The sequence below is a fragment of the Triturus cristatus genome, chromosome 9 (assembly GCF_964204655.1).
Source record: "Triturus cristatus chromosome 9, aTriCri1.1, whole genome shotgun sequence".
Classification (NCBI taxonomy): Eukaryota; Metazoa; Chordata; class Amphibia; order Caudata; family Salamandridae; genus Triturus; species Triturus cristatus.
In genome coordinates, this window is record NC_140592.1 from 165185210 (window position 1) to 165473567 (window position 288358).

General features: G+C 46.4%; 1 protein-coding gene across 4 annotated transcripts in view; it reads right to left on the reverse strand.

Annotated features, from left to right (window-relative positions):
- TASOR (transcription activation suppressor) overlaps window positions 1-4158 on the reverse strand; it is a 1129919-nt gene extending 1125761 nt beyond the window's left edge. For all 4 annotated transcript variants that reach the window (XM_085624658.1, XM_085624660.1, XM_085624657.1 and 1 more), the window contains exon 1: window positions 3693-4158. In XM_085624658.1, the coding sequence (XP_085480784.1) occupies window positions 3693-3987 (295 nt within the window). In that variant the 5' untranslated portion in view covers window positions 3988-4158. The remainder of the gene's footprint in view (window positions 1-3692) is intronic.
- Window positions 4159-288358: the final 284200 nt, after the last annotated feature.

Consider the following 288358-nt stretch of genomic DNA (forward strand, 5'->3'; position numbering starts at 1 on the left):
TTGATTCCCTTAGGGGTGATAAGTCGACCTTACATATCTGGAATTATTAATTATAAACTACACCATATCCACTGCCAAAGCCTCCAGAGAATGATGTGAAAACCCAATATCCTTTTTCTACAACAAAACCCTGGTTATCTGTCACCTCCCAAAGCCCCATGACAGCAGTGGAATGGATGCGACAGTAACAGTGCATATTCGGGAAAGTAAACTACATTTCAATTGTGCACATGTATAGCTTTTTAATTGATGCATTAACATTTTTGCCCGTACCATAACTAGGTGAATGCCTCCCTATTTACAAACATCCCCGTCAAACGTTGCACCGGTCATGAAAAGCTTACAGCATTCGGTAAACCGTTTTGGTCCCTTATCTGACCAATAGAGCAAGTGAAAACAAGGAAATCTATGATCACCATCAGACAGTATCTGGAGACGGTGAATTAGTTACCCACTTTCATGCTACTAGTCCCTTAGCAACTTTTGAGATCAACCATAAAATATCGCTCTTTCACCAGGCTGTAGCTGCTGATATTTCACATCGCGGTAGTCAGACAAGTTATTTCTTATCGAAATTGCCAACATGAACAGCTACCATCTCAAAAAATCAATTATAACTGCATTCACCATTCCAAGCTAGCAAACGACACCTAAGCCAACCTCTAAATGGAGTGTAGAATTCTACAAAAAAATGCAGGCTTTTGGTCCTCTCCGTCTGAAAATGTTTATTCGACTTCAGACTCCTATAAGGGCTTACTCTCTCATAGATCGATTTCATCACCGGCCTAATCCCACCGATCAGCATCATGAAATAAGCATACACTGGCTATCATCTTTGTGGGGGAACACCAACATTACCTTCAAATTGGACAAACAGTCAGCACCTACTTCCAGTTAAGACAATATGACTTCCTCCCGAAATAACACTATTAGTTGTATTATTCTTCAAGGTAAAAGCTACCTCAGATATTTATTTTCTCAGGCCCTGCTGACTTGATTACAGAACCCACATCAGCTAAAATATGCATTGTGCAAATGCAACACAGATCTATCACCAAACTGGAAAAACTAGGGGGCGGGCAGCATCAAAAGACAAACCACTTGAAAGAAGTGCAGTGTTTGATGAAGCTCACCAGATGCTCTGGCTCTACTACACAAAGACTGCGATACTCCGTAGCCTTCAATTTCATCTGGTCCAACTCTAAAAAGGATTACCCCACATACTATTCTGGTTACATAGAGATAGTATTTCCCTTGACTTACTTTTGCCCATTCTAGAACACTTCAAATTGTAAAAATTATTTCAGGAAACTACAGAATGCTTAACATATTTGCAATTAAAAAAAGGCATCTGAACTGCAACAATTTGCCTCATATTAAAAAGTGTGATGCTTGCAAGAAAGCAGAATACTGCGTTTTCCCAAGGGAAAAAAAATGATCCAACAGCCAACTTGCAAAACATACTGTGTATGCTATTGTCCCACTTCAAACAAATTAACAACTTGACTGAAAGTTCAATAACCGACCAACTGCTTGTTGAAATAAAATTTGTTTCTGCGGTTTCTCTAGTATCAAACAGATACATAATATAACTGCATGTCCCAAGAATTGCAGACTTCTTCTTGCTGAACCTGATCTATTACCTCAATTTTGCAAAGCCCAATTTCATCACAATAGTGCTTTAAAAAGAATTCAACAAATCTCTTGAAAAATAGAAAATGCTTGGAGTCACCAGATTGTAGTTTAAATCCGTCCATCGAAAGCCCGGTTCTATCAACCAATCTTTAATACACAAGTCACAACGCTAGTTTCCTTGAATACATTTGTCTGAGAAGAGAACAGGCAAATAAACGCAAGAGATCTAATTGGCATTTTCAGTCCAAACACAAGGAGTGCTGTGACATATAGCAAATAGACAGGGTGCCGCGCAAAATATGGTCCAAGTCTTCTGAAATTCCGACAGTTAGAGGAGCTGCCAAGATATCGGAAGAAGTCACGTAACTTGAGAGATAGGCGTGGACCAAAAAAATAAAAAAATGGCCACTGTATCCCCTCAAACTGAAGACAATATTCACAAACATTGGAAAATGAAGCTCAGCATTCAAAACAGCGGATGGTAATGCAAATAAGAATAGTTAACAAGCAAAATGTTTATTGGATAGGTTGGCTAAAATTTACATTGGGCCGGGATCGTTTGTAAGGTGAATCCAAGGTTGCATCAATTTCAAACACCAATGTGGATTTTTTCCAATTCTCCAACAAATAAAAATGTGATTGTTCTTGCTGAATTTCAAACAAAAATAACAGCCACTTTTTCAGTCATGTCCGACTGCATATCCGGTACACTATCAAAACTTTAAATTGGAGGAGCCCACTTCAGACCGCAGGGGACCATAAATATTTCTTTGGAAAGACATGGTTTCCATCCAGATCTTTCGCAAAGGGCTAAATCACCCTCAAAGCAAATACCTTAAAACTATTGCTTAAAATGGTTAAAAGAAAAAGTCTTGAAATGGAGTTTAAGTGCCGAACTATTGGAAAGGAACGGCAGCAAGAATTTGACAAAATCCTTCCAGAAACAGATACGCTTTGGCATTTTGTAGCATATGGACCATTTTCATTCCTTGTACAACATTTTGGTACGTTGACAACTCAACTTCAGTCAGATACATTCCACACTTCCGAAAGCGTCTGTCCGTAGCCTGTGCAGCAGTAATAATAGATGAGTGAACAGATCCAAACTTGGACTTAAGGACTGGTGAAGAACAAGTAGGAGGTCTATGACGGAAAAGAAGTCCTTCAAGTATATTTTGCTTTCTTTTTTATTTGGTTTTCCGAACTAAATGTTAAACAAGATGACAAATACACTGGATTCAGACACCGGCTTATTTTTGTACCCAATTTGTTTTATTTATTATTGTATACTGTAGTTCCATGGTTACTATGATTGTTTGTGGCATCAAAGCTCAAAAACAATTATAAATTTTATGAAGCAAACATCACAAAAAGGTACTGCAGTAACACAAAGAATACAAGTCATGTTTTTTTTTATTTGACTTGACCCCATTTTCAACATGTCAAGATGTAAAATAACTCAGTAGTACCTAGAACACCCAATGACATCTAACAGTGCCACCATGGGTTTTCCAATCCAAGATAAAGGCATGGGAAGACACACCCATCATTATTTCAGCTAGGTAGGTAGATGAATTTAGAATGGAAATCACAGTTTAGGCTTTTTTACAAGCCTCAGCTGCATATGTTTCTGAGAATGCTCAACATATACATCGCCCATCCTTTATAAAAATAAAATGGCTAAGTTTGCAGTTAATAAAAAAGTGAAATTAAAAATGAAACCAGATAAAGAATTGCTGGGCGTTTTACACGCTTCTAATTCTATGGTAATTTCTGGCACCATGATACAGATCGGAACAAAGTTTGCGCAGTAGAACTGAGCGGTTTGAAAATTGGGCAACTACCAGCCTCAACATCTTCTGAGCCGTGTTCAACAGCAGCTCTGGTCTGAAGTCTGCACCACGTTATCTCAGAGACACCCTGCCTGGCTTTCCCGTTGCTGCTTCCCTCACTGCCGCCTAGCTACCTCTGAAGAAAGCATGCAGCTGATGTAACGTGTGGTAACAGATTCAAGTGAAAACATGAAAAGGGGGAGGAGGGGTGAGAGTTTGAACAACCTTTCTTTTCTCTGTTTTTCCGGGGGATCTGAAAATTTCTCCGAGGCGCGGGCTCATCCGGTGTCTTCTGAGTTTCATGTTCCTCTCGGAATCGCTCCGCCGTGCTGATCTTCGCTTGCTGAGTGCTGCCATTAGCTGGCGCGGGTTCGTCTGTTTCAGTGCGTTCGCCATTTTGGCTGGCCGGGATCACTTCCTCGGTTAGCTGAATCTCACTTGCTGTGTGTTGCTCTATGACATGGCCGTCAAGCTGTTCCTCCGCTTCCTGAGAAGATTCTTTCTTTCCGTTGGAGGACATGGTTCAGAGAAGTGAGAGTGGGGAGTATAGTAGTGAGTGTCGTCCCTCTACGCTGAAGTTTTTTTCCCATAAAAATTTTCACAGTTAGAGCCGTACTCCGAACCCCAAGGCGCCATCTCACAGTGGCGTTCTTCCCCGCTCCGGACGAGCTTTCTAATAGCGAATGACTACAGTGACGCAGCGGTGGGAGTGTAGAATAAGCGGCCTTTCTTCCAATCACCGTCCGGCTCATTCCCGTCACTCACGGAAAGTATTGCGCACTTCGATGTTTTTCTAGTCTGCCAGGCAGGCTCTAAGCTCGTGAAGAAGGGCGACGTGCTGTTGTAATGTACAGTTTTTTTTTTAATTTTTCCTGAATGAAGGCGTGTTTTCGAAGGACTGATTAAGTAGCCACTTTTCTCCCGGTCCGGTTGTTAAAAAATCGTCGTCGCTAAGAATTCTTGCGCCGACACCGTTTAACGCTCGTTTGAAGAACCGTAGGAAGATTTCGTTGTAGGTTTTGCCCCCAACTATGCTGTTACAAATGTACCGTGTAAACTATTAGGCGTCGGGGGCATCTGCTTAATATATATACATTTTTTTCCCCGTTTCGTGGGCAGTTTAAGGCAAGCAGTAGGAGGTCGGCACGTTTGCAACTCCCGTTGCAGAGTGAAAACCAACATGGCTGTTACCACTGACTTTGGGGACGAGTGCTCAGCGGTCACGTTCGTTTTCGTCTCGGGAAACGGCGCCCATTGAGACGGAACAGCACATGGGGCTCGCATGTTATGAATTTTATCCAGTGCTTTCGTCTAATACGTGAAAGTGAGTTTAGTCAAATTTTTACTGTGCAAAGACCCTCACTTAACCTTTCTTCCAGATGTGGACATTCATGCTAATTAGCATCGGCGTGCAACATTTTGGGACATCTGCAGGCTTTGAAGTATGTGACTCACATAGCACAGGTGGGAAGCTGTGCGTTCTGTTCTGCAAGGCTCGTCTAGGCAAAACTCCAGCCAAATGAACGAAACTTTAAAATATGTGCTCTCAGTTGTACTATAAGGCTACACACTTCTTTGGCAGAGCCTTGCCCCCAGCAGGCGGGCTACCTATTCAGGAGGAAACTGGATGACAAAAGTTCAAGACAAAGCTAAAAACAAATCAACAATTAGGCATCCAGGAGCTTTTCAGTTAAGGCATGGAGACTTTTCATCTTTTAAGTTTGAAATAAATGTGCCCAATGTAGTAGATTAAGCTGGGTATTTTGGATGATAGGTAAGTAGTCAGTCGTGACCTTAGCCAATCCTATTAAAATGACAAGACTTGCTGCTCCTCGTGTGGTCCAATTAATTTCCTGGTTATACATTTTGTATTGGCAAAACCATCCCTATTCTACATGCACCAATATTTCAAAACTGTTATTGAAAGCCTCAACTGTGTTACGCTATCTCCTTCCAACTACTCTCTTGCCACTCCCCGTTCAATCCTCTGGGCTCCTAATGAAATCTCTAGGGAGCGACCATCTGGTACAGGGATTCTGCAGACCTTTGTGTGCTAAATAGCAGCTCCCTGGGTGGTTCCCTCCCATCCTTGGCATGTTATGGCCATACCTTTTAAAGTGGTATATGACCAGGTCATCTTCCAATGGTGTGAATTGGGGCCGATCATATAAAGAAATTGTATTTATTTTCGAATGCCCTTCATCAGAGCTCAAGAAAATACTATTTTATATTCCAAAAATATTATAAAGACAATAGAAATGTTACCATACTACTTATGTTTTCAGCTCAGATTATGTATAATTGCTAAATTGTTACACGTTTCTTTATAATTACATTTTATGTAGTAGGATTATGTCCTCTGCACGTGCTGCTATAGAACATTTATTCCAAAGTCAGATGATGTGTTTTAGGAGTAGGTGGGCTAAGTATAGGCTTCACATTGATTTCCTATATTAGTACTCTATGCAGCTGCATAGGGCTCGGCCACAGAGTTGTCATTATCAGAGCTACAGTTATGGCATATTGGAAGTAAAAATGCTTATCTTATTAAACCAAGAGCATGATACGAATCTGTGCAGTTGGTTACATCCACTGCTAATGACAGTCACCTGGTAGATCGCCTCCTGCCAGTCCTCGCATTCCAAGGGTTTAGCTAGTTTGGCCATGGGAATGGTTGTGTACTCTGGAGAGGATACATAGAGACTACTTTATTTTCCCTTGGTGGGGTAGACATTAAACCTATGGATACTCTTCCTGACAACCTGTCTAGGTACAGGCCGAGACCCAGAATTAATGGGACTGATTTAGAAGCTCTTGGGGATACAAAAGCCAGTGTTATCATGGTGACAGCCAGACTGGTTTCCCAAGAGCAGAACATTCCTGGTGCTAGTCACCAAATGACCAATGCTGACAATGAGACTAAGATTCATCCACTGACAGTGGTTAGCTTAGAATGGGGAGGGGTTATTGGCCCAGAGAATATGGTTGTGTCCCCTGCCTTACTAGTTACTAGTTCCATGTCTTTTGGGCAGTGATCAGGAGACTTCTGCATTGACAGAAGTAGAAATTAGGGTCCATGCACGTATCCCGGGCCACCCTGAATGGGGGTGTATGGCTACAAGAGCACAGGCTGCAAGTAAGGGTAGCCAAGAGGACTTGGAGCCTAAAAGTATGGCTCAAGAAGAAGGGAAAGGGCAGGAAGACAGATGGTGCAGATTCCAAGTGGACCAATGGTCGGGGAGATGTATTCTGAGGAAGATGCCTCTATGCCCTTAGAAGAGAACTGCAGCTGAGGAGCTTGGGCTTGACCTGGCAGAGCTTCTTGATGCAAGGGGACCCTCGAGAGAGGAGCTGTGCCCATAGCAAAAGATGGGCCCTATCCTAGAGAGCCTGAGGCAGCAGCTGCCAGCCAAGAAGAGGGAGATGTGAATGGAGCTCATAGGGTCATTGGGGAGGATGGGCTAGTTTATGTTAAGGCCAGGGACCCCAAACTAGGGGCAACCAGGAGAGTGGTGGTCCCCCAGGCATACAGGGAATTCATTCTTACATTGGCCCATGACATCCCCCTCGCTGGATATCTGGGACCAACTAAGACTTTAGAAAGGCTAGTCTCCCATTTCTTTTTACCCCAGATGTCTGAGAAGGTTAAGGAGTTCTGTCGCTCCTGTCCAACCTGCCAAGCCAGTGACAAGACATGATCAACTACAAAGGCCCCTCTAATTCCACTACCTGTAGTTAGGAATCCCTTTCAGAGGGTAGGGATTGACATGGTTGGGCCCCTTGACCCTCCTACTGCATCTGGAAATACATTTATACTTGTGGTAGTGGACATGCCACTAGAAATCAGGAGGCAATTCCCCTTGCAACTGCTCTTGCAGTAGCAAATGCCCTGTTTGGTATCTTCGCCAGCGAAGTTCCCTAAGGAAGTGGTGTTTGATAGAAGGACAAACTTCATGTCTGCATACCTGAAGGCTATGTAGGATGAATGTGGAGTGAGTTACAAATTCACGACCCCCTATCACCCCCAGCCTAATGACTTGGTTGAGAGATTCAACAAGACCATTAAGGGCATGATGCAGGGACTCTCAGACAAGCTCAAGAGGAGATGTCTTGCTGCCATGCCTCTTATTCGCATACACGGAGGTTCCTCAGAATTGGATTGGTTTTATCCGATTTGAACGTCTGTTTGGACACCCTGTAAGATGTCCTCTAAGTTTGGTGTTGGAAGGTTGGGAAACAACCTCAGCAGGACATAGTGGATTATGTGCTAGGCCTACGCAAATGCATGGCAGAGTACTTGAAGAAGGCAAAAACAGTTCTGCAGGCCATCTAGGAGCTCACAAAGCTCTTGTATGACCAGAAGGCAGCCATGGTTAAGCATTAACGAGGTCAGCTGGTGTGGGTGTTGGAGCCTGTGTCTCCCAGGGCCCTCCAGGTCAAGTGGACTGGACCATATCCCGTTGTGGAAAAGAAAGAGGGCACCTACTTGGTTGACTTAAGCACCCTGAGGTGTCCTTTGAGACTACTCCATCTCAGTTGCCTAAAATCACATCAAGATAGAGCTGACATGATCATACTGATAGTCAACTGATGGCAGGAGGAGGCGACTGAACCTCTTCTTGATTTGTTGTCAACAAATCCTCAAGATGGAACAGTTGGAGGGTTTAGTCTTACCCATCACTCACTGCACAGCAGTAGACTCACTGCAGGAATGTCCTCAGCCGGTTTGCAGAGCTCTTTTCCTTGACCCCTGGACAGAACGTGCTGTACCCATGATGTGGACACTGGTGACAGTCTCTCTGTCAAGAACAAGATATATGGACTGTCTGACCAAGTTAAGGCCAGCAACAAAGCTGAGTTTAGTAAGATGCTAGAGCTTGGGGTTATTGAGTCCTATGACAGTTCCTGAGCTATCCCAGTGGTACTGGTCCCCAAACCTAACCAAAAAGGTGCCAAGATAGAGATGAGGATTTGTGTGGATTACAGAGGGTGAAATGCAGTCACTAAGGCTGATGCCCATCGCAAGGGCAAAATAATTTATTGATAATCTGGGGGTAGCCAAATTTCTCAGCACCTTTGACTCGACATCAGGGTATTGGCAGATTGGCTCGAAATGAGATGAAGTGAAAAGAAAACTTTTAAAGTGCAACAAATGCCCGGAGGTGTCTTGCACTGCTAACAAACGGAAGGAAGGCCAGAAGGTTTAATTTATTTGGCAAAAAGCCAGGGTTTCAGCGATTTTCTGAAAGGGAAGAGTGGGTCTTAACTTCAACTTAAGGTGGAGAGAGTTTCATAGTTTGGCAATGCCAGCTGTGAAACATCTGCAGCCCTATAAGGCTTTCCTGACCTTAGTAACTGTGATGTATCTGGCTGAGGAGGAGCGAAACCTTTTGGAACATACTAGATAACGTGTTCCCTAAGAAACGCTGCACCAGAATCGTGTAAAGCCTTATAGGCAATGCAGAGAGCATTGAATTCTATCCTTCTTTTTACGGGCAGCCAATGTAACTTAATAAACACCCTCCCCTCGCAGTCCCCAGTGTTGTTTGAAATTCATTTTTGATTAAAAACACCTCATTGAAATTTTTTAAAATACATGAACTTGAAGGTTTTAGTAAAAGGGCGGCACGTCGCGGACCAGTGTGCTTGCTTCAGCAGGATTTGGCATATCAGTTACAGGAGCATGATTGCATTCATTCAAAACATTTAAGGCAACCCTGATCAGGTGCATGAATTTCCCCAATCTTGCTAACGTCATAGTCTTTGATTTGGAAAAGCATAGGGCTGAAGCTTCTCTGCAGGTCTTTGCTCCGTTGGCAATGCAGATCGGACGGAGGCGCTGACCTTCATTACTGAGTTTGGGGCAGCAGCACAGAAGGTGCAGCCAGGAATACTTTGGAAAGGAGCACAGCCTACATTCTGTATTTCCCCCCTTGTGGGCCCATGCTGGTTTAAAATCAGTGATACATAGCATAGTAAGTCTCATAAAAAGAATTTTACTTCGGGCTTGCGGTGTTAGGGCCTCGCTTCGGTAGGGTTGGGCTTTTCCCGGCATGTACAGTTTATTCAATAGCTCTAGGTTAAAACTTGAGCGAAGGGCCTTAATATCTTGAGCAAAGGATGTTTCACACACTTGTCTATTTATTGTTTTTTTCCAGGCATTGAGTTGAATTTCCAAAACCCGTAGGCTTGCTGCCTCTATCTTCAGTATGTTAATAGCACTTCCAAAGCCAGCATGCCAGACAGAGCCCGTCTCCTCAAAGGTGGATCTCAGTTGATATCTTAAGGAATCTACTAGAGCCTCCAAGATCCTTAGATAAAGCTTTATAAGGTCCACCTGGCACGTCAGATCCGGCCTCGCGAGGCCTAGCTCCAATCTCAGCCTTGATTTCCTAGTTGACCTCCGGATGAGGAGCACTGATTTGTATGCTTTAGCTTGGGCTGAATTTAAGAAGATATCCAACGACCCAGGAAAAATAGACATTCCTACTAGTGACTGTACTGATTACACCCTCACAAGGTATTGTCATTAAGGAACTCATAAAACAAGAAAAGCTGCAGCCAATAGAGAGAAAATATTTGCGGTCTTGTACAATCCTGCCAAATCCTTAATCTTCTTTAGCTCGTTGTTAGAATAGCAAAATGCCTGGTGAATAACTGATCGCTGTATTAAGAGATGCAGGGGTCCAGGTGCCTGTGGACATTCGGGCGTGGTTGGGCCAGATGGGCTTGCCTTTGGCACATCAGTGGCATGGTTGTGCCAGGCTCACATTTAAATAGGCAGCTGAATTCCAGTGGCCGGAACACTTCACTGCTGAGCACAATAAAATGGCAGCTGCAGCAGTCCAACCAGGAAGTGACTCACCTGTTGCCTCTTGCACTCTCTGCATAAATGGTATATCAAGTGGGGCGCACTGTAGAGCAGATTATTGTGGTCAGAAATAGCCTGCAAAGAGAGTGTTACGTCCCATCAAAAGAGATCCCTCCTCTCCAGTATGAAGAACCTCATTATGCAAGTGAACAAAATGAATAAAGGCTCAGAGGACAATCAAAAGCAGAAGCTTACAAATGAAGTTAAAAGCACAGTTAGAATACATTGGTACTCAAGGATAATGATGTCTTGCCTTAGTTTGCTGTGAGTCTGCGCCAGGCTCATGTTTAAGTGGGCAGCCAAATTCCAGTTGCCGGAACACAAGACTGCTAACTTCCCTAAAATGGAGACTGCCGCAGTACAACCAGGAAGTAACAAGGTTATTGGAAATAAACTTTGGATTATCAATCGATGTTATTGAAAGTGCATGCCATGTAGTAACAAGTCAATGTGCTGCACATTTGGCTCTTTCACTGGGCTTGTTAATGTTCCTTTGCAAGGCATAGCATATGGTCGCAATGACTGCATACTAGTAAATATGCAATAAGATACTGAATTTTATAACCTAACATGAAGTCCAAGTAAGTCAAAACCTTGCTAGTGGTGTAATCTGCATGTCTCAAGCTTGAATCCTGGGACAGCAAAATCCACCTTTCATTTTACAACTGGCAGTAAAGTCAGGAAAGTCTATGACAGGACTGGAGGTGCATATTATCCACTAAACATTCTTTCTGGAGGAATGCAGTCCTAAGACATGAGCACATAAACCACACTTGCTCTTTCTTTGCACCCATCAGGTATATGCCATCTCCTAGTACTTTTTGTCTTCAGACGTTATGAAGATTGCTTTGTTATTTTAAGATTATGATGTTAGCAGTTGCTGAATATAGTTACAATGCTCTGTAATAAATCCAGACAGCGGAGCTGATCACCAAGGGAGACTGGCCACTTTAGGAAGTTGAATGGCCCACACGTGGCATCTCAGTAACATATGGAAGTGGGGAAGAACATTAAAAGCAATGTGTTCTTGGTCAATTAGGCCTAATAACACTAGTCAGACTAGCGGGTTCAAACAGTACAGGAGTTCTGTAGGCATGCTACGCGGTGCACAGTTGCAGTCCTTCAGTGGCACTTCAGCATCAGGCATGGCAGAGCCTCAATGGCCCGCAAGGTTACGTGGTTGCATCCTGCAGCAACCATGTGGTGCTGCTGGAGGAACACATACCATCTCATCGTATTGCTCCAAGGCTTGAGATGGCCATGGGGAAGGGCTGAAAGTTCATACTCACCCTGTATATCTCTGACAGGTTCCTCATCCTAACATTCAGCCTTCAGGAGGTTTATAAATGTAATGAAGGATTAAGAATACAACTCAGTCGTGCACCGTCTTCATGAACTGAGAAGCCGAGCAGGGTTCAACATCTCTTGCTTGAGCAGGGAGTATTTATTGATGACAACTCTCATAAAACTCTAAGGCAAAATGTGCCTACGTCCGCTTTCAGTACTGAACTGAAAGTACACTGCACTCCACAGACAGACCATGAGCACTATGGTAGTAGGGTCAGGAGACCAGGATCTCCTTGAGTATGTATGTGACCATCAATGGTTCTTCCCCATTGGGGGTCCTTTCAGTGGCCATAGATTCCTTTATTCCTTGCTATTAGTACTGCAGAGAAAACCAGTGGTTGTCAATACAATCCTTGCCCAACAAGGCCAAGAAACTGCATGATGTTTTGATCTGGCATAGCCTTTGAATGGGGAAAGAGTCAGTCTCAAAAAGAGTGTGTGTCACTTAACACTCCTCCTCCTTCCTGGAAGGAAGAACCAGATGCCATCCCTGAAAATACGGATATTCCCTTCCCTAAGGTAGTTCCTGAAGATGAGACGGGATCAGGTGGTGATCACAATGACGGCTTGCGGGATGAACCGGCCCAAACAGTCCTAGGCACCGCAATTTGGGTACAAAATTACCTTTGAAACTCAGCCAACAAAAGGGAACCTGAAACATTGGACTCCTAGGATGCTCTACTTGATTAAAGTAGAACCCCAGATAAGGTGTTTGGTGACTTCAGCTGCAGATTCTGTTGCGGAGGGTGGGTGCTTTGGAGAGACATTTAGAAAGCACCTAAGAAAGTTAACCACATTATCATCACTGAATAAGGCCCAGATGTCACTGAAATAGATCTTTAGTAGAAGGTTTTTGGTGGGCTATTAGAAACAGCTGGCCCTTGGCCATTTGCCCAAACTTCTCAGCCTCTCATAGAGGTCAGCCTCCTGATCTAGGTAACCTGTGGCAGGATAAGAAAATACTTGGAGGCTTCTTCCACACAAGAGGTGGCTATCGCATCCAGGCTGCAAGAGGCAGATTCCAGGATGTAGTCAATGCACTACAATATTTTTTCAGTACAGATTACTCCTTTTTCCCAAACAAGAGTGGGAGGGAGACAAGCATTGTTTGTTTACATATTGCGAGTGACAATGAGAGACGCATGGGTCCTTCACACCATCAAGGGTTTCAACAAAGAGTTTTATTGGACACTCAGAAAGAGCAGAACCCCTAAGCCACTTCCCATTTCCCTAGAGCAGTGCTTCCTTATTGATCAGAAAGTTGAGGCCTTACTAAGGATAGGTGCAGTGGTACAAATGAACCTTCACGATGGAGGATTCTTGAGCAATGTATTTTCATGGTGAACAAGAGCAATGGCCACAGTCTACTCATCGATCTTTGGGAGTTTAGTGAATGGTTGGTGTACTCTGTTTCAAAATGGAAGAGATTCATCTTCTAAGGGGTATACTTATCCTGGGTGAAAGGATGGCCAGCATAAACCTGAAGGATGCATGCTTCAAGGTTCCAGTCTTCAAAACTCATCATCACTTACTTCAATTACTATGGAAGCAATAACCATTTGAGTTTGAGTCCCATCCCTTTGGTGTTTCCTAAAGCTCAATTGTGCTTAACCAAAGTGCTGATACTGTCTGAAAGTGCTGTGATCCAAAGGCTCATAGTGTAGCTGAAAGATATCGGCCTGATGGACCAGTGTCCCAAGAACCTCAAAAGTCATATCGAACTTGCAAGTAATGGGATTCGTCCTCAATAGAGACAAGTCAGAACTCCTCCTGGCAAAAATAATGACCTCATTGGGGTTCACCAGTGTTGGTGACAATAATATTTTCTCAGAAAAAGATAATAAACATCAGGAGGAACTGAAGGGGAACTGTCTGAAGGATATAATATCTCTCATGCAGCACGCCAGACTAGTTGAGCTCTTGGCCTTATCAAGTCAAGCTATCTTTCAGGGACATTTCCACTACAGGGCCATCCAAAGACCCAAGGCTTCCCCCTTGAGAAGATACATTACCTATTCAAAGAGGATTTGGCTGTCAGAAGAAACCAGAACTGGGATCCAAAAGTGTTAGCATCAAATGGAAGCATGGAATGCCAGGGCCATCTTCAGGGTCACCTCAACATCTTTGGCCATCTTTGGTGTCACCTTAACATCTTCGGTGCTGATCACAGATAGGTTCCGGCTCACTATGCAATGGGCACAATCTAGGAATGTTACAACCAGACTACAGACTCATTAAGGTCTATGTTTTCAGTAATAACCCCTGATTTTAACCTTACCAACTAGGGGCGGGAATAAAATAGTGGTCCACTAGTTAGATATTTTTAACTGCATATTTCCACTCCACTTTACTTCAGCTTGTTTACACCAGTAAGTGCTCCTGCGTAGTCGCCAAGTCGCAGCACACCTCAATCCTGTAGAGGATTGGGATGAACCCCAATGATGAAGCATGCCACCTAGGGGTAACCCTGGTGGGTGAGGGGTCTCTAGAAAAAAAGGATTTTTTCTAGTAAGCGATTACAGTGGATTCTCGCTGTATCCAATCACCATTCTTTTGGGCAGGTTTTCTTCGAAGTATTAGATTTTTGTGGGTTACGTATCAATAAGGAGGAAATCCTAGCCTTTACCTCTACCCCCCCCTTTTTTTTACGTATAACAAGGAAGAAGAGATGGCTAAGGGTGGAAGGTGGGCAAGAAGCAGAGCAGTTGAAGCTGAAGATGGAGATGGTATATTTAATTAGGGAGGAGCAACGGGAAAAAGAAAAGTGATCTATTTGGAAAAAGAGGAAGAGTTTGTGTTTTTCTACATTAGCCAAGTAAAGACATAGGCTTTAAATCGTGATAGAATATTATAGAGAAAGAAAAGCATTATGATTATGATCTTTAGGCAGAAAACTCAATCTGGAGTAATTTTATTACAGGAGACACATCTCATAAATAACATGCAGTCGTATAATGGAACCGCGAATACCTAAACAATGCAAACCTGAACCACGTAAGTGTAACAACGACCTTACCTCTACAACGCGTATTCCTGCCATGCATGTCCGAACCATACATTTACAGTAAATACACTAAACACGTTGAACCACACATGCCAATACTACGCATGCCTTAACCACACATTTTCTTAATTATGCATGACTTGTGCAATCACAGTCAGGTAGCCTGAACACATGAGTCTAAAAAAAAGTAAAGAAATGTCAGAAAACTACTGCACAAAATTAAAAACTCTTTGTTGATGGTGGCTTCAGACTACCTTAACAGTATTGCATACACATTACATTTCTAACACTCACAAACCCCTTAACCACATTACTTGCCAACTTTTTAAGATCCACTAGTCACCATGAGTCTCCAATTGTTGCAAAATCCAATGCCATCCACAAATCCACCACACTTACCATTTTCTGAAAACCCTTAAAAAACTAAAGCTGTTTCAAAAGCATCCGAAATCTCTTCTGCAAAAAAAGCAATTTTTTTAAAGTCAACTATATTAGCCTTAATCCACTGCAGCCATGTGGTCTTCTCTCAATGTCACAGAGTCGTCTTCTCTAAAAAAAAACAGCATTTTTTTCTAGGCAACTACGTTAGCCTTAATCCCCAGCAGCCACATGCTCTTCATCAAAATTTTCCTGTGTCTTCTTCTGAACAAATCCCTGTTTTTTAAAAGGCAACTACATTAGCCTTATTTGCCAGCAGTGTTTTCTGCAAAAAGTGTTTTTAAAGGCAACTATATTAGCCTTAGTCCACTGCAGCCATGTGGTCGTCTCCCAATGTTACTAAGTCGTCTTCTGTAACCAAAAAAACAAATTCTAGGCAACTATGTTAGCCTTAATCCCCAGCAGCCACGTTGTCTTCATTCAATGTTCCTGTGTGTTCTTCTCCACAAATCCCTATTTTTCAAAAGGCAAAAACATTAGCCTTATTCCCCAGCAGCAACGTCTTCTGCAAAAAATAAAATTTGTTAAAGGCAACTATAGTAGCCTTAATCCACAGCACCCACGTGGTCTTCTCGCAATGTTTTCCAGTCCTCTACTGTTTTAAAGGCCATTTTTTAAAGGCAACTATGTTAGACTTAAACCCCAGCAGTCACGTTGTCTTCTTCCAATGTTGCCATGTCGTCTTCTCCTCAAATCCTCTTTTTTAAAAAGGCAACTCCATTAGCCTTATTCCTCAACAGCTACGTGTTCTTCTTTGTATGGTTCAGATGAATTTGTAAAAAGGAAAGTCATCCATCATAAAAATACATCGCAAAAAATATAAAAATTTCACTATTCTTTGAAAATGTTTTAAAATGGCATTATTTAATTTAAATGTTCTGCTATTTTAAACCTGTTTTAAAAAAACAACAACATCCCAACGAGGGCACGTGAAAATTACCTGTATAGGAATTCATTTTTGGTTAAATTAACAACATTCGTTTACATCATTACATTCTCTTACCTAGCCACCTCCCCGCTCTCTTTATATTAGAGATAGCCACCTTATACTTAGAATTAAAACTTAAATGGAGCTTACTTGGACAAAGATCTTCCTTCCAATCTTAACTGCGACGCTCCACCAACTGTCAAAACAGACGCACCATGTGCGTAAGCTAAAACTGTTAAAAGGTAAAAGGGACTTTTTCCCTATTGAAATCAATGGGAAAGTTTGGGAAACAACTTACAAATTTTTTTTCTATGAGTAGTAATATGTTTAAAAATGTAAGATTATTTTAATGAATTGTGTACATGAAACTTGTATTTCTAATTTGTTTTACTTTATTGCAGTGTTACTAAAAAAGTGTATTCTGTTTTTAATTTATATTAGGCAAATATAAATTCTTCCATTCAAATTAAAAAAAAATCCTATTTACTAATTGTTATATTAATTTATATTGTGGATTTTTTGTATTATTATTTTGATCCCTTCTACATTTTTCTTTTAATCCTTTCTTTATTTTTGGGACTTCAAAGTTAACACAATTAATACTCAGGCACTAAAATTAATACCTGAGTATTAAAACACTTACTCACCCATAGCCCCTGTATCCCCTGCATACCGTCCCTAATGGTGAATGTTACTTTTTTTGACAAATATTTAATTTTCATATTATAATTAAAGTTAAATATATTCTCCACTCCAATAATTATTACTCTGGTATTAAAAGTAATACCCGAGTATCGATACACGTCCCCACCCATATCCCCTATATCCCCTGCATGCTGTCCCTAATGGTGAGTGTTACTTGTTCTCTAAATGTTATTTACATTTAATTTTATAATTAAATAAATTGAAATATTTTCCCTCTTTCTATTAATACCCAGGCAGTAAAATTAATACCAGAGTATTAATACCCTTCCACACCCATAGCCCCTATATCCCCTGCTTTCCATTCCTAATGGTAAGTGGTAATTTTTTAAATTTCATTTAAATATATTCTCGCCTCTAATAATGAATACTCTGGTATCAAATTTAATATTTGAGTATTAACACACTTCCCAACCCACAGGCCCTATATCCCCTGCACCCCGATCCTAATGGTGAGAATTACTTGCATTGTAAAAAATGATTTAAGTATAATTGTATAATTAAATTTAAATATATTTCCACCTCTTTTTATTAATACTCAGGCATTAAAATTAACACCTGAGTATTAATACACTACCCCACCCATAGCCCCTATATCCCGTACATTCCGTCCCTCATGATGTCACTTGTCTTTTAAAAATTAAGTTTAATTGTATTATTTAATTTAGCATTCAAAGTCTTCATGAATCTACATCAAGAGGCTGCACTGTAGGTTTAACAACACCTACTTTCTTCAACATATAGTTTGAAACTATGGTCTCTGTTGTACAATCTTTTGGGGTTTCATTATAAATTTGACAGATGTTTGGCTTTTTGCTAAATAAAATTGTACCTCCTGTTCAGTACATCTGTCTGCCCACCCTTGTCCCACTCGAACTCAAGCTGAGGTACTTTATAATAACCAGGAGATCCTTGTAGTTTTAAGACTTTTTTTGCTTGCATCAGTATCTATGATGGGAAAGACTGCCTTCTTTGCCTGAAAGAACTTGGAAAACTCTATCCATAACTGGACCATCTTAACACATGTGGGCAATTCTGGCTCTTTTGTTATAAAGGCCTGGTTACTTCATTGGATGTATCTGCCCTCATTTGCAAAGGCTATACAATGGCACATACTTGAATGGAGCAGAACGGTACACCTGAATTATTCCAGTGACGTCAGTCTTTGACTGACTATAGATGCCAAATAACTCTGGTTTAAGACCTATGTAAAGTGCATCAAGCTTCACATGACATTGATCCTGCTTGAACGATTTACGACACATAGGTCTCATTGCTACTGGCATCAGTACAAGTCAGGTGGGGGCTACTGTGGCACCTGAATTTGTGTACAGAATGAGAAAGCCTTCTCCTTACTTCTGCCCCAAGTGTTTAATTGGCGATGCTGACTTTAAGTTTACAGATTGGGGATGTATAGTTAGAATACGCTTTTGCAGCACAGATGTAGAGCACTTGGATGGACTACTAGAATGGCGAATCAAAAATAACTGCAGTTTCACATTTTAGGGCTATACCAATAACGAATAAAAGCACATCCATAGGAAGACTCTCAATATTGGCTCCTTGTTAGATTTTCAGAAGGTCTTTGGTCTTGTGGGTTCTGCTCTCTAAATAAGAAAGGAGTCAACTTACATTCCAGTTATTGTATTTTAGACTCACTTTGTTTCTTCCTGTAGAAAGGTTGGTAAGAAGGCAGATGAAAACAAAAGGTCTAGGCTTAAAGTTTTTAGTTCCCGTGGTATCTGTGGAATTGGAATGTGAGTCTGTATTATATAGTAGCATAATATTTCCCTCTCTTTCCTCGGCAGATTGGCACTGCTTCAGAACGGAACTCCCTCAAAAGAAATAAAGATATGCACAGGTAAGTGATTTGTTCAAATATAAGTTCCTTCTTTTTAGCCTCCTTCTAACGTTCATTCTTTCCTAAGAAGAGAAAAAAAACTCCTTCCTCCTAAACTTGTTCCTCTCCTGTGAGCCCTGGTTTCCCCAACTTTTTGGCTTATCAGGGAATTGGGAATTGTTACAATCAAACCCTACATTTCCCTCCTCCCTCCCCAAAAAAACTCTGCCTTCATATTTATAAGTCTGCTAGCCTTGAGCAGTTTGGCGGTCTGGAATTGATATAAGGGTGAAAGCCTTTCACAAAGAAAATATAATCTAAAATCAAAAAAGGTATCACTCACAATATCTCACAGGTCGAGTTAAAGAGGAAACTTTCTACATTGCGTTTGTCTTTAGCAGCTCTTTCCTGATACTCCCTGGGTCACGTGCCTCACTGTACCCACCCCACACCTCCAATTAAGGAAACGTTCACCCACCTGACTTAGCCAAATCCTCCAGTAACCCGGCTAGCCTAGAGCCAGGCACCTCTCTGGCCTTATAGTGGATGGGAGGCACTGTGGCTGACAGATGGCCTCCATTCTCCTGCTGCCTTGGCTCCTGATCCTGGGCATGGTATCATACCTCAGGAGACACAAAATAGATGTGCGATATTGCAAGAAACCCACCTGGCACCGGGGAGCAGTGTGTTGATGCAGAGTAGGATGCAAGACCTCTGGTATGCTGCCAGTTTTACTAAACATGGTCAAAAAGTCTTATTCTGGGTAAAAAGGGGATCAGAGGTTCACCTGCAGGAGACATGCATAGCCCTATGTGGCAGGTATGTAGTGGCCCGATGCTACAAAAAGTATCTAGACAGTGGTCTCCAACCTTTTCTGTAATAGGAGCTACTAATGTTGAATGAAAATCATCCCGAGCCACTAATATTAATAGAATTGTAATAGTGACAACAGACAAAATTACACTAGTGGCCACCATATGCAAGATCACCAGCATTGATCACGTCAGTGCATTAGGAAGGGTTGTCAGCAGAAAGGGTTTGTCAATTTAGAGTGTTTTTACTTGAGTAATAAACATGACATTCATAGCCGCAATGCCACTGGTACCAGAGTAATAATGTCATAATAAAATCTCCCAAATACCACATGATTTATCACTCCAAAATCAGTTTTAAATATATTTTAGAAATAGTCATTTTCTATACACATCAACGTATGAATCCTGAAAATGCTAACATTCTTGTATCAAATTCACACTCTGTGTTGGCATACATATTAATTCAACTAAACAACAGCTTCTAATATAGCCAGCTGAGCTGCACTCAGGAGAGCTACTTGTAGGTAGATGGAGAGCAACCAGTAGCTCAGAAATTATTTGTGTGAGAAACCTAATCTAGAGGTATTGGTAGTAGGGGTGTATAGGCCCAACAATGATGACGCATAGTTTTATCATTCACTTAGCACGCAGCTTATGCAGTGGGGTGCGCTTCCACAGATATGGGGTGGGGATTTCAATTGTATTCTGAATCCTGATTGCGATGGCTCCAAGGGCCCCAATAGGAGACCATCTGCAGCAGCGCAGGCTCTCATTAACATCGCAACAAGAGAGGCCTATTTGATGTTTGGCGCCACAAGTCCCCCAGAAGGAGGGGATACACACATTATTCTGCAACACATGACATTTATACCCGCATAGATTTCTGGCTCATGTCAAGAGGATAGGTGAATCGTGCCCAGTGTTGTGAGCCACTTCCCTAGACATAGTCTGATCACTAACCAGTGGTGCTGGAGTTACCGGACAAAGGGGTTACTGTGTTTACTTGGCGTTTCCCGAACATTCCTTATTAGAGTCTGCGGTCCGAGCTGAGCTAGCCCAGGCCATTGAAGAGTTTTCCCGTATTAACAGAAAAACTATTGCAGAATTCTCTCCCTCGCGATCTGATAGAGATCACCGATCTGCTAGCTTTCAGGAAAGCACTTAAAACATGGTCAGTTAATTTCAATCTTCTGTGTAGTTTACCTCTCTGAGACTAGCTCCTAGACACCCTTGGGCATTAGCCGCGCTTTACAAATCTCTTTTTTATTTCATTTCAACATAGGAACGGTTGATAAATTTGCAGCAGTGTGAGAAGCCTTCAAATATAACATTAGAGGTGTAACCTTACCCAAGCATGCAGGAGTCCTCAAATTGATGCGTTGGCGGTTGTTTCACCTTGAAAGGGAGATTGCAGACTTGGAGTGGAGGCATTAGCTTACGGCTGACAACCATTTCCTAGGCGATCTTAAGGCAAAAATTGCTGAGTTCCATGAGACAGTTTAAAATGAGGTTCACCACTTAGGGAAATATGCTATAGTGCGCACTTATGGGGAGGGTGAGCGTCCTAGTGCTACAATGGCTGCAGTACTGCGCCCCGGCATGACTGCAAGGCTACACTTAAAGAGCAAAAATGAACAGGGACAACTGTCGAGCAAACACATTGCAAAGCGGTTTTGTGAGTATTACGCTGACTTATACCAATCACGATTCCCACAAGACAATACCGCTACCACAGATTACATAGCTCATACAACCATGACCTGCCTCACCAATGAACACAGGAAACACTTAACGGCATCATTACAGCCAGCAGAGATACGAGTAGTACTCAAGGGCATGTAATGGGCAAGGTACCAGGCACTGATGGACTTATTGTAGCCTTTTACAAGGCATATCCAAAACTACTCATTCCACATTTGGCCACACTATATGAGGAGATGGGGGAAATGGGTTCTATGCTAACCTCTAAGCACGAGGCGTTACTAGTAACAATCCTGAAGTCTGGCAAACAGACATTTCTCTATTCATCTTATAGACTACTTTCTTTACTAAATATTGATACTAAACTTTATGCCAACCTTGAGAACTGAACAGGCTAGACTTGTACCTGTGCGAAGTCTCATATTCAACCGTTGAACACTGTTTGGTGCCATACAGTCTCATATTAAACCGTAGCACACTGTTTGGTGCCATACAGCACATTGACTCGGATGTGAAAGCAGGTGCTGTATTCCTGGATGTAGGAAACACATCTGATTCAGTTTAGTGGGGCTTCATGTTGACTGTTCTGCATCGCATCGGTGTTGGGGCTAGTGTTGGTACTCTGAACTTTGCCCATGGCCCGAGTGTGGGTCAATTGTGTTGCGTCTTCTCCCATCACTACCTCTATGGGAACCAGGCAAGGATGTCCCTTGTCCCCTCTGCTGTACACATTGGTGGCCGAGCCATTGGCGTGTGCACTTCATGAGTATCATAGCCACAGGAGCTTGTGCTTCCCAGGCTACAACCTAATAATCTCAGCGTACACGGATGATACTTGCTGCTGTATATACATAGAGCGTAATCTTGCCCCGATGCTACGTGAGGTAGCACTGTTCAGGGGAATTGGGATAGATCTATAATATTCCCACTCACCCCAGCCATGACACAAATACCATGAGAATACCCATTGCAGTGGTCGACAGACTCGGTCTGTTACTTGGTAATACGGATACACATGGACCCTGTGGTGGTGCTCCTTGACAATTATGGCAGAGCAATACAGCGGCTCCCGAAGGCGGTCGACCAATTGAATAGATTGCCACTCTCACTGATAGGACGTATTCCTATCATGAAAACTGTAGTATTACCTAGATTCCTATGCTTATACCAAAATATTCCAATGTTACTGTCTCATGCAGTGTTTGACGACCTACGATCTCTCATGATAAAATTAGCCTGGGCCGGTAAGCAGCCGAGAGTGCGATGGGAGTTGCCTACCCTCCAAAATGACATGGGATGCCTGAATGCTCCAGAATTGTAGATCTAGTTAGAGCAGCACAGGGTATGGTTTCTCTATATTTGCTTCAAGGCCTGTCAGACCTGCTACATTTGCAACTTGAGAGGGATGCAGCTGACCCATACTTGTAGCCTCAAACGCTCTTAGAACCCGACACAGTGTGTTTGATTCATTGAATGTCACAATCCATGCCTGGCACAAGCTTCTGGAGCAGCAAGCAGATTCTATACTATATACACCCTTGTCCCATTGACTTGGTGTTACTGGTTCCCTAGGAGTCAGGAGCAGGGCGCGACAAGAACCTTGCAGAGCCTTGGCATCGGGAACATGGGGGACAGTTTACAAGATTGCACAATGTGCACACGGGAGACCGTTCGGGATCGGGGCGATAAGCCAATGGCCCTGACTCTGTTCCACTACTATAGAGCTAGGACACATTAAAGGGATTGATGGGAGAAGATTGTCTGGCGCCCCGCCATGCATGCGCTGTCTCTACTGTTACAGGACAAATCCCCTGCTAGACTGGCATCAAAACGATACGCAGCTGCACAGGAGACATGCAGACCTGGGCTCACTAAAGTTCGTCTTGAATGACAGAGGGATCTGGGAAGTCATAAGTGACAAACAATGGTAATATTGTTGTTCAGTTATCCAAGCTATTTGTTATGTTATGTTAAAAATATTTAGTATAGCTTTCAACTCACCCGGGCGCATCTCGGCGCTCCGCTGAAGTAGGGATCAGAACAGAGAGGATAAAGTTAGAATAGGTGGGACTCGAGGAGTTTCCTGAATTTGCAGTACTTCAAACAAGTACGAACATATAGTGGCAGCTTGTTCCAGTAATGAGGAGCAAGATAAGAAAAAACCTTTCCTCTACTACGCGACAGACAAATGTGAGGGACGCATAATAAGGCTTTGTGACAGGATCTAAGACAGCGTCCAGGGGTGTAAGTATTAATTTTTTATTTTAGATATAGCGGTCCATTTAGGGCATTATGGGTGAGGCAACAGATTTTAAACAAGACCTTTTCTTCATTGGAAGCCAGTGCAGTTCTCTCAACAACAGTGCTGAGGGCGTGCCTGACGGGCAGTTAAGAACAAGCCTGGCAGCAGTATTTTGGACTACCTGGAGTTTGGCCACTAGGGTCTCATTGACATCTGCAAAAAGTGCGTTGCCATAGTCCAATCTACTTATTACCAAGGCTTGTACCAGAGTTTTACGGGCAGAGGTTGGAAGGTAGGGGAATATTCTGCGCAAAAGGCGCATGTTATAATAGCATACTCCCGAGGTAGTCAAAATGTGCTCTTTCATTGTGAGAGGTTGGTCAAATTTCATGCCCAGAATTTTACGGCTTGCTTAGGCGTAGGTGTAGCGCCCAGTTGGTGCTGCCACCAATTGTTTGTCCAAATGGAGGTTGCTTTCCCAAACAGCATAATCTCAGTCTTGTCAGAGTTCAGTTGGAGATAATTCATGCTCATCCACTCAGAAATGGCTAGCATGCCCAGGGTGAAACTGTTTTTGGCTGCTCTCACATCCTGGTCAAAAGTGAACATCAGCTGGGTGTCATCTGCATATGAGATTAGTTCAAAGCCGAAACGCTCGGCAGTCCTGGCAAGGGAGCCATATAGATATTGAATAGAGTGGGGCTCAAACAGGAACCCTGGGGAACACCCTTGTCCAGGATTGTCGTACGGGAAGAGTATGGGCCCAGGATGACAGTTTTATGTCTCTCTTCCAAGAAATGCTGGAGCCATTTTAATGCCAGGCCTTGAATGCCTATCTCTCAGCCTATACAACAGCCTTCCATGAGAGACTGTGTCAAAGACTGCTGAGAGATCTAGCAGCACAAGCATTACTGAGTTACCCGCGTCCAACCCACGGCGCAGGGAATCGGTTACGGCCAGGAGCGCCGTTTCCGTGCTATGGCCAGGTCGAAAGCCAGTTTGGGAGGTCTCTAGGATGTGATTCGTTTCAAGGTAGGTAACTAGTTTTTTGTTAATTAGGTTTTCGAGCAATGTGCCCAGAAGAGGTAACAAGGATATGGGTCGGTAGTTGGCCGGAGAATAATGGTCCAGGGAGGGTTTCTTTAGGATAGGACGAACACAAGCAGTCTTCCACTAAGATGGGATGGAGCCGGTTTCCACCGAACAATTAAAGATCTGTAGGACCTTTGGGGTAAGATAGTTGGCTAGTAGAGCCATTATTTTGGGTGGACAGATGTCCTGAGGGGAACCGGATTTAGCTGTCATCAGAGATCTACTGATTATCTCCAGGGTAAAAGGGGTGGAACTGTCCAAAGAATAGGGAGGCTCCTTAGACTGGTCGCACTTAGGACTAATGGTCTCAACTCCAGGCGAGGAGGGGAGTTCGAGTTTTGCATAAATGGAAGAGATTTTTTCCCGGAGAAAATTGCCCAGCGAGTCAAAGAATTCCTGAGATATAGGGCCAACCTGGGCACAAGCCAGAGGAGGGACAAAATCATGAACAATGTTAAAAAGACCTTTAGGGGAGTTACCAGCCTGTTCAATTTGATCAATGATGTAGTGACGCCTTGCAAGTTTGATATTATGATGATAGCAGGACAGGGATTGTTTATAGAGATGTTTATCATGCGGCAATATGCTTCAACACCAACACACTTCAAATATATTAACTGGGTATATTGCACACCAGAAGGATTACATAGATACGGACTACATGACGGTGCAGAATGTCAGCACGGTGGGGAAATTTCAGCTGGGTCTGGTCATCTTGTTTGGTTCTGCCCCTGCGGGTGCTTGAGTTTTAGAGGTCAGTGTTCTGGGAACTAGAGGTTATCACTGGGTTCACCTTGGAGTTTTTTACTCCAATGTTGGAGCTGTTGGGGTATGATAAGGACATCAATGGGGGGATTCAGCAGTTGGCTGGTATTGTGCGGTTGCTTGCCCAACAGCGAGTGGCTGTGCAATAGGCACGAGGTCAGCTCCCGGCATTGCAGTAATGGCATGCCTACATGGTCTATTGTAATACACACTCTGATACATATATCAAACTCCTCCCCCCAGAGCCGCCCTAAGCATATTGGGGACATTATTAAACTTACCTAATAGGCAAGGAGACAGGAGAGCTGGAGGGAGAGAATGGTCAAGAGGTGGGAAATAACTGAAGGAAGTGATGAGCACAGTGTCTGAAATTCTCTTATGTCTGCTCTCTGTCTAGGATGATTGAATGCATTATGATTATAACTATGATTGGTATGTTCTCTACGTACACTTGAGTGTTGGTTGGCCCCAGCAGGCCTCTTTCATTGTAATGTTTGCAATATCCTAGATGGACTTGAATCTCCTATTGATATGCTGACTTCCCTGGCACATAAAGTATGCCTTGTTGTTTCCATTGACACTTTGTACCCATGATGACGCCTGTGTATTTATTGCTGTGTCCAACATTTTGTTTAATGAAGGATTTGTTTTTAAATTGTATTATAAGGAATCTGTCAGTCTGTCTGTTTTGGAAAACATATAGATACATTTAACATCTGCCTGCCTTTACAAGCAATCCCTAGTGACCTATTGTATATGATCAGTAAGATGTTGTAAATTTCTAATAGTCTAAGTTAAATGTGCAGCATGGCCTTTTTGTTACTAGTAATTCATTATCTGAGCTTTCAATCATCATCTTTAATTACCTTATCTGAATAACCTTGTTATTCTTCTTAGTTTTCAATTATAGAGCAACTTGGTCATCCTTTTCTAGTGTCTCACCTAAAATGCACATAACCAAACTACACAGGTGTCTCCTTTGCAAAAATCTTTTCATCTCATTATATCCTTAATGAACGGTGTGTGTATATATATATATAGAGAGAGATTGGATGCTTTTGGCCCTGTATCTACTTAAGTATTGAAGCACATGGAATTCTAAAATTTACATTCTCCTTGCCAGCTGCAGGGACACTGAAACCTAAAATTCTACAATATAGTAATTTTGAGTTGGCCCTTATCAAACGCCGACTCCTCCCCATTTCTTTTGAGGTTTTGTTGGGTTTCGGCAGAAACATCCACTTCAAGGTGCAACAGTGATTCAAAGCAGCTTTTACCACTAGTATGTGCTTTCCAAATAATTTAAATATGTGTGTACCTTGTGTTTAGATTGTTTTCTTTGCACCTGGAATAAAGCAGGTTATATATTGATGGTGCCATACACTTGTATTGTTAAACCGCAATTTTGCCAGACTTTTTTACATTAAGAATAAAAAAGTTTAGAACACATTTCACCCACAAAACAAAAGAGCCAATTCAACAGACAGGTGCACATGTTGTGACTTAAAAGTGAGGGGGGGGGGGGGGTAAAAGGCATTAGATAGGCCACTAGGTCTTCGTCTGTGAAATTTGTCATGCTTTTTTCTAATGCTATTCTGCACTGCAAGACCTTGGTGGGGATACAGACTGTACCCTTAAAACCATGCAGAACTGAGCATGGAGCATTGGTGGATGCAACTAATAATATATATGGGCCAACTAACAAGAAGCATGCAGGAATGGGTATTCATCAAGAAGAAAAAAGAACAAGTAGTTCTTAGATGTGTAGCTGTGGAAGATACAATTCACCCAATCAAAAGGATGGCAAAGAAACTCTGAACCAGTGGAGGGACAAACACAAAAAAAGAAAGAAAAAACGTTGAATAAGAAGCAAGCAAATGAGACTGCCATCAAAGCCAACCAATGGGCTGACCTAAAGCCCACAGTAAGTATTGGTCCATAATAGGTCTTTCAAAACAGAAAGCCTAAGCATGTCTCTAAGCAAGACCTAAAAGGTGCACATTTTTCCACGAAACTGCTGATTTCCATTTGTTTTATTGTATCACTATATCCTGAAGAGCATAATAGTTGCAGCCTTGCTCAAATTTATCATCTTCCTATATCTAATGTCCTTCACTAACTTTCACAGCATATATGCGCCTATAGTGTTTCCTGGATGCATGTTCTTAATGAGTGAGCTGTGACCTGGAGCATTCTGAAGCAAGTCTTAGCTAATGTGTAGATTTCAAGTAAAGCTTGCTAAAGAACTAATCCACACAAGGTTATTTTGGCAAGTAACTCAATTTAAAGCTGTTATTGTTTTTTGCTACGCCAAATATCCATCATTTGTGCTCTAACATATTGGCATTAAAGGACAATAGTTCTCAGTAGAATCCAAGAAGTGCACTTGTGTCCTCCTGCCTGAACTTATAAACACTAGTCTGGGTTTTTGAAAGAGAGGTATAGTGATTCAAGGTATTATGCATCACTGCTGTAATTATGTCAGTGAGGGGAGGATCACTAATATATGTCACCTCCAAAACATATACAAAAAACTCAACAACTTAAGAGCGACACAGATTGCAGAACATTAACATTACACAAGAAGGATTGCAATATAAGGCAGTTTTCTTATGGGTAGTGGTAAAGTGCTATATTGTTGAATTTGAGCCAGCATCAAATTTGTAGGGCTCTTCTAGAAGGCAAGGTGTGAGCTGGTGAGAGGGAGGTAGTCCCTAGGAGCAGTCTTTGATCATTGCAGAGCACTGCTGTAACTCTCAGGAAGTAGAAGACAAAGATAACACCTGCCCTGTCTGCACCACTCTTTTATTAGTCCCAAAGAGCAGCTTAGGGACTAATACAAAGAGAAAAGATTTTGTTCATTTGGCAGGTATTTTGGTAAAACGTGCAGCTTTATACAAAAGTGCCAAATGCACAATTGTTGAGAAAATTACAAAATGCTGGAGGGACTTACTAGTAGATTCTCTAAGTAGATGGCACCCTTGAGAATTCATAGGAGCTTTGCCTCAAAGTATAATTAAACATTAAATAATATAAGAGCCACAGCCAAACTAGAACTCAGGCCCATCTCTAACCTTGTAACCTCCAATGGTTTACTAAGGCATATTCTCAGGAGTTTTCTCTTCAAGGGCCCTTCTAGAATATCAGTGTTATGTTATGCAATTTGTAAATCGCATGGCTGTCCCAGCGGGAAAGGAAAAAAGCGAGATGAAAAGCTACTGGAATAGCCATGTCTTTACTGCCTTTCTAAACATCAAATGATCAGAAATCCTCCTAATAGCAAGAGGCAATGAGTTCCATAAAGTAGGAGCCAATACCCTAAAAGAACGGCCTCCAGTTCTGGCTTTACGGAAGCGAGGCACATGCATCAAATTAAGGTCAGCAGAGCGCAGAGCACGAGATGGAACATAGTGGTGGCCCAAGTCACTGAGGATCGCAGGGCAGGAGCCCGTCAGAACTTTATGCGTAACACAAGGTGCTTTGAACCTAATTCTCTGCTCCATGGGAAGCCAGTGTAGTCTAAGGGCATACGGCCAACCACAAAGCCAGGACAGTCCCCAATCAGCCTCCCAGGTGCTTGGGGACATGGCTGGGAGGGGAGGGTATAGGGGGAAGGAGGGCGGTACTGTTAAGTACAAATATGATCCTTTTAACGGCGTTTTTGTTTTTACTGAAATGATTTTATTAATTGACCAGTTAATAAAATTTCAGATACTCAAGAGCAAGTTTTAGATATGCTGATCAAAGTTAAATGGGGCTCCCCATCTGATCCCTCGCCCACTCATATTGTGAACTACTCTGCCTCCTCCTCTTACGCCATCTATCACATCTCTGTTTAACATATCACTGAACACAGTGAAACTGCCACTGGAGTGGAAATCTGTGTGGGTTTCTCCTATTTAAAAAAAATGTATTGCGGACACTAGCGAGCCTGCCAATTATTACCCCATCTCGCTCAGTCCCTTAGTCGGCAAGGATTTGGTGGCTCTTGTGAATAAACAACTCTCCTCCTATTGGGGTGACCATCATCTACTGGACCACACGCAATCAGAGCTTTTCACAGCACAGAAACTGCAATGATGACTGTATCAGTTCCATCAGACGATAATTATATGCCAGCACTCCGGCTATGCTGGTTTTACTTTATCTGTCAGCCGCTTTTGATATTGTCTCTCATCCCATCTTGGTTCATAGACTTCATGAGAGAGGCATCCGTTTGGATGCCTAAGACTGGCTTAAAATTTTTTGGGAAAACAGGTCCCAGATAGTTTAATTTGATCTGTTTAAATCTCCGACCATGCTCTTGGACAAGGTGATTCCCCAAGGTTATTCCTTGTGCCACACTTATTTTAACATCTATGTTGCTCAGATAGTCAAATCCTGTGGCTTTGATGTAATATCTTATGCAATTCAATTCAATATACTCTTTATTTGGCTGAGGCCATAAAAGCAATGTAAATATAAAATATATTGAATAAGACCTCATATGATCAATACTCAGCATGCCAACATTACAGATATAAAAGCCCATAGCGTTTCCTAATAATAAAAGCCACTCTTATAAAAATTTTAATTGTATAACAGATCTCTATTCGACCGAGGTGCTGCAATAACACAATCCCCTTCTTATGCCGTCTCAGTTTTGTGTCTTGTAAAATGGGAACCAAAAAAGAAGACTGAGGGGCTGAGCACAAAGTGCAAAACAAGGTAAAGTGATAGCTGCTTTGCTTAGAGACATCGCAGCGACAGGTAGGTAGATCGTATTGCCAAGGAACTTGCAGGGGAAAAGCTGATTTGAAGTGCAACATGCCTAATCTAAAAAGAGTAAGCTAAAAACAATTGATAAGATTTATAATCCAATTTAGATAAGGTTCCAAGCTCCTAGTTGTTGACTCTGACGAGTATCGTACAGATGTCTCCTTATACCTGCGACTTTGATATAAAATCTTAATCAGACAACACTCAATTAATCATCTCTTTTGGGCAAGATCAAGAAAATGCTAAAGTCAGGTTTACTGACTGCATGAAGAAGATTGCATCTTGGATGACTCGAAACTGTTTATAGCTCAATGGGGACACGACCGAGATTGTGTTGCTTGGCGAAGTGCAGGCTTACTGGTCGACTAGAATCTTTCCATGAGAGAACCATTTTTGTCCGTCTTTGGTGCCTGCTTTGGCACTATGCGCCTGCTTAAAAAGATATTTCAGTGGCTCCTGTTAAGGTCAAAGAGAACTCTTATCCAGGCTCACATTATGAGTTGCCTTGATTACGGGAATGCCTTGATGGTACCAGCAAACTAATCGCTCCTTTCCAAATTGCAGGTAGTCCAAAATACGACTGCGTGCCTAGTCGGTAAGCTTCCTCCGGGCTCTCTGTTGGCCCCTATGTTTAGAGCACTTCACTGGCTTCCGGTGAGAAAATAATCTTTGTACAAGCATCTCTGTCTCATTCACAAATCCTTGGTTGGTAAGGGTCTGGTCTAGCTACTGGAGAAACTCACGGAGTACTGCCCCAGCAGGAATCTTGGATCAAAGGACAAATTGCTGCTGTGTCCCGCAGTGTTTGCACTTTGAAATACGCGGATGGTCTTTCGCCTACCTTGCCCCATACCATTGGAATAAGCTTCCTTTTCATATTCATTCCTGTTTAAAGTGTGGATCATTAAAAAAAATTGAAAACCTAGTTATACTGATTGGTTGTCTTGTTTGGATTCTGTGGTGCTCTGAGGTACCCTTTCGGGAGTGAGTCGTTTGTGCTATACCAAGTTTCCATAACATAATATAACAATGCACTCCTTTTGCTGCAATCGAATGCAGGTGCTCAGTGCAAATCTTTCTAGATATTATGGCCAAAGAAAAGAGTGAATGAAAGGAAAAATTATATTATTCATTGAGAATTGTGTCAACCAAAAACACTTCATACAAGCTCTCTGAATTTTCCAGAGTATTTGTGTTCATATTCGTATCGGAAAATACTTACGATTTTTCTGTTCATTTGTTAAATACGTTTAGGAAGGCTTTGTGATTTCAAACCCTTACATGTGTTTTTTCTGTCAATAGTTATACCAAAATGCTGATAGAAGTGTTAAACTTACCGATAGCAAAAAAAACGTATCTTTCATTGTTTAGGGGTGGGAGAAGCATTACCACGATTGCCAAAGGAAAAAGTCTTTGGGGCTTTGTATGGGCAGTGGGCTGTTATGAGCATTACTTACCTGTATCACCCTGTGAGAGGTTATTTTTGATGTTCCTTAATGATTAGCCATAGGAGGAGACTTCATAAGTAAGCCATTGGAAAGTTTTGTTTCTTATCATAAGTGTCCAAAGAAGCTTTGGAGACCTAGTACTTATTGTTGACAGCTTCAAAAGCCTTTCTAAATTATTTGAGGGCTGACTAGGGTGTGAGTAAACAACACAAATAGAGGGTGGAATATTGGATATATTGAGGCACAGAGCAGTAAAACTAAGCCAATATTTACAAAGTTTGTTTAGTATGAGAAAAATGTATCTCAAAGTAATATTGCAAATGATTTCATTATTAAAGCTTCCAATTAAAGATGTCTTTTCCGATGGCTTAAGTGGTCTATCCAACTGGAACTGAAAACTGCCATATCACCGAAATAGGCAACACCGAAATTCTCTAGCATTATGAGAACACCATTCACCAACCAATGAAAGATAGTTGACATTCTTCATCCCTCTTGGCATGGCCTGAAACTGACAAAGTCACACCTGGGTTCGAAACAACGTTTTCACCTTTGTTCTAGTTGTAAGTGCAAACTTACAGTGGCTGCTAGCTATGTCTCCAAGAACTATGCTGCAACTAGCCTTTTAACTAGCTCTTTCACTAGGGGTAACAGATGTGCATTGATCTTCGTTACCATGCTAATCAACATAAACCTTTAAAACGGTGGTACCTTGCCGAAGCACTAACACAACTGCTCTTGCGCATGGACTTGGAGACAGCTGAATCACTTTGAGATCGGCATCATAGACACTTCTGCTTTGATGCAGTCTTGGGTCAGGTATAATTAGCTATAGATGCATCTCTCCACAAGAAGGTTGTTTTCAGTATTGATGTTGTGCATACATGCCTTGGTCAAACCTGGGTTTAGAAGTGAAAAGACATTACAATACTCAGGACACCTCTGAATTAATCTACCTGTTTTAGTGTCAGAACCTGAGCCAAATTTACTTACCCCACTGAGCCACTTGAAGGATGTCTGCAGTGCAAATCTGGGAGTGTGTTTTCTGTCCTTATTCTGCTCTCTAGCCACCAGAATCACTTCCTTCTCTGTGCAAAAGCCTAGTAATAAACACAGCAATAACCCTTAAACCCAACAGGAACTTTGGTAATAACTAGAATGCATGCACAATTGTTCTTTGGGTTTATTTTGTGAAAATCTCATCAAGTGATCACATCTTTAGACTTCATCTGATTATCAATAGTACACATATACATGTATTAAAATCTCAGAAAGTACTGTAGAGGGGACACAGTTTTGTTGCACAAGATGTAACAAAATCATCTATTAGTTACAAAATAACTTGTGGTCAAACATGTGGAGAGGTGTTACAGTAAGTCCTGTCATGTTTTTAACACCATGCTGCCCACCTGTATAAGACACAAGAAGGGCAGGTCAAACAGTTCTTGTCCATATCTCTAGCTCAAGTGTGAGAGAATTCTTAAATCACTTACTGATTTTGATGGACATGTTTCACACAGTGATGAGACCCCTTGATACTTGCCCTGGGTAAAAACATCGGCATAACACTGGGACTGCCTTGGATTATGACATACAAATAGCACTCATTACATCTGTCCTTCATGGACTTGTCTAGTGCTTTTGACTGTCAATTGTGACAGATTATGGAGCATGATGGGGGTAATGGGTATGGAGGAACCTTTAATTATTCTCCTGCGATATTATTATTATTTTTATTAATTTTTTTACAGAGTTTTATATAGCGCGAACTTGACCCGAATCGGGTATTAGAGCGCTTTACATAGCACCAGTTATGTTGCATGAGGACACACATTCATTTTTGTTAAGCACAGGGAGATTAAGTGATTTGCCCAGAATCACAGGCTGTTCAGTGTCATTGCGAAGACTCAAACCCAGTTCTCTAGATTCGAGGTCTTCCGACGGTATTATAATACCACTGTTAAAATACTGTATTGCCCTGACGGCGGGAGGACGGATTCAATAGTCCCGACCGACGGTGTCCGCCAGGGCTGCATCCTGGCCTCATTTCTATTCCTTGTTTATACCTGTGGTTTAGAGGCATAGCTGATATAAAAGAGATTGGATTACCCAAAGATAGGATATCAATTTGTCCCAGCAATCCTTTACGTAGACAGTGCTGTCCTTCTAGCAAGGACAATCATGAGCCTGCAGAAATCTCTTGACACCTTTGTAGATTTTACGTCATCCTTAGATCTAAAAGTGAACTATAAAAAATCTATGTCATGGTTTGTTGCCCCAAGATGACAAAATCGAAATTGTTTGTTGTGCAAGGTAATCTGATCACCAGGTACAAAGTTTCTCTTATATGGGCTATCGTGGGACCCTTCATTTACTTTTAGGGTGCTGCAGACTAACAGAGCAGTGGAGGGACATTTTCAGTTCACAGCCAAATTAGGCCAGAGCTCATTAAGGAGATGATCACACTTTACAAAGCAAAATACGTCTCAATCGCCACCTATGGTGCTGGAGTTTGGTGCCACAGTAATTGGGTTTTTTAAAATTATGTTTTAATTATAACTTGCACTCACACTTTTAAGTATTTATTCGAGTCCCGCTTGAATTGTTAATTAGAGGGAGTGCCAATAAGAAATGAATGTTGGGTCAGACTTTACCCGTCTTTTACCTTTTCTTTGTAACTTATCACCACTTTTTTCATTGCATTGATAGACACATTTATTGATGAATCTATGTATTTTATTGTGCTTTTATGATTTTCTTGTAAAAGTGTTTAGGATGACATACAAATATCAGAATAAGAAGTGACTTTTGCATTTCTAAATTACTGGAGCCAAGGGTTCTCACTTGAATCTGTATCATCTAGATATGTATTTGGCAAATCTTACAGAATACTGCTCCGTCTGCACTGTTTCAATAAGTCCTAACGTATAATACAATATGTGATACAAATATAACCACATGAGGTTATGTTGTAAAACTAGGTCCACGTTGCATTCCTTTACATGATTTTGATATATTTAGATGAATGATATTAATATTATGTTTATCCCTTGAAGCACTTCATGAAGGACAATACATGTTGCACTAGACTGTGCGATATAAGAATTACATCCAGAAAAATGTATAAGAGACCCAAATAATTATGGTAGCCCATGCAAAGTTAATTCAATCAAAGTTAGGGACTACTGGGAGTATGTTGTTAGCTGTGGTATAGTCCAATCAGTGGAACTGTAGAGAGCAAAAAGGATGGGCAGTGTCGACCTTCATGATTCCTATGGAACATTGGGCATGTATTCTATCTCTGTGCAATGGCATATGTTAAGCAAACTTCCCCTACATGGCTTTCATAAATAACAAAAGCAGGGATCAGAAACCACTTCTTTAGTGAATCCAACCAACAAGAGCATGCCTTCCATAGACTTGGCAACCAAAGCGGCAGTTGTGTTCTTCAACAGAAGCACTTCTGGATATCCTGCTCCATGGTGTGCTATTACCAAAATATACCTATCCTCTAAAGTCATAGTGGCATCCACAGACCAACCATATCACTCCATTAACATTCAAAACATAATCATACCACTGGCAATGGCACTAGATGGACCTTTCTCTGTCTTCCAAATTTGTCTGACACGTAGGATATCAGAGGCAAAGCATTCAATTTCTGCACCTATCCAGGCAAATAGGAATTAGGAACAACTTCTCATTAGTATTTTTCATTTTGAAGTGCCCTGATAAAGACAGTTCAGGACCAGTTGCACAAGAAGTTTCAGAACTCAAAAGGGACTACAAGTCTTTTTCTTGGTATAGGTTGTGGATCCTAGACTGCATGTGGAGCAACCCATCTTCACATCTAACTGTGAAGCAACCAAGGGCTATCTTGTATAAATAAATGAATGAATAGCTGGATTTTTAAAGTGCACAGCTACTCCAAGGTGTGTGCCAGCACTGGACGGACTGTAAGAGAGCAGAAGGAAATAGAATTAGAGGGTAGAAAGCCAGGTCTTGAGTTGTTTCCTCAAAGGCCTCTCATTTTCTACAGGAAGTCTATTCCAGGCTAGAGGGCCTAGAAGGGAAAATAATCTGCTTCCTATTTTTGCCAATCTGACCCTATGAACTTTGGCCAGATCGCTATTGGAAGAATGTAGAGTCTTAAGGGGAGTAAAGAATCCTGGAGGACAGGTATTCAGGGCAGAGTGGTTCAAGGTTCTGTGCATAAAGACAAGGGTCTTGAACAAGATCCTTTTATTTACAGGGAGCCAGTGCAGGTTCCTCAGGTGTGCCGACACTGAAGCTTGTCTAGGTAGGTTGAGATCCCAGTGGGACACCGCATTCGGTAGAGTTTGTAGTTTCCTCAGCAAATGGTGTGGAAGGCCAGCATAAAGGGCCTTGGTGTAGTTCAACCTGGAAACAATCAGTTCCAGGATCACTGTTTTCCTCACGGGCAAGGACAGGATCAGTAAAAATTGTTAAGCAGTTCGCATGAGGCCAAAACACGTGCCTACTACTGTTTATTTGGTTTTGAAGTGTCAGATGCTTATCAAACTATCAAACTTGACTCCCACGTTTTTTTATTGCATCTCTTTTGCGTTGGGGGGAGGCATCTGGTCTATGAGTTTGCAGGTTGAGAGTAAAATTTAATCCATAGCTAAGAACCTCAGTCTTGTCAGTGTTGCATTTGAGTTAGTTAATACTCAACCAGTGGAACAGTGCTGATAGGGTTTAATGGCATCATGGTCAATTGGCCCGACTTTCTTGAATGAAAGCATAGCTAGTGTAATCAGCATACAAGATTATGAGTGACAGATGCCATTGAAGTTGGTATTGCTCTATGTTTCCTTTATTGCACTCCTATGGTGGCGGTGTAATCCCACTGCGTCCCCTTCACTCCTCCACTTAATTGTCTAGCAGTGGGCGATGCAGTTTGCTTTCTGCTTGCATCTCTCACCTCTATTTAAATTGAGCCTAATGCAGATGCGCAGCAGACTGTAAGAGACACTGAGTGTTAATTATTCTTATTTTATTTTAAATAAAGTCCTTTACCTTTTCAAAAATCTGCTTATTTGAATTGGGGTTTTGTGAATGTGGGGGGCTTTTACCTAATTCATATACTGCTCATCTGCATGGGGTTTTTGTCAGTGTGAGAGGAAAAAAAAAATCCATGACCGCGTAATCTATTGAATGTGAATCGGCAACAATTGAATGTGAATTTGTGACTGATGCTATTGAAATCGGTATTGCTCTGTGTTTCCTTTATTGCACTCCTATGGCAGCAGTGTAATCCCCTCGTTGCCTTCGCTTCCCTGCTCCAGTGTCTGGCAGTGGGCGGGGCATCTAGCTGTCTACATAGCTCTCTTACTGCCATTTAAGTTGAGCCTAATGCAGACGGCCGTGCAGCAGGGATGCCGCTAGTGTGCCAGGGACAGTGTCTGTCTGCACCTGTCAGCACCCCAGAAGCAGCCAGCGCCAGCCACAATGCCTTTTCACTGAGAGACTTCAAGATGTTCAAGACAAGGACACTCTGTCTGAGCTATCAAAAAGTCAGCTGTTCTGGAACCTCCACCATAAACCAATTCTTGAAACTCTGGCATGGTCCAGAGATGCATTATGGCCCACTGATGGCAGCTCTGAGTGAGCCTAAGAGTGGATAAGCCGTTCAGACTGCTACACAGCTGTATCTAAAATTCCTAATCTCACATAACTCCCTATCTCTGAGTAGAAGCATCCTCTAAGGCATAGGTCTTCAAACTGTGGGGCGCGCCCCCCTGGAGGGGGGGGCGCAGCATCCCTCCAGGGGGGGCGCGCACTTCACCTTCTATTGTTGCTGTCAGGCGCCAGTCCTGTAACTCAGCCCGGGCCGCTGCAGCTCTAGCTGCTGGGGGCTCGGCTGAGAGTGTCTGGAGTCACAGGTCTTTAAAGGCCAGAGGCGCAACGATTTTGGAGGTGGTGGGGAGTGGAAGGGGGCTAATTTTGCCAGCAATAGGAAGAGTGGCGATGCAGGGGCTCTAAGAAGGGGTGAAAAACACAAAGCCTCATTAACGAGTAAATGGTCTTTTAAAGACCTGTGAAGTACGGGTGCGGCTGGCAGCACCAAAACTGTCTGTGTGTGTTTCCCCGGGAAGCTGTCTCAGCCGGGGCTGACACACACTACGGGTGGGTTTGGGGGCCAGGGGGGGGTGAGGGCGCTGAAGCCTTTTGAGTCCTATGGGCGTTGCGCACCTGATGTGAAGGCAATTGTATCCCCAGGTCTTAGTCAGAAGCCCAGTGGTCGAAGTGGGCGGGAGCGGAAGGGCACAGCGTGCCCCTCCTGCTTCAATTCCTAGGATTCTGTTTGCCTACTTTTTTATTCTGAAAATGCGTCCCAGGACAAGAAATCACCATCACCTTTAACGAAAGGTCAGCCTTTCCTGGCGTTCGAGGACGGGCGGCAGAGAAGTAACAGGACTCTTGTCTTTTCCTTCTTGCTCAGAGAAGAAAAATAGTGTCCACTTCTGCTCTGCCGCTTCAGCTGCCCCCCCACATTCTTTCATTCTTCCCTCTCTTTCTGTCTAGCAGTTCTTCTCTTACTGAAAACGTAACTTCAAGATTGGGTTCTAACAACTCTCTTTCCTCTCCTTTCTTTTATTGGCTCCCCTGTGAAATGGATGTTTTTTGTGTGTATTTAAGACCTAATGAAAGTTCCACAAATTGGACATGCTGTTGTTTGCTCATGTTCTTGTGACACATATAAAAAAAAGCTGTTTCACTTGACAGTTGTTGGTGTTTCTTTAATTGAGCTTTGAGAACATTAAGCATTAACTATTCACAACCCAGCTGTCCTCTTAGTTGCTGTCTTTATGCTTTTCTTTGATCCTTTACCGTACTCCGCTGTCTTTTGGCTAGGTTTGCACTTTTGAAATACCATATAGATACATACATACAAACCCTGTTGGAAGGAAACACAGTTAAGAGGCTTTGCACACCTGAGGACTCAACAGCTAGGCTAATAATTGGAGGATGAGGAACGACACAGTTGGCATGTGTCAGACTCATAGTCCAGGGCCTGGGAAGTCAGGAGCAAGTATTGCTGTTGTCCTTGGAACCACAGAAGCCAGATACTACTGACATCTCACTGAATTGCAAAGTAACTCTTTGGACGTAACCTTCAGTGGAATAGTCAAGGGCAACTCTGGAAGGGTTGTGAGGGGTACAATGCACAGTTTATTTCTTACTTGTATCGCTCTCAATACATAGAATAAACAAGCACTGTTATTATTTTTTTAAACTAAAAGATACTTTATTTATATTAAGGGAATATGGTTAATAACTTTACTATGTGTTACAGCATAAATCAGTACTATCGGATAAGTGTTTGTTTAATTGCCCCTTGATGTACATGGTTGTCTCCCATTCCCCCAAGTCATGTGCAGCATTCCTTTGCTTATACAAATACATAGATACATACTTAACATTAGTTGTTTGGCAACCCCAGAAAAAATAATCTGAATATTTAGTGCATAATTCATGGCCAGTTTGCTGTAAATCATGTGATGATATTTTTATTTTACTTAATACTGTTTTAGGTACCATGTGCAGCAAGAAGCACCTTTCAAAGTTATCATTATTCTTTATTATATATGATTATGGCCTCGATCTTTCTCAACGCAGTCCTTACAGCAAGAGGTGGCGAAGTCTCTTGCCCCCATTTAAAATCATACAACTTTAATTATTTATTCATGCAGGTACTAATCATGCATCATTTTAGCATGTGTGATATTATATATATTGCAGTAATACTTTATTCACAAACTGCCCTGACTTACAAAATACAAGTACACAGTATTTCGTGCGTAGGTACCATGCAGCTGATTTCTGTATACCAAGCAATAGCAGGTAATTACATAACTAACCTATATTAATTTAATTTAGTCCTGAGTGTCTTTCGGGAACATACGAGGTTTAAAGAGTGTAATTTCTATAGCTGTAATTGACTGTAATTCTAGAAACGTAACACCAGACCTATTTATCCAATTAAGGACAACGTTGTTTTACATTGTCTAGAGGGCCTCTATTTGTGGTTTATGGGTGTGCCCTACTGGGTATTAGCTCAGAAATGTGATCAGTCGAATCGAATCATTTTTATGTCTGTCTCTCCCTTCTGTGGTACGTTATTGTGTTGCAGATGTTTTAAGCTTTAGAATAATGCACAAAAGCAATCATGTCCTGGTAGTGTGGTGAAACCTTTCCTTTAAGAATCATAATTACATATTTGAAATAGCTAAACACAAATTATACATTATATACAACTTCATCAAAAATGCACTAATATGACAAAGGTTCGCATGTAAATAGTAAAGCCAAAAAACGAATACATTATTACGGATTGGGTCGCAGTACCACCTATCTCATTAATGCTCATGAGGTAAGTCGCAATGTGAAACTCACACCGATTGGAGACTATCAGATGGATAGTGGTCTGTGGGGTCCGCAGACCACCATGCCAGTGCTTGTCTTTCAATAAAGTAAACGTTTTGTTTAAAATGCAGCCTGTTTTCCTTAAAGGTAATGTAACTGATTTAAAAAGAACAGTTTACTTTGATTAAAAATGTGTTTGAGAGTTGGCAGTAGGACCACTACCTACTCCCTATCAGACTTTTTATTTGACATTCACCATTTGTGAATGGTTTACTGTAGGAAAGTGCCTCCATTTGAAATGGTCACCCCCCACTTTTTGCCCCAGTACTTATACTTTCCAACTGAAAATGCACTGAGTCCCTGCTAACCAGGCCCCCAGTGCCAGTGCTCTTTACCTTAAAACAAGGTAAATGATTAATTGTACCACAATTGGCAAGGCCTTTTGCACCCCTGCAAGTCCCTAGTAAGTGGTACCCCTGGTACTAAGGGCCTGAGCACTAAAGAGAGTCCCTAAGTGCTGAAGTATGCATTATGCCACCCTAAGGGACCCACATGCCAACCATTTTGAAAACACATGTCACACGGCCTATGTGCCATTCGAATGCACACTACATTTACTATATGTAAATCACCCCTACAGTCAGCTTTAGAGCCCAGAGGCAGGGTGCATTCTATTATATGTGAGGACTTATCTGCATGAGCAGATATGCCCCTATGATGTCTGGTTCCATTGCCACGACATTGAGAGTGTTCAGGAAGCCATCTTAAGAATATTTACTGGGCACTGGTCATTATGAGTTACCCAGCTACATAGTCGCTTCACTGAAAATAATGTTTTATATCAAACACATTCTCTTAATAAATCTGTACTGTTGCTAGTAGTAGATTTATTATTAGAGTTGACCCCTGAAAACATACTAGTCCTCTAGTATGCTGGCTGACTAGTATCACCCAGCCTGCCACCACATATGAGTTTCTGACCCCCCTGTAGGTGAGAGCCTGCACTCTTGGAGATCAGGAACAATGCCTGCTCTGGCAGAAGGTGATCACACAGGATGGCTAGTGATTTAGCATATTAAGGCCAGAGGCTTTAAAGCCTCTAATGCTTTTGATATGTGACCCCGGCTTCCACCAGATCTGGGAGATGCCACCCCCTGCCCTGAAGCCTATTTTGAATCAGAACAGGCAGGACAATTTGAAAGTCACACCCCTAAGGTGGGTTATCTGATTTGGACAACAAAAAAAGGGTTTGATCATCTTGTTTTTGCTGGAACTAGGAGCTCTGGGACAGGTTTATACCCACTGTCCACAGGAAGTGGTCATATAGGGAGTATAGACACCCCAGGGGAAGGTAGCCCACTGGCTACTACCTTACACTCCCCTTAACGCACCTAAACTCAGTATTTAGGTGGCCTTCTGACACCAGGAACTCAGATTCGACTACTTAGAACTGAGGAAGGATGAAGAAGGACCGACAGAGCGAGAACAGAGGACCTGCACCAAAGGTTGGCACCAAATCCTGCTAACATAATAAGCTGAACACCTACTTGGAGACTTAATGAAGTGGCTCGTGTGGGGGTGTCTAATTATGACTGTTAAGAGCAGGCCGACACAGCGTAGAAAAGATGCACATACACAGTACAGTACCAGTGTGGGCCGAAAGTCCAGAGCGACTCCGGCCCGTTTATTTAAGCCTTCTGGCCACGCCTAGCCAGAAGGTGCTACAAAGCGTGTCTATACTTCCGGGTGGGGTCTCAGGGCTACTGGCGGTGATAAACTAGACCGCTACATCCCATCCCAAATTGGTTCAAAATAAAACAAAATGAAACAAAAGATTAACACACAAAATTAGCCAGTCTTTGGTGTGGCCTGGGATTAGGCCTCAGGTCGTATCGATGTTGACGGGTGGTCCGATTCGTCCTCGGGCTGACCGCTTCCACTTCGCTGGGCAAGTCTCTTGGTCCCGTGTCGGGAGGCAGCGTTGGCGATGCCGGATCCAGAGTCAGGTCACCAGCGGAACTAAGGCCTGCATCTTCACACTCCCTCTCCTTGCTGCACGACAGCCGGGACCTTGTTCCTTCGCCTTCCGAAGTGGGGATTCTCTTAAACCGGGATACATTTCGGGTGATTATCTCGCCGTTCTTTTCAGCAGTGATAGCCGTTCCTTTCATTGCCTTGACGAGCCATGTTCCTGGTCAATAGGGCGTGCGGAACTTCCCTCCGCTACGCCGGTTCCTTACCAACACGACGCACCCAGGCTCAATTGGCAGGGCACGCGCCTTTCACCGCCGACTGGCCTTGTTGGTTACCGACCTTCGGGCTTGAGTATTGGCTGGAGTGTAAGGCTCTGGCTCCCAGTTCTCAGCTACTGGGATAGTGCCGCGACTGTGTCCCGATAGCTTCAGCGACCACGGGGACCTCTGGGTCGTGCAGTGAGGGGTACTCCGGTACTCCCTTAAAAATTGTTGGAGGGTGATCTCTGGATCTGATTGCTCGGCCACAGATATATGTAAAACCTTGTTCAGGGTCCGCATGAATCGTTCAGCTTCACCGTTGGCCTGGGGCCACTGTGGAGTGATGCAGTGATGTCTTACCCCTAACCGGGTTAGGAATTCTTTGAAATCACTACCTTGGAACGGGGGCCCATTGTCTGTCTTAATTACATGTGGCAGTCCAAATAGTGCAAAGGTTTTCTCTAGCATCGGTAGAAGGTGGTCAAACGCCGTAGAGGGTAATACTTTAACGACTAGGTATTTTGTGTATCCATCGGTTAAAACCGCAGTGGCTCGTCCATCTGGGAAGCTCCCGAAGTCAAGACTCACCCAGGACCAGGGCGACGGAGCTGGCTTTTCGGTTATCACGGGAGCCGGCAACTCCGGGTTGCTGGTGAGTTGGCACGCACGACATCCGCGCACAAAGTTGTCTACTGCTTCTTCCAGACTCGGGAACCATACATTTTCTCTCATCCGGGATTTCATTCTTCTTGTGCCTTGATGACTTTCATGTGCCAGAGCGATGACTCGCTCTTGGAGGTTCAGGGGTACGACGATGCGTGACCCTCTCAACACTATGCTATTTGCTGCGGTGCTCAGCTCCTCATGGATTTTCCACATTTTCCCTTGGCGGGTTCGGTCGGACTCATTCCACCCATTGATGTCTTGGAGGAAACCTGCCCAGGAGCCTTTCTGTAACGCATCCAGTACTTTCCTGAGGTCCATGTCATTGTGCTTGTGGGTCTCAATTTCTGAGATGGTGAGGGCTATTGGGCAAGCCCACTGAGTGACCATGTTCACAAAGTCTTCGGTCTGCCTCTCTTGATCTGAACTTCCTTCGGCGGGACCGGCCAGGTGACGTGACAGAATGTCTGCTGGGTTCTTTGCACCCTACCGGTAGATCAGCTCTAGCTGGTAGGGTTGAAGCTGGATCGCCCATCTCTCGATTCTGGGTGGTGGATGCGGGGCGGTCCCTTTGAGCAGTGGGAGTAGTGGCTGATGGTCCGTTACCACTCGGAACGGATGTCCGCTGAAATATAGAAGAAAATGGTTGCACGCCCACTTGATTGTAAGAGCCTCACGTTGATCTGTGAGTACCGGGCTACAGTTGCAGTCAACGCTTTACTCTTAAACCCCAGTGGGACCCACGTTCCCGGTTCCGTTTCTTGTGTCAACAAAGCTCCCAGCCCCACTGGGCTGGCATCTACTACCAGTTCTGTTGGCCTCGTGATGTCGAAATAGGCTATGGTTGTTTTCTCAAGCAGGGCCGACTTCACCTTTCGGAATGCTTTCTCTTCGTCCTGGCCCCATTTCCGGCCAGCATCCTTCTTCATCAGTCTTCGCAGAGGCTCTGCGATAGTAGCGAGGTTGGGTATAAATCTTCCGCAATATGTCGCCATGCATAGGAAACTCCGAACCTTGGATGCTGTTGTGGGAGCGGGCGCAAGCTGGATGGCTTGAGACTTCTGGGGATCTACTTTCACCCCATCCTGGCTGAAGACGTACCCGAAGAACTCAATGGACTTTCTGAAGAATTGGCACTTTTCCTTGTCTAGGGTCACCCCATGATCTGTGAGGCGTTGGAGGGTGGCCCGGAGCTAAAGGTGGTGGTCTTCAAGTGCCGCCGAGTGGATGAGAATGTCATCGCTGACGTTTAGTACTCCTTGTAGCCCGGACAGCACTTCACTCACAGCATTTTGGAATATCTCGGCAGCTGACGATATTCCAAAATTCAGTCTTTTGTAACGCCTGAGCCCCAGGTGGGTTGAGAAGGTGGTAATATATCTGCTTTCTCAGGCTAACCTTAGCTGGTGATACCCAGCGTTGAGATCCAGTTTGGAAAACCACCGGGATCCATTAAGGTCTGCCAGGATGTCATCCACCGTCAGTGTTAGGTGTCTTTCTCTCCGTATTGCCTGGTTGGGCACCCGCATGTCTATGCAGAGTCTAATCTGCCCTGGTTGCTTAGGTTTTTCCGCTATCACCATGGGAGACACCCACAGAGTTGGCCCAGTAACCTTTTCTATCACCCCTTGTTGTTCAAGTTTTTGTAGCTCCTGTTCTACAAGTGGACGTAAATGGAACGGGATGCGCCAGTGTCGCAGAGCAACAGGCTTTATTGACGTGTCCATTTGTAGTTTTACTGGCGGTCTCTTCATGCTCCCTAGTCCAGTGAACAGTTGTGGGAACAACTCTAGAATGTCCTCTTTTTGTAGTGTCTTTACGGCATTTGCAAATGTCACCAGGCTTAGATTTTCTGCCGTGTGGCTCCCTACTAGTATGTCTGCTTCCCGGTCAACCACATGAAACGTTGTTGTGACTTCATTGCTTTCCGACTTCACTTGGACGGTCATCTTCCCCTTCAGAGGAAGTGGCGTTTGGCTTCCGTACGTAAGGATTTTCACTTTGGAGGGTGTGAGTGCTGACTTCGGGTTTAGTTTTTTGTAGTGTTGACTCCCCATGACGTTCACCGAGGCTCTGGTGTCGATGAGGGCTGTGACAGGGGATCCTGCGATCTCAATGGCGCATGTGGGATGAGGACGTCGCCTCTGCTTGAGTTCGCTCGCAAAAGAAATGAGAAAGCATTCCTCCTCTCTGTCAGTGGACGAATCCTCGATGTACAGCTTCCGTTGTGTCGCCGTCCTCGACACTCTGGGTGTCTCACTGATCTTGTCGGCGGTTTCCGTCCAGGAATCCCTCTGTGTCACTGTCCACCCCGGCATACATTTGAAAAGTGATTGGGAAGGGGAAGTTTGAGCATGTCTTGCCTTTCGCAGGGCATTCGTTTGGCGCGTGTTCTTCTCTGCCACAGTATCCACATTGTGGTTGTCGCGGCTTTCTAGTGGGCCATCGTCCCCGGCTTCCATGAGCCGATGTGCAGGCTGTGTCCACTCGCTCCGTCTTGTCCATCACCGCCTGTTCTGCCGGGGGAACGAGCGCTGCTTCCATGGCCCTGGCTCTGACTTCTGACAGGTCGTGGGAACGTGCCAGGACAAGCATGTCCTCCAAGGTGATGCGTGGTTGTCTGAGTATGAGGGTCCTTAGGGTTTTGCTGCGGCACCCCTGGATGAGTTGCTCTCATACTTCTTTGGCTGGATCATCTTCTGTACACATACTGGCTAGTTCTCTCAGACACGTGTGGAAGGCATCCATGGATCCGCCCTCTCTTTGACGGGCATGTCGCAACTTGAAGCGTTCATAGTCGGGGTTGAGTTGCGAGTCAAAATGAACGTTGAGCGCTCTGACCGCAGCTTCGTAGTGCGTGGAGGCTCCCGTGTTTGGCAGATGCGCGAAGAGCTTGTATATTTCATCCCCTGCGAAATGCAATAGCAGCGACCTTTTTACTGCGCCATCTGTCTCCCTCGTGGCGACAAAATAATTGTTTAGGCGTCCAACCCACATGGTCCAACGTGGGGAGGCGGTGGCTGGATCAATCAACTCACTGATGGGAGGAAGTGCACTAACTTGAGAGTGTGCATGCGCAGGTGGTGCTGCGGGGTCCGCCGGTAGTGGAGCTGCCACTGCTGCTGCCGCTTGATCAGTCATAGTTTTGGCTTATGGTTCTCCTTTATTTTTAACTGTTCTGGCTTTGGACTTTGCCAATGCTTGTCTGTTACCCCTGCTGTTGGTTTTGTCAATGCTTGTTTGCTGGGCCTGCTTGTGTGGCAGTTGCTGGTAACTTGCTGATTTGTCTTTGCCAGTGCTTGCTTGTGGTGTGCTCTCCTGGCAGAGAGCTGCCCATGCGCGTAGTCAAACTGCTGCACGTTCCCCTCATGGTGCAGCAGGCTTGGGAAGTCCTTATGCTGCAAGGCGGTGCTATTGCGCATGCGCGCTTTGGATTTCGGCGTGGGCTCTACCGGGCTTCACCGCGAGCACTCGCGCACTCTCACCTGCCACCCAAGCGTTCTGGGTCGTACCTCCAGTCACCGGCCAGTGACTACTTGACCTCGCCAGGCCGATCGTCTCATGGCTCCACGCTGCCACGTCTGCACACACAGGTGCGTGTCTTCTTTTTCCTCCGGCAGGCCGACGGGCCGGTTCAGACTTTTCACGCCAGCTGGGGGGGAGGGGGAACAATGACTGTCTTTGATCCCACCCGTTGTCACCAGTGTGTGGGTGTCTAATTATGACTGTTAAGAGCAGGCCGAAACAGCGTAGTAAAGATGAACACACACAGTACAGTGCCTTTGTGGGCCGGAAGTCCCGAGCGACTCCGGCCCATTTATTTAAGCCGTCTGGCCACGCCTGGCCAGAAGGTGCTACAAAGTGTGTCTATACTTCCGGGTGGGGTCTCAGGGCTACTGGCTGTGATAAACTAGACTGCTACAGCTTGCATGCTTCTACTTCTTTTGTTGAGTTTTCATTTTCTCCAATTATCTTGCTGTTTCCGTTTTCTCTTCATTTGTTCACCACACTGACTACCTGAAGTTTGCTTGTCTCGTTTCATAATATAATCGTAAACACATTTAGTTGCGCCAATCCTTCAATATTTAAGTAAATAGTACATGTTGTTCCCTTTGCCCAATCTGATGTCGTGGCTTATTTTACTAGTTTATTATTTCCCCTTTATAGTGTACCATATGTCCCAAATCGTCACAAAACACCTCAAGTTGCATTCCAGCTGATTCATGTGCCACCGCAAAAGGAGATACAACTTGGTAAATTACAAGCCAATAACAGGAGAAATATTATTCGCTATCATCAGTGAGGGGCTAGTGTGCCCAAGAGTGTCAAGGAAACGTAGTTTGGCAGCAGTAAGAAATAAAGTTAGTGGATCTAGGCTAATGTGAATAGAAGCTCTAACCAGTTTAAGTGCCTCCTAGCCCCCCACCTAGGACTTACCTTCACCTGGTCCACTGACCAGGCAAGGCCCTTTTGGACCCCACTCTAGTGCGTGTGAGGCAGCCTGCTTCTCTAGCCAGCTGCTCTCCGCTGTTTTGTGATCTCTCTATCTTGCTCTCACTCTTGCTCCACCCTCACTTATAGTATTTTTCATTGCAATTTTTGTACCTCTGTTGCCTTGTTTTCTGCCTCTGTGTTTGGGCTATTTTTGTTCTTGTCTGTTTGCCTTTTTATTGTCTCTGTTTTTGCCTCGTTATTGCCCTTGTTTTGTCTTGTTATTGCCCCAGTCTTTCCCCTGCTTTTCTACCGATAGCACTCGTTTTATTCCCTCTCTCACTGTGCCCTTTTTCACTCCTCACACACGATTCTCACTCTCATTTTCTCCCTTTAACTCTTGTCTTCTCTTGTGTTTCTTTAACTCTCTTATTTACCCCTTATTGCTTTTCTGTTTTTCCCATCTTTCTGGTGCCCTTTTTCAGCTCTTCCAATAACTATTTTGCTTTTCTATTCTCCTCTTACCTCACCAGTGCGCTCCTCAAATTTTGCACCTGCTGTGCTCTACAGTGCCCCCTCCCCACCCTGCCCACCACCTGCTGCTCTTCTCTTCTCTCCCAGACCTACTTAAAGCCTGCCGCATGCCACCTTAAAGTTCTCTTGCACCATCCCTCACCTACTGCTCACCACACCTGCACCAACAGCACCCAACACCTAGCTCACTCACATCTAACACCCATAGCACCACTCCCAACACTATCCTGCATACTTCTCAACACCCACTCTAACAATTTCTAAGGAACCCCTTGTGTACTTTCTACAGTGCATGGACATCACCCCAGAGGACCCTACGATCTGCCCAGCTCTCCTACGCTGTGGTCCCCCGCACCAGAAAGACCAGATCGGGAGGCCGCTCCTTCTCCTTCCTTGCAGCCCGAGCCTGGAACGCCCTGCCGCTCCACCTCAGACAGACAACATCGCTCCCCATCTTCGCAAGAAATCACAAAACCTGCGTCTTCGGCAGACCCTCCCCGATGGACTGGAGCCTGCTAACCACCCCGCGCCTTGAGACCCTTACGGGTGAGTAGTCACGCTTAACAAATGCCTGATTGATTGATTGAAGGCGCAGGTCCCGTAGGTCTTTATTCATTCATGCATGCAGGAGTGCAGTCACTGCTGCCACCCACGATTGTATGCCTCAGTTTAGAGATTGCTTGTGCATATGTGGTGAATTGTAGAGCCTCATGTACTTCTATGTGAATGATTAAGTGTCAGAGAGTTGTAAGATGTTGTTGTATCTCGTTACAGTGAAGCCGCCAGTCACACCTCCCGAGCAGAAAGCCAGCAACACGCCATATCCATAGAACAGCTTTTAAATTGATCATAGGTACTTTTAAAGGCACCTAGGCAAGCAGACACATGGTGTTGTGGGTGGGAGGTGGTCTAACATCACGTAGGGAGAGTAGTAATAATACCCACTCCCTCTTTTTAAGGTCGACAACAGAATCACAAACCGGACTGATGACATCCTGGAAGACCTTCCTACCAGTGCTTTATCAGTAATTCTGAGCGTTCCATCACATCCAGGATGATAGGTAGGGTACTAGGCAGTGGGTTCATATCGTCTCTGCAACATCGTGATGCACAGCGACACGTAAGAGTGCACCACTGTACTTTGGCACACAGGCTCTGCAGTGGCAGGCCTGAGACATATTTTAAATGGCTACTCATGTGGGTGGCACAATAAGTGCTGCAGGACCACTAGTAGCATTTCGTTTATAGGCCCTGACACTTATGGTGCACTGTACTAGGGACTTGTCAGTAAATCAAATATGTCAATCATGGAGAAGCCACATGCCATTACATTTTAGACTCAGAGCACTTGGTGAGCAGTAAAAAAGTACTAAAGCCAGAAAAGCGAAGTCAAAAACTGTGGAGGAAGAAGGCAAAAAGTATGGGGTAACCCCGCATAAAGGGCCATTTCCAGCACAACCATCGCCCAGCCTAAAGCCGGGCAAGACTAATCAATGCCTTGATGGTATTCTCTGCTCAGGGCGATAGAACGTGGACAGTGGACCACTACCGTCCTCAACCTAGGGAAAACTCTTCTGGCCGCAAGGATAACAACCCACAGGGGCTACTGACAGCTGTCAGTGTCCAGAGTCAAACCCCAGGCCCTCTAGGTGCCTCTGACCTCTGTGGTTTCCTAAAGAGGGAGGCAATAGCCCCAAGTGCCTTTTCCACTGCACCTCCCACCAGTTCAGCAGTGATATCCTGCAAGTTGTCACTCAACCCAGGGTCTGTTCTCTGAGGCCTAACGGGACAGGGATGGGCTCGCCCTCACCTTTTTCCTTCTTCTCAGAACCAGTACCCTCTGCTTGGGAGTGGTACCCACAAAATACTTAACTGTTAGGGTGCCTGTATTGGCCGCTCTTCCCAGCTTCCCTGACACCCTGAGCAACTCATTCCCCAGAGTGCAGTTTTTTGGGCATCTGGGGACTAAGTATGACCCTCCTCTGGGTCACCTCCCCACCCCTCTTCAGAGATACCAGAGCCATAGGGCAGAAAAAGTCCTGCCCATGGACTTGAGTCACCCTAAGCACCTGTCAGGTGTACTGCTGTGGAGAAACTAGCTGAACTACAGTCATGGTCCGGCTAGACCCGGTGTCCCTCAGAGCAGTGACTAGGACCTCATTCACTCCCACCTGGTGGAAGTGATGATTCCCACCCTCCTGGGATCGCCAACTTCTCCCTAAGCACTACACTAGCCATCCCCAGTGACTTCCTACTGGTGGGGGGCTGTGCCTGCTTAGTACACTTGGGATCCCCTTTGTAGTTCTGTTCCTGATTACATTCGAAACACTTCAGAGGTGCCTTCCCTGCAGGCTTACCTGTAATGAACCACTTCTTTTCAGTAGGGGGTTGGTAATCCTCACCCAGTGAACTAGTTTGGGGCCCCTTAGAGAACTCTCTACTTTTTTCTTTTGTTACCCACCCCTCCTTCTGCTGGGGAGCCTGCCCACCCTTGGCTGGATCTCCCCCAGTTTCCTTTTGTGGACCCTGGTGCTGACCCGGTGGTCCGCCTCCCTAGCAAGTTCCCGGGTGTCAGAGAGCTTACTGTAAATCAAGTGCTGACACAGCTCTGGCAAACAAAGACTAAGGTGCCGATTCGGATCCGTCAAAAAAAATTACCGTCCGACTCGCATCCGTATATTTTTTACGTATGAATCATACAAGTCCCGTACAAACGGCGAAGTACGATTCGTACGTAAAAAATCCATACTAATGACTTCGGGAAAAGTCTACGAGACGTCCCCGGACATTTTTACATACAAATTGTAAAAGTGAAGTCCGAGCGCGCAAGTACGATCCGTACCGGCCGTCCGAATACACAAGCGCATGGGAAAGGCTCCGTACGGATCGAACGCCGTACCACTCGTATCCGGGTAAACTTGTGCCCGGGATACGAGTCATACAGCCCCCCCCCCCACATGTCTGCCACGTACCCCCCATGTCCGCACTGTACCCCAGCCCCGTACGTGTACGCACCATACCCCAACACCGTCCCCAGCCCCATACTTGTACGCACCGTACCCCACCACCGTACCCCAGCCCCGTACATGTACACACCGTACCCCACCACCCTACCCCAGCTCCTTACTTGTACACACCGTACCCCAACACCGTCCCCCAGTCCCATACTTGTACGCACCGTACCCCACCACCGTACCCCACCCGCGTACTTGGATGCATCGTACCCCACCACCGTACACCACCACCGTACATGTACGCACCGTACCCCACCACCCTACCCCAGCCCCTTACTTGTACGCACCATACCCCAACACCGTCCCCCAGCCCCATACTTGTACGCACCATACCCTGCCACCGTACCCCAGCCGCATACTTGGATGCACCGTACCCCACCACCGTACCCCAGCCCCGTACATGTACACACCGTACCCCACCACCCTACCCCAGCCCCTTACTTGTACGCACCGTACCCCAGCCGCGTACTTGGATGCACCGTACCCCACCACCATACCCCACCACCCTACCCCAGCCGCATACTTGGACGCACCTTACCCCACCACCGTACCCCAGCATCCCGTATGTACAAACCGTACAACAACATTGCATATGTGAGCACTGTACAACAACATCGCGTATGTACGCACGTTACATACGCTAAAAGACTCGTACAGAACCAGGACACTGCAAAACAGCACAAGGAGGGTCAATTCAAATCGCACAACACCACAAAACACATCTACAGTACTAAAAAAATCTAAAAGACTGACCTGGCACAACTAAACAGGCAAACAGAGGCCCAAACTCACAACCACCTCTTATAACACACCCACCAAAATTTCAAACACAGCCACACCCACAAATGGACCAATAAAAAGGGCTCACACTCACAAACCATGAGCCTTTGCAACAGACTCACTGCTGACAGACACCACACACAAACAACTGCACCCATACACCTTAACTTACACACCATCACACAACCTCCTTCACACATACCCCCTCTCCACATTCCTAGACACACCTACACATTCACACCCACAACCATCCACACCCACACCCCACACCATGCCCACAGACAAGAATCCAAAGTTCACAAGGGAGGAGCTGGACATCCTTGTCAACGAAGTCATCAGAGTCGAGCCACAGCTCTTTGGAACATTGGTCAGACAGACCAGCATAGCTGAAAAATCACGCCTGTGGCAGAGGATCGTCGATCGGGTGAATGCTGTTGCGCCCATCAGAAGGACCAGGAATGAATGCCAAGCCAGGTGGTACGATCTGCGCAGGGCAGTCAAGCGCAAAATGAACGAGGACTACGCCCAGAGTAACATCACAGGAGGTGGGCTGCCCCGCAGACCAGTACATTACCATCCCTGGGAGGAGAAGGTGATGGCCCTGCTTCCGCCGGTGGGAGTACACGGAGTCGAAGGAGTTGCAGAGCCTGGTGAGTGCACAAACAACTTACGTAACATGGGGGTAATGGCATGCACATCCCAACTACAACAAATGCACACACCTACCTCCAAGCCCTCACCGGACACAACCACACTCAAAAACAACGCTCATGCCACTAACATGTGCATGCCCCATTCACAAAGCAAGGCCATACCATGTCCTAGCCTACACAAACCACAAACCCAAGACTGGATGTCCGGGATGCTGGGAGGGTGGGGATCACTAAACATATTGTACAACTCAGAAACAGACACCATTGCCCTCAGCCCATATGGCCCAGGTACATACCCATGCACCATGCGCAATGCACAGGGACAGTCAAAGTACTGACAAGGTAGCTGACACTTGGCCCTGCTGTAGCCAGCACAAGGCCCCCCTGTGACAACTGCAAAATCTAACACAAACACAACCAGCTCAGATATCTAGGACAGGAACTCACACTCACTGACATGGCAGCATGCTCCATGGGGGGACATATACATCACCTGGGAGACCAACTGCCAAATCACACTACAACCACCAGCAGGCACCGTCAATCAATCAACAATCAATCAGGGTACTTGTAAGGCGCGCTACTTACCTGTGAGGGTCTCAAGGTGCTGGGGGGAGGGGGGGGGGGGGGGGGGGATATCCACTACTGCTCGAAGAGCCATGTCTTGAGGAGTCATCTGAAGGCAAGTAGGTCTTGGGTCAGTCGTAGATGGGTTGGGAGGGTGTTCCAGGTCTTGGCGGCGAGGTAGGAGAAGGATCTCTTGCAGGCGGTCATACGTTGGATGCGGGGGATAGCTGAGAGGGCGAGGCTGCCGGAGCGGAGCGGAGCTGGCGGGTGGGGTTGTAGAAGCTGAGTCTGATGTTCAGGTAGGCTTGTCCGGCGTTGTGGAGTGCCTTGTGTGAGTGGGTGAGGAGCTTGAAGGTGATCCTCTTGTTGATGTGGAGCCAGTGCAGGTCACTCAGGAGGGGGGTGATGTGGCTGTCGCGGGGGTCGTTGTCGATCAGTCGTGCGGAGGCTTTTTGGAAGCGTTGTATCCGCCGTTGGTGTTTGGATGGGAGTCCTGCGTAGAGTGCATTGCCGTAGTCCAGTCAGCTGCTGACGAGGGCCTGTGTCACTGTTCTACTTGTTTCAGTCGGGATCCACCAGTCGATCCGGCGGAGCGTGCGTAGGGTGTCGTAGCAGGAGGAGGAGACGGCGTTGACATGCTTGGACATGGAGAGGGAGGATCAATCCTAGGTTGCGTGCGTGGTGGGTGGGTGTTGGTGCTGTCCCCAGAGCGATCGGCCACCAGGAGTCGTCCCAGGCTGAGGGTGTGTGTCCCAGGATGAGGACCTCCGTCTTGTCCGAGTTCGGTTTCAGATGGCCGCTCCGCATCCAGTCGGCGATGGACCTCAGCCCTTGTGGATGTATTTTTTGGCGGTGTGAGGGTCCTTGGTGAGGGAGAGGATGAGCTGGGTGTCGTTGGCGTAGGAGATGGTTTTGAGGTGGTGGGGGTGGGTCACTTGTGTGAGGGGGGCCATGTGGATGTTGAACAGCGTCGGGCTGAGGGATGACCACTCACCCCTTACACAAGCACACACCCCCGGGGCAGCCAATGGAGTTACCCACTCTCACAATGGACATGTGACACAACAAGATCAAGCCATAGCCAAAGAAGCATCCAAGCCCAAATTCGACATGTCAAACACCCTGGAGAACATTTCAATCAGTCCCCTGCAACATACCCATCCACAAGTGAAAATTGATGTGAATGCTAGGCACATACAACTACCTGGAGGAACTGTGGAAAATAGAATATGTGTGAAACATGGATGTCGCATTAAACAGCATTAACATTGTCTCTCTCTCACACACAGGGCAACGTCATGGATCTCCCCCCAACAATGGGGGAGAAGAACCACAGTCCCAGGCTCGGGAGGAACCTGATCCCACCGGCAGCGACACCTCACAACACTTCGCGGATGACCCCAACCCACCTGGCCCCTCTGGTGTCCAACCCCCGCAGCACCTGCGTCAGGTACATCTGTGCCAACCACCACCACCATTCCTGCCACATCCCAGGAGACACCCAGGAGCTGTGCCCACACTGAACAACTGAGCCAGTCTGACCTGGAGGGACAAGGTTCGCCGGGCACCCAGGAGGAGGCAGACAACACCGACACTGCCATCCCTCAGGGGTCCCGTAGACCTGATGTGCCCACAACGGCAGGCCAGGCCCGTGTGGGCAGGGGTGGTGGGAGTGGAGGCAGGCGGAGGCGAGAATCTGACCAGCCAGCTGAAGGGACCAGTATGTCACACGTCCGCAACATCATGGAGTCATACCGGCGTGACACCAGGGCCATCAGTCAGGTACAGTCAACAACACCAAGGACGGATGGAGGCAAGACTGGCTGAGCTCCTGGCGGTGCAAAGGGACATAATGTTATGTTATGTTACTGTGTTTTGTAACGCGCTCAGCTACTCCTAGGAGTGTCCCGGCGCGAGCCAAGAGAACAGTAAGACAAATTCACTCCGTCGGATCGCCGACAACATGGGCAACCCTCCCTGTGCCACCAGGCGCAGACCAGCAGCAGCCACAGGGAGGGAGGAGGAGGAGGAGGATTCGTCCGACGGAGCATCCCAAACATCGTCAAGACCTGCAACTGAGGGTCCCCGGAGGAAGGTGGGTCGTCCACGGAAAAGACCGTGAGAGGCAGCGGACCATCCACATCTCTCAGGTCACCTGGCCTGGCACCTGGCCTTCATGCGCAACAGCAGCACATCATTCACTGACATTCTCTGCCACATGGACTTGCTGGTCACAGTCTGACCAATGATGACCAACACTGTGGTCTTGACTCTGATGCCTTCAAATGCCAAGGATAGCATCTCCCCCTGTTAACTTTGGATTCTATGCACCCGTTAGAGCACCTTATGTCATCTACCAAAATACGCACCCCACCAAGAATAAAACTAAGTTTTGGTCATGAGATGTTGCCGTCATTTTGCATTAGTCGACAACATACGTGTGTGTTAATGTCAAACTATGCCTCAGTGTGGAACCAACTCCAGCCATCCATACCCTGGGATCTGAGTCTGGTACAGGACACACATGGGTCACAATGTATCATCCAATACAGCCTGGGAGCCCAATACTCACCCGTGATGGCCTCAAGCTGCTGAGGGGGGCTTGAAGTACTGTGAGCACACACCAATCAGGAAGACGATGATGAAGGCCTACAGGTCATGGCTCATGTGGAGGTTCCCGGGGAGTGAGTCCCAGGTATGTTTGGCCAGGTGGGAGAACCATCTCCTTCATGCTGGAGTGTTGTGGATGTGAAGAATGGTGGCCAGGCCAAGTTTGGATGCATTGAGTTGGGCCAACGGGGTCTTGGATGATAGAGGTACAAGGTTGGTATTGGGCTCTGGGGTTGTTGACTGCCTCCTGAGTGTGTATGAGGAGTGTGAAGGTCATCCTGCAGCACACAGTGATCCCTTGCAGCTATCTCAGGTGGACGGTGATGTTGATGGGGCGCGGGATGTTGAAGCTGAGTTGTGCAGATGCACCCTGGATGTGGACAATTTTCCCATGAGTTCGGATGTACTTGCTCCGTAGAGGGCGGGGCAGTAGTTGACACAGCTGGTGTCGTGGACCTGGGGGATGGTCTGTCTTTCCTTGGAGTGGATCTATTTGAGAATCATGTGCATCATGCAGAGGGTGCTGCAGCATGAGGTACAGATGATGGTGATTTGCATGGCAAATGTGAGTGACAAATCCATGATGCACAACATCTTGTGTGCGTGGCCAATGGGTGCTTGTGTAGGGCCCCTGCGGGTGGGACACAAGGAGTTGAGCCAGCTGTAAGGGCACAATCTTACGATGCTTACTTCAGTCCTGTACAAGTTCAGCCTCAGGTGGCTGATGTTCAGCCATTCATCCACGGACCTCATGCCTTCTTGAATGTTGGAACTAGAAATGGCTGCGTCTTTGGTGAGGGTGAGGAGCACCTGGGTGTCAATGGCATACGACATGATGATGAGGTTGTGTGCGCATGTGATGGTGGAGAGGGGGGTCCTGGACACATTGAAGATTGACACGCTGAGAGTTGAGCCCTAGGCCATGTGCCAGATGATGCCACTATACCACATGCTGAAGGCCTGAGTCCCACTCCCATGGCCTTGCTGGTGTACGGAGCCGGAGTGGAGCAGGAGGGACATGATCTGGTTGGTGTGACAGGGCCTGGAAGGAGAGGCAGCGCCGTGTAGGCAGTTGGAGTTGCACACTCAGCATGCAAAGGTGTCATGTGTGCGCTTATGGTATGGCTGAGAGCAGGCGGTTGAGTTTCGGATAGACATTGCTTGGAGGGTGGCTACAACCTCAGACTGTAGTGTGATGTGGGTCATGCAAGGACATGAGGGTTGTGCAATGTGCACGTTGCATGTGCTGACGGTCCTGCCTTTGGCACCGCGTGTACCCAACAGTGGCACAGACAAGGTGATGACAGCCAAATGAATGTCTGGAGGTAAGCAGGGAGGAGCATCTTTGAGGCATGTGTGTTGCGGAATCCCGCCACTTTGTGGGCCCTTGCTGCAGGGGCCACAGCAGCAGGTGGTATGTCCTTGAAACTATGCCAAAAGTAGCTCACAAAGACAAGGATGTCAGAAAGGACAAATGCAACAGGCATAAGTAAAGGAAGGAGTGTCCGGTTACCCATGGAACACCCAGAGAAAATGGATGCACAATCACCATGACTGACACAGGATCAGGAAACAGAGGGCCGAGCCGCGCACAGGAGACACACCCTCAGCAGGCGTTGACGGCCCGTCGTGGGGACCAACATGCCCAAATACATACACAACCATGGACTTCATGCACAATAGAGATTCTGACCCATGAAGACCTGCATGCATGTAGCCAAACTACACATAGACTCCTATGCACAATCGTTGACAACTATGCCAGAGATGCCGCATGCAAAGTGGCAAGAGACCTGCATTGACAGAGATGAGGAGCACCTTGGAGGGTGAGGAACCCCTTTATTACTCAGGCTCACACTAAGGGAAAAGCATGAATATGAACATACACACAGGTCATTTGGCTGAACATGTGGGACCTACACTGGACACCCCCTTAACAACACAGATGTAGTAAATCCTAATGGCCTGGCACACAAGTTAAGGGGATGAGCCAAACACCCCCTTCTGCACACAGAGAGGCTGCAATTCCCCATTGAGGCTGATATGGGGATGTCCCACACCATGTCCACCCGTAGCATCCCGTATGTTTCTGAGGGAAGTTATACACACATTGATGCCTTCATCAGAATCCACTAACCATTAGAGATGACTGTCACAAAGGTAGACTATCAATTCATGGGAGTCATGCTACATGTCATTTGCCCCATGGTGAGTCGACATGTATGCATGGTAACCCAACATGCACAGGAGCAGTCCCCACACATCCCAAACACCTAACAACCCCAAAATGCCTTGCTGCAATCCTCACCCAAAATGACTTTTCCACATGTCCATGCATGGAACGCTGATTCAGCACACGTTGCAATACTCATGAGGAATAGCAGGAGTCCAATGATGACACGACCAGACAACATGCGCAAGAACCTGTGGATGACAGACACACAAGCATTTAGCTAAAAGATTGTTATCCGCATAAATGGTCATTTACTCTACAGGAATAATGTTGTCACCATGCGATGAAAAAAATTAGGGTCACAGCTAAAATTATTGGAATTACATCATCACTCGAGTGACACATCAGAACACACATCTAAGTCACTTAGCATACAGTCAGCTGGACACACACATTGCAACACATGCCACACAAGGCTCCAAGTGTGCACACTCAGACCCAGTGACTCACCATTATGAGAAGAAGTTGCGTATGAGCTGACTCTGGATATCATCCTCCTCCTCCTCCTCCTCACTTGCCTCGTGACCAAGACCGTCATCCTCCACGGGTGGATGTTCCTGCTCATGCTGCTCCAGGATGAGTGGCACTGCCTTCTCCACTGCCATGTTGTGCAGCATGCAGCACACAAGGAAGATTTTGCAGACCTTCACCGGTGCATATGGGAGGAACCCGCCTGTCTTGTGAAGGCACCGGAATCGGCTCTTCAGGAGGCCAAACGTCCTCTCAATCACTCGCCTGGTCTGCCCGTGTGCATCGTTGTAACAGTGATCTGCAGCTGATCTGGGGTTGCGGAGAGGCGTCATCAGCCATGGCATGTTGGGATAGCCACAGTCACCTACATGGAAACATCATGTAAAAAAGTGGGTCAGGACATACTGTAAGATACAAAGATACCGCAAAACACAGGACAAACAGAGTATACCCACCAACAAGACATGCTCGTTCATTGTGCAGCCGCAGCATCATTTCTGGCACCCTGCTACGCCTCATGATGTGTGCAAAGGTATACATATATCTGGGTACTCAGTATTACAACCTTACTAGGGAACAGCCCTACCAGAGTGACCACCAACATTGGTCTAATAAGAAAATTCTCACCTTTTCTGAGTCCTCCTACTCAGATGGTGAAATAGGAGCGGGGCCATCCAGAAACGCCAACTATAGGAGACCTACCTATGAAAATTTTACAAGAGGAAATCGTTTTTTAGGGAACAGACAGGGCACCCCGCGAACGAGATTCAGGAATCAGACCAGAGGGCAATATCAGCACCAGGAACATCAGTACCTATACCCGGAAAACCCACAACACTTTCTACAGACACGGAGAAATCAATACTGGCGGGAATGATTTCTCCCTCCACTAGTGATTTAATACACATCTTATCTTAGGTGCAATTTGTAAAGCGCACTGTCGCCGAAGCTTCCTGGCGCTGAAAGACAGAGTAAATGAGGGGGAAACAAGAGAAGCGGGATTCTAGCTAAGAAGAGGGAAACGATAAGTCTTAAGTAGTTTTCTGAAGTTCATGAGAGAGGAGGAGGATTTGATGAAGAGAGGGAGGGGATTCCAAAGTCCAGGGGCTAGGTAGGAAAACCGGCGACCGCCGAGTTTCTTGGTTCTAATTCTGGGGGTGGCTAGCAGGTGGCGATGGGCAGATCGAAGGTCACGCTGTGGACAGTAGGGGCGGATAAGAGATTTTACAAACGCGGGGCCGGAGCAGTGGAGGGTTTTAAAAGTGAGACATGCCACCTTGAAAGCTGCCCTTTGGTCGATTGGGAGCCAATGAAGACTGTGGAGTAGGGGTTTGGCTGACTGCCATCTAGGGGTATTAAAAATTAAGCGGGCCGCTTGATTCTGGACAACTTGGAGACGATGTGTCAGGGATGATGGGAGGCCGTGGTAGATGGAGTTAGAAAAGTCCAGACGGGAGAGCACAAGTGAAATGACAACTTGGGTAAGTGCAGCGGGGGGAAGTAGGTGGCGGACTTTGCGGATCTTCCGAAGCTGGTACATGCAGGAAGATATTACCGACCCCACCTGTGCTCTGAGAGAAAGTTCAGTGTCAATGATCACTCCCAGACTCTTTACTGCTTTCACCGGGATTGGGGGGGAGCCTAGCTCCGGGGGCCAGAACTGCGGGCCCCAGTGAGCGTAGCTGAGTCCCGGAAGGAGGAGCTCAGTTTTCCCGGGGTTAAGTTTCAGTTGATTCTGGTTCATCCAACATTGGATGTGGGTCATAACTGCATGAAACGTTTTGGTGGCGTGAGGTGAGTTGTTATTGTTATTGTTATTTTGGATTTATATCGCGCCCAATCACCTGCAGGTCTCTAGGCGCTCGAAATCTCTAGTTACAACAATAAGCTTGGCAGACATTGCAAGAAAACACTCCCTGGTCTAGCTGACACTCAGAATCCTTCTAAACATCAGTGTTTTTAGCATGAGCAGAAGAATGATCTGTAGGTCATCAGCGTAATTATAAACGACGATGTCCCATTTCTGAAGAGATTGGATCAGAGGCCGGAGGTATAGATTAAATAAAAGCGGCGATAAAGAGGAGCCCTGAGGGACTCCACAAAACGTGGGGGTTTTAGTGGCAGTGTAGGGCCCCAGGCGAACCGCCTGTGTTCTTCCAGTAAGGAAGGACTTGACCCAACTGAGAGCGGTACCCTGGATGCCAGCCTGCCCGACACGGTGGAGAAGGATGTTATGGTCCACCGTGTCGAACGCGGCTGATAGATCCAGGCGGACGAGGACGAGGGCTTGGGGAGACCCAACGTCCGCGTTGTTCCTGAGTGTGTCCAGAGCTGCCAGGATGACATGCTCAGTAGAGTGGGCAGGTCTGAAGCCGGCTTGATTAGGCTCGAGACAATTGGACGATTCAATAAAATTTGACAGGCACCGGGTGACGTGGGCCTCCATCAATTTTGAAAAGTACGGAAGGAGGGAAATGGGGCGGTAATTTGAAGGCTCCGCGGGGTCGGCGCCGGGTTTTTTGAGGAGGGGCACTAAAATGGCCTCCTTGAAAGAAGTCGGAACAATGCCGCTGTTGAGTGCCCCGTTAAGTAAAGGTAGGATGCAGTCAGGCAGGTTCAGGCAAATACTCCGTAGGACAGATGGCGGGCAGCAATCATTCGGGGAACCAGATTTTACCCGGATTGCCAGTTCCGCTAAAGAAGTGGGATCTAGGGCCGGGAAAAGAGAAAAGGTCGAGGGATTGTTAGTGCAGGAAACCGGTGAAGGTGACTAGGGAGAGGGAGGGATAGATTTTTTTGATTTTCGTGATTTTGTCTAGAAAAAAGGAGTTGAGGGTGTCACAGGCCTCTTGAATGGGGGTCTGGGCTGGGAGGGTTCTGTCATCTGTAGTGAGTTCATCCATGACTCTGAACACCTCCTTAGATTTGTCGGCTGCCGATGAGATCCTGTAGGAGAAGTGTTCCATTTTGGCTAGGCTAATGGCAGCTTTGTATTCTTTACGCGCAGCCAGGTAGGACTGTCGAGCTGGGTCGGAATAGTCGCGTCTCCAGGTGCGTTCTAACTGACGTGTTTTTAGTTTCAGAAGCTTAAGATCACCAGAGAACCACCTGTGGGAGCTGCGGTGCCTGGTACTAGGAAATTTGACCAGGGGAGCAAAGAGGTTGCTGGCCGATTCTAGCCAGGAACCGAGATCATGTTCTATGCCGTCGATGTCATTTGAGGGGGGGAAGGCAGGGCGGGTGTCGGCCAGGGCCGTGAGAAAGCCCTGAGAGTCGTATGTACTCCATTTCCGTGAGAAGCCGCCAGCCATCAGAGGAGGAGGAATCTGACCGGCGACAGTGATGGTAGTGTCGACTAGGTTGTGATCGGACCAGACACAGGGGGAAACGTCTGGTGGAGATGAGGCCAGATTACAGGTCCAGATCTGGTCCAAGATATGGCCCTTATTGTGGGTGGGATGAGTGATCTGTTGAGTGAGATTCAGACTATTGAGGGCCTCGAAGAGCTCTGTGGCATGGGGGCCAGCATTGGTGTCGTTGAACCAATAGTTTAGGTCGCCGAAAAGGGCGAAACTGGAGTGCAGCGTTAGAAGGTTAGACAGCTGTTCACCCAAGGTGGTGGGAAAGGATGGCATAGGATAGGGAGGCCGGTATAGAAGCAGGAGGGTAAGAGTTCCGGTATCAGTTTGCACACTGATAAGTAAATTATCCACCTTAGGGAGGGGGAGGGAATAAGAGGAGACGGAGTTCAGGCGTTTGGATATGATGGCTGCCACCCCACCCCCGGGCCGATCACCATGACGGTCGGCGTGAAGGATGTAGTAATCAGGGGGGAGGGCAGCCAAGATATCTGGGAGGGACTCTGATGTTAGCCAGGTTTCCGTGATCAGGAGCATGTCTGGATTGGTGTTAGATAGCAAGATAAAGATGTCCTCAGAGTGCTTAACCAAAGAGCGAGTGTTTAAATATAACACCCTGATAGTCATAACATTCCTGGTCGGCGTAGCTGATGGAGTGTTACCGCTTAGGTGGTGTCGGTCAGGGTGCATAAGGCCGGCAGTGCGTATACGGCGAATAGCTGTTGGAGGTGGGGAGGTGGCGAGATGTTGCAAGTCTCTAAGGGATTGAGAGGAGTATGAGAAATGATGGTCGGCGTGGCGTGCCCTAAGGCCTGATCTGGCGCGGACGGGCGCAGACGGGCTTGCATTTGGCGCGCCCGCTGCGCTCGTCCGCTGCGCGACCGAGAAATGCACATTGTTTATAGGGCGTAGGAGGGTGGCGTCGGGGGGCGTGGCCTCACAAAGGGGCGTGGCCTCCGTCCTCGCCGAGATGGCGGCGGGAAAAGTTTGTGGATGGTGAGGGCTGCAGCAGCGCTAACTCAGCTGCGCAGGATCAGCAACGGTGCCAGAGAGGTAAGTGAACACAGAATAAAGTGACAGTATTTTTAAAAGAAGATTTCTTAAAACGAGTAAAACGCTCTCGGCTTCCGCCTCATCTTAATTTATCTAGCATACCCATGGACCAACAGGCCCTAGATGTACTATCACGTGGACTATCTTTCGTCCCAAGTACAGGACTCAATAAAGTTGAATTCCAACGGGATCTCCAATCATTTTTCAGGAAAATCCGATTGAACAAATTCTTTGAAAATCACCATGGACCACAGATCACCAATAGGTCAGGACTTCGTCCTGATTCGCTCTTCACTCCTACCTTTGAGGAAGTGGGTCCGGAGGTGGGTATCTTTGAAAGGGTAGTTACATCTAAAATCAATGACATCATGAAGTTTGTTCCCAAACCCATATATAACCTCAATTAGGAGGAATATATGGCTCTTAAAAATCTTTCTACGAATAAGACCATTACCATTAAACCTTGTGACAAAGGAGGAGGCATTGTGGCCCTCAATAGTTCCGACTACCAACAACAGATTGAAAACATGCTCAGTATCCCTGAACATTACTTAAAGGTTACTTCTTACCCCAGTAAAAGAATTAAAGAAGACATCCTATGTATTACTCAAGGAGCACTAGAAAGAGGCTCCATCTGCCAACAAGAGTTTGATTATCTCATTCGTCCATACGCTACCATCCCTATTCTGTATGGGGTACCTAAAACCCACAAAAGTGCCACTCAACCTCCCTTCAGGCCTATAGTCTCTACTATAGGATCTATCACAGAACCTTTGTCCAAATATGTGGACAAGTTTCTGAGACCACTGGCGAGCAGCATTCGGGGATACATCAAAGACACCGGCCATCTTATCAGTACCATCGAAGGACTTCCATTCAATCACCATTTAGACACTCTGGTATCTATGGATATAGAGGCACTATATACTAACATTCCTCAAAGGGGTGCCTTAGAAGCAGTCAAACATTCTCTAGATGCCAATAATAACATCGATGACAAACTCTTCATACTCGAGTGCCTTAGTATAGTTCTTCATGATAACTATTTTGAATTCAACAAATCCATCTTTAAACAAATTCAAGGCGTAAGCATGGGGGAAGCTTGTGCCCCAAATGTAGCTAATATCTACATGGAGCAGTTCGAATCCCGGTTCATCTTCAATGAAATTGCACCCTTTGCCGAAAATATTACACATTGGCATCGCTTCATTGATGACATCTTTTTTATATGGAGCGGACCTGAGGAACAACTAGCTGAATTTTGTCTTTGGCTGAATTTGTGTGATCTAATCTCAAATTCAGCCCCAATACTAGTAAACTGAAGATTGAATTCCTTGATATCTGGATTCAGGTGACTGATGGAGTCATAGAGGTTTCCCTCTATACTAAACCTACAGCTAGAAACACTCTACTCCAATATCAAAGTTTTCACCCCTGCAGCCAGAAAGACAGTATCCCCTTCAGTCAATTCTTAAGACTGCGTAGAAATTGTACCAATCTCAGGTACTTTGAGACCCACGCGGAAGAACTTCGGAACAAGTTGATCAAACGAGGATACCCTCACAGGCTTGTGAAGGATTCCTACAAAAGGGCTAAATATTTCAATAGGGATGCTCTCTTTCAGGAAAAACCCATCAAGGAAAATTCGAAACTCATTTGTGTCACTAGACACGCCACGCTTAATAACAAACTTCGTCAAATTATATGCTCACAATGGCATATTCTCAATTCGGGACCCCATTCCAACCCATTGCCCCGACCACTGTTTGCCTTTCGAAGGAATAGAAATCTGCGAAACATCCTGGTTAGATCTAAACTAGATGAAGTCAAATCTTTCAATCAGAGATCTATCATGGGCACCACTCCAGTGAAAGGTAACCACAAATGTGGTAATTGTCATGCATGTAGCTCTGCCTTGGTATCAACGGAATTGCGCTGGGGGAAACAAACTTTCCAACTGAAAGAAATGACCAACTGTAGATCTGCCAATGTCATCTACCTTATCCTGTGCCCCTGCCTTTAGGGCTATGTGGGTGAGACAGGTAGAGAGTTTCGAACCCGCTTCAGTGAGCATAAATCAACAATCAGAAACAAACGTAGAGGGGCTCCTCTCGTACAACATTGGCTTGACCATCAACACTCGGAAACTGAACTTAAATGGACCATCTTAGAAAAAGTCCATAACCCGATAGACAACATCAATGGACTCAGGGGCAAAAGAGAAGTGTTTTGGATTTACACCCTCCGGACCTCTCTTATCGGCCTGAATGAGCACTGTCCTTGGCAAAATGCGTTACTGTAACTGTTTGACCCCCTGCGAGTATCTTCTTCATTTCTTAGAGGCTCCATAATTTCTTTGTCCTCCCTTAAGCTTTAGCCTGCAAACATTAGCTTCCATGAGCTAGTTCGCTCTATACTACAGGCCATACTTATTATTTTGAATACCCATTTGTATGGACCTCTCTCTTCTATATACATATTTTTCTCTGTGTATAAATATTTTTTTATCACACCCTACGGACATGTTCACGTAATTGTGAATCTGTTCCAATATTTGCAGGCAGTCTGTTTTCTATGTCCATGACATTTCCAGACTTTGTCAATTTGAGGACACTATTGTGTCAACTTTCCAGCGGGCTCTTTTTTCCGCTTTTTATTAGCCTGTATGAATCTTCATTGTATGTTGAATTATTTTAGCTCTTTATCCCTATTGAGCCATGGGACTAGAGACCTGTATTCACTCTCAAGATGGCACCTGCAATAGTGCGCACGCTAGTAGTCCGCGTTCTCGCCCCATTACATCATCGGCTGCTTCAATCACTTCCGGTATTTATACACCCGGTCCTGAGAGGCATCTACCGGACCGCCGTAGAACTAAGGGAATCGTATGCGGGATTCTGTACCTTATTGCCAGGTGAGTGTACATGGCGCGTTATCTTAGAATAGTCCCAGTAGTATCTGTATGTGTACCGACTCAATCCTTATTGTATTCTTATATTACTCTTGATCATATTCTAGCCCCTTACATCTGGCGCTTTACTTTTGTGAACATGTTTGGAAATTTGGAACTGTCGACCTGATGCGGCTCTTGACTATCACAAATCGCTATCAAGTAAGCCACTTGTTGTATTCCCCTATAGGCTTCCTGGTCTTTGCCATTTCATTTTACTTTCAGCTAACGCAATGACTATGTGGAATGCTTTAACGCATCTGCACTCTCTGTGTCTGTTTCACCTTAGGACATGTTCATATCCTCTGTTGACCCATATTCATACGCCATTGTGCCCGTGATTTCTACTACATGCTTTTGAATACCGGATTCACAGTAAGAGAGTCCCCTTACGATTGCATTACCTTGATCAGTACAGACATTGAACAGTGTAGTTATATATTCTTTTATCCCCTCAAAGCAACGTCCCACATTGGATTGAATTCAGACGTACTCTATTTGTACCACTTTGATGCAATTGGCAATCACCGGCTGGGCTCCCCCACAGTAGGTACTCTGTCTCCATTGTCCTCTTCCCCATATCTCGTGTGATTGACTTGAACGCAGGAAGCTGTCTCCACCCCTCTCATTCTAAGTACGCAGCGTGTGAACGTTGCGGCATATTCATTGACTGTGCATAAATGATTTATTTTTTTATTTTTTATTTTTTACACTTCTCACGGTCATGTGATGTACTTTTTTAATTTTATTTGTCACGTCTTGGGTACCATTTGAATGTATTTGCACAGAGGAGGTATACTGTCTCCAGTATGAGTGTGTTTTATATTCTGTGTGACTGATTTGAATGTAGCTAGTCGCCTTCATTCCTTACATCTTTTGTATTTTCTTAGAGGCATTTTTTTTCACTATATATATTTCGCCTTCACACCCCTCTTATGAACCCTAATCACTTTTTCCAACTCCATTTGCACGATCTTGGTGGATTCCTGGTGGTGTTTAGCTCCAATAGATATATTAGTTACTAGTTCATAATATTTATATTTATATTTATATATATATTTTTTGACCCTCATTATTGTCCACAGATCTTATTGTGTGATCAAGAAGTCCTGATACCTCACAGTTTGCATTGATATGCTTCTTAAAGAAACTTGTGGATTGGATCTATGACCTAATTAATGACTGTGATTTTCTGAGCCCTGACGAAGGACTTGTTGGACCTCGGTCCTTCTCCGAAACGCGCGTCGGCGCTTAGTGTGTCAACCTACAGAATTGAAGCATTTTCCTTTGTTATTTGTAATCCTGTTTGATTTTTAAATGTCTTTGCATTTTCTTTTCTAACCTTGTGATATATTTGGTCTGCTTTTCCCCTTTTCTTCATTTTTTCCTATTATATTTTGTTTAGTATCTTTTTTGTTCTATTTTGTACTGTGAGGAGCAAGTATATGTATAGCCTATTAGGGCTCTTTGAAGCATTGGCCTACTTAGTATTTTGAGTGCTTTCAAGTATTAAGTACATTGAACATACTCGTGCATTTTTTCTATATTTTTGATATCGAATAAACTAAAAATCCAAATATTTTCTGTGGTCAAATGAGGTTTGTTTATAACCTGTTGGATAAATTACCAATGAAAAATTAATAGGGGGTGTTTTTGTTGTTCTATAATTAGTATTTCCCCTGCCTTTCTCCCCCTTGCATCTTATCTTCAGGGGCCCTCTTAAGTTTAGGTTTGGCATCGTGTGCTGACCCTGGAAAACGTGCACAGACATGGGAAATCAGCATGTTGGCATGACACACCACAAGGGCATTTATAGAGTGGTAATGTTTACGGTTGCGATAGGCGACCTCCTGTGCCTGTGGTGGTACAAAAGCCACATGTGTCCCATCAATGGGCCCAATGACATGGGGCATCCCTCCCAGGGCATAGAAATCACCCTTGACACCTGTCAACTCCTCAGGAGTCGGAAAATGGATGAATTCATCCAGGTGCTCCAACATGGCTGCCAAAACATCATGCAGGACACGGCTGAACATCATCTGGGACGTGCCACCAACATCAGCTATGGTGAATTGAAACGTACCTGTGGCAAAAAAATGTAGGGCTGCCATCACCTTCATCTTGGGGGTCAGCGCAGTAGGATAACTGTGTTGCGGTTGCAGGTGTGGTGCCAGCCTGTTTGTCAGGTCCTTAATCAACTGTTGGGTGAATCTGTAACGGCGTATGCAGTCACGTTCCCTCATGGCACCAAATCTGGCATTGGTCTGGGGACAGGCGGTGCCCTGCAGAAATTGTGAAAAAATAACGAAGAGTGAGAACATAACAACATCAATGCCAATGAACTGAGCACATGCTCAACTGCTAATACACATCTGCTAAATACAGAGTCTGGTCTGTGCAATACATCCAGGACACGTATGCCAGCCAGGTGATACTCCTACGAAAAGCCAGCTACACCTGTTGATTGGCAAGTGTACATGACATGCCCTGAAACGAGCTGTGGGCCAGTGTCAGTGAATAGCCAGAGAAATCACAAGAGTGACATACATCCACATTTCAGCAGTTTAAGGATGTCATCTCATACAGACAGCTGACTGCTAGCTAGACGCACAGATCACATGGAAGGTCAAATGTACAGATCACATACATTGCGATGAAGGGGTACACGTGAAAACAGAAAACACAGACATTGAGATGACGCAGATATGTCCTCATGTCAAAATATCAAGTTCGATGCATACAGACACACGTTATGTGGAAATCCACATGTGGCATGGTGTGCGTAGATGTGTGCCATGCCCATCTAGACACAGACACATGTTGGATGCAGGAACAGCAGATGCAGTGGACGGGACACCAACAGCAAGCTCATGGGAACACATGACACACACATGACATAGTCACATCGATGCACGCTGGTCGTTAAATGTAAGTTGTCAGTGTCCCTGTCCCTGGCATCAGGGGACAGTTGCGGGTGGTGGTGACTGTGCCATACCAGTGATGCTGTGCGTGACACGTTTGTACTACATGCACACATGTGCAAAGTGTGAAGGGGAAGTGTGCCACATAGTGCCCCATCACACATGACATGTGTACACAGGTCATCACACATAAATTGTGCAAATACATGAGGAGACATGTGCAATATCACTGCCTGACACACCTAGGCCCTGCACATGTAGCACAGCAATGACAATGACTTGATGTACATCCTTCTGCGGGTCTGAGACCTCCATTCCTTTCGTGTGGGCATCCGATCAACAGTGTAAGCGTGTGAAACGCACCGTACACACGCTCTGAGGGCGTGTGTACGGTCCGTATCACTAGAGCTGTGTGCCCGTAGGAGCACTCGTGGAACGGACCGTACACACGTACGTGTACTACCATTGCGGACACGTACGTGTACTACCAGTGCCTACCCGTATGTGTAGGCACTGTGAGTACACGTATGGGTAGGCACTGGTAGTACACGTACGGGTACGTGTACTACCATTGCGGACACGTACGTGTACTACCAGTGCCTACCCGTATGTGTAGGCACTGTGAGTACACGTACGGGTAGGCACTGGTAGTACACGTACGTGTCTGCAATGGTAGTTACTACCAGTGCCTACCCGTACGTGTACTCACAGTGCCTACACGTACGTGTCCGCAATGGTAGTACACGTACCCGTACGTGTACTCACAGTGCCTACACACACGTACGTGTCCGCAATGGTAGTACCCGTACGTGTATTACCAGTGCCTACACGTACGTGTACTACCAGTGCCTACCCATACGTGTAGGCACTGGGAGTACACGTATGGGTAGGCACTGGTAGTACACGTACGGGTACGTGTACTCCCAGTGCCTACACGTACGTGTACTACCAGTGCCTACACGTACGTGTCAAAGGCACTGTGCAACTGGTGCCGTAGGGGTACGTGTGAAACGCACCGTACCTGTGTGTGGATTTGAAAATTACATAGGGGACACATAAGGGAAAAATATTAGGCACTAAATGCATGCTGGTTGTCATGGATACAGAGTTTTCTGTTCGAATTTTCCATCAGGTGGCCTGGAAAAGTCAGTTGGCCACAAAATACAATGTTTCAAAGTGGTTGTTGACTTGACATGAATCTGAAATTTTGAACGATGCAAATGCTGTCACTGGTGTATGTGGAAAGGGATTGGAGTAAACGTAAGATGCGAATGAATCTGACCAATCACTATGTACTCCTCCAAATGAATGCCCCTCAGCAAGACAGATATAAGTCAGCCAGAACCCATGAGAGGGCACTTGCCTGCACAAGTTTCCTGTCGACAACACTGCTGCTGTCCGTGCTTCCTCTGGCACCATGTAAAGGTCTGTGGAGAGGGCCAGCCATTCACCCACGAGGAGAATGAGGCATTGCTCGATGTCATCCTCCCAAAGTACCCCTGCCTGTATGGGAGACCAGGGGAGCAGGTGAGTGCTGACTTCACTAGCTTTGACTGTGCACCTTTTTTGTGACTGTCACTTCTGGCATTGTGTCTAGGTGTGACAGACATGCAATGTTGTTTAGAGTGGGTCCCGGGGGGGGGGAATGGCTTATGTCTACCATGCAGAGCATGATGTAGTTCATGTGTGCACTCCTCACTTGCATTGTGCTTACTGTGACATTCACTGCATAGTGCATGACACATTCAGCCTGGCTAATCCTTTGTGGCATTTTGTGTCTATTGTCCTGAGGTGAATCAGTGGTCCCCCTGGTGTGACAGGTAACTGTTCCCACAGATGTGTGTGAGTTGAGTGGAGCTGTGGTGAGAGTGTCCAAGTGATGTGTACGGCCCCTGGACATTGATGTGTGTGAATGTTCCTTGTCATGTTGGTGAGTGTCTATGTGAAGTGTTGCACCACAGCTGCATGGAGGAGGCAAGAGCTCTACCCATCTGATGTGAGAAGTAAGCCGTGCTGTGTGTCTGACTTACTGAGCTAGCCCCACACCTGTGACACCCCACAGGCAAGTGGCACATGTGCAGAGTGAGGTTTGTATCCGCTGTTGCCAATGGCATGTGAATGATCTGTGCCTGTGTGTGTCTGTGTACTCTGCTGAGGTTGCGTCAGTGGCCTGGGGCATGTAACTGCCTGGTGTCTCTTGTGATGCACAGTGTGTGCCATGTTAATGGAGTGTGTCGCACCCCTCATGCCACCTGTGTACTTTACATGCCATGTAGTGCATTGGGGCTTCCACAGAGGCCAATGTCCATATGACTAAGATGCAATTCCTTGGCAGCATCCTATGCCCTGTTCAACATTTCAAAGATGTTCAAATGTGTGTCTCTCTGACATGGAGCAGGTGTAGTGATGTTGTCTCACTTTATCATCCTCACAGGTAACTGCCTACGCCAAGGGGGAGATCTGGAAGCAGGCCGTCAGGGCCGTGAGATCGGTGGAGGGTCGCAGTCGGCGCTTAGCACAATTGAGAAAACGGTGGCAGGACATCCGGTACTGGACCCGGAGGATCGCCCGGGTCCTGCTGGAGGACTCACCTCCACTCCGCCACGGCGGGCGCCGACGCATGACCCACCAGATGAAGCGTGTCCTGGCGGTGGTCTTCCCTGAGATGGATGGGCGGTTACAGGAGAAACAGCAGCAGCAGCAAGGGGGTAGGTACATGTGTGTTTGTTGTGTGTCACCAGCTTTTGGAAGTGCTCAGTCGCCTGGATACACTGCCAGGGTTTATATGTGCAGTGCATATCCTTTTCCCCCTAGTCAACCAGTGCTGTTCTTCCTCTCTTCCCCTCCTTGACATGTGTTCCCTGGTCTGTGTGTAAACACTATTGCACATGGTCATCTAGACTGCCAGTTAATCCACGTGCACATTGCTTCCTGCATCATGTGCGGGGGTGGTCTGTGACATGTGTTGGTACCTTGCCTGTGCCCTGTCCTGTCCAGTCATTTGGGGGTCCATATTTGTTGGCACTGATGCTGAGTCTCAACATAGGAGTGTGAGGATTCTAATTAACAGACTTGCAGCATGCAGGACCGATGTTGTGGCCTCAGACATGATGTGCATAAGTGGGGGATATGCATAGTGCCGGGACATTTGCTCATGTTACAGTCAGATCATTCCAGGACCATGGAGCAGTGTGCCCACTACAGTCCCCTGAGACACCCTTGCCTCTGATTCATGTGTGTCATCCAACACTGTGCCCATTCTCTGTGTGTTCAGCATAGGTTGGCCTCTGTGGCATTGTTCCCTGGCCTCATTTGTATTAATGTAAAGTGTGCTACATGTGTCCACTGGACAGGGTGACCTCATTTGGCTTGTGCATCCTCACACTGGGCAGTGCCTGTGTATCTATGTACAACTATCTGTTGATGGTTGTTTGTCACAAATATGTGTTGGCAGCCTCACGAGGTGATGTGGAGTACATTTGGGATTTCTTGATGCACATTTGATTAAGAGGTGTAACTTCTTGATCTGTCTCAATCACATTGTGTCAGGTATGGGTGGTTTGTGCGGGCAAGGCCTACATGTCCAAACCTTATGGCTCCTTGCCAGGTCTGACCTGTGTGTGATAATTGTCTGGACAGACACTCAACATGCAGTGACCCAGTCATGTTGTGCAGGGTTTAATTGTAGTGCTTTGCTGCATGTGTCAAAAGTTAAAATACATGATTCCTGCTCATCCATTTTTGGCACCAGTGTGTGGTCCAGACGCTACGTAGTTTGTTCTTTGTGTGGTTACTTCTGTGTGGACATTCTTGCTTGCCATGAGTGTGTCTCCTCAGTGCAGGTGCTCCTTATTCCAACACATTTGCAGGCCCATTATCTTATGCATTATGTTTGGACATGTGTGCCACTCCACATGACAGACAGTGGGTCAGATGTGTTGGCAACTGTGTCATCATGGTACGGATGGCCATGTGACAGGTGGCATGATTCAAGTTGTTAGTCAAGAAGTCTTGTACCCTGGCACTCACTACACTTGTCAACATGTCTTCATGTTTTCAATGCTTGACTTTGATGTTTTGTTGTGTAGGACAATAATGTGCCTGCATGACAGATGTCTCCCACAGAAGTGCACAAGAAACCACCTTTACACTTTCAGGGGACACGCTGGCACATATTAAAGAAAGGCACAGTTCGAATAACACTTTTTTTTAAGGTAATACATATCCATGTTCCCACAGTGTGGTGGCATTTGGGTAAGTCCTTGGTTGTTGCTGATACCAACTTACGAGTGTCAAGTCATCTAGACCGCCGTGGGGCCATGTAAATGTACTTACTGAAACCCCATTTCTTTCTAACAGTGGCTTGTTTGAATAAGGCTGGCAGCTCATACAATGACTGTGTAAATGTAGTTTTGTGTGCACCTCCTTGTGTGACTTCTTTTATACAGGCACATGTGTGTTCTGTTCACAAAGTGGCACATTCACACATTCTAAACATGTAGAATGTGTGAAGCGTTGTGATACCCAAGGGATCAGAATGTATTTCGTTTGTGTTTCCAAAGTACTCATAGGTCTCTGATTGTGGGGACACCTTCAGCATTACGGTCTGTTATTTAGCCTTGGGTGCACCAATACTGTTTCGTTCACAGTAAACAAGAGGTGGCATGCCTCCATAGTATTGCTGTGCTCAACTGTTCCCAGACACTAGCTTCTCAGTATAATTCGATATCAAGTCATTTGCTGTTGTGTCCTAATTTTCATTGTTTCCAAGTGGCATGGTGGGTCAACCAACTTGGGAGTGCAGGGCTTACATATGTGCGGAGTAATGTAGATGTTACTCATGATGCTTTTCCTGATATGCACTGTGACCTATTTTGTTTGGACTCATGTGTCATGTGGCAGCAGCTGGCCGCCTTCCTCGAGACGAACGGATCCCTCGACCTCTCGCAGTCTGGCTTCCGGGCCAACCACAGCACAGAGACCGCCCTGATCGCAGCTACCGATGACATCCGAGCCCTGCTTGACAACGGAGAAACAGCGGCCCTCATCCTCCTAGACCTCTCCGCGGCCTTCAACACTGTCTGCCACCGTACCCTACTACAGCGCCTCAGCAACGTCGGAATCCAGGAGAAGGCATTGGAATGGATCACCTTGTTCCTCGCCGGAAGGACACAGAGAGTCTGCCTCCCCCCATTCAGATCGGAAGCCACCGAAGTCATCTGCGGTGTTCCTCAAGGCTCCTCGCTCAGCCCAACCCTCTTCAACGTCTACATGAGCCCCCTCGGAGACATCGCACGCCAACACAACCTCAACATCATCTCCTACGCCGACGACACCCAGCTGATCCTCTCCCTCACCAACGACCCCGCCACCGCCAGAACCAACCTACACGAAGGGATGACAGACGTAGCCAAGTGGATGATGAGCAGCCGCCTGAAACTGAACTCGGACAAGACGGAAGTCCTCATCCTGGGATCTTCACCCTCCGCCTGGGACGACTCCTGGTGGCCCCCCGCCCTGGGCAGCGCACCCAAACCAACAGACCACGCACGCAACCTAGGATTCATCCTAGACTCCGCCCTCTCCATGACCAGACAAGTCAACGCCGTCTCCTCGTCGTGCTTCAACATCCTGCGCATGCTACGTAAGATCTTCCGGTGGATCCCCACCGAGACCAAGAAGACGGTCACCCAGGCCCTCGTCACCAGCCGTCTGGACTACGGCAACTCCCTCTACGCCGGAACCACCGCCAAACTCCAGAAGAGACTCCAGCAGATCCAGAACGCCTCAGCACGACTCATCCTGGACATCCCCCGTCGCAGCCACATCTCCGGACACCTGAGAGATCTGCACTGGCTCCCGGTCAACAAGAGAATCAAATTCCGTCTCCTCACCCACGCACACAAAGCCCTGCACAACCAAGGACCAGCATACCTCAACAGCCGCCTCAACTTCTACGCTCCCACACGCCATCTTCGATCGACCAGCCACGCCCTCGCCGCCGTCCCCCGGATCCGAAGAGCCACCACAGGAGGAAGGTCCTTCTCCTACCTGGCCGCCAAGACTTGGAACTCCCTCCCGACCCACCTCCGCCTGACCCAGGACCACCTCGCCTTCAGGAAGCAGCTCAAGACCTGGCTGTTCGAGCAGTAGCAGACCCCCCCCTCCCCTAGCGCCTTGAGACCCTCCGGGTGAGTAGTGCGCTATATAAATGTTGTGATTGATTGATTGATTGATGTATACAGGTGACTGATTATTTTCTGAATCTTCACCTTGCCCACAGCATCATCGGAGGACACCGAGGGAAACACCTGCACGGACCCTTGAGGAGGGATCCAGCACCGGTGCCACCACTGCTGGCGAGTCTGCGGGAGCAAGTGGCACGGAGGGCGAGGGGAGTCAGGCGGAGGACCTGGCTGGTGGCGACACCGACTACGATGCTGACGGGTCTGAGGCTGAACTCCTCGAGGGGGTGGAGGCTGCTACAACACCTGGCAGCAGCACAACATCTGTCACCGCCTCCTCCATTCCCATCACCGCCCTCCCAGTTGCTCCGGTCCCTTCTGTCCGTGCAGGGCACCACCGGGTCTCCTTCGTGCCAGGCATCGCACCCCCTGCCCCTGTCCCCCCTGCTGCCCTCACTGCAGAGTCTGTGGACATTCAGCGGCAGTTGCAGGTTGGCCAGACATCGATGCTGAATGTCCTTCATGGCCACACCAGACTGCTGACACAGATGGTGTTGTTCATGGAGGGCATGTCAGCAGCGATGTCTGACCAACGGATGTTGCTGAGGTCCATGGTCTCTTCACTGACGACAGCAGTGAGTCTCCTGCAGCGCTTCGTCCCCCCCACCCCTGCACCATCCACACTTCCCACTCCCATGCCTGTCCCATGCACACCCATACATTCCAAAGTACGCACCCCACCAGCCACAGGCAGCACACAAACACGTAAGGGCAAGCACACACCTCCTGGCGCGCACACTCAGGGGGATAAAGGCACACCCACTGGGTCTGGGGCAAACAGGCATACACGCAGCCACAGTCTGAGTCCGCATGCCTCACTACCCAGTCCCTACAAAGACACTCCCCTTGGCTCTCCTGCCACACAGTCAGACAAGGAGAGCTACTTGGCTGTGCTGGGCCTCAGCCCCACTGGCTCACCAGCCCGCAAACGGGAAAGGCGCTCCCCGGTTAGGGGAGTTGATCCCCCTGTCCACCCCCTCCCCCAGTAGCGCTGCACCCCATCCCTCTGACCCCACCCCCTCCTTTGTGCCTGTGGTTTCTTCCGGTGCAGTGGATTCTCTGGACGACCTGGCAGAGGTGTGCAGCGCCGAGCTCACCTCCACCTTTGTCGCTGCCGCACCCCCTGTGGTAGAGGCGTCCAGCCCTGCACCCACCACACCTACCCTTCCACCTCCTGTCCCTGCGGTGCCTGGTCCTTCCCCACATGATGCCCTCCCCCCCAGTCGACGAACCTGAGGGTTCTAATGTTCAGGCAAGCTAGGGGAGACACGTGCCCATGTGTCCCCCCAAGGACTTATATTCAGGACTGGCCATTGGCCTTTGTATATAGTGTTGTTGATACAATTTTTATCTTATGCTGAATAAAGCATTTTCTTTTGACTTTGCACACTATTGCATTTCAGGTATTGATGTTGGTGCTGATGCTCCAGGAGTTGGGGTTGTGGTAATGTGTTATGTTTCTGGCAAAGGTTCGAGTCTGATGGTCAGGAGGTGGGCCATGGGACCTGCGTGCCATCACAAGGTCTCTGCAAAGGATCTTTTGTTGTGTGTGTTATTTGTTTTTTGAGACATTGTACCAAGGTGTGTCCCTTCCTCCATGGCACCTGACATCTTCCCTGCAGAGAGTTGCACAATTCTTGTGCTGACCTGTGTATACATTCCCTTTGTTGGTGACGGATCCCTTCAACTATGGCCATGCCTGCTCAGCAATGTCTCCGGCTGCATTGTCTGTGCCATCCTTGCTAGTCGCTGTGCTTGTGTATTGAGTATGTTGCCATGCCTTCAGGGAGTAATTCTCCCTTTTCCGCACTATTCATGTGTGTAATCCCAGCCTAGCACACATATGGTACTTGTTCGGCAGGGTATTTGGGCACCTGACTGACAATTGTGGGCATTGTAACTGTGGGAACTCCACCCTATTCCTTCCATGAGAGACAACATCTTGGTGGCTGTCCCAGCACCTGTACATTCCTATCAGTCCTGGGATGTGCGTGACAGTGTGTGTTCCCTTTGGCTCTCTTAGTTTAGTAGGCATTGACATGACTATACAGTCTTGTGGCATTATCTCAGTGTGTGTATTGTGCTGCATCCGCCAGGGGTGGGTATGCATGTGTCATTTGTCCTCACACCCACATGTGGTGTGTCATGCAGTGGGGGAAAGACATCCATCCTCATGGGAGTGGGACACTGCTGTCAGTGATGTGTTGTTATGGCACTTTCGACATAGTCGCAAATTAAGGATGCGTACATTCACACATGGAGTTGTGGTCATCTGATAATGATGTACACACCCCATGTCTCTGTCCACTGCTGGGAGTGATAGGCACCCACCCCTCACATGTCTCTGTCCACTGCTGGTATTCCTCTGCACCCACCCCCATGTCTCTGTCCACTGCTGGGAGTCCTCTGCACCCACCCCTCACATGTCTCTGTCCCCTGATGGGAGTGATAGGCACCCACCCCTCACATGTCTCTGTCCACTGCTGGGAGTGATAGGCACCCACCCCTCACATGTCTCTGTCCACTGCTGGGAGTGATAGGCACCCACCCCTCACATGTCTCTGTCTACTGCTGGGAGTCCTCTGCATCCACCACCATGTCTCTCTCCACTGCTGGGAGTCCTCTGCACCCACCCCCATGTCTCTGTCCACTGCTGGTATTCCTCTGCACCCACCCCTCACATGTCTCTGTCCACTGCTGGGAGTGATAGGCACCCACCCCTCACATGTCTCTGTCCACTGATGGGAGTACTCTGCACCCACCCCCATGTCTCTGTCCACTGCTGGGAGTCCTCTGCACCCACCCCTCACATGTCTCTGTCCACTGCTGGGAGTGATAGGCACCCACCCCTCACATGTCTCTGTCCACTGCTGGGAGTCCTCTGCACCCACCCCCATGTCTCTGTCCACTGCTGGTATTCCTCTGCACCCACCCCTCACATGTCTCTGTCCACTGCTGGGAGTGATAGGCACCCACCCCTCATTTGTCTCTGTCCACTGATGGGAGTACTCTGCACCCACCCCCATGTCTCTGTCCACTGCTGGGAGTCCTCTGCACCCACCCCTCACATGTCTCTGTCCACTGCTGGGAGTGATAGGCACCCACCCCTCACATGTATCTGTCCACTGATGGGAGTCCTCTGCATCCACCCCGATGTCTCTGTCCACTGCTGGGAATCCTAGGCAGCCACCCACCCACCCACCCACACCCTTGGTGCAGTACACTGCTGTCCTGGCCATAAACACCCCCCAATGTTCTGGTTATATGCTGCACCAGGCCCTAAACCAACATTTGTGGCGTGTGTACGCCTTGTCTCACAAATGTACTGGTGCCCTAGGGGTACGGGTGATGCGGTCTGTACCCCTGCATTCATCGATTGGGTACGGTCCGTACCACGCGTACCCCTCCATCACCACTGCAGTGGTGGTACGGACCGTACCCATGCTCTGAGGGCGTGGGTACGGTCTGTACCACGCATACCCCTACATCACCACTGCAATGGTGGTACGGACCGTATCCACGCTCTGAGGGTGGTTACGGTCCGTACCACCATTGTAGTGATGATGTAGGGGTACGCGTGGTACAGACCGTACCCACGCTATGAGGGCGTTGGTACGGTCCGTACCACGCGTACCCCTACATCACCACTGCAATGGTGGTACGGACCGTACCCACGCTCTGAGGGCGTGGATACGGTCCGTACCATGCGTACCCCTACATCACCATTGCAATGGTGGTACGGACCGTACCCACGCTCTGAGGGCGTGGGTACGGTCTGTACCACGCGTACCCCTACATCACCACTGCAATGGTGGTACGGACCGTACCCATGCTCTGAGGGCGTGGGTACGGTCCGTACCACGCGTACCCCTACATCACCACTTCAATGGTGGTACGGACCGTACCCACGCCCTCAGAGCGTAGGTACGGTCCGTACCACCATTGTAGTGGTGATGGATACGCGTAGACATCCACTTCCGTTGTGGCGGTAGGATTGGTGGACATGCCCCCCGGAGTGACCAGAGCCTGGAGGTAATGTATGTACAGAATATAGTTTTATTAAATTGGGTAGGGGTTATGTTTCCTGCCCGTCGCCCCCCCCCTTTGCCCCTGGGTGTTGTTCTGACCTTCTGCGGCGTGCGCGGCGGTTTCTGTGCACCAGGTCGTAGGCTAGGAGGGCCGGGATGACACGTAGGATGGGGTCCATGGCTGTCCGTCGTGTACCGGTGCTCCTTCTTCGCGTCGTCCTCAATTTCCCGGGAGTTTTTGGCTGCCGTAAAATATTAGCCGTGCGGAGTGACGTAGGCACGAATCGTATTTGCTGGTCCGTAAAACGCTGCCTGACTCCGTCCAGACGTCACGTGCGCGATGTCCCAGATCGAAATTGTGGGTATTTTTTCGCCGCATGTAGTTTTGTACGATTCGTACGGAAATGGTATTTCTGTATGAATCGTACTTGCTGGTTTGTAAGGTGGTTTTCCCAGGTACGAGTCGGACGGAGAATACGCTCCGTACGACCATTCGTACCCGGGTTTTACAGGATTGGAATCGGCACCTAAATGTGTGGTCTTGTGCAATCAAATTGTACGGCCCCTGATAGTCTTACACATAACTGCCCTTCACCCAACCATCCACTGCCTTGCAAAAAGAATCAACACAATTCACCCAGGTCTGTGGGGAAACCTTTACACTGTCCCTAAACGTCTGCCGGTATTTCTCTGGTGTCAGCCCATATGTCCTGGGAAGGGCCTCCTTCAGGACGGTATACCTCATCCTGTCCCCGAACCTTTAGGGCCAATAAGGTATCCCTCCCCTCAGTTGGCACATGCTTCCACAAACTTGCCCCCCAGTCCTCCAGAGGGATCCTGTGCATTTTTAAAGCTATCTCGTAGGGCTCAAACTACCGATCTATGTTGCCTCCCACTCCATAATCAGGCACAGCACCCTTGGGTATGTGTACTCTCCTCTCAGAGGAGACTAAAGATATGCTGCCTCCATATGTGCTGGACTCAGCCCTCTTGGCTTTCAAATCCAGCTCCCTCCAGCTCAGCTCCTGAGCTAAAATAAACTTCTTCTCCTTCATGGCCTATTTCTGTTCCTCCATAGCTAAGCTGAGTTTTGCCAGCTCCCAGTGGAGCTTTATTTCTTCCTGCCTGTCCTTCAGCTTCCCTGAGGACAGGCCTTTAGAGGAAACACAGCTGTCTGCTCTGGACTGAGCCTTTCAACCTTTCAGGCTGCCCCTGCCCCACAGACAGTGCTGGCTCCTGCAGCCAGCCGAGAGCAGACTTTGCTCCTCATTCTCCACAACATCCCCCTCCACTGGGTGCACAGCATCCCTGGCTGCTAACTACGCCCTCAGCGTCTTTTGCAGCTCCTCCTTTTTAGTTAGGCCTTTAAAAGAACACTTGAAATCCCTGCAGAAACCTTTGAGCTGGGACACCATGTAGGTTTCCAACTTCTCCTGCTCAAGCTCCAGTACTGCAGGTATAGCTGTTGGCTCTCTGGATTGAGGCATGATTGTTGCAAAAACTCAAAATGTTGCCAAAGAGAATAAAAAGGAACAAAAAGTATATTGGAGGGTAATGGTCTGAGATATGGAGGTAGTGTACACCAATAACTGTATGTAATGCACAAATGCAATTTCTATCCTTACAGGTGATCACCATTGTTAGAAAGTGGGTTTCTGGTTAGCAGAGGTATGCACCCTGTCCAAACAGGAACCACAAGCCTAGTCAGGGTAAGTGTAGTACACGCTAAAGGTTTACCTGTGCCCCCCCTCTGGTAGCTTGGCACAGAGCAGGCAGGCTAAACTAATGAGGCAGTGTGTAAAGTATTTGTGCCCACATACACAGTAACACAGTAGTACACCACAAAATTACTCCACACCAGTTTAGAAAAAAATGCCAATACAAGTAAAACAAGTCCAAAATGAAAAAACTCCAACATACACGTCACGTTAAGAATTTAGCAAGATTAAATCAAATACAGTGCTTATAAATCAATAGTTCCAACTAGGGCTTCTGGTCACGCGTGACCAGGGCAAATCCAAAAATTCAGTCTGACAGCGATGGAGTGCATTGGTTTGAAGCTGCGCAGGGCTGGGAATGCCTCAGTCGGGGACGGTGCGTCACAGACGTTGGTGATGCAGTGTCCGAGACCCACACAGCAGATGTGATTCGGAGGCACTGCGTCGGCAAAGTTGGGGCTGCATTTTAGTTAAGGTTGTTGTGCCGCCTAGTCAGCAGGCAGTGTCCACAGCTTCGGGTAAGGCAGTGGCGATGCGTCGATATCACAGGGAAATGTGCGGTTCAGAACAGCACTTTGGTGACGATGCGTTGGCTTCTTAGGTTGCAGCACCAAACACTCATTTGCTCAGGACTGGATTTGGCACAACTTTGCAGAGCAGGACCCGCAACAGAAGTTCCCAGGTGAAGTCCCTGAGACTTCAGAAACAGGAGGAAAGCCCAACAAGCCCTTGAAGAACCTTTAGAGATGTAGGATGTAGAGAGTTAAGTCCAGTCCTCTCACTCGCAGGCACGAAGCAGTAGGCAGCAGGCCAACACAGCAAAGCATCTACTCAATATTAAAAACACATTTTCAGATATTTTGCAGAAACCATTATTTGCATAACGCAAAAATAAAAATGTGAAAGATCTCGTTGTTAGATCCCGCATGCCCAATAAAAAAGAGCCAACAAAGAGAAGTGTTGAAAGCATGCTACCAATTGAAGGCAACTTCAAATGTGGCATATGCAAAAGTTGCCCGTTAGCTTTAGAATCAAACAGAATCAATTTCAATGGACAAATAATTACATCAAAAGGTATGACCAACTGTAAAACTAAAAATATAATATACCTATGCGTATGGGATATGCCGTGGATGGACTGTGTAAGCGTGGGTGTGGTTTGTTAGGGACCTTTATCCATATTTAGTGGGAATGTCCGGAGGTGGCGCGATTCTGGCGTGGTGTACATGCGGTGTTGCAAGCGGTCACGCATGTGGCACTGTTTCCCGAGGCTAGGAGATGTCTGCTAAATGTGTGGGAGCCGACTGATTATACGGTGCCGCAAACGTGGTGGGTGACTCTGGGATATATGGTGGCCAAGCGTGACATAGCACAATTGTGGGGCTCCCAGAGGTCACCAACGGTTTCGGTGTGGAAGGACAACATGGATTGGTGTATGTTTCGGGAGAAGGTAGTGTATGTGGCGAGAGGTAAGCCTGGGAAATGGGTGAAGGTGTGGGGCCCCTGGAACTCCTATCGTGGCGGGATTTGTACCCCGCCGCTGACGCCTGACTTGGCAGTGGCCCAGTCTCCCTAGTCTGCTTGTCACCTTGGTTCTGGGCATTGTGTCTACTTTGTTTCTGTCCCGGCCTGCCATCCCCCCCCTATTCCTGTGGATCGGTAGGGTCCTCCCCAGGGGAGCTCATAATCAGAAGTCAGAATAGGTGGACGTTCCTTTAAATATCTCGCCCCCAAACTATGGAACTCCCTTCCTGTTGATCTCCGCCGCATTCACAACCTGTTTGCCTTTAGAAAGGCCTTGAAAACCTGGCTTTTTAATCAGTAATTCTGTTATGTTTCTGTTGTCTTTTCCCTTTTCTCAGTAATGGGTCAGAAAGCGCCGGGACACTCCTTGGAGTAGCCGTGCGCTATATAAGTTACCCATTAACATAACATAACATAACATAATGCTGCTTTGACTTTTGCTGCCTTGTGGATTTGTTTGTGGTTTCTTATAAAAAATGGAACCGTCATTTGGGGGGTCCGGCCGGTGTGGCCGCCAGCGCTTCCCTCGATTTCTGGGACCTTTATCACTTGCCGCTTGTGTTTAATGACTGTATTTTATGCTCTCACTGTTTGCTAGCGGCCGGCCTGAAGGTTGTAGGCCCATCTTTTGCATTCTGTAATAAAGGTTTAAAAAAAATATATATATATAATATACCTGTTGATCTGTCCTTGCAATAAAGGATACGTGGGCGAAACATCACGCTCACTCAGTGTCAGACTTACCGAACATAGGTCGGCAGTTCGAACCAAAAAAGTAGTTTCAGCTATGGTATTGCATTTTATAGAAAACAACCATACTGCCGATGATCTACGGTGGTTTATAATAGAAATCTCAACGAAAGAAGGACAAAGTCAGGATTACATTAGAAAGAAACGTGAAGTCTATTGGATCTTTCTATTAGATACTGTAAACAAGGGATTGAACCAAGATATTCCCAGGGAAAATGTGATTATCTAAATATATGCTTTACAAATAGTCCATCCAGCAACGGTACCTGCAAATAGAACTTAGTTGCAATGTAGATGGCCGTCATGTAAACTGTCAACATCAATGAATCTATAATTTAGGGTCCCTCTTGTTGTAGTTAGAATCCATTCCGGTTCTAGGTATGTCCTTAGGCGATATTCTACACATTGAGACTCGAGTCCTAAACTGTTAGGGCAAAATCCGTGATGTCAGCATAGTCCACTGAAATTTCGATATATGAATCCCAATTTCATCCATTTTAAGATGACAGCCGAATCTCTGTCATATTGTTTGTCATCTATGCACACGAAATGATAAGTTGAATGTAGTTCATATACATATTATCGGCGTTGCCAACTAAAAGATGGCGACCACCGGGAGCCTTACTAGTCCGTCTTCGATGTCTGTAATTTATTTCAATGCAACAACGTACATTGACGCGGGACCTTTAACTAGAGCGTGTTAGCCCGGCAACTTTGTGATGGCATTTTTGATGCGAGCAGTGCACCGCGGATATCTCTGACTGAATCGAACATATAGAAACTAAGCTACATGCGTTACGTATAGGATCTTGTCATTGATAGCTATTGACCAATTGGTTTATATGACACATTGAATAGTGACGCTATATATTTTCGGTTTTACTCCCACTAGTAAGAAATATCACTGCCATGAAACTGCCGAGTTCTTTAGTAGAGTGCACATTCGGCACAAGTGGCCATCTTTAGGAAATCTTCGCCATTAATTAGAAGTAAGCATTCTATATAAATACATTTGTGCTTCATAAATATTCAAGTCGATTTAAATTGGTGGTTCATAGCTCGTAAATATTACACTTTAACTTACAGAACTTTCAACGGTGAAGTACGATATATAATTCGATTTTTTTTTGCTGAATATTGAAATATTGGAGTGAAAGTTAAAATAAAAGTAACGATGTTACAATATAGACACCTTTATTGGCAAATACTTATCACTCGTAAACGACGCATTGATTAACGACGCTATATAATTTTCCTTCTTTTTAGGTCAATTTGTAGCATCCGCTGCTTGCGACATAGATTGCTTCCCCAATGTAGTGCACATTCGGCACTCACGGTTATGTTTGCGAATACCTACATGATTGAATACAAGTAAGAAATATAGATATTTGCTCGTCACTTATGCCCTACACCCCGAATTATAGCTATGGTTCATGATTTGTAATTCTTACATTTTAAATTACAGATATTCTCGCCGCATTACGCTGCACGTTTTTTCAATAAATACCTATTCCTGGAGGGACTGTGAGAACTATTCATATCTGAAGTAAGCATTTAATACTGATTTCTGACGATATACAGCTTATCCTTATCATTTAGGGCAACATATTAATATGTTGCATTGATTTAGCCATACACAGTACAAGAGAGTCAAAAAACGTGTTACATAATAGATACCTAACGGATCATCTAGGATAGATAACAGCACCATCTATAGGACTTACTTTTGTGTCCGTTATCAATTCAATATCTGAACTTCCAGTTTATGTAAAAACATCAATCCACTAGTTGAACACATAATAGTCTCATCATTGTACCTGGTTGGTTTTTGTTCTGTCTTTTCAGCCTTTTTTTTTAAAAACCTTCCTAGCCACAAGTAAAATAAGTGACTCATCTAATGGAGTTCCACTCCTCCAAGTAAGTGCAGTACCTACATTTATTTGTATAGTCTCTAAAATAGACTAAATTAAATGACTCCTGCTGTTAGATATAAGGTTTTAACCTATACAGGGACATTTTATAACTGTCTACTCAGCCATGGGCTATCTGTGGATATGCTCTCATTTCATCAAAGTAGTCCTTGAATAAGGTAAACCATCTGTATGTAACAGTAAAACTATATACAAGAAGCAACAATTAGCTCTATGGAACTAGACAAGGGCTTATGAGACAAATCTTTCTTCAATATTTTCTTATTTCTATTCTTTTATCTTTTCGTTATTGTGTATTCACGGTTTTGAAATGTCTTTTTTAAAATAATATGTAGGAATATGTATATAGGTAGGGGATGTATATATTTTAAATGGGATATGCACATATTCTTGAATTTTTGAAATATATTGTGAATTTTGTGTTTGTCTTGAAGCTGCCAATATATTGATATCACAACACAGATATTACACAAATTGAACTATATTTTGTCAATATATTGATATCACAATATAGAAAGTATACTATTACACAATATTGAAAATTGAACTATATCCTGTCAATATTGTTAGATGAATTTATTTGCCGTGACAATTATCAAGGATATACTAAGTAATCATGTATATTAGATAATCTAGGTGTACCACTATGCTGTTTATGGTTTATGTTTCATTCAGTCTTTTTGCAATAGACGGTTCCCTGATGAAGGCAGTAGTGCCGAAACGCGCGTAGTTCCTATTCTACCGCTTGCCATCATCAAGTTGTCATCTCCTACATGTCCGAGTAAATTAAGGACTACTAGATATTATTATCCTGTGTTCTAATTAGATAGTATCAAGATGAAATGTCTTTTGTATGTAATTATGTTGGCCTGTATATAGCAATAGTCAAAAAGTCTTGAATAATGTTTGAACAAAACGAATTTAGATGAATTAGCTAATTAAGCTTTACAAAAATCAAAGAAAATACATTGAAAATAGATTTTTCTAAATAAAAAATATATTGTAAATTTTCACATCTTTATGCATATTATTTATTGTGGTTCCTGCCATGTTGCACCTTGATTATGTCTTATTTAAATAGAAGCTTGCTATAGGTCTCTTTACATAAAAACACAGCAAAGCAAACAGAAAAGTGTCAGTCCCTCCTGGCTACACAACAGCTCTTCTTCCTGGCAGAATCTTCTCAGTTCCAGAAGTGTTCTGAGTATATGGTGTCAGATGTCCAGTACTTATACCCATTCTCAGGTTTTGAAGTAGTGAAACTTCAAAGAAAGGTTTTTTAGTGTACAAGACACTGCCATTCCTTGCCCTAGCTCCAGAAACACTACAGGGGGTTATGCAACTCTTTGTGTGGGTACAGGCACAGCCCATTCAGGTGCAAGTGTCAGCTCCCCCCTCTCACTTTAGCTCAGGAAGACCCATCATCACATCGCAAATCAATTCAAACAATGTATTTATCAATTTATCTAATGAAATAAATTCAGTTATCCAGGTGTATTTCTTCTTTTTGTTTTTATATCAAAACACAAAAGATGTATTAGGGGTTCAAAACAAAGTCCCCACACAACATTGATAACAGATGTTACAATTATTATAAATGAAAGTTCACCAGTCATCAATATATCAATACCCTCTTCGCATAACATCACAATTAGAGTCTGTCCTATGCATAGGAACTAGATCTCTTAAATTAATTTTAACAGCAACTAAAAGGAAGATGGGTTAGACATCGACATTTTGGTCTCCATCTTCAGGACACAAAATTTGTTTGAAGATCCAAGACCCCTCTAGAGAGCATTCTGAAACTGAATTTATTTAATTAGACAAATTGATACATACATTGTTTGAACTGACTTGTGATCTGACATAAGTGAAAACTGTAAACAAACTTTCTTGTGAAAAATATATCCCTTGTAGTCACCATTGGATTCAAGCTATCCTGGCTGATGTGGGGTGAATCCCAGAAACCGGTCCTAGGATGCTTGTTTCCGATCCAGGGAGGACTTTGCTTCGCAGTTTTGGTTGGAGTGTTCCCATGAGGCACAGAGTCAAGGCTGATTTGCATATGGCCAGGTCTAAACTAGGGTGGCATGGTGATCAAAAGAATAATGGATTTAACTCAGATCTCTTGAGTGGGGGTAAATGTTTTGATTTGTTCTGCATTCTGACCATCAATTGTGTGTCTTTAACATTCTAAAAGTGGCATATTTAGAATTGTAATTTAAAATCTGACTTTTCACCATAATTTAGGATTGAAAATTAGGAATCCAGCTGTGGAAACGCTGAATATTTTACATTAGCATAAGCAACAGCCATTTTGGCTAATGCTTCCATTTCGTTTCCTTCGTAATTCTTTTGTCCTCTGCTGTTCACCTTTTCACCCTGCTTGTGTCATCAACTTTAGTTGACCTCTTTCGACATGGCTCAATAATGTACGTGCTGGGGGGTTTGTAGCTGTCGGGGCACCTGGTCTTAGAGGCTATCTATTGATCGTTTACTGCTGCCATAAGCATTCCTGCTCCCCCTCCCTATTTGCTGACCAAGTGGTCATCCATCTGCCCTTGTTTGCCGATTGCTATTTCTGTGTTTAAACATGTCTTTCTATTTCTGTCCATATGCTTACATTGCAATAAAACTGTATATAAGGACGATGGTTTGTGAGTTCAGTTTACCTCCTCCTACAATACTTGAGAGTATTGTGTGGACGTGGTCCCGCTCCAGAGTGATTAATAAACTTGTTGTTTTACTTCAGCTCCAGTGCTGATCTCTCTTTTGTTAGTCTTTGGACCCGTGGACGAGAGGGTGACCCTGCACCAGTGTGCTCTCTTTTGGCTACATTTCCACAGTTGGCGCCCAGCACGTGGGGCCCCATCGGAGACGCGGCCGTCCGAAGGAGTTGTCTCGACTGAGGATCGAAATATTACCGAGGATGCGCACTGCATCAGGAGACCCTTGTTTTTGGTGGCTGACATGACTTTTCCAGTTTTCCCGATTTGGCCCTCCGGGTGGTGGCCGGTCTCGACTGGGGCTTTCTTCAGCGTATTCTGCAGTGACCATTAGGTTGACCAGAGATCGGCAGGTAGGAGTTGGAGACTTCTGTTTGGTAAGGTCGCTGAAGCGGCACTCTTGATTTGCCTGGTTTGGTTTTTTGGTTTGGTTTTGGTATTCATTCTTTGCAAAGACTGAAGGCAGGTAATGTGGAGATTTTTCTCCTTTTGGAATATTTGTTTGGAGTAGTAATATTTTACATATACTTGTGAAAACATGCCTGTTCTCAGCACACTCCATAAGTGGTGTTGCTGCTCTTGTGGTACCAAGAATGCTTTAGAACAAAGTCAGCCGGCTCCTCCAGAAGGGACGCCAAATAGAGAGATGTATATTAAATGTGGTATTTGTCCCATAATGTACGGTTCATTGTGGAACAAATACACAAAGAAAGAGTCCGATTTACAATGGCCAGTGAATAGGTCATTCGATTTTAAGAAAGTTCAGTATGTAGAACAGTGTTTATTTAAAAGAAAGAGTAGACAGGGTATGTTTGATTGTATGCGTATGTAGGATAAGAAAGTGCGAGAGAGAGCGAAGAGAGCGGAAGCTGTAGCAGAGAAAGAGCAGCGGAAGACGATATATCAGAAAGGGGTGGAATTAAAAGACAAAGAAATGAAGGAAAGAATAGAAAAGGAAGATAGAGAACGTTGATTAGCGGTAAATGGCCAGTATCCTATTAGGCGCCCTATCTATCCACTACTTAATACGCCTCAGAATGATTGCATTCTATTAGAACGACCCCCACCCCTGTATAAATTTCCCCTCCAAGTGCCCTTGAGGATGAGGCTTCTGATGAGGAGCTCTCTTCCTCAGAGGATAAAGATAAAGACAAGCAAGTTGGGCGACAGACTCGCTCTACTTTGACTAAAGCTGAAAAAAATACATTAAAAAGCACTGCTAAAGAGGAAGCTCGTCGGACTACTACAGCGACGATCTTCATAAATATGGTTCAACCCTGGAAAGATATAGACCAGTTATATTTTGTAGAAAAAGTCTGTTGGGAGGTAATATATGGTTGGCGGTATATTTGTGACGAAACAGAACCAGTTGATCTGAACGTTAATTATAAGCGGTTAGTAGATGGGACTTACCTTTTTTCAGATGTACCTGATACGATTAAACGAATAATTAAATTACAAAATGAAACATTATTTTTACGTAAGGAGCAAGAATTAGCTAGAAAGAGTAAAGTAGTAGAAGTAGTTCAATCCCAGGCAGAGAAAACAGATGTTCCGGTGAAAGAAGGCAATTCTGGCAGTAATACAGTTACTAGGAAACCAATGCGTGAATTCACCCCTGTATGTTCCCTGAAGGGTGCGGGAACAAATGATGATACAACTTCGGATGATGCAAAGGGATATTTTATATATAATTGGGTTTATACTCCTTGGAGCAGAGCAGATGTTATGGCTCTTAAGACTGCTATGCCCGACCATCGGAAAAATCCAGCCGCCCTCTATGAGGAGGTAGAAGGAGCCATCAGCTCCTGCACTATGACCTTGCCAGATATTGATATGTTCTTCAGGCTTATTTTGCCCCCTGATATGTGGAGAACAATACATAAAATAGATGACAATGCAGCATTTGGTGATACCTGGGAACATTTAGAAGAAATAGAGGTGGACAGGGAGCCTGCGCAGAAACCTCAGAAGGAGATATTAGATCTTCCTAAAGCTATTGTGACTAAGTTGAAGACTCTCATACCCCCTAAGAAAATAGATTGGACCATGTTAGCGTCTTGTAAACAGAAAAAGGATGAGTCAGTTTCTGATTTCTTTTCAAGATTTGAGGAGACATTCCATGATTTTAGCGGCCAGTCATTGGCCAATGATACGAATAAGCATTTGTTTGTCGACAAATTTGTCGCTAATATGTTACCAGAAATAGCTTGTCGCTTAAAGGTTAGTGAGAGTTCTTGGACCACGTCTTCCCAAGTTTCCCTATTGACCATGGCCCAATATTATGAGCGACAGGAACAGGAAGCGAAAGCCAGGGAGGATAAGAAGGTTAAAGACTTAAAGAAAAAAGGTATGATGGCTCAAGTATATGGTCCACCATTTAGGGAAGGTGGAAGAGGCGGACGTGCAATTTATACACCCGGAGCGCTCCCTCTCCCTCGAGCAAATTTGTCTCCTGATCAGTAAAGAGACTGGGCATTGGCGTTCTGAGTGACCTCTTTTGCGAGGTCAGCAGTACCAGCGGGGAAGGGGAAGTATAAGAGGACGACCATGGAATTCAAGAAATAGAGGAGGTGCAGGAGCTCGTCCCAGGTTTGAGGCAGTTGAACAAGGGCCACATTACTCTAATACTTTTGATAGACGAAATCAATACCAAATGTCTGATTATTCTGCTGATGTACTTGCAGATTCCGATTACGCATAGGGATGCCTAGGATGGGGTGAGGGACCGGTTAAGGTGCCAATAGATCAAATGGGTCCTTATGTTGATGCAAATGTCTTGGGATCTACTGATCGGTTTCTGGTTGACACAGGGGCTACCCGTAGTGCTCTGTCTAAAAGATTAGTTCCTAGGGCTCCCCTGTCCGGCACAATGATAACATCGATAGGATTCAATGGAACACTTACACCTAGCCCGCTATCACAGCCACTTTTATTCGGACTTGACAAATTCAGTGCAGCATGTCCATTTTTGCTTTCCCCTAACACGCCGGACAACATTGTGGGTATCGATATGCTTAAATATTTTTGTGCTACAATACATTGTTCTCCAGAAGGTGTGCGTGTTATTTTGAATGACAACTATCCAATGGTTGAGAGGTCCTGTCTTATCAATGAGGATGCCGCTCTGGCGTCCCTACCTTGTACTCTGTGGGCCACATCAGATATTGACGTGGGTCAAATGGTTATTCCACCTGTGCATATTCAAGTAAGGGAAGGTGTCACACTGCCTCGTTTGCCGCAATACAAAATATCCCGAGAAGGTGAAGAAGCATTAGCACACGTTGTTCAGGATTTCATCAAAGTGGGGGTAGTGGAAGAAGTCCCTTATAATACTTGCAATAGCCCTAACCTTCCTATTTTGAAAAAAGACACTGACGCTAAAATGTACAGATTCATTATTGATTTGCGGGAGGTTAATAAAATTGTAGTGCCCCAATATCCGGTAGTTTCTGGTATCACAACCCTTCTCACTATGGTCCCTCCCACTGCCACTACATTTTCGGTGATCGATTTAAAAAACAAATTTTTTGCAATATCCATTCACCCTGAAAGCCGTTATCTGTTTGGATTCACATTGAAAAATAGATCCTTCCGGTTCTGCAGAGCTCCACCGGGCTATACAGAGAGTCCTAGCATTTACAGTCAGGCATTAAAAAGACAGCTTGATTCCTTTCCTGTGTACCAAAAGGGATGGCCCTTATCCAATACGTCGACGACATCTTGTTAGCTGCAGATACCCCTGTGCAGTGCGAAGAAGGAACACTGTTATTTTTCTCATTTCTTGCCTCTCATAATCACAAAGTCTTGCGAAAGAAATTGCAATATTTTAGACAGCAGGTTACCTATTTAGGTCACCTCCCGTCTAAGGAGGGGCGTGCACTCACACCAAATCACATTCAGACCATTTTAGATACTCCTGTGCCCTGTACTCATAAGGATGTCCGTGCACTCATTGGCCATACTTCTTTTTTTAGGCACTGGATCCCCAGTTTTTCGCACATTATTAAACCTTTGTTGGCCCTTTTGACTAAAGACACTCCGATGCCCCTCCCATGGACTACTGAATGTCAGAATGCCTTCCAACAGTTACGCCAAGCTCTCTGCTCTTCACCAGTATTGTAAACTCCAGACTACACTAAGACTTTCACACTCTATGTACACGAGAGGGAAGGTTGTGCCCGCTTGGTTTTATCACAGATGCATGGTGATAAACAACGTCCTTGTGCATATTTCTCAGCTGTCCTTGACCCAGTCGCTCGCACGTTGCCTGGATGTTTCCAAGTGGTGGCAGCAATGGATGTATCTATACGTCAGAGTGAAGGAATAGTTTTGTCACACAAACTGCTTGTGTTAGTACCCCATTCAGTTGATGCTGTACTAAATCAAATGAAAACACAGCATTTGACTAGTGCTTGCTTGACAGGATATGAATTGACACTTTTGGCCCCTCATATCACCTTGAAAAGATGTTTGACACTAAAGCCTGCTACACTACTACCATTTCCAGCTACTCAGCCTCAGTCACAAGAACCACATGATTGTATATTTCTCACTGAAGAGCAAACAAAGGGTTGTGTTGACCTACAAGATACTCCTCTCTCTGTTGTTGATGGGGAGTTATGAGTTGATAGGTCATGTTTGAAATCATCCGATGGCACTACATCTGCTGCCTATGCTATTACGACACTTCAGACAGACAGTAGTTGAGATAGCTCGCATCCCACAGAAGTCTGCCCAAGCGGCCAAACTGATTGCACTGACGAGAGCATGTGAGCTTAGTACAGACAAACTTACAACATTTTTACCGACAGCCAGTACGTATTTGAGGTGGCACACAATTTTGGTCGCTTATGGAAAGAAAGGGGTTTCCTCACCTCACATGGGACACAGATAGTGCATGGAGAATTATTGCTTAATCTTCTTATTGCCCTAACCTATCCTAAGAAAGTGGCTATTGTTAAGTGTAGTGCACACAAGAAAGTGACTGATAAAATAGGAGCAGGTAATGCCTTTGCGAATCACACAGCCCGTGAGACCCCAATGCAGCAAAGCACCACATCTATGTATGTGGTTAAGTCACAAGCTGAACGTTGGCATGATGCCAGACAGGAAGGGCTGGACATGCAACAATCTGCCTCTGCTGACGAACTAGACCAATGGTCTAAGGAGGGAACACTGGATGATGAGGGCTGCTGGAGGAATAAAGATATGACCAAATGGAGGTTACCCACAGCATACTTATACCCCTTGATTCACATGGCACATGGGCCGGCACATGTTGGTGCATCCTCAATGGCAAAGCAACTCATTCAAGTTTGGGATCATCCTGTTATTGCTGGCACTGCTAAAAAGATAGTCCAGTCTTGTCTGGTCTGTCTCCAGTATAATCCTGGAAAGGGAACGCAAACTCCAACAGGAGGGTTTGCGACACCATCTGCACCTTTTGAGGTCCTGCAAATGGACTACATTCAGTTTTAGCTCTGTAATAATCTGAAATATGTCTTAGTAGTGGGTTGTGCCTTCAGTACATGGGTGGAGGCGTATGCTACGAAGCATAATACAGCTCCCACAACAGCGAAAGCTCTCTTAAAGGAGTTATTTCCCCGCTTCGGCGCTTGTCGGGTCCTATGAACTGACAACGGACCTCATTTTATTGGGCAAGTTGTAGAATATGTCATGAAAGGGTTGGGGATTAAGTAGAAATTTCATGCTGCTTTTCACCCACAGTCAGCAGGCCTGGTGGAGCGTTACAACTCCACCTTGAAACTGAAATTGGCTAAAATACAGGCTTCCACGTCTTTGAAATGGCCTGATGCACTGCCCCTAGCCTTGCGTTCTATCAGATCGATATCACAAACACGATCTGGCCTTATGCCACATGAGATCGTCTTTGGGAGGCCCATGAATATTTAGGGGGTCCCTAACCCTCGCCCTATACATGATGTTCCCCACATGTTGATGAGTGACTATTTGTCCCAATTAACTGACAGCTTGTCTTCTATTTATCAGCAGGTGCGGGAAGCTCTTCCAGACAGGTTGCAAGGTGATGGTCATGATCTGTGGCCTGGAGATTTTGTCCTCACAAAATCGTTTCAATGGACAAGTTGTCTGGCACCTCGCTGGCGTGGCCCAGAGCAGGTCCTCCTTGCTACCAGAACTGCAGTCCGAATGACCAACAGGAAGAACTGGGTCCACACCAGCCACTGCCGAAAGATTCTGCATACCTTCGTGAGCCTTGCTGTGCTGACAGATCACCGCAACATTCTGGTCACCGAGAGAGGACAATCTGCGTCACCTGAAAGGCCTGAGGAAGTCTTCCCGGACCACATGATCCCCGGCGCATCTAGATACCTACTTCGATCCTGGAAGAGAGACACTTCATCACAAAAAGAGACTGTTTGAGCCACTGTCCTGGGTAGTTAAAGACTGACTACAAAGGGGGGTAGCCTGTTAGTGACTACTCGTCTCAACGTTAGTGAAGAAACCAACGCCTGCCCAGGACCTTAGGGCATCATCTATTTTGTTGTTTGTCAATGAGAATGAACATGCCTGAGGAGAAGAAATCAAGAGTTGCAAAGATTTGTAGCGGCTGCACAATGTTTATTTCTGGATTGGCTTTGACTGCTGTCATCATTGCTACAATAATGTGGGTTGTGGAGGAAGTAACTCCGTCTCGAAACTTACTGCCTGCTACTACTCCTGTCCCCATGGAACATTATTACTTCACTCTTCCCTATCATGAGAAGAAGCATTGAATGTCATATCTCAATAACACTTTCATACAAATGTTGCATTATACTCATAATTCTACGTATACTACCAACTGCTGGGTACGTGGAATGATGCCAGCCCATCAGAAGAAGGGAGGAACGCCTCTCATTCCCCTGCCATTTTCACATAATGGCTCTTTGAGAGCCTGGTTCACACTTTTGTGGGCCTCTGATGTTAGTGATATTGCTCCAGCTGATGTAGGAGGACTTAATACACAGTTAAAAAAAGTTTGTTACCCTGATGATGAAGGCCTCCCACACGCCAAAGGAACTATATGGGAAATGGAGGCTTATCGCAAAGGAAATTCCTCCGCAAGCTACGTTTTTCCCAACACTCGAATGGCCAAGAGTAACGGGCCTCCTGTTATCGCTGTTACTAGAGCCCAAGTAAATCTTTGTGTGAGCAGTTTCGACAGTATCCCAGTGGGAAAAAGTGACTGTACTACAGCAGTTTTCTATCTTCACATAACACTTATTTCATTTGTGGAAGTAAAGGTTACTATCATCTACCAATTAGATGGTCTGGAATATGCTATGTGCCCTTTTTGCTTCCCCCTGTGTTCTTAGCATCTGCGTCTCATCATAAAGATCAAAAATTGTTTAATGACATTTCCTTGAACCGATTCAAAAGAACTATAAATAATGATGAAGTGGATAAAACTGACACTGGATTACAGCAATATGTTGACTTTAATTTGGGACTCTTTTTCTTTGTTGGTGCAGCTTTGAATAGTAGAAAAATAAGACAGAGTGGTAGAGGTTGTGACTAATCAAACAGCAATGGCTCTTGGAAATATTACAGAAGAACTCCAAATTACGAGAATTGTGACTTTGCAAAATAGAATGGTTTTAGATGTAATATTTGCTGTTAGTGGTGGAGCATGTAGCATTATCGGAAGTAGCTGTTGCGTATTTATCCCTGACCACGCCCCTTCTGTTTATGATGTCATTTCCAAACTGCATAAAATAGCCACTGATACATCAAGACTCGGGAACATGGACTTGGACTGGATGGTTCTGGAACTTATTTTCTGTATGGGGTCTGAAAGTATTGTCGGCCTTATTCATAATTATTGCAATTGTCTTCTCTTGTTATTTATGCATACAATGCGGACCAATGCTCTTTCCCTCTGTATTTCCACTTGTACTACTTGTGTACCATCTAAAACGAATGTCCGAAATGCAAATGCCTGTTTAGCAATGGAATAAGAAATTTGTGAAATGATGTTAATTGATATTCACGATGTATATCATACCCCTTAGAAGGGACAAGAAAATGTCTTACGCTAAAAGGGTCGTCTGTGGAAATGTGTAATATTTTACATTAGCCCAACCAACAGCCATTTTGGCTGTGGCTTCCATTTTGTTTCCATCGTAAGTCTTTCGTCCTCTGCTGTTCGCCTTTTCATCCTGCTTGTGTCATCAACTTTAGTTGACCTCTTTAGACATGGCTCAGCAATGTACGTGCTGGGGGGTTTGTAGCTGCCGGTGCACCTGGTCTTAGAGGCTATCTATTGATCATTTACTGCTGCCATAAGCATTCCTGCTCCCCCTCCCTATTTGCTGACTAAGTGGTCATCCATCTGCCCTTGTTTGCCGATAGCTATTTCTGTGTTTAAACATGTCTTTCCATTTCTGTCCATATGCTTACATTGCAACAAAACTGTATATAAGGACGATGGTTTGTTCCACACAGCAAGACCAAACATGAACCAAATATCGCTTCCTATTCGGAAATTACACTTATAAAATGTAATAAGGCAACTGCAATGTTATCCTATGGGAGAGACAGGCCTTGCAGTAGTGAAAAACAAATGTAAGAGTTTTTCACTACCAGGACATGTAAAACCTAAAAGTACACGTCCAACTTTTTAAAATACATTGTACACTGCCATTGGGGCTGGTCATTGCCTACTATAGGGGGGACTTATATGTATTAAAGAGGAAGATTTGGGCCTGGCAAAAGGTTAATTTTGCTAGGTCAAAATGGCAGTTTAAACTGCACACACAGGCTCTGCAATGGCAGGCCTGAGACATGTTTAAATGTGCTACTTAAGTGGATGGCATAGTCAGTGCTGCAGGCCCACTAGTAGCATTTAATTTACAGGCCCTGGACACATGGAGTGCACTTTACTAGGGACGTATATTTAAATTACATATGCCAATAGGGTATAGGCCAATGTTACCATGTTTTGAGCGGTGAGCACAGGCACTTTAGCACTGGTTAACAGTGGTAAAGTGTGCAGAATCCTAAAGCCAGCAAAACCAAACTCAGCCAAACCCGGAAGTCTGAAGGCAAAAAGTTAGGGGAAAAGCACACCAAGGATGCCAGGTCTAACAGGGGCAAAGTCCAAAAACTTCTCACATTTTCAAAGCTAGCACCAGGTATAAAAGTAGAACCCTTAGGCCCAGTCTTCAGTACACTTCTGGACCTGTGAACACTACAGAAGGACTGCCCTGCTGCGAGAGGACTGCCCTGCCGCCTTAGACCTGCCCTGCTGTCTGAGAAGGGAGACAGGACCTGCTCCTTTCAGCCCAGGCTACCTGATTGACTCCCAGGGCGAGTTGCTGACCTCGCACGATCAGATAACCGTGAGTGGGGCGTTAGGCTTTTAGGCACTATACTTAACCTAAGTCTTTGAAATTGCATATCTCTGGTTCTACTGATTGGATTTTTGTCTTTTTGGTGTCAAATGATTTAATGCATTTTAATCTGTTTTCCTAAATTGATCTGGGGTTTTTCTTGTGTTGTGTTTTTACTCTATTGCTGTTTGTGTGCTGCATAAATACTTTACACATTGCCTCCAAGTTAAGCCTGACTGCTTCTGTGCCAAGGTACTAGAAGGATAAGCTCAGGTTAATTTAGTGACTTTCGTTTTTATCCCTGATAAGGATTGTGGCTGTTGCTTGATAAGGGATCACACCCCCCTGAACCAACAACCAATTTTCTCACAGCCTGCATAAGAACACTGTTCACAGCAGGAGTAATGCCAGAATTCCAAATTGCGTTTCATTGTTATCTTGTCTTTGCAGACTTTACTGCAACATTGGTTTGTTTAGTACTTGAGAAATTAATTTCTCATAGTCTTTTTCTTTTCATTTGGCTGTGAAACAGATGTCTTTGGGAGTGCTAATGTATCGAAGATTCTGCAAGTCTGTTCATTTAAAGCCTCACACTCCTATGTTGAGACTCAGCATCAGTGCCAACAATCATGGACCTCAATATGACTGAACTGGACAGGGCAGAGGCAAGGTCCCAACACATGTCACAGACCACCCCCATACATGATGCTGCAAGCTTTGGGCACTTGGATTAACTGGCAGCCAAGATTACCTTGTGCAAGAGTGACTACACACAGACCAGGGAACACATGTCAAGGAGGGGAAGGGAGGAAGAACAGCACCGGGTGACTTGGGGGAACTGGATATGCACTGCACATATAAACCCTGGCAGTGTATCCAGACGACTGAGCACTTCCAAAAGCTGGTGACACACAACAAACACACATGTACCTACCTCCTTGCTGCTGCTACTTCTCCTGTAGCCGCCTATCCATGTCAGGGAAGACCACCGCCAGGACACGCTTCATTTGGTGGGTCAGGTGCCGGCGCCCGCCGTGTTTGCGTGGTGGTGAGTCCCCCAGCAGGACCCGGGCGATCCTCCTGGTCCAGCACCGGATGTCCTGCCAGCGTTTCCTCACCTGGGCCAGGCGCCGACTGCGACCCTCCATCGACCTCACGGCCCTGACGGCCCGCTTCCATATCTCCCCCTTGGCGTAGGCGACTACCTGTGAGGATGACAAAGTGAGACAACATCAATACACCTGCTCCATGTCACAGAGACACACATTAGAACAATTTGGCTTGTTTGAACAGGGAATAGTATGCAGCCAACTCATTGCACCTTTGTCATAGGGACATTATCCTCTGGGGAAGGCCAAAAGCACTACGTGGCATTGAAAGTACACAGGTGGCATGAGGGGTGCGACACAATCACTGATCATGGCTCACACTGTGCATCACAAGCAACACCAGGATTATGGACAGCACCTCAAAGCAGTTACATGCCCCAGGCCACTCACGCAACCTTAGCGGAGTACACAGACACACACAGGCACAGGCCAATCATCTGCCATTGGCAACTGCGGGTAAAAACCTCACTCTGCACATGTGCCACTTAACTGGGGGGTGTCACAGGTGTGGGGCTAGCTCGCACGTCAGACACACAGCACGGCTCCCCGCTCACATCAGATGGGTAGGGCATATGCATCCTCCATGCAGCTGGGGTGCAACACTCCACATAGACACTCACCCACATGACAGGGGACTTACACACACACCAATGTCCAGGGCCCGTACACATCATTTGGACACTCTCACCACAGGTACACTCAACTCACAGACATCTGTGGGTACAGTCACCTGTCACACTGGGGGGACCACAGAATCACATCAGGACTATAGAAACAACATTCCCAAGAGGATTAGCCAGGCTGAATGTGGCATGCACCATGCAGTGATAGTCACAGTAAGCACAATGCAAGTGAGGAGTGCAGATATGAACCACATCATGCTCTGCATGGGAGACATAAGGCATTCCCCTCCCTGGGACCCACCATGAACAACATTGCATGGCTGTCACACCTGGACACAATGCCAGAAGTGACAGACACAAAAAAGGGGCACAGTCAAAGCTAGTGAAGTCAGCACTCACCTGCTCCCCTGGTCTCCCATACAGGCAGGGGTACTGTGGAAGGATGACGTCCAGCAACGCCTCATTCTCCTCTTGGGTGAAAGGCTGGGCCCTCTCCACAGACCTGGCCATGGTGCCAGAGGAATCACAAGCAGCAGCAGTGGTGTGGAATGAAAGGTTGTGCAGGCTAATGCTCTTTCATGGGTCCTGGCTGCCTTATATCTGCCTTGCTGGGCTGTTTCATTTACAGGAGTACAGAGTGATTGGTCAATCTCATTTGCATCCTACGTTTCCTCCAATCCCTTTAAACCTACCCCAGTGAGGGTCTTTGCATGGTTCAAAATTTGAGCATGATGTCAAGTCAACAACCACTTTGCAACACAGTATATTGTCTCCAACCGACTTTTGCTGGCCACCTGATGAAAAATTTTGAACTGGAAACTCGGTCTCCATGACAACCAGCATGCATTTAGGCCCTTATACTTGTCCCTCATGTGTCCCCTATGTTATTTCACTATCCACACACAGGTACGGTGCGTTCCACACGTACCCCTAGGGCACCACTACTCCAGTGATACGGTCTGTACACGTGTGTGTAGGGTCCGTATCACTATGGTGGTGTTGCCGTAGGCGTACGCCATCGTGCTACGGGCCGTACACATGCAGGTACGGCCCGTAGCACTGTGGCGTACGCCTACGGCAACACTGCCATAGTGCTACGGGCCCTACACACGCGGGTACGAGCCGCAGCACTATGGTGGTGTTCCCGTAGGCGTACGCCATCGTGCTACGGGCCCTGCACACGCGGGTGCGGCCCGTAGCACTGTGGCATACGCCTACGGCAACACTGCCATAGTGCTACGGGCCCTACCCACGCGGGTACGAGCCGTAGCACTATGGTGGTGTTGCCGTAGGCGTACGCCATCGTGCTACGGGCCATACACACGCGTGTATGAACCGTATCTCTATGGCATACGCCTACGGCGACACTCCCATAGGGATTGGACCAGTGTGTACACGTACGTGTGTGCGGTCCGTACACACACGCGTACTCCTACCCAAACCCCATATAGTGATACGACCGTACACACGCCCTCAGAGCGTGTGTACGGTGCGTTTCACAGCTCACACTAGTGATAGGAGGCGCACAGGGAAGGAATGGAGGTGTCAGACTTGCACAAGGATGGACATCAAGTCATTTTCAGTGCAGTGCTTCATGTGTAGGGCCTAGGTGTGTCAGGCAGTGAGCTGGCACATGTCTCCTCATGTTTTAACCCAATAGTTGTGTGATGACCTGTGTACATATGTCATGTGTGATGGGGCACTATGTGGCGCACTTCCCCTTCACACCTTTTACATGTGTGCATGTAGTTCAAACTTGTCAAGCACTGCATCACTGGCATGGCACAGACACCAACACCCGCAACTGTCCCCTGATGCCAGGTACACGGATGATGACACCTGACATCTCACTACCAGCGTGCCCCGATGTGACTATGTCATGTGTGTGTCATGTGTTTCCATGATCTTGCTGTTGGTGTTCCGTCAATGGCATCTGCTGTAGCTGCATCCAACATGGGTCTGTGTGTAGATGCCCATGTCACACTATTATACACACCAGGACACATGTAGAATAACACGTAACGTGTGTCTGTATGCATCGAACAGGGACTTGCGAGCTTAGGACATATCAGCGTAGTCTCAATGTCTGTGTCATCATTTTTGACATGTACCCCTTCATGGCAAGGTGTGTGGTCTGTCCTTTTTCCATGACATGTGACCTGTGCGTCTAGCTTGCCGGCAGCTGTCTGTATGAGATAACATCCTTCAAATGCACATATGTGGATGTATGTCACTCCTGTAATGTGTCTGGCTGTTCACTCACAGTGGCCCACAGCTACTTTCATGGCATGTCATGTAGACCTTGACAATCCACGTTTGTAGCTGGATCTTGGTAGGAGTATCACCTGGCTGGCATACATGTGGAGGATGTATTGCACAGACCAGACTCTGTATGTAGCATATGTGTATTAGCTGTTGAACATGTGCTCAGTTCATTGACATTGGTGTAGTAATGTACTCAATCTTTGTTATTCCTTCCAAATTTCTGCAGGGCACCGCCTCTCCCCCGACCAATGCCAGACTTGGCTGCCATGAGGGAACATGACTGCATACGCCGCTACAGATTCAACCAACAGTTAATTGTGGACCTGACAAACAGGCTGGCCCCACACCTCCAACCGTGACACAGTTATCCGACTGCGCTGACCTCCAAGATGAAGGTGATGTCAGCCCTACATTTCTTTGCCACCGGTACGTTTCAATTGACCATAGCTGATGTGGGTGGCATGTCCCAGACCATGTTCAGCCGTGTCCTGCATGATGTTTTAGAAGCCATGTTGGAGCACCTGGATGAATTCATCCATTTTCCAACTCCTGAGCAGTTGACAGGTATCAAGGGTGAGTTCTATGCCCTGGGAGGGATGCCCCATGTAATTGGGTCCATTGATGGGACACATGTGGCTTTGGTACCACCACAGGCACAGGAGGTAGCCTTTCGTAACCGTAAACATTACCACTCCATTAATGCCCTTGTGGTGTGTCTTGCTAACATGGTGATTTCCCATGTCTGTGCACGTTTTCCAGGGTCAGCACACGATGCCTACATCATGAGACGTAGCAGGGTGCCAGAAATGATGCTGCAGCTGCACAACGAATGAGCATGTCTTGTTGGTGGGTAGACTCTGTTTGCCCAGTATTCAGCGGTATCTTAGTATGTGACGGCATCTCCTGACCCACTTCTTTACATGATGTTTCCATGTAGGGGACTCTGGCTATCCCAACATGCCATGGCTGATGACACCTCTCCGCAACCCAAGATCAGCTGCAGATCACCGCTACAACAATGCACACGGGCAGACAAGGCGAGTGATTGAGAGAACTTTTGGCCTCCTGAAGAGCCGATTCCGTTGCCTCCACAAGACCGGCGGGTCCCTCCCATATGCACCGATGAAGGTCTGCAAAATCTTCCTCGTGTGCTGCATGCTGCACAACATGGCAGTGGAGAAAGCTGCGCCACTCATCCTGGATCCCGATGAACAGGAACATCCGCCCGTGGAGGATGAGGGCCTTGGTCACGAGGCAAGTGAGGAGGAGGAGGAGGAGGAGAAGGAGGAGGAGGAGGACATCCGGAGTCAGCTCATACACAACTTCTTCTCATAATGGTGAGTCCCTGGGTCTGAGTGTGCACGCTTGGAGCCTTGTGTGGCATGTGTTGCAATGTGTGTGTCCAGCTGACTGTATGCGAAGTGACTTTGAGGTGTGTGCTGATGTGTCACTCGAGTGCTGATGTCATTCCACACAATTTTGCTGACACACTCAATTGACAACTAGCATGGTGTCAACCTTATTCATGTAGAGTACATGACCATGCATGCGGATGACTATGTGTTTCCTGACTTCTTGTGTGTCTCTCATCCCCAGGTATTTGCGCATGCTGTCTGCTCGTGGCATCGTTGTGCTCCTGCTATTCCTCATGAGTAATGCAACGTGTGCTGAATCAGCGTTACATGCACGGACATGGTGAGAAGTCTCCTTTTGGTAAGGATCGCTGCAAGGCTTTTTGGGTGTGGTAGTTGTTTGTAATGTGTGGGCACTGCTCCTGTGCAGGTATTGTTACTATGCATACATGTCGACTCACCATGGGGCACATAACATGTAGCATGACTCACATGAATTGATAGTCACACTTCGTGACAGTCATCTGTTATGGGATTGTGGATTTTGATGAAGGCATCTATGTGTGTACAACTTCCCTCGGAAACATACGGGAGGCTACGGGTGGACATATTGCGGGACATCCCCATGAGAGGCTCAATGGGGAATTTCAGCCTCTCCGTGTGCAGCAGGGGATGTTTGGCTCACCCCCTTCACTTGTGTGCCACTCCCATGGATTGACAGCATCTGTGGTGCGAAGGGGGTGTCCAGTGTAGGTCCCACATGTTAATCCAAAAGACCATGTGAGTCTGTTAATATTGATGAATTTCCATAGGTGTGAGCCTGAGTAATAAAGGTGTTCCTCAGCCTCCAAGGTGCCTCATCTCTGTCAATGCAGGTCTCTTGCCACTGTGCATGCGCCATCTCTGGCATGGTTGTCAAGGATTGTGCATATGAGTCTATGTGTAGATTAGCAACCTGCTTGCTGTTCTACATGTATTTGATTCTCTATTCTGCATGACGTCCATGGCTGTGTATGTGTTTTGGTATGTTGGTCCCCACAACGGGCTGTCAACACCTTCTGGGGTGTGTTTCCTGTGCGCAGCTTGGCCTTCAGTTTCATGATCCGGTGTCAGTCATCTTTGGGGATTGTGCATCCTTTGTCTCTGGGTGTGCCATTGAAAACCGGTCACTCCTTCCTTGACATACACCTGTTGCAGTAGTCCTTTCTGACATGCTAGTCTTTGTGTGGAAATTGTGGCATAGTTCCCAGGACATGCCGCCTGCTGTTGCAGCCACTGCAGCAAGGGCACACGAAGTTTCCTGATTTGGCAACACACACATCAAAGATGCTCCTCCCTTCCTCCATCAACCCATTAATTTGGCTGTCATCATCTTGTCTGTGCCACAGTTGCGGCCATGACGTCCCAAGGCTGGACCATCTGCACATGCAACGTGCACATTGCACGAGCCTCATGTCCGTGCATGACCCACATCATACTACAGTCTGATGTTGCAGCCACCCTCCAAGCAATGTCCATCCACACATCTGCCGCCAGCTCTCAGGCATACACTAAGCGCACACACAACACCTTTGCATGATGAGTGTGCAACTCCGACTGCCTACACAGCGCTGCCACGCCTTCTAGGCCCTGTCACACCCACCAGGTCATGTCCCTCCTACTCCCCACCGGCTCTGTACCCCGGCAAGGACATGGGAGTGGGACTCAAGGCTTCTGCATATAGTATGCTGTCGTTGTGAGGCACATGGCACAGGTATCATCTGTCAGCGTGTCAAACTACAATGTGTCCAGGACCCCCCTCTCCACCATCACATGCGCACATAACCTCATCATCAACTCATATGCCATTGACAGCCAGGTGCTCCTCACCCTCACCAAGGGCGCAGACATTGCCAGTTCCAATATTCTAGATTGCATGAGATCCATTGATGAATGGCAGAACAGCAGCCACCTGAGGCTGGACTTGTACAGGACTGAGGTCAACATCTGAGGATTGTCCCCTTACAGCTGGGTCAACTGCTTGTGTCCCACCCGCAGTGGCCCCGCACAAGCACCCAGTGTCCATGCACACAAGATGGTGTACATCATGGATTGCTTGCTCACATTTGCCATGGTAATCACCAGCATCTGTGCCTCAGACTGCAACACCCTCTGCATTTTGCACATGATCTCCAGATAGATCCACTCCAAGGAAAGACGGACCATCCCCCAGGTCCACGACAACATCCGTGTCAAATACTGCCCTGCCCTCTACGGGGCAGCCACATCCAAACTCCCAGGACACTTGTCCACATCCAGGCTGCATCTGCACACCTCAGCTGCAACATCCCGCGCCCCAGCCACATCACCGTCCAGCAGAGATAGCTGCAATGGATCACTGTGTGCTGCAGGATGACCTTCAGACTCCCCACCCACACTCAGGAGGCAGGCCACCACCCAGACCCAACACCAACCTTGTACCACTGTCATCCGACACCCCGTAGTGCCATCTCCGTGCATCCAACCTTGACCTGGCCACCATTCTTCCGATCCACCGTACTCCAGCATGCAGGACATAGTTTTCCCACCTGGGAACACACACCTGGGACTCCCTCCCCGGGAACCTCCGAATGAGGCATGACCTCTACGCCTTAATGGTACTCTTCCAAATAGGTCTGTCGGCACAGTATTGCATGCACCCCCTCAGCAGCTTGAGGCCATCACAGGTGAGTATTGTGCTCCATGTCTGCATTGAATGATACATTATGACCCATGTGTGTCCTGTACCAGACTCCGATCCCAGGGTATGGATGTGTGGAGTTAGTTTAACACTCAGGCATAGTTTGACATTTACACACACATATGTTGGTGAATAATGCCAAATGACAGCAACATCTCATGACAAAATAAAGTATTTATTTTTGGTGGGGTGAGTCTTTTGGTGGATAAAGTAAGGTGCTCTACCGGGTGCATAGAATCCAAAGTTCACAGGGGGAGATGGCATCCTTGTCAGTTGGAGTCATCAGAGTTTAGACCGCAGTGTTGGTCATCATTGGTCAGACTGTGACCAGCAAGTCCATGTGGCAGAGAATGTCATTGGATGAGGTGCTGCTGTTGCGCCAGAGGGCCAGGTGACCTGGGAGATGTTGACGGTCCGCTGACTCTCACGGTCTTTTCCGTGGACAACCCACCTTCCTGGGGGGACCCTCAGATGCAGGCCTTAACGATGCTTGTGATGCTCCGTCGGACGAATCCTCCTCCTCCTCCCTCCCTGTGGCTGGTGGTGGTCTTCGCCTGGTGGCACAGGGAGGGTTGCCCATGTTGTCGGCGATCCGACGGAATGAACGGCTCATGTCCGTTTGCACCACCAGGAGCTCAGCCAGTCTTGCCTCCATCCGTCCTTGGTGTTGTTGTTGACTGGCATGTTGCTCGGCCTGCAGGTTCTTCATCTCGTCGAGGTCCCCTTCATCTCTTTGAGGCTCGACACTACCTGGCTGATGCCCCTGGTGGTGCCACCCCCATACATGATGCTGCAAGCTTTGGGCACTTGGATTAACTGGCAGCCAAGATTACCTTGTGCAAGAGTGACTACACACAGACCAGGGAACACATGTCAAGGAGGGGAAGGGAGGAAGAACAGCACCGGGTGACTTGGGGGAACTGGATATGCACTGCACATATAAACCCTGGCAGTGTATCCAGACGACTGAGCACTTCCAAAAGCTGGTGACACACAACAAACACACATGTACCTACCCCCTTGCTGCTGCTACTTCTCCTGTAGCCGCCTATCCATGTCAGGGAAGACCACCGCCAGGACACGCTTCATTTGGTGGGTCAGGTGCCGGCGCCCGCCGTGTTTGCGTGGTGGTGAGTCCCCCAGCAGGACCCGGGCGATCCTCCTGGTCCAGCACCGGATGTCCTGCCAGCGTTTCCTCACCTGGGCCAGGCGCCGACTGCGACCCTCCATCGACCTCACGGCCCTGACGGCCCGCTTCCATATCTCCCCCTTGGCGTAGGCGACTACCTGTGAGGATGACAAAGTGAGACAACATCAATACACCTGCTCCATGTCACAGAGACACACATTAGAACAATTTGGCTTGTTTGAACAGGGAATAGTATGCAGCCAACTCATTGCACCTTTGTCATAGGGACATTATCCTCTGGGGAAGGCCAAAAGCACTACGTGGCATTGAAAGTACACAGGTGGCATGAGGGGTGCGACACAATCACTGATCATGGCTCACACTGTGCATCACAAGCAACACCAGGATTATGGACAGCACCTCAAAGCAGTTACATGCCCCAGGCCACTCACGCAACCTTAGCGGAGTACACAGACACACACAGGCACAGGCCAATCATCTGCCATTGGCAACTGCGGGTAAAAACCTCACTCTGCACATGTGCCACTTAACTGGGGGGTGTCACAGGTGTGGGGCTAGCTCGCACGTCAGACACACAGCACGGCTCCCCGCTCACATCAGATGGGTAGGGCATATGCATCCTCCATGCAGCTGGGGTGCAACACTCCACATAGACACTCACCCACATGACAGGGGACTTACACACACACCAATGTCCAGGGCCCGTACACATCATTTGGACACTCTCACCACAGGTACACTCAACTCACAGACATCTGTGGGTACAGTCACCTGTCACACTGGGGGGACCACAGAATCACATCAGGACTATAGAAACAACATTCCCAAGAGGATTAGCCAGGCTGAATGTGGCATGCACCATGCAGTGATAGTCACAGTAAGCACAATGCAAGTGAGGAGTGCAGATATGAACCACATCATGCTCTGCATGGGAGACATAAGGCATTCCCCTTCCTGGGACCCACCATGAACAACATTGCATGGCTGTCACACCTGGACACAATGCCAGAAGTGACAGACACAAAAAAGGGGCACAGTCAAAGCTAGTGAAGTCAGCACTCACCTGCTCCCCTGGTCTCCCATACAGGCAGGGGTACTGTGGAAGGATGACGTCCAGCAACGCCTCATTCTCCTCTTGGGTGAAAGGCTGGGCCCTCTCCACAGACCTGGCCATGGTGCCAGAGGAATCACAAGCAGCAGCAGTGGTGTGGAATGAAAGGTTGTGCAGGCTAATGCTCTTTCATGGGTCCTGGCTGCCTTATATCTGCCTTGCTGGGCTGTTTCATTTACAGGAGTACAGAGTGATTGGTCAATCTCATTTGCATCCTACGTTTCCTCCAATCCCTTTAAACCTACCCCAGTGAGGGCCTTTGCATGGTTCAAAATTTGAGCATGATGTCAAGTCAACAACCACTTTGCAACACAGTATATTGTCTCCAACCGACTTTTGCTGGCCACCTGATGAAAAATTTTGAACTGGAAACTCGGTCTCCATGACAACCAGCATGCATTTAGGCCCTTATACTTGTCCCTCATGTGTCCCCTATGTTATTTCACTATCCACACACAGGTACGGTGCGTTCCACACGTACCCCTAGGGCACCACTACTCCAGTGATACGGTCTGTACACGTGTGTGTAGGGTCCGTATCACTATGGTGGTGTTGCCGTAGGCGTACGCCATCGTGCTACGGGCCGTACACATGCAGGTACGGCCCGTAGCACTGTGGCGTACGCCTACGGCAACACTGCCATAGTGCTACGGGCCCTACACACGCGGGTACGAGCCGCAGCACTATGGTGGTGTTCCCGTAGGCGTACGCCATCGTGCTACGGGCCCTGCACACGCGGGTGCGGCCCGTAGCACTGTGGCATACGCCTACGGCAACACTGCCATAGTGCTACGGGCCCTACCCACGCGGGTACGAGCCGTAGCACTATGGTGGTGTTGCCGTAGGCGTACGCCATCGTGCTACGGGCCATACACACGCGTGTATGAACCGTATCTCTATGGCATACGCCTACGGCGACACTCCCATAGGGATTGGACCAGTGTGTACACGTACGTGTGTGCGGTCCGTACACACACGCGTACTCCTACCCAAACCCCATATAGTGATACGACCGTACACACGCCCTCAGAGCGTGTGTACGGTGCGTTTCACAGCTCACACTAGTGATAGGAGGCGCACAGGGAAGGAATGGAGGTGTCAGACTTGCACAAGGATGGACATCAAGTCATTTTCAGTGCAGTGCTTCATGTGTAGGGCCTAGGTGTGTCAGGCAGTGAGCTGGCACATGTCTCCTCATGTTTTAACCCAATAGTTGTGTGATGACCTGTGTACATATGTCATGTGTGATGGGGCACTATGTGGCGCACTTCCCCTTCACACCTTTTACATGTGTGCATGTAGTTCAAACTTGTCAAGCACTGCATCACTGGCATGGCACAGACACCAACACCCGCAACTGTCCCCTGATGCCAGGTACACGGATGATGACACCTGACATCTCACTACCAGCGTGCCCCGATGTGACTATGTCATGTGTGTGTCATGTGTTTCCATGATCTTGCTGTTGGTGTTCCGTCAATGGCATCTGCTGTAGCTGCATCCAACATGGGTCTGTGTGTAGATGCCCATGTCACACTATTATACACACCAGGACACATGTAGAATAACACGTAACGTGTGTCTGTATGCATCGAACAGGGACTTGCGAGCTTAGGACATATCAGCGTAGTCTCAATGTCTGTGTCATCATTTTTGACATGTACCCCTTCATGGCAAGGTGTGTGGTCTGTCCTTTTTCCATGACATGTGACCTGTGTGTCTAGCTTGCCGGCAGCTGTCTGTATGAGATAACATCCTTCAAATGCACATATGTGGATGTATGTCACTCCTGTAATGTGTCTGGCTGTTCACTCACAGTGGCCCACAGCTACTTTCATGGCATGTCATGTAGACCTTGACAATCCACGTTTGTAGCTGGATCTTGGTAGGAGTATCACCTGGCTGGCATACATGTGGAGGATGTATTGCACAGACCAGACTCTGTATGTAGCATATGTGTATTAGCTGTTGAACATGTGCTCAGTTCATTGACATTGGTGTAGTAATGTACTCAATCTTTGTTATTCCTTCCAAATTTCTGCAGGGCACCGCCTCTCCCCCGACCAATGCCAGACTTGGCTGCCATGAGGGAACATGACTGCATACGCCGCTACAGATTCAACCAACAGTTAATTGTGGACCTGACAAACAGGCTGGCCCCACACCTCCAACCGTGACACAGTTATCCGACTGCGCTGACCTCCAAGATGAAGGTGATGTCAGCCCTACATTTCTTTGCCACCGGTACGTTTCAATTGACCATAGCTGATGTGGGTGGCATGTCCCAGACCATGTTCAGCCGTGTCCTGCATGATGTTTTAGAAGCCATGTTGGAGCACCTGGATGAATTCATCCATTTTCCAACTCCTGAGCAGTTGACAGGTATCAAGGGTGAGTTCTATGCCCTGGGAGGGATGCCCCATGTAATTGGGTCCATTGATGGGACACATGTGGCTTTGGTACCACCACAGGCACAGGAGGTAGCCTTTCGTAACCGTAAACATTACCACTCCATTAATGCCCTTGTGGTGTGTCTTGCTAACATGGTGATTTCCCATGTCTGTGCACGTTTTCCAGGGTCAGCACACGATGCCTACATCATGAGACGTAGCAGGGTGCCAGAAATGATGCTGCAGCTGCACAACGAATGAGCATGTCTTGTTGGTGGGTAGACTCTGTTTGCCCAGTATTCAGCGGTATCTTAGTATGTGACGGCATCTCCTGACCCACTTCTTTACATGATGTTTCCATGTAGGGGACTCTGGCTATCCCAACATGCCATGGCTGATGACACCTCTCCGCAACCCAAGATCAGCTGCAGATCACCGCTACAACAATGCACACGGGCAGACAAGGCGAGTGATTGAGAGAACTTTTGGCCTCCTGAAGAGCCGATTCCGTTGCCTCCACAAGACCGGCGGGTCCCTCCCATATGCACCGATGAAGGTCTGCAAAATCTTCCTCGTGTGCTGCATGCTGCACAACATGGCAGTGGAGAAAGCTGCGCCACTCATCCTGGATCCCGATGAACAGGAACATCCGCCCGTGGAGGATGAGGGCCTTGGTCACGAGGCAAGTGAGGAGGAGGAGGAGGAGGAGAAGGAGGAGGAGGAGGACATCCGGAGTCAGCTCATACACAACTTCTTCTCATAATGGTGAGTCCCTGGGTCTGAGTGTGCACGCTTGGAGCCTTGTGTGGCATGTGTTGCAATGTGTGTGTCCAGCTGACTGTATGCGAAGTGACTTTGAGGTGTGTGCTGATGTGTCACTCGAGTGCTGATGTCATTCCACACATTTTTGCTGACACACTCAATTGACAACTAGCATGGTGTCAACCTTATTCATGTAGAGTACATGACCATGCATGCGGATGACTATGTGTTTCCTGACTTCTTGTGTGTCTCTCATCCCCAGGTATTTGCGCATGCTGTCTGCTCGTGGCATCGTTGTGCTCCTGCTATTCCTCATGAGTAATGCAACGTGTGCTGAATCAGCGTTACATGCACGGACATGGTGAGAAGTCTCCTTTTGGTAAGGATCGCTGCAAGGCTTTTTGGGTGTGGTAGTTGTTTGTAATGTGTGGGCACTGCTCCTGTGCAGGTATTGTTACTATGCATACATGTCGACTCACCATGGGGCACATAACATGTAGCATGACTCACATGAATTGATAGTCACACTTCGTGACAGTCATCTGTTATGGGATTGTGGATTTTGATGAAGGCATCTATGTGTGTACAACTTCCCTCGGAAACATACGGGAGGCTACGGGTGGACATATTGCGGGACATCCCCATGAGAGGCTCAATGGGGAATTTCAGCCTCTCCGTGTGCAGCAGGGGATGTTTGGCTCACCCCCTTCACTTGTGTGCCACTCCCATGGATTGACAGCATCTGTGGTGCGAAGGGGGTGTCCAGTGTAGGTCCCACATGTTAATCCAAAAGACCATGTGAGTCTGTTAATATTGATGAATTTCCATAGGTGTGAGCCTGAGTAATAAAGGTGTTCCTCAGCCTCCAAGGTGCCTCATCTCTGTCAATGCAGGTCTCTTGCCACTGTGCATGCGCCATCTCTGGCATGGTTGTCAAGGATTGTGCATATGAGTCTATGTGTAGATTAGCAACCTGCTTGCTGTTCTACATGTATTTGATTCTCTATTCTGCATGACGTCCATGGCTGTGTATGTGTTTTGGTATGTTGGTCCCCACAACGGGCTGTCAACACCTTCTGGGGTGTGTTTCCTGTGCGCAGCTTGGCCTTCAGTTTCATGATCCGGTGTCAGTCATCTTTGGGGATTGTGCATCCTTTGTCTCTGGGTGTGCCATTGAAAACCGGTCACTCCTTCCTTGACATACACCTGTTGCAGTAGTCCTTTCTGACATGCTAGTCTTTGTGTGGAAATTGTGGCATAGTTCCCAGGACATGCCGCCTGCTGTTGCAGCCACTGCAGCAAGGGCACACGAAGTTTCCTGATTTGGCAACACACACATCAAAGATGCTCCTCCCTTCCTCCATCAACCCATTAATTTGGCTGTCATCATCTTGTCTGTGCCACAGTTGCGGCCATGACGTCCCAAGGCTGGACCATCTGCACATGCAACGTGCACATTGCACGAGCCTCATGTCCGTGCATGACCCACATCATACTACAGTCTGATGTTGCAGCCACCCTCCAAGCAATGTCCATCCACACATCTGCCGCCAGCTCTCAGGCATACACTAAGCGCACACACAACACCTTTGCATGATGAGTGTGCAACTCCGACTGCCTACACAGCGCTGCCACGCCTTCTAGGCCCTGTCACACCCACCAGGTCATGTCCCTCCTACTCCCCACCGGCTCTGTACCCCGGCAAGGACATGGGAGTGGGACTCAAGGCTTCTGCATATAGTATGCTGTCGTTGTGAGGCACATGGCACAGGTATCATCTGTCAGCGTGTCAAACTACAATGTGTCCAGGACCCCCCTCTCCACCATCACACGCGCACATAACCTCATCATCAACTCATATGCCATTGACAGCCAGGTGCTCCTCACCCTCACCAAGGGCGCAGACATTGCCAGTTCCAATATTCTAGATTGCATGAGATCCATTGATGAATGGCAGAACAGCAGCCACCTGAGGCTGGACTTGTACAGGACTGAGGTCAACATCTGAGGATTGTCCCCTTACAGCTGGGTCAACTGCTTGTGTCCCACCCGCAGTGGCCCCGCACAAGCACCCAGTGTCCATGCACACAAGATGGTGTACATCATGGATTGCTTGCTCACATTTGCCATGGTAATCACCAGCATCTGTGCCTCAGACTGCAACACCCTCTGCATTTTGCACATGATCTCCAGATAGATCCACTCCAAGGAAAGACGGACCATCCCCCAGGTCCACGACAACATCCGTGTCAAATACTGCCCTGCCCTCTACGGGGCAGCCACATCCAAACTCCCAGGACACTTGTCCACATCCAGGCTGCATCTGCACACCTCAGCTGCAACATCCCGCGCCCCAGCCACATCACCGTCCAGCAGAGATAGCTGCAATGGATCACTGTGTGCTGCAGGATGACCTTCAGACTCCCCACCCACACTCAGGAGGCAGGCCACCACCCAGACCCAACACCAACCTTGTACCACTGTCATCCGAGACCCCGTAGTGCCATCTCCGTGCATCCAACCTTGACCTGGCCACCATTCTTCCGATCCACCGTACTCCAGCATGCAGGACATAGTTTTCCCACCTGGGAACACACACCTGGGACTCCCTCCCCGGGAACCTCCGAATGAGGCATGACCTCTACGCCTTAATGGTACTCTTCCAAATAGGTCTGTCGGCACAGTATTGCATGCACCCCCTCAGCAGCTTGAGGCCATCACAGGTGAGTATTGTGCTCCATGTCTGCATTGAATGATACATTATGACCCATGTGTGTCCTGTACCAGACTCCGATCCCAGGGTATGGATGTGTGGAGTTAGTTTAACACTCAGGCATAGTTTGACATTTACACACACATATGTTGGTGAATAATGCCAAATGACAGCAACATCTCATGACAAAATAAAGTATTTATTTTTGGTGGGGTGAGTCTTTTGGTGGATAAAGTAAGGTGCTCTACCGGGTGCATAGAATCCAAAGTTCACAGGGGGAGATGGCATCCTTGTCAGTTGGAGTCATCAGAGTTTAGACCGCAGTGTTGGTCATCATTGGTCAGACTGTGACCAGCAAGTCCATGTGGCAGAGAATGTCATTGGATGAGGTGCTGCTGTTGCGCCAGAGGGCCAGGTGACCTGGGAGATGTTGACGGTCCGCTGACTCTCACGGTCTTTTCCGTGGACAACCCACCTTCCTGGGGGGACCCTCAGATGCAGGCCTTAACGATGCTTGTGATGCTCCGTCGGACGAATCCTCCTCCTCCTCCCTCCCTGTGGCTGGTGGTGGTCTTCGCCTGGTGGCACAGGGAGGGTTGCCCATGTTGTCGGCGATCCGACGGAATGAACGGCTCATGTCCGTTTGCACCACCAGGAGCTCAGCCAGTCTTGCCTCCATCCGTCCTTGGTGTTGTTGTTGACTGGCATGTTGCTCGGCCTGCAGGTTCTTCATCTCGTCGAGGTCCCCTTCATCTCTTTGAGGCTCGACACTACCTGGCTGATGCCCCTGGTGGTGCCACCCCCATACATGATGCTGCAAGCTTTGGGCACTTGGATTAACTGGCAGCCAAGATTACCTTGTGCAAGAGTGACTACACACAGACCAGGGAACACATGTCAAGGAGGGGAAGGGAGGAAGAACAGCACCGGGTGACTTGGGGGAACTGGATATGCACTGCACATATAAACCCTGGCAGTGTATCCAGACGACTGAGCACTTCCAAAAGCTGGTGACACACAACAAACACACATGTACCTACCCCCTTGCTGCTGCTACTTCTCCTGTAGCCGCCTATCCATGTCAGGGAAGACCACCGCCAGGACACGCTTCATTTGGTGGGTCAGGTGCCGGCGCCCGCCGTGTTTGCGTGGTGGTGAGTCCCCCAGCAGGACCCGGGCGATCCTCCTGGTCCAGCACCGGATGTCCTGCCAGCGTTTCCTCACCTGGGCCAGGCGCCGACTGCGACCCTCCATCGACCTCACGGCCCTGACGGCCCGCTTCCATATCTCCCCCTTGGCGTAGGCGACTACCTGTGAGGATGACAAAGTGAGACAACATCAATACACCTGCTCCATGTCACAGAGACACACATTAGAACAATTTGGCTTGTTTGAACAGGGAATAGTATGCAGCCAACTCATTGCACCTTTGTCATAGGGACATTATCCTCTGGGGAAGGCCAAAAGCACTACGTGGCATTGAAAGTACACAGGTGGCATGAGGGGTGCGACACAATCACTGATCATGGCTCACACTGTGCATCACAAGCAACACCAGGATTATGGACAGCACCTCAAAGCAGTTACATGCCCCAGGCCACTCACGCAACCTTAGCGGAGTACACAGACACACACAGGCACAGGCCAATCATCTGCCATTGGCAACTGCGGGTAAAAACCTCACTCTGCACATGTGCCACTTAACTGGGGGGTGTCACAGGTGTGGGGCTAGCTCGCACGTCAGACACACAGCACGGCTCCCCGCTCACATCAGATGGGTAGGGCATATGCATCCTCCATGCAGCTGGGGTGCAACACTCCACATAGACACTCACCCACATGACAGGGGACTTACACACACACCAATGTCCAGGGCCCGTACACATCATTTGGACACTCTCACCACAGGTACACTCAACTCACAGACATCTGTGGGTACAGTCACCTGTCACACTGGGGGGACCACAGAATCACATCAGGACTATAGAAACAACATTCCCAAGAGGATTAGCCAGGCTGAATGTGGCATGCACCATGCAGTGATAGTCACAGTAAGCACAATGCAAGTGAGGAGTGCAGATATGAACCACATCATGCTCTGCATGGGAGACATAAGGCATTCCCCTCCCTGGGACCCACCATGAACAACATTGCATGGCTGTCACACCTGGACACAATGCCAGAAGTGACAGACACAAAAAAGGGGCACAGTCAAAGCTAGTGAAGTCAGCACTCACCTGCTCCCCTGGTCTCCCATACAGGCAGGGGTACTGTGGAAGGATGACGTCCAGCAACGCCTCATTCTCCTCTTGGGTGAAAGGCTGGGCCCTCTCCACAGACCTGGCCATGGTGCCAGAGGAATCACAAGCAGCAGCAGTGGTGTGGAATGAAAGGTTGTGCAGGCTAATGCTCTTTCATGGGTCCTGGCTGCCTTATATCTGCCTTGCTGGGCTGTTTCATTTACAGGAGTACAGAGTGATTGGTCAATCTCATTTGCATCCTACGTTTCCTCCAATCCCTTTAAACCTACCCCAGTGAGGGCCTTTGCATGGTTCAAAATTTGAGCATGATGTCAAGTCAACAACCACTTTGCAACACAGTATATTGTCTCCAACCGACTTTTGCTGGCCACCTGATGAAAAATTTTGAACTGGAAACTCGGTCTCCATGACAACCAGCATGCATTTAGGCCCTTATACTTGTCCCTCATGTGTCCCCTATGTTATTTCACTATCCACACACAGGTACGGTGCGTTCCACACGTACCCCTAGGGCACCACTACTCCAGTGATACGGTCTGTACACGTGTGTGTAGGGTCCGTATCACTATGGTGGTGTTGCCGTAGGCGTACGCCATCGTGCTACGGGCCGTACACATGCAGGTACGGCCCGTAGCACTGTGGCGTACGCCTACGGCAACACTGCCATAGTGCTACGGGCCCTACACACGCGGGTACGAGCCGCAGCACTATGGTGGTGTTCCCGTAGGCGTACGCCATCGTGCTACGGGCCCTGCACACGCGGGTGCGGCCCGTAGCACTGTGGCATACGCCTACGGCAACACTGCCATAGTGCTACGGGCCCTACCCACGCGGGTACGAGCCGTAGCACTATGGTGGTGTTGCCGTAGGCGTACGCCATCGTGCTACGGGCCATACACACGCGTGTATGAACCGTATCTCTATGGCATACGCCTACGGCGACACTCCCATAGGGATTGGACCAGTGTGTACACGTACGTGTGTGCGGTCCGTACACACACGCGTACTCCTACCCAAACCCCATATAGTGATACGACCGTACACACGCCCTCAGAGCGTGTGTACGGTGCGTTTCACAGCTCACACTAGTGATAGGAGGCGCACAGGGAAGGAATGGAGGTGTCAGACTTGCACAAGGATGGACATCAAGTCATTTTCAGTGCAGTGCTTCATGTGTAGGGCCTAGGTGTGTCAGGCAGTGAGCTGGCACATGTCTCCTCATGTTTTAACCCAATAGTTGTGTGATGACCTGTGTACATATGTCATGTGTGATGGGGCACTATGTGGCGCACTTCCCCTTCACACCTTTTACATGTGTGCATGTAGTTCAAACTTGTCAAGCACTGCATCACTGGCATGGCACAGACACCAACACCCGCAACTGTCCCCTGATGCCAGGTACACGGATGATGACACCTGACATCTCACTACCAGCGTGCCCCGATGTGACTATGTCATGTGTGTGTCATGTGTTTCCATGATCTTGCTGTTGGTGTTCCGTCAATGGCATCTGCTGTAGCTGCATCCAACATGGGTCTGTGTGTAGATGCCCATGTCACACTATTATACACACCAGGACACATGTAGAATAACACGTAACGTGTGTCTGTATGCATCGAACAGGGACTTGCGAGCTTAGGACATATCAGCGTAGTCTCAATGTCTGTGTCATCATTTTTGACATGTACCCCTTCATGGCAAGGTGTGTGGTCTGTCCTTTTTCCATGACATGTGACCTGTGTGTCTAGCTTGCCGGCAGCTGTCTGTATGAGATAACATCCTTCAAATGCACATATGTGGATGTATGTCACTCCTGTAATGTGTCTGGCTGTTCACTCACAGTGGCCCACAGCTACTTTCATGGCATGTCATGTAGACCTTGACAATCCACGTTTGTAGCTGGATCTTGGTAGGAGTATCACCTGGCTGGCATACATGTGGAGGATGTATTGCACAGACCAGACTCTGTATGTAGCATATGTGTATTAGCTGTTGAACATGTGCTCAGTTCATTGACATTGGTGTAGTAATGTACTCAATCTTTGTTATTCCTTCCAAATTTCTGCAGGGCACCGCCTCTCCCCCGACCAATGCCAGACTTGGCTGCCATGAGGGAACATGACTGCATACGCCGCTACAGATTCAACCAACAGTTAATTGTGGACCTGACAAACAGGCTGGCCCCACACCTCCAACCGTGACACAGTTATCCGACTGCGCTGACCTCCAAGATGAAGGTGATGTCAGCCCTACATTTCTTTGCCACCGGTACGTTTCAATTGACCATAGCTGATGTGGGTGGCATGTCCCAGACCATGTTCAGCCGTGTCCTGCATGATGTTTTAGAAGCCATGTTGGAGCACCTGGATGAATTCATCCATTTTCCAACTCCTGAGCAGTTGACAGGTATCAAGGGTGAGTTCTATGCCCTGGGAGGGATGCCCCATGTAATTGGGTCCATTGATGGGACACATGTGGCTTTGGTACCACCACAGGCACAGGAGGTAGCCTTTCGTAACCGTAAACATTACCACTCCATTAATGCCCTTGTGGTGTGTCTTGCTAACATGGTGATTTCCCATGTCTGTGCACGTTTTCCAGGGTCAGCACACGATGCCTACATCATGAGACGTAGCAGGGTGCCAGAAATGATGCTGCAGCTGCACAACGAATGAGCATGTCTTGTTGGTGGGTAGACTCTGTTTGCCCAGTATTCAGCGGTATCTTAGTATGTGACGGCATCTCCTGACCCACTTCTTTACATGATGTTTCCATGTAGGGGACTCTGGCTATCCCAACATGCCATGGCTGATGACACCTCTCCGCAACCCAAGATCAGCTGCAGATCACCGCTACAACAATGCACACGGGCAGACAAGGCGAGTGATTGAGAGAACTTTTGGCCTCCTGAAGAGCCGATTCCGTTGCCTCCACAAGACCGGCGGGTCCCTCCCATATGCACCGATGAAGGTCTGCAAAATCTTCCTCGTGTGCTGCATGCTGCACAACATGGCAGTGGAGAAAGCTGCGCCACTCATCCTGGATCCCGATGAACAGGAACATCCGCCCGTGGAGGATGAGGGCCTTGGTCACGAGGCAAGTGAGGAGGAGGAGGAGGAGGAGAAGGAGGAGGAGGAGGACATCCGGAGTCAGCTCATACACAACTTCTTCTCATAATGGTGAGTCCCTGGGTCTGAGTGTGCACGCTTGGAGCCTTGTGTGGCATGTGTTGCAATGTGTGTGTCCAGCTGACTGTATGCGAAGTGACTTTGAGGTGTGTGCTGATGTGTCACTCGAGTGCTGATGTCATTCCACACATTTTTGCTGACACACTCAATTGACAACTAGCATGGTGTCAACCTTATTCATGTAGAGTACATGACCATGCATGCGGATGACTATGTGTTTCCTGACTTCTTGTGTGTCTCTCATCCCCAGGTATTTGCGCATGCTGTCTGCTCGTGGCATCGTTGTGCTCCTGCTATTCCTCATGAGTAATGCAACGTGTGCTGAATCAGCGTTACATGCACGGACATGGTGAGAAGTCTCCTTTTGGTAAGGATCGCTGCAAGGCTTTTTGGGTGTGGTAGTTGTTTGTAATGTGTGGGCACTGCTCCTGTGCAGGTATTGTTACTATGCATACATGTCGACTCACCATGGGGCACATAACATGTAGCATGACTCACATGAATTGATAGTCACACTTCGTGACAGTCATCTGTTATGGGATTGTGGATTTTGATGAAGGCATCTATGTGTGTACAACTTCCCTCGGAAACATACGGGAGGCTACGGGTGGACATATTGCGGGACATCCCCATGAGAGGCTCAATGGGGAATTTCAGCCTCTCCGTGTGCAGCAGGGGATGTTTGGCTCACCCCCTTCACTTGTGTGCCACTCCCATGGATTGACAGCATCTGTGGTGCGAAGGGGGTGTCCAGTGTAGGTCCCACATGTTAATCCAAAAGACCATGTGAGTCTGTTAATATTGATGAATTTCCATAGGTGTGAGCCTGAGTAATAAAGGTGTTCCTCAGCCTCCAAGGTGCCTCATCTCTGTCAATGCAGGTCTCTTGCCACTGTGCATGCGCCATCTCTGGCATGGTTGTCAAGGATTGTGCATATGAGTCTATGTGTAGATTAGCAACCTGCTTGCTGTTCTACATGTATTTGATTCTCTATTCTGCATGACGTCCATGGCTGTGTATGTGTTTTGGTATGTTGGTCCCCACAACGGGCTGTCAACACCTTCTGGGGTGTGTTTCCTGTGCGCAGCTTGGCCTTCAGTTTCATGATCCGGTGTCAGTCATCTTTGGGGATTGTGCATCCTTTGTCTCTGGGTGTGCCATTGAAAACCGGTCACTCCTTCCTTGACATACACCTGTTGCAGTAGTCCTTTCTGACATGCTAGTCTTTGTGTGGAAATTGTGGCATAGTTCCCAGGACATGCCGCCTGCTGTTGCAGCCACTGCAGCAAGGGCACACGAAGTTTCCTGATTTGGCAACACACACATCAAAGATGCTCCTCCCTTCCTCCATCAACCCATTAATTTGGCTGTCATCATCTTGTCTGTGCCACAGTTGCGGCCATGACGTCCCAAGGCTGGACCATCTGCACATGCAACGTGCACATTGCACGAGCCTCATGTCCGTGCATGACCCACATCATACTACAGTCTGATGTTGCAGCCACCCTCCAAGCAATGTCCATCCACACATCTGCCGCCAGCTCTCAGGCATACACTAAGCGCACACACAACACCTTTGCATGATGAGTGTGCAACTCCGACTGCCTACACAGCGCTGCCACGCCTTCTAGGCCCTGTCACACCCACCAGGTCATGTCCCTCCTACTCCCCACCGGCTCTGTACCCCGGCAAGGACATGGGAGTGGGACTCAAGGCTTCTGCATATAGTATGCTGTCGTTGTGAGGCACATGGCACAGGTATCATCTGTCAGCGTGTCAAACTACAATGTGTCCAGGACCCCCCTCTCCACCATCACATGCGCACACAACCTCATCATCAACTCATATGCCATTGACAGCCAGGTGCTCCTCACCCTCACCAAGGGCGCAGACATTGCCAGTTCCAATATTCTAGATTGCATGAGATCCATTGATGAATGGCAGAACAGCAGCCACCTGAGGCTGGACTTGTACAGGACTGAGGTCAACATCTGAGGATTGTCCCCTTACAGCTGGGTCAACTGCTTGTGTCCCACCCGCAGTGGCCCCGCACAAGCACCCAGTGTCCATGCACACAAGATGGTGTACATCATGGATTGCTTGCTCACATTTGCCATGGTAATCACCAGCATCTGTGCCTCAGACTGCAACACCCTCTGCATTTTGCACATGATCTCCAGATAGATCCACTCCAAGGAAAGACGGACCATCCCCCAGGTCCACGACAACATCCGTGTCAAATACTGCCCTGCCCTCTACGGGGCAGCCACATCCAAACTCCCAGGACACTTGTCCACATCCAGGCTGCATCTGCACACCTCAGCTGCAACATCCCGCGCCCCAGCCACATCACCGTCCAGCAGAGATAGCTGCAATGGATCACTGTGTGCTGCAGGATGACCTTCAGACTCCCCACCCACACTCAGGAGGCAGGCCACCACCCAGACCCAACACCAACCTTGTACCACTGTCATCCGAGACCCCGTAGTGCCATCTCCGTGCATCCAACCTTGACCTGGCCACCATTCTTCCGATCCACCGTACTCCAGCATGCAGGACATAGTTTTCCCACCTGGGAACACACACCTGGGACTCCCTCCCCGGGAACCTCCGAATGAGGCATGACCTCTACGCCTTAATGGTACTCTTCCAAATAGGTCTGTCGGCACAGTATTGCATGCACCCCCTCAGCAGCTTGAGGCCATCACAGGTGAGTATTGTGCTCCATGTCTGCATTGAATGATACATTATGACCCATGTGTGTCCTGTACCAGACTCCGATCCCAGGGTATGGATGTGTGGAGTTAGTTTAACACTCAGGCATAGTTTGACATTTACACACACATATGTTGGTGAATAATGCCAAATGACAGCAACATCTCATGACAAAATAAAGTATTTATTTTTGGTGGGGTGAGTCTTTTGGTGGATAAAGTAAGGTGCTCTACCGGGTGCATAGAATCCAAAGTTCACAGGGGGAGATGGCATCCTTGTCAGTTGGAGTCATCAGAGTTTAGACCGCAGTGTTGGTCATCATTGGTCAGACTGTGACCAGCAAGTCCATGTGGCAGAGAATGTCATTGGATGAGGTGCTGCTGTTGCGCCAGAGGGCCAGGTGACCTGGGAGATGTTGACGGTCCGCTGACTCTCACGGTCTTTTCCGTGGACAACCCACCTTCCTGGGGGGACCCTCAGATGCAGGCCTTAACGATGCTTGTGATGCTCCGTCGGACGAATCCTCCTCCTCCTCCCTCCCTGTGGCTGGTGGTGGTCTTCGCCTGGTGGCACAGGGAGGGTTGCCCATGTTGTCGGCGATCCGACGGAATGAACGGCTCATGTCCGTTTGCACCACCAGGAGCTCAGCCAGTCTTGCCTCCATCCGTCCTTGGTGTTGTTGTTGACTGGCATGTTGCTCGGCCTGCAGGTTCTTCATCTCGTCGAGGTCCCCTTCATCTCTTTGAGGCTCGACACTACCTGGCTGATGCCCCTGGTGTCACGCCGGTATGTGTCCAGGATGTGGCGTATGTGTGACATACCGGTTCCCTCAGCTGGCTGGTCAGGTTCGCGCCTCCGCCTGCCTCCACTCCCACCACCCCTGCCCACACGAGCCTGGCCTGCCGTTGTGGGCACATCGGGTCTACGGGACCCCTGAGGGATGGCATTTTCAGGGTTGTCTGCCTCCTCCTGGGTGCCCGGAGAAGCTTGTCCCTCCTGGTCAGACTGGCTGTGTTGTTCAGTGCGAGCAGGGCTCCTGGGTGTCTCCTGGGATGTGGCAGGAATGGGGGTGGTGGTTGGCACAGATGTACCTGACGCAGGTGCTGCAGGGGCTTGGGCACCAGAGGGGCCAGGTTGGTCGGGGTCATCCACGGAGTGGTGAGAGTCGTCGCTGCTGGTGGGATCATCTTAACGCTGAGCCTGGGACTGTGATTGTTCCCCCCCCCATTGTTGGGGGGAGGTCGATGACGTTGCTCTGTGTGTGAGAGAGAGACAATGTTAATGCTGTTTCATGCCACATCCATGTTTCATACATATTCAAGCTGTCACAGATCCTCCAGGTAGTTGGATGTGCCTAGCATTCCTCTCAATGTCCACTTGGGGATGGGTATGTTGCGGGGGACAGTTTGGTATGTTCTCCTGAGCGTTTGACCAGTAGAATTTTGGCTCGGATGCTTATTTGGCGATGGATTGGTCTTGTTGTGTCACATGTCCATTGTGAGTGGGTAAATCCGTTGCCTGCCCCGGGGGAGTGTGCTTGTGTGAGGGGGGGTGTGTGAGCGGGCCTGCTGTTGGGTGTAGTGTGATTTGTCATTGGGTCTCCCAGGTGATGTGTCTGTCCCCTCATGGTGCATGCTGGCATGACAGTGAGTTTGAGTGCCTGTGCTAGATATCTGAGCTTGTGTAGTTGGTGTTTGAGTGTACAGTGGTCACAGAAGGGCATTGTGCGGCATACAGCAGGGCCAAGTGTCAGCTACCTTGTCAGTACTTTGCCAGTCCCTGTGCATTGGGCATGGTGCATGGGTATGTACCTAGGCCATATGGGCTGAGGGCATTGGTGTCTGCTTCGGAGTTGCACAATGTGTTGTGTGAGCCCCACCCTCCCAGCATCTCGAACATCCAGTCTTGGGTTTGGGGTTGGTGTGGCCTGGGACATGGCATTGCCTTTATTTGTGAATGGGGCATGGAGACGGTAGTGGCATGGGCGTGGTTTTAGAGTGTGGTTGTGTGCAGTGAGGGCTTGGGGGAAGTTGCGTGCATTTGGTGCATTTGTGGTGTGGATGGCATTCCCCCATGTTACGTGAGTTGTTTGTGTACTCACCAGGCTCTGAGACTCCTTCGACTCCGTGTACTCCCACTGGCGGTAGCATGGCCATCACCTTCTCCTCCCAGGGATGGTAATGTATGGGTCTGCGGGGCAGCCCGCCTCCAGTGATGTTACTCTGGGCGTATTCCTCGTTCATCTTCCTCTTGACTGCCCTGCGCAGATCGTACCACCTGGCTTGGCATTCATGCCTGGTCCTTCAGATGGGCGCAACAGCCTTCACCTTGTCGACGATCCTCTGCCACAGGCTTGTTTTTTGGGCTATGCTGGTCTCTCTGACCAATGTTCCAAACAGCTGTGGCTCGACTCTGATGACTTCGTTGACAAGGAGGTCCAGCTCCGCCCTTGTGAACTTTGGATTCTTGTCTGTGGGCATGGTGTGGGGTGTGGATGTGGATGGTTGTGGGTGTGAATGTGACGGTGTGTGTGTGAATGTGAAGAGGGGGTGTTTGTGAATGAGGTTGTGTGAAGGTGTGTAAGTGAAGGTGTAGTTAAGGTGGAAGTAAGGTGCGGTTGTTTGTCTGTGGGGTCTGGCAGCAGTGAGTCTGTTGCAAAGGCTCATGGGTTGTGTGTGTGGGCCCTTTTTATTGGTCCATTTGTGGGTGTGGCTGGGTTTGAATTTGTGGTGGGTGTGTTATAAGAGGTGGTTGTGATTTAGGGCCTCTGTTTGCCTGTTTCGATGTGCCAGGTCAGTCATAGAGATGTATTTTGTCATGTTGACGTGTTTTGTGGTGTTGTGCGAGTCGAATTGACCCTCCTCGTGCTGTTTTACAGTGTCCTGGTTCTGTACGAGTCATTTTCGCATAGGTAAGGTCCATACTTACGCGATGCTGGGTGAGGGTGCTGGGGTACGGTGTTGGGGTACGGTGCGTACAGGTACGGGGCTGGGGTACGAGCCTGGGGTGCGTCGCGTACAGGTGGGGGGCTGTGCTAAGGTGTTGGGGTACGGTGTATACAGGTGCGGGGCTGTGCTACGGTGTTGGGGTACGGTGCGTACAGGTGCGGGGATGTGCTACGGTGTTGGGGTATGGTGCGGGGCTGTGCTACGGTGTTGGGTTACGGTGCGTACAGGTGCGGGGATGTGCTAGGGTGTTGGGGTACAGTGCGTACAGGTGTGGGGCTGGGCTACGGTGTTGGGGTACGGTGCGTACAGCTACGGGGCTGGGCTACGGTGTTGGGGTATGGTACGTACAGGTATGGGGCTGGGAGATGGGCCAGGGGTGAGGCGCGTACAGGTGGGGGGCTGGGGTACGGTCCTGGGGTGCAGCACGTACAGGTGCGGGGCTGTGCTACGGTGTTGGGGTACGGTGCGGAGGGGGTACGGTGCTGACATACGGGGGTACGGTGCTGACATGTGCGGGGTGAGGGGGGCTGTACGACTCGTATCCGGGCACAAGTTTACCCGTGTACATGTAGGCTACAGCGTTCGCTCCGTACGGGGCATTTCACATGCGGTTGTGTATTCGGACGGGCGGTACGGATCGTACTTGCGCGCTCGGGCTTCTGTTTTACGATTTGCACGTAAAAATGCCCGGCTCCCTGTCGGACACTTTTCCCGACGCTATTCGGACGTAAATATTTACGTCTCCCTCTCGGACCATTTTCCCGACGCAATTCGTATGTATTTTTCACGTTCGAATCGTACTTCGCAGTTTGTACGGTACTTGTACGATTCGTACGTAAAAAAATACGGACGGATACGAGTCAGACGGTAAATGTTTTTCACGGATCGGAATCGGCACCCAAGTCTACAAAAATAAGGGGGGAGTTACCCCAATGTGATTTATATAGTATATGCACCAAAATCTTGACAAAAGAAGCCTTATTAAAAAAACAAAATTGTTTATTATTTTTTTTAAAATTGATACCATTGTGGTTTATACAATATAGGGCTGCTGTATGATAGATTGAAGTGCAAAATGCTTTAGAGATTAGATAAATGTATAAGAATAGCCCCTGTTTGAGATAACTTTCTATCTTTGTGAACTTTTGACACTTGGCCGAGGGTAACACTGTATGCCTTCCTAGATTAATGACAGGGACTCTTGTATTGTTGATTCTTGATACCCCGTCCCTTTGTTTTCACATTGGGGTAACTCCCCCCTTATTTTTGAAGACTTGGTGTACCGCTAGTGAGCTGGGGTGATTACTTACACAGGATATTTGAATAATTAAGGTGATAAAGTCTAATTGATAATGGACGCTCTGAAAACATATGGCTTTTCAGAAGAACAATTTAATAAAATTATTAATTGCACTTCAAAAAGTTTTTCTACTGTAAGTGCCAACAATTGTGATGAAGACAAATGGAGAGATCTTTGGAATAATAAGAAAAAACCATCAGAACAGAACTGCATGCAGACTTTCTAATTGAGTATTGCAAGAAAGGGATCATACCCAGAGGGTTGCAAGTTAAAAATGAACCTGGTATCTTTATTAAACATTCTAAATTTGTTGAGAACTGGACATTCATTGCCAACCGATGTAGTCGGGATTGGATGTTGCTAATTATAGAGACAGCACATGAGATATTAATTATTGAAAAGGGTGAAATTGAAGAAATGGAAGCTAAATTGAGAGAAAATAACTCACTTGAGGATGCCAAAAAGAAACTGGAAGGAATCCAAATAGATGTATCAGGATATAGGGATTATCTCCTTAATAAAAAAGCAAACAAATTTAGGAAGGATGTGACAAAATATAATTTAGAACACGTATATCCCTATTTACAAAAGGATTTTTATGATCGACCCAGAGAGGATACTTACAATAGAAACAATTGGCAACAACCGAGGAGAAACTTCACCAAGAAAAGGATAACCTTTTTTGATACCTCGTACACCAGCTCTGAATCTGAAGGTGAAAATTCAGACAATTTAAAAAGAAATGGTGAAACTTTACCCAGCACTAGCAGGGAAACATTGTCGTTTTTGGATCAGCGCCAAAACAACCCCGGTTCAAACCGGGGAAGAGGGAGGGGACGGGGAAACTTTTATCCTCAGAACCCACCGCAGAGACGTCCCTACATGAAAACAAGAAGCCAATCTCTGTGGGACTAGATATAAATAGAAAAGGCCCTATCATAAATCTGTCTAGTAACATTCTTACCAATCATGAAACTTCCCTCTCAGAAAAAGGTTTCGGTTATGCAATGTGCACACCAGTGGATAAATTTAATTAGGAAAGGGATTTACAGAACTTCTTTAGGAAGATACGACTAAATGATTTCTTTAAAAACAAAGAAGATAATCAAACTATGACCAATAATAAATCTGGCCTCAAACCAAAATCCAATTGGACTCCATCATTAAATCTTGTAAAAAAAAACATTGATCTATTCGAGAAAGTGGTGGAGAGTAATATAGATGGTTTATTTTCCAAAAATATAAGATGGCGGAATAATTTGAATACCGCTGAAAGAACTGCTCTTACAAATCTTGAACAATGTCATGATTTAACCATTAAACCGGGTGATAAAGGTGGCAGTATTGTAGTGATGGACACCGTAGACTATAGCAATAGGATGTTAAACCTCTTGAATAATCCTTTACACTACAAGAGATCCAGCAAGGACGAATGGAAAACATTAATAGAGAAAGTTAGGAGACTTTTAGATTTTGCTAAAGAGGATGATATTATATGCTTAGATGAATATAATTTTCTTAGAAATCTCAATCCCAAACTTCCAGCATTATATGGATTACCAAAAGTACATAAAGATCTTACAAATCCGCCCATGAGACCGATAGTCTCCAGCATTGATTCTCTGACCACTTAGCAAATATGTGGACAAATTTCTACAACCCTTAGTGGTTAATCAGAAGGCCTACATCAAAGACACCACCTCTATGATTAAAAAAATCGAAGGCCTTTCATTTTATCTAGAGCATCAATGGTTAGTGACTCTTGATATAGAGGCTCTATATACTAACATACCACAAGATGACACAATCAAAATGTTAGAGGGCCTCTTAAAAAACTAACACGATGACTTATCGACTCATTCAACATTTATAGTGGAATGCGTGGAAGTTATTCTTAAAAATAATATTTTTCTATTTGGAACTGATTTGTACAAACAGGTTAAAGGCACCAGCATGGGAGCAGCCTGTGCTCCCAGTCTGGCCTGTCTTTACGTGGCTGGCTTTGCAGATAAGGAGATTTTTAATACAGCGGCACCATTTTTTGAGAATATCACCTGTTGGTCCCGCTATATTGATGACGTTTTTTTTATTTGGAGTGGCACCATTGAATCCCTTAATGATTTCATAACATGGATAAAGCTAGGGGACATCAATCTGAAGTTTACGTCCAATATAAACAGAGTATATTGTGATGTTTTAGATATTAGAATAAAACACGATGAAAGTAAACTAGAAGTAGAGTTGTTTACTAAACCTACAGACTGAAATACAATGCTACATTACCATAGCAATCACCCGATTTGCCAAAAGGATAACATCCCTTTTGGGCAATATCTCAGAATACGTCGCAATTGTACTAACATGAATGATTTTAACACACATGCAGATGTCCTTACCCAAAAATTGATAGATAGAGGATATCCTAGAAAACTTACAAGGCAAGCATACAAAAGAGCAAAATATTTTGATAGGGATTCCCTATTCATTGAGAAGAATCGATGTGAAAAAACACAGGATCTACCATAAATGTTTGTAACCAATTTCAGCAGCATTAGCAATAAGGTCAAAAATATTATTAATAGAAATTGGGCACTACTTAAAGATAGAAACAAGATGAAACTACTGAAACCAATGTTTTCTTTTAGAAGAAACAGTACGATTCGCAATCGGCTAGTGCACACATATAAAGAGAAAAAGATATCCAAACAGAATACTATAAACAATGTCCCTCTCCCTGTTGGCACATTTCCATGTAATTCATGTAAAAACTGCAGTAATATTATAAAGGGAAGTACAGTAATTCACAATGGAAGTAAACACAACATAAAAAACTTGATCAACTGCAGGACTAGCAATTTAATTTACATGATAGTGTGTCCATGCAATAAAGCATACATTGGGGAGACCTCCCGTGAAATACGCATTAGGATTATGGAACATAAATCCGCAATCAGAACTAAGAAAAATACTGCCCCACTTGTGGATCACTGGTTGGAGGCGAACCACTCAATAGATGAGTTAAAATGGTGTGGTATAGAAGTAATTCAACACAATACACGTGGTGGTGATGTGACGACGAAGAGAAAAAAACGAGAACAATTCTTTATGTCACGCTTTAAGAGTGGGAAAAATTATTGTAATGTATCAGAACAAAACAAATGTCAGTGTTTCACACTTCAAGTTATGCTTGTTAAAGAGCCGTTTATAATTTATAGTGTATAGTAAAGAATTTGTTTGTAATGTCCCGCTAACTTTAGGGCATATTTGAAAAAGATGTTTCATCAGAACCTCTGTATTCTCCATTAGTGAGCCGCAATATAGCCGTCTCTTTAGAAGAACATTATACTTTAAGTTTTTTATAAATGAATTTTTTTAATTTATTGGAATATAGACGGAATTTTGAATAATTTTAATAGATTAACAGTGAAATTTCATGCTAGATGTTTACTTTATTTTACTTCGAATTAACTTAACTAAGATGGCCGCCATTGGTTCTATAAGCCACCTACAAAGACGCCCCATAGAGACTTTTTCCAGCTCACTTAAACAGTACACCTTGAGTGGGGATCGGATCTGTGCACCAATTAGAAGGGACGGGATACGATATAATAAAGAAGCTCGTTCAGGAGTAATATAAATAAGATATAAACCGGAAGACTTTTGATATGTTATCCTGGATGTTATCCTAGATAGCAAAAGTAGGGATATCCTTAATATACTCATGTTAGATGTTCACTTTATTTAATTCTAATTTCAATTTTATCTGTCTAAGATGACCGCCATTATGACCATATACTAACCACAGGGACGCATCATAGAGACGCACTGTGGCTCGCCTAGATAGTACACTCCGAGTGGGGTATCGAGCCCGCTGTACCAATTAGGAGGGACAGGAGATGACGAAATAGGAAAGCGCGTCTAGTATAGATATAAATAAGATGCAAACCGGAAGACCCTTGATATACCATAATTGAGAGTCCGTAGGAGCAGGGAGGCCGATTGAGCTTTTAAAAGTAAGCCGAAATAGGCTATTTTAATGTTAACTTTTTAGTTTTTAACTTTCAGTTTCTTACTAGAATATGCGAAAGGATGAGAAAACGAGCGAGTATTGGTAGAAGACTCGTTCTCTAAAAACCGTTTGAATTCAATAATCTGTTACGGAGTAACATAAGATAATAATGCCTGAATTCCGGAACTGCATTAAGGTAACCGTTTTGTTTTCTTTTAAGACACCGAATAACTAAGGGGCTCCGCTTGGTAAGAATACACACAACCGCATGTGAGATTGGTGGGACTTAGTGACAGAACTATAACTTGGCGCTTTAACCCCACGCCGTGTTCCAAATTACCACTATGGTTAAGATAGACTAAATGCAGCAACTACGGTCAAAATAGAGGAACCGTCTACCTCTGTGCATAAAGGAAACAATCACTCACTCCAACTGGTGTATTACTGAATATCACACGTTATTCCCCTCTTCTCATTTCCCATTCCCCCCCCCCCCAAACATGGCCAAACCTCTGTGGTATAATAAAGATCTGCCATTTTAATAGCTTGCTATACAGTATGATAAAGAATTGCAATTTTTCAAAATATCTGCTTCACCAGTACTTAGAAAAGTACTCGTATCATTGCTTGTCTCTTTCAACACCATATGTCTCTTTGTTCTTAGGTAACATTAACCTTGAGGTACTGTCAGACCTCGTGTTTACGAAAACATTCGTAATTCCTCCTTCAGAACTGGGCACTACCGGTTCTCACAACCACTAGGTCCTGAAGAACGGCCAACGACCCCCTCCTGGGGCACTGGAAGGGCAGAAACATGTCGACCTTTTTTGATCTGGACACTAACAAGTGCATTGGTTACATGATCTGACCTATTGCACGAGTATTTTTACTTTTTTAAAAGTCTCCTCACACACCGGACAGAATAAAATATTAATTTTGAGGGCAGTGTGAGAAAGACATTTTTAACGCCACTATATCACTTTCGCACAAATATTCCTGATCACTACTGAAAAATCAGTGGTTCCCTCCAGGTGGAGGAAGCATTGCACAAAAGAGACCCAATGATAATGCTGACGCGTATAAATAAGGCGGAGAATCTAGATAAACCGCCATACCACCTAAGATACGTGATTGAGGGTTCTCATAATACCTTTTTTAGGTATTGATGGTTCAAAACGGTTTAAGAACCCCCCTTTTTTCAGTTACAAGTGATCCATTCCCTTTGATTCGAAATACATGATAGGAAGAAGAATGGATGACTGCTTCTTCTAGCTCCCCCCCCCCTTGTTGATTACAATAAGAAAATAATGCACACATGCAATGATACGTCCACAAAATGATTAATGTGAAAGGGCGAAAAACGGGATAGAATTCATAAAAGATCCAGTGGCCAAAAACGGTTTTATTTAATAATCCGTTGTGGATCAATATATAACAAAACAAAATAATATGACCATAAATCTATGAGTAAATTGGTTTAGACTTTCCACATACGAAATCCAATGTTAGGATGATCATTAACATAGTGTTTTTGTTTGCTTAACCCGCTTCATCTGCGGGATGGCCGCACTAATAATCTATGGATTATTTAGAAGAGACTAAAACTCTGAGTCAGGATTTCCGTTATTTATTTGCAAAATGGTCGCTATATTAATTAGGCTATAACCATACTGATATCACAGCACCAAACGAGGGAGCAGGTCTAATGTGGATATCAATAAATCCGAACTGAAAACTGCTATATAATAACCGTGGAAGCCAGCGGTAGTTGGTAAACTGGCGAATAAAGAATATACACTAGACGCTGCCGCCAATAACGCTTGTTCCAGCCTTTGTCTCTGGGTAATCATATGTAATGAGAAAAGGGTTAAGGATATAAGCCAGGTAGACAAAGACGACTATATTTATATCATATTTTTTCTGTCATTATATTTTAGTCAGAATAACAAATCAGTCCAATAGATTTACAAAGTAACAATGCACCATGTTTATTCATATACAGGTCGAAATAAAAACAAATAGAGAGTCAAGATAAATTGAGAAGACTTACCTTTCGACACAATTTTAATGCCATTTCCCGAATATAGAATTGAGAAAAGAAAGGGACCGGCATCTTACCCATTTTTATGGTAAGCAATTGAAATTAAACTCTTAATAATAGAGTTTGGGAGTACTCCTTGCGTCCTTAATATTGATAGATGTTTTTATTATATGTCTTTATAGAGAAAGTCCCAAAAGTGATCAAAGTGACCTTTACTCTACATATGAACATATAAACGGTGGCTCTTACGGACAATAAATACTGCCTAACTATTAACAAGGTACGTTAGCGGAATTACCGCATTTCTTATGAAACAGAGATAGAGATAGATGATATATTAAAGGTTGGGCTATTTTTGTATTCCTTTGCATTATAGGCTTATCAATCAGCAGGCAACCAGTACAAATTCGGAGGGTCATCCCCCATGAATATTTTATTTGAATCCCCATACAATAAAATATGAGGTATGTGCTTCCATCAATCTGTTAAGAAACTATAAAGAACAGTCAGGAAGGAGAAGTATTTGCATAATATGAAACTGCATAAAATTTAGGTTATTGTTAAGATTATGCATGTTTATTATAAATAAGATCAATGTATAGCCAAGTGTCAGTTCTATTTAGGAGTTATCCAAAGTATGTTTGATAAAGAGAGAGAGATATTTTATCCTTTGTTGTAATGCCAGGGGTATGTAAATTAAAGAGAAAAAATGAATACCATGTAAAATTTGTAACATTGTAAACTGCACTTTTTATGAAATAGCTGATAAAGGAAAATAATCTTTTTCACTTTAGATTCGATGAAACTTTTTAGTCCTGAAGAAGGTGGAAACATTAAAAAATCACCGAAACGCTGCGTCGACTTTTAACAATTATGATTAGTTTTATCTGAAACCAATATAGATTGTAACCCAATTTGGGAGGTATTGTGGTATCAATTTTTTTTAAAATAATAAACAATTTTGGTTTTTTAATAAGGTTTCTTTTGTCAAGATTTTGGTGCATATACAATATAGGGCTGCTGTATGATAGATTAAAGTGCAGAATGCTTTAGAGATTAGATAAATGTATAAGAATAGCCCCTGTTTGAGATAACTTTCTATCTTTGTGAACTTTTGACACTTGGCCGAGGGTAACACTGTATGCCTTCCTAGATTAATGACAGGGACTCTTGTATTGTTGACCCTTTCCACCACAAACATAGCAGAGAATATTTTGTTACCTTGCATAGTCACAAGCAGTGTCTCTATAGATTGTTTCATGTTGCCAGTTAGGGTGGTCTCCGGCAGGCCAGTAATACTAAGGTTACAGCGCCTATAAGTCTTCAGTTTTGTCTTGTAAGACCCGCAGGACTCTGCCAAGTTGTTTATGTTCGGTGTCCAAGGTGGTTTGCACTTCTTCTACCTCCGTTATCCTGCGCTCAGACTTTCCAACCTCTCAGCATGCTTATCAAGTCTCTCAGCCATGCGGTCCATCCTGTAGGATAGTGCATCCATCTTGGTGCCCAGTGCAGAGATACCGTTCTGCAGGCTCTTCCCCATCGCCACTAGCATACCTCGGATATCCGGTTGCGTCTCCTCAGCGGGTTGCCCTTGCATTCTGGCAGTGTCTTCAGTGGAAGCGTCCCGGGACTTCGATCTTTTATGTTCAAACGATAGCTTTGGTTGGGCTCTATCTACTCTGCCCATCCTCGCCGCCCGTAGTTCCCAGTGTGTGGGCAGCCGGAACTCAGTCGTCTGGGGTGCCAGATACTATATGCGACATGGCAGTCAGTTGCTTGCCAGTGTTACTTCGAGGCAGCGTTGCAGGCCCCTAGCAGGGTGGGGAGCGACAGTGGCCGGGCCAATACAGTCCACCCACGTTTCAACATGGGATCAAGACCCTAAAGCTGGATCTCAGAGCTCAGACCTACATATCAGAGCGATGGCATTTAAATCGTGCAGCTGGGCTGGACACCTCTGTGATAGCTTCAGCAAGGAGCAATGACCGCTACTACTTTGTCAGTCTTGAGCACACACTCTGCAGGCTGGGTCCGCATCCAATTGCCCCATGTAGCGAGTCCCGCAGCGGACACCAGGAGAGCCAAGAGGAGGCCGCAGGCAGTGGATCTGTACGCAGGTCTGTCCCAGTGGGAATGTACTCGCTGACGCAGGCTATCTATACCAGTGCAGGAGACACGCAGGGGAGGACTTTCACTATAGGGCAGCCTCAGACAGTCCGGGATTTCGTAGCACAGGTTCCGCGGAGTCCCGCCTTCAGGCTCCACTCCAGACACACCACACGACCTCCACGGCTCAGCTCCTGTGGGTGCGGCAGCCGCCACCTGAGTAATTCTCTCACCCTAGTGAAAGCAGCCTGGAGCAATGTCGTTGCGCAGCCTCAAAATGGCGGGCCCGATCAATCAGACTCCCTGGAGCTCCTCGGGTCGGGAGAGCGTGGTGCTGATAAAGGCCTCGCAGCAGTCGTGCACCCTGCTGTGCCAGCATCCACCAAATGAGCAATCTGGGTCAGTGTAGTTGCTAGGGCGCCAAACCACGAGCCACCGCTCCTATCAGCCCCAATTCATCAGCACAGCGCCGGGTGCACACGACTCATACAGCTGCCAATTGCCGCGATACCAGGGAAAGGTGCAACACTCCAGGCGAGCGTCGATCTTGAGTACAGCGCTGCCCCAGCGGAACCAAGAACAATCCTCGTCATAGCTAGCGTTGCGCGCACCCCGGGTTCTCACGCGCCAGAGCCTCCGGGTGCGGACCGCCTCCCTACACAACTTTAGACCGGGGATTGAGGCCGGGCAAGTCAGCTAGCGGCGGGAGCTCGTAGCTCCGTCTGCACAGACAGCCCAGGGGTCGGGATCAGTTCTTTGCAGTCTGGAGTGCCTCCGGAGTCAGGAAAACGCCATTTGGCGCTCACTGAGTCGTCTAGTTGGTGGATAATTTCTGAATAGTGTGACGGTAACTCGGAACTCACAGCTCAAGCGGCCATCTTGGTTGCGAGCAATCTCCGCCCCCCTGAGGCACTCCTGTTGTGATGGTGCACTCAACAGATAGAAAAGTTCCAAGGGACACAGCTTCTCTGCGCTTAGAAAGAAAGGACGTTAGCTATTCCAGGGCTGTGTTCAAAATACCGCTGATTTTGAGTCTTGATAGGAGAATACTGTGAGATATAGTATCAAACGCGGCCGATAGGTCGAGTAGGATCAACACAGCCTTCCTCCCGCTGTCAGCTATCATTTTTAGAGTGTCTGTAATTTCCAGGAGTACAGACTCAGTGGAGTGCTTGGGGCGGAAACCGGATTGTTAAGGGTGGAGGATGTTGGCTTCATCTATGAATCTGGTTAGTTCTTTATGAAAACATTTTTCTGTGATTTTTCCTAATAAGGGAAGCAATGATATGGGGCGAAGGTTAGAGAGGACAGATGAATCAATATTTGGCTTCTTTTTCAAGGGTTTCACTAGCGCTAACTTCCAGTCATCTGGTATTGTCCCTGAGCTTAAGGAAAACTGTATCAACGATTTGGTGGAGAATTGTGGGAGGACATGCATCCAGGGAAGAGCCTGATTTGCATGCTGCAATTGCTTCGCGAGTTTGATCCAGTGATACTGGTTCAAATGAGCAGATGGAGTATTTACTGGTGTCACAGTCATTCTCTGAGGCGGCATATTTAGTAGGGACAGGGTCCGTAATGAAGTCCTTGTGAATATTCATAATCTTTTCTTCAAAGAAGATTGATATTTGATCGCATAGCCTCTGGGAAGGGGGTAATTCTTTTTGTAGTGCTTTGGGCTTGATAAAGGACTTTACAACTGAGGAAATGTTTTTTGGTCTAGTTTTGCCTCCTGTATTTTGTTTGGGTAGAATTCTTTTTTGGCTAGTTTGATCTGTGTCTAGTAGACCTTTCTGCTTATTTTAAATGCTTGTTTCTCTGCTGCATCATAGCATCTTCTCCATTTACTCTCTTGTTGTTTACATTGATTATGTGTTTGTTTAAGGGTGGGTGTAAACCAAGGAGCTTTTTAGGTTGTTTTCCTTTTCATTTTTATTAGGTTTATCTTGTGGGGTGAGTTCATTGCTGACTGTGGTCATCCAGCTGTGGAAGAGGCGTGAGTCTGCTGCAGTGTTCCCTGTAAGGGTAGGCACCTGAGCCTGGGCGGTAATAGTCAACTTGGGATTGCAGGCTAGTTGTGTCCAATTGCGCCTGGACTGCTGGATAGTTGATTGTTTGTCAAGGCGATTTGTCAATGGGATCTTCAGTGTGAGGGGGATGAAGTTATGGTCTGACCATATTTGTGGGATAGGTGGGTCCACAGAGAGAAGGGTGACGTTAGAGCAGACCCCATCCAGTGTGAGGCCTGCTCGTGTGTAGGAGCATCCACCATCTGGATCAGCCCTAACATTTCTGTTATTTGAAGGAAGTAATCTACTCCTGGCTCTTTTTTGTCTTCTTGGCGCAGGTTAAAATCACCTAATAATGTGAAGTTGACGTATCTCAGTAGGTAATGTCTTAAGGTGTCTCCTAGTGAGTCAATGAACGTGGCACTGTGACCAGGTGGCCGATAGATCAGGCCTCCTGAAAATGACACAGAGGCATTTAGTGAGATGCAGAATCCAAGACTTTCTGCTCCCTTAAGTGTGTCTAATTCAAAATTAGTACAGTGTAGTGTATCCTGGAGGATAATGGCCAAACCCCCTCCTCTGGTGTCTTCTCTGTCATTCCTACAGATCGTATAAAATGGTGGTAGTGCTACCGTGACATCTGGGTTGCACCAGTCTTTCAGCCAGGTCTCGGTGATAAATAGGAAGTCTAACTGGTGCGCAGTTATTAAATCTCTGATGTCTTGGCAGTGTCTGCACAGCGAGCGGGCATTGATTAGTCCCCCTTTTAGTTGAGCAATTTTAGTAGGTGCGGCTAGTATGTAGTTATTGATTGTGATTGGTATTTCAAGTTTGCAGTGGTGACATGAACATGCCCCCTTTAGTTTCTCAGACGCTATCAGGCATTTGCCTGATCCCCCAGTGTTGAAGATTTTTAGTGCTGCATATGAATATACAATATTCGGACCCTTTTGGGCAGCATTTCCTGCCCTTGTCGCGGTCTTGCGCGGGCGGGCGCAGACGGGCTTGCCTTTGCATTCGGCCCAGCATAGGGTTAAATAGCTGGGAGGGCGCGGGAAAAGGAATTGGCCGAGGTCCAACGGGAAGTCAGGCAGGGGGGTGCGTCCGGTTCCCTCCGATCAATCGGCGACTGCCACGTCGGACCTGGGAAGCGGAGACTATGCGATAGTTTGCCTCAAGTTTGTTTAATTTATACCTCAGCCAAATTAGACAGTCACATCGACAAGAAGAAAGCTTTCCCCTCAGTTTGGTGACAGAGGAAATAGTATGCTTACAGCATGTCGATGGTATTTTCATTGTGAACCAAACGCCTATTGGCCTGCAACGGACCATGAATGCACTAAAAGCCTACATGGACCAGTAAGGCTTAGAACTGAATTTAAGTTAAACCAAAGTGGTTCGCCTGTTCGACACAAAAGTGCAAGTCATTTACCTGGTCCATTAAGGGCAAACAGGTTGAAGTAGCAATCACATACAAGTACTTGGACATCAATAAGGAGTTACAGATGTCCTTTAAACAATACCTGGCTGCCCTAGAGACAAAAGCGCATTCTCTAATATGTGCATTTAAGTTGTTGAAATAGAAATTAGCCGCCACTCATTCGGTCACCTACTAACCATAATGGCAGATAACTTTATCCCAATAGTTGCATAAGGTATGGAAATTTGACCGAAAAGAAATGAAAGGAATCCTTCGACGCATGATTGAGGATACATGGGTTCAAGTGTAATACACTGAACTCTAAATTATTTGAAATCCGAAAGAGACAGAAAGCAGACATAAAGATTACACTTGCCCCTTTAATTATCGTAATACGGTGTGATTGTACTTGACGGAATCCACATAATCTGAATCTTTTAAACAACAGAAATATTTTGTCCTTTGGAGAAGTTCCGCTAACTTATAAGCGTAGATTATAAATTGGGTGGCATTTTGGACTCTGCCACAACTTACATGTTTCTTGCCCTGATGAAGTTCCCGATATGGGAATGAAACGCGTTGGCTGGACTGTTTTATAACAGATGATCATATTAAAATTGGAATAAAGAAGTCACTTTTCTACTAATATCTACCTATTGGACTCTTTGAGCTGCGCACCCCCACTCAATAAAGAGGTATGGAAATCATGCATGGTGGGAAAACGAAAACTCTCAACCAGCTTCAAACAAAAGCCTCCAAAGCGGGTGTCTTATGTCAAGACAGGAGACTAGCATTATGAATTAACTTTTATTCACTCCTTCTGAGCAGCAAAACCATTAAAAGCTTCCAAATAGAACTTTAAAACATCCCAATGTGAAAACAGCTGTTAAGTCCCATTATATACTGTCTGCCTTACATCTTCTTCTGTTTTGTTTGCTGCTTCTTAGCAGATGAGTATATAAAGGATATAAGAAGTATGATTAATGTGTTTGAATTTGGATTGAATGTGAGTGACTCCCCAATTTATGGGTATTAGCGTGTTTGGATGCTGATAAACTGTTTATTAATTAACGTTTAATTAATAGACTACATTGTATTATTTTTGTGAACAAAATAGACGTTCTTAATTTTTTTGTTACAAGCCATAATGTAGGGTGGTTTTATTAAGGAACATGTGTAACTTACTTAACAGGAAGATTTATGAATGCAAGGCTTGTGGCTAGAGCACTTTGGGCTGTTGAGCATTCAAATCCAGTCAGGCAGTAGGCCGTGGGCCTCGCGCAGTAGCGCATGAGCCTGATGAGAGGCCGTGTCGAATTGAGAGTGTGTTGCGTTTTATTGCGCTGCAGCTAGGCGTCCTTTTGTCATGCTTTGGCTAGTTTGTGCAGGGTGTTACCCTTTTTTAATCGAAGGCGGTGAAAACAGATATTGTTGTCGTTTGTTGCAAAAAGTCTGTTTTTTAAAGGCGTTGCAGCTTGTTTCTACAGGCTTTAGGCATGTGAGGCTTGCAATGAGGCACTTGGTAGCATGTTCGTTAGGCGGGAACAGTCAGACATGCATCGTTAAGCTGAGGGGAGTTAGTTGAAGTAAATTAGAGAGGAATAATAAGAAAACATTCTAAAAACTGATTTGAGCAGCACAGTATTTGTGTTTCATTATCAATTTAACTTTGTTGGTAGGGTTTTGTTTGGAAAAAAAAAAATGGAAATGAACAAGATTGAAGAGGAAAAAAAGGAAAAGATGTTGCATAGGATGGTGAGTGAGTCTGTTCAGGAGTTATTAAAGCAGGTTTTAGGGAAAAGAGAAAGTAAAGATGTTGATGAGGAGGAGTTTCTCTCAGTGGAAGATGATGATGACACGAATAGAGGTCCTGGGGGAAAATGTCTCAGGAAAAAGAGACACATGGATGATCCATCCAAGAATAGAGGGGGCCCGAGCAGCTTGCAAAGAACAGGTGTCTGAAGCGGCGCGTAGGTAAGTCAAGTTAACTCTGAGAGAGGGGAAGGTTTCATGGATGGTTTGGAAATGTAAAAGGACAGGGCAAGTGAAGAGCTAGATTAGTATGTTCTAGATTTAGAATATAAAGATGGATTGGATGAGGAAATCAAGGTGGGCAGTAAGCCTAGGAACAAAGATACATTGACAGTGGTAGATCCATTTGGAGTTACATTTTTTACCCACGGGAAGTAAGACTTCCTAGGCGCAAAGATTGGTCTCCCTTGGACCAGGTCGCAGATTACATAAGAGCAAGATTGTGTAGATCATCAGAGAAGGTGAAACGCAACATCACGAGGGCTGAGTGCTCTAGGCCCGTCATAGAAGAAAAGGTGACCCTGACACCAAACATGGATCCTGATTTGATGACATATATGTTCAAGCTGTGGAAGCATCCTAGAAAGGGATTAGAGAAATCACTTAAAATCTGTCAGGACAAATTGTTGCATGTCCTAGGGCCGCAGGCGAAGATTTTTGATTTTGTGGAAGAGGCCTTCGTTAAGGGGACTGCTGTCGATTTAACACTATTAAGAGGATGGTGTCAGAGAGAGATCTGTTTTCTAGACAACACAAATGCGGGCCTGTTAGCAGACCGGCATAAAACCTTATTCATGCGTAATAATCTGAAATTAAGTGAATTGACAAAATGAGAATCTTCAGAGGCTGCAAAAGGTTTACTATTCGGAGACGGTTTGGTGGGGTCTTTGACAAAATATGTTAAGATCTTCATGAGCTTAGATAAAGTGCAATACTCCATGCATAGTTTTCTGGAGCAGAAGTGTTTATGGCAGGGCTGGTAGGAGAGGGGACCCTGCTGGCCAGGCAGTTTTCAGAGTCCAAAGTCAAAATACAACATACCAAGTTTTTGGAGCATATATGGGAAACCCTGGAAGTGGACAGTTCTATCTGCAGAGGGGCAGAAACCAGTGAAGAAGAGGCAATTGTGGAAGGGGAGATCCCCCCAATCAGAGTCAAGGATGAGCTGAGTGAGAGAACAGTTTCTGGATTTATCCCTTTAAGTGTGGGAGGGAGGTTGAGGTTTTTCAAGACTCAGTGGGAGTAAATATCAAAGGATGCGTGGGTGTTGCAAGCAATAGAGGTTTATCAAATAGAGTTCGATAAGAATACTATTTGGAAAGTATCAGAGGAAGAAAAGGGGTTTGTAAGTACCTTGTTCCTTGAGGAGAAGAAAGACAAGGGCTCAAGGTCTATAGTAAACTTGCGAAATTTGAATCGGTACGTAAAGTATCGGCATTTCAAAATGGAAGGAATTCATTTATTGAGGGATTTACTACAGGACTTAGATTGGATAGTGAAAATAGACCTAAAAGACTCTTATTTCACCATGCCAATAACAAAGGAAAGTCAGGGTTACTTACAGTTCAGTTGGAAGGGACAGTTGTATCCGTTCCTAAGTCTCCCATTCAGGTTGTCAGCAGCTACTAGCGACTTCTTGAAAGTGATGCGTCCAGTGGTAGGATTCTTGAGAGAAAGGGGGATAAGAATGATAGTCTATTTAGAATTGAATTGTTTTTATTGACAATACACTTAGTAAAGCAATACACAGCAAGCTGCCTACAACCCTGTTGGGCTGGCCGCAATGGTAGCAGAGACAGAGTAAATGCAAGTACCAAGTCATTAACGTTTCGAGTGCGACTACAGGTTACACAGCAAGCCGCCTACAACCCCTTCAGGGCCAGCCGCGTCATCTAGAGATCATGGGAGTCAGACATATCTGAAAAATTCAAGCTTAGCAGACACCGCCAGAAGCCTGACTGGACCACCCCCTATAATCTTCATCATATCACGGTAGTTGCAAGCCCCGTTGCTGGGCATTGTCTTATTACTTCAAAGAAACCCTAACAAATAAAGAATACAAACCCACAAAACCTCCCTCCCCCACCCCAACACCCTCTCAGCGAACCATCGGTCTGAAATGGAGCGCAGGGAAAATAGCCAGGTCACAATGATCATCAGGTACCCCCCACAGACTCTTCTTCTTCCTGCCCAGACTGGGTCAGTCTCAATATACACAGATATTTTGGCCAAGTCAATTCTGTAAACTCCCATGAGAGGATGGAAATGAAAGGGGCCCAAACTCTAGCGTAGTCAGACTTGTTCCCTAAAGTTGCCATTGACAAACGCTCCATTCCCAGTAAGCTCCACAGTTGATGAAGCCACTGTTGATGGTCTAGAACCCTGTCTGTTTTCCAGTTGGACAATAATACCCGATGGACGACATTAAGTGCCAGGACCAACTGTCTACCCTTTATAGATCAAAGCGGGAATGTTAGAGCGTTCGGTAGACCCAAGAGTGTATATGCGGGGAATCTAGGGATGTTAGTGTCAAAGGTCCGATTAACCTCCTCCAAAATCCACTCCCAATATCTAGTAACTTTCGGGCAGTGCCATAGCAGGTGAAGTAATGTGCCTGGGCTACCACAACCCCGCCAACAAAGGCCATCACACTGAGGGTTCCATTTCTGCAGTCGGGCGGGAGTGTAATACCAATAGGAAATGATTTTATAAGAGGTCTCTATGTGCCCCATAGTGGATGTAATGTAATGTTATGTTAAAAAAATTGTAAAGCGCAACGGTTACCCTAAGGTGTCCTGGCGCTGTATTGATACCTGACCGGAGGGGGTAGACAATCATTGAATGAAAAGCCAGGTCTTCAGACCCTTCCTAAACAGAGGAAGACTGGAAGCGTTCCTCAAGGAGAAAGGCAAGTTATTCCACGCCACTGAAGCCCCAGCCCTGAAACTCCTACCACCCCAGCTAGCCTTCTTAACAAAAGGCGTGAGAATCTTTTTCGCGCCAGAGGACCGAAGGGTCCTAGTGGGAGCATACCATACATACTTCTCCTGCAAGTACTAAGGGCCAGTCCCATTTAAGGCCTTGAAGACTGTACAAAGGGCTTTAAAACAGACTCTTTGCTTCACCGGCAGCCAATGCAGCCTGGTTTACTCATTTTTTATGCTGTATGATGTGTTCTATAAAAGATATCGTTCCATTCCTTCTAGGACACTGTTCGGCCCAGTTCTCCCTACCATCGTATCTGGCCTGGGGATTTACCTTTGTCCAGCTGCAATGAGAGATGAGAGAACATTTCTGAGATGAATCTTTTGTCATCTTTCTTAAGAAACAACCATTTTTCGAAGGGGGACATAAGTCTGCTTGCCTGAGGTCTAGTCGCATCACCAAGCACCCAATGTAGTATTTGCGTGTGGAGGTATTGGTCCCGATCTAGCAAGCCATAATCCTCCTTGAGGTGGGCAAAGGGAATAGGGCCATCGTGGTTGAAAAGAATTCCGAGCCGCTTACACCCACCTTCCGCCCATCACCTATCGGCACCCTTAGCCATGCCTGAAGGAAAGTCCGGATTTGAGAATATGGGGGACTAGGGGAGAAGGGAACGTTGTGAGGCCAGTGGAGATTGCTACCTTATCCCAGACCCAAAATGCCAGGCTAGTGACAGGGCAGGAATACAGCACCCAAGCTCTATAAGACTTAGGCAACCACACCACTCTCCAGATGTGTCTTCCCGCCACCGTCTGGACAATAAAGACCCAATGCTTTTCCGTTAGTGGTCGGTTCTACCCCACCAGGAAACACAGCTGAGCAACCTGATAGTATCGAGTCACATTGGGTATCGCAAGACCTCCATCCCGTTTTGATCGTTGCAGGAGGTGTTTCTTCAATCTGGGTTTTATGGTACCCCAGATAAAATGAAGTAGTTGGATTTAGCTGTCTTCGTCAAATTACTACTAGGCACCAGGCCGAGGTATGGCAGGTTTCTCTCAACCCAGTTGAAGTCAAACAGTGAGCGCAAAGCCCTTTCTGTGTGTATGCTGGAAGTCAGGTTCAGGATTTGAGATTTATGTAAGTTAACCCGGAAGCCTGAAAGCTTTCCGAATGTGTGGAGATCTGCTACTATAGCTGGAAGGGAGGTAATTGGGTGGGTAATAGAAAAAAATGACATCATCTGCGTACAAGCTAATCAGGTGTTGTTCCGCCCCGAAGGGAATACCCATAGCCATAGGGTTATCGCGAAGTCGTTGAGCAAAAGGCTCCATGTAGAGGGCACCCCTGCCTCGTGCCCCAGTCAATGTGGAAATCGGCAGATCTGACCCCATTCACTCTAACTGAAGCATATGGTGAGCTAAAGATGCTCGTGATCCAGCTTCGAAAGCGTGGGCCCATGCCAAAGCGTTTCAGAGTAGCAAAGAAGTAGGGCCAGTGCACCCTGTCAAAAATCTTCTCTGTGTACACTGTGAAGAGCAAGGCCTCCTCACTGGAGCATTGGACTTCATCTATAAGATGGCAGAGGCGCTTGGTGTTAGCGCCACACTGTCGACCCGGGACAAATTCCTTTTGGTTTGGATCTATAAGGCCAGGCATCAGGGAATTGAGACGCTGGGCTAAAACATTATCAAACAGCTTAGCATCAATATTCAGTAGAGAAATCGGGCGGTAAGCACTACAGAGTTCGAGGTTCTTACCTGGTTTCAGTATGACTGTAATCACGGCTTGGAACATCGTTTCAGTAAGTGTGCCCGTCTCGGCAAAGAAATTGACCAGTCAGGTAAGTATGGGGGCTAGCTCCGGGCAAAAGGTCTTGTAAAAGGCTGCACTGAATCCGTCTGGACCAGGTGCATTAAGGGGTTTCAAACGCGCTATCACCGAGACTACTTCCTTGAGGCGGATAGGCTCGTCCAGGGGGGCTAGATCACTAGCTGATAGAGGGGTAACCGCGGCCACGTCTAAGTAGGCTAGCGGATCCAAGGAGATTGAAGCATTATGATCCGCGTAATAAGCCTGGAAGGTTTCTGCAATACCAGTAGCTTTTGGTGGCCTCCACCCCCGCCACACTGCGGATCCTTTTAAACGCTTGTGCCTGTTGTTTGCTATGTAAGCAATGTGCTTACATTCGGCCCCCTCTATTAGTCCCCACATAGTATTTATGCTTCAGGCGTAGTATTCCTTGTTCAGCCCTATCTAAAGCACTTGAGATATAGCCGCTCTTTCTCAAGCAGTCTCCATATCCGCGGAGCACCAGAACGTTTATGGATAGCCTCCAATTCCATTACCTTTAGATCAAGCTCTGTCCTCTTATCTCTCCTCATTTTATTATCAAAGGCAGCCTTGGCTATAAAAGCACCCCGGGCTACCAACTTCAACGCCTCCCACACCGAAGACACGGCTGTAGTGCCATTGTCATTCAGCGAAATATACTCCCGGATAGTATTCCTCAGTGTGGCCACTATCGCTGGTGACAGCAGCATAGTGTTCCGGAGCCGCCACTGAGGAGCCCTACTGCAGGAAGGAGAAACAGATATTGCTAATGTTATGAGCGCGTGATCTGAGAGCGATCAAGCCTCAATAGAAGATGATCGGATACGTTACCAGGTGGAGGGTGAAGCCAGGAAATATTCCAACCAGGCATAGGTCTTATGAGCCACAGAAAAGTAGGTGTAGTCCTGTTTCCCAGGGTGGAGGGCTTGCACACATCATGCAGTCCACAATCATCCAACCATTCCCGGCCTCCCTCTGACAGGGCACCCGTACCACCAACCCTCGGTCTAGAGCGGTCTAGTTCACCATCCATCACCACATTTAAATCTCATCCCACCACAATAGCCGCATCAGGGTAGTGTACTACCTTAGCTAAGGTATCCAATAAGAAGGCCTCTTGGTGCTCATTAGGGGAGTAGATCGAAGCCACCGTAAAATGGAATGTATCTATACGTACCCTAAGGGCCAGTAATCGGCCCTCGATTTCAGCCTCAGGCCCCAGGACAGTGCCAGGAAAATGCTTGGAAAACAGAATGGCCACCCCCCCTCTTGCACTTCCCTGGCATGCATTGTGTGTGTGTCTTTTGGAAATGGGTGAGTCTCTTGAAGCAAACAAATCCACCCTAAGGAATGCTCTAACAAAGATAAAACCGCTTTTCTCTTGGTAGGGTTATTACGACCTCCACATTTAAGCTAACTATTTTAGTTTCAGCAGTCATGTGAGGGAAGACAGATCTAGACAAGCCATAGTCGTGCTGTGCAAAACCCACAGGAAACAGCAGGAGCTTCGTGAAATATGGGACAACCCGCTAAAAATAGGCAAAGTGAAATGGTGTAGAGGAATTGGCTCGCTGGAGGGGATCCCCAAACAAAACATTAAGAACCCCAACATTGCAAAAAAAAATGAATGAATGATGTAACAAAGAGTGTTCAAAGTCCATTAGCGACGGGAAGTCCAAAGACAAAGGGGCAACCAAGAAGGCAAGAGACACTTACCAATATCATGGTTTAGCCGGCCCCGTCCCCACCAGGCCTGTCGCCCGCAAGTTCTCCAACGCCCCAAGAGTCTTTGGCTGGGGGGGATTAACAGCATCCCCCTCAGTGCCAGAGAGTGAACTAATCATGGCTGACCTTTCTTTGGTGATGGTAGCTGGATCCGGGTGCAATCGGTCCAATCTGGACTCGGTCTTGGAGCCACGTCGACAGTCAGGCAGGCCCCCGGATCCAGGAGGGGAGCTGTCCTACGCTTGGGTCTACGAAGAACAATTTCCATGCTTCAGGACCCTTCAGGGGTATAGCACCGGTTGCACCTCAAACTCCTCCCTCCTCGGGCCCCGGGAATCAACCCCAGCAGCCCCCTGTGCAATGAGTCCTTACCTGCCAAATCAGAGGGAAAGTCCTTCTGTGCACGGCCGTTTGTTTAGGCCGTGCCTCAAGCGATCCGCGGTGTCCCCGGGTTCAGCTGGTCTCGCGGCACTACCGTGTCCGCAACGCTGACTTCAAGTGCCTCTAGGATACAGGTGTGAGCAAGACAGCCCTCCAGGGGAGCCAGATCGTTACTTACAGGCCTCCTGCCAGTAAAATTACAGGGACTGCCGGATCCAGATCAGTGCCCCTTACGCACTCCCATGGGGCGGTCCCACCAGCCCGCGCCACTGTTTCCGTGTCTCCGAAGCAGAGCAGGCTGGGTAGAGGCGGTCGTCCGTCGGGATCGCCGGGATGAATCTGCGAGCCTTCTGGCCGCGCACAGCCTATCTCATAGGAGTCACCACCACCTGCAACTGCCCAAGATGGCAACCCCCGAGAGGTCCGAGCCTTGCTCCCTGTCGCATGGGGCCGTGTCGGATTGTGGCAGGAGATACCTCTTCCCTGCGTCCGGTGTCCCTCAGCTTGGTGGTGCCTCCGATGCCTGCAAGAAGGGGTTAGGGGTGCTATAATGATGCTAATAGGCCCGGTGGAGAAGGAGCTCGAACAAAGAGCATCCGATCACTCCGCCATCTTGGCCACGCCCCCATGATAGTCCATGATAGTCTATGTAGACGATATACGATAATGAATCAGGATCTGAAGGAGTTGCAGAAGGAATCAGATGTGGTGGTAGATTTACTACAGAGTCTGGGGTTAGACAAAAATATAGTCAAGTCAATGATTGTAGAGTCTCATGCGATGGAGCTTTTAGGGTTTGTGGTGCACACTGTGACAAGTCAGTTGTTGTTACTAGAGAAAAAGGTGAGGAAGATAGGGCAAGAGGTGAACTCCATGTCAATGAGAAATTCGCTGAAGTTGCTAGAGTTGGCATGAGTAATAGGACTCTTGTCATCGTCAAGACAAGCTGTATTTCTGAGTCCTGTGCACTACTAGGCCCTTCAACAGTTAAAGACTTTTAGACCAGCGAAGGATTTATGGTAAGGAGACACAGTTTCTCTAAACAGAGACGTGAGAGAGGAATTAGTGTGGTGGAAGGAGAATTTGGAAGCCTGGAATGGACGGGCAATATTTGGAATAAAGCCATAGTTTGTATTGGAGAACGATGCAAGCAGTTATGGATGGGGAGCCTCCTGTTTGGAACAGGAGACAGGTGGAGTATGGTCAATGAAGGAGAGGGAAGAACATATACATTGTCTGAAATTCCAACAGGTTTGTTAGCCATTCAAAGTTTCAGGAAAAATTTGAAGGACAGTTCAGGGCTTTTGAAAAAGGACACTGTTACAGCGATAATATACATAAACAGGTTGGGAGGAAGCAGGTCAAAATTTTTTTCGGAGTTGGCAAAAGAGATGTGGGAGTTTTGTTTAGAACACAAAATAGATCTGAGAGCCGAGTATTCACCTGGAGAGCAGAATGTGGTAGCAGTTTGGAATTCCAGTAATGTGATGGATAACAGCAACTGGAAATTGAGAGAGGAAGTATTATGTGAGTTGGAGACCAGATCTGGGAGCAGTGACGATAGATGCTTTTTTTGCTGGATTGGAGGGGAGTGAAGGGTTATGCCTTTCCCCCTTTTTTGATAATTCAGAGAGTGTTGGTTTAAGTAAGGAGGCAGAGATGTCAGTTGGTACTAGTAACTCCTTTTTGTAATACTCAACTTTGGTTTCCGTCGGTGATGGAGTTAGCGGTGGAACCGCCATATTTGATAAGGTCCTTCAAGGGACTGGTTGGGCGTAGAGAGAAAAGAACACCCTTTGGTGGAATCAGGTTTTCTCAACCTATTAGTCTGGCAGATATCAGATGTTCCAGAAGATGCACAGGGCTTTCGGAGTCAGCTTCAAGTTTACTCAATGAGTCAAGGGCTCCAGGAACCAGGAAGAGATCTAGAGGAGCATGGAAGGTATGCTTACGTTGGTACGTGGAAAGGGAGTTGGAGGAAGAAGATGTAGTGGTAGCTAATTGTTTAGTAGATCTGTTTGAGAAGGGAATGTCTTACAGGACAGTAAATTGTTATAGGTCGGCTGTGGCAGCAGGACACTCTTTAGTACAAGGTATTTCTGTGGGAAAAAGCACGTTGGTCTGCAGAATATTGAAGGGAATTCGTTTAAAGAGACCACCCAAAGTATCAGATTCTGTGGGATATAGATTTAGTGTTGCAGTTATTTGATGGTTGGCCAAGCAACAGGTATTTAGAAGTGAGGGAGCTGACCTGAAAATTGGCCGTATTACTTTGTCTTGTTATTTCTGAAGAGCTTCAGATGTTAGGGCTGGTGTCACATAGGTGTTTTCAGCTAGATGGTGTTGTTTTTAAGATTTGTAAGCGAACTAAGACACTGTCTCATTCTATTTTTTATCCAAGATTTGATGATTCAGCTAGCTTATGTGTAGTACTGTGTTTGAAGGAGTATGAAGCAAGGATGTTAAACAAGAGAGGGCCTGCAGGGGTTGAGCAAGGTGGGTAAAGGCGACTATGAAGAAAGCAGGGGTGGATGTGTCTAAGTTTACAGCTCATGGCAAGAAAGGTTTGTATGATGGGTGGTCGATTGTAAGTTATTTTGAAAGAAGATGATTGGTCATCTGGAGAAACATTTAGGAGGAGATCATGTTTCAAAATGTGTTTTGAAAGACTTTGAACATGCATAATGCTAGCCTCCTGTCTTGCATAAAATGATGATTCTTATAGGTTAACTGAATAAAGAATCAAGATTTTATTAAAGACAAGGAGTATAGCATTATCCCACCCACCCTTCCCTTCAGGGGAATAAGAGTAGAGATATATGATAATTATGTTTACGTATTCTGTTATGAGTTGGTTTAATGTTTTTTTTTACATTGTTGAAAATATGTGGAGTTGTTTTCTTAATTTGTTTGTTTGTCTACAGATAATTAAAAGAGGATAGAGTTGATGTGAATGTTATTTTCAAGAGAGTTTCAAAGGAAGATCAAACAAAAGAGAAGGAAGATGGAGGACAGACAGCATATAATGGGACTGAACATTCTCTTTCACATTGTGATGTTTTAAGGTTTTATTTGGAAGGAGTGAATAAAAGTTAATGCATATGTTACAGGGATTCTGCGGAGTCGCAGAACTATGCTTGGTATCATAGAACCTTAGTAGGCAGGGACTGAGTCATCCTACCACCTGAGTACCCATGATCCCTGGACCCACTAGCTATAGTGTTGTGACGTATGATAAGTAGCCGAGGAGTATCTTTGAAGATTCTTTATTGGTCTTAGTTGCAGGATGGTAATCATGTACAGCAGCCCATTTTCAACTGTCACACCTCACCACACAGGCACCCAAACATTCCAATCATCTCCATCACACCAACAATTCACTCAGAAGACTCACACTGGTTGAGCAGCTAGGAGGCAGGTACCATAGTAGATGCATTAATACCTAAGCAGGATATAACATATCCTCCCTCCTTTTAAACAGAAACTAAATTAATGATACTAAGTGGAAACAACTATTCACAAAAATGTACACATGAAGGAAAATAGTTCAGAACCCAAGGTAAAAAAAACATCCCAGAAGGAACTGAACAGGAAAGAAAGCAGAGAGGATGAGTAAATAAATACACAAGAAATATCACGCATCCTCCCCCATTATAAAAACATATTAAAAAGAAGAAACACTGTTAGTTGAAACATAACAAGAAACTAGCCAGCTGACTAGGAAAAAACTCAAACGCACTAAATGAGACACTGATAAACAACAAGCCACGTGAAAACACAGCAGACAAGTGTGTGAAGCACCCGACCACACATCACAAAACAGAGCAAAGAAATGTAGCGAGTAGCCACGGGTGGCATGCACCCCCAGAACTCTATTTCTAATTGAGAAGAAAAAAACATAGACATGGGTGAACTGCACCCCATGGAGGGATCCTTCATGTAAGGAATTGAAAAATAAACTGCGAAAATGGGACTAAAACCCATCTTGACACTCCTGATGTAAGGATGCAGAAATGGGACTATAACCCATAAAGACATCCCCTGTTTTAGGGATTGAAAAGTAAACTGTGAAAATGGGACTAAAACCTATCTTGACACCCCTCTTGTGAGGGTCATGTGATGTACTGCATAGAAATGGGACTAAAACCCATTCCCATCCCTTATGTAAGGGAGTGTAATGTGCAATGCAAAATACAGGACAATTACACCCATACAACGATCCCCCAACGTAAGGGTGTATAACATAAAACCAAGAAATGGGTGTTGACCACACACTAAAACATTGTAACATCCCTAGTGTAAGGGTACAAAAGCAACACAAGAAAATGGGTATAAATAAAGCCCATAATGCAATCCCACGTAAAAGGAATATGTAACATTCAATGTGGAGACATAGTGTGCATGCAATGTAAGATGTAAACTTTCCAACATAGTGTAACCAACGTAGTGTAAAAAGAGAAAATGTATCCCTACCACTCACCATATAACAACAAGTGGGAACACATTCAGAACTGCACGCTTCCGTAAGGAATTTCACTAACCAGAAATGGGATGGCACACCAGCAGGGACCCCATAAATGTAAATAATGGAACACTGCAAATAATACACTCAGGATACCCACAGAGTGCAAACCTTGGACCACAGCAAGGATGACTGGATATGCAGGAACTTAACACTAAAAACGTCACTGTAACCTAGAATGATGGCATTACACATCACTCATCAAACACAAGGTTAAACAAAAATGTTATGCAAAAACTTGGCAGATCCCTATAAGACATCTTGAGAAACACTGTGAGCGACATCTCACATTAGTAGCTTGGAACGTTAAGCCTTGAAAGAGGTGAACATAGGATCAAAACACTTAGTTACAAAACACCTCTATGTTTTTGCAGGTCACTTCAGTAAGTACATCCTCCATGCCTTTTCCAAAATTGAGCCACAGCAATATTACTGTTACCAATATGATGTAGAGCAATCCCGATAGAAACATCTGCCTCCCTAGCTCCTGTCTGCATTTCCTTCAGATCGCAAGACCTACTAGCTGTGGCAGCAAAGCTTGCTGATAGAACGTGCACACCTGGACAACGCGGCCTGAGCACAACCGTGGACTTGCCTGTAGTAAACACCGAAGATGACGGCACGCAGGGGTGAGGCGCGCAGTGGGGCTCAAGGCGCGTCCAGAAAGGAAGACGTCATAGAAAACCCTTCAGCAGCTCCGTGCGACTCCATGGATAAGGTAAGGTACACACTCCATGGATTCGTGCTGCGACCACACCAGGACTCAAATGTAAGTAACCGTCGTGCCAAACGGTCGTTGTACTAACAATGCATTAAAAATATTATTTTAAAAAACATCTGAAAATAGCCCTGGAGACTTGTACGAGAAATAAAGTACACGTTGAAATGACACATAGTTAAAACAGGCATACCGCAGTTGACCGCCGACCTGAAACCAACAAATGCATTGCTATGCCGCTTCTGCATGTTGTGTAGTTAATAATTTCTTTACGCTCAGTGACTTCCAGAAGCACAAGTTCATCACCGTGATGCGTCTTACAGGCAGACATTCTTACCAAAGCACTATAATACACACTATGGCAGGGGCAAGCCGTCTCTTCTAGAGCTTAAATAGCTTCAATTCTTATTGTAGTAAGCGTACAACCGACTGATGTAGTTTGCCTTGAAAACATAAAGTCCAAATAATGTTCATAAGCACAGCACGCCCAGGCTGAGGCTGTCCGGTGTGAAGGACACTGATGGGCTGCAGGTTGTTTTGTTGCTGTCTTGACTTATTTCTTAAATCCTTACTAAATGATTCTTGTATTCTCATGTTTCATAGGCTCATTTAGTTTCTTCACTTGCACAATCTTCTTTTCTGTATCATCTTCCTTTTCAGTAAGATCAGTTGTATTGCATGAGTCTGTCTCAAGTTCGTTGCCAGAATTATGTTGTAATGTATGACAAGTAGCAGAGGAGTATCATTGAAGATTCTTTATTGGTCTTAGTTGCAGGATGGTAATCATGTACAGCAGCCCCACCAGGAGCAGCCTGCCTGGTTCTCAGCCCTCCTTCAACTGTCACACCTCACCACACAGGCACCCAAACATTCCATTCATCTCCATCACACCAACATTCCACTCAGAACACTATGATAACATAGTAGATGCATTAATACCTAAGCAGGATATAACATATAGTGTCTCAGTTGCCCTCCCTACTCACTCATAGAGAAGAAAGTGAGGAGCAAGACACCCCAGAACACAACACTCCTGACCTTCTCAAGAATCACGGTTGCAGGACACACCTTTTCGCTCCCACACTCATACTAGTCCACAATAAGATCTGACAGACACAAGAAAAGTTTAAAATGTTTATTTTAATTATCGTGCTCTTGTATGCAGTATACATGCCACAATAAGTAAGAAGATGCCTAACACAAATATGGCCAGAATAGTAAGTAATCCATAAATCAAAATAGGAGCTGTCATTATAAAATACAGGGTAGCCTAACCCCCTCCCCTTCTACAGAAGCAAAGTGATTATATATAAGAAGATCTCTGGGTGTTGGCAGCAGACCCTGTACCTTAGCATGCACAGATGAAAGTTCTACATCTCAGGTGCTGTCACTATCTTTTCCCTGGAAAAATCCCTCTCCAAGTGTGTTGTTACCTGTTCTGTGCATACCTATATTTATTTATTTATTTATTTATAAAGTTTTATATAGCGCGAACAAGATCCCAGGGGATATCAGAGCGCTTTACATTCAAACTAGAACAGGAAACACCCACAGGGAAAAAAAACAACAAAAAACCCCCCACAAATTAACCATAAAGTGCACGAAAGTTCGCATTGAAGTTAAGTTAAACAAAGTACAGTGTAAGGACAGCAGAACAAAGAGTCAAAGAAAAAAGAAAAAAAAAAAAAAAGTGTAGTAGATGTTGACACAATGGGGGAAGGAACAATGTCAATGGGCCATGGTGGGTAGCCCAATTACTGAAGGAGTTTGTTCATCAGGAATCTTTTGACTTCCAGTTTGAACACCGTTGTACTGGTGATTCTGCGTAATTCTGGAGGAAGAGAGTTCCATATCCTTGGAGCCGCACCCGAGAAGGCTCTGTGAGAGGTTCTCTTTTTGTTAAAGATAGGTGGTTTCAAAAGTAAGGTAGTAGCGCTTCTAGAGACTCTTGCACCACCAGATAGCTCAAGTTTTTGCGCCAGATACCTGGGCGTCTTGAGGTGGATTGCTTTGTGGGTCATCGTGGCAATTTTTAGCTGGATTCGTGCTTCAAAGGGGAGCCAATTTAGCATTTTTAGGACTGGCGATATGCGCTCATTGCGTTTGGCGCCTGTAACCAATCTCGCAGCAGCATTCAGTGAAGCCCTTAGCGGAGCCAGGGTGTATTTGGGCAGGCCACAGAGGATAACACTGCCGTAATCTATTCTCGGTAGGACCAGCGATTGAACCACCTGCTTGAAATCCTTCAGTGGAAGGAAAGGTTTGATGTTTCTGAGTGTCCTAATCAAGTGGTTTGCTCCTTTACATGTAGTGCTGATATGATTTTTCATATTCAGGTTATTATCCATGGTGACTCCTAGAGATTTGGCTGAGTTTACGATGAGCGGAGTACGGTTGAAAGCAGTGAGGTGGCTCATCCAGAGGTCAAGATTGGGGGTGTACTTCTGAGGGGAGACAAGCAAGAATTCTGTTTTTGAGGTGTTGAGCAGGAGATGGTTCTCAGTTAACCAGTTTTGAGTATAAGTTAAGATGGTGTTGAGTGATATGATGTTTTCCGGGGATGAGATTTTCAAGTAGAGTTGCGTGTCATCGGCATACATGTGGAAATGAATATCCATGGAGGTAAGAGCGTTAGCTAAAGGTTCCAAACAGAGGTTGAAGAGGATAGGAGATAAAGCAGATCCTTGGGGGACTCCCATGAGAACGGACGAAGGCTTGGAGCGAGAGTGATTTGCCTTGACTCTTTGCGATCTGTGATGGAGGAAGGACGAGAACCACTGTAGCACCTGATCACCAAAACCCATCCTGTTTTGCAGAATGGATAAGAGAATGTCATGATTGACCGTATCAAAGGCAGAGGAAAGGTCAAGGAGGATCAGGAGGCAGGATTCATTTTGATCGAGAATCTTTAAAATGTCATCCATTACATGAGTGAGGGCCGATTCAGTGCTGTGCCCCGTCCGAAAGCCAGATTGATGTTGGTCCAAGAGCTGGTAGTTTTCTATGTGGGCACAGAGTTGGGCCTGAACGCATTTTTCAAGGAGTTTCGCAAGGGTGGGTATGTTGGAGATAGGTCGGAAATTATTGAGGTCTGTCCTATCAGCATAAGGTTTTTTTAGTATAGGGGATACTTGAGCTGCTTTTAAGCAAACAGGGATTGTACCTTGTGAAAGAGACGCATTTACAATCCTTGTCCAGGTAGGGATGAGTGTATTCTTGATTTCCTTGAAAATGGAGGGGGGTAGCGGGTCACTGAAGTGGTTGGACGGGTTGATATTCCGGAGAATCTTTTTGATGTCTTGTTCACTGAGCGGGGTAAAGGTGTCCCAGGCCGCGTTGTTCTTAAGGGTCAGGGGGGTGGAGTTGAACTTTTCAGAGGGGACAGGTGGAGATGCGGCTCTGGAGGAGAGGAGTTCAGCGTTCTTAGCAGCGAGGTCAGATGATATGAGTTTAGATTTCTCAATGAAGAAGGAAGCAAGATCTTCTCATGAGGGTGGACTGCTTCCAGGTTCCGATAGGTTTGGACCTACAGTTGATTGCTGTTTGACCAATTCAAAAAGTTTCTTGGGGCGGTTTGCCGCTTGATCTAATTGGTGTCTGAAATAGTTAGACTTGGCGTTCCTGATTTGTTTGTAGTACATGCTCCTAGCATCTCTTAGGAGTTTAAGTTGGTGCGAAGAGGGATTCGTTCTCCAGGAGCGTTCAATTGCCCTAAGGTTGCGACGTTCCGTGTTTAGGTTTTCATTATACCATGGTTTGGAAATTTTAGTTGAAGCATTTTTATGTTTGAGTGGAGCAATGTCATTCATGATGTTGGAGATTGTCTCATTGTAGGAGTCAGTGAGTAATTGCACCTCCGTCAGGTCCGCTTGAGAGAAGAGGGCAGATGTACAGTGGGCGGCTAGCTCAACAGGGTTTACTAATCTAAGGTCCCTTTTCCAAAGTGTGTGTACCCAAACATCTGCATTTGTGTGTTTTGTCTAGGTGCTGAGCCTTGCTAGAACAAAATAACAATGGGCATTGTTGTTTGGCCTTGCCTACGGTGTGCAGACTAAATCCCAGAAATGGACAGAATGCGAAAACAACAGCAGGCTCCTTGTGAAAGTACAGCGTCGCACAAAGCAAAATACGTCTGTATATCAACCATGTGCAAAGCAGAGGGCAGTCTGCAACGTGCTCACGCCAACATAGGGAAAAATGACAATGGGCCTGCACGGGACACATGACACAGAATGCTAGCCTCCTTGTCTTTAATAGAATATGATTCTTTCTTCAGTTAACCTATAAGAATCGTCATTGTCCTTAGCAGAATCATTGTCCTCGAATTTTGCTTCAAAAATTAAACATTTTGAAGAATGAACACCTTTGTCAAACTATGCTGGAGACGACGTGCCTCTGAGAGTGGTTCTGCAAACAAATTATGTTGGATGGAAAGTGAGACGCGGATGAGGAACAATCCTGGGGAAAATACTTACGACAGGTAATTGTAGAATTAGGCACCCGAGATGCATGAGCTAGTAACATGGAAAGAGCAGCCTTTTGTCGAGTAACCAACTCCTCAACCAAATATCTGTCTCATCTACATGACATGAATTACTTCGCGGAGAGATGGCACAGGAATAAACTCTTACCATAGTTTGGGACCCTAGGCGTACATGACAGCCCATTTTTCACCAGTTTTAAAACACCAGTTCATGTTATACCATTTTGGCCACCTAGAAATAAAATTGTTATTCTAACTTGGAAGGGCCCATCGCCTGACCCATGCTGTTGTCTATGCGGATACAAACTAGAGTCTGTATTACACACCCTTTGCACCTGCCCAGCAGGTGTGGCCTAAAGGAAAAAACTATTCAAGCCAATATTTTTGAAACTTCACATCTGCATCTGCAAGCCGTAACCACTTCGTTGAGTTGTGTGTCTATCCTCCTGGTATGCCAGGGAACAAAAGTTTTAAAACTGGTGATAAAGAAACTCAGTGGCACCAGGACAGAGATCGGACACTGTCAGCACGCACTTTAAAGTGCTTCCCACACAATGCTTCTGCACTTTATAATAAAAAACAAGGGAACAAAAAACAGAGGGGCACATGCATCAAGATATGCTTAATTACGACTAATAAGGAATTGCAATTAAGGACTCGCAAAAGCCTATGCATGTAGGAATCGCTATAAAAATAGCGATTCCTAAACATTCAATAATTGTGACTCGCAAATTGCGACTCGCAATTAAGGAATGGATTCTCATTAATTCCTATGGGCCTACAGGCCCATAAGAATGAATGGGAATTTGCATGCGCAATTTGCGAGTACCAATAGGTACTTTCAATTTGCGCATGCAATTTCAAGGGTGTCAAAAGGACACCCTGTTGCACCGCTGAAATTGTGGTGTGCACCCATGTTTCGCACACACATGCCTCAAGGGCATGTGTGTGTGTTACCTGAAACTTTGAAAAATGCACTTTAGTGCATTTTTCAAAGTTTCCGCTAAATACCATCAGGTTGCAATAACCTGTATTTAGCGGTCCCTAATAGCAACATCGCTATTGTAAATGCAATCTTGCATTGCATTTAAGGCATAGCAATTTGCGATTCCTTAAATGCTATCACAAATTGCGATTTTTGCATTTGGGATTGATGCATCTCAAATGCAAAAATTGCGGTAGCAAAGGGGCAGATTTGCGACCGCAATTTAGCTTGATGTATGTGCCTGAAAAAGAAGTACTGCTAGAGCAGAGTTTTCAGTTTGAAAATTAACTGGGTTTTGAAGCTCTGGCATGTCTATTTGTTATATTAATTTATTAATTATTAATTATTAATTATTTGTCTTGTGTAAGTGTTTATACTAATCAACTCGTTTGTTTTAACAAGAGAGAATTACACGTGGGAATGCATAAGTGTGCTGTTTAACAATAATGTGCATGTTTTCATGTTTAAACGTTGCTGAGTGCTGTTTATTTTTAAAGCACGAAAATGCTTTTCGAATTAATGCTTTTCTATGTTGCAAGAGCTAGATAATTGCATACACATAAGGGTATTAGTGGGGTTAACACTGTTCAATCACTATGCTGTGGTAACGTTGTTTTTGTCTCTTTTAATTAAGATGGTCTATTGTGGCCTATTGTGGCCTAAACAAAGATGGCCGATATGTAAAACCTGGCCTCGAGTAGAAATCTGTGACGAGAGAGAGCCTTGCTGAATATGGTCCTGAAGTCAGCTGACCACAGTCCTTGCTTTGCCTGGTTGAAATTTTCCGTGAGGACAGCAGCAGTTTTGGGCGATCTCCAAATGAAATGAAGCGTCCTTGGCAGCTTTGGGAAACAAAGGAGCTTTAAAGAAAGACTCTGAACTGTGATCTCATTGCCGAGGAGACGTGGAAATTATAAGATACAAATGTATTTTTTGGTTCCTGTTCCGTTATGTTTATTTTGTGATTTTTCCTGAGCGGAGATTTTCAAATGTAGCGATGCTACATCCTTTCCTTCTCGCTTTGCTCAGAGGTTTGACGGAAGAAGTTAATACAAATTATATTTTCCTTTGTTCGACTTACTATAAGAATTGTTAGCCTAGAGAGGGTTTTTGCCACTTGCCATTTGCCTTTGCCGCGTTCCGAATCTGCGTTGGTGAGGATCGTTGCTGAGAGGACTTCGTCTTGAGAGACTTTACCGAGAGACTTGTCCTGACCCGTTCTGACATTTAGCTAGAATAGGTAACTATGAGAAAAATGATTTATTCTGATTGATTTTCTTTGACTAATTTTAGATAAAGCAATATAATTTTGAATATGGTGTTGGTTATTATTTCTTGTCAATTATTGAGTATCCTATTTTGATTATTATTGTATAGATTGTTTAGATTATATTTAAGGGCAGTCTCAATAACCAGATCTTATCGACCCCGATATAGATGCAGGGTGTTTAGGAGTTTTTCTTTCCACAGGTTATTGCTGGTAGAGTATTTGAGCGTATGTTAGTGAAATGGGCCCTAGTGTATGAAGAATGTATGTGCGTGTAACTGTGAGATTACTCTATCCGTGGAAGTAGGGATATTATATGCACCCTGATCTCTATCAATTTCCTGGTAGCAGAGAATGGTTATTGATGATTGTCTTGATCTGATTAGATTATATATTGATTATTGATTATTGATGTTGGTATATGTACTAATACTATATGTTGGAGTCGTCATGTTGAGTTATATGTAGTGCTTCTGGAACTTGGAAGCTGGTAGCAGTTCCGTAGTAGGGCAGAGGGAAGTATATGCTGCTCTCGGGAAAGACGGGATTGTTGGTCCTGTATGTATGCAGGAAAATTCACATTGTCTGAGTTCGGAATAAGTGACATTATTGTATGTTACTATTAGAATATATTTCTGGTATATAAGGAGTGTGTATGGTAGTGAAGGTTATCTGTGAAACTCTGGTCTTAAGTCCCAGGGATCCGTAAGGTTTACCGTTAAAGCTTATCGCGGGAGGAGTAATAGGTATTCTCTGAGCTTGTTTGAGGAACTGGGCAGGGTAAATTGCTTGGTTAATGTGTGTTATAATTCTGTAGTGGAGCAGATTGTTCGCTGTTCTCGGGAAGCAGGATTCTGTGTGTATGTACTATATTTTCTTGTATGAATGTGCGTGAATGCATATACATTTAGTTGATTGAAAGACTCTTTGGACAAGTCCTAGAGGAAACAGTTAATGAATGTATGTTAGAAGGGCAGAGTAGAGGGATGTGCTACTGTGTCAACGAGAGGTTCTTGTGAAATAGATTTCTTTTACTATTCTGTGGTTAGCGAAGCAGACAATGGAGATGTTTATATGTTGTAACTAATAGATTTTGTAGAAATTTTGACACGAAGTCTACTGAAAAGATTTTGTAAAGGAGGGGTAGACGAGTGACAGGAGACAGGAGACAAGCGACTGTAGCGACTGCTGACGTCAGGAAGACCGCGCTCTGATTGGATAATAGATCAGAATAGTGTTCGCGCTGGGATTGGTGCGTTGGTGTGAGCCGCGCAAGGATTGGAAGAGCTTTTCTAGTGACGTAGACGCTCCAGGATTGGTGCGTTAGTGTGAGTCGCGCTGTTATTGGTTGAAAATCTGTATTGTATATTTATAATACGGAAAAGAGTAGAGAGCTTTGGTAAAAACTAAAATGTATTACCAAGAAGAGAAAAAGAAGAAAACATTCTTTGGAAAAATTAAAAAGTGGTTTAACAAGGATAAAGATGTTAAGACGAGAGAGGGTGAATTGTTACCTCCACCGAAAACACCTGCATCCTACATGGCTGCAAGATATGGGTATCATACCTGTATATGGTTGGAGAATTGGGTTAGGTATACCAAAGAGGATGGTGTTCTAGCATTTCCAGAACATGGTTCATTTAATTTGGCCGTGTTGAGAAATTTACGGGAAAAGATGTTATGTCTTGACCCGAAACCAAGACCTACACAGTTTGAGGCTTTAGTGGAATGGGAAGAGGAAGTACATGAGCGAGAAAAACAGAGATCTGGAGGACAGTACAGGTACATGTTTGGGAGGAGACATGATCGTGAGACTCATCATGATCGAATGAAAAGGTGGCGAGATGCTAGTATGTCAGAGGGATTATATCCAATGAGAACAGTTGAAGAAGGAACAGAGAGGGTTCCTGAGTCAGAAATGAGAAGATATGGAGTTAATGAATATGAGGATGAAGTCTTGAATGACATGATTTACAAAAGACCACTTCCATATAGACCAGAACCAGATGAGAGTACACCAGTTGTTTCTCCAATAAGAGATACAGTTTGTATCATTGAGACAGAAAATGTGACATCTGAATCAAGAAGTGGTAATTCTTTCAGGGAGAAAGAGAATCGAAGTGGTGACGAAAATGCAAGAGAATTAGCTAGAACTACAACAGAGCTGACTGAAAAGATTAGGGAGTTAACGAAGAATCTGGAAGCTGTTACGGTGCCTGTAACAATAGGTCCGGTTATGCCTGTGTTTGACAAGCAGAGAATAGGTGAAAATGGTTTGGTGATTCCATATGTTGGGAATAATTTGATAAGTTCAGTTGGTCCTTCAGGAGATTCAGGAAAAAGGACAGAAAGTAGTGACCTGAGAAAATCCAGACATGACACATGTAGTGAAATATTAGATGCTAGTGAAGCTAGTTGTTCAGGGATGCCAATTTTAGAACCGCAAAAGAGAGTGGTTCCAGTGAGAAAAACTACTGCAATAAAAGCTGAAGATTTGAATGATTGGATGAAGGTTCTTCAGAAAAAGGATAAAGATTCACAAGCAATTGATGTGGCTAGGTTACGGGTAGAATTAGAAGAGCTTGTTACAGGGACAGTTCCAACAGAAATTCTTAAAAGTCATCATGATGGTGAATTAATGTTTATGTGTAAAAACATTACCTGGAGAGCGAGAAATACACATGACAGGTTAAGAGCGAATGAGCAGGGAGTTGACATTGATAAGGTAAAAGCTTTGCAAAAAACCTACAGGATGGATCTTTCAGAAAAGGATATTGAAAATTTGAATGCAACTGGTAGAACAGGACAGATTAAAGAAATGGTGGCATTATTGCGAAGATGGGGAGATGTAGAAAAATGGAAGGATAGGTGGTATAAGAAAAGAGAGGAATCTGAAGATAGAACAACTTATTCAGCTTTTCCAGTGAGAGAAAAAGAGAAACCAGTGGATAATTATCCTATGAGAGAAATACCTGGAGGAGGATATGTACATGTTCCATGGACCAGACAGGATATTTTATCATTTACGAATGATTTCCCTCGATTGAGAGAAAAGCCCGTCGAGTGGTATAGGCAGGTAGATAGGTTTGTGAAATTGTCAAAAGTGCTGTGGATAGACCTGAATAGTCTGTTTGATATAATTGTTCCAGCAGATTTGTGGACTGAGTGTAAAATAGTTGTGAGTTGGCCTACTGAGGAATATCCAAGAGATCCAAGAACAGGAGCACCAGATCCAGAGGTAATGAGAAAGTACGATCAGGTGATGGTATACCTGAAGAGTAAAGTACCTGCAAAAGAGACAGATTGGGTAAAAATAGATAGAACACAACAGGAAGCAAAAGAATCAGTTCATGCTTTTTACGAGAGGCTGATACTGGCGTTTAAACAATTCAGTGGAGATGAACACCTGGGTGACAAAGATTTGAGTCATTTTGTATACAGATTTGTATATGGCCTGAGACCTGAAATTGGTGAGAGAATTCGTGAGCACACAGTGGATTGGCAGAGTAAGAAAATAGATGAGATTCTGAGACATGCTAAATACTTCAGTGATGAAATTGAAGCAAAACAAAGAAAGCTGAAAGAGAAAGCAATGTGGGCACAAGTGAAAGTTGCAGAAAGACAGGAAGCACAGTTGATGGAACAGGCGAATAATCCAGGAAATAATGCAGGGAATAGACCTAGATATGCAGGGAAAGGAAAGGGGAATCTTGAGGAAGCAAAAAAGAAGTTCCCATGTCACAACTGGGACATTGGAGGAATGATTGTACGAATCCACCATTAGTGAATAATGAGGGTAAAACCTTAAATCAACAGGTGCAGAACGAGGGGAATAATCAACAGCAGCAACAGCAGAAAGTTGTGAGACAGCAGAGTCAAGAGCCAAAACCGCCCTTGCCGCCCTTGCCGCAGAATAGAGGAGCACAAAAGTATAATCAGGATTCGGGATTCTACAATGATGAGCAGGTAAACAAACCAAGGCGTTCTAATCAGGTACAACAGTACTTGTTAAAAAATGAAGGGAGTGAATCTGAGGGTGAATATTGACGGTGCCGAAGAGAGGAGGAAGAGTGCATACTTGGTGCAACTCTAGAAATAGACCAGGCAGGACCATTTGTGGATGGGAAAATAAATGAAGAGAGTGTTACTTTTTTAGTAGACACAGGTGCGACAAGATCAACTGTCAGGTCAACAGATGTTAGAAATCTTCCTCTCTCGGATGAAGCAATCCAAGTAGTTGGTGTAGCCAATACACAAATCAGAACACGTCTTACGGAACCAGTAAGAGTACAGATAGGGAAATTTTCAGACATGCACAGATTTATTGTCTGTGACACGAGTCCAGTGAACCTGTTAGGTAGGGATCTGTTGTGCAAGATGAACTGCACAATTTTCTGTACACCGGATGGAATAGCTTTTGAAACACCAGATGAGGATGTTTTGTACCGAGTGACTCTAGAAAATAGGGAAAGTGAGTTAATTGGTGCATTTGCTGTGTTTGATCCAGAGGATTTGCCTCGAGAGCTGAGGGACACAGTGAAAAGGACAGTTTGGGATTTTACTGGAGAGGATGTGGGATTGATGAATAATGTAGATCCAGTGAAAATTGCAGTGAAAGAGGGAATTACATATCCTAACATTCCTCAGTACAAAATGACACCAGAAATAATTGAGGGAATAACTCCTATAATTGAGAAAATGATTCAGCAGGGAGTCCTGAGAGAACTACTGAGTAGTCCATGTAATTCACCGATAATGGGGCTAAAGAAGCCTAATGGGAAATTCAGGATCGTACAGGATCTGAGAAAGGTTAATCAAATTGTGGTGGCATGTTGTCCTATTGTGCCAAATCCATCAGTGATCCTGTATCAGATTCCACATGATGCTGAGTGGTATACAGTGATTGATTTGTGTCATGCGTTCTTTTCAATTCCATTGCATCATGACAGCCAGCCGATTTTTGCATTTAGGTTTGGCCAGCGTATTTTAGCATGGTGTCGAATCCCACAGGGGTGTACAGAGAGTCCTTCGATATTTAATCAGTTGTTGAAAAAATCGTTGGAGAGTTTGATCATGCCTGAAAATTCAGTACTAGTACAATATATTGATGACCTACTTGTGGCATCAAAGACACGAGAAGCTTGTGAAGTAGATACCATAGCTTTACTGAATCATCTGGCAGATGGAGGGTTAAAGGTATCTCCAGCCAAATTGCAATTTTGCAAGAAAGAGGTGCATTATCTTGGACATAATATTGAAAAAGGTCTGAGAAAAGTGACTGATGACAGAATCAGAATCATCAGGGAAATGAAAGCTCCAAAGACCCAGAGAGAAGTGAGGATGTTTCTGGGAATGGTGGGTTATTGTCGTCAGTGGATAATTAATTTTTCGCTGATAGCAAAGCCACTGATTAAACTGACAAAAAGTGAGATGACAGACCCATTGGAACTAGATGGAGAACAAATGGCAGCATTTGAAGAGCTTAAAAATAGAATAGGTGAGGCTCCAGCTTTGGGTATGCCTGACTATGAAAAGGAGTTTGAGTTGTACTGCAGTGAGAGAAATGGATGTGCACTTTCAGTGTTAATTCAGAAGCATGGATTACTGAGAAGGCCTATTGCGTACTTCTCATCGACACTTGACCCTGTAGCTGTGGGTTTACCAGGTTGTCTGAAATCTGTGGCTGCAACATGCAGGAGTCTGGAACAGAGTGAGGGAATCATAATGGGATATCCTGTAAGGGTATTCGTACCTCACAATGTGGCAATTCTTTTGACAAGAAGCAGAACTCAGTACATGTCACATAGTCGGTTGACTAAATATGAAAAAGTGATTCTAGGAGCATCGAATGTGACTCTTGAGAGATGTGTAAATGTGAATCCAGCGACACTTTTGCCGGATATTGAAAATGTGGGTGTGAAAATGGAAGATGATCATGATTGTTTGGATGTGCTTGATTACTGTACAAAACCGAGACCAGACATAAGGGATCTTCCCTTACATGAGAGTGATCATGTGTTGTTTGTGGATGGTTCATGCCTGAGAAATGATGATGGTGTGCTATGTGCAGCATATGCGGTGTGCAAAGTTTCAGAGGTTATGGAAGCATCACCATTGAAAGGAGTGAAATCTGCACAGGTTGCTGAATTGGTGGCATTGACAAAAGCTTGTGAAATTGGGAAAGATTTGAGGACGACTGTGATGACTGATAGTCAGTATGGATTTGGAGTGGTGCATGATTTTGGCCAGCTTTGGCTACAAAGAGGTTTCTTGACATCGAGTGGAACTCCAATAAAGAATGCTGAAGTGATTGGGAAATTACTTGAGGCGATACAGCTGCCTAAGGAGTTAGCAGTTGTAAAGTGTGCTGCCCATGGACAAGGGGAGGATTTTATCACGGTTGGAAACCGTTATGCAAATGACATTGCTCAATACTGTGCAAAATCGAATCAGTCAATTAATAGGGAACGAGAGGGGGAAATGTCTTTTTGCTCTGTGATGTTTACTAATGCCTTAGAGACATGGGATGAAGTGAAGCAGTTGCAGGATGAGGCAGGAGAGGAAGAGAAAAAAGATTGGATTATGGCAGGATGTGCCCCAAGAGAAACAGACCATGTTTGGGTCTATAGGGATGGCAGACCAGTAATGCCCAACTCCATTTTGTCGTCAATGGCAAGGATGTATCATGGCCAGGGACATTTGGGGAGGGATGCGATGATTAGGTCGTTCAAGCAGACCTGGTACAATGCAAAGTTCAGGACAATTGCAGAGAGCATCTGTCAAAGGTGTTTGATTTGTCAGCAATTTAACACTGGGAAAAAGACAGTGGTGAGTCTAGGAACAATAGGCAGAGAAGGAGGTCCTTTTACAAGAATGCAGATTGATTTCATTGAAATGCCCCAAGTGAATAGACTGAGGTATGTTCTAGTGGTAGTCTGTTTGTTTTCAAGATGGGTTGAAGCTTATCCGACTAGGAGAAATGATGGAGTAACAGTGGCAAAATTACTGTTAAGGGAGTTGATTCCTAGGTACGGGTTTCCAGTGACGATTGAGTCTGATAGAGGTGGACACTTCTATAATGAACTCATGAGTTTGATTTGTGAAGCATTAAGCATACAGCAGAAGCTACATTGTGCATACAGACCAGAGGCTTCTGGTGTGGTTGAGCAGATAAATGGCACAATCAAAAATAGGATTGGTAAAATGTGCTTAGCCACTGGCATGAAATGGCCGGACGTCTTGCCTCTAGTGCTAATGACTATTAGATCTACTCCAGATAGAACTACTGGTTTAAGTCCGCACGAGATAATCATGGGACGTGCAATGCGACATGCATATGTACCTGTCAATAAGTTGATGACAATAACTGATGACATGATTTTGGATTACTGTAAAGGCCTGGCTGACGCAGTTCATTCTGTGTTTCACCAGGTTGGAGAAGAAGCTACCACACTTGAGAAGAAGCAAGCTCATGATCTGAGTCCAGAAGACTGGGTGAGGATTAAGGTGCACAGAAGAAGAAATTGCTTAGTTCCAAGGTGGGGAAGGCCGAGACAAGTGATTCTAACAACGACAACTGCAGTGAAGTGTGCTTGTGTGAAAAACTGGGTGCATGCGAGTCATACTCTGAGAGTTCCAAACCCAAAAGAGGGAACTGGTAAAGAGTACTTTGAAGAATCAGATTCCAGTGATGATGAAGACCCAGAACCAGTGAGAAAAGAAGCAGAAAAAACTCCAAGAGAACCATTGGGAGTCTCAGAAAGGAGATCAGATTCTGTAAGAGAGCCTGAAATTTCAAAAAGCAGTGAAGAAAAAAGAAGAGAAAAGAGCAATTCCACAGAGATTACTCCTGAATCAGAAGAGGAGGAGACTGAAGAACCACTTGAGATTATACCTGAAGAAACAGGGTCAGAAAAAGATAGAGAGGGAAAGATTGCGGAAGACCCCCGAGGAGGTATAGGGAACATTCTTGACAAGCTAGGTGAAGGGACAAGTAGACAGCAAGAAGATTGCGTGTCGGAGACCCGAGGAGGGACAGGAGTAGGGAAGTCTCAAATAGTGGTGAAAGAAACTGTGGAGGAAAAGAAAACTGCTAGAAAAAGAAAACAGAAGGCACTTGAAACAGAATTGGATGAGGGTGAGAATGAACCAACAGAGGGTCGAGTTCTAAGAAAGAGAACTTGGATTGGAGAAAGAAATAATAAAGAAATTAGGCCGAAAAAGGTGATAAAAGGAGATCGTTGGCCTAACAACAGAGTAAAGAGATTGAGATACAGAGTAATAAGAACAAATACATCAAAAGCTGAACAAGTGAATGAAGTATCGAGTCAAAATGAAGTAAAAAGAAAGGAGCAAGAAGAATCAAGAGAACCTGAAGAAATAAAAAGAATAAGAAGACCCAACCAAAAGTACAGATCACCGGAATGGTCTTATGTGGCACTGTCTGAAGAAGGAGAAGAAGAAACAGTGACTCGAGATAATCCGGAGGGGATCTTGAGAAAAGTGGTTGAGGAAAAAGAAGGAATCTTAAAAGTTATCCTGACTGACATTGGAGAAGAGTCAGATGCACAAGATGTTGTTGATGATCTGATACAATTTGATGTTACTGAAGAAGAAGGAGTGAAAACTGATGAATATCCAAATTGAGTGAACTGAAAAATCACTTGGAGGAAAAGTGAAAAGAAAAAGTCTGAAATTCAGTTGTCTGAAGTAATCCAAAGTATAATAGTAGTGGAGTAGTAGAGGCTAAGTCAAAAGACAAGGTCAAAGTAATAAAATGGCTAACATAGCAGATAATCAAAGTAGATGTGCCTTCTTTAAAAGATGGTGTAGAATGTGCTGCTGCTGTACTGGATTATTAATGCTACTGTGGGGAGTTTTAGTTTTATTAGTTACTTTTAAAGTTACATTTGAGATGCATACAGAAAATATGACAGATATAGAGAAGAATTCGCAAAAAGTAGTTTTGACTAGAATTAGTAATACTTACATACACAAAGATAAGTCAATTAATAATTTTTCTAGTAATGTTTTTTCAAAGTTGTTGTATGAATATGTGAAAACAATGGAAGTAAGGGATTGCTACGTTTGTATGCAATTACCTGCATCCGTTTCAGAGGGTGTTACTTATCATCATTTACCAGCTACATATGGTATTTCATGTAGTATATTAAGTAGTGTTTTTTATTTGTTAGGGAAAATAGATTATAAGATGTCTAACAGAGATAGTATTTTGGGGCATTTGCCAATGAACAAAGAGCTGAATCCAGCTAAAGAAGCTAACACTTTTGGTGAAATTTTTATTGAAGAGAAAGGATTAACATTAGATTACATTTTTAAGAATAATTTAACTTGCAGTCTGAAAGAAGAGGAGAAAGCTTTCCTGGATATGGTAGAGGAAAGGAGATTGAACATGCATGAGAAAGCAGGGAAATATGAAGTGAGTGAGACAATTTGGGACATTGAGATGGGGAAAGAATTGAGAAATGGGGCTAGTCCAACTTTAGCTCTAGATGTACCACAGAAGGGTAAGCTATGCATTACAAGAAGGAAATCCCAATATGATACATATTTTGTTGGGACTAGTGAGTGCCATGATACATACTTCATTGCAACAGGTTGGGGTTTCAGAGGTGGAGAAGATACAGTTTTCCCAGGAGTGTATTATGTTTGTGGGAACAAGGCTTATTACAAGTTGCCTGACCATTGGTATGGCACGTGTTATGTGGGTCTGGTCTTTCCAAAGATTTTTCATATAGATAAAATAAGTGATGTAGAACATATTAATTTACTAATGCGTTTCAAGAGAGAAACCTGGTCTGAAATAGTGGGTGATATTTTTGGGGTTTTGATTCCAGCAGTGGGAATTTCTTTAAATGCTTATGGAATTTGGAAACTGTCAACAGTGGTGGATCGCTTATCGACAAATACCGCTGGAGGGTTTCTTTTAGTGAATACGGAATTAAGTGCCGTACGTGCCATGTCAATGCAAAATCGACTTGCCCTTGATATTTTATTGGCCAAGGAGGGTGGAGTTTGTGGAATGCTGAAAGTTCAACATTGTTGCACTTACATTCCAGACGAAAGCAAAGACCTGAAGGTCTATATCAAAAATATTACTGATTTGCATGAAGAATTAGTACCACTTGAAGCTGAGAGTTTATGGACTAAAATAGCTAATAAGGTGATAGCTGTTAAAGAATTTATTGCAAAAATAGGTAGTACTATTATAGGTAGAATATTGTTTCCTTTAACTTGCATAATTATTGCTTTATTGATACTGAGATTAGTGTGTGTGTGTTGTAAAAACAGGGGAGGGAAGAAGAAATTGAATAAAGAGAAGAAAAACAAAAGGTTGAAAAGAGAACCACAAGAAATTGAATTAGAAGAATTGAGGGAGAGTGTTTATTTGGAAACAAAGAGGGATGATGAAAGAGTGACTGGTGTGTAGTGTTGTGTAAGGAGAAAAAAGACATTTCTGATTTCTCCTAAAATGGGACTAAATTTTCACTAATTTTTTTTTTGGGTTTATTTGGTGATAAAATCACCAAAGGGGGGATTGCTAGAGCAGAGTTTTCAGTTTGAAAATTAACTGGGTTTTGAAGCTCTGGCATGTCTATTTGTTATATTAATTTATTAATTATTAATTATTAATTATTTGTCTTGTGTAAGTGTTTATACTAATCAACTCGTTTGTTTTAACAAGAGAGAATTACACGTGGGAATGCATAAGTGTGCTGTTTAACAATAATGTGCATGTTTTCATGTTTAAACGTTGCTGAGTGCTGTTTATTTTTAAAGCACGAAAATGCTTTTCGAATTAATGCTTTTCTATGTTGCAAGAGCTAGATAATTGCATACACATAAGGGTATTAGTGGGGTTAACACTGTTCAATCACTATGCTGTGGTAACGTTGTTTTTGTCTCTTTTAATTAAGATGGTCTTTTGTGGCCTATTGTGGCCTAAACAAAGATGGCCGATATGTAAAACCTGGCCTCGAGTAGAAATCTGTGACGAGAGAGAGCCTTGCTGAATATGGTCCTGAAGTCAGCAGACCACAGTCCTTGCTTTGCCTGGTTGAAATTTTCCGTGAGGAAAGCAGCAGTTTTGGGCGATCTCCAAATGAAATGAAGCGTCCTTGGCAGCTTTGGGAAACAAAGGAGCTTTAAAGAAAGACTCTGAACTGTGATCTCATTGCCGAGGAGACGTGGAAATTATAAGATACAAATGTATTTTTTGGTTCCTGTTCCGTTATGTTTATTTTGTGATTTTTCCTGAGCGGAGATTTTCAAATGTAGCGATGCTACATCCTTTCCTTCTCGCTTTGCTCAGAGGTTTGACGGAAGAAGTTAATACAAATTATATTTTCCTTTGTTCGACTTACTATAAGAATTGTTAGCCTAGAGAGGGTTTTTGCCACTTGCCATTTGCCTTTGCCGCGTTCCGAATCTGCATTGGTGAGGATCGTTGCTGAGAGGACTTCGTCTTGAGAGACTTTACCGAGAGACTTGTCCTGACCCGTTCTGACATTTAGCTAGAATAGGTAACTATGAGAAAAATGATTTATTCTGATTGATTTTCTTTGACTAATTTTAGATAAAGCAATATAATTTTGAATATGGTGTTGGTTATTATTTCTTGTCAATTATTGAGTATCCTATTTTGATTATTATTGTATAGATTGTTTAGATTATGTTTAAGGGCAGTCTCAATAACCAGATCTTATCGACCCCGATATAGATGCAGGGTGTTTAGGAGTTTTTCTTTCCACAGGTTATTGCTGGTAGAGTATTTGAGCGTATGTTAGTGAAATGGGCCCTAGTGTATGAAGAATGTATGTGCGTGTAACTGTGAGATTACTCTATCCGTGGAAGTAGGGATATTATATGCACCCTGATCTCTATCAGTACCTCACACCGGGGAGAGTATGTGGCCTAATGGCTAGGGCGGTCGACCTCAAAGCTGGGGAACCAGGTTTGAGTCTTGGCGCGGATGCTCAACATCCTGTGATTCTGGGTGAATCACAATCTCCCCATGCCTAAAAAAAACCATGATGAATGTATACGTCTGTAACACAACTAGTGCTCATGTAAAGCGCTCTGATACTGTCAGGTTTCGATCGCACTATATAAAGCTCCCCACCCCCCGTCGGTTGAAGGCACTCAGGAGTGGGACCTCATTCATCTACTTCTCCAGAAATGGTGATAAAAATGCCTCTATTACACAATCAGAGGATGGGCCCATAATGAGCATAATAAAAATTGAGCCATATAAGGTCACCGAAGGACTTGCAAGCAAAGTGCTTACTATCCTTAAACAATTAGGGCTTGATTATGAGTTGGACCGCCGAACCTGTGGTGGAGGTGCAGTGGAAGTTGGGGACCGCCGCACCAGTGGTCTGACCACCGTATTACAACTAGGCCAGACGGGTCTCCAGGGGAACGTTGCAACTGCCAGGGAACTGCTTTCCCTGCCAGGAGTGTGGCAGTCAGAGTAGCGCAATATGCTGGCGGTGCCTCTGCGGCACCACCAGGCATATTGCGAGTTTTCCACACCCCAAGGATTTCATGGCGGTGTTCACACCATGAAATTCTGGCAGTGAGTAAACAAAGGGCCCTTGGGTGCATGCAGGGGGGCACATGGTGTACCTCCCTGTGTGCATGCATCCCCTTGGGAATATCAAAGGACCGCCTGCCAGACATTAAAAAATCTCATAATCTGGAGGGCGGCTGGCAGTCGAATTTGGTGGTGCAGGAGCGGGGTGGTGGCTTGCCGCCCCTCCTTCACCGCTAAACTCATAATCAGGCCCTTAATATTGGACATTTGATCCAAAAGTGCAATTAGTATGTTTTCTGAGTTTTTACTTAGCGTCGCTTGATATTACTGCATGAAACATTATCGTTTTCACCTGTATGCAATGGTTTTTATTAACTATGCAATAAACTTCTTTTGACATTTGTATTTGTGCCACAAGACTGATTTATTTTCAACTAACATCAGAACCTGGTGCAGTGAGGCAGGTATGTGTACAGTTTTGTGGCCCACCTGTCCTCCTCCAGTGCTTGTGGGAGGTCATTTGCAGGCTGGAACTCATCACTCAGTCATCACTTTGACAGCCAAAGGGTATGTTCTCTTGCATGAGGTCAATGGATGGAGTTATGATTAGTGGTTGGTGGCCCTAGTCATACCTGGGGTGTTTCATGCCTTTTTTAGCATGTTTCGAGCCTTGCATCGTATTGGTGCCGTAAGCCACGTTTGGCTTTAAATTATGCCAGATTGAATTGAAACAGTAGAAGGGCTCATGGAACCATACTATGAGTTTAATGTTTCGGCTTGGTATTGTCTTAGGCCATCATTCTGAGTGTGTCAGTTGTACCATAGGTCATTTCACTGAGGAAACAAATCCGGAATACTACCATGCATTTTTTCCTGGAGAAATTTTATCTATCATCCTAAATTTTCATGCTCGGTATGTGCAATATCATGCACGATTGGGGTTCTCACACTCCATCTCCACACATTTTCCCTCTGACCAGTCGCCCCTGTGCAGATTTAGCAAGGTATTATCTTGCAAAAGGGTCATTTTGAAAACTGAAAAGTGTGTTGCATGATCACAAATCTTGGAATGCATGTTCTTTCTCAAAGTCAAAATGACCAAGGGCCGAGTCCCAATAAAAACATTAAAAAAGGAAAATGGGGCAGAGTAGGAATACCCTGACTCCCTAGGTCTGGTGGTGAGTTCCCATAGAGACACGACTGGGCGCCCTAAAAGTTTTGTTTTAAATTTTTCGCTAGAAAACAACAACAACAAAAAAACATAAGTGTGGTTTTCCATTCTTGTGTTTTACTAGCCCCCCTGGCTGGGCCAGGTCTTGGGGAAATTATCATTTTATATAGATAGGGAAGGGGACGCATGCGGTCCCCCTACCCGGGCTGCTATTTGGCCCCGGGACCCCATCCTCCGTAGCCCAGCAGAATGAAAGAAGAGGTGCGGCCTTTCAATTATTTGGGCAAGAGGGCACATGGCCTCTCTCCTGGGCTGATTTCAGCCCCGGGGACCCAATACCCCAGGGCCTGGCTGTGATTTAAAAGGGGCATGCAGCCCCTTTCCCTAGGCTGATTTCAGACCCGGAGACCACATCCTCTGGGTCCCGGCTGCAAATTCAATGGGAAGGGGGGGTCACACAGCCCCCCTCCCGGAGCTGAGGCGGGCATCTGTTTGCGGGCAGGGAAACAGATGAAAATATTGCTCCTGCCCGTAGGGAGCAGCTAAACATACTATTCCCTGTGGGCGAGAGCAATGCTGGGTGGGGCATTGGGGCTCCTCCTGTGGCTCCCAACAATGAGGAAGTCGGTGCCCTGGGTGTGCTCCATGGCACCCACTCCTGGGACATAGCGGTTTGGGGCAGGGAATTCTGTGTTTGCTCTCGCTTGGTGGTAGAATTTCAAAGCTCCCGCCAAGCGAGAGCAAATACTAAGTCCGCTACCATCAGGCGGGGACATAACATTTTTTTCCACCCACTGTGAGTGGACTTTTCATCTGTTTCCCTGCCCACAGTGAGGCAGGCAAGGAATCGGATGAAAATATTGCTGCCACTCGCTCGGAGCAGCATCTTTAGCGGCCCTGCAGACAACAGCAATGCTGTCTGAGGTCGAGGGGGCATTGGGGCTACCGTTTTGGCCCCCAACAGTGATGAAGTGGGTTCCCTGGGTGGGCTCCATGGTAGTAACAACTAGCAGTCTCTTGATAACTTAGATATTGACAAAATCTTCAAGGAAAGATCAAGGGAATAGGATACTGTTCCTAATATCACCTAGCAGTCCCTTGATAACACAAGTATTAACAGAATCAATTCACAACATATAATCATTACATACACAGATCAGTTAAAAAGTAGTTTACATTTATTTTATAAAAACATGTAATACATTGTATTTAAAAACCACAGTTTATGATGGTCCCTATTCTACTCTTATCAACACACTTGGTCTGAATCCACAGTACAAATGATAACTTTAAAATATATACCACACAATTTAAACGGAAAACATTTCTCACATTTTGGGAAAGCAGTCAGAGGATCAAATATAATGCATTACCCTATTATGAACCCGCATAACAGAGAGAATACAAAAGAAAAGACACTGCAATTTGTCATAAAACACACATCCAATTCAGACAGCTCAAGGGATTATACACTTGTGGGATCTGACTCTATTTATCGCTACAAGTGGATACCCGGTTCTTTGGATTATGTTACTCCTATGCGTCGACGCGTTTTGATGGGCTGTATTTATGCCGCTATCTTTATCAAGACCATTAATATATGTTTCTCTCTCAATCCACGTTTTATTCAAGATTCCAACTATGGGAGAAAAGATATTGCAATTATACATAGGTCAATTATATTCTGTACGCCTCATTCTAAATGCTTCTTATTCAATTAAAGCTATCCAGACCGCCCCATTCTTGTCCTATTTGCTCTCTTTTTAACAAGGTTGTTTCTTAGAGATTTATCTGCGCTTCTCGTATCTCTACTCTAAGAACCTTCCCTGCGAGTTTGCTATCGCTGCTTTTATCAATCCACATTCATGTTCAATATATATCTCGAGTGTTCTCACCTTAATATGTTTTTTTTTCCTATATCCTTATTATTGTGGCCCACTGTCAATGAATGGACGATTCTTGTAGTATATTGGGGAAAGATACTTGTCCTTCAATAGTCCCTGTGCCCTGATCTGTAAAACATCTACATCTGATTTAATATCTTGTCATCTACAATGAACTGTTTTTACTCAAAACCTGTACGTTGTGTAATTTAGGTATTCTCACCTTTTCGTTGGTTCTACTCGTATTCTACTCGTACGTCTTAACTTCAAATTGCGGACACTAATTCTTGTCTGTAGAATTGGCCCGGCTACTATTGTCTGTTATTCATACCTGAAATATGTACAAATATCGCTTTATTATACGACCCACTACACTCATCTCATTGCCCCCTCCGTGTGACCGCTCAATCCGTACCTGGTAATGGGTATCATCGGGTAACCTGCATGTGGAGTGTATCCTTTTAAATTAGAAGTCACAGGCTCGTCTTGGATCTGTATACGGATCGGCAATAGATAAAGCGTCCTTGTTACATATCAGTTCCCCTGTTCTGTAATAGGACAGAGATTTAGATAGATTGTAACTCGTGTGGACTGCTATATAGTTGCCCCCAATCCACAGTCCCACACTCGGTCGAGGCAAAACCCAAAACAGTTTTGCCCTAAGCTTTCTTACCTTAAAATATACAGGCTGTTGCGTCCATGCAGGGATAGTTCCGTGGTGCGGTTTCCAATTACCGCTGTTGCCGTGCCCTGTCCTCCATTTGTTCTAGGAGCAACGCCGTCCTATTGGTCGCCTCTATCAGGTGACTTATAATAGGCCAATGGTGCTGTCTCTTCTATGTTACTCCCTTTCGTTCCAGATTCATCTAATACTAATGCGTATGCGTGGCCATAATGTGTTTATGTTGTATAGAACGGCTCCGTTGATTCGTTCTATTATGTCTGTGTCCAACTTATGATTTCGTTTTATTCGTATCACTAAAAAACCATTCTATTTGAATCATTACGGTATAAATTAATTAGACTCTTTTACCCTATTTTATTAACCGAAAAGAAATCTGGTTGGTATAAAATTGCAAGTTCTCATTACATTTTCGCCCAGATATCACGCACTACCGTGTAGTGTGTCTAGGCAAGAGAAAGAGTCCCCCGTTTTTTATGTGTCTCCAAAAACTTTATTGTTCTCATCAAAATGTTGACAACAAAGTTATTTTTTGTCTTTTATCGACTATCTCTCCTTGTCTCTGGTGGGTTATGTTGGTACTTATAGAGATTGTGGTGATTGTAGTAGTCACCGCGGACCAGAGGCTGCCACATAATGAGTGTGTATACAGAAAGCAGCAAAAGCCTCGCCAATGTGAATGACGTGTTTTGTATTAGTATGCTATAATCAACATTTCATATGAGGCGGATAGAGACCTCTATATTTGTAAGCCGTTAAGGCTAAGTCGTTCTCACTTTTACATTACATAACCTTGCACAAAGGGGAGAGATAACCCCAGGTTAAAAGAAACAAAAATTAATAAAATAAACATCTGTTAGTAACAAGGGAATTACAGAGGGTATCCCACTACTATCGCTGTAACTCAAATTGATACAACCACATCAAAGGTTACTGGAGGACCGAGATATTATAATCTCGTGATGATATTCATCCAGTCCTCCTTAGAATTCAGGCCCCTATCTACTGTGTTCAGGTGACACATGAACCACTGTTCACGTTGTTTCCTTCTGGTGTTAATATCACCTCCTCTCCTGTTGATGGTGATTTTTTCCAATATGAACCATTTAAATTCATTGCAATTATGTTTAAGTTTCCCATAGTGATCTGTAAGGGGGGCCTTCTCTTTCATATTCCTAATTGCGGATTTGTGTTCTAATAGACGGATGCGAAGTTCCCTGCCTGTCTCCCCTACGTAGCCGAGTCCGCACGGGCAGATAAGGAGATAGACCACATTTTTACTGCGGCAGTTGTTTAGTGTTGTCGCCCACATCGTCTTGTTGTTAAACATCATGCTCTTCGTTTCCATACACTGTGCACAGATCGAGCAAGTGCCACATTTATAATTTCCTTTGGCTTTCTCACCTGTCAGTGTAGTTTGAGTGTCATACGCCTGTCTATAGGTTTTCACCAAGGAGTTACGAATGGTTTTGTTGCGCCTGAATGAAAAAAGGTTTTTTTCCAGTTTGTTATCCACCTTATAATTAAGAATTTTCCAATTTCTGTTGACTATATTCTTAATTTTGTTACTCATGTTGGAAAATTGTGAAACAAAAACAATTCTCCCACTTGATATATCTTTTTTATTTTTATTTGTCTCTAATAGGCATTCTCGATTATAAAATCTAGCCCTTTTTAAGGAGTGTTTAATACGTTTTTTTGGATACCCTCTCGCCTTCAATTTGTTTGTTAGAGTCTCCGCATGTCGGTAAAAATCATCTATTGTGGTGCAGTTACGCCTCAATCTCAAAAACTCTCCAAAGGGGATGTTATCTTTTTGAGATCGAGGGTGATTACTGTCGTACGTTAGGAGAGTATTTTTGTCAGTGGGCTTTGTAAAAAGCTCCATCTGTAGTGTATTGTCCACATTTTTAATTTAGATGTCCAAGAAATCTACCTGGGAGTTGCTGTAGTGCGCTGTGAATTTAAGGTTTGGGTCCCCCAAATTAATCCATTCCAGAAAGGATTCAAGCTCCTGGCTAGAGCCGTTCCAGATGAATATAATATCGTCTATAAATCGGTGCCACCCCTGTATGTTTTCAAAATACGGCGCAATCTCATTAAAAATATGTATTTGCTCAAAGTTTCCAACATAGAGGCATGCCAGACTGGGAGCACAAGTAGCCCCCATGCTGGTCCCTTTAACTTGAATGTAAGCCTCCTCTTGAAATAAAAAGATGTTATTTTTTAAGACCATTTCTATACATGATGTTATAAAGTATTTGTTGGCGCCCTCTAGATTCTCTTTCTCTAAGTTGTCTGAGATTACCCTGATGGTATCATTTTGGGGGATATTTGTATACAACGCTTCAATATCAAGAGTGACCAGATATTGGGTCCTCCCGTTGAAGCTCTGTCCCTCAAAAATAGAAATCGCGTGGGCTGTGTCTTTAATATAGGACCTTTGTTTCTGTACTATGGGCTTCAAAAAATGGTCCACATATCTGCTCAGCGGTTCTAACATCGAACCGATACTACTGACAATAGGTCTCATTGGGGGATTGTCTAAACTCTTATGAATTTTGGGTAGGCCATAGATTGCTGGTGTTATTGGGTGCGCATTCAGTAAAAACTTATATTCATTTGCGCAAATCCATCCTTCATCTAGTCCTTGTTTAAGAAGGAAGGCCACTTCCTTCTTGAGTTCATCTATAGCATTGAAACGAATGGGGCGATAATGGTCCCTCACATCTAAGAGATTTCTCATTCTTCTTTCATAATCTCTTGAGTCGAAAATCACAACTCCCCCGCCTTTATCGGACGGTTTGATGACTATTTCCTCACACTCCTGTAAAGACTTGAGTGCTTTTTTCTGTTCCACAGATAAATTGTGATTCCTGTGTTTTGGCGTGATGTTATTCATATTTTTAATCTCCATTTCTACAACCCTTTCAAAGATCTCAACATTCTTGTCTACTTGGCCTAAATTTGGGGTAAACGTAGATTTGGGTTTAAAGCCAGATACATTTCTTGGTTGTATGTATTCCTTATCTTGGAAAAACCTATTTAATCTAATTTTCCTAAAGAACATCTTAAGATCCCTTTCAAGTTCATATGTGTTATGTGGGGCTGATGGTGCGAAGCTGAAACCTTTTCTTAAAATATCTTTTTCATCCTTGGTAAGTATCTTTTCAGACAGATTTATAATGGGTAATTCCTCTACCTCCAATATTGTCTGCTCCTGGTTGTCAGATATTCCTGCCCTGCATTTTGAGGTTGATGGCTTCTCTGAAGTTCTTGCCTGTTGTAATTCCTGTAGCCCCTTTGTCCCCGATTCTGGCGTCTGCCTAAAAAAGGTTCCCTGTCAAATGCTGGTGTGGGTCTACTGTTCTGTACCCGATCTTGTTCTTCCTCACTACTGGAGCCCGATGTTTCCGAGAAAGTTACTCGTTTATTGCCTCCTCTTGAATATATAGGTCTTGTGTATTGGGGTTTGTCCCACCTTTGATCTTGTCTATTCTTATAGTAGTCTTTCCCCAGATATGGATAAACTATTTCTTCATTATATCTATCTATGTCCTTTCTTAGTTTTTTCATTTTTTTATTGGTTAGATAGTCTCGGTAGCTGTTAGTTTCAATCTCTAATTCCTCCATTTTTAGGTCTCGCTGGCGTTGCAGCGCGAAGCGCTGCCGCCAACGAGACTTATTGTGGCCGTGTTTGCTCCCAAGGGAGACAGACCAGGGCACGCGCAGCGATCGGGGTCTGTGGACGCGCTTCTGAGAAGCCCAGACGCACACGCCCCCAAGCACGCGCGCGCCACGCTCCGCCGACCGCCGGGCTTGTTATCCCAGAGGGTCCTGCACAGTTACACCCAGGGAAAGGAATCCATCTTTGTGTCTTATAACAGCGCAGCTGCCGTAACCAGGGGGCCGCTGGGGCTTTCATCCATCTCACCATCGCCTCTGGTGCACTAGTGAATAGTGATTGCCTCTCACAGTTCGGCAATCGGGGCCCCCCGAAGAGCGTGCGCTCACGGAAGACCTGAAGCTCGTGGCCGTCAACGGGTTCTGCACCCAGTGTTCAACATACAAAAGGACTGTCTGCGTGCTGAATGGTGAGCCAATGCCCTCCCTCCCCCGCAGTACTCAGTGCCAACTTTTCACACTCACCCCTGCACTACCACTGACAGACACTCAGCACTAGTACACAGCACACCTTGCACCAGGACAGTTTTGTTTAAGGGGAGCAGGCTGTCTGGAGTTCTCCTTGTTTGTAGGGTTTTTAGCGGGCTTGTTTATTTTTTATATCCACCCCTAAGGGTCCCCCAAATTCTCTGTTGTTCCACAGTTCACTCCCCATTCCTCCCCCTATGTTGACTTCTCCCCCCACACATCCACAGGAGGAGGGAATATAGAATCCTAGGGTGTAGCAGGGGTTGGAGCGAACAAGAGGTTGCGCCCTGCCCCGGATTGATGTCAGAGATTAGTATCAGTTGAAATGTAGCTGTGGGAAAATGACTTCTAAAGCAGAGGACTGACGTGCCATACTGATCATATCGCGGATTGGTACGTGCATGGTATGTGCGTATTTTGTGTTTACTTGGTGGGTTGTGTCACTTGCAAAGGTTCTTACATAATTATGTGAAATAAAACTTATGCAAACAGCGTCAGTATTTAAACATTTGTTTCTTGGATGTGTGTGCTGTCGCTACAGGTGCTTTTTGCTGACTTGGGGGGGGGGGGGGGGTGGAGCGGAGCCTGCAGGGATAGAGTGGGGAGAGGGGTCAGGCAGCATTTGGTGGTGGCTGACTTGGGTGTCGGCACCGCATTCGGTAGCGCTGGTGGAGAGCTTTTGAGGGGGGCTTGGAGCCCCAGTACTTAGTATTTTACACATCAAGCACTGCTAAGAAGGCATAAATAGTTTACACTAAAAGTGCATATACATTGAAGATGAAGGCACTGAAGTGAGGCCAAGAGATGGGGATAGTTGGAATGAAGAGAACTGTAAAGGCTTATTTAGAGCACTTACCAATGGATATCTTTGATCTATAATTGGTGTGCAAACTCTCAGATAGAAAATTTGGTATTGGCGTGCTACTGTCTAAATACCAGATCCGTTTTAACATTTAATTTGAGAGAGACAGCAGTGTGTGTGTCCTAGACAGAGCATGGTGTGTAACAGAGACAGCAGTGTGAGAAAGACAGCAGTGTGAGAGAGACAGCAGTGTGAGAGAGACAGCAGTGTGTGTCTCTTAGAGAGAGCATGGTGTGTAAGAGAGACAGCACTGTGTGAGACAACACTGTGTGTGAGAGACAACACTGTGTGTGAGAGACAGCAGTGTGAAAGAGACAGCAGTGTGAAAGAGACAGCAGTGTGAGAGACAGCAGTGTGTGTGTAAGAGAGACAGCAGTGTGTAAGAGAGACAGCAGTGTGTGTGTCCTATAGAGAGCATGGTATGTAAGAGACAGCAGTGTAAGAGACAGCAGTGTGAGAGACACCAGTGTGAGAGAGACAGCAGTTTGAGAGACAGCAGTATGTGTAAGAGAGACAGCAGTGTGTGTGTCCTATAGAGAGCATGGTATGTAAGAGACAGCAGTGTAAGAGACAGCAGTGTGAGAGACACCAGTGTGAGAGAGACAGCAGTTTGAGAGACAGCAGTATGTGTAAGAGACAGCAGTGTGTGTAAGAGAGACAGCAGTGTGAGAGCGACAGCAGTGTGAGAGAGACAGCAGTGTGAGAGAGACAGCAGTGTGTGAGAGACAGCAGTGTGAGAGAGACAGCAGTGTGAGAGAGACAGCAGTGTGAGAGAGACAGCAGTGTGAGAGAGACAGCAGTGTGTGTGAGACAGCAGTGTGTGAGAGATGGCAGTGTGAGAGACAGCAGTGTGAGAGGCAGCAGTGTGAGAGACAGCAGTGGGTGTGAGAGAGACAGCAGTGTGAGAGAGACAGCAGTGTGTGTGAGAGAGATAGCAGTGTGAGAGAGAGAGACAGCAGTGTGAGAGAGACAGCAGTGTGAGAGAGACCGCAGTGTGAGAGAGACAGCAGTGTGAGAGAGACCGCAGTGTGAGAGAGACCGCAGTGTGAGAGAGACAGCAGTGTGAGAGAGACAGCAGTGTGTGAGAGACAGCAGTGTGAGAGAGACAGCAGTGTGAGAGAGACAGCAGTGTGAGAGAGACATCAGTGTGAGAGACAGCAGTGTGAGAGACAGCAGTGTGTGGAAGACAGACAGTAGTGTGTGTAAGAGAGACAGCAGTGTGTGTGTCGTAGAGAGAGCATGGTGTGTAAGAGACAGCAGTGTGTGAGACAGCAGTGTGAGACAGCAGTGTGTGTAGGAAAGACAGCAGTGTGTGTGAGACAGCAGTGTGTGAGAGGGCAGTGTGAGAGACAGCAGTGTGAGAGGCAGCAGTGTGAGAGACAGCAGTGGGTGTGAGAGAGACAGTAGTGTGAGAGAGACAGCAGTGTGTGTGAGAGAGATAGCAGTGTGTGAGAGAGAGAGACAGCAGTGTGAGAGACAGCAGTGTGTGTGTCCTCGTGAGAGTATGGTGTGTGAGAGAGACAGCAGTGTGAGAGAGACAGCTGTGTGAGAGAGACAGCAGTGTGAGAGACAGCGGTGTGAGAGACAGCCGTGTGTGTGAGAGAGACAGCAGTGTGAGAGAGACAGCAGTGTGTGTGAGAGAGATAGCAGTGTGTGAGAGAGAGACAGCAGTGTGAGAGACAGCAGTGTGTGTCTCCTCGGGAGAGTATGGGGTGTGAGAGAGACAGCAGTGTGAGAGAGACATCAGTGTGAGAGAGACAGCAGTGTGAGAGACAGCCGTGTGTGTGAGAGAGACAGCCGTGTGTGTGAGAGAGACAGCAGTGTGAGAGACAGCAGTGTGAGATAGCACTGTGTGTGAGAGACAGCAGTGTGAGACAGCAGTGTGTGTAAGAGACAGCAGTGTATGTAAGAGAGAAAGCAGTGTGTGTAAGAGAGAAAGCAGTGTGTGTGAGACAGCAGTGTGTGAGCATAGCATAACAAAACACAACATAGCATAGCATAACAAAACACAACAAAACATAGCATAGCATAACAAAACATAGCAGAGCATAACAAAACATAGCATAACAAAACAAAACATTGCATAGCATAACAAAACATAGCGTAGCATAACAAAACATAGCATAGCATAACAAAACATAGCATAACAAAACATAACATAGCATAGCATAACAAAACATAGCGTAGCATAACAAAACACAATAAAACAGCATAGCATAACAAAACGTAGCATAGCATAACAAAACATAGCATAACAAAATATAGCATAGCATAACAATACATAGCATAGCATAACAAAGCATAGCATAACAAAACATAGCATAGCATAACAAAAACACACAACAATATACTTTTTAGAAAAGAAAAACAATATAAACAAGCATTTGCAATGCAATAGGTCTCGCATTATTAAAGTTTGAGCTATTGGCATTGCTAAATAATGCAACACCAATAGCTCAAACTTTAATAATGTGAGACCTATTGCATTGCAAATGCTTGTTCTCTTTGCTTCCTCTAAGGCTGAGCTCTGTCTCAATTCAATCTCTAAGTCTTCTATTTGTTTCTTTTCTATTTCTATTAATTCTTGGGCTGTTTCAATAATGAGAATAAGCCAATCTCGGCTACAGCGATTAGCTATATGTGTCCAAGTTTCTATAAATTTAGGATTATCTATAAAAAGTCCAGGCTCATTCCTAACTTGTAGGCCGATGGGAATTACTCCAGCCTTCAAATATTCAATTAGAAACTCCGCGTGTAGTTCCGTGCGGATCAATTTCTTTTTTGCGTTCAGGATTTTTATCAATTGTTCCTGACTTGTATTTTTGAGGGCATGAGTATTTCCCGTACGAGGATTTGAGCTAATCAGCCTATTAAATTGATCCTCTGAGAATCCGAAGGTTTTTAGTTTATCCATATGGAATGATATTTTACCCTTCTAGTAGTTTCAAATCACTAAACATTAGTGTGGACTACCTAGGAAAACCTAGGTCCTCTCCAACCAACAGGTTGTGCTATGCAGATTTGGGAGAAATAGAGAGGGACCCCTTGTGAAAATCAAGGGAATAGGGTACTCTTCCAAGTAACAACTAGCAGTCCCTTGATAACTTAGATATTGACAAAATCTTCAAGGAAAGATCAAGGGAATAGGATACTGTTCCTAATATCACCTAGCAGTCCCTTGATAACACAAGTATTAACAGAATCAATTCACAACATATAATCATTACATACACAGATCAGTTAAAAAGTAGTTTACATTTATTTTATAAAAACATGTAATACATTGTATTTAAAAACCACAGTTCATGATGGTCCCTATTCTACTCTTATCAACACACTTGCTCTGAATCCACAGTACAAATGATAACTTTAAAATATATACCACACAATTTAAACGGAAAACATTTCTCACATTTTGGGAAAGCAGTCAGAGGATCAAATATAATGCATTACCCTATTATGAACCCGCATAACAGAGAGAATACAAAAGAAAAGACACTGCAATTTGTCATAAAACACACATCCAATTCAGACAGCTCAAGGGATTATACACTTGTGGGATCTGACTCTATTTATCGTTACAAGTGGATACCCGGTTCTTTGGATTATGTTACTCCTATGCGTCGACGCGTTTCGATGGGCTGTATTTATGCCGCTATCTTTATCAAGACCATTAATATATGTTTCTCTCTCAATCCACGTTTTATTCAAGATTCCAACTATGGGAGAAAAGATATTGCAATTATACATAGGTCAATTATATTCTGTACGCCTCATTCTAAATGCTTCTTATTCAATTAAAGCTATCCAGACCGGCCCCATTCTTGTCCAATTTGCTCTCTTTTTAACAAGGTTGTTTCTTAGAGATTTATCTGCGCTTCTCGTATCTCTACTCTAAGAACCTTCCCTGCGAGTTTGCTATCGCTGCTTTTATCAATCCCCATTCATGTTCAATATATATCTCGAGTGTTCTCACCTTAATATGTTTTTCTTTCCTATATCCTTATTATTGTGGCCCACTGTCAATGAATGGACGATTCTTGTAGTATATTGGGGATAGATACTTGTCCTTCAATAGTCCCTGTACCCTGATCTGTAAAACATCTACATCTGATTTAATATCTTGTCATCTACAATGAACTGTTTTTACTCAAAACCTGTACGTTGTGTAATTTAGGTATTCTCACCTTTTCGTTGGTTCTACTCGTATTCTACTCGTACGTCTTAACTTCAAATTGCGGACACTAATTCTTGTCTGTAGAATTGGCCCGGCTACTATTGTCTGTTATTCATACCTGAAATATGTACAAATATCGCTTTATTATACGACCCACTACACTCATCTCATTGCCCCCTCCGTGTGACCGCTCAATCCGTACCTGGTAATGGGTATCATCGGGTAACCTGCATGTAGAGTGTATCCTTTTAAATTAGAAGTCACAGGCTCGTCTTGGATCTGTATACGGACCGGCAATAGATAAAGCGTCCTTGTTACATATCAGTTCCCCTGTTCTGTAATAGGACAGAGATTTAGATAGATTGTAACTCGTGTGGACTGCTATATAGTTGCCTCCAATCCACAGTCCCACACTCGGTCGAGGCAAAACCCATGGTACCCACTCTTTATTGGTCAGGCCCCAGGGGATGGGGTCCCCAGGGCCAAAATCGGCCCGGGGGCGTGGCCTCCCTCCCCATTATTAAATGTACAGTGCACGGGGCCAATATTGGCCCAGGAAGAGGGGCTGTATGCCCCCTCCCCATTTAAAATATTGCTGGGCACCAGGAGACAGGGTCCCCTGGGCCAAATGCAGTCTGGGAAGGGGTGCCATTTATCCCATTCCCTAAAAAAGTATGGCGGGCCCGGTGATGGGGGTGTGTGCCCCCCTACCGGGTTGGCTGCCTTTAGGGTGTTGGACACAGGGCCGTGGACACACCCTCGCCATGCACTGCTAATTGCCCCACATATTACATCACTCTTGACATCTTCAATGACATTATTAATAATTTCAGTGCAACATTTGCTTGAACATTATTGATGAGAAAACTTTGCATGGTAGGGGAGCGAGTTATAGTTACCTTAGAGTACGAGTTATAGTTTATTGAAATAACTCTTTAACTGCTGAACTTCTATGTTTGTGTGTGTGTAAAATCTGAACCTAACAATAACATCCCTGTAACCTTTGGCTTTTTTCAGTGAATTTATTATATATATATATATATATATATATATATATATATATATATATATATATATATATATATATGTCCACACACAACGAAATGAATGTTCGTGCGCTCTCAGTAATAAACAGGTAAATCAACGAAGTGAATAATCCAAGAGTTTAATCACACTACGCGTTTCGGCGACAAGCCTTGATCACGTGATCAAGGCTTGTCGCCGAAACGCGTAGTGTGATTAAACTCTTGGATTATTCACTTCGTTGATTTACCTGTTTATTACTGAGAGCGCACGAACATTCATTTCGTTGTGTGTGGACATTAACTTTGCCGGCGTGCTCCGCTGGCGTGTGCGCCACCTCTCTAGGGTCCCAGCAGATCCGGAAGGAGCTTTTTCTGTTTGTGGATATATATATATATATATATATATATATATATATATATATATATATATATATATATATTACCTACTGGCAGTCGCCAGTAGGTAGTTATAGTTAGGACCTATTTTCCATAGGAAATCCGCAACATTCTATTTGGAATAACGTTGGCGCCGATTGACGAATCTTCGCGAAATTTTCCAAACTTTTGGCCAGCTCTGGTCCGCTCTTATCCTGAAAATTTCACGGTGATTCGTCAAGCGGGGGCTGAGAAAAAGGGGGGTCCCAAAACGCATTTTCCCCATGCATTTTCCCATAGGACCTGTTGACGCAGCTACAGCCCGAACTGCTGAACGGAATTACACCAAATTTGGCAAAGAGGTAGTCCTCAGTTCAGACTCGTGCCTTTTGCTTAAATGGTGTAAATCCGTTCAGTAGTTCCTGAGAAAATTAGAGTTAAAAAGATAGATATATCTGGGCGGAGCCTAACCACACATCTCATCGTGAGATCTGATTGGCTGTCAGTACTTCATCCACGAAGTGTTGGCAGCCATCTTGGGACCAATATACATGATAGCACCTCATTAAAAATCAGGTAATAGAAGGTTTTAAGACTTTAGGTACATTATAAATCATTTGTTGATGGTACCATACTCATTTTAGGAATTGTGGTGTGTTCTAAGGTGATTTTACCATGTGAAAAAGCCTTCTGCTGTGATATCATGAATCATGTTTGAGAGAAAACAATTTTCTCATGCTTTTCCCACAGAGGTTTGGATGGTGATCTATAAGCTAAACTGAGAGCATATTTTCTGTAAATTCACATTATCTTTCTCAGTCATGTGAGAATGAAGTCTGACATTCTCAGTAAAACATGTACATCCAACAAGGGCAGAGACTGTCAGTTGATTCCTTTGTGTTCTACTGCAGCTTCCCAGAGTGTTCTAAAGAACAACTAGAGCGCTAACAGTTCTACGTATGACAAACGTATTGCACACCTGAAGCCATCTTGATTGGAATAAAGTGGTAACTCTTAAAACATTTAATTTAAAAAGGAACAAAATGAGGGGGTTCATCTGGCCATAGTAAGTATGATTAGTGCTGCAGAAAGAAAAGTTAGGGCACATTTTGAGTGACTTCTCAAATCCTCTTCTATTTCATTAAAAAACATTCTGACATGCAGACTGAAACATGCACTTCCAATACCAGCAGCAGACTTCCCAGGTGAGCAGTAGCTTTACTACAGTGATCTAATAAGCAACTAGAGTGCTAACATTCTGAATTTATGGCAAATGTGTCACACATCTGAATGCCTTCTTCATGGAATCAAAGTAAAAAAGTTAAAGTATTTCCTACTGAGGAGACTGTAGTAAATGAGGAAATTAGGAAACTTCATAACAAATAAGTCTATCAAAATGGCCACCAGAAACAAAAGAGCCCAAATGTAGCCCAAATATCACCCAGATGTAGCCCAAGTATAGCCCAATGACAGAATGTCCCAGAGTGTTCTAACGAACAACTAGATCGCTAACAGTCTTACTTATGACAAAAGTATGGCACACCTGAAGCCATCTTGATTGGAATAAAGTGGTAACACTTAAAACATTTAATTTATAAAGGAACAAAATGAGGGGGTGCATTTTGCCATAGAAATTATGATTAGTGCTGCAGAAAGAAAAATTAGGGCACATTTTGACTTCTCAAATCCTCTTCTATTTCATAAAAGAATTCTGACATGCAGACTGAAACATGCACTTTGAATACCAGCAGCAGACTTTCCTGGTGAGCAGTAGCTTTACTACAGTGATCTAATGAGCAACTAGAGTGCTAACATTCAGAATTTATGGCAAATGTGTGACGCATCTGAATGCCTTCTTGATGGAACCAAAGTAAAAAAGTATTTCCTACTGAGACTGCAGTAAATGAGGAAATTAGGAAACTTCATAACAAATAAATCTCCCAAGATGGCCACCAGAGACAAAAGAGCCCAAATGAAGCCCAAATATCACCCAGATGTAGCCCAAGTATAGCCCAATGACAGAATGTCCCAGAGTGTTCTTAAGAACAACTAGAGCGCTTACTGTCTTACTTATGACAAAAGTATGGCACACCTGAAGCCATCTTAATTGGAATAAACTGGTAACACTTAAAACATTTAATTTAAAAAGGAACACAATGAGGGGGTTCATTTTGCCACAGAAATTATGATTAGTGCTGAAGAAAGAAAAATTAGGGCACATTTTGAGTGACTTCTCAAATCCTCTTCTATTTCATTAAAGAATTCTGATATGCAGACTGAAACATGCACTTTAGGTTTAAATCTTTTATTAAGGTTTTCAACAGAGAAAAATATAGCAGCAGGCAGTTACACTGTCCCCCGACCCCCTCAGGGAGAAGATCAACTTAGCTCGCTGCCACCGCTAACAGCCGGGTGGGAAATCGAAGGGACGCTTGCTAAGCCCGGCAGCCGCAATACTTTTCCTCCCCCCACCCTAACCCGAACCCCCGGATAACCCCCCCGCCTGCCCACCCCACCCACCCCCGTACCCCTGTAACAAGAAAGTCAGAAAGGAAAAAGAAAAAGGAAGGAAGATAGGAAGTGAGGTCGCGTCCCAGGAGCAGAGGGACCTGGAAGCCGAGCATAAAGAGCCACCCCAGGGCCAATGCTCCAATCATGATGTCTAAGTGGTTTCCCCATCCTCCGGGTCGTCACTGAGCTGGAGAAAGCGCAGGTATCGGGGACAGGTCAGCTCCCGGAAGTCCTGGGCAAGAAGGGACCGGAATGGATGCCACAGTTCCGCAAAGGAGGCGCCCTTTCCCGCCAGTGTCAGAGAGATACGCTCCATCCCTAAGATATGCCAGAGGCGATGCAGCCATTCCAAGTGTGTGGGTATGCGGGATGCGTTCCAGCAGGCTAGCAGGCACTGTGTGGCCGCCCCTAGTGCCAGGGCTATCTGTTTCCCCCTGTGGGACTTCAAGGGATAGGTAATGGCGTTGGGGACCCCCAGAATGATGTATGCAGGGAGTCGGGGCAGTTCTGTATCAAAATATCTGTCCACCTCATCTAGGATTTGTTGCCAGTACGAGGATAACAAGGGGCAGTCCCAGAGAATGTGTACCAAGGTGCCCAGCTGTCCGCACCCCCTCCAGCAATCTGCGCTATGTGAGCTGTCCATGCGATGTAGGCGTTCCGGTGTGTAGTACCAATAGGTCACCAATTTAGTGAATGTCTCAGTAAGCCCTGTGTGTGTAGCCGTATGTCGAGCTCTATAGCAGCTCCCCTCCCATTCCTTCGCCAATAGGTCCCTTCCCAGGTCCCTCTCCCATCGTGCTCTCCCTGCGTGGTATGAGTGATAATGTGACGAGAGGAGCGTCTTATAGAGATCCGATGTCAGCTTTTTGTCCGTGTGCCGTGTGATCAGCCAGCGTTCGAACGTAGTGAGCCGGCGTTGCGCTGCCCGTTTCTCCCGTGGCTGTGTGACCCAGTGTTTGATCTGCAAGTAGCCGATCTGGTCCTTAGCCGGAACCCCATAATCCGCTGCCAACCGTGCCAGGGGGAGGAACCTGCCCTCATTGTACAGGACCCCCAGTGCTCTGTAGCCGGAGTATCGCCAACCCGGGAAAGAGGACTCCGGGAGCCCCGGCGGGAAATCGGAATTCCCGAACAGGGGGGTCAGGGGCGAGGGGAGCGACGTCAGCTCTTGCCCCTCGCCGGTCTGATCCCAGATCCGGACCACCGCCTGGGTCACCCAAGAGGCATATAAGTTAGGGGGCCGCTGTGCCCGGCGCAGAAACGGGATCGCGGCCAGGGTAGTCCCCGCCACCGCCCGGTCCTGGAACAGCCAGTGTTTTTCGGATGCGGGCCTCATCCACTCCACCAGATACCGCAGCTGAGCGGCCTGAAAGTAAAGCTTGAGATCGGGGACTCCGATGCCCCCATATTCCAGCGGGAGAGAACTAATCTGGCGTTTGAGGCGTGGTTTCCTGCCCTGCCAAATGAAGCGTGCTAATTCGGATTGGACCCGTTTGATCCAGCCCTTCGGTGGGTATATGGGAAGCGTGTGGAACACATACAGTATCTTAGGCAGTATCGTCATTTTAAGGGCCACCACTCGCCCAAGCCACGAGAGCGGCAAGTGTCGCCAGCACTGGAGGTCCGTTTTGATGGTGGAGGAAAGACGCTCGTAGTTCAGGGTCCGAATGCTCGGAATCGTAGGGGTCAGCTGCACCCCGAGGTAGGGGACCGGCTCCGATGACCAGGGGATCGGGTAAGTAGCCCGGAGGTCCGCCACCGCTCCCGGTGTGAGAGAGAGGGAGAGCACCATCGATTTAGCAACGTTAATTTTGAAGCCAGAAATTTCCCCAAACGCGGTGAGTTCCTCGAGGATCGCTCCCAGGGACACCGAGGGCTCCCTGAAAGTCAACAGAACATCGTCAGCGTAGAGGCAGATCTTGTGGGTGTCCCCCCCGAACCGAATGCCGGTGATCCGGCTGTTTTGGCGTATATGCTGGGCAAGGGGCTCCATGTACATTGCGAAAAGCAACGGGGAGAGGGGGCAGCCCTGCCGAGTGCCCCGGGAGATCCGAAATGGCTCAGAAGTGTGGCCATTAACTCGGACCGACGCGTGGGGTTCGCGGTAGCAGTTAAGAATTCGTGCCCGCATTTTGTCCCGCATGCCAAACCGTTGCAGGACCGCTTCAAGATAGGGCCAATGCACCCGGTCAAAGGCCTTCTCGGCATCCACCGCCAAAAGGGCGTAGTCGGCCGGGCAACGAGAGGCCTTCTCAATGAGATGCAGGACCCGTTTCGTGTGATCGCTCGTTTGGCGGCCTGGTATAAAGCCTGCCTGATCCGGATCTATAAGGTTTGGCAGACGCGGCGCAAGACGGGCCGCTAAAATCCCCGTGTACAGCTTAAGGTCCACGTTTAAAAGGGAGATCGGTCGATAGGAACCGCACTGCGTGCTATCTTTCCCGGGCTTGGGGATCACCACTATTGCGGCGTCCAGCAAGGAGGAGGGCAGCTCCCCGAACGTGTCGAACGAATTGAAAAGTCGCGTGAGGAGCGGGGTGACCAGGGGGCAGAATTGCTTGTAGAAGAAAGCCGTAAAGCCATTGGGGCCCGGGGACTTGCCGAGTTTGAGCCTCGAGATGACCAAAATCACTTCCTCCGGCCGGATCGGCGAGTCCAGCAGCTCCGCCTGGAGTGGAGAGAGGCCCATCACCCGTGCCTGGTCCAAGTACGCGTCCAGCCCACTGCCGTCGAGCGGCTGCTCATCATAGAGCCGGGCGTAGAAGTCCCGAAACGTCGCAGCGATCTCCCCGTCGTCGGTGCGCAGGACCCCGCCCGGGTCCACTATTGCCTTGACACCCTCTCTTGCTCTGCGCTCCCGAAGGCAGCGAGCCAGGAGGCCCCCACATTTATCACCTCCCACATAGTAGCTATGCCGAAGGCGTAGCGCTGCATACTCTGCCCTGTCGCGGTCAAGCGCTTCCAACTGCGCTCTCTGTCCTTTTAACAACCGCCAGACCCTCGGTGCCCCCGTACGGCTGTGCATACGTTCTAACTCCCTGACTTTCTGTGATAGCTCCACGCGTTTCGCCTGCCGTTCTTTGTTCTCCGCCGCGGAGAGGGCTATAATGGCCCCCGGGACCACCGCCTTCAGAGCCAGCCAGCACGTGGGCAGGGCTGTATCTCCGTTGTCATTGAATCGAAGGTATTCCTCAATGACCCCTTGCAGCTTTTTGACCACCACGGGGCGAAGCAGGAGTGTATCCCTCAGCCGCCAGTGGCGTTTCCTCCTGCCCATGGGCGGGAGCCTCAGCGTCGTAACCACCGCTGCATGATCAGAGAGGGACGCCGCTAAAATCTCCACCTCAGAGGTCTCCTGCCCGAGTGCTCGGGTGGCCAGGAAATAGTCCAGGCGCGCGTACGTGCCGTGTGCACTAGAAGTGTGCGTATATTCCCGGGCCGAGGGATTATACAGCCGCCAGAGATCTACCATGTCTAACTCCTGTAGCGCTGTGCGACCCGCCTGTGACAGGGCGCCGACCTGTCCCGTGCGTTGGGCAGAGCGATCCATCACGTTGTCGAAGACCAGATTCAGGTCACCCCCAAGTAGTAACCTCCGGTCTGTGGAAGCCGACAACTCCGTCAATGCCGTGTGGAGGAAGCGTTCAGGTCTGTCGTTTGGTGCGTAAATCGTGCCCGCTGTGAATGTGTAATCTCCCAGCTGGAATGGGTACACCAGCAGCCTACCCTTTATCTCTGCCACCTTGTGCATCGAAAGCCCCTTGAACTTTGGTGCTAGCAGTATCGCCACCCCCGCCCGTTTTGTGGAGTCACAGGAAAAGAACTGTATGGGGAATGACCTAGACTGCATCCGATGCACGTCTTTCTTGAGCAAATGCGTTTCTTGGAGCAGGCAGAGCTCCGCCCCTGACTGTGCAAGAAGGGAAATTATGGATCTCCGTTTAATAGGATTGTTAAGGCCCCGGACGTTGAGCGTAAGTATCTTAATTGTTGTCGGAGGCATTCCCACCGGTCAGTAAACACAAGCTAATGTTACGCATCCCTGTGGTGAGCGGAGTGTGCCCGAGTCTTCCAACCACCGCCCCTCGAGCCCGATCCAGGAGAAAGAAGGAAAAGTAAGAAAAGAAATAGAAAAGAATAAATCCCCAACTGACCCCGCGCATCCACCCTCCCTTTCCCCAACAGCCTCAGGCGAACCAAAAGTCCATCTTCCAGGGAAGATCGGAATGTTCAATGTCAAAGGGGGAAACGTGGCATCCCAGAAAGCCTCCCCTCCCCCGCCCGCCCGCCCGTATGCCCGCCAGTGGCGCCCCAGCGAGCTGAGGGACAATGCAAACCAGTAGGGGACTGCCATGTCACTGCTCTCCGGCGGCCCCCCTCAAGGGGCCTCGACCTTCGGCGCCAACGAGTCTGCCACCGAGGCCAGGGCCTCCTGGCGTCCCTGGGCAATCTCCTCGGGAGGGGGCCTCCGCCCTCTGGCCCCCCTGCGCCGCTGCTTCAGTTGGCTCCAACCTGAGCTCGGGCCACCGGCTTTCTGAGAGCCCGCTACCGGACCCTCCTCCTCCTCCGTCGGGCAGTCAATGTCCAAGAGCTTGCACGCCTCCGACAGGGAGCGAAGCTGATACAGCCGGTCCTGGTGCCGAAAGATAAGACAAAATGGGTGGCCCCAAGAGTATTTAATGTCCCGTTGAAGGAGAGCTTCCGTGACCGGGCGGAAGGTTCTGCGTTTTTGTAGGGTCAAAGTGGAAAGGTCCTGATAGAGCACCGGGAGACAACCCAGAAAGGTGATGGGGTGTTGCGATCTGGCCTTGCGGAGCATCTCCTCTTTCGTGGCGTAGTCCTGGAGACAGACCAGGATGTCGGCCGGCAGGGCGCCATCCGGGCGGGGGGGCCCACTCGATGGGCCCTATCCAAGACGAGCGCCGTGTCCGCCGGCCTCCCCAAAATCTGGTTGAAGAGCCCACGCGTGAAAGCGAAGACATCCCCCTCTTCAGCATTGCATTTCACCCCCCTGATGCGGATATTATGCCGTCTCGACCGGTTCTCCAAGTCCTCCAGGTGTGTTTGAATGTCCACCTGCTGGTCGTGGAGGCGTAGAAGATCCTGGTGTACTAGGGAGAGCTCCGTGTCCTGTGCATCCATCCTGTCTTCCACCGCTTGCACTCTCTCCCCCATACCATCCAGGTCCCTCCGTACCTCCTGTAGCTCCGCCGCGAGTTCCTGCTTCATGCATTTGAAGTCCTCCCGTTGTTCCGCAAACAGCGACATCAGGAATGCCTTAGTGATCGGTTCCTCCCCGTCGTCCCTGGCCCCCTTCGGCCGCGTCTCGTCAGCCACGGTCGTCTGGGTCCCCGGAGCCGCCGCCGCTGCCCCCCCCCCCTGGGGCTTGGCGAACAACTCCTGCAGCGACTTGCTCTGCGCCTTGTCTTTGCCTTTACCCCGTTGGGTCGCCATCGGTCCAGTGGGCTCACCGTGGTATCGTCCCTTTTGGCGTGGCCCCAGGAATCAGGCCCCGAACCCGCCGGTCTGGCCCCCGAAGGCCGTTCTCCACAGTGCTCCGCCCGTTGCAGACCCCGGCCACCGCTGGAGGGACGCACGGCCCACCCCGGTGTTCGGCGCCGTCCACCTCCTCTGCTGGGGGAGCCCGGCCCAGTGGCAACGTCCGTGGGCCCCTGTACCTCTCTCCAAAACAGCCTCTGAGGGGGGGCAGGCAGCGACCGCAGGTGTTCTCCGACCCCCGGAGGTCCCTTCCCCCCTGTTGTGGGGTGAGGTGGTGGCCGCCCTCGCCTGTTCACGTCCCGCTGTCGTGGCGGCGGGGCCCGTCTGCTCCGACCCCCGCCCCTCGGTCACCTCCCGGCTCCTCCTCGCTCCTGGGGGTCGGTTTTCGCGTGGCCCCGACTCTTCCTCCGCGGCCCGCGGGCAAAGAGCTGTCGCACCTCTGGGGGCCCGGCGTCGCCTCCGCGCCTCCGGCCTCGGGCACGGACCCCCCGCCGCCGGCCCTCTCACCTTCTGACCCCCGTCCGTCGTCCTGCGCCGATGGCGGCCAACCTGACCGGCCCTCCGTCCGTCACGAGCCAGGTGGTCCCTGACTCCAAAGTAGATGCTGGGCCTCTGCCTCCACCCGCGGGCGCTCTAGACGCGTCGCCTCCAGTCCGGCAGGCGCCGCTCCGCGCCCGGCTAGGCCTCGGATCCCCCCGTCGTCCAGCCGCCTCCGTATCCTCTGGGCCTGTGCTGCTGGCCGTGGCACCTTGCCGCTGTGCTCGCTGGAGCGCCGCCCCCACCTCCTCCTGGTCTCCGGGGGTCGGCAGAGCGTCCTCGCGCCGCTGAAGCTGCCGCGGGGTCCCGCTCCTCCGCCGGCGGCCCGAAACTTCAGGCCGCGGCTGCCGCGCTCGTCACTGGGCCGCGGCCGGCCCCAGACTCCTCCCCGCCACCAGACGGTCACCACGGCTCCAGGGGGCACCGGAGAGGCACCGACAGGCTCACCCTTCACTCCGGTGCCGCTGGCGGTGCTGTGTGCCAGAAACGGGGGAAGTGATCGGCCCCGTTTCGGCGCTATTCGCGGGCGTGCGAGGGAGAGACAGGGAAACACGTCTCACCTCGCCGCCATCTTGGCCACGCCCCCCTGAAACATGCACTTTAAATACCAGCAGCAGACTTCTGTGGTGAGCAGTAGCTTTACTACAGTGATCTAATGAGCAACTAGAGTGCTAACATTCAGAATTTATGGCAAATGTGTGACAAATGTGAATACCTTCTTGATGGAATCAAAGTAAAAAACTGAAAGCATTTCCTACTGAGAAGACTGCAGTAAATGAGGAAATTAGGAAACTTCATAACAAATAAATCTCCCAAGATGGCCACCAGAGACAAAAGAGCCCAAATGCAGCACAAATATCACCCAGATGTAGCCCACATGTAGCCCAATGACAGAAGTGTGCAAAACACGTATTTTTGTGTATTTGCAGTTTTATATAGTGCAGACTTGTCAGGTATTGGAGTGCTTTACATGAGCATTGGTTACATCACACAAGATCAAATTAATTTTGGTTGTAGACATGGGGAGATTAAGTGATTTGACCAGAATCGCAGAATGTTGCGCTGAAGCAGAAACTCCAACCTGGTTCCCCAGTTGCAAAGTCTGCAGCTCTGGAAGTAACACCACATCCTCTCCCCTAGATGCAACATTTAATCAAGTGGTCAACTGGATAAAAAAAACATAAAGATTACAAATAATTTAAAATTCCATTGTCGCTATTTGAAAACTCAGAAAATATGTCCTCATTTTAGTTTTTTAGAGCACTAACCATAATTTTGATGCCAATAAGACCCTCTCATATATGTAATTTCTAAAGGAAATGCTCTAGGTATTACAGTTTTGTTTACATCAAGATGACGTCAGGCGTTCCACACTTTGGTAATAAATATAGAATGTTAGCAATCTAGTTGTTCATTGGGATACTGTTGAGAGGCAGAGGCCAGGGGCACGGACTCTGAAAATTGAAGGCAGGTAGGAGAGTGCAGAGGCAACAATTTGACGCGAAACATCTCACATTTATCGCCGTGAGGGGAACGGCTGCCCTGGTACTTTGTTCTTTTTGCCTTACCTTCTACTGGTCACGCCGAGTTGCCGCCAGACTTACCTCTAATCTATCATTGCTGTGAGGGGAACGGCTTGCCTCAGGAACTACATCTCCCAGAGGTCTTTGCGCAAGGAGCGCTACGCGGCATTAGAGGGCGCCAGAGCCCTTTATAAGGACTACACGCCTCCCGCTGCACAGGACGCGAAACATCTCGCATTTATCGTCGTGAGGGGAACGGTTGCCCTTGTACTTTGTTCTTTTTGCCTTACCTTCTACTGGTCACGCCGAGTTGCCGCCAGACTTGCCTCTAATCTATCATTGCCGTGAAAGCAATGGCTTGCCTCAGGAACTACATCTCCCAGAGGTCTTTGCGCAAGGAGCGCTACGCGGCATTAGAGGGCACCAGAGCCCTTTATAAGGACTACATGCCTCCCGCTGCGCGTAGCCTCCCGCTGGTAGTAGCCCTCCTATTCATTGTGACAAACTTTGCATAAATTAATGACCATCAGAGGCTGTTAGAGGTTGGGTTGGGTCATCCCTCTAACGCTCTTGGGGCCCTGATGGTGCCTCCTTAATCTGGTAACTACGAATTGGATTTGTCTTGTTATTTACTTTTGCTTGTATGACCTGCCACCCTCTTGTCATTAATTCATGCAAAGTTTGTCACAATGAATAGGAGGGCTACTACCAAGACTGTGATGGATCGCGGGCACCCTTGACCAATTTATTTTAAGAGCTTCCTCAGTATTGGAAAAGGAGATAGCCAACACGGAGCGTAGACTATCATTAGAATCTTTGCCGACCAAAAGATCTTCCCTTGGTCCTTTGGCCACTTCTTGCTCCCCTGCTCATGTTCCGTTACCTCCTATACAAACAGAGTCCATTGCCCCTTCTGGCATATTTCTCCAAAACTCAAGCTTGTTATCAGATATTACCTCTACTCCCTCTATCCCTGAGCAATTAGTGACTCGTAATATTAAGAAAAGAGTTTCCACCAGAGCCGCTACGGCTAGTAAATCTAAGTCATCTAATGCTCTCCCTGATCCCATTGCTTAAAGGAAGAGGGGTGCTGGCCCTCAGAGACCTTCTGCAGCCAAAACTCCGAGGCTTAATACCCAAACCAATGATGTGAGTTATATTACTGGCAATAGACAGGATCCTTCCACACTCCCCGACTCTAACGCTCCATTTTTCAGAGATTCTAGCCTTCGAGGCAGCGAAGACCTGTGGTATAGACTTGAAAATCTCATGTCCACTCTATTGTCTCCACTGACACATAGACTAAGCTTAATAGAGGAAAAGCTGTCGCACCTCACCTCGACAGTCAGTAATGGGAACAGGGAGGTTTGTGTTATAGATTGTACAAAGCCTACCCCGGGACCCCCATCCAACACTACCATCTTCAGGTATAATAGTAACTCTCCAACTCAGCCAATAACAGACACTTTAAGACCATCGACTAGGGACTCAGATATCAGGGGTAAAGATTTAACGAGATTATCAATTTTGAATCATAGGTCCTCCTCGCCCCCTGGGAACTCAGCTGCCTTGTCCGACACACCGGGTAAATTTGCATAAACTTCTTTGGGCCCCTGTAAGGAGTCCAACTTGCCCGTAGTTAATCCTAGTAATGGTCTATCCCATAATTGCAGAAGGGGGGCAAATAGTTTTTCCCAATCAAGGGCTGAATCCCCTCTACAAGTCCCTAAGGTTGGTAATAGAAGACTCCAAGGTCCTCGGTTGATTGGTGGACCCTTTCATCTCCCTCCCGCGGCTGCACCCTTGATTGTTATTTTGGCTAATGTCCCACAGTGTCAAAGCAGTAACCCCGAAACCACCGAGCAACTGCTCTGTAAAACTAGACACTGGCTTAATTCCAAATTACAGGGAGCAGGATTCTGGGATGAAAATATTCTTAACCATATGATTATGGTCAGACGAATTATGTGGGTTGGTCCCCTCAAGAAGGAAATGAAGGGCAACTGTGTGATAGTCAATTTTGACAACACACAGTCTCCGAGAGTGATATTGGATGTTCTGGGTGGGTATGCAAGGCCAAGGGATAATTCAATTGTGGTTCTGCCGCTTCGGTTTTTTTACAGGAAAGATCCTCATCTTTCCTTTACCCAGAAACCCATTGTGGGACTCGGCCCACAGAGAGCAAGCCTGAGATCTGCCACCAGTTTATGGGAGGCCCCAGTACTAAACATGTTCGCACCCCTATCGGACTTAGAGGCTTGCGACTGACAACCAGAATGTGAGTTGGTCGTTCCGGATCTCATTGAGGAGCTCGGAAACGGCCATAATTCACAATCACTTCCTCTAGTTGGTCCACCTTCCGACCAAGGCTCCTTAATATTAAGAGCTCAATTGCCCCCTTTTGCAATGATTCCACAGGCTCCCATTGAGATTCTCCCTAGCGGAAGCCTATCTATGTTGTCTTGGAATGTCGTTGGCTTGACTTCCAAACTTCCCTCTAACGATTGGTCGAATTTGGTAGACATCCACGACTTTATTGCGTTACAAGAAACATGGTCATTATCTATCACCCATCGACCGAGCTATCTGGCTTACGGGAAAGTGGCCACTACCAAAGGGAAAGGACGACCTAGTGGGGGTCTTTTACCTTGGGTTAGGCAGCATTCATCGTTTCAGATCAAGGAAATTACCTTGGATAACGATGATATTCTGGTTCTGAAAGTTATTAAGGATGGTGTGTTTGCATTTAACCTGATTAATATCTACTCGAGAGGTCAACCGGGGGGCAGATCTTCGCCAACCATTCAATATCTGGACACTTTCATTAATGGGTTAGCAAGTCCCAAATCGCTGGTTATAATGGGTGACTTTAATTGCACATTTGAGCCCCTGGGGTTTGAAGACGGTAAACTTAGCATTGAGGAGGATAGTAATTGGGGTGTTCCATCTCTATTCTTAGTTCCTATTAAAAAGTGGACTGAGGCCGCCCTTCAACTAAAAAGTTTCTCTTTGGGGTGGGGCCTGAGAGCTGTGAATGGGAGAACTCAATCAGACAGCAATGGTAGCAATACTTTCTTTAACGGGAAGAGTGGGAGCAGGATTGACTATCTCCTTGTTACCCTGGATCTATGGTCTACTGTGCAGGATATGGTCGTGATCACTAGACCAGAGAGTGATCACGAACCTCTATCCATGAGGTTAGTAACTAAGTCCACAGTGGGTACTGGCCCTCCCAGGGAAATGCGGGTCGGTGATATTGAGCTATCAAATGATTGTCGACGACTAAAATGGGCTAAAGTAATTGACAACGAAGGCATCCAAAGTCTGCTTCGTAAGTCACTAGAGGATTCGCTCCGGACTCTATCAGCTTATAACTTTTTAGAAGATCCTCCTCATTGTCTAAAGATAGAGCATGATGCACTTTTTGACAAACTGAAATCATTGCTCACCCTTAAATGGAAGGCAAAAAATTCCATTCGTTCCAAATCAGCCAAATGGTACAATAAAGATTGTTACGCAGCTTTCAAATCGCTCTCTCTAGCAATGAAATCTAATGATATCCAGGCTATTAAAGTAGCTAGGGTATCGTACAAAAGGGTTCTTTCTAAGGCCGGAGAGCGCTTTGATAAAGAAAGATGGGAGGAATTAACAAAAGCCTCAGAAGAGAAGAATTGGCTGAAATTTTGGTATTTAATAAAATGGGGAAGTGGGGTGTTTGAGTCTACCCCAATTAACAATGTTCCCCCAGATAAGTGGGTCTCTCACTATCAAGCCCAGTTCACCTGTTTTCTAACCCCTGTGTCTGATTTTACTGACATTATATCTACGGAGGTTTTAACCTTCGGTTTGGCATTGATTGAGAAAGCTATTGATGCCGCGCCGGCAGGTCGGGCGCCAGGTCCGGATTGTGTCCCCACGGATCTTTTTAAATTTGATTAAAAAAACTGGGCCACTTATATTCTTTTTTTGATAAATGCTTTGGCTCGGGGTGCTCCCTTGCCTACTTCTTGGCTAGGTGCGGAAATTATACCTATTTTTAAAAAGGGAGACCGTTCCAGCCCATCCAACTACAGACCCATTAGCTTAATCGATTCACTTCAAAAAATCGTGGCCAGGATCGTATTACTTAGGGTCAATGAATGGATTGACGAGTCTCAGGTATTGTCCACTTTTCAAGCTGGGTTTCGGTCTCACGTTAGTACAATTGACCAGGTTTTTAGATTTTCTATGATTTATTGGAAAACGGTCATTTTAACGGGGGGAACCCTGTTTGCTGCCTTTGTAGATTTAAAATCTGCTTTTGACCTAGTTCCTCGTAGCAAGCTGTGGGACTCTCTCAAGGAGGCAGGTATGCCATTGGCGCTTTTATCGCTCATTGTCAAACTTCATACCTCTAACTATGCCCAAGTTAGATGGGGACAACAGGGTGAGCTCACTGAAATTTTTCTGTCACAGGGGCGTAAGGCAGGGGTGTGTCTTAGCCCCGACCCTGTTTTCTCTGTTCATCAATAGGGTTATCTCTTATTTTGTTAACTTCCCAACTGATGCACCCTCATTGGATGGCTATAGGGTCCCACTCCTTATGTTTGCAGATGATACGCTCATATTGTCCAAGACTCAATCTGGTCTGCAACGGGCCTTAGACAGATTCCTGGACTTTTGTAATGACCATGATCTGGCCGTAAACGTAGATAAGACTAAATATATGGTGATGCACAAAAGCAAAATAATTAAGTGTAAACTGTCAATGAATAATATTTCGTTGGAACAAACGGATACGTTTACATATCTGGGGATCACCATGGGCCATAGGCTGACCTGGAAGCAACAAATTGATCTACTCGTCCTCAAACATGACCAATTAGTTGGGGCCTTACTAAAAGAACACAAAGCCTCACATACTAAACCGGTGGGACCTGCCATTGCACTCTATAATGGGAAAATAAGAGCTTCAATCATTTATGGGGCAGAGATATGGGGTTATGACAATCTTTCGCACCTAGTATTAGCCCAAAATAAGTTTCTGCGCTCATTGACCGGTCTCCCTCAGTCCACACCTATTAAACCTCTTCTCTTAGATCTGGGTTGTAGGGCGTTCAATGACGAAGCTGGTTTTAGACCCTTTTCTTACTGGAGAAGATTGTGGACAACCCCTGAGCTACTCTCGTATGCAAATGCGATTTGGTACATCAAAGACCAAGATAAGTCTAGTAGAATAGCCTGGCTCCAATATATCAAGGGTGGCCTGTATGATATGGGATTGGGCCACCTTTGGTTAGACCCCAGGGGCAATCATTTCCCCAATAAACAGGACTTTAAAGCCCTATACTGGGAATCTAGGCTTGGGACAATAAGATCTGGGGTTAACAGCAGCTCCCTACCTGGTCTTTTTATGGACCATAAGTACATTAGTTGCTTTGAACCATACTGGAACTTTATTTCTAGACCTGAAGATCGTAAACTATTCCATCAATTTAGAGTGGGGTCTCTCCCACTTAACTCTTTTAGAAATAGATGGAAGGATGGTCACGGCAGGTTTTGCCCCACATGTCCCACACAGGCAGAGACAATTATTCATGTCCTGTTTGTGTGTCCTGCCTATGCTCGCCCCAGGCCTACCTGGCTTAAGCCGATCTGTTTAAACCTAGGAACCAGATCATATAAGATAGCATTTTGTATCTTAAATACAAACACACGAGAGGACATAGTCATTGCGATGGCTAAATTTCTGAGCTGGACTTGAGCTATACGAAGATCAATTGTGAAGAAGGCAACTCTTCCAGCACCCTCTATTCTTGACATTTAATTGTATAATAGACCCAGTTGTGTTTTTTCTCTGTCTAGTTGTTTTATGTTCTAAGGAAAGACTGCTATGTTGATGTAATTTTTTTTTAGCAGAGTATCAATGGGCTGGACCCAGTTATGTATTGCTCTCTTAGGATTTTAAAGATTTTGTGTTTTTGTTTTTTCTACGAAATTTCATGTATTCGTTTTTGATTTTTGTTTTCTTTCTTTTATTGCTTCCATTTTAATCTTGTCATAGTGTTCTTTCATGATGTAATAATCGAATAAAGAATGATTGATTGATTGATTGATTGATTGACCACACTGGGCAGGCAGGAAGGGCAGTGGCAGCACAACAGACTATGGAGGGCAGTGGAAAGGGGGGCAGGGGCAACAAACCAACAATACAGGACTGGCAAGAGAGGCTGTGGCAATATAATAGACCATTGTGGGCAGAAGGAAGAGGCAGTGGTAGTACAACCATACATGCCAACAGACCCGTTTCAGCCAGGAAACGTCCAATGTTTTTCAGCTCAAATGGGCTTTATTTGATCTGCCCCCTGTCTACAATCTCCTCTTTTTCAATGTAACTCAAAGGGGAAAATCAATACCCCAGTTTTTTTTCAAAATCTCCCTCTTACCAAGTTCAAAATGTTCGCAAGTATTGTACATTGGATCATGGTAGGCAGGAGGAATTGGGGTAGGGACATGGACTCGGATAACAGAGGACAGGAGGGACATGGAGAGGTGCACCAAACTGACCCTACAGGGCAGGCATCAGGGTTTGCAGCAGCACAATACACCACACAGGGCATGCGGGACGGGAGTGCAGCACAACAATCCATAGAAAGTAATAGGGAGGGGACAGGACCATGCACATGGGCAACAGAGAACAGAGGGGAAAGAGGTAATGGTAGCTAGCTGACTATAATGGACAAGACAGACAGGAGAGAAAGCTGCAGCATAACAGACCATAAAGGGCAGGAGGGACAGATCAGGGGCATTACAATGAAACAGACAAGCCAGGAGGGAGGGAATAGGGTCTGCACATGGAAACAGAGGGCTGGGGGCAAGGGGGCAGGGCAGGAGCAGCAAGATGACCATGGAGGTCAGGCAGGATGGGCACTAGAAACAAGACACACCATGGAGAGCAACAATGAGACTATGATGGCATACACACAGACCATGGAGGGAAGGTGGGAGGGGGTCAGGTGCAGCTAGCTGACCACACAGGGAAGGTTGGAGGGGCCATGGCAGCACAGAAGACCATGCATGGCAAGCGGGAGGGTTAGTGGCAGCACAGTGGCAGCACAATGGCTATGATGGGCAAGAAGGAGGGTGCAGGGGCATGCACAAAGGACCATGGAGGATAGAAGGGAGGGTCAGGATCTGGGCACAGGCAAGAGAGTTCAGGGGAAGGGGCATCACAACAGACCGCGCGGGGCAGGCAGGAGGAGCAGTTGCAGCACAACAGACCAGGGAGGGCAGAAGTGTGTGGCAGTAAAATGGACCATGGAGGACAGGAAGAAGGGGATAGGGGCATGGCATGTGGACAGGCAGGGTGGAGGTGGCAGGGACAGGTTACAGTCATCTGACAATGCTAGGCAGGTGGGAGGGGAGTGGCAGCTCAACAGAACACTCAGAGTAGATAGGAGTGGCAGGTCCATGGAACATGGTGGGCAAAAAGGATGGAGCAGGGGCATGCACAAAGACATCAGAGGGCAGGGGGAAGGAGAATAGGGGCAGCAAGCTAAGCACAGAGGCTAAGCAGGAGGTCAATGATGGGCCATAGAATTGGGCAATGGAGGGCAGGAGGAGTGGACTGGTACATCATGCTAAATGGAGGGCAGTGGCAGCACATCAGACCATGCATGGCAGGAGGGAGGAGGCTAGTCCTTGGATTCAGACAACAGAGGATAGGGAGGAGGTGGATGGGGCAGCAAGCTAACTGTTCAGAGAAGGTGGGTATTAGGAACTTTATTGTTTTTAAAATGTGTGTTAGTGCGAACTACTTAAAATATGAACAAGTATGCAGCATAATCTCACCTTTATTCAGGATGAAGAGGACGTTTGTGACTGTGACTCCGGGCTTACTTGGCAGAAACACCCCCTGACCCTCCAACCCCATCGCAAAATGTAATGCCCGTGAAAAGGGTAGGTGGACACAGTGTTATATAGAACATAGTCCTGAGAGGACGATTGAAAATGAAAATTAGATATAGTATATGGTATAAACTATGTACTGTTAGACCTGGCATCATTGGCATGAGTCTCTCCTCCATTTTTTCTGTTTGCCTCCTCTGTTTACGATGTTTTTGCTGGATTATTGCTTTGGGCACTGTGCCACTGCTGATCAGTGCCACAGTGCAAGTGCTCCCTATGTTAAATTGTACATTGATTGGTGTTACCATGATTGGCTTGGTTGACTTACTGTTCAGACCCTAGTCTAGTGCACTGCGTGTGCCAAGGGCGTGTAAGTTAACTGCTGCTGGTGGGCTTGCAGCACTGGTTGTGCCACCCACAGAAGCAGCGTGCAAAATGTGTCTCAGGCCTGCCACCGCGGCGCCTGCGTGCAGTCCCTGACTGCCATGTCGACTTGGTAAGGAAACCTACTTACCAGTCTCTAAACCTTCACTTTGCCACATTTCAGACACCTCTATGGTAGGCCCTAGGGCAGGGTGCATTGTTGGTAAAAGGTAGGTCATGCCCTGACGTGTGTGGCATGACCTAATAGTGAATTACAGCCATTTTCGTTTTTCACTATTGAAGGGCTACCTGCCTCCAATAGGCCAGACTGGGCAGACTGATTATTAACTCCATTATAATCTATCTGACTCAGGGAGCATGGTAGCAAGTCGAGTTTAGTATCCCTGAACTCAGAATTTAATAACACACCCTTTAGGATGGATGGTTTTTAAATTCTATGTTTGAAAATAGCACTTTTAGAAAGTGGCTATTTTCTTGTCCAACTATCTACCGGTCTCTGCTGGTTTGGTGTGTGTGTCAGGGGCTGGGTGGCTCCAGAGGTCTGAGTGGGTCAGTGTGGGGTGAATGGGGCGTTTACACGTAGAGTGAGGGAAGAGTAGCCTGCCCTGCCTGACACAATACTGGCCCCGCCTCCTGCTGGGCGACTGATAGCCCTGCTCCTACCAGTGACAATACTGGCTCCGCCTCCTGCTGGGCGGCTGAGGACTCTGCCCTGCTCAGTGAATAGGCCAGGTGCCTCTGCCTGGCAACACCCACAACAAACCTGAGATGGTGGGAATCGCCCTGCTTGGACAAAGGGAACAAAGGGAAAAAGGGGTATAAGAGAAGGACCCCTGAACCAAGAACTCAGATCACTTCTGACAAGGAAACCTGTACCAAGGACAAGAAGCCTGCTGATCTAAGGACTTGCCTCCCCTTTCTGCCAGAGTGCTGTTTTGCTGTGGAGGAACCTGAAAGCTGCTTCTTTATTTTTGCCAAGGAACAAGGAGAGAGGAACTTGGTGTGTACTCTCTGAACACTTGCTAGGAAATCTCCAAGGGCTGGAAGAGTGCCAGTCTCCTGCTGAAGTCACAGGGCCAAAGGACTTCACCGTCTACTGAATTGCTGAATTGCTGGAAAGTGTTGTTTCCAGTACACGAGGGAAAATCTGCAGTCTCGACGCCAGCAGCAACGCCAGTGAGCAGTGGGTATCGGCCCCGGCTCCAAGTGACCCCGTCTCGACGCCGGTATCGACGCCAGTGAGGAGTGAGTATCGGCTCTACCTCCAAGCGACCCCGTCCTGACGCCGCTGCTGATCGCATCGACTCGACGCCCTTCTCGACGCCGTGAGCGCTGCTCCGGCCCGACATCCCTCGACGCCGCTGCGGATTGACCCGACTCCGAGGCACGATCGACGCCGACCTCGACGCCGACATCTCGACGCCGTGGATCCTCGTTTTCTTCGTTTCTCAAGGTACTGTACTTGTGGGGTCTGTTGCGACTCCAGGCTCGACGTAGCGCTCCTCGCGGTCGACGCCGAACCTTGGGAATCTTGTAGACTCGACGTCGTGTGACTCCTGTGGGGGTTACATTGTTGCCAAAGAACTGTGCTCAGAAGAATACTTTGCTAAAGAACTATTTGCCAAGAAGAAACCTTACTTGAACTATTATTTTTCCTTCCAAAGAGTATTTATTAAGACTGTGGTATATTTTTGTCGTTATTTGGTCTTGTGCTAAGCCTTATATAAAAATACTATTTTTATAATAACTTCGGTGTCGTGTCCATCTGTAGTGTATTCACTTTATTACTGTATGTGGTCATAAATGCTTAACACACTGCCTCTGAGATAAGCCTGTCTGCTCTGCCAAGCTACCAAGGGGGTAGCAGGGGTTATCTGAGTGTGTAATCCCCTTTCCCTGACTAGAGTTGGTTGGTCCCTATTTGTCAGAAGTGTATACCTCTGCCAACTAGAGACCGCCGGTTCTAACATTGGTGGTCAGCGGTGAGGATTTGAACTTTGCATTTATGACTCATGTGCAGTGATTAGTGTACGCTACATAGTGAAAGCAGACCATAACGCAGCCACAGTCCGTTTGGTAGGATATCCTATTTTTGTTCTCCGCTTTCCTGGAGCTTATTTTCTTAAACACTGCCAGTTTTGACCATGGAGAATGCCGGAGCTGCTACACCTGTGGAGAATGTTGTGGGGGAATTTGATAAGGAGAAGATAGATTCCTACACGCTAAAAGATCTAAAAGGATTTTGCAAGCAGTTTAAAGTTCCTACCACAGGTGTCTCAAAGAAAGAGGGCTTCCTCAAAGCGCTGAAGGCCTGGTTAGAGGCCAGAAATCCCTCTGATCCGGTGGTGGTACCGGAAGAGGAAGAAGAAGAGGAAGAGGAAGAGCCCACAGGTGGGCCAGTGTCATCTCCAGGCAGTAGTGCGTCCTCTAGGAGCCTTTCCCCCGAAGAATTGGAAGACAGGGAGAAGGAGAGGGGGTACAAGTTAGAAATGGCAAAACTTAAATTAGGAGGGCAGTTGGAATTAGAGAATGCGAGAAGCAAGAGAGAAGCTGAAATGGAGAGCAAAAGATTAGATTTTGAGAGAGAGAAATTAGCGTTTGAACGTGAGAAGATGGTGAGGGAGATGGAGCTTAAAACTAAGAGTTTAGAGTTGAATCCCTCTGGTGGCAGCACTCCATCTGTGCCTGCAGAAAGTAGGTTTTATTTTCCTAAAGATGTGATCAAAGATTACAGTAAGAATGAAGATATTAGCCAATGGTTTAAAGCATATGAGTTAGCATTGTTGGCCCACCGGGTCCCTGAGAAGGATTGGGGAACGGGGTTGTGGAGCCGCTTTACAAACGAGGGGAGAGATACCTTGTTGAGCCTTCCTGCTGAGGATAGGATGTCTTATACTCATATGAAAGATGCTTTAATGCTGAGATATGGCTTAACTCCAGAAAAGTACAGACAAACCTTTAGAGAATGTAAGAAGTTGCCTGGTACTACGTGGGTTGAATATGTGTCTTTTTTCTGCAGAACCATGGATGGTTGGATAAAGGGTAGCAAGGTTGATAGTTATGATGCTCTTTATGATTTGTTTGCTTGGGAGCACTTGTCTAATAACTGTTTTCCCGAGCTACGCCAGCACCTTGTTGATAGCAAGCTATCTAACCCTAGAAAACTTGCTGAGGAGGCGGACCGCTGGGTCAGTACCAGGGTCCACAAGGGTCCAGTGGGAGACTCAGCCAAAGGTGGGCAGGGTCCCCAGCAGAAGAGTGGGGGGGACAGGGGTAAACAGAGGGAGTTTCAGAAAGGGCCCCAAAGTAGTCCCCAAGGGAACCAAGGGAAGGGTTCCCAGCCTCCCCCTGTAAAGAAGCCAGAGGCCCCGACAGGTAAACCTGTTCACAGGGGCCCCATGACCTGCTATGCCTGTAAGCAGGTGGGACACCGTTATTATGATCCCCAGTGTCCCATGAAGGATTCGAATGCACCGCCGCGTGCACCCCCTCGTCAGGTAGCGAGTGTAGCCCTGGGAGGGGAGGAGATGGGTGCCCCCGGTGGGTGGGGTCCCGCAGAAATGTCCCTGGTCTCTTTAGGAGACGTGGAAATGGTCCCTCCAACCCCTCTGCCTAGTAACACTAAGAAATATAGGCAGTGGGTGACCATTAATGGCCATAGGGTGGAAGCTCTCAGAGACACCGGAGCGAGTGTGACAGCTGTCAAGTGTCACTTGGTGTCCAGAGAGCAGGTGGTCCCTCATGCATTCTACCCCGTTGTAGCTGCCGACAACTCACAGAGTCAGTGTGAGGTAGCTCAAGTTCCCTTTGAGTGGGGGGGGGTCTCAGGTACTCTTCAGGTTGCTGTGAGGCCCGCCATGCCTGTTGATTGTCTCTTGGGCAATGATTTGGAGGACTCCCCTTGGGCTAAGGTGGAGAGAAAAGCGCATCTGGAAATGTTGGGTCTGCCTGAGTGGGTGTGTGCGACCACCCGGTCCATGTCAGTCAGTAAGGGTGTTGATGGGGGCCCGGAGCCTGAAAGTATGGCCCAGGTCCCAACCGTGAAGAGAAGAGGCAGGGGGCGCGGGAAACCGTCCCCCATCGTTCCCGCGGTCCAGGAGGGAGCAGACCCTGAGGGGGATGCCCTGGAACCGACAGGAGAACAAGTGGCCGAACTGGGAGACCTGCCCGAGCTGACCCATTGGCAGCAGGATGGTGGTCCCTCCAGGGAGGAATTTTGTGCTGAACAGAAAGTGTGCCCTTCTCTTGTGGGTATGAGGCAGCAGGCCTCAGCCCAAACGACAGGTGATCAGTCAGGATCACATTGGGTCTACTGGGAGAACGACCTCCTGTATAGCGAGCCTAAGGCTGCTGAACCTGGGTCAGCCCGTGTGCTGGTGGTACCCCAGCGCTTCAGAGCCTTCCTACTGGGGTTGGCTCATGACGTTCCGTTAGCTGGACATCTGGGGCAGGACAAGACCTATGACAGGCTTGTCACCCATTTTTATTGGCCTCAGATGAGAAGGGATTCAGATATCCATTGTAGGACCTGTCAAACTTGCCAGGCAAGTGGGAAAAGTGGGCGGAAGCAGAAGGCTCCCCTCCAACCTTTTCCCGTCGTCAGTACCCCCTTTGAGCGAGTGGGAATTGACATTGTGGGGCCACTGGACCCCAAGACAGCCATGGGCAACAGGTTTATCCTGGTCTTGGTGGACCATGCCACCCGGTACCCGGAAGCCATCCCTCTCCGAACAGTGACGGCCCCCGTGGTGGGACGGGCACTGATGGGTGTTTTCTCCCGCATGGGGTTCCCCAGAGAGGTGGTGTCAGACCGGGGCACCAACTTCATTTCGAATTATATGAAGTCTCTGTGGAAGGAGTGTGGGGTAACCTACAAGTTTACCACTCCTTACCACCCTCAAGGTAATGGGCTGGTTGAGAGATTCAACCGGACCCTAAAAGGCATGATCATGGGTCTTGAAGAACCAATGAGGCGTAAATGGGACGTCCTCTTGCCATGCCTGCTGTTTGCTTACCGTGAGGTGCCACAGAAGTCTCTAGGGTTCAGCCCCTTTGAGCTTTTGTATGGTCACCCGGTAAGAGGACCTTTGAGTCTGGTCAAAGAAGGCTGGGAGCAATCTCCCAGGAAACCTCCCCAGGATGTATATAGTTACATGCTGGCCTTTAGGAACCAGACTCGGCGCTTCAGAGATCTTGCTCAGGCAAATCTGGAGGCCAGCCAGGAAGAGATGAAGCGGTGGTACGATCAGAATGCCACTCTGGTTGAGCTTCAACCTGGTCAGAAAGTTTGGGTCATGGCCCCTGTGGAACCTTGTGCGCTCAAGGACAGGTGGACTGGACCGTTTGAGGTTGTGGAGAAGAAGAGCGATGTCACCTACTTGGTGGACTTGAAATCTCCCAGGAACCCCTTAAGGGTCCTGCATGTCAACCGGTTAAAGCCCCACTTAGAAAGGTCCGAAGTGGGCATGCTCCTTGCCACAGATGCTGGGATGGAGGAGGAGAGTGAGCCTCTTCCTGACCTCCTGTGTGCAAAAGAAAAAGATGGGTCAGTGGATGGTGTTGTCCTCTCTGACACACTGACCCCTGAGCAGCAGCAAGATTGTCGCCATCTGTTGGTACAATTCCCTGATCTGTTCTCCTTGATCCCTGGTGTCACTCAGTGGTGTGTCCATGATGTGGACACTGGGGACAGCACTCCTGTGAGGCACAAGGCCTACAGGGTGACTGACAAGGTCAGAGCATACATCAAGGAGGAGGTCTCCAAGATGTTTGCCTTAGGGGTGGTTGAGTCCTCTAGCAGTCCTTGGGCCAGCCCAGTGGTCTTGGTCCCAAAGGCTGCAGCGCCTGGTGCTTCACCTGAACTTCGGTTCTGTGTGGATTACCGAGGACTCAATTCGGTCACCAAAACTGACGCGCACCCCATCCCCAGAGCTGATGAGCTCATCGATCGGTTGGGGGCTGCCCGGTACCTTAGTACGTTTGATCTAACGTCTGGGTACTGGCAGATCGCCTTGACTGATGGGGCAAAAGAGAGGTCTGCATTCTCCACACCAGATGGGCACTACCAGTTCCGTGTGATGCCCTTTGGGATGAAGAATGCCCCTGCCACATTCCAGAGGTTGGTTAACCAGGTATTGGCCGGGCTGGAAGATTTCAGCGCCGCCTACCTGGACGATATAGCAGTGTTCAGCGCCAGCTGGGAGGAACACTTGCGCCACCTCCAGGAAGTGTTGTTGGCCCTGCGCAGAGCAGGCCTCACAATCAAGGCTAGTAAGTGCCAGATTGGGCAGGGTTCAGTGGTGTACTTGGGGCACCAAGTAGGGAGCGGCAAGGTGGCCCCCCTGCAACCCAAGATAGATACCATCCTGGCTTGGGAACCGCCCAAAACCCAGACTCAGGTGAGAGCCTTCTTGGGTCTCACGGGTTACTACAGGAGGTTTGTCAAGGGGTATGGCAACATTGTGCACCCCTTGACCTCGCTGACTTCCAGGAAGCAGCCGAGACTTGTGATCTGGACTGACGCCTGTCAGAAAGCCTTTGACGCCCTGAAAACTGCAATGTGTACAGCACCGGTCCTCCAGGCACCCGACTTTTCAAAAGAATTCATTGTCCAGACGGACGCTTCAGAGCATGGTGTGGGGGCTGTTCTAGCACAGATGAATGAGGAGGGCCGAGACTTACCTGTAGCCTTCATCAGCCGGAGGTTACTTCCCAGGGAACAAAGGTGGAGTGCGATCGAGCGTGAGGCATTCGCTGTGGTCTGGGCGCTGAAGAAGCTAAGACCCTACTTGTTTGGGTCTCACTTCCGGGTTCAGACGGACCACAGGCCCCTCAGATGGTTAATGCAGATGAGGGGTGAGAACCCAAAGCTGTTGAGGTGGTCCATTTCCCTACAGGGGATGGACTTTACGGTGGAACACCGCCCTGGTACAGATCACGCCAATGCTGATGGTCTGTCCAGATTTTTCCGCCTTAGTGATGAGGACTCCCTGGGTGAAGGGTAGTTCTCCCCACATTTCAGCTGGAGGGGACACGTGTTAGACCTGGCATCATTGGCATGAGTCTCTCCTCCATTTTTTCTGTTTGCCTCCTCTGTTTACGATGTTTTTGCTGGATTATTGCTTTGGGCACTGTGCCACTGCTGATCAGTGCCACAGTGCAAGTGCTCCCTATGTTAAATTGTACATTGATTGGTGTTACCATGATTGGCTTGGTTGACTTACTGTTCAGACCCTAGTCTAGTGCACTGCGTGTGCCAAGGGCGTGTAAGTTAACTGCTGCTGGTGGGCTTGCAGCACTGGTTGTGCCACCCACAGAAGCAGCGTGCAAAATGTGTCTCAGGCCTGCCACCGCGGCGCCTGCGTGCAGTCCCTGACTGCCATGTCGACTTGGTAAGGAAACCTACTTACCAGTCTCTAAACCTTCACTTTGCCACATTTCAGACACCTCTATGGTAGGCCCTAGGGCAGGGTGCATTGTTGGTAAAAGGTAGGTCATGCCCTGACGTGTGTGGCATGACCTAATAGTGAATTACAGCCATTTTCGTTTTTCACTATTGAAGGGCTACCTGCCTCCAATAGGCCAGACTGGGCAGACTGATTATTAACTCCATTATAATCTATCTGACTCAGGGAGCATGGTAGCAAGTCGAGTTTAGTATCCCTGAACTCAGAATTTAATAACACACCCTTTAGGATGGATGGTTTTTAAATTCTATGTTTGAAAATAGCACTTTTAGAAAGTGGCTATTTTCTTGTCCAACTATCTACCGGTCTCTGCTGGTTTGGTGTGTGTGTCAGGGGCTGGGTGGCTCCAGAGGTCTGAGTGGGTCAGTGTGGGGTGAATGGGGCGTTTACACGTAGAGTGAGGGAAGAGTAGCCTGCCCTGCCTGACACAATACTGGCCCCGCCTCCTGCTGGGCGACTGATAGCCCTGCTCCTACCAGTGACAATACTGGCTCCGCCTCCTGCTGGGCGGCTGAGGACTCTGCCCTGCTCAGTGAATAGGCCAGGTGCCTCTGCCTGGCAACACCCACAACAAACCTGAGATGGTGGGAATCGCCCTGCTTGGACAAAGGGAACAAAGGGAAAAAGGGGTATAAGAGAAGGACCCCTGAACCAAGAACTCAGATCACTTCTGACAAGGAAACCTGTACCAAGGACAAGAAGCCTGCTGATCTAAGGACTTGCCTCCCCTTTCTGCCAGAGTGCTGTTTTGCTGTGGAGGAACCTGAAAGCTGCTTCTTTATTTTTGCCAAGGAACAAGGAGAGAGGAACTTGGTGTGTACTCTCTGAACACTTGCTAGGAAATCTCCAAGGGCTGGAAGAGTGCCAGTCTCCTGCTGAAGTCACAGGGCCAAAGGACTTCACCGTCTACTGAATTGCTGAATTGCTGGAAAGTGTTGTTTCCAGTACACGAGGGAAAATCTGCAGTCTCGACGCCAGCAGCAACGCCAGTGAGCAGTGGGTATCGGCCCCGGCTCCAAGTGACCCCGTCTCGACGCCGGTATCGACGCCAGTGAGGAGTGAGTATCGGCTCTACCTCCAAGCGACCCCGTCCTGACGCCGCTGCTGATCGCATCGACTCGACGCCCTTCTCGACGCCGTGAGCGCTGCTCCGGCCCGACATCCCTCGACGCCGCTGCGGATTGACCCGACTCCGAGGCACGATCGACGCCGACCTCGACGCCGACATCTCGACGCCGTGGATCCTCGTTTTCTTCGTTTCTCAAGGTACTGTACTTGTGGGGTCTGTTGCGACTCCAGGCTCGACGTAGCGCTCCTCGCGGTCGACGCCGAACCTTGGGAATCTTGTAGACTCGACGTCGTGTGACTCCTGTGGGGGTTACATTGTTGCCAAAGAACTGTGCTCAGAAGAATACTTTGCTAAAGAACTATTTGCCAAGAAGAAACCTTACTTGAACTATTATTTTTCCTTCCAAAGAGTATTTATTAAGACTGTGGTATATTTTTGTCGTTATTTGGTCTTGTGCTAAGCCTTATATAAAAATACTATTTTTATAATAACTTCGGTGTCGTGTCCATCTGTAGTGTATTCACTTTATTACTGTATGTGGTCATAAATGCTTAACACACTGCCTCTGAGATAAGCCTGTCTGCTCTGCCAAGCTACCAAGGGGGTAGCAGGGGTTATCTGAGTGTGTAATCCCCTTTCCCTGACTAGAGTTGGTTGGTCCCTATTTGTCAGAAGTGTATACCTCTGCCAACTAGAGACCGCCGGTTCTAACATGTACCAAAAAGTGTGATATAAGATGAACCGGGGCGTGGAATATAAAATGCAATACATTGTGCACAATGACAGATTCATTGGAGAGCGCGAGATAGCACAGGCACTAGCGCGTGCTATGCGATATGCGTCTTGGAGTGTAATATGCACAGGGCAGTGTTGTGTAACCTAACTAGTCTCTAACGTTGTAATATAAAATATGTGCTGGGGAGTTGCATATGCACTGTGACAAAGATATGGATCCCAGATTGTAATATGTATGGCATAGCGCTGTGCATTATAACATTGGCATCGAGGAAGGCACGTTAGATGGGGCAATATAACCCGTGCGAAGGCAAGTGTGGCATGACATATTTACGGGGTGGTGTTACAGTGCACATGGGCTAGAGAGTGTCATAGCATAAGCACTAGCTGGTGGAATACAACACAGAGGTGTGTGGCACTCGGCGGGCACTGGTGGGTGTAACACAGCATTGAGCTCAGCCAGGAGCACGCTGTGACTCTCAAGTGAGGTTTGTCTCCTTTCTAGAGAGTAAAATAAAAAGTATTACACATCCGGCGGTGGATGTGGGTTTTGTTAACCGTGAGGGGGGTTTCTTGCATAGTTTGGTCGAATTTTTGTCGAATCCCCTTTGAATGGCTTGGTGTGCGTGTGTATTAAATGTGCCCATCAATAGCTACCCATGTTTGTAAAATAAACGACCAGGGTGTCTACTTGGAGAGTACCCACCGGCGGGGGCGCCGGGATTAGGCACGGTAGGGCGTCAGACACGTCAGAGCTTCACTAGCGGTGAAAATACATTCCACGTGGATTCATTGTATGCATAGTCGCCTTTTAATGAATATCACGCAAATCGTCATTGTGATAGGTACATACGGTTTGTCCAGCATGTCCTAGGTGTTTCTATAAATATATATTTTTTTGAAATAATAAAAAACAAAGGCCGGCCCCGGGGGATGGGGTCCCTGGGGCCATAAGTGGCCTGAGGAGGGGGGCAACGCAGCCCCCCTCCTAAAGAATTAAAAAAAAAAAAAGCCATGACCCGGGGGTTGGGGTCCCCGGGGCCGATTAAGGCCTTGGGAGGGCCAAATTAATTTTTTTCAACAAAATAAATTAGGGTGCAGGCCGTGGGGGATGGGGTCCCCAGGGCCAATAAATTAGAAAAAGAAGGGGGGCCACACAGCCCTCCTTCTTAAAAAATAAAATAAATAAAAGACCGGAATCGCGCCGGTGGCCACGCCCCCTCCTTGCAGCACTCTGCAAACGCGTCCCCTGGCCAGTTGTAAGTTGGGGAGTTAATTCCCCTTCAATACTGAGGGTCCCTGAGGGCCAACTAGCCCAACAGGTATCTCCAGTATGCGCCAGGGAGCTGCGTTGCAGACAGGTGTTCTGAGGCCACGCCCCTTTTTGCACCTCTATGCAACGTAGCTCTGTGGCGCTTACTGGAGGTACCTAGTGGGCTAGTTTGACCCTAGGGACCCTTAGGATTCAAGGGGACTTAATCTCTCAACTTAGAACGGCCACAGGGCACGTTTACACTGTGGTGAAGGGAGGGGACGGGGCCTGAGGTGACTTGTGCAAACACACCCTGTGGTGCGTTTTAAGTTGGGGAAATAATTCCCTTTCATTCCTGAGGGACCCTGGGGGCCAACTGCCCACCAGGTGCTTCCAGTAAGCGCCATTGCTCTGCGTTTCAGAGAGGTGGTGCAGGCCGTACCCCTTTTTACATCTCTCTGCAATGGCGCTTACTGGACGTACCTAGTGGGCTATTTTGCCCCTAGGGACCCTCAGGATTCAAGGGGACTTAATCTCCCAACTTAAAAAACGGCCACAGGGCGTGTTTACACAGTGGGGAAGGGAGGGGACGGGGCCTGAGGTGACGTGTGCAAACACGCCCTATGGCGCGTTTTAAGTTGGGGAAATAATTCCCCTTCAATCCTGAGGGCCCCTGGGGGCTAACTAGCCCACCAGGTGCTTCCAGTAAGCACCACTGAGCAGAGTTGCAGAGAGGTGGTCCAGGCCGTACCACTTTTTACACTTCTCTGCATCGCAGCTCTGTGGCACTTACTGGAGGTACCTAGTGGGCTTGTTGGACCCTAGGGACCCTCAGGATTCAAATGAACTTAATCTCCCAACTAAAAACGGCCACAGGGCGTGTTTACACAGTGGTGAAGGGAGGGGACGGGGCCTGAGTTAACGTGTGCAAACACGTCCTGTGGCGCGTTTTAAGAGGTAGTTTTAATCCCCTGCCCTATTATATACTAGGGGCTTACAGAGGAGTTCATGCTAATCACAGGGGGACCCCAACGCAAAGTGTTCCCTAGTGTATGTAGGTGTTTTCACTGTATTCTGTATTTTAACATAGCACTAGCTCTAGGACTGGTTAGTCAGATTCAGTTACCACCAGTATCCGTCTGAAAAAGTTGAGGGTACAGGATGATTTTGCAACAAGGCTTCTTTCTGCTCTTCTGTTTGTTCTTTCTGCACGTTATCCTTCTTTCTGCACTTTTCTTCGTCTTTGAGGACTTCTATTGCTTCTTTCTGCATTTCTTTTTTTTCTTTCTGTGCGTTTTTTCTTCTTTCTTCACATGTCCTATCTCTGTAGGCATAGTCAGAAATTAGCATTTAAAAAACCTTTGAAATTCACTGAAAAAACCATAGGTTTCAGGCACGTTATAGTTAGGAATTAGCATTTAAAAAACCTTAGAAATTCACTGAAAAAACCATAGGTTTCAGGGGCGTTATAGTTAGCTGGACTTTTCACTCGTACAAAACTATTGAAATTCCCCCGTTATAGTTAGTTCAGCTAACTATAACTCGCGCGCCCGCAATGCACTGCTGATGACGTCACATATTACATCACTCATGACATGGTCAGTGACATCACTCATGACATCACTGATGACATCTCAAATGATATCACTGATGACATCATCCTTGTGATAGAGTGGCAGACCTCCTCTCCCCCTAATATAACCTTTGATACACACATTCAAAAATAGAAACTAAAATTTTCAAAACAATGGACATACCAATACCAGTTACAACAACCTATTCAGTAATTCTAAGATCCACATACACATCCACTCATTCACCAACAGTCCTATAAAGTCACTCATACATGTACTCACTCATCATATGTACTCATACACCTATACATCCTGTTACACAACGCCACTCATCCATAGAGTTACTCACACACATAGTAACTCATGCTAATAAAGAATCAAACATCCATTTACTTGCATATACAGTTATACACACACCACCACACTTACTTCTACAGAAACTTACACATACTTAGTCTTTTAAACAATCACTTATAGAAACACATACTTATTCATAAAGGAACTCTTTCAATCTCTCACTCTCACATATACTAACTTATATACACCAATAGTCACATATACTAGTTTAAAACATATGTAGTTACTCATAAAGACACTATTGAGACAATCATTCACTCACTAACACACCCATGCACACACTCATCCACCCATACAGTCCTGCACACATGCTGTCTTCAACACATACAAACAGTGAGTCAATCATTCATGCACCTATGCACTACGTAATACCCCTCACCGAACCATATAGACACTCAGACACTCTGAGTGTCTGTATGGACACATACTGATACTCAAAAAAACAACTAATAACCTATATAGACACTCATGTAGCTACTCACCAACCCATGCAGCCACTTATACACAAGTGAGAGACTGATACAGATATTTGCATATTTAAACATTACTCACTAAGCCATGTATTCACTAAGATACACTTAATCAGTCAGTTATACAATCAATTTTTCAAAAACAAATCATCCATTTAGACACTTATATACCCATTTATTCTTCAATCGACCTTGAAATATACATATATAAAACATATGTAATTTTCAGAAAAACTCACGTTCAGTGATGTCATCAGTGATGTCATTTGAGATGTCATCAGTGATGTAATTGACCATGTCATGAGTGATGTAATATGTGACGTCATCAGCAGTGCATTGCGGGCGCGCGAGTTATAGTTAGCTGAACTAACTATAACGGGGGAATTTCAATGGTTTTGTACGAGTGAAAAGTCCAGCTAACTATAACGCCCCTGAAACCTATGGTTTTTTCAGTGAATATATATATATATATATATATATATATATATATCACTGAAAAAACCAAAAGTTTCAGGGGCGTTATAGTTAGGAATTGGCATTTAAAAAGCCTTAGAAATTCACTGAAAAAACCAAAGGTTTCAGGGGCGTTATAGTTAGCTGGACATTTCCCTCGTACAAAACCCTAGAAATTCCCCTGTTATAGTTAGTTCAGCTAACTATAACTCGCGCCCCCGCAATGCACTGCTGATGATGTCACATATTACATCACTCATGACATGGTCAGTGACATCACTGATGACATCACTGATGACATCTCAAATGACATCACTGATGACATCACTGATGAAATCATCCAGTAGGTATGTGTTTCTGTACAGTTTTAATATGTTTAATATATATAGGGAAAGGTCTGTTGAAGAATGAGTGGGTGTGCAAGTGTGTGAATGGATGATTTTGTAGGTGCGTAACTGACTCTTTAAGTGAGTCATTAAATGTATCTTACTGCAGACTAGTGACTAAACTGTGTGAATGTCTGTATGTGTCTGTTTGTAGGTGTATAAGTGGCTGCATGGTTTTGTGAATAGCTATATGAGTGTCTATATGGGTTATAGATTGGTTGTCTGAGTATCTGTATGGGTGCCGGAGTGTTTGTGTGGGTAGGGTGTGTGTGACTCTATGCATAGATGTGTGAGTGGGTGATTCTATGGGTGCATGGTTTTAAGAGTGCATCTGTGATGGACTGTATGGTTGGGCGACTGTATGTATGGGTGTGTTAGGGATTGAATGTATATTGCGGTTGACACTGCAGACTGCGCGCTGCTTTTTAAAGTAACTTTTAAAATTGTTGCACTATCGCTCTATTGCTTTCATCATTGGAACATTGTACTTTTAATTAGTGGGAATCAAAGAGTGGAGGTGGGAAATTTACGAACATACTGCAAATTTACCTGTGAGCCTCGCCCAGCACCCCGGTCCATCGCGGCAAGTGCCGATTGTACGGAGGGTGAATACTGGGACTCAGAATTCCTCACTTACGGTTCACTTGGGCTTCCGGCTGGTGAGCGGGCTAGTGTTCAGGCACAGAGAGCCTACTTATTCCACGACCGGCGCCATAGCACAGTTGGATGCGGTTGACACTGCAGACTGCGCGCTGCTTTTTAAAGTAACTTTTAAAATTGTTGCACTATCGCTCTATTGCTTTTATCATTGGAACATTGTACTTTTAATTAGTGGGAATCAAAGAGTGGAGGTGGGAAATTTACGAACATACTGCAAATTTACCTGTGAGCCTCGCCCAGCACCCCGGTCCATCGCGGCAAGTGCCGATTGCACGGAGGGTGACTACTGGGACTCAGAATTCCTCACTTACGGTTCACTTGGGCTTCCGGCTGGTGAGCAGGCTAGTGTTCAGGCACAGAGAGCCTACTTATTCCACGACCGGCGCCATAGCACAGTTGGATGCGGTTGACACTGCAGACTGCGCGCTACTTTTTAAAGTAACTTTTAAAATTGTTGCACTATCGCTCTATTGCTTTTATCATTGGAACATTGTACTTTTAATTAGTGGGAATCAAAGAGTGGAGGTGGGAAATTTACGAACATACTGCAAATTTCCCTGTGAGCCTCGCCCAGCACCCCGGTCCGTCGCGGCAAGTGCCGATTGCACGGAGGGTGACGACTGGGACTCAGAATTCCTCACTTACGGTTCACTTGGGCTTCCGGCTGGTGAGCGGGCTAGTGTTCAGGCACAGAGAGCCTACTTATTCCACGACCGGCGCCATAGCACAGTTGGATGCAGTTGACACTGCAGACTGCACGCTGCTTTTTAAAGTAACTTTTAAAATTGTTGCACTATCGCTCTATTGCTTTTATCATTGGAACATTGTACTTTTAATTAGTGGGAATCAAAGAGTGGAGGTGGGAAATTTACGAACATACTGCAAATTTACCTGTGAGCCTCGCCCAGCACCCCGGTCCATCGCGGCAAGTGCCGATTGCACGGAGGGTGACTACTGGGACTCAGAATTCCTCACTTCCGGTTCACTTGGGCTTCCGGCTTGTGAGCGGGCTAGTGTTGAGGCACAGAGAGCCTACTTATTCCACGACCGGCGCCATAGCACAGTTGGATGCGGTTGACACTGCAGACTGCGCGCTACTTTTTAAAGTAACTTTTAAAATTGTTGCACTATCGCTCTATTGCTTTTATCATTGGAACATTGTACTTTTAATTAGTGGGAATCAAAGAGTGGAGGTGGGAAATTTACGAACATACTGCAAATTTCCCTGTGAGCCTCGCCCAGCACCCCGGTCCGTCGCGGCAAGTGCCGATTGCACGGAGGGTGACTACTGGGACTCAGAATTCCTCACTTACGGTTCACTTGGGCTTCCGGCTGGTGAGCGGGCTAGTGTTGAGGCACAGAGAGCCTACTTATTCCACGACCGGCGCCATAGCACAGTTGGATGCGGTTGACACTGCAGACTGCGCGCTACTTTTTAAAGTAACTTTTAAAATTGTTGCACTATCGCTCTATTGCTTTTATCATTGGAACATTGTACTTTTAATTAGTGGGAATCAAAGAGTGGAGGTGGGAAATTTACGAACATACTGCAAATTTACCTGTGAGCCTCGCCCAGCACCCCGGTCCGTCGCGGCAAGTGCCGATTGCACGGAGGGTGACTACTGGGACTCAGAATTCCTCACTTCCGGTTCACTTGGGCTTCCGGCTGGTGAGCGGGCTAGTGTTCAGGCACAAAGAGCCTATTTAACAACATGCTGAGGTGAACGCGCAGCGGACGGGCGCAGCGGGCGCGCCAAAGGCAAGCCCGTCTGCGCCCATCCGCGCCTGTACCGAGCCTAGGGCCGGAACCCCTGGTTTTGCGGATAGGATAACAGGAAGAATTGTATATACTTACAAAGAGCTACTAAAGCTGGATAACCCAGCTGATAACCACTACTGCACACGTCTAAACCCCATGGATGAAGTCAAACAATGTGACTGTTGCAAAATGCCCTTTCATTACACGAGGATAGGCAAATTTGAGCCACAGACGAACGCCGCAAACAACAAACCAAGGGTTGAGGTTTTCAGGGCAGTACTAATAAATGCAAGATCCTTGATAAAACACAACACAGAGATCGCTGAAATGCTGGATACACACCACCTGGATGTGGCTTTTATCACGGAGACATGGGCTGATGGAGCATCAGACCCAGATATTGCTTTAGCATTACCACCAGGGTATACTGCCACCAGAGCTGACAGAATAGGGAGAAGGGGTGGAGGGCTTGCCATTCTATGTAGAGAGGAACTGCACGTCCACAGCTCAATTGTGGGTAACTCCTCTGACTGTGAAATGCTTCTATTTCAAATTACACTTTCAAAGAACTACACATTCAGAGGCCTTCTATTGTATAGACCTCCCAAGGCAAGGGCCCCTCTGTTATCAATCCTAAGCCCAATTCTAGAATCAAGTCTGCAAGGATCAGACTTCACAATCCTAGGGGACTTTAACTACCACCTTGAAAAGGTTACGGACCCCACTACTGTTGAACTGCTCGATGCAATGTCTGGACTCTCCCTGGACCAGATCGTTAATCAAGGTACCCATGTGGCAGGACACACACTGGATGGGATCTTCTCCTCCAACTCCAACCTTAAGATTTTGGAGATTCTACCCGTCACATGGTCAGATCATAAAGCCATCATATTTACTATCACCATTAGTCAGGTACAGCCTGGAGTATCCAAAGGCCTGAGGCCAGTTACATACCAAGACTGGGCAAAAATTAGCACACAGCTGCTACAGGAGACACTCATTAGGACCAGACCTGAGTCAGTGCCCAACAGTAATCAGCTAGCCGACAGGATCTCCTCTTGAATAAAGACTGCGGTGAAACTGGCAGTCCCTACGAAATGCTTTGTTCCAAAACGGAAAAAGCTGTCAGAACCTTGGTTTTCTGGAAAACTCAGGGCACAGAAACAAACATGTAGGAGGGCCGAGAGGAAATGGAGAGCCAACTACGAACCAAACCTTAAAAATCACTATGCTTAAACATTAACTGACTACAAAAAACTTGTAATCAGGGAAAAGTCGAATTATTTCACCAACAAAATCAAAGAGACGATGAACTCAAGTAAGGAACTCTTCGCGACTATTAAAAAATTAGCAGGTCCCTCACCCACGAATCAATTGGAAGGCAGCACTGAGTTCTGCAACAACCTAGGAAAGTTCTTTGTGGACAAAGTTGCCAAAGTATTTGAACCATTCAAAACGAACCACTCCATTACAAGTTCAAATAACTAACTTAACCCAGAACGAGAGACATCAAATCCGGAAACAGGCTTCCGCTTCACGCTCCCTACAGTAGAACAGATACACCAGGTGGTAAAAACCATCAGATCCGGCAACCCAACGGATCCTTGCCTGCCAAAAATTATGCATTTATTTCCAGATATACTCAGTGAGCAGCTACACGTCCTGTTTTCAGAAATAATCCATTCAGGAGCCTTTCCAGATGCCTGGAAAATCGCAGCAGTCACCCCCTTACTAAAAAAAAGTACCTTGGACCCTAAAGACCTCAGCAGCTATAGGCCAGTCTCCAGAATACCCTTTCCAGCTAAAGTATTGGAGAAGTTGCTTAATCAACAACTGAAGGATCTTATAGTCTCCAGAAATTACCTAGATAACTCACAATATGGGTTCATAATACCGGAGCTGTCCCTCTTCAAACAGTATTTCTGCCTCGGCAATGTCTCTAGACGTCCATTCCCGAAGCATGGCAGGTGTGAAAAAACCCCCGTGTCTGGGCCAACCGACTAGCGGTAGTAATGGTGTGTATGGGGGACATTTTGGTGCCATGCGATGTATACGCTGAACGCACTTCCGGGCAATGTCTACTTGAAGGGGGTAGGTTCGCGTGGGGCGGGATCCCGGTATGAGTAGGCGACGCAACTCTGGTATGGGCATACGACCCGTGGCAGTACATGTTTCGAGTGTGTATCTGTCTGCCGTGCAATATGAAAGCCACTGGAGCTGCGACGCCAGGAAGTAGGCTTCGAATGATGGCGCGCCGAGCCCCCCCTGTGTCGTGGGTAGTTTTAGCTTTGCTAGCGCGATCCTGTGCTGCCCCTTACCCCATATTAGAGAACTGAGGAGTGTGTCTAAATCTTTGAAAAAGGAGCGGGGTGGGATTACTGGGAGATTGGTGAAGTAATATAAAAGCCGCGGGACCAGTATCATCTTTGCAAGGGCTACCCGACCAATCGGGGCCAACGGGAGGCTCCGCCAGAACCAAATGGAGGATCGTATCCCTGCGAGTGCCCTACGATGGTTACCCTCATAGATGACGGCTGGGGAATGGTATAAACGAACCCCGAGGTATCGGGGGCCCTCTGCCGCCCAATGTATTTTCCGGTCACCGATCCAGATATCCTGGGAGGAGGCGCCTGGATGGAGGGGGTACACCATCGACTTGTCCCAGTTCACTTTCAAGCCCGAGGCCTCCGTGAACTCCATCAGGGCGGTCTCGAGCATGGTGAGATCTGCTGTCACATCCCGTATGTATATGAGGAGGTCGTCTGCGTACATGGATACGCAGTGTGTGACGTCCGCTAGTGGAATACCCCAGGATTGCCCGTCCCGGCGGAGCCGGATAGCCAAGGGTTCCACCGCAAGCGCAAATAATAAGGGCGAGAGGAGGCACCCTTGTCGTGTGCCCCTGTGTAAATTCCGGGGAGATGTAGCGACCAAGGCGGACCCGGGATGTAAGGTTGGTGTAGAGCAGGCGAGTGTAGGCTATGAGCGTGGGACCCAGTCCCGCCCGTCCGAGGACGGCAAAGAGGAACTGCCATGTTAGGGTGTCAAACGCGTTCTCAAGGTCCAAGATTAGACACGCCACCCGAGGGAATCGATCGCCAATCTGATCCTGGATGTGAAAGAGGTGCCGGATATTGTGAGAAGTATTTCTCCCCGGGACAAAACCACATTGGTCAGGATGTACCAACGGGCGTATAATTTGTGAGTATCTATCCGCTAAGATTTTCCCCAGGATTTGGCAGTCGGCCGTAAGTAGTGTGATGGGGCGATAGGAGGCTAGGAGTTGGGGGTCCGGGTCGGGTTTCGGGAATGTCACAATCACCGACGCTCTCATGGAACTAGGCAGTTCGCTGATTCTGAGTGCCGAGTCCGGCACTGCTGATAAGTCAACTGAGGGGCAAAGGTGGCGTAGTATTCGAGTGGAAACCCGTCAAGGCCTGGGGCCTTCCCACGGGCCAGTGCTCGTACAGCGCTTGTAATCGCAGTGGTTTGTATCTTTGCGTCCAACCCCTTCTTGTCCTCAGCAGAGATCTGGGGGAGGGGGAGAGGGTCCAGGAAGTGGTCGACGGCCCCCGGATCGAGAGATGAGGGGACAGTGTAGACCGCTGAGTAATATTGATAGAATGCCTGGAGGATCTCATCCTGAGATTGCACCAGGGTGCCCTGGGGATTTATAATTGCGGTGATGGGCCGGACTTCAGTATCTTGTTTAGCGAGCCATGCCAGGAGTGTGCCCGTTTTATCACGGTCCTTGTGTATTCTGGTTGCATAAGTCCGAAAATTGTGACGCCGAAGGTCCATGCACGCCGCTTGATATTCTGATTTGGCTTGGGCAACTTGGGTCGCCGTCGCTACCGACTGGTCTGCGGCCTTAGTGGCCGTGGCCAGTCGCTGTTCCGCCTTCTCTAGGGCCTGCTCTAAGGTATGTCTCACCCCGACTCTCTGTTGAATACATTCCCCGCGGGCTACCACCTTGATGCCGTCCTACTCGACCAGGGTTAATGATGCGGTCCCGTATTATGAGTAAAGTAGTCTTGAATGCTGCGTTGGTGTTCGTGTGTGAAAACCTGGTCTGTGAGGCAGTCCCGTGATAATCGCCATGTGGGGACAGGGGGGTGTGGGGGTCTCCACTGGAGGCTGAGAAGGTGTGCATCGTGGTCTGAAACGACTGCCCAGTTAATCCGAGTGGCATATTTGCGGGAGAAGCGTTGCGGTGCATAAGAATCGGTCAAGCCGGACTCGCAGGTTGTGTGGGATGGAGTGGAAAGAGTAAATGCGGGCCTGGGGGTGGTGCAGTCTCCATGCATCTGTGAGTGACCAGTGTGCGACCCATGCTTTAAATCGTTCAGTTTGTCTGTAGGTGGGGGAGTGCGGGAGTGGGGGGTGCGATCGGTCCAGTCTCGGATCCAGGATACAGTTGTAGTCCCCGCCTAGTATCCAGGGTACATGTGTGAATTGGGCCAGAGAGTTTGTGAGTCGGTCCCAGAAGTTATCCTGATCGACATTCGGGGCGTATACACTTCCCAAGAGAATAGCCCTCCCATCTAAGAGTCCCTCCAGTAGGGCGAATCTGCCTTCGTCATCCACCACCCGTCTAAGTTCCCGGAATGGGGTTCCTGGGCGGATCCATATCAGTGCCCCCCCGAGCAAACGAGGAGTAGGTCGTGGCGCAGATAAGTCTGCGCCATTTTACTCGCAGTTTGCCCACTTCGGTTGAATTAAGGTGGGTTTCCTGTAGGCAGAGGATAGACGCTTTCTGTCGCTTCGCGTAGGCGTATATCGCATAGCGCTTACGTGGGGTGTGTAGACCGCGTGTTTTGAGCGTGAGTATGTTAATGTCTGCGTTGTTCGTCAGCTGCGCCATGAGTTGCCGGTTCTGTGTGTGGGTTGGGTGAGGTGCCCGTTAGATAAATTATTTAGTGGTCTCCTAGGGATGCGCCACGTCTGGGGGAAGTAGGCAGATGGGGAGCCTGGCCAATCGGATATTCTGTGGCGTGAAGCTCCATGGCGGGGTGAGACATGTATGAACCGGGGTATAAACAACGTGTGGGGGTGCGGGAAACTGTCCCAATACATAGGACTCATCGTTTAGGAAACGGTGTGTCCAAACTTCCTCCCGTAATACGAGGGGGGATAACTGCTCTATGTGATAGGGGGTGACGACATGCAAGTGCAAGGCCACCTGTTGAGTGGGCATGTAGAAGGAGCAATGCGCGTCATGTGCAGGGTGTCAGTCCCTGTGTTTGAGACAATGGGTGTGAGGCAAACATTACATATAAGGATACAGTGTGGCAGTCTGTATGCCTGAGTTGCCTCAGGGCGAGGTAGGAGAGGTCAGTCCGTCCAGCAGGCCATCTGCGGTTTGTGGAGTGGCTTGGGGAAGTGCCGCCAGGTCTGCTCCAGAGACGCTGCCATCGCTGTCGTTTTTGCCTTCTGATGAGAACAGGTGCGGGGGTCGATCTATGTGTTCCGAGGGTTGCGTGGAGCGCAGATCGATTGCTGCTTGCAGAGCTTCGCGTCTCTCTCGCATAATCTGTTCGAGATCGTCGCGAGTCATGAGAGCCGCTCGTTGTTCTGGACTCGATGTTGCAGAGTTTCGTGGGGCGTTTCCGAGTGCGGAAAGTTTTGAGAGGCGAGCCCCTTTGGGGATGAGGATTGGGTGCCCGCGAGCAATGCTGATCTGCCCAGTCCTGTGCGACTTCCGCGGATGTGAAGAAGAGGGAAGACCCGTTGTGGAGGATCTTAAGGCAGGCTGGGAAGAGCAGAGCATATTGAATCTTATTGTCCCGTTGTCTCCGCTTTACGTCCAGGAAGGATGATCTCTGCTGTTGTACTGCTCGGGCATAATCCGGGAAGATCATTATTTGGTTGTTTTCCAACCGTAGTGGCGCCGCCAGTCGCGCCGCTCGGAGCACCGCATCCCGATCCCGGAAGTGTAGGAACTTAGCAAGGAGTGGCCGAGGAGCCGCACCAATCGGGGGTTTTCAGGCTGGCACTCGGTGAGCTCGCTCTATGGAGAAAAATGCTGTCCGGTCTGATGGTGGGGTAAAGGATTTCAGCCCTGTGTCCATATAGTCTATGGGGTTTCCACCCTCGACACCCTCCGGTAGCCCCAGCACTCGGATGTTGCAGCGTCTCGAGCGGCCTTCCAAGTCTTGTGCGCGCTCCTCCACCGCGGTTAGGCGAGTGAGGACCCCCTGGAGCGTCATCTGGTGTTCTTTCAGCATTGGCTGTATTTCCTCTAGTGTCCGTTCCTCTGTGCATACCCGGTCAGCTAATTTACGGTGATCATCGCGGAGAAGGTTGACGTCTGTCGCCAGGGTACCAAGGCGTACCCCATAGACAAACGGGATAGCTCTATGGCGGCGAGGACCTTATCCAGTTTATCCGAGATTGATAGATCTGTGGAGGGCGCCGTACTGGGGGACCAGGTCGAGGTCTTTGGCATGTTCTCCGGGGCTGTTTCCGGGACCGCTTTGTGTTGCGCGGGCCTTGATTTCCCCATCTTGACTCCACGTGGGATGGAAGGGCCGGTGCAGTCGGTCAGGTCTCAAGAGCCCGCAGTGGCGCCAGGGGTCCGCGAGAGGAGGAAGGCGCGGTGGTGAAGGATGGAGGGAGAGCGGCACCGGAGAACAGCAGCCCGGGCCGGTATTCTGGGTCTCCCCCCGCAGGCAGGGTAAAGGAGTCACCTATGTCAGACCCAAGAAGCCACAGGCAGGGCGCTTCCAGTAGCAGGCTACCCACATGGAGACCACGTCTGCATCCAATGCTATGGGTGGGAAATCACTTGCGACGTCCCCGTGGAATAGGGGTGCACTCCACAGGATTCGAGAGCAATCTTCGCGGTTTCCGCGCAGACCAAGCCCCCTCCAGGAGTCCACAGCAGAGGCGAGACCCCCGCAGTCCTTCAGGATGTAGTCGACGAGGTCCTGTTGTGAGTGGTGGGGGAGCTCGGGCTCACGTCACACCCCCCCCAGAGTCTTTGTCCTCTTCGTGTTTCCCTGTGTGTCCACCGTGCCCGGTATCTGGGGCGCCCCCTTCGGGGTGTAGGGCTTGTCGCCACCTCGTGCCGGTGCGGCCTGTTGCGCCGGTCTTCTCCGATCCCCGGGGCCCCCGGGGCACCAGGGGGCTCTCAGGCGGTCCGCTGTGGGTAGGCGTTGGGTGGGTCGGCTGGGGGCGTATCAACCCCCTCGGATGCCGCTGAGGAGGCTGTCGCTGTTACGGCCACGGAGGTAGAGGCCTCACCGGTGATGCATGAAAGGGTCCGGGGTCCTCTTGGTGGCCATGTTTGAGTCAGGCAGGCACTGCGTGAGAGGGTCGAAGGACCTCCAGGTCTCGCCGCTCCCGCCGGATCCCAGCGCTCCCTCTCAGTCTCCCCAGGAGTTGGTTGTGAGAGGTACCTGGGGCGTTCGATGGCAATGCCGGGGTCCACTCCCGGCTCACGGCGGGCACACAGCGTCCAAGATGGCGGGTCAGCTAGGGGTGTCGATGCTCATCCGCTTCGCGGCGTTCCGCACCGATCTCCTCGGGTCCGCTCCCGGCTCACATCGCTCAGGTATCAGTGCAGGTAAAGCACGATGCGCCGCTGTCCTCGGAGCCTCCCCCCGCACCATCTCCGTCTCACTCAAGGGAGCTCCGGCGCCATCTTAGGTGTCGGGTTGCGGCGCTAGCGGCTTCGTCCGGGTGAAGTCTCGTTCCTGAGGCTAAAGACGCGCTTAGGTGTCCACCGGCACCGCACCGCCGTGCAGGCACATTCCGGTGCTCCCTGGGCCGCCGAGCACCCGCAACGACGCTCCGTAGTGCCATCGTGGCTTGCTTAGCCACGCCCCGTAATTGATCGCATTATATCTAGAAAAGCACAGTTTACTTTTTCCATGATCGGTTTTCCAAAAATATGTTTTTATGATGACATGTTTAATTTGCCAATCATTGAATACAATCAGCATCATGATCAAGGGAAATGTGTTGTTGTTTTCTTCTGCAAATGAGCAATAAACATTAATGTGACAGCAGACTCAGCACTGGAGTGCAGTGGTTTTCTGTTATTGCAAAGAAAACCAGAGTTGTGATATATATATATATATATTCACTGAAAAAAACATAGGTTTCAGGAACGTTATAGTTAGTTGGACATTTCACTCGTACAAAACCATAGAAATTCTGGCGTTATATTTAGTTCAGCTAACTATAACTCGCGCCCCCCATTGCACTGCTGATGACGTCACATATTACATCATTCATGGCATGGTCAGTGACATCACTGATGACATCTCAAATGACATCACTGATGACATCATCCAGTGACTGTGTGTTTCTGTAAAGTTTAAATTTATTTTATATATATGCCCAGCTGTATTGAAGAATGAGTGGGTGTATAAGTGTCTGAATGGAGGATTTAGTAGGTATGTGACTGACTGTATAAGTGAGTGATTAAATGTGTCTTACTGAATGCATGGGTTAGTGACTAAACTGTGTGAAAATCTGTATCAGTCTGTCTGTTGTTGTGTAAGCTGCTGCCTGGGTTGGTGAGTAGCTGCACGAGTGTCTATATGGGTTATTGATTGCTTGCCTGAGTATCTGTATGGCTGCCTGAGTGTGTGTGTGTGGGTGGGTGGGAGGTGTGTGACTCTGTGCATAGATGTGTGAGTGGTTGATTCACTGGGCGTATGGGTTCAAGAGTGCATGTGGAAACAGCTGTATGGGTGGGTGAGTGTGTGTTTTGGTGTGTTGGTGAGTGAATGGATGTCTCAGTGGTACATGTGTAAGTAACTACATATGTAAAAGGCAGTATATGTGAGGGATGGTGTATATAAATAACTATATGTGAGAGTCAGTAATTGTGAGAGTGGCTGCATGGATGAGTGTGTATTTGTATCAGTGATTCTTTAAGAGAGTAATGATGTGTTAGTATCTGTATGAACAAGGGAGGTGTTGTCTGTATAACTGTATAGGTGAGTAAATGGAAGTATGATTGATTCTTTGCATGACTGACTAGGTGTGTGAGTAACTGGATATGTGGCAGTATGTGTCTGTATAAGTGTATGAGTGCATATGATAGTGTTGTATTGATTAGTAACTGCATGTATGAGTGACTGTATGGGTGAATGAGTGGTACGTGTGTGTAGACCAAGGAATCAGTCAGTGCGTATTTAGTAACTGGTATTGATGTGTCTATTGTTTCGAAAATGGTAGTCTGTATTTTAGAGTGGGTGTATCAAAGAGTATATTCAGGTGTGAGGAGGTGCATCAGATTTTCACATGGATGATATCATCAGTGATGTCATTTGAGATGTCATTTGAGATGTCATCAGTGATGTCATCAGTGATGTCACTGACCATGTCATGAATGATGTAATATGTGACATCATCAGCAGTGCATTGCGGGGGCACAAGTTATAGTTAGCTGAACCAACTATAACGCCGGAATTTCTATGGCTTTGTATGAGTGAAATGCCCAACTAACTATAACGTTCCTGAAACCTATGTTTTTTTCAGTGAATTTTTATGGTTTTTTAAATGCTAATTTCTAACTATAACGTGCCTGAAATCTATGGTTTTTTCACTGAATGTCTATGGTTTTTCAATGCTAATTTCTAACTAGAACATGCATGAAACCTATGGTTTTTTCAGTGAATTTCAAAGGTTTTTAAAATGAAAATTTGTAACTCTAATGTACCTCAATCCTATGTTTTTTTTATTTTCTATATATATACATATATATATTTTTTAAAAAATTGTCAATAATTTTTAGTTAGGAAAACTATAGTCATTCTTTTTTTATATTATACAGAAGTCGCGCACCCTTCGCGTTCACATGGGGGCACCGCGCTGAGAGCCACGCACCCTTCGTGTTCACACTAGGAGACCTCGCTGAGAGCCGCGCACCCTTTGTGTTCACACTAGGGGGCCGTGCTGAGAGTCGTGCACCCTTCGTGTTCACACTAGGGGGCTTCGCTGAAAGCCGCGCTAGGGTCGCGACTCCAAATTTAACATTTTTTAAAAATCATCCACTTTCACTAATTTACATGTGCCTCTGGGACCCCATCCCCCGAGGCATGCCCACATGAACATATTTTTTTTCTGGGTGGAAAAGGGAGGAGGGCCACGTGGCCCCCCTTCCAGGCCACTTCTGGCCCCGGAGACCCTATCCCCCGGGGCCTGGACTCTCTGTTGGAGACCGTGGGGGGTGCCCCAATGCCCCCACGTTCCCACTAGCTCCCCACCTCCTGTGGGAGCCGGCATTGCTTTTGGGCAAGGGTAGCTGCTAACATGCAGCTGCCCTTGCCCAAAAGCAATCCTGTTTTGCTTTCTTGAGGTGAGAGAAGGTTTTCCTCCTCTCGCTTCAATGAAGCAAACCAGGGTTTGCTATGACAGGGCGGGAGCTCTGTTCCCACCCTTTCCTAGCAAAAAGCACTGTCCCAGGAGTGGGCACCCCGGGACACTGCAGGCGCCGGCCCTGGGGAGTGGCGGTCCCCAGGGCCACAAGGGCTCCAGGAGTGGGGCCCCGTGGCTCCCCTCCCAAAATATCCAAATCTAAAGGTGGTGGTCCCCGGGGCACGGGGGTCCATAATGGACCCCCAAATTTAAATATTAAGTGCCCTGGGGTTGTGGTGGTTTCAACCCCCACACTACTTTTTATTTACAGCCCCGGGGAGGTGGCGGTCCCCTGGGTTCGGGGGGTCCCGCAAGGCCCCCTCCCTAATTTCTATTTGTGCCCCGGAGAGGTGGCGCTCCCTGGGGCTGCGGGGGCCCCCGTGGGCCCCGGCAGATTAAGTTGGGAGTGCCCCTGGGACCTGGTCCACCTGGGGGCTTTTTGAAAACGAAGTGCCACGTTTTTTTTTTTATTTCTCAGCAGAAACTGCGACCCCAGCGCAACTTCTGCCGTTTAAAAAAAAAATATGCTCTTTTTGCCATGGGGGTCCTTGTGGGACCCTCTGAACAGGCCTAGGGGGGTAGGGTGTTTTTACCCTGCCCCCTTTTCTTCATGTTCATCTTTATTTTTGCCTTATTTCTTGTGACTGGGTTACCGAGTCACAAAATGGCTGCCAACACATTCTGGTTTGGAGTGTTGGCAGCCAATCAGAATTGAGCTCCTGCTCGGGAAGATTCGCGTACCCACCACGGCCATAGATATCGATATTTTTATTTTTTTAATTTCTCAGCAACTACTGAACTGATTTACACTATTTAAAAAAAAGGTTGCTTTCTGAACCAAGAGCTACCTTTCTACCAAATTTGGTGTAATTCCGTTCAGCAGTTCGGGCTGTAGCCTGTCTCAAAATTTCCTATGGAAATGAACACAAGAAAAACACTTTTTGGGACCCCCCTTTTTTCTCAGCCCCCGCTTAACGAATCACCCCTAAACTTTCAGTCAGGATAGGAGCTGACCTGGATGAAACATTGGGAGAATTTCACGAAGATTCGTTAAACGGTGCCAAAGATATTCACAAAAGAAAAAATGCTTTTTCAATAGAAACAGGGTCCTGACTATAACTACCTACTGGCAATTGCCAGTAGGTAATATATATATATATATATATATATATATATATATATATATATATATATATATATATATATATATATATATATATAGTTCCAAAAGTGCCCCAGAGCTTGAGGACGCGACTCCACAGCAGGATGATTCACAGAATCTTTATTTTCAAAACCGGCAATCCTTTCCGATTTCTTTGATGTCCCTGACGCGTTTCGGAGCAGCTGCTCCTTCCTCAAAGGGCAAAGATCGGCAAAGACGGAAGAACACTCAACTTTCATTTCCGCTTAATATATGCACTCCCCAGTGAGCGGCATCCTGGGAGTTGTAGTGTATTGATAATACCCATTAGTTGGGATCCGTATATTTGCTGTAATTTTTTCACTTTATTTTCAGAACAATATTGAACCCTTCGGTGGGCCTCAGAAAGAATGTCCGGTTCCCAATTCAGACTCCTGCCGTGCTGTGACCAAGCTGTAGGATTACAGCCCTACAGTCCCGTATTTACTTTTCACCAGGTGGTGCATCCTCCGTGGCCGGAGCCGCCACGTAACACATGTTCCAAAAGTGCCCCAGAGCTTAAGGACGCGACTCCACAGCAGGATGATTCACAGAATCTTTATTTTCAAAACCGGCAATCCTTTCCGATTTCTTTGATGTCCCTGACGCGTTTCGGAGCGGCTGCTCCTTCCTCATAGGGCAAAGATCGGCAAAGACGGAAGAACACTCAACTTTCATTTCTGCTTAATATATGCACTTCCCAGTGAGTGGCATACTGGGAGTTGTAGTGTATTGACAATACCCATTAGTTGGGATCCGTATATTTGCTGTAATTTTTTTGACCCCCACGCCCCTGCAAAGTCTAACCATTTCTTAAATGTGGTCATGCTTGGATTTGGAATAGTAAATCTGAGCTGTCCAGTGTCTAACACTTTCCTCAATGTGGCAAACTTTGGAGTGGAAATAGAACATTTGACCTTCAAGAAGAAAACACATTCACCAACGAGATTACATTTGGAGTGGTATTAGTAAATCTGAACCCCTCAATGTCCAACAGTTTTCACAATGTGGTTAAGTTTGGAGTGGGAATAGTAAATGTGCACCCCCAAAGTTCAACACTTTCCCCAATATGGTTAAGATTAGAGTGGAAATAGTATGTTTGCTTTCCTCTCCTCCCTAAGATGGCTATACCAGTTCATTATTAATTGAGCATACATCAAGAATGACTATTACCTGCCGCCCAAGCCATTCTTAGGGCTTAGAAGGCCTGAAATAGTGTGAATTGCCACACTTGTAGGAGTGTAATGGTTAGTAGTTGTGTTGTTACTATCATTGGCAGTGTTAAAAACATCTTTTTATTAGTTTTATACAAACAATAGCATCATCAGCTGTGTCACATAATATACAAATTGCACCAGTAGTATATCTGTATGTGTATTTTGAGCAAAATAAAAAACCAAAGTAATATACTGCATTCTTTCATTGCATTAAGTCAGTGAAAAACATCAAAGGCCATTTAGGGCATCCGTTACGTCGAGAGTGCACCCCTTTTCTCACATCCTTAGTGGGAGTAGTCCATTACTGTCTCCCAGTACCCTATTAACTAAACATTTGATTTGCCTGTCAACATTGGGCAGCAGAATAAATCAAAAGCACAGTAATATCCCAACTTTACAATATGAGTAATCCGCCTTCCCTGCCTCTGCAACCCCATCTCTCTAGTGAGTGATCCCCCTGTTTTCTGGTTCCTAATCCTCCAGCGGATGTTCAAGCATATAGCAGGTCAAGGGGGCCCATATGTTCCGTGGCCTAGAGGTACTGGGTAACAGTTCCGAATACAAAGCAAGCTGTTCCTGACATGTCACCAGATCAGTAATCCAGTCTTTGAATTTCAGGGCTTGCCCCCTACCACATCGACAGGCCACCCTCCGCTTAGCTATTAAGAGCACCATTGCAAGATATTTCCGATGTGTCACCTGTATCGGTCTGACATACCCAAGCAATGCCGTCAGCGGCGTGGGTTCAATAGGTGTATGTGTCATATGAGTCAGAGCTTCAAAGACCTGCCGCCAGTATTCGTTCACCCCAAGGCACTCCCATGCCAGATGCAAAAAATCTGCTACAGGTGCTCCACATCGGGCACAACGATCTGTATCTCTCAATTGAAATCTATACATCTTAGCCGGCATATAGTATAATCTATGCAGGTATTTATAATGTATCATTCGGAGTCTGATGCTGGCCGCCACTCTCTCAGTTTGTAGGCAACAATATTCCCACTGCTCATCCGAGAGTGTCATGTCCAGCTCCTCATCCCAACGCGCCCGGGAGACTGGGTCAGCCAGCACCCTCTGTGTGTGCACTGTTCTATAAATTAATGAGACAAGTCGTGTGGCTGTCTTGCATTTAAGCATTACGTGCAGTGGGGCTGACGACTGAGTTTACGTATCCCTTGTCACAGTTTAACATACATAAAAATATCAAGTGGGGTCTGTTGCTGACCCTGTAACATCTGCTCTGCAGAGCGAAACTTCCCCTCATGATATAAATCCCCCCATGTCTCAATATGTGCTCGCTCTCTGAACTGGTGAAACAACTTCTCTTGTAGCAGAGGCATATTCGGGTGATACGTAAAAGGCAAAGAGGCCGCATACTGCATGGGAGCATTTTAAATGTGCCCAATCCGGTGCCAAGCATTGATCGTGCAGGTAACTGTAGTTGGCTCCTTATCTCTAGGCGCCACCGGTTCAAATAGCGCTCGATCTATGGGTATCGGATGCGCAAGCCAATGCTCCGCCGCTACTTGCGGCATATACCTGGGCTGCGCAACCCAGTACCAAGCGTAATGAGCCTGCGCGCTAAGGTAATATAACTCAAAATTAGGTACTCCAAACCCTCCCTGTGAGTATGCTCTAGTGAGTATGTCCCATTTCAACCGGGGCTGCCGGCCCCCCCAGATCAGTCGCGTCAGCTCCGACCTGAGTGTTGCAAAGAAATGCCTCCCCGGATAAAATGGAATGTTGAGAAATAAGTAGAGTAATTGAGGAAGGATCACCATTTTAATCAAGGATTCCCGGCCTGCCATGGAAAAGGGTAGGGCGATACATCGGGTCACGCAGTCCGCTATTCGCATTATTGCAGTACCATAGTTCAGTCGCATGAGTTCGTCTCTGTCTCTCGTCACCCGAACTCCCAAATAACGCAGTTCCTCATCGCACCACTCCAGGGGGTAATCTAGTGGAAATCTATGGGTTGCCAGTGTCAGTGGGAATATACATGATTTGCCCCAATTGATGCATATCCCGGACAGTTTCCCAAAAACTATAAACTCTCTCAGGAACGGGTTCAAGTTATCCTGCGGATTCCGGATGTAAAGTGTAATATCATCCGCGTACAGGGATATCAGGATTTGCTGCAGATTGCACCGCAATGCTCTATCTTTATGATGCTGCCGCAGCTTCGCTGCTAGTGGCTCCACCGCTATGGCAAAGAGCAGCGGAGAAAGTGGGCACCCCTGTCGAGTTCCTCTCGTAATGGACAATGGTGGAGACGTATGCCTATTTATTAGTATCTTAGCCACGGGTAAGTTATATAGAAGCCTGATCCATGATAAAAAAAGGGGCGTGAAGCCCAGTCATATCATTACTCCGAAGATATAATCCCACTCTACCGAGTCAAAAGCCTTAGTGGCGTCTAAAAAAACTGCTGCTAGAGGTAAATCGGGTGAGACATTGTTAAGAACCGCAAAAAGCGTCCGCAAGTTATGGGTTGGGGCCCACCCCAGGCACAAAGCCCGATTGGTCCGGGAGTATCAGATTTTCAAGCAGCAGACTCAGGCGAGTAGCAATCAACTTGGCTAGTATTTTGGCATCACAGTTCAGCAGGGAGAGTGGCCTATAGGAATCACATGTCCGTGGCGATTTTCCTGGCTTCAGCAACGAGATCATAAGTGCTTCCCTCATCGACGCAGGGAGGCAACCAACCTCCAGCGATTCCTCATCTACTTCTCGCAGAACGGGGGCCATAATATCTATATATGTCTTATAGAATTCTATTGGGATACCGTCCGTCCCAGTGGCCTTCCCCGATTGCATACTCATAATTGCCTCCCGTACCTCATCTAATTCAAATGGAGCGCATAAAAACTCTTGTTGCGCATCGCTGAGCCATCCCAGCGCTACATCCCCCAAAAAGCCTTCCAGGTCCAACTCATCCCTTCTATTGGTGGTGTACAATTGCCCGTAGTGTCTTGTAAATGCACTGAGTATATTAGCCGTGTCCCTATAAACTGCTCCTTCAAGGTCTTCAATTTCCAAAATATAGTTTGTATAGCGAGGTTTCCGAACTAAATTCGCCAACGCCCTCCCCGGCCTCTCACCCTCGCCATAGCAGCGGGCCCTCCAGTATTTACCCCGGAAGCGTGTTTCCCTCTCAGCTGTGGCCATGTACTCCGTAAGCGTATCCCTAAACCGCACCTGGGCCCCGGCGGAAGGAGTCAGAGCCATCTCCGCCTCTATCACTTTCAGCTCCCCTTCCAGTTTATGCAGTGAATTGACTATGTCTCAAAGCACCCTGAACCCTTTGGATATGCAAAACCCCCGAATTGTTATTTTGAAGGCTTCCCATATGATTTCTACACTGTCCACTGAGCCTTTATTGCGGGCGAAGAAGTCTCGCACCTCCTCCCGCAGTTCCTCCTGGAAAACCGCATCAAGTAACATGGCAGCCCTCAACCGCCAGCCGCCACGCGGTACACCAAGGTCCGACGATGACAACGTAAGCTTAACCGGGGCATGATCCGAATACGTTCTGGCTAGATGTTGCACCTGGGAAATCGCTGGGCCCAGTCGCCTAGACACCAACCAATAATCGAGCCTCCCCCAGGAAGATGCCTGCGCTGTGTAGTGTGTACCCTCTTGTGAGCACGGGTGCATGTGCCTCCAAGCATCTATGAAATGATATGTATCGATAGTGTCCCTGAGAATTCCAGCTGCCTTGGTGTAGTGATGCGGGGCAGGGTGTGATCTATCGCGGCTTGGGTTATATGTAACGTTAAACTCCCCACCCCAAATGATGTGTTGGGAGCCCACGTCAAAAATCTTGGCCCACATCGAGGAAAAAAAAGTTGGATCATCAACATTAGGCCCATAGCAACAGGCCAATGTAACAGACACAGAGCCCAGCCGGGCCCACATTAGGCAATAACGACCCTGTGAGTCCCCTGTTGCTCCCACAAGATGAAAGGGCTCTGCCCAGTTGCTCACAAACCGGCTGATTTTCCGGGGAGAAAAATGCGTTTCTTGTAGCATAGCGATGTGTGTGCGATGTCTGTCTAGATAGGCTAACAGTTGCCGCCTTTTCCACGCATCACCCAGCCCTCGAACATTCCACGTGACGATATTCAAGTTGCCAACATCACAATCAGCCATATCCCTGACTGCCAATCATGACTTGGTGCATTACCCAAACGCTGCAGATTAGCCAATACTCTGCAATGCAGCCTAGTACAATAGACAATCTGAGATGCTTCACTTCTAACTTGCCCCAACTCACCCCTGACCCACTCCCATTAGTAGCCAGCTGGGAGAAGGACATATATAAACCAACAAACATCCCAGTAGTTCCCACCCCCTCCCACTGAAGCAACCCCAACTTGCAAGCGATGCTCTCCCTCTCTATCCCCCCTGTTCCCAACATATTCAGTATAGGTACCACAACACCTGACCAGGGTGCCTAGCGACCCGCCCCGGGGTAATACCCGCTGGGGGCCTATTCTAGGCGGCCACACAGACACCTCTCGCCCCACTAGTCTCCCCTGGATGAAACAGTCCAATTCTAGGGGGCCAGAGGGTGCCCGGTGAGTAATATCGTTCGCTCATCTCTTGTCATCAATCAGTAACAGTACTCAACCTCAGCTTCATGTCATGCCTTGAAGGAAGTAGCATGTTCCAGAACCCAAGTAAACCCAACAGGGCCCCCAGGTGGCAGCTCACGGCGAGTCCTCCTCAGCTCTCTCCGACTCTGAGTGCTGCGAAGCCGGCCTTCCTCCACCATTGCGAGTCGCTTTTTTCACTTGTTTAAGGAATTCTTCCACTTGATTCGGTGCGGTGAAGAAACGCTGCTTACCTTGATGTGTCACTCTGAGTCGCGCTGGGTATAGCAGCGCATAATCTATTTGCGCCTTTTGCAGTTTAGCCTTGACATCCATAAACTTACGCCTCTCCTCTTGCACCATAGGCGTAAAGTCGGGGTAGATCGAAAAGGTATTCCCGTCATACACCATGGACTGTTTCCCTCTGGCGGCACGTAAAACTACATCACGGTCCCTGTAGTTTAATAGTCTCACAATGATTGGGCACGGATTAGTTCCAGGCTGCGGTCGGGGCCCTAGAGATCTGTGGGCACGCTCCACAATGAACTGGTTGGAGAAGGCTTCCGCACCTATGGAGGACAATAGCAGCTTCTCCACATATTCCTCCATCCTCCCAACATTGGTGGTTTCCGAAATTCCCAGTATGTAAATATTATTGCGCCTACTGCGCGCTTCCAAGTCCTCATTCTTTGCAGCAATGACCCGCAATAGATTATCCATCCGAGCAAGCTGCGTGTTGTGCCTGGAGGTCGTATCTTCCGCGTGAGATATGCGCCTTTCTGCCTCTTGGAGCCGCTCCTCATGCCCCTCTAGTTTGTGGACTAAAGCGTCCATTCTGGTCGACATGTGGTCTACTTTCTCGACTACCGTGGCGAAACCCTGCCGGATCTCCTGGAGAATACAATGAGTGTCCGCAGCCGGCACTGCGACTCCATCATGGGCCTCGTTCCACCCCTCCTGAGGCTGACTCACCTGCGGGGTTTGAGCCCCGCGTCTCACCGCCTCGAATTGCAATTTCGGCTGCTTGGCGTCGGGTTTGCCCATAATGCCGCTGTAGCGGCCTTGCAAGCCAATCGCTAGGTAGGCCTCTCCTCACCGCCAGTCAGGTCTCCCCCACTTCTCCTAGATCACGGCCGCTCTATGCTGCAAGCGATACGCTCTCGTTCCGACCACGTGCCGCCTCCTCCGTCGCCGATATTCAGTTTTCTCACCAGGCCACCACACACGCTTCTTCTCTAGGCCCGCTCACCACTCCAATCTCAGGATGCCACCACAGATCTCCCACCAGTCCAGCCGCCCTCGCTTCACCCTGGCAGCGGAACAAGCCAACAGCCACCGCAATACAGAGTTCACCCAGCAACCAAGCTGAGCCGCCTTCCTGAAGTCTCTGCCACAGAAGGTGTGGGAAGCCCAGTTCATATAATGACCCACTTAATGTTGCACTTCGTCTTCCCAACAGCCAGTAGTTTCCTCCGCATACAATGTCACTTCAGCCAGACTCCACAGCAGTCTATCTTCCACCAGTTATAGATTCTCCTTCCCCATACGGTGTGAGAAGTGCTTATGGTCGTAGCCAGGGCCTCAGAAGGTATGCAGCGCAGCCCTTCCAGCAGCTCCCCTTCTCAATGCGCCACTCTCATTCAGGCCACTATCGGAGCTCAGCATGAGTCCGCTCTCGCATTGACTATCTCAGCAGGGGGGGCCGATGCGTCCGCTCCTCTTCCCCCTCCGCTCCTTTATCACTGCACTCCGGTATCCACACTGCGGTGGTCCCTAGACGAATCCACCGCCGATCCGCACTGACCGCCGCGCTGTTAAGGTCCGCAGCGCCACCAGTACCTCGGGTTTGCAGTAGTTTGCTTGCAGTCTGGATACCGGCAGGCTATCTCCTTCACTCCAGCCACAGCTATCAATTTCTCCTCAGCCGCAATCAAAGCCGTGCCTCACGGCCTACCACCACGTGTGCAGCCGCGGCCTCAAGTGCATCCGCCGGCCGTTTCAGCTCACCCCAGCGCTCCACCGTAGCGTCCCGGTCAGACTTCGCAGCCGTGTAGCATCGGATCTCTCGACGCGATTCTCTCCAAACTTTCAGCGAGTCTTCATATTGGTACTGTGAAGCTTTTAATGTGGGCATATACTGCCTCCGCAATCTTGAGCAGGATTACTGAAGGATAATGTCACTGGGTTGCGGGAGCCTCACTACAGTGCGGCCATTCCGTGTGTGCGCCACCTAGCGCCCCCGCAGTGTGGCAATGTGTGATGCAAGCTGCAGTAACCTTACGAGAGCCCGAGCACTTATTTTTTTTTTTACAAATTAAGCACTGAATAGATTTAACTCTCTGGACAAAGGAAAACGAAATGACGGAAATTACTTTGTGAACTGGCTCCATCCCTGGGAACAGGCTAAGTTAAACTAAAGTTGTTTATGTTTTTTCGTTCCAGATAGTTTGAATGCTCTTGCAAGGTTTAAACAAAATCCTGATTTATGATTTCCAGGAAACACGTATTTGAATTTCAAATACTGCTTCAAAGAAAATGGCTGTTAGTACTCACTTTGCTCATGTCCTCATCTTGAACTCTCAGTGCCCGCTATGTACTACGGTATTGTCAGGAACAAGGTGTACTTGGCAGGCCTGGCATAATAGCATGCAATCACAGCAAATCACTGTGAAATGCACAAAAAGTAATTGCAATTAAATTGTATATTTCCCAAAACAATTTTGTCTGATAACTGCCATCTTTTCCAAAGCAGAACAAGATGTTGGTGTTAGCCTTAAAACGCATCAGGTGCACCCCGCCTGCTAAACTCAATAGGTAGACTCCTCATAGAGTCACTTAACAACTCGTGGCAATAACAGGTGCAAAAACACTGCAACATAAATAAGATCTGCAGTAGGTCTTGGGTGTGTTTTTGATCCCAATTATTGCAAACATTTGGAATTTACATTCACAAATGGTATTTGTATTCGTACTCGTATGGTGGTAACTGCCCTCACTAAACAGCACATTGTACAATTTTCACTCATCTTCATATGGATGCAAGGCTAAAATCTGTGCAAATAATATTTGCACTAAATTTTGGGGAATATTTATTAAGGGTTTGCAGGGTGCTAAGTCATACACATTAAAATGATGCAAACTCTTGATAAGGTATGCACTTTCCAGCAGCAAAGGTATTTTGTGATGGAAAGGTGCCCTTTTTTCAGCACAGATAGTGCCTTGGCCTCCTTTGCCCACTTTGCATCATGAGGGCGTTACTTCGGTGGACCAAAGGCATTACAGCGCGAGCACCCATAATGTTTGACGCAAAGCCTGAGTTACTGAAATGGGAAACAGCCTTCACCACAAAGCATTTTCTACGCATTACGTTTACAACGGTACACTTACCTCGTAAACGTCTTCACAACGCGTAATGCTTCAACGACCATCTTTACCACGCAAGGAACGTCATCACGGAACAACGTCTTCCTAATCCGAAAAAAAGCGTCAGTCCGTTTTCAGTGTCGGCGGAGACCTGCGAAAAGGGCAAAAAAAAGAAGGAAGGGGCTTGGGGGGGGTCTCCCCCCCCCCAAAAAGAAAAAGCGGGGTAAAGGAAAAATCGAGGTAAAGGCAAAGCGTAGAAAAAACATTCCGTTGTAACGCATGCGTGGTAAAGGCATGCGTTGCAACGGAATGCGTAGTAACGACATATATTCACTGAAATAGTCAAACGAGACTTTACAAACAATAATGACTCCTTGAAGTAGGTGATAATTTAGATAAAGAAATATTCCTAAAAACATTTCACACATTGCATGTATACTGTACTCATATGCACAAATCCAATGTATGTAATTTTTTACAATTTGTCCAAAGACAGGATTTTGTGCTGGAAGGGTATGTTTCCTGTACAAACGTTATGCTAGATATCACACACCTCTCTGCTTTATGGTGTAAAGGTTGTGCAGGGTGTTTGGCAGCTTGTATGTGCACTAGTGCAGGGGATGACAGCATCTGCATGCAATTTTAGAAAGAAAAAAAAAACTAGCTAGCCGGCTTACGGAGCTCCCGCCATGCTCTGTGGCTGAGACGTCTGACGGCACTCAACGGCATCTAAGATGACGCGCAGTGGTGCCGTGATGTTTGGCAGCACTGCTCCCGATGTTTCTGATTAATTACGGCAGTATTGGTGTTTTAGCGCTGCCCCATTGAAAATGAATTTCGGCTGTGAATTTGGATTAAGGCCTGTTTTTTAGGTCGAGGACCATCCGGTCTGACGAAGGCAGAACCGGAAGTCGGAGATTTAATGTTTTGGAGAAGAGGGGCTTGCACCCGCCCCTCTTCTCCCCTCTTCTCCATTAGCTGGCCTCTTGAATGCTGGCCAGCCATTGGAGAAGAGCTTCGTCACTCCGAACAGGCCCCGTCCTTTTCGGATTCGGGGGCGTGTTTTTTCAACTTTTCTGATTATCTCCTCCAGCCAATGGCAAGTGGAGAGAAAAGAAAAACACGCCCCCGAATCCGAAACCGCCGCTGCGTTTCTCCGAGGCATTTCTGCTTCGCCTCGGAGAAAGGCAGTGGTGTGCTTAGGCAGTGGTGTGCTTGTTAATGCTTGTTCCTATGGCTTAATGAGTTGTTGTTAAAAAAAAAACTTACATTGCCTGCCTCTGAATGACACCTCCCACAAGGTAAAGCTGGGAGGTTTACACGCCAGGCTCCTCTGTACAGGTTGCATTAGATCAGGAAGACGGCAGCCTGGACGTGCCTTTTTTCAAGGATCGAGGTATTGCACTTTCGTTTGTTGATCCCGTCGGTAACTTAATGCATGTTTAACTTTGTAGAAACTTCCGCCAGGCAAGAGGGCGCCTCATATAGATATTTGAGCAGCTCGTACACCAGAGGCGCATTGTGCCTTGAAAATGCTGTTTTAATTGGGTAGCTGGGATCTGAAAGCAGACGATATACATTAAAGGGAACCTCAAACGATACAGAGCTGGTCGAAATGTTTTGAAATGTTTATCATTATTGTTGGTTTTGCATTCCTGCTCGAAATGATTTCTTTTAATCGCTTCCATGCTTGTGATTACGAAAATGTCATATCACTTTGCAGCTGCTTTGTCCATCTTACATCTGCACAGTTCACATACACATGTTATGCTCACATCACACAACGATACGTGATCCGTCCACCTACCGCATTCCGGGCACTGAAAAACAGACAGTGTGTGGAATTAAATGAAGTAGTGTGATTTCGAGGATAACATAAATGCTTGAAACGTTTGAGTTACACGCAGCAACATTTTGCTTTCGCCGTCTGATTGTTTGCTTTCTGTTTCTCCTGTTCTCCCCTGAATACCCTTGTACATTTCTTAAAACTAGTCCTAAAGTCAGGTAAGAGGGCACGCCACCCTGCTCCATTTCTCTGCACTCTCCCGTGCTCATCTTCAGTCTTCTCCTATGCTTGTTGTGGAGTGGTGTGGTTTCTGTTCTGTGGTAAATAACTGTTTTTTTGTTGCTCCCTGTGGTTAACACATACTAGACAGCTTGCTTTTGTGGACTCGACTTGATAACGGTGGACGAGTGTGTGCTGAGCCTTTTTTTAAACCATGCTTTTAGATGAGAGTATGCAAAAACAACAATTGATGGACAGAATGCAGAACAATGTCATACATTCACCCCAGTACAGAGATCTGGGCCTAAATCCATCGTTTTTTTGCTCACCATGCCATTCCAGTTTGAACCCAGCCATATGCAAATCAGTCTTGACCCTGTGCCCCATGGGAACAGTCCAGCCCGAACTGCCAAGCCAGGTCCTCCCTGGACTGGAAACAAGCATCCTAGGACCGGTTTCGGGCTTTCAGCCCTCGTCAGCCAGGATAGCTTGATTCCAGTGGCATGGAGAGCAAGGGACTCACGTCTGAGCATACCCTTCTCACTCGGGGTGACAAATGCAAAAACAACAATTGATGGACAGAATGCAGAACAATGTCATACATTCACCCCAGTACAGAGATCTGGGCCTAAATCCATCGTTTTTTTGCTCACCATGCCATTCCAGTTTGAACCCAGCCATATGCAAATCAGTCTTGACCCTGTGCCCCATGGGAACAGTCCAGCCCGAACTGCCAAGCCAGGTCCTCCCTGGACTGGAAACAAGCATCCTAGGACCGGTTTCGGGCTTTCAGCCCTCGTCAGCCAGGATAGCTTGATTCCAGTGGCATGGAGAGCAAGGGACTCACGTCTGAGCATACCCTTCTCACTCGGGGTGACAAATGCAAAAACAACAATTGATGGACAGAATGCAGAACAATGTCATACATTCACCCCAGTACAGAGATCTGGGCCTAAATCCATCGTTTTTTTGCTCACCATGCCATTCCAGTTTGAACCCAGCCATATGCAAATCAGTCTTGACCCTGTGCCCCATGGGAACAGTCCAGCCCGAACTGCCAAGCCAGGTCCTCCCTGGACTGGAAACAAGCATCCTAGGACCGGTTTCGGGCTTTCAGCCCTCGTCAGCCAGGATAGCTTGATTCCAGTGGCATGGAGAGCAAGGGACTCACGTCTGAGCATACCCTTCTCACTCGGGGTGACAAATGCAAAAACAACAATTGATGGACAGAATGCAGAACAATGTCATACATTCACCCCAGTACAGAGATCTGGGCCTAAATCCATCGTTTTTTTGCTCACCATGCCATTCCAGTTTGAACCCAGCCATATGCAAATCAGTCTTGACCCTGTGCCCCATGGGAACAGTCCAGCCCGAACTGCCAAGCCAGGTCCTCCCTGGACTGGAAACAAGCATCCTAGGACCGGTTTCGGGCTTTCAGCCCTCGTCAGCCAGGATAGCTTGATTCCAGTGGCATGGAGAGCAAGGGACTCACGTCTGAGCATACCCTTCTCACTCGGGGTGACAAATGCAAAAACAACAATTGATGGACAGAATGCAGAACAATGTCATACATTCACCCCAGTACAGAGATCTGGGCCTAAATCCATCGTTTTTTTGCTCACCATGCCATTCCAGTTTGAACCCAGCCATATGCAAATCAGTCTTGACCCTGTGCCCCATGGGAACAGTCCAGCCCGAACTGCCAAGCCAGGTCCTCCCTGGACTGGAAACAAGCATCCTAGGACCGGTTTCGGGCTTTCAGCCCTCGTCAGCCAGGATAGCTTGATTCCAGTGGCATGGAGAGCAAGGGACTCACGTCTGAGCATACCCTTCTCACTCGGGGTGACAAATGCAAAAACAACAATTGATGGACAGAATGCAGAACAATGTCATACATTCACCCCAGTACAGAGATCTGGGCCTAAATCCATCGTTTTTTTGCTCACCATGCCATTCCAGTTTGAACCCAGCCATATGCAAATCAGTCTTGACCCTGTGCCCCATGGGAACAGTCCAGCCCGAACTGCCAAGCCAGGTCCTCCCTGGACTGGAAACAAGCATCCTAGGACCGGTTTCGGGCTTTCAGCCCTCGTCAGCCAGGATAGCTTGATTCCAGTGGCATGGAGAGCAAGGGACTCACGTCTGAGCATACCCTTCTCACTCGGGGTGACAAATGCAAAAACAACAATTGATGGACAGAATGCAGAACAATGTCATACATTCACCCTAGTACAGAGATCTGGGCCTAAATCCATCGTTTTTTTGCTCACCATGCCATTCCAGTTTGAACCCAGCCATATGCAAATCAGTCTTGACCCTGTGCCCCATGGGAACAGTCCAGCCCGAACTGCCAAGCCAGGTCCTCCCTGGACTGGAAACAAGCATCCTAGGACCGGTTTCGGGCTTTCAGCCCTCGTCAGCCAGGATAGCTTGATTCCAGTGGCATGGAGAGCAAGGGACTCACGTCTGAGCATACCCTTCTCACTCGGGGTGACAAATGCAAAAACAACAATTGATGGACAGAATGCAGAACAATGTCATACATTCACCCCAGTACAGAGATCTGGGCCTAAATCCATCGTTTTTTTGCTCACCATGCCATTCCAGTTTGAACCCAGCCATATGCAAATCAGTCTTGACCCTGTGCCCCATGGGAACAGTCCAGCCCGAACTGCCAAGCCAGGTCCTCCCTGGACTGGAAACAAGCATCCTAGGACCGGTTTCGGGCTTTCAGCCCTCGTCAGCCAGGATAGCTTGATTCCAGTGGCATGGAGAGCAAGGGACTCACGTCTGAGCATACCCTTCTCACTCGGGGTGACAAATGCAAAAACAACAATTGATGGACAGAATGCAGAACAATGTCATACATTCACCCCAGTACAGAGATCTGGGCCTAAATCCATCGTTTTTTTGCTCACCATGCCATTCCAGTTTGAACCCAGCCATATGCAAATCAGTCTTGACCCTGTGCCCCATGGGAACAGTCCAGCCCGAACTGCCAAGCCAGGTCCTCCCTGGACTGGAAACAAGCATCCTAGGACCGGTTTCGGGCTTTCAGCCCTCGTCAGCCAGGATAGCTTGATTCCAGTGGCATGGAGAGCAAGGGACTCACGTCTGAGCATACCCTTCTCACTCGGGGTGACAAATGCAAAAACAACAATTGATGGACAGAATGCAGAACAATGTCATACATTCACCCCAGTACAGAGATCTGGGCCTAAATCCATCGTTTTTTTGCTCACCATGCCATTCCAGTTTGAACCCAGCCATATGCAAATCAGTCTTGACCCTGTGCCCCATGGGAACAGTCCAGCCCGAACTGCCAAGCCAGGTCCTTTGGTTTTTGCTTTGTTCGCCATAAGTTGGCAGGGTATGCTCAGACGTGAGTCCCTTGCTCACTTTGCCACTGGATTCAAGCAAGCCTGGCTGAAGACGGCTGAAATGCCAGAAACCGGTCCTAGGAAGCTTATTTCCGGTCCAGGGAAGACATGGCTTGGCAGTTCGGGCTGGACTGTTCCCATGAGGCACAGGGTCAGACTGATTTGCATATGGCCATGTCTGAACTGGGGTGGCAGAGTGGGCTAAAGAACGGTGATGGATTAAACCCAGATCAGTTGACTGGGGGTGAGTGCTTGCAATGTTCAACACTCCGTCCATCATTTCCTTTGGTTTTTGCTTTGTTCGCCATAAGTTGGCAGGGTATGCTCAGACGTGAGTCCCTTGCTCACTTTGCCACTGGATTCAAGCAAGCCTGGCTGAAGACGGCTGAAATGCCAGAAACCGGTCCTAGGAAGCTTATTTCCGGTCCAGGGAAGACATGGCTTGGCAGTTCGGGCTGGACTGTTCCCATGAGGCACAGGGTCAGACTGATTTGCATATGGCCATGTCTGAACTGGGGTGGCAGAGTGGGCTAAAGAACGGTGATGGATTAAACCCAGATCAGTTGACTGGGGGTGAGTGCTTGCAATGTTCAACACTCCGTCCATCATTTCCTTTGGTTTTTGCTTTAGATGAGAGTATGACATCAAGAAAGTGGGTCCGATTCCTCCAATGGTTAGAGAAGACACCCACAGTTGGGGTGCACTGGGACCCTCACAGCATTGGGCGGCACCACTGTGCTGTACTCTATTGACAGCTACACCCCTGTTCTGCAGAAAGAAGTGGGTTAAGAAATCTTAGCTGTTGTGCATGGACTCATTTATAGAAGTTGATTTTTGTTATTTATGGTTCCAGTACACACTCGCTATCTCACTATTTTTCAAAATAGAGACATTTATTGTTCTGGCGTGACAGCAGTGACCAAACGCAGGAGTTTCCCAGCTTTGGTGTGATATTCGGCCGAAAGAAATTCCCATTGAGCTCCCTCTGCTCCCTAAAATACAAGAAGAGCTCAACGCACAGAAAGGGGACAGTCCTACATGGAAAATATGACTTCCATACTAAAAATGGAATTAAGAGAAATACACAGAATAAACACACGCCAAGATATTTCAAATGAAAAAAGCGATTTTAAGGTGTACATAAACACAATTAAGCTAAATACAAATGGAAACATTGTGTTCTTATCAGCTAAAATACCCTTCTCCATTGATAAACATTTTACCATCGTTTTTACCTGTAACAACAGCAAAGAACGGTGTGTTGATAATGACCGTATATTGGAACCATAAATTCTGCGTGGGTATCTGTCAAAAAAGAAGAGGTTTTCCACAGGGCGGGTCATCTTGATATTATAGAAACCTCACATTTTGCGATAATTGTTAAAGATGTCCCATAGAACCTCTTTGTGGAACACATTCCCTTTGGTGACATCACCTGCCATCACTTCCACATCAATTCTATGTGCTTATGTGGTGGTAACGAAAAAAAAATGTTCCTTTCTACACAATCAGCGCAGGTACATTGTGAGTTTACCTGCTGTTTGGTGAAGTCCGATAATGGCGCATGGTTTTCACACACAAGTGTATGTGCCTTCCAGGAGTGAGCTTGCAGTTGTGAACATGATGGTAGAGCCATATCATTTTATACTGGATAAGCAATCAAGCTCAGGTCTCACAGATTTGCCAGTGACCTTGTTTTTCGATTATTTCATTTGCTGCAAGTTATTGTGCGCATTATGTTGTGCCAGTGGAGCCCTGTTCTGGCCCTACAAGCAAGTAGCACATACAGCCAGTCATTCTGATGACGAAATCCACAAAATTATGGTTATAGTGAAAAAGGCGTGTTCCCTAGTTAATGTCTGTTGCCTGTGTATGGAGCCTTTAGAAGCATTACGCCGATTTAATATAATCTTTAATATTAATTTGTTAATATTAGTAGATCACGATGTAGAGGTAATATTTCTGCGTTCTTTAGGACTCGGCTAGAACAAACCGCCGGCAGCATTACCTGCCACACTATTGTTTGTCTTAAAACAGCTTATATTGTGGACTCCGAACAGCATACTGATACATGTGCCCGAACCCCAAATGCTGATTTGCTCCCCTTCTCATGTCAAATTGGTGATAATTTGTAAAACAGTCCAGCAGGTTAGTGCACATAAACAAAAATGTCATGAGCAATGCCAATAGCTCTAACTTTAACAATGCCGAGACCGTTGCATTGTAAATGCTTGTTTTTGGTTCTCTTCTGTTCCTTTGACCTACTGTCGTAATACCGTCCGGCTTTGTGCTGCATTTGGAGTTGGTGTTTCCACAGCTCCTGCAAGCAGTGGACTCTTGGCTATGTTGGCTGGCTGGTGACTTTGGCTCTATCTGGTGGAAACACCCCGCAACTGTTAACCGGCATGGGTGAGTGGAACGGCATTTTAGGGAATTTAAGCACAGGTGGAGTGCCCATAGTTGTGACTCACAGGAGAGAGGGGGGAAAGGAGACAAAGTTGGTGATAAGCTCTCCTTAAATTTCAGCGCACTGTTAAAGAACCCTGGGGGAAGGCACTAGGCTTCTCCAGGGTGGGGAGAACTCTTGGGGGTCCCAGAAGCGGCCCATGTAGCTATGGGTGCGGCTTGCTGTCTCTAAGATAAATATGTGATTTTGGCAGTTACCTGCAAACAGTGGATAATGAAATGTATTTCTCGAGATTCAGTGAGTAAGCCTCGCTATTCTAATGTACCGGCAAATTCAACCGGTAAGCAGCACAGCAATCAAGGGGCCATGACTTCTGCCTTACAGTCTTCTCCATCTCTAAATCCCTTTATGCACACTTTGATAGAGGAGGAAAAATGGGACAGATCGGGTGCAACTCAGAGAGAGGTAAGTGATAGAGAAAAGTCACCTCATATGTCGGCTTCAAATCTGTTGAGTTCTATCTTTGAGTCTGCAAATAAAGGTGCAGACGCAGGCCGGGCAGCTGAACAGGGGTGAAAAAGTTGCGGACAACATACATGGGTCTACAAAGCCTCAGACCAATCCTCTGTTTGCAGTAGCCGGACTGAAGGAGCCCCCTAAAGATAGACCTGTTCAAAAAATGGATCCTAATGTTGCCGTGCAGGGTCGGAGCAGAACCAACTCTATCCCCCGAGAGCTGGATATCAGTATACATCTACTGCCAACAAATATTGCATCATTCTCCCTAATCTTTAAGGCAGGAGAGCATGAGCAAGACACACATGTAGCGAAGAAGGAGGCAATGACTCTCCATAGGTCAGGCTGCTCTCAGGCAGCTATGCAGGCTGACATTATGAATGATGGAAACGAGAACATCTCCTCTACAGATTCGCATTTATATAGATTTCAGATCAGCTCAAAAGAATGAAAATCCCTCAGGCAGAGGCTAATAGAAAGACTGAAGTACAACTGAATCTTGTTAATCAGAATATGCTGAATTTAACAACACAGCTTTCCGAGGTCGAACAACTTCAAGCCAAGTTAACAGATCTGCAGATGAAAATCGATAATGCCGAAAATAGGTCACGTCGTGCGAACCTAAGGTTTACCGGAATTCCTGAAGGATGTGAAAATGGTCAATCCATTGGTAGCCTCATCTCTAATCTTGTAAAAAAAAGTATGTGTATCCAGCAGCAGAATCTTGCGAATTGGATTTTACTATTACAAGGGCTCACCGCATGCCTGCTGTTTAAATGCCTGTTGCTAAGTATCCTCTGACAGTAATTGTAAACTTGAGTGACTATCAGATCAAGGAGCAGATCCTCACCAAAGCCATAAAGAATAAATCTTTTCAGATCCCAAATGACTTCTCTTTTAGGATTTGTTCCGATATGTCTGCCATGTCAGCCTGCCGTAGAAAAGAATTCAAGAACTTAATTAGTAGCGTTCAGCAGGCGGGGGCACCTGTGGGTATTATACAGCAGTCAAAGCTTAAAGTTCTTTGTAAGGGACAGGCTCAAATTTTTCATTCTATAGAGCAGGCCCATGACTTCTTGCAGTTAATTCACCAGTCAGGGCAGAAAGGGACGGGGGCAATATTATGAACTCTTGAGCCAATTAGTGACTGTAAGAAATGAATGCAGAAGTAAGAATGTCTTAATGTAGCTGCACCTTTGGATTTTTTTACTTTTTGAGAAAAGTATGAGTAAAACTCTTAGTGAGGGTCTTGTTTTTTTTTTGGGATGCCTTGAGTAGTCTAAGTCGATCTCCTGGTGCTATGCCAAGGCACCACATTAAGGGTCGGAGGAGGGTAGGTGTGTTGTGGGATCCCTGGGGGTGGGTTAGGAGGATGGTTGTGGCGGTTCATGCGACAGGAACTCGGGGATAGGGAGAGGGAATTTAGGGGTCAAGGGGGAGTGGGATTGGAGGGTTCACAGATGAGGGGTAGGCATGAGGCTGAAAATAGAAAAAAAAGCAACCAATAAGGAGAAACAGAAGCAGTCTGCACAATCATGCAACATTAATGAATTAAATAATAGACTTAAAACGCAGAGAATACTAGCCTGGTTTAGATCTTTATAGTCAGATATAATATTATTACAGGAAGCGCATTTAGAAAATGATGGGCTACAACATTGGATCCCACCGCAGATTCAACATGCATTTTTTGCTTCAGCTCATGCCTGGATCAGAGGAGTAGCAAGATCGATAATGCGTACAGTTCAATCATAAGTTCTTAAAATATTACAGGACCCAGCGGCCAGGTGGATTTGAATTAAAATGCAAATTAATAGTGAAATATTTAATTTGATAGCTTATTACGGTTCTATTAAAGACTCACTCATGGCTTTACAGGAGCTGCACTCTCTTTTGCAAGATGAAACGGGTTACATTATAATAGTTAGGGATTTTAATTTATTCAGAATTTAGCAATGGATACCTCTCGATCTAATAGGCAATAAAACAAACCTTTTAGTTCATGATTTTGCTCTTGTAGACCCCTGGTGCATTCAGAATGAGGTATTGCAACAATATACGTCTTACTCCAAGAGCTTTGGTACTGCGTCTCGTATAGATTTCTTTTTAACATTGTATGTATTGGCATGCGAGGATGAAGATATTTTGAATAACGTGTTTTCGGATCATTTGTTGATCAGTTTAACTATTCGACTGGGGACATCACCTAGTTCAGGAGTAAGATAGAGTTTCAATAGAGCATTACTAGCTGAGGAGAACTGGGTAGAACAGATCCCAAAAAAAAGTGGAGGAGTTTTTAATTATTATTATTATTTTTTTAACTTTTTATTCAAGTTGCATTATAACAATAAAGATCTGCATGTGTTTTATACAATCATGAAGTCATTTTTGTACAGTCACTTATTCTACAATTCTACTTTCAGACATAGTTTCTACTTAGCATTACATGTCTTCACACAAATCACTATCTTCTTCTGGGGGCGAGCAGATGTTTCCTCTGTGTTCATTCCACCTTCTCTTCATCTTCAGCAAAGATATGAGGAAAGTGAACTTGTAGGTAGGGTTCTGGCTTGGTCAGCAAAACGTAGAATTAATTCCAACTGTATTACAGCAATAAAAGACCCGTCGAATAATGCTCGAATACATACCACGGAAGAGACTCAGACTTTCTACCAACATTATGAAAAAAATTATGTTGCCTCTTTGGGCAGCTCTCACGAGGCAATTGAGGATGGTTAGGGGGTATTCAACTCCCGACCCTGACAGCCACCCAGGCTGATTCAATTATAACATCAATAACTTTCAGCTGAGGTACAACAAATGATTAAATCTCTTCCTAATGCAGTAAGGATGGATTACCTGCTGAAATTTACAAAGTTTTTTCTCAGCAATTAGCACCTTTTTTGGTCCTCTTCAGATTTTACTAGGATGCAGTAGCCCCAGTTCATTTTCAGAGTCTATAGTGATCAGTTTTAAAAAAACAGGACAAATCAGAGCTTGATCTGAATTCATATCACCATATTAGGCTTCTCAATAGCGACTATAAATTGTTTACCCAAATCATCACTAATAGGGTTGCAGCAGTTGCACCACATATCATTCATAGAGATCAAAATGGTTTTCTCCCTGGGAGATTTATAACTTCCATTACAATTTGTTTGATACAAGCCATAGATTTTGTTTTCGATTCAGAATATTAGCGCCACTGCGATTATGTTTGATGCTGAAAAAGCATTTGATTTAGTTGAATGGGAAGTCCTTTTTGCAATTCTTCACAGATTTGCATGTCAAGTAAGCTTTTTGCATATGCTACTGAAGGAGCAGGGTTTTTTGTGAAATTAAACCTGTTCGAACTGAACCCTCAATAACATTTATTAACAGTCTGCGGTGAAACATAATGTGGTAAAGGGGACTAATGCGAGGGAAAATGCTATTGCGCAAGCGTCTACTAAAGCACTGGACTAGGCCTCAAATGCTTTTTGACAAAACTAAAATTAAAAAACTAATGCTGCTTTTGTGCACGTTATTAATGTTTGCTAGGAAAATAGTATTTAACATGGGTTGCGCATTGATAGATGCAGCATTGGGTTGGTGTGTAGTGAAAAAGCATTACAAGTGAATAATAATGCCTGTGTTTGTTTTCCATAGAAGCATTGTTTTCTGCTCTGCATGAAGTTATGAGGTTAATGGAATAAAAGAATAAATGCTTGAAAAATAAAAATTCAAAAGCGAAGGTGGACAACGATTGCCTGCCAAGAAGTTTGCATGAAAATTGCGACTTGATCTGCAAAGGCACGAGCGGCAAAATGTTATACAAAGTTTGCTACATCACTGGCATGAAGGAAGAGAACACATTGATAGTGGCTTAAATTGTATTTCTCGGGTGGAAGCTGACGTGATGAATAAATAAAACAATGGGACATTTAGTGAAATGGACATGCCGAGAGTCGTATGACAATACACCCCCTTCCTTAACTAATCAAGTATAGAATAACCCTTTGTTTATATAGAAGTGTGGGTTGGACATTTGGGTTTTATGGTATAATTGAGGTGTCTGGTTGGAGGGGTTTGTTGTTGAGGTCACCCTGTTTGTGAGATCGTCGCTGTCGTCTGTTTGCTGTCCTGTTACTGTCTGCTGATCCTTTGCCTCTTCAAATTCTTCTTGAGGGGCCTTGCTGCTCTTGTGGCCAGAGAGTAGATTTCCTATTCCTATTTTGGATTAGTATAGACTGAAATCTGAATTTGCATAATCATTTGCAAATGTATTTTGTCTCTGAAACTTTTGTCTCTTCGTCTTTCCACTCCTTTATGTATTGTCATTGATATGAATTTGACATTTTCTCTTCTAAAATTGTTTGCCTTGTGACAATCAATAATTTGTGCTGTATGTTGCCACTGATGAGCATTATTTCACATTATTTTGATAAACATTATAAATATATAAATGAGTCTGTCTATTATTAGAGGTGTTTATTTAGTTCATGAGTATTTCTGAATCAAGTATTAGTTTGCCAAACCCTGTCAACTGTCAAAAGATTGCACGCCATATTTGGTATATTAGAATGAAATTGGAGATTGGTAAGTTTGGTATAGTTTTGGAAATTCACTAACCCAGCGTGAAGGACTTCGTGGGTAATGAAATAGGGCCTTGTCTGTAGATTATTTGTTCTAGATCGCTGGATCACTACGCATGCTATATTCAGGGGCGCAGTAAACTATAGTTACTAATAATTCACCAGCGGGAGACATAAATATTATTTAGGGCACTCATCAGTAGTGCCCTACGTCACCAATCTTGTTTACACTATTTATAGAGCCACTGGCCTGCGCTCTTCGTCAAGATCAAGCTATTAAACCACCTGTTAGTGGCGCCCTAAATGTAAGCTATATGCCGACGATATTGTTCTATATAAGATCAATGAATTTACGGCAATCTGTGGATATAAAATTAATCAAGCAAAATCCGAAGTCTTAATTTTTAACAGCTCCTCGGAGATACTACCGGCAACTATGCAGATGTCCTTTTTGAGTACACGCCCAATTAAATATCTTGGGATTAAGGTGACTACAATTTATAGCAATTTATATTCTCTAAACTATGCACCTTCAATAACTAATGCTTGCATATTATTCAAACAATGGGATAAACTTCCTTTCACAATCATTGGGCTTATATCTCAAATAAAAACGAATTTATTACCTTTGTTTTTGATTGCCTTTGTAAATTTGCGGCCTTGGAAGGTGAGATCCGCTCTTTTATTTGGAAACCGAAACTACCCAGGGCCAAGCTCTCTGTACTTTCTTTGATTCAAGAAGAGGGAGGCTTAGCTCTTTAGAGAATTATTATTTACATAATATGTTAAAAATAGCAAAAATAGATCTGGCCCCTTTTTTAATGATCCCCAGACTTCGGAAGCCAATGCGCTATAATACGCCTCAAATTGTAGTGGAGCAATTTAATTATATTTGGCGTGAATATAAGATTCCATATTTTCACTTTCAAATGAAACTAGATAGTTGTGCTAGTTTAGGTTTGAGGCGCACCATACTAATACGATGGGCGACGATAGGATTTCGTACATTAGGGGACTTTTTTCAAACTAACGCTTTCATAACATGGCAAACACAATCATGAAAATTTATCAGCTAGTCCATCCCTTTTTTACAGCTACACTAAAATTAAGCATTTATGCTGAAGCAATCTGGTTGAGGTGAATGAGGCAGCTGGAAACATAAGTCACGCCTATTTTATTTCACGGCTTAGTGAAACCGGTAATTGGTACAGAATTCTGCTTCAACATTTCGGGCCTAAGATAATATCGAACCATATTAGCAGAATAAGCAATGCCATAGGCTGTAATATTACTAAGGCACATTGGGAATACTATAATCGGTTTAGTAGGAAAGCCATTTGAGCTGCTGATTGTAAGTGTATGGGCTTTTGTTTGTAAATGGATGCTCTATTATACACCAGTCAAAATGTAAAAAAATATACCACGGTGCCAATACCTCTTGTTTTAGATGTAGATCTCTGCCAGGGGACTGGCTGCATAGGGTATTCACCTGTCCTAAACTGGGTGGGTTTTGGACCTGTATCTTTAAAGAAATGAGTGAGTGGGCAGGCCCTGCGATTTTATCTGAGCCACTGGGGTCTCTTTTTGGCGCCCCTTTACGTATCTAGAGTCTTCCTACTGAACTGAATCAGCTTTGTTTTATAGGTGCATTGGTTGCTAAGTCTTTAATATTAGCAAATTGGAAATCGATTAAAATACCTTCTGTGACTCAATGGCATAATAAGATGGGTAAGCAACTTAGGTTTCTGTGCTGCGTCACGCTAAAATTTATTTAAAAAATAATACATTTGCATCTCTGTATTTTACACCAGCTCAAAATGAAAGTCTATGTATGTTGAAGATTTCAGTGAACTGAGCTCCATAGTCCATCTCTCTGCAGATAATGTCCTTTTATTCTGTAAAAGCCCAGGGACCTTAAGCAACTTGCTTTGCACTGTTTAAGCTTTAAGCAGTGCAAGTAATTCTTAGCCATGTCTAGCACTTAGACAAGGTCTAGAAAAATGTTTCTATTAACATAGTGTCTCGTCGGCTCATTGAGACCACAGCTTTATTCTCTTCCCACTATTAACCAGGTCACGCACCACCTCCTCTGCCACTATAGAACGTAGTACATAGTAAATAGTGTGGGGCTTATTTATGAGCCCTTACGTCACTTTTACGCCGCCGGTGCATCACTTTTTGTGATGCACCAGCAGCGTAATAGATGTACCATGTCACGTCATATTTACAAAGTGGCGCATCTAGGTAGATGCGTCACTTTGTAATCCCCTGCACCACATTATACCTGCGCCAGGTATAATGTATGCAGGGTTTGCGTTCCGACGCAAGTAAGCCTTGTAAAAGTGACGCAGTGAAATCTATGAGATTTCACTGCGCCACTTCTAGGACGCAAATGCGTCAATATCTTAAGCCTGCCTCACAGCAGCCGTAAGACTGACGCAGGGCTTGCCCCATGTGAAAGGACACATTGCTGGAGTTGCGTCACTTTTATGACACACCCCAGCAATGCGTCACTTTTGCGCCAACAGATACGTCAGAAATACTGACGCATCTGTCACTCCATGCGACATGATGCGTCATATTGTAAATATGATGCATCATTGGTGTCGCAAGGAGGGCGCAATGAAAAGTGATGCATCGCTGTTTTCACACAGCGATACTTTTCATAAATGAGGCCCTGTGTGTTTTCATTTGCACAAACCTTGTTGACATTACTTTTCCCCTGATCAAAATTCTCTTTCATTTTTCGTTTGTTTTGAATCTCACACTTCAAATAAAATAATATTTCAATACATTTTGTAATTTATGATTTGTCATGTTAGTCAAACTCAATGAAATGTGTGCAAGGAAGTAGGTTGTTAGGAATGAGTGGCCGTGTATATGACTGTTCTGCATTAATGTGAATGAGAGCGAATACACTGCAGCTCTTGTGTTCGTCACCAGGAGTCTCCAGTGAGCGGCTAACTGACAGAATGGACTGTCAGCGAGAGAGCAGCTGGAATAGGACAGTAGGGTAGATTTAGCCAGTCCATGTATCGCTATGACTGAATACATTGTGCAAAAAAATTAACACTTTCTTTTGTTTGAGGTGACAGAAACATGGGTAGTATATGGCATCTAGAGAGCTCTTTTTTTTTTTTTACTTTCTTTTTATTGTTTTTGAAAACAAGTAAATCACAATAACATTTCATTGCAGCAATCATCAGACATGGCATATAAAGAGAGAAGAATCAGCGACATTACAGCATATACGATCTCACAATATATTGTACACTGTAGTCGGAAGATGCATTCAACACCTCATGTGGTCGTTCCTACTGCATTTGGCATAATAAGCTGTAGGGTAACTAGTCGACAGCGCCAGCACAGAGGAGTGAGTTAGGCATGGATATGCACAGGTTAATACTACAGTTACATTGAAGTTCCTATAGTTTCTCGGATTAGGAACAATCCCGGAGACACAGCACGGTGGATACTTGGGAACAATACATAAAGTAAATAATGAGTTCAGCATGAGTGTCCAATGGACGCCAGAAACACATGAGGTCCCCTACTGTGCCCCCCCCCCTCTGGCATAGAGGGCGGGGAGGCCGCTGCTCGTGTGAGAAGGTAGCCCTGCAGGGTAGACCATATATCCCTTGCCCGTGTAGACCGTGGCAACGTTTCAGCATACAAAGTTAGATGATCCTGACAATAGATCAAATCATCCAACCACTCCTTGAATTTTGGTGCACGCCCCGCCCCCATTTGCAAGTCACCCTACGCTTTGCTAACAGCAAACCAAGAGCAAGAAATTTGCGGCATGACTTGGGAATCAGCTTAGTGTAACCTAGCAACGCTGTTAAGGGTGTGCATTCCATAGTTATAGGAATTTTCTGGTCTAATGCATTAAAGATGTGGGACCAATATTTGCTCACTTGTGGGCAATGCCATGCTAGGTGCAGGAAATCAGCCCCTGGGCTGCCACATCTCACACAAATATCGGTGATGCTCAAGTTGAATCGGAACATTTTTGCAGGAGTGTAATAGAGACGCTGCAGGAATTTGTAATGTGTGATGCGTAGCCTAGCACATGCTGTTATTTGTTCCGTTTGAAGGCAACAATACGTCCATTGGTCATCAGTGATGTCAAACCCCAGTTCTAGGTTCCACTTGTACCGAGACGGGCAGGGAGGTACCTCCCGCTGCGTGTGTATGGCATGATACAGCATGGAGACCAAGCGGGGCGGCGAGGCGGCGAGGCAGCACGGAGCAACATGTGTAAGGGAGCGAAGATAGGAGGTTCTTGAGGGAAGTCTGGGGTTATAGATCGTATTCCCTGACGTAGAGGAAGATGTCTAGCGAGGACGGTTGTAACCCTTGGAACAGTTGCTCTGAGGTCCGAAATGCCCCGTTTTGATAGAGATCCCCCCATTTTTTTTTTTAAACAATTTTTATTGTTTTATATCCAACTCATATGAGCAGCACAGTTAAGAGCCAAAACAATCAGACTCAGAAACATTCCCCGTTTACTCTAGCAATTATTCAGGAGCGCCTATACAAGTAAGTCCTTCCCACTGCTCTGCAGTCTTCTCGACCTTTCGGACATGGCGCCGTTCATGTTTGGGTACTGCACCACTGATTATACTCAACTAACCCTACCCCCAACTCCAACTATCCCCATCAACCCCCCCTCCCTCATAGAGATCCCCCATGTGGATATTTTTGTGCGCTCACAGAGTTTGAGAAACCCTGTTTCTTGTAGCAGCGGCATGCAAGGATGGTGGGAGTGGGAGGAGTGGCGAATATAATACCGGGCCTTGAAGAAGGATCAAAATGCGATTGTGGTGGGCGCAGTGTCGCGTGTGCAGGGAGATGAGTGTAGCATACCATTCAACGGGACGGGATCCGCTAGCCAGTGTTCCGCTGCGATGTGAGGCATATATCGGGGGGGTGGAACCAATAGTAGGCATAGTGAGCCTGTGCACTTATGTAGTATAATTCAAAATCCGGTATGTCAAAGACTTCCTGCGCATACGTCTGTGTAAGCACTTTCCACTGTAACCGTGGCTGTCTGCCCCCCGTATCAGTCGAATCATGTCCGATCGGAGCGTCTGAAAGAAGTGGCGCCCCGGATAGTACGGGATGTTTGAGAAGAGGTACAGGAGCTGTGGGAGTATCACCATTTTAATCAGGTCCGCCCGCCCCGCCATAGACAGCGGGAGCGATATCCACCTGGTGACATTGTCTGCAATTCGAGTCACTGCAGTGCCATAATTGAGCCGCATCAGCTCATCCCTGTCTCTAGATATTACTATACCGAGGTAGCGCAAATCCGTGTCACACCATTCCAGTGGGAAGTCCAGGGGAAAGCGTGAAGTTGCAGGTGTTAGTGGAAATAGCTGCGACTTCCCCCAATTTATGTGTATCCCAGAGAGCTTCCCGAAGAGTATGAACTCTCACAAGAGGGGGTTTAGTTTCTCCTGTGGATTCCTCGCATATACAGTTATGTCATCTGCGTATAAAGATATAAGAATTTGTCGTAGGTTGCATCTCAAGGCTTTGTCCTGATGGTGTTGTCTCAACTTGGACGCCAAGGGTTCAACCGCGAGGGCGTAGAGTAGAGGCGAGAGCGAGCATCCCTGCCTCGTACCTCTAGAGATATGGATCTTGTCTGACAGATGACCGTTAATGAGAACTCTTGCCGTTGGGAGATAGTACAGTAATTGTATCCAGGATAAGAATGCAGGAGGGAACCCCATGCGCTGTAATACCCCAAACATGTAATCCCACTCCACAGAATCGAACGCTTTGGTTGCGTCTAAAAAGACCGCTGCCAGCGGCAGGTCCTGTGTAACATTCTGCAGTATGGAAAACAAAGTACATAGATTGTGTGTGGTCGCTCCGCCAGGGACAAAGCTCGCCTGGTCTGGGAGTACTAGTTTTTCCATTAATAGTGCCAGGCGGTTCGCTATGACCTTTGCCAGTATTTTTGTGTCACAGTTGATAAGGGACAGCGGCAGATAGGAATCACAATGAGTGGAGGGCTTCCCCGGTTTAAGCAGGGCCGTGATGAGGGCCTCCCTCATTGAAAGAGGAAGTGTGCCGACCTCTAGCGATTCTTCATACACTTCTTTTAATATGGGGGCCATCAGATCTATGTAAATTTTATTAAAACTCGATAGGCAATCCAGCGAGCCCTGGGGCCTTTCCGGATTGCGTTTGCATAATGGCATCTTGGATTTCGTCTATCTTGAAGGGGGCACTGAGAAACTCTCGTTGGGAGGCGCCCAGCCACCCGAGGGCCACGTCCCCCAGAAAGCTGTCAAGTTCAAAGTGATCCTTACGCTGTGTTGTGTAAAGTGTCGAGTAATGAGCAGTGAATGTCGTAAGTATGTCAGCAGTGTTGCCGTGCAGTATCTCACCTGGGCCCTCGATCTCAAGTACATAATGGGAGTGGTGCGGACGGCATATAGTCTCGGCTAGGGCCCTCCCAGGGCTCTCCGTAGCACCGGGCAACCCAGTATTTCCCCTTGAATTTCATCTCCCTTTCTGCAGTCTCGGTATAGTCCGAAAGCTTTTTCCGGAAGGCGTGCTGAACCTCTTTACCACCGCCCATGTTCAGTTGGGACTCTAGAGCTTTAAGTTCTGTCTCTATGCGTCGGAGTGTGTTCTGTATGTCTCTGAGAATACCAGCACCTTTAGAGATGCAAAACCCACGGACTGTCGCCTTGAAGTCTTCCCAAATGGTTTCCACTGCATCTACAGAACCTCTATTGCGGTGAAAGAAGTCTTGTATTTCTTCTTCCAATTCACTGCAAAACACTGGGTCAAGCAGCGTCAGCGGTTGTAACCTCCAGGCCCAACGTGGCACGTTATACCCTGGTGGATCAATTGTGAGTGTAACCGGGGAATGGTCAGAGTATGTTCGGGCCAAATGCGCAGCTTCTTTGATCGAGGGGCCTACTCCCTGTGACAGCAAGAAATAATCTAAACAGGCCCATGAGGCACCTTGTGTTGTGAAGTGTGTGCCCTCCCGTGTGTGTGGGTGCAGGTAGCGCCATGCATCTAGCAGAACGCCCTCCGTTACAATGCCCTGTAGAACGTGCTGTGACCTGTTATAATGATGTGGCGCCGGGTTCGACCTATCTTCAGGCGTGTGCAGCGGTATGTTAAAGTCTCCGCCCCATATTATATGAGTGGAACCAATGTCTAAAATTTTGCCCCACAACACAGTGAAGAACTCGGGTGCATCCACGTTGGGGCCATAACAGCTAACTAGAGTAATGGAGTCCATGCCGAGTCTTCCCCACGCTATAACGTATCTGCCCTGTTGATTCAACACTGTCTCTGCTAGAGTAAACGGAGTCTGTTTCTTTATAAGTATAGCTGTGCCCCTGGCATATGAGGAGTATGAGGAGAATAGGCAATGATCTGTCCATTTAGTGGCAAATGTAGTGGTCTGCTGGGGGTTGATATGCGTCTCTTGGAGCAGTGCTATGTGTATGTGTTGCCTATCAAGGTATGCTAAAAGCTGGCAGCGTTTATGTGGGTCCCCAAGCCCCTGAACATTCCAGGTGACAATCTTTACACTCCTGCACGCTATCGATTCAGCCATAGGTGCCAGAGGTTCGTGTGTGTGAAACATTGAGATACCATGTGTATGGTTGTCGCGACATTGCTGCATCATTAACAATGAACATATCTATAAACCCAATTTTCCCCTCCTCCCACCCCTCCCACAGCGGCGCCCCAATCGCGCCGGGATGATATGTCCCTCCCTGAGAACAACAATACCCAAACTTATCAGAACTGGCCGTATAGGGCCAACCTAGGAAAGAGTCTTGTGGGGGATCACCCATATGTAGGGGGGTCACAGGTGGGTCACTGGTACCTTCCTGCCCTCCAGTGCTGGCAACCTGGCATCCTAGCCGCGGGGAGCACGTTGAGAGACAGTGGGAGGGTGCTCGGCTCTGCACCGTGGAGTGATAAGTACAAATGACTAGGTTCTATGTGCGTCCCACCAAATAACAAGAGAAATACAGGAAGGATAAGGCAGCCAGGGTACAAGGCATACTTAGCTGCCAATATTAATGAAGGAGACATGTCTAAATGTTCCATCAGCGTCCACTGTTTCTACGGGTCATCTGCTTCCGGAGAGTGGGCCCTGGATGGAGGACCATCCGGGCTCCTGCGAGGCGACTGTCGGTTGATGTTCTTGAGGAACTCTTCCACTTGGTGCGGGTTCACAAAGATATTCTGCTTGCCTTGGTAAGTTACCCGCAAGCGCGTCGCGTACAGGAGTGCAAAGTCGATTTGTGCCTTTCGTAGTTTCTGTTTCACCGCAAGAAACTTACGGCGTGCTTCCTGAACGACCACAGTGAAATCAGGGTTGATGGTGAAATCCATGCTGTCGTGTGTCTGAGTTTTCTTTTCTCGTGCCAACAGGAGTGCAGTGTCTCGGTCGCGGTAGATGAGGAGGTGCGCTACTATGGGGCGTGGAGTGCCGCCCGGCGGAGGCCGGGGGCCAAGTGACCGGTGCGCGGGCTCCACAGTCAGATGAGGGGAGAAGGAGCTCGCCCCAAAGGTGTCACGTAATAGGCGCTCAATGTAATCCTCCATCCGCCCAGTATTTGTAGACTCCGAAATTCCTATGACGCGTATATTATTTCTGCGACTTCTGGCCTCCAAATCTTCATTCTTAGAAGCTATTACTTTCAGGAGCATGTCCATCTGCGCCATTTGTTGCTGCATTTGAGACATAGTGTCCTCCGTGTCCGAGATCCTGCGCTCAGCCTCCTTAATCTGCTCGTCGTGTTTGCCTACCTTCAACAATAGAAAATCCAGGCGACTGTTCATCGTGTCCATCTTGCTAGATAGAGCTGTGAGACTCTGTTGCATTGCCAATAATAGCGTCTTCACCTCATCACCAGAAGCAGGAGTCTGCGCTTGCGGCGGGTCCGCGACAGGGCGGGCCTGCTCTTCTGCGTTTGACCGGGTGACTGCCTTCCTGGCATCGAAGATGAGTTTGGGCTGCCGCCCGTCGGGCTTCCCCATGTCGGCGGGTTGGGAGTGGTAGGAATAGCCTGAGGGAGAGCGCTCTGCACCCCGTGTAAACCAGGTCGTGTGCCAAGCAACGCAGGCTGTCCCAAGGCCGATAGTGAAAGATGGCTGCTCGCCCACTGCAATAGGACCAGAGGTGTTGGATGACGGTGGAATGGAAGAGCACCTAGTGTCACAGTGGGGATGGTAGTGACGGCGCTAACAGCATGTACTGCAGATGAGGACAGGTCCGCTACCACATCCAGCGGTCGACAATAAGGCAGCTCAGGGGCCGTTAGTCCTAGGTAGAGGAGTTAGCTCGAGGGATGCACCTCCCTTCCAGGACAGCCTTATTCCCCGTGGAGCCCAGTGGGCCCCCATGCAGGGATTGCAGTGGGCACGCTGCAGAGCGCGTAGAGGAGCCACTTGTGCAGGAGGGTATGGAGTAGCGGTAGGTTCAAGGCGGTGTCCCCCCTCTGCCGACACAGGCCCCAGGTGTCTTCCCCCGAAGTTGGCGCACAATGACCCGTCTAGGCCAAGATGGTGCTATACACGTCCACACGTGTGATGGCAGACGGGGGGAGGCACCCCGTTGCATTGAATGGGCCAAATCCGCCTCTGGTCAGACCATGCGCTCCCGGCTGCCTCGTGCCTCTGCCCCATGCGTTTCAGTGGGCCCCTGGGCTCGCCCTTTGATCCGCTCCTACCCTCTCTCCTCACCAGACAGGCGATTGGGCAGCTGAGGGGTGTCCGCGACCGCGGATCTTTGGTGCGCTCTGTAGCCGGTTGTGAATCTGGCAGGATCTGTCTTCTCATGGCGATGTCAGACAGGCCCGCCCATCGTGGCCCAATGCCACGTGTAAGGCCGGGGACTTGCATGGCTGGTGCAGCTGCAGGAGCTCTCCGCCATCTCGATCTCGTCCCCCGTCACGGCTGATGATGCTCTCCGAGGGTGTATCCGACCTCGGAGACTGCTAGTACTGATACCTGAGCCGGCTGGGATCTGTCCTCTCCCGCGGCAGGTGTTGTGGAACGTTTTCTCCCGGTTTTCAAAGCAGAATTAGAGGATTATTAGGCCGAGCCACCGGAGCCTCACAGTGGAGCGGTCATTGCGGTCGTGCGCCACCTAGCGCCCCCGGCATCTAGAGAGCTCTTCCGGTCTCACAGGTACAGTTTTCATGGAAACATTTGCTTGGCAACAGGTCCCAGTTAACCAGAGGACAAGGGGCTCTTAGGTGCGCATTTAGCGGGGTCGCACTTCACTTGTGGTGGGGGGTGGTAAGGTGGGTCAAGGCAATACATCCACAAAGCACTTTTGCACCTTAGGGGGGTTATGAAGTGTAATTACAATATAATACAATACAGGCAAGGGTGCGTCTGACCCCAACCAGTGATCTATCTTGGACATTCAGACTCAAACACGGAATGCTCCAAGGATGTGTTTTGGCCCCCATACTTTTTATTCTATATATTTATGATCTTTGTTCATACTTAATCTCGGTTCAGTTTGACATCCCTAATGTTGCCGCTACCCAGGTGCCAGCGCTGTTATGCACAGACGACGTGGTCCCACTAGCTCAGATGCCCAACGCTTTACGAGTGCTAGTGGATCGCTTTGTCCCGTTTATGGACAGCCTTGACCTGTCCACTAATTATGGCAAATCTCACATCATTGGCTTCGGCCCAGGCAGGGCTGAGTTATGTAGGATTGCTATTAAAGGCCAGCCTTTGTACAGTGTAAAAAAGTTTACGTACCTGGGTGTTAACTTTAATTTCTTAGGCTCTTGGCGGCCTCAATTTACTAATTTGCATTTAAAACTTAGTAGGTCAGCTGGAGCCATTTTTATTATTTCTAAATCGAGGAATAAGGGGACCATTTTACCAATTATAAAAATGTATAATTCACAATGTGTCTCAGGTGCCACGTATGGTGATTGAATATGGGGCAACCATAAGTGTTTTCCCCTTCAAGTAGAAGATAACCGCATATGCAGAAGATTTTTACAACTTCCCATGGGTACCTCTACTTTTGTCCTTCACGCCGAGTTAAAACAGCGCTGTATTGAGGATATCGTGCAATTTGTCCCTTTGCTTTTGTGGACGAACCCCTTAGCACAGTTTTGCAGAAACGTTATCCTAGTCTGTATTAGTTTGAATAATAGGCGCCTTATTTCCTGTTTGAATTATATCTCTATATCTTTTCTGGCGTTGGGGCTGGCCCTTTTGTTTTTGTCCGTCAACTAAAGGAAACAAATCACGGGTAAAGAGTCTTTTTCTGGAAAATTGTGATGACAATAGGTTGCAAGTAGAGCTGAGGTAAACCAGTTTAATGACTAATTATCTGACCCTTGTTAGTGTGGAGCCTGTTTTTTTAACTCTCACACTAGTCCCTAATGCACTGGGAAAGGTCTCTCCTTTTCCACTTTAGGTCTGGTTCAGTCTGGCGACTTATGAGTACTGGAATGCTTACTGATGTTTTGAGAGGTACTTACCGGGCTTGTTCCTGTAATGGGGTTTCACCACAATTGCTCTGCATTATATGTTTGTTTGCAATCATTTTAGCTGCCCACCAAGAACTTTTCCTAAACCTTTATTAATATCATTGGGCTCCAAAGATCTATGGAGGCCTTGAATCACTTACAATGACTAAATACCCCAATTATTTGTTGCAGGATGAGCTCTTATCTTAAAGCAGTAGTTAGAGCGAGGAAGGCCATGGATGCATAAGCATGCATGTTTTATCTGATGATGATATTGTTTTATCCTTTTTAGACATCGTATTGTGGTTGATTCTGTCATATAGTTTTATTATGCACTTTGCACTTTATACTGATGTTGATTACTGTTTGACTTGTTTGACTGTTTGACCTGTCTATATGCTCTTAATTTCTGTTTTATTACCTCTTTTTTTCTTAATTGTACTGTATTGGCATTTCTCTTTTATGGCGAAGAGTAGCCGAATCAAGATTATTTTGAATTAATACAATACAATAGAATAATCGGAATCTAGCATTAGGGCCTTTAGAAACTGCATAATCTATGAGTTGCATTAGACCAGCAAGTAGAATCCTAGCATTATTCCGAGGGCCGTAGCTTGGTCAGTAAGATTGGGGGGTATGACCTTCAGATTTCCCAACAATCACGCTGGTTAAAATACATTATATGAGAAGCAACGCTGGAGGGTGGCATTAAGGAGCAGAAGGAAGGGAGAGTACTGTGGATTGTGAGAGGTATTTATAACTCAATATTTGGTAAAATAACCATTTTTTTAGATCTTTAAAACAGAGACGTGTATGTGTGTGTTTTGTCTGCATATGTATGTAAGAATCCCATGTGAAATTCGACAAAGACCTCACCATACCTGATTTAAAGCACTTGTATCCAGCTATTTACAGCATAATACATTTATTAGGGGGGGTTACACCCCCACCCCCCGAAGCTACGCCCCTGATTAAGCCTAGTGACATATCCAGGATTATTATTTTCTGGCATATATCTCTTGCTATTTCTAGGACGCTGGTAGAAGTCACCATGTGCCCCAGAGTGTTAGTCACTGTGGTCTAGTGGGATTACTTCTTCTGATCTTTCATTTTCTACTAAAAGCATACTATGGCAGTGGATAATTAATAATTAATGATCAAAGTAATTTCCTACTGCACTCGAATATATAATAGCTACAGTATTCTGGCCCTCACTCTGCAAGATTTTGAGGGATAGCCTAACAAACGTGATTGGTCTTTCCTCTTTGTAAGTAGGGCTGTCTGTGTTCCTCATGGGCATTGAACTGCCAGTAATGCATAACTTCACATTTTACCACAAATAAGGCGACCAAAATTGTCATATGTCCCATGCGGGCCCATTGTCGTTTTTTTCCCATGTCAGCATGAGCATGTTGCAGACTGCCCTCGGCTTTGTGCGTGTTACTATACAAATGTATTTTGCTTTGTGCCACGCTACTTTCACACAGAACCTGCTGTTGTTTTCACGTTCTGTTTTTTCCTGGGATTTAGTCTGCACACCGTAGACAAGGTCAAGCAACAATGCCCCTTGTTATTGTGTTCTGGTCAGGCCTCAGCACCTAGACAAAATACACAAATGAAGCTGTTGTTTGGGAACACATACTTTATCATATAGCTATGTACAGAATAGTTAACAACACACTTGGAGAGGGCTCTTTCCAGGGAAGAGATTGTGACAGCACCTGAAATGTAGAACTTTCATCTGTGCATGCTAATGTACAGGATCAGCAGCGAACACCCAGAGATCTTCTAATATATAATCACCTTGCTTCTGTAGAAGGAGCAGGGTTTAGGCTACCCCGTCTTATATAATCACAGCACCTTTTATGATATATGGACTACTTACTATGCTGACCATATTTGTGTTAGGCATTTGTTTATTAATTGGGGCACGTATACTGCATTTGAACTTTTATTGTTTCTCTGTCAGATCTTATTGTGGACTAGTACGAGTCTGAGTGGGAAAGGGTGTGTCCTGCGACCGTGATTCCTGAGAGGGTCGGCAGTGTTGTGTTCTGGGTGTCTAATCAGTTGTTCCTCTGTGAGTGAGTAGGAGGGCAAGTAAGACACTATAGCTAGTCGGTCCCAGGATCATGGGTGCTCAGGTGGTGGGAGGACTCAGTCCCTGTCTACTAAGGTTCTATGATCCCAAGCATACCTCTGTGACTCCGCAGAATTCCTGCAAAAAAATGAGGTATTGAGTCTTTCCCACTTCAGAGTTTTGAGTGGAGGCGATCATGGCAGTGCACAAACCTTCTGATGTTACTACGCACCACCTATATAATTGGTATCCATTTTCATGCTTTGACTCAAGATGGACATCATATCCCAAAATTCTGATTACACTGCAGTAGCCCTGTTCAATTAGGAACTTAAGAGTTGATTCTATTGTTGAATATGGGATCTATTTTAAACATACATGATGATACCTATTGCAGTGGTGTTGTTATTATGGGCTAGCGATACCTACCAGGAGTAAGAGTACTCTCACATTTGAGATGGTCATGTTCTTAACAACTAGGATTCTCAAGGGCAAAGATTCCTAGCTCCAGCGTCTTTATTTTTTCTTTCAGTGCGTTTTTCTATAAAATAATGACTTCGGGAGCTAGAATTAGTCATGGCTAGATTAAGCATTTCTGCTGAATCTATCTGAATTAGCTACCAGGTCTTGTGTGCTAAAGACATAGATCACGTGATTAGTGTACTTCACTGAACCAACTGTTCTGAAATCTTCATTCTGGAGCTCCAGGTGCCCATTGTCAGATGCACCACTAGCACTATTAAACTGCACACTGGCATTGAGTGGGGAGCGGCCAGAGATATGCTTGACAGTGTGTAACTGCTTATTTTGCATAGTGTCCTGGAGAGAAGATTGTGACATACCAGTGCTATGCTGTGCATAAGGATATTGACACTATAGCCAAAGGATGGAGCACCCACTCTATGGATGATGATGATATCAGTACCATAGATGAGGATATCACAGGTATGGGCAAAGACAACAACACTATGGATGAAGAAATTATCTCTGATCTCTCCGGAAGGATGTGAAAAGGCCCAACAGAAGCAATCATTTTGATAATCTGTGGCTATACTGGGCTGGCTGATGTAAAAAATGAAGACATGAACCTATCACAGATCTTGTGCTGGTGAGGTCAAGACATTTGCTATGGGGACATCAAGAGCACATTCACAGAGGAAAGGTGGAAGGCATGTGGAAAAGGCAAATGCGAAACATCGAAACAGGAGATATAGGTGATCACGGCCCGAGGAACATAAACTAAATAGATGGGATCATAAACATATATATGTTAATAGTCCCAAAACAGGCGGGAGACTGCTGATTGTTTCATTCTTCAATATAAGTCAATGGGGGAAATACATACCCCGATTAGTTTTTTTTAAATCTCCCACTTTCCTTTTCTAGAATGTTGGCAAATATGTAAACATGACATAACCAATGTGACCGTAGACAGGGTTGGACTGGGACAGAAAATGGGCCTGGGCACTCAAATAAAAGTGGCCTCCATTGGTGAATTAGATAGCTAAAAAACAGTGGCCCATGTCTGCAAATTGGGGCAGTTTTTAACTTTTAGAGACATGCTGTAAACTAGCCCAATAGACCATAAAACAGGCCCACACACCGATCCGTCAGACCAGCCCATCAGGCACTGCCTGATTGCCCAATAGGCCAGTGATCGTAGGTGATAGAATTTTCAGACCACCAAAATTGGAAATTGTGAAAATTCCCCAAGGTGCAGAGAGGATGCCAGGGCAATTCTACGTAAAGATGAAAAACCGAAAACTAAATAATAGCACTTTCCCATGGTGTTTAGTATGTTCCCTTTGGAAAGGTTTCTCCACTTCCACGTGTCTTGGTTTGTCAATGGCTTTGATATTATTGATAAAAGTAAGATAACAACTAAGCAAATTGAAGTCGGAAGAGATGTGATATATTTTCCATAGATCTTTGGTAAAGTCCTTTTAGTGGTCTTAGCAGGGAGGAGGATGGGGAATAGGAGCGCAGAGCAGAGGCACATTCACAGATTGGGAGACAAGAGCTCCCACTAAACCATATGAAGTTCCCTACCACCTTAGGGCTGTATAGATACAGAAGTAATCAAATGTGGATATCCCTCTCTCAAGTATTCAGGGACTACTCACACACATGCCTCCTACACTCAGAGGGAATTGGGGCTCCAGTCGTTACATACTTCACAGAGTTACAAAGGAAGGGTCAGTAAGCATTCTCCTCACTGCGGTGCAGTTGAAAAGGCCTAGCCCCCATTACTAAAGATCACCTGCCACCAACCCTTGTTCATGCCATGCGTGGTCATGGGAACAGTTGTCACCCTTGATAAATGGAGTACCACTTAGGATGTGCTCCAAACTCCAAAAATATCTAGGACCCCATGGATGAGCAACAAAAACACAGAGCATCTACATCTGTTATGGCACTCATGGCATGTCTCCAGTACAGGAAAACGCACCAAGTTGACGAGACTATTGATATTGGGGAGCAGTGTGGCAAAAGGCGATTGTGCCAGTTACATTCTACCATACAAGGATCTACTATTTATGGCAATTTTCCTTAATTCACTTATTAAAAGTATTACACTTTGTATTAAATTACTCACATTAAGCATGCCCTCTGTGTACTTCTGGCATGCATTTAATGTATATGCTTGGTGTTAACGAATCATTGCAAAATCAGTGTTATTATGTTTTTACAATGATCCTGACTTTTTGGTTGGTTTGACAATAATTAAATTATGAATAGCACCACGGTAGGTATTGAAATTAGTAACTAGGAGAGGGGTTATCTTGAAAGGATGGCAGAACAAAATAACATATTTGATTCGGTTGTGAATAACTCAGTTGCATATTTCCTTTTATTATTTAAAGTGATAATATGGTTCCCAGTTCTAGAAAGTAAAGATAGAAGAATGAAAATTCGTTTAACACCTTTTGTCCCTTGGGCGACATATTACACATTATGTTGATTTTCGACATTGGCTGCCTGTGTCAGTCTCAATAGTAAATTACCAGGAAAAGAGTCATCCAGGACTTGGCTTCATGTCATTGTCAAAGTCCTTTGAGTATTACATGTAATGTGTAATTTGGTTCATTGAAGCTTCTTGCCCATGTTACCAGGTGAGTGTGATAAACCATGATAATGGTAGGTATACTTAATTGGAGTACCCTTGTACCACAATCACGTTTTCTTGATTTGGTACTTTAATTTGAAACAGAAGACCTTTCTTCATTTAAAACTGTTGCACATGGATCTTAACCATTTTGCTGGACAAATGGGGCCATATTTATAAAGCTCTTGCATCATCTGTGTGACGCACAAGACCATGCAAATCGTTAAATTATATTCACAAAATGGCGCAGTGGTTGATTTGTGTTACTTTTCAGCCTTTGCGTGGTAAAATGCCTGTATTGGATCAAAACCTTCTTACTGTATGCAAGGTGGGAGCTCCCATGCAAAATTATCGCAAAAAGAATGCGAAGATATATGCAAATTTAATGCAGACTAACGCAGTATAATGCAAAGGTCAAATTGTGTCAAAAATGTACACAAGAGTAGCAGACGCAAAAAGCAGTGCAATAGCCATACTATATATAGAAGCATCCCATAGTTCATCACACATTCATTTGAAGCCATGGAAATTGTCATTGTGAGAGTCAGCCAGCGTCTGCACTGGCACAGTTTTCAAAGAAAGAGGCTGAGGAAGATCTTTCAATAGAGGATCAGCTTCATTGACCAAACTGAAGAAAGATTAACATCTTTCTTTAGTGGACAAAAGTGGACTCAATTTGCAATCAAATACTGGACTCGAATATGCAAAACTACCACATCTAAAGCTACCATCAGTTCCCCATTTACTTGCATCTAGATCCTTCCATAACGTTTTTGCCAGGAAGGCTCTTCCCAGTGTGCTCCTCCTTTTTCTACCAACTGTACTAGATGCTGTTATCAAAATTATTTTTCAGTTTCTTCATTTTCCAAATACTCTTCTATGGCAAAGTCAGACCAAGCATGGATTTTATTAGATTGCACAATGTTTACATGTGTTGGGAGCAATAGACTATACTCACATACAATTAGTACCACAAGCAGGAACTGCACAGATGCATAGGAACAGGAACCACAATTACACCATCAATGTGCAGGCTATTGTGGATTTGCAATACTATTTCACTAATATTGCTACAAAATATCTTGGAAGTGCCCATGAGACATACATGTTTAGGCACTCTATAATTAATCATCGGTTCAAGAGTGGAGTATATGGAGCTTCTCTATTAGTTGGTATGATATATTTCTTCTTATTTATTAGTTATTATTGATAACATTTCATTTAAATAATTAAAATATATACAATAATAATAAAAGTTACCACTCATTTGTCATATTTTTTTGATAATCACATTTTTATTGATTTTAAACACATACAAACAGTTTAGCAAAATCACGGATAGCAGATATTCATTTACATCTTCAAAAACTCTGTGACCCCAATTCAGCATCCCTCGGGGAATACAACCACAGGAAAACTGGAAGCGTCATTAATTTCCTTCGACAGCACCCAGCCATTTACCTCACACCCTTCGGTATTTCTTGGGGCATCCGCGCACCGCGTATAAAGCCTTCTCCTGTGTCGCGCACCAGTCCACCCCCTTGCGCCACTTTCCCAGAGCTGGTGGATCAGGACAAATCCATGCTGCCGCTATGTCACGCTTGGCAACTATCATTGCTGTGTTAAAAAAGGTCTATTGTTCCGGGACCTATGTAGACCGTCTGTTATCCCCAATAATGAATGTCGTGGGTCGTGAGGCACTGTCCACCCCAAAACCTCTGTAAGTTCCCCTTCAATGGCTCTCCAGAAAGTTGCCAGCCGGGGACAGGTCCAAACCACGTGAAAAAAAATTGCTGGGGCCTGGCCGCACCTAGCGCAGGACGCATCAGAGCGAAGGCCCGCTCGGTGAAGGCGTACCGGAGTGAGGTAAGCGATTTGCAAGTAGTATAATTGGATGAGTCTAAGTTTGGCAGAGGCGGTAATGGTTTTAGGCACCATGAGCGTGTCGCGCCAATCCACCTCATCCAGTGGCCCCACCCAGTCTGCCCATTGTTCCTTCAGTCTGTCCAATGAGGTGGGAATGTTGTTGATTAAAGTACGGTATATCCGGAGGATACCCCCTCTTCCCAAGTACCCAGCAGCGTCTGGGTCTCCATGGGGCTGTATTCCAGGAGCCGAGTGTTGTCTGTGATGTGTACGTGAAGGGCGTGTCTTAATTGCAAATACTTATAAAACTGGGAGGGGTGCAGGGAATAACGATTGCGCATATCTTGGAAGGAAAGCATGTGGTCCCCAACCCAGATGTCCCCAAGCTGTGATATGCCTATGATGTCCCAGGCTTTGAACCCCCGCAGACCACTCACTTCCCATAGCCAAGCCCCTTGCCAGAGGGGGGTGTATTGGGTCAATTTGCCAGTCCAGCCGGTGTGGCGCAGGAAGCCCGCCAAGCCAGGAATACCGAACGCGTCACTTCTGGCAGCTGAAGCGGGGCGGGTCCCCCATACAACATGGCCTGTACTTTAGAAAATCCCAGTTCGCACAGCTCCAGCCGTGGCTAAAAAGTAGAGGTACAGATGCGTCATGACCATGCCCCCATCGAAGGAAGGGATCCAACATGGGAAGAGAGCCAGACGCGACCTCCCATCGCCCCATAAAAATTTGGTAAATAGTCCGTCCAACTCTTTAAACCAGGGTCTGGGAAAACAGAGCGGGGTGTTCTGGAGGACAAAAAGGAACCTGGGGAGGATCAACATTTTAAACTAGGCAACCCGGCCCAGAGGGTTCAGGGTCAACGTCCTCCATTTCTGAAGGTCTTCTTTAGCCTTTTTGACCAGAGGGGTTATGTTGAGGCACATGCCCAGCTCCGGGAGCATAGTAATCCATATTCCCAGGTATTTAAAGGAGTTATGCCGGATTGGAATATTTGACTGCCAGTCATAATAACAGTCCCTTGACAGATGAAGTGGGACTAATACAGATTTCCCGGGGTTCAGCCGAAGACCTGACACTTGCCCAAACGCTCGCAACAACCGGAGACAATGCGGCCCGAGGAGGCAGGCTCCGCCAGAATGAGCAGGACATCGTACGCGTAGAGCGCCATCTTGTCCGTTTCGGTGCCTGGCCACTCCCATCCCTTAACATGGATATCAGCCCGCACTAGGACCCCCAAGTGTTCCATTGCCAGGGCAAACAACAGGGGTGAAAGGGGGCAACCCTGCCGCGTACCCCTTGCTATGGGAAAGGCCTCAGACAGGACGCCATTCACCAGCACCCATGCCCGCAGCTGCGTGTACAGTACTCGGACCAGTGCCAGGAACCAGGCCCCAAATCCCATCCCAGCCAACACATCTTGGAGATATACCCAATCCACCAAATCAAAAGCTTTTTCGAAATCTATAAGGAGGAGGGCCAAATAGGGAGGAAGTAAGTGTCGGTGGGCCAAAGCCTGCTGCACCCTCCAAAGGCAATGCCAGGTCGCACGGGCGGGCATAAAGCCACATTGGTCCGGATGTACCAGCTTGGGCAGATATGGCTTTAGCATAGAGTTTGATTTCGGTATTGAGGAGCGATATGGGATGATACTCCGCACAGTGACGGGAGGGAGGCTGGGATTTCGGAAGGGCCACAATAGTGGCAATGTCCGTCTCCGGCGGGAAGGAGCCCCGATCAGCCAAGTGGGGCACCAGTGTGTCGTGATAAGCCGCGTAGTATTCTTGGGGGAGACCATCTGGTCCCGGAGTCTTGCCCGGGGACGTGAGAGAAATGGCTTCCTCAATTTCTTTCTTAGAGAGGGGGCGGAGATCTTCCCGGGCTGCCCTCTCTAACTGGGGGAGACTGACGTGGCTCCTTCCAAGGAGAACACGGAGTGATGATTTGGGGGTTTGTGCAGCATACAAGCGCCGATAGTAGCTGGCGAACGTGCCTGCCATCACTGAGGGGCATTGCATACCAAACCCTGATCATCCACCACTTCCGGAATTATTTGGTTCGCCCTGGGAAAAGTAGCCAGCCTGTGTAAAATCATGCCGTTTTTGTCTCCCCAGCCATAGATTCTTGCCACTGAGGACCTCCATAGTAGCTTGGCAGCGTCTATAGATAGTTGTCTAATCTCGGACCGGAGAAGGGCTAGTTGTCGGCTTTGGACAGCGTCGTCAAGCCAGGAAAGGGACTGCTCCAAACGAAGCGCCTGCGCCTCTTTTGCGGTGATTTCCCGGTGTTGCTCCTGCCTCTGCTTTTTAAGTTGCCCTGTCGCGAAACCCAGAATGGTTACTTTCCCTGCCTCCCATAGGGTCCTGGGGGAGGATACGGAGCCCTCGTTGGTGAGGAAGTAATGCTCGAGCTCCTTCCCTACCGCCTTCCGAAATTCTTTATCTTGGAGGAACCATGCATTCATCCTCAACGTTTGACGGGCCGAGGGAGGGGGAGTCCCCGTACTGAGGAGTACCGGCGAGTGGTCTGAAATTCCCCTGGGTAGGATACGAGTATCTACAACTGTCAAGCAGTCAGTGGCAGGGAGAAAGATCATGTCTATTGCGTGCCTGCGTGTGGTGGGCTGCGGAGGTATGTGTAAAATGGGTGGCGTGCGGGTGCCATATGCGTCACGCATCACAGAGGCCCAGTGACTCGGACCAAGACCTCAATTGTTTGGCTTGTGCAATGCGGACAGCGGAAGGAGGGCCCGTTTTGTCTACGGCCGAATTGGAGACCGCATTGAAATCGCCCCATACAACAGGGGGAGAGAGGTTAGGAGGGTGGAAGTCTGTGCCATTGTAGAGGTAAGCAACGAGGGACATAAGGTTGAGCGGGGAGCCGGCCAAAGAGCCGCATACCAACACATATGTGCCGTGTGGGTTGTGGATCACCCGAGACAGAACGAAGGGTAAGCTGCATCGCGTGAGGATAGCCACCCCCCGGGAACCCCTGGAGAAGCCGGAGTGCCACACTTTGTCATACCTGTAACGGGCAAGAAAGGGGCAACAGTTACCCAATAAGTGTGTCTCCTGGAGGAGAAGGATATCAATGTGGAGGCGTTGTGCGTAACGCAGGACAGCGGTGCACTTCAGCCTGTCCAAGAGACCGTTAACGTTCCAGGACAGGACATGGAGGGAAGCCCTGGTCACAGTGTCGACAGTCATGGCGGATGGAGTCTGGGGCTAGGCCGTGCCGCCGCATTGAGCAGTATGAGTGCAAGCTGGGGGCGTTGCGTGTGCGGTTGGTCGTGCGCGTTAAGAGATAGTGCTATCTCTGCAGAGAAGGCATATATTTGTCCGTGTAGGCTGAAACAGTAAAACAAATAAAAGAACAACAACAACAAAGGAAGAACCCAATCCCAAACCAACCCCCATCCCCCTCCCCCACCCTACACTTCAAGAACGGAAGCATCTGTCAACCCCTTAATCAACTAAACCAAACTAAAACGCTAGGATCTGTAGCGTGGAGGACCCCTCCAGAAGAACGGATTAATTTGAGCCTCGGCATAAAGCAATATAAATGAGCATACAAGTCCATCAAAGTCTGATGACCCCCCCCCCCCGATGAAGCGCTGCACCCCGATGGCGGTCCGGCGTCCAGACCTGAGTGCAAGGCAACTAAAGGGTGGCAGTGTGAGAAAGGTCCGAGCCCTCGGTAGGGACGAGCCCGTTAAGTCTTCTGCGGAACGGCGCCTGCTTCGCGGCGGAGAGCCTGATTGGCTGCAGGAGTCGCGGCGGTCATAGGCCACCCCACTGAGGGATCGGGTTGTCGAAGCACATAGTTGGCGCCCCTTACGGGACCTTGTGCGACGCCCCCGTTGGTGTCCTGGTGATCTCGGCCCCACAGGCTGCGACCCTGTGTGTTCTGAGGAGTCTTCGTGCAGAGGGCGGAGGGGACGTTCCTCTGTCAGCCATGCCCAAGCCGCCTGGGGAGATTCGAAAAAATGTGTTTTGCCCTGAAAAATGACTCGAAGGCGTGCTGGGAATTGGAGCTGATATTGCATGCCCAGAGTGCGCAGCTTCTTCTTAACCTCCGTTTAGGAGCGCCGGAGGTCCTGAACTTCCCTGGTGTCTTGGAATACCATAATAACATGATTTTGCAACCTGAGGGAACCTCTCACCCTGGCCGCCCGTAGGATGGCATCACGGTCTTTGAAGTTGAGGATTTTAAGGATGATGGGGCTGGGTGGGGCACCGGGAGGAGGTCTGGGCGCTAAGGACCTATGGGCCCTCTCTACAACAAACCAAGTCAACAGAGCATCTCCCGGCATCCAGGACCGAAACCATTGTTCAGCGAAAGTGGGCGCTTGTCCCGCTTCCACCTCCTCTGGAAAACCCAACAGGCGAAGGTTGTTACGACGTGCGCAGTTTTCAGCATCCTCGGCATGCCTGTGGAGCTCCCCGGTACGAGCACGAAGTTGGACCACCTGATCCTTAAGTTGGGAGATGTCTTCCTCAGTTGTGGAGATATGGGATTCGGCCTCTGTCAGTCGGGCGGTGGTGTTGCGAAGTTCCTGTCTGAGGAGGGACACGTCCACCTTGATTTGCCCTATCTTTCCCTTTACGGATGCCTGAGAGGCACTGATAGCCAGGAGGATGGTGGCCAGATCCTTGTCTTGAGGGGGGGGGAATCCCCCCGCCGCCCCCCCAGGAGATTCCGACTCGGAAGTAGTAAACCAGTCCATTTTGGTCTGTGTGGAAGCCGGCGTTGGCTTGGAGCCCTTATCCCTCCCCATGGCCGGGGGCAAGTCCCAATGTCACTGTGGCCGCAAGAGTCCCTGAGAGGATGAAGGCCAAATGAAATATAATTGTGCTTTAAAAGAATTAGGAATATTATTGAACATTATTTGACATTTTTAAATTTGGGTTTAGAAGTTTGGATGAATCTGGAAGTTGATGGCTATGAACAATAGTGTGGAAAAGGATTGTACTCTGTGCCACTCTTCATAATATTGCTGTAGGAGCTTCAATTGACTGGAAAGAAGAATTGTCTTATGTTAACGAAGATGCATCCCATGCTGATAATTCTGAAAAAGAATTGGATTTTCAGGAGCGATGTGTGCGAAGAAATGGCATAGTAGTGAAGTGTTTTTCAGATGCTTCAGCGATTAGCATTTTAGTGACAACATTATATATATCTTTAGCAAAATTATTAATGATATATGATATGATTTATTCCTAATAATTTTTTTTTTACATGATATGTGTCTAATTGTTTGTATTAAATACAATATAAATGTCTCCCATTTCATTGTTGTAACTAATGTCAAAAGAATAGATTGCCGTTTTTAGGTCACGCCCGACCCAGCGCATGCGCTGGTCTGGCGAGACTTTTAGTGAGGGCTCAAAATATGCTACCATGGCCAGCCTAGAGCTACGGTGCATGTGCGCGGGCAGAGGCTGGCAAACCTTGTCATGCTCATTAAGCGCCCGCGATCACTTTCACTTTCACTTTTGCCCGCGATCACTTTCGCGGCGCCCCTTTGATGTTCTCGCTGAAAGAACATCAAACATCAAAGAACATGTGTTAATGCTTTGTTGCGCCCGTTTGACTTACAATGTGCTTTCTCTTTCCACAAACTCGATGTTTGTGTTCCTTTATTTTGAGATGCTTATAGTATTACTGTTTTGTGACTAAAAGAACATTAAGGAAATGTTACTGTGAAACTGGACAACGTTCACAGTGTTTATTTCTGATCGCAGTGGCTGCTTCATGTCCATTGCACCATTCAGGGAGTCCTTTCGTTGGCGCTTTCATGAGGACATGATGAGGAATCTGGAAACTTTTAGCACATTCTCTTTAAAAGCACAGCATGTTGGTGACTGGTTAATCGATTAGACCTATGTAGCGCTTTAGATCTCAAAGCGCTATGGTGGGTGCAGCAGTTACAACTCATGAAATATGGGGTGCAACTCACAAGGAGGGGGCAGGTTTGAGTGCACATTGGCTGCAATCAAACTCTTAAGATGATGGGCTGTGTGTATCCATTATCAGCACTCAGTCTTCGCTAAGTGATCTTGTTTGTTTTGTTGTTGTGTTAATGCTTTGCTGCGCCCGTTTGACTTACAACGTGATTTCTCTTTCCACAAACTCAATGTTTGTGTTCCTTTATTTTGAGATGCTTTTAGTATTGCTGTCACACACACAACCACACGCACAACCACACACAACCACATACACAACCACAACCACACACAACCACAACCACACGCACAACCACACACACAACCACACAACCACACACACACACAACCACACACATACACACAACCCCACCCACAACCACACACACACAACCACACAACCACACACACACAACCACACACAACCACACACAACCACACACACAACCCCACACACAACTACACACACAACCACACACACACACACAACCACAACCGCACACACAACCACAAACACAACCACATGTACAACCACACAACCACACCCACAACCACACACACACACAACCACACCCAACCACACAACCACACCCAACCACACAACCACACACACAACCACAACCACACACACACAACCACACACACAACCACACACAACCACATACACACAACTACACACACACAACCACACACACACACAACCACAAACAACCACACACACAACCACAACCACACACACACAACCACACACACAACCACACCCACAACCACACACACAACCACAACCATACCCAACCACACACACACACACAACCACACACACACAACCACACACACACAACCACAAACACACACAACCACACACACAACCACACACACACAACCACACACACAACCACACACACAACCACACACACATACAACCACACACACAACCACAACCACACACACACAACCACACACACAACCACACCCACAACCACACACACAACCATACCCAACCACACACACACACAACCACACACACACACAACCACACACACAACCACAACCACAAACACACACAACCACAGACACAACCACACACAACCACACACACACACACAACCACACACACACACAACCACACATAGAACCACAACCACACATACAACCACACACACACAACCACACACACAACCACACACACAAACACAACCACACACACACAACCACACACACACACACACAACCACACACACACACACACAACCACACACACACAACCACCCACACAACCACCCACACAACCACACAACCACACCCAACCACACAACCACACACACAACCACAACCACACACACACAACCACACACAACCGCATACACACAACCACATACACACAACCACACACACACACAACCACACACAACCACACACACAACCACAACCACAAACACACAACCACACACACAACCACACCCACAACCACACACACAGCCACAGCCATACCCAACCACACACACACACACACACACACACACACACAACCACACACACACAACCACACACACACAACCACAACCACAAACACACACAACCACAAACACACACAACCACACACACACAACCACACACACAACCACACACACAACCACACACACACACACAACCACACACACAACCACACACACAACCACAACCACACACACACAACCACACACACAACCACACCCACAACCACACACACAACCATACCCAACCACACACACACACACAACCACACACACACACAACCACACACACACAACCACAACCACAAACACACACAACCACACACACAACCACACACACACCCACACACACAACCACAACCACACACACAACCACACACAACCACACACACAACCACACACACACACACACAACCACACACACACAACCACACACAGAACCACAACCACACATACAACCACACACACACAACCACACACACAACCACACACACAAACACAACCACACACACAACCACACACACACACACAACCACACACACACACACAACCACACACACAACCACCCACACAACCACCCACACAACCACACATCCACACACAACCACATAACCACACACACAACCACACACACACACAACCACACAGACACAACCACATACACAACCACACACACATAACCACACACACACACACAACCACAACCAAACACAACCACAACCACACACACAACCACACACACACAACCACATACACAACCACACCCAACCACACATCCACACACACACGCACAACCGCACAACCGCACCAAGCAACTGCACCCACACCCACAACCACACCCACACCCACAACCACACCCACAACCACACACACAACCACACACACACAACCACACACACACAACCACACACACACAACCACACACACAACCACGCACACACAACCACACACACAACCACACACACACACACAACCACACACACAACCACAGCAAGCATTTGCATAGCCAATAGGTCTCACCTTTGGGACCTTATAAGTGTTTAGCCATGCAACAGTTGATGTGGTTGCACCAAGGATATTGTGCTGCATAACTAAATATTTAGAAGGTCCCAAAAGCGAGACCTATTGGCAATGCCAATGCTTGTTAAGTTTAGCTTTACTATCTTCCTGTTTGTTAAACATTTTGATAATTATATTCTTGTGTGTTTAAGTGTGAAATGCATATTCTTAGCTAAAACGAATGTAATTTACTGCTATTTAGTATAACTAAATCTTTATATGTAAGTTAGAAATAATATTAGTAACAAGGCATATTACTTACATAAAACATTTTAATATCAATTATAAATACATATTATAACTAAATTAAAATTTCTAAATATATTCCCGAACTAAATCTCTATATATCTATAAACGAATATAAGCTAACTTTACATAACATACTCTATAATATAATAAAATACATATATGTATATATATATATATATATATGTATATATCCCGCCAAAAGTGCTCCTTCTGGACTACTGGGACCCCAGGAGAGTGACGCGCACCCCGGTGGAGCACACCGGTAATAAATTCCCAAAAGTTCACGACATTCAGCGCGCTCTCAGTAACACACAACTCCGTTAGAATAGCAAACCACTGTTTAATCCACAACGCGTTTCGATTCCAGAGAATCTTGATTACGTGAACATAGCACCCAATCAGGGAGACTCAAGCAGTCGGGGTTGGTAGTGGGAGTAGCTGCCGGGCGGTGACGTGGGGAGGGGGAGGGGCAGGGTGGGGGGCAGTAAACTATGTATTACGGAGGTTTTCTGGTAAGTACACATATAAATAAATAAAAGAATTTCGTTGCATGCACTGCATCGCATTTGGGGATGCAGTGCGCGCAACAAAATTTGTTTTACTTATTTATATGTGTACTTCCCTGAAAACCTCCGTAATCCATAGTTTACTACCCCCCACCCTGCCCCTCCCCAGGTCACCGCCCGGCAGCTACTCCCACTACGAACCGCGGCTGGACTCAAGTAGTCTTAGTTGCAGAGAGTAAAAAAGGACCAATGCATAATGTATGGCAGACATGTTGGAATACTACATCCTATGCAAGTAAAGTCAAATACTACATTGTATTTTGAGAAAGAAAAAGTTCTTGGTTAGAATATTGCGCAACATTCTTGTGCGAGCGGGAACTTATGCCTAACTGCTGGTATACAGTATAAGCAAGCGAGTGCATGATCCCGGCATAAAGTGGAGCGCAAGTGTCAACTCATGAAAAATACATCATTGCAGTCACGAAACAATTGGGACATAATTTGCACATTGCCAAATGGCCCATTACCATGCGTCCATGTGGACAGTGATCTCCCACGTGTGTATGCTGTTACACTGGAAAGGTATTGTAATAGCAAGTAACCCTGGGTGGGCGACTGAAAGGACCAAGTCCACATTCATAAACCAGCGCTGACTCAAATAATGGGCAAGTGCCCAAACTGGTATCCAAAGCATGCTGACACGTCTAACAGTCCAAAAAACAAAATATATATATATACCCAATACTTGGTATCAAAGAGGTGTTAACTCTTCCAATAGTCCATACAAATAAAGGTCCTACTATACTCAAAGATGGAGACAGAACCCTGTCCCCAGTAAGTTCGACGCACTTGTGCCACATACAGTCTCTCTTTGGTGCAGAAGTGCCCAGATGTCACAAGTGGAAGGGTAGAAAGGGTAGGCGGCCCGTGCAGGTGCTTACAGGTGAGTGGGCCCCTTCCTCCTGTGTAAGACAAAAAAATAAAAAACAGAAAACATTATTAAAATGTGGGTACCAAGCCCCACCATATCCATTTAAGACTAATGCATTCTAATTAACTGTTCTATTTGCTAACAAGGAGGAAATCAGAGGAGAATGAAAACATCAATCAAGTATGAATACTAACTGGAAGCTCATCCTGAAGATACCCTTAATGCACAAACATATGACTGCATGGAACTCTAACACAACTATGTCACAGCATTACTCCTTCAGGTGTATGGCTAGTTCCTCATCCTGGTTGAGGCCCCCTGGAGTCCTAATTTGGAAATTAATGATATGTTTCGACTACCTCTGTCTAAGTGTGAGGACTCTGTTGCCCCCACGGGGCCCACTATGGATTTGCTCATGGATGAGAAAACGAAGACTATTTGTGTTGGAAAAATGTCTCTCCTGAAAGTGACGCGCTACAGGATATTTCTGGTCACAGTGAGTGATTGCTCTGCAATACTCCAAAATGGCCCTCAAGGTGGTAGACCCGATATACCAGAGATTACATGTACATTCAATTGCATAGACGACAAATGTGGAGCTACATGTGAGGAATTGCGTTATTTCTTTCCTCACCCCATTATGTTCCACTTTGTTGCAGAATTTGCTGTTTCTGCAGGCCTTACAGTGCCCGTAGGGAAAAGAACCCTGCAGACCATGCAGATTCCTGTCAGGATAAATGGTGATGTCGCTGTACTAGCTGGTCCCTGACACTCCTGCCTCACCTGTATGTTATGTCTGGTCTGTTCGGCAGAGTACTGCCGATGATGTTGTCAGTCTTGAGTATACCCCAGTTTTGTGTCAGGATGCGTTTGACCCTCCTCGAGTCTGAGCTATAGGTCATAATCATTCTGGTGTTGGCCCATCACCCTTAGTGTCCGGCTCAGGTTTGTCAGCAATGGTCAGTGATCTGTCTACGGCATCTGCTCTTTTTCTGGCTTCTTTGAGCACCAAATTCGGACATCCTCTCTCCTTAAAGCGTTCAGCTATCAGGTTGCTCTCGAGTTGGTATCCCTCATTGGTATTGCAATTTCTCTGGGCCCTCAGCAGCTCCCCGTAGGGGATGCTCCATTTTAGAGCTTCTGGATGGCTGCTGAGGGCATGGAATATGCTGTTTTCGGCTGTCAGTTTCCTAAATAGAGATGTGTGAACCCTATTATGTTTGATAGTTAGCCTGACATCTAGGTACTCTGGGGCATATTATCAAGACAGGCGATAAAATTATCGCAGCTTTAGCGGCAGACAACTGCCAATTGAAGCTCAGGTTAGATGTCCTTCACATCTAACATGGGCTTCAATTGGAATTGCATAGAGCATATTATCAAGCTCATTATCGCCGCTTTAGCGGCAGTTTTCTGCCTCTAAAGCGGCGATAATTTTATCGCCTGTCTTGATAATATGCCCCTCTGTCTCTTTATTATTTACTGTCCCACTGAGTTTGATGTTCCGGTCATTAATGTTGAGTTTGTCAATGAACATTTGGGCCTCGTGTTTGTCACCTACCCATATGATAAAAAGATAATCGATGTAGCTTAGCCACATCGATACGTGGATGAGGTCCTGCTGTAATTCGGGGTCAGAGAAAATGCTCTCCTCCCAGCTTCCCATGAAGAGATTAGCAAAGCTGGGAGCAAAGCAAGAACCCATCGCCGTACCAGTGGTCTGATGGTAAAGAGTGCCGTTGAACATAAAGATATTGTTCCTGAGACAATACTGTATAATTTCTACAATTATGCTGCTATGTTCCAGAAATCTCAGGGGTCTACTTTCAAGATAGTGTGCGCACACCCTGAGTCCTTGTTGGTGGTCTATGATGGTGTAAAGACTATGTATCAAGGGTGATGAACCAATGGTTGTCCCCCCACTTCATGTTGTCAATCCTTTTACGAAAATCCTTTGTGTCCCTAATGTAGCTCTGAAGCTTGCTGACATGGTCCCTGAGAAAATAGTCCACATACTTTGAGATGTGTTCCGCTACACTTCCTCGTGATGAAACAATAGGTCGTCCTGGTGGGTTATAGGGATCCTTGTGTACCTTGGGTAAAAGATATAGGACAGGGAGTACTGGATGATCTTTCTTTAAATAGCAGAATTCCTCCCATTATAGAAACCCTTGTCTCTCCACCCTGTCAGGAGATCCCAGATGGTGGTGATACTTGTGTTGTATTCTCCAAGGCTAATGGGCATGTAGTATTTAGTGTCCTCTAGTTGTATCAGTGCCTCAGCAATGTAAAGATCTCTGTCTAGGATGACAACATTGCCACCCTTGTCCGCGGGACGGATGACAACGCTGGCATCCTCCGACAGAGACCTGTGTCTGTCTTTGTTCATAACTCAGGTTGCTGCGGTTGTCTTTGTTCATTCTTTTATTCTGATGTCTAAAGTTGTTAAATGCCCTTCCCACTACTTCCTGAAATGTATCAATGCTATCATGTGATAAACTAGGTAGAAATGTGGATTTGGGCTTGAAACCGGAAGATGATGAGGCATTGTTTGGTATATCATAATCGGCTAGTGCCTGTGTAGTACTGATGTTGGAATCCAACCCTTCCCCCTCTTGTTCAAGTCCTATCATAGCGATCAGTGTGTCAATGTCACCTATATGGAGATCTGTCTGGTTAGTGATATTGTCATCATTGGTGGACCTGCTACTCTAAGTCCTCTTGAGTGTGTGGAACTTTATAAGTTTTAATTTTCTGACTAAGTTAAAGAGGTCAATCCTGGCACCTGTGTAGTCAAAGGGGAAGGAAGGACAAAATGAAAATCCTAGACATAACGTTTTTTCCTCAACATCATTCATAGGTCTTTTAGAAAGGTTAATGATAGTTCTATTAACCGTGTCTGGATCCATTAGAAGGCTTTTCTGGTGCATGTCTGTTTGCTTCCCATGCCGCCACGTCCCCTGCCAACGTTGTCTGATTCTTGTTCGTCTGTTCCTACGTTTCCCCGGCCCCCGCCTCATCCTCGACCTCTTTGACCCTTTGTTCTCGGGATCGGGGTCTCCCTTGTAGTCTGACGACCCCGATGTAGGGTCCGGTATTCGTCTAAAAAAGTCTGCTTGCGTGTGCCATGTTGCTACAAGGTGGCATTGTTAACGGACACATCCGATTCGCTTTCACTAGCTATTGATCCTTCAGTAGTCATTGGTTCCTTATTGGTTGTTGTAGTATCACCCATTGTGGTCTGCTGAGTGTAAAGATGGTCATATTTCCTGCTAAACGTCAGGATTCTGCCGCTTTCATAGTCGCCGTAGTCACGTTCTAGCTTCCTCTGTTTGCGAGTCTTGATGTCCTCCTCATATTTCTTGAGGCGAGCTTTCATGCTCGTGAGTTATTTGCTTAATGTTTTCTTTTCCACCTGCTTGGCAAGGTCTTCCATCCGTTTTTTAATTTTTTCCATAATCGCTTCACGGTCAAGCCACGCGTACTTTATCAAGATTTCTAACATCCTTTTTGAGCTATGTGTAGGGGGTCGTGCTGGGAGTAGTGTTTTTGGGTTTAGGGCAGTGCAGTGGTGTTTGTGTAGTGATAAGCGCATGGGCTGCGTCGCTAGGCGAGACCTAAAAAGCATTGCACCAAGATGGCTGCCAACACTTCCTGGATTGAAGTGTTGGTAGCCAATTAGAGCCAAGCTCGTTCTGGTGTAGTTAGGTCCCGCCCAGATGTATAAAGATTTTTTTCCTTTAATATCTCAAACTATTGAACGGATTTACACCATTTAAAAAAAGGTTGCTTTATGAACCAAGCACTACCTTATTGCCAAATTTGGTGTAATTCCGTTCAGCAGTTTCAGCTGTAACCGTGTCTAAAGTTTCCAATGGGAAATTGATTTTTTGACCTCTATTTTTTTAATTTCTCAGGATCTACTGAAGGATTTACACCTTTTAAAAAAAAAGGTCTCTTTCTGAACCAAGGGCTACCTTTTTGCCAAATTTGGTGTAATTCCGTTCAACAGTTCGGGCTGTAGTCGTGTCTAAAGTTTCCTATGGAGAAATAACATGGAGAAAACACGTTTTCGGACCCCCTTTTTTCTCAGCCCCCACTTGGCGAATCACCCTGAAACTTTCAGGATAGGAGCTGACCGAAGCGGGCCACAAGTTATGAAAATTTCGCGAAGATTCGTCAACGGGCGCCAAAGTTATTGGGAAAAAAAACGCTTTTCCTATGGAAACTAGGTCCTAACTATAACTATCTACAGGCGACCGCCAGTAGATAATATATGTATATATATATATAACCCCAACTCTCCAAAGAAAAAACTATACTACTATCTTATCTAAAACACATATAAACTATTCTACACAAATAATAAGCTAAACATTTATTACAAAAATCTACAAACACTCAAACATTAATCCCTCTCTGTAACCCACAAATCTAAATAAACATTTAATAACTATCTATTCAATAACTTTAATTGCCCTACAACTAAATACGTAAGTAAAATTAATTAATATTGCTATAAAATACAACCTTTTAATAATAAAACTACACATTTAAAACTAGATAATAAAAGGTAGCCCATCATTGACTTTAGGCTTCTTGACTCCTACTTAAAATTATTATTTGCCTCAGTTGTCTCTTAATACCTCGATTGTATTGTTCAATATTAGCAATTTATATGGAATTTTGGTCTAGCAGTCTGTATGGCACCCTAATAGCTCTTTGGCCTTATTGAGGTGCTGGAGCTGCGGCATCAACTAATAGTAGTGGCGGTGGCAGTGGTGGTTGGGGTGTTGCTGTGGTCTGGGATGCTCTTTTCAGAACTAAGGGGTCTATTAGGATGGCGGTCAGAAAATCCCCCCAACCGCCATGGTAGCGGGATCAGACCGCCCGCCAGGACCACGGCATAACCGCCGGTCTCAATTAGTCTGCTCCGCAGTCGAAATCCGACCGCGGCGGTTCGATCGCGGCCTTTAACATTGCGGCGGTTGCTGCTGCCAGCAGCCCTACCGCGATGTCAAAAGGAGCATGTCCTGCATATCCCTGCACTGCACAGTGCTTGCCTGCCACCTGGTACAGGGACATTTAGGGGGGTACCATGGGTAGCCCCCAGTGCACCCACAACCCCCGAACACATTGGGGGCCCGCAATGGGCCCCTGTAGACATTCTCCGCATGCCTTTCCATGGCGGTTCCACCGCAGCGGAAAGGCTGGCTACCGCCGGCATCATAATCATGCCGGCAGAGCCTGGCCCTGCACCGGCCCCATTTTAGCGATCTCACCGCAGCGGTCATCACCGCCATGCTAATGTGACCGGCGATTCTCCGGGTTGCGATCGCCGACGGATGTCCGCCGCCGGCCTGGTGGTTGAGACCGCTGGCCCCGCGGCGGCCATCCATCCGCCATCCTAATAGACCCCTAACTGCTCTTTCCTCCGCTCTGGCTCACTTATATATAGGTCCTATGTGTCTGAATCTGGCCTTCCAGATCCCTCACTGGTACATTTCTTCTGAATACAAATTAGCTAAAAATAAGCATAGTACATCTTTAAATCATCTGTTTAATTACCTAATCAAAATAGAAATCACATATTGCCATAAACAATAACATTTAATAAGTAGTAAAGACTTTTTATCCAATTGGTACTGGCAACAAATATGTGTCCCTATAAGCCTTCAAAATTGAAGGCGCAGATTTTGAGCAAAAGAGCATATGTTGAATGTATGTTTAAAAATTACACAAAATATTGCTGTCTCCTCATTTTGTTGATTTGTTCAGATCTTGAGTAACACATCAAAATGCTTACAATATCTGACATTTGGCCATCGTTTGGAGCTTTTACTTATATTTTTTAATTAGAAATGTTGTGTTGAAGTAATAAAGTAGTAAACAACATCAACCCATTGTTATTACTTAATCCAGAGAGAAGTAGGCAATAGTTTAGTACAGTAAACAATGTTGATATGTTATTTAATACAAACGACTCGGAAAGGCAGTCCGAATCCAACATCCTAATCGCTCGTCTGGAAATAAGGCCCGTATAACTGTACAAGTCGGCTCCGAACGGCATTGTTACTCCGAATGTCGTTCGGAATCGAGTCGGACAGTTTGAACGCTTTCAGGACATCATGATTGGTCGTCTCGAATCGGTCGGAAACAAGGCTTCCTAAATCGGATTTGACCGAATCGGATGCCGTTCGGAGCCTTTCTGAGCGGCATCGTAATCAACCCCTTAGTGCTTTCTGACAGCTGTTTTACTTAAAAATACTTATCTTGGCTCAACTTATTGGATTTTTGTCATATTGGTGTCATTGGTTTATACAACTTTGCTCTATTTTTCTGTATGATTTGGTATGGGATTTTTATTGCTTAGTGTTTTGACTCCCATTACTGTTTTAGTACTGCGTACATACTTTGCCCTAAGTATAACCTATCTGTTCTGTGCCATAACTTCCGGGGGTTGAGTTTAGATTAATTTAGTGACTTTGCGGCTCATCTGGACAAATTAGTGTTATTATTCCTTGAGGTGGGCAACTGCTCCCACCAAAAATAACCCACTTTCCTACAGTGAATAAAACATGAATATATGGCTTGATGACACTTCTGTTAAGTAGATCACGTCTAAAGCATTTTTAAAAGTAAACATCACTTACTTTTACAGAAAAATATATTTTACAACTCTGGAGATGCCATGACATTCCAGATGTTGGTAATAAATGTGCCCTTCTGTAACATGTTCTTAAACAAAACCCATGACACAAATTAAAATGGTAATCATTTTTCCCTTTAGTGGGTACATTTAAACTTAGTAAAAATTACAATTAGCAATACTGGATGGATCACTGAAAGTGGAGAACTTCAAATTATCAAAGGGTGTGGGTCCACCAGGAAATATAAAACATATTTATTTTGTTACATCTACACATAGAATTGTCATTATTACTTTATAGAATTCAAGCTAAAATAATAATTGCAACATTAAACAATGTTACTATAATTAACTCAAAGCTCATTGTTTTAGAATAAATATATATGCCACTTAGCGAGAAACACAATTAGTATAGAAATTATTCTTATGACTTCCATACATACCCTACAATCTCAATTTAGAGCTGGTGAAGGAGATCTCTTTTCCATGAAACCTCAGCCCATCTATGCTGCGCTTGCTAAATGCTCTTTGAGACATCAGCTAGG